The sequence below is a fragment of the Panthera leo genome, chromosome C1 (genome assembly GCF_018350215.1).
Source record: "Panthera leo isolate Ple1 chromosome C1, P.leo_Ple1_pat1.1, whole genome shotgun sequence".
Lineage (NCBI taxonomy): Eukaryota > Metazoa > Chordata > Mammalia > Carnivora > Felidae > Panthera > Panthera leo.
Window position 1 is genome coordinate 168,257,514 of NC_056686.1, and position 288,358 is coordinate 168,545,871.

Consider the following 288,358-nt stretch of genomic DNA (forward strand, 5'->3'; position numbering starts at 1 on the left):
TGTCAAATATGCCTCAATAAAAAAAAAGATAATAATAATACAATGAAATTTAGAAAGGTACTAACTCAGAAACCTGAAACACTGTTTCCCACTGTGCTTAGCGCTTTCCGCCCTCTGAGTCTGGTGTCTGCACCCTGTCTGTCTGTTGGCATCCTATGTGAGTATTTCACTTGGCACCAGCAGCAGCTGCTCCCTATGGCAAAGCAGCTGTGAAAGCTGATCAGCCAGGATTTTTCACTTGAATCAGTTTAAACTGAGCACACAAAGATGTGGCAGACACAACTAGACACGTTTTCTAGCCATTTCTTTCAAATTTACCTTCTTAGCCTTATGCTTGGAGCAGCATGTTTGGTCTGTGCCTTGGGTATTAGGAAGAATACCAAAAGCCTCCTGTCACCAATAACACCCTTTTCCACATTAACCCTTCAAATCTCAGTGAATTTTTTGAGAACAGATAGAACTGATTTCCCGAGGGTCTGGCTTCTCTCTCGGTGGGTGACACTATAACACATTTTATCTTTTTGAAGTGAGCAATCTGTCAGCTTCAACACATCATTTCTCTTTTCCTCCCATATTTACATCTGTAGCCAAAATGGATTCTTTTCACTTACCAGCAGCTCTTAAAAGAATTAAGTCTTTTATCTGTCTACCCACTTATCTTTTTATTTATTTAATATAGCCACTGCCTTATCATCTGTCTTGAATGATCTCATATCTTTCTCTTCCACTCACCCTAAGCCTATCCATTTGACCCTTCTTTCTTGCAATCTTGCTCTCCTGCTTGCTTTCACCACCTAATCCAAGACTGTCTTGCTTTGCTGTTTCCATCCTTTTCTATCTGTCCCTGTGCTCCTAGATTAACATAATCCTATTTGAGCCTTTCATCTTATTACCACTATCGTGTATGAGCCTTGTTTCTAATTGATTCCATCTCAGAGATGCTAGTCTCTTAAGATCACCTATACAGATCACCTATGCAAATCACGACTGTCAAAGAAGAAGGAACTGGATCCTGTCTACCAATATGATCTTGGCAAGTGTGCTTGGGGAAGCCACTTCAGTGTCATTTCAAGGGTCTCTAATACTTATTTTTACATTGTGCTTCGTAGTGTGGGCCATATTCTAAGTGCTGCATACATATGCACTCATTGAATCCTTACAATGCTAGGAGATATGGAGCATTATCATTCCTGTTCACAGGTCAAGAAAGTGAGGCACAGAGGGATAAGTGCCTTGCCAGTCACTCATCAGACAGAAAGCAGGCTTGACTCAGGTGATTAGCTTCAGAGCCCATGCATGCTCTTAACCACCATGTCACAAAGCCATGTTTCAACATCCAACATTTCTGCTTTCTATCTCTTCTCCAGGTCCCATGAGCTTCTCCTACAGCCCCAGGCTTCTCATTCAGCCACATTCTGACAAGCCAGGGGGAAAATCAAGATTCTCTCTTGAACTCACAAATCTTATGACTTCCTCTTTCCTCACCATACTTTCATTTCTTTTTGCAAATTGAACTCATTTCCTTTATGTCCATGGCTTTCCTCCAGATCCTAGCCTCCAATTCACTCTACCAAATATAGACATTTGCGGTCTTCTTACTGATGTTTCCGTCACGAGGTTCTCTCTGCAGAGGGAACACGGGCTCTGAAGATGCTCACAGCTCTCTTCTGAGTTCCCAGCTCTTGAGAGTCTAGAATGAAATTCCTGGCTTTCCTCTTTGAGTCATTTCTTGGCCATTACACAGTTTAGTAGCACATTTTAAAACACAGAGGACTACTTGTAAGCCCTTACTTTCTCAATCTGGGCTCAAATTCAAACACATTAGATAAGGCAGACTCGGAACCAGAACAGCCGGAAGGGGGGCAAAAAAAAGGAGCCCAGGAAATGGCATGAATTTCAACATTTTCAATGACTGAATCACATGTTTAATTTTCAGAAAGCGAGCATTCAAACCTGATGATCCAGTAGTCAAATGTTGTGCAGAAGTTTAGTCGCATGAACTGAAAAGTCTCTGCCTGATGTGAAGCTACATGACTTCTCCTCATAAAAGGGCAGGGTCTCTCTTTTCTACTTTTCCTTTGTGTTTTTATAATGACTAGCATCAACTCAGTTGGTGATATTGAGGAGTTCGCCCTGATTCCTCTTTATCTTTACCTCCCCCCTCCAAGCCATCAACTGAAACACTTCTTTCTCTGGTTTACAGAGCCCAACAAGTCCTGCCTCTGGTTATTACTCTGACTTACCTCCCTATCACCACACACTCTGCCCACACTGGCCTGCTTGCTGTGCTGTGACCATCCTCAAGTAATTTTTTTTTCCTGCCTTAGGACTTTTCTCATTAGCTCTTTCCTCTGTTCAAAATGATCTCTCTCCTGATCTTTTGCATGGGTCAGTCTTTCTTGTCAGTAGAAGCCTTCCTGAACCATCAAATCTGAAGGAATTGTCTAATCATCCTATCACATCGCCTTATTTTAATTTCTACATGGCTCTAATTAGTTATAAGGCTTTAAATTGGGAATCTTTACCTAAGTTTTGGCTGAGTTCATAAAACAAGAGGTGAAAAATACTTCAATATTCTAAAGGGAGGTGTTTGACTACCTACATTGGACTTTCCAAGGAGGTGGACAAGTTGGTTTTGCAACTCTTGGTTAACCACGAATCAATTTACAGACTACAAAATGGGTTGGTGGAGTCAAAAGAGATATTGGAGATTGAAAATAAACTTTTCAGAGGGAATTGATGGTGTGCTGTGAGCTTCCCCCCCCCCCACCAATACATACACTAAAGAGTAGGGGTAGGGTTGTATCCCCCTCTTTCCTGCCTGCTGGAGAGATTTTGGTAAGACTGCTCAGTGACCTCGACCTATGTCTCCTCAAATCAGGGGACACAGACTCACACCTAGAAGTGTCTAAAAGTAAAAGACTAGCTACTCTGACAGACAAGCAGGAAGAAGAGGCGAAGTCCCTGAGTTGAGAATGGTCTGGACTCCCAGAATTTATTGGTAGCAAATTTATTATGTCCAAATGATGGTCACAGGAGAAAGCCCCAACCTAGAGCCCTTCTAGGTCCTACCAAGAGGGCTGTGTAGAGAAGAAAGGTAATTTTTATTTTAATGTCTAACTACAATAATTTTTTTGCTAGAAGTTTGAAATCACTTCACATCACCCTCTAAAAATTAATCTCTGTCTTTAATAACAATGGTTAAACCCTAAAACTAGCTCCAATTACTTCCCTGTAAACACCAGACTGAGAGCTTCCCCTAAACCCGTGTTTCATCAAGTCAGTCAAGAAATAGTTATTGAGCCATTTCTACAAGGTGCCAGATAATGTTCAACTCCTGAGAACAAAGCTTGGAACAACCCAAAGTTCTTGCTCTTACCTAAAAAAAGCTCCTTTTTTGACAGTGATAGCCTCTGTGGTAGTAATTAGGACACCTGACAGTATAGTTTTCCAGACTTGCCTGATAATGACTCACCCAGGTGGCTTAGTAAAAATACAGAGTCCTGAGCTCGTCTCCTGGAGCTGCTGATTGATGACATCTGGGGTGAGTCCAACAAGTCTAATATTTTACACACGGCCCAGGTTTGCCTAATCAGGCAATTGTAGGAAGTATTTGATGGAGAATCTCAGGGCGGGGGTGGTCTGAAAAAGCCTGCTAAAGAGGTGCTGTTAGAGTTGAGGCCCAAATGAAGAGAAAATATGGAGGAGGTAGAATCCAAGCAGAAGGAACAGCAAAGGCATAGCCCCCAAGCACACAATGAGGTTGCTGAATTTTAGAAGCAGAGCAAGCCAATAAAATCAGTCTCACCAATTAGAAAACACTTGGCCAATGGAGGTTTAGACAGGAAGGCAGGAGCTATGCCAAGGAGTTTGAAAGTTTTCTAAACTCAGGGGGCAGCTGTTGGATGGTTTTAAGCTAGAGGAATGACAATCTGATAAGCATTTTGAAAAGATGTATTCAAAAACACTTTCATCAGAACGAGACTTGAGAATGTGCTTCAAAATCGCCTGGAATGATTTCTTTAAAGTGCCATTTCCTAGTCCATATCCCAGATCTTTTGAACGAAGGCCCAGTCATCTCTACTTCTAACAGGCATGCCAGGCCTGAATGAATACAGCCTGGATCTAGAACTCCCACGAGGGTCTGGACTCTGTTTTGATAATACAATGGCTAGTGGAAAGATTACTTAATTCCTGAGGATCTGTGAAACTTTTTTAAATGAATTATAAACGAATAACCAAATCTTTGATATTTAAAATGTAACTTTTTTAAAAAGTCAGATATTTTATAAGCTAATTGGCATAATAAAGAAGATTATTAACAGTTCTTACGTGTTTCAAACATTCTCTAAACAAGTAAACTATAAGCCAGAGCTTTCATCATTTTTATTAATATATGAATGTAATAATCTGGCTCTTCTAATTGACCTAGATCTGGTTAGAAAAGTCTATCAATACAGAAGATTATTGATGAGTAGATGATAAGTAGATGATTGTTACAGATTATGAAAGTAACAAAGTGATAATTATGCTTTAATAGTTTTAGTTGCTTCATACTCAGACTTTGGTCACATGTATAGCCTCTATAATCTGGAATGGTTGAGGGGAAAAATATGAATTGAGGCAAAGCCCCATAGTTGGACTATCAGCGTTTTTCTTCTAATGTTCACCTCCTGTACATAGACATGGAGAGTGTTTGCATTTATATATTGTATAGTATATGTTGGTGATTGCAAATATCCTTTTTTGTCCCCCATAGGATCAAAAGAAATGCTATAAAATACAATAACGATCTGTAAAACTTTGAAGAAAATATAAATAATCAAGCATATATTAAGATATGCTCTGGGTCATAAAGAGGACAATGTAAACAGGAGTGATGTATGAGAATCAGTGTATTTATAATTAAAAACTACTAGAACTTCTTAAAATTCTGGAGAATAGCATAGATTGATTCATAAAAAAGTATTTCCAGTGTGAATACACATCAATTCCACAGGTAACATATGAAACGTTAAATGTAACTAGATCGGTTACAAGCCTGATCCAGACTTGGGCAAATGCTACGTCTTACTTTATCTTCAGAGAGTAACATAGCAGACCGTTGATAAATGTTTCATGAATGACTGAACGGTTGTCACAGTTGATATAGATCATGAAGTTAATGTGACCAAGTTCATGTTCATTCAACTGGACATATCTGTTTTCTTGGCACCAAGAGGCATTTTCTTTATTTCTAACCAGAAACCTACCGTATCCTTTTTCCATCACCCAATTGACTCATTGATCACAAAAGAAACAGGGCAAGAAAATGCATCCATCACAACTTTTCAATAAATACTAATAGTGTTATATGCCGAGATGAGGATAAGTATATATATATCTATATATCTATATCCAGATCTACACTGATAGATGCACACACACACACACATATATGGATATATATGGATATATACACATACATGCACATAATGCCATATGTATATGAATACATGTGTATGTATACAAATTTAAAATATGTTAATCAATATTTTATAATTATATATAACATGCATCATTACATAATGACTTATTATGATTTCAAAGGGAAAAAAAGTTAAGGCCTATTATCACAGGCCTGACACACATTATTGGATTTTGAACAAGTGTTCCAAAGAGATTGCACTGAAGAGTTCAATGTATTTAAAGCTAATAAAAATAAGAGGTTTTTTGAAAAAAATTATGTTGAAGCTCCTTACACAACCACTTTACTCTACTTTCTGTCGGAGCTTATGTGCTTCCAAGGGAGTACAGTAATTTGTGCATTTTCTATTTTTAAATCATTCATTGTTCTAGTTAAATATTATGAGTGTATGCCAATTCCTAAAAGAGTCATGCAGAGATAGTAGGTGCAATTGTGTTGTACTCAAAATAAATTCACGGTTAAAGCAAATATTTAACAACTGTCAAATACTGGATTGCATGAAGAAAAACTAATCCTGTATAGCTCTGGTAAATTAAAACTTCAAACCAAACCTTCCTTCTGTGCTTTATAATTAGAAAACCAAATGAGGAACTCTTCTGAGCAGCCTGGTTTAAGAAACCCACCTGTTTTCTCTTCTGAAAAAAATACATCTCTGAAGTTAATATGTTTAAGTAAAGGATTTAATTGACCCAGAAAACTGGAATTGAATTGTAGAGAATAACCTTCTCACAGTTCAATATTTCTCTGTATATTTGTGACATAATGTAATTTGATAAATTGCTTATGAGGCATTAATTATAAATAACATGCACTAAAAAAGAAGCTCAGGTTATTCAAAGAAGACATCACCTGAGGAATGGAAACCATCCCATGGATAATCCTTTAAGTCTCATATCCAGTGTCCTTTATCTTTTCTCCACATCAGCCACCCAGGATCATGGCTGCATCTGGGATCTTGTCAGCATTCAGAAAAGCTATACCGAAGTATTAAACTTGGACATTCAGCTATCTGATCACCAGCCCCCCTCTATGAGCCCCACCACATCTGTCTTCAGTCTTTCAGGGACACTTAATCTCTTGACTCCTCTTTTCTCTATCACTACCTTCCCCATTCAAATAAATTCCATGCTTCATTATTTCAAATACTTGCTTCCTAAGTCCCCAACTCTCTTCTCCTGTTGTCTTTCAGTCTGACTACTTAGAAAAACCCCAACCTGGACCAACTAATTCTTCCCCTTTTCTGAAAGAATATCCATGTTCTTCAGTGCTCCTGGACAAACTTCATACACACTTGCGGATTGGTGCCAGCCTGGGTGCATGATTTTCACACTCAACAGGGTTCTCAAAGAGTTCTGACAAACCCCCTCCTCTTTTTCAGAATATTTAGAACTTCTCTTTTCTTCTTAAATCTCCAACCTCCTCACTTACTCTCACTTTCATCAGGTGACCTTGCTTTCAGCTTCATGAGGAAAAGAGAAGCCATCAAAGTAGAATAGTTTCAGTCTCCCATTCTGCTTTCAGACTTCCTGCATGGGAATCATACTTTCCTCCTTCCCTCCTATGACAATGGAAGGGGGTCTCTTCTAGGCTTTCTATTAGGAGGATCCTATTTCCTTTCACCTCCTTAGAGGGACCATGCTCTAGTTGCTAGCTTCTTTTTTTCCCCCCTGTATCTTTAAAATCACTTTCTCTTTTTAAAAAAAAAAAATTTTGTTGTATGGCAGTTATATCTCAATAAATCTGGAAAAAATAACAAAATTTTTTTTTAATATTTATTTGGGGGGGGGGACAAATGGGAGAAGGTTCAGGGGAAGAGGGAGAGAGAGAATTCCAAGCAGACTCCACACTATCAGTGCAGAGCCTGATGCAGGGTTTGAACTCACAAGCCGTGAGATCATGACCTGAGCCAAAACCAAGAGTCAGACGCTTAACCAACTGAGCCATCCCTTTAAAATCATTCTCTATACAGACTTATTCTCACAAATAATGAAATGATATTTGAAGTCTTCCCAATATGAAAAGAAAAAACCATAAAATTTCTCCATATTTTATGGCCCCTACCCCTTCTCTCTGCACCCTTTGATAGCTAAACTTTGTGAAAGAATACTCTACTTGCCCTTTCCTCTCCCTCACCTCCCACTTATTATTTGATTCACCTGTAATCTGGCTTCTGCCTCCCTGACACCAACTGAAAGGATTCTCACCAAAGTCACAAAATGACCATTGTGTCAATCAAGACTTCAGTAGGAAAGAGAAGGGACATTCAAGTTGGAATAATTTGAAGAGAATACAATAAAGAGATTAAAGGCTGTTGAGAGAGTAGAGTGAACCCCCCACCCACACCCCCAGGAATAGCACAATGTTGCAGAGCTAAAAAATGCAGGAAGCTCTTGCCCATACTGGCCCAAAGGGGGTAAACAGAGAGAACTATCTGGCATGAACAGAAAAGCGTAGCCTGCAGCTAATCCACAAAGAAGAAACTGAGGGAAAAGTATCCATTCTCCTCCCTTATTTCCTCCTCCTCATCTCCTGCCAGTGCTTGCCATTGGTCTCACTCAAACAGAAGATAGAAAATACAATGGCAATCATTGAGGTCATTCCTACTGGTCAAACTTCTGGGTGTGAAACAACTTGAAGGATGGGGCAAACAGAATGTAACCAGCACGACATTATTGCTAAATCTATTGTGCAGCCCTTAGCTTTCATCTAACTTAGGCTCTTAGGGATACTTAAAAATGCTGGCCTCTTCTTGAAACTCCTTTTTCTTTTGGTGACACTTCTATGCCAATGTAATCATCCGCCTCACCTCGTTGTCCTACACCCCTTTTTAAGTGCTGGTGATCTTCACGGATATGGCTCTTCAAAGACTGCTTTTCCCTCAGTGTCTCTCACTGGACTCATCTGTTCTTAGGGCTTCAGTCACTGTCTATAGCTTTGTGATTCTCAAGAATATATTTTGAACCTAGATCTTTATCCGAAGCATCCAGACCTACTTCTTCACCTGTCTCTAGTGCATCTTCACTAAGAAGTCTCATGGATACCTTAAGGTCCACTTGTCAAAAATTAAACCATAGTATCCACCCTCAAATCCATTCCATTTGTGTTTCTTATTTTAGTACAGGCAGGTCTGATTTTGTTGCACTTTGCTTTACTGAGCTTAACAGATAATTCCTTTGGTTGTTTTTAACAAATTGAAGGCTGTGGCAACCTGGCATTGAGCAAGTCTATTGGCACTATTTTTCCAACAGTGTTTGCTCACTTTGTCTCTCTATCACATTTTGGTATTACAATATTGCAAACTTTTTCATTATTATTAAATTTGTTATGGTGAGGCCACATCTGGGTGGCTCAGTCAGTTAAGTATCTGACTCTTGATGTTGGCTCAGGTGGTGATCTCAGGATTCCTGAGAACCAGCCCTGCATTGGGTTCTGTGCTGGCAGCGCAGAGCCTGCTTGGGATTCTCTCTCTCTCCCGCTCTGTGCCCCTCCTCTTCTTGTGCTCTTTCTCTCAAAATAAATAAATAAACTTTAGAAAATTTTGTCATGGTATTCTGTGATTACTGATCTTTGACGTTACTACTGTAATTGTGTTAAGACACCACAAATTGCACCCATGCAAGATGGCAAGCTGAACCCGTAAATGCTGTGTGTTCTGATTGTGCTGCTGGCCAGCCATTCCCTGTATCTTTCCCTCTCCTCAGTCCCCCTTATTCCCTGATTCCCTGAAATATTGAGGGGTGCCTGCGTGGCTCAGTCGGTTGAGGGTCTGACTTCAGCTCAGGTCATGATATTGCAGTTGTGAGTTCAAGCCCTGAGTCAGGTTCTGCGCTGACAGCTCAGAGCCTGGAGCCTGCTTCAGATTTTGCATCTCCCTCTCTCTCTGCCCCTCCTCTGCTTGCCCTCTGTTTCTGTCTCTCTCTCAAAAATAAATGTTAAAAAAAATTAAGAAATATTGAAATGAGGCCAGTTAATAATCCTACAACAGCCTCTAAGTGTTCAAGTGAAGAGTCACATATCTCTCACTTTATTTATTTATTTTTTAACATTTTATTTATTTTTGACACAGGGAAAGACAGAGCATGAACGGGGGAGGGTCAGAGAGAGGGAGACACAGATTCTGAAACAGGCTCCAGGCTCCGAGCTGTCAGCACAGAGCCCGACACGGGGCTCGAACTCACGGACCGCGAGATCATGAACTGAGCCAAAGTCGGCCGCTTAACTGACTGAGCCACCCAGGCGCCCCTTCATATCTCTCACTTTAAAGCAAAAGCAAAAGTGATTCAGCTTAGGGAGGAAGGCATGTCAAAAGCCGAGATAGGCCAAAGGTAGGCCTCTTACACCAAACGGCTAAGTTGTGAATGCAAAGGAAACATTCATGAAGGAAATGAAATGTGCTATTCCAGGGAACATACAAATATTACGAAAGCTAAAGAGTCTAGTTGATGATATGGAGAAAGCGTTAGTGGTCTAGACAGAAGATGAAACCAGCCACAACATTCCCTTAAGCCAAAGCCTAATCCAGATCAAGGCCCTGATGCTCTTCAATTCTGTGAAGGCTGAGAGAGGTGAGGAAGCCACAGAAGAAAAGTTGGAAGTTAGTAAAGGTTTGTTCGTGAGGTTTAAAGAAAGAAGTCATCTCTGTAACATAAAAGTGCAAGGTGAAGGAAGTAGCAGGGGCTGATGGAGAGGCTACAGTGAATTACCCAGAAGACCTAACAAAGATCATTAATTAGAGTGGCTACACTACACAGCAGATTTTCAATGTAGATAAAACAGCCTTCTATTGGAAGAAGATGTCATTGAGGACTCTCACAGCTGGAAAGGAGAAAGTCAATGCTTGGCTTCAAAGCTTCAAAGGACAGGCGGACTCTCTTGTTAAGGGCTAACATAGGTACTTTAAGTTGAAGCCAGTGCTCATTGATCATCCCCCAAATCTTCAGAGCCTTAAGAATTATGCTAAATCAACTGTGTCTGTGCTCTGTTAATGAAGCAACAAAGCCTGGATAACAGTACCTCTGTTTATAACATGGTTTACTAAATATTTTAAGTCCACTGTTTAGACCTACTTTTCAGAATAAAAGATTCCTTTCAAAATATCACTGCTCATTGACCATGTACCTAGTTACCCTAGAGCTCTGATGGAGATGTACAACGAGATTAATGTTGTTTTCATGCCTGCTAACACAACATCCGTTCTGTAGCCCATGGATCAAGGAGTAATTTTGACTTTCATGTTTCATTATTTAAGAAATACATTTTGTAAGGCTATAGCTGCCATAGATAGTGATTCTTCTGATCGACCTGAGCCAAGTAAATTGAAAACCTTCTGGAAAGGATTCACCATTCTGGATGCCATTAAAAACATTCGTGATTCATGGGAAGAGGTCAAAATATCAATATTAACAGGAGTTTGGAAGAAGTTGATTCCAACCCTCATGGATGAGGTTTAAGTCTTTAGTGGAGGAAGTAGCCACAGATGATGTAGAAATAGCTAGAGAACTAGAATTAGAAGTGGAGCCCGAAGATGTGACTGAATTGCTGAAAACTCAGCATAAAACTTGAACAGATGAGGAATTGGATCCTATGGATGAGCAAAGACAGTGATTTCCTGAGATGGAATCTACTGGTGAATTTGCTGTGAGGATTGTTGAAATGGCAACAAAGGATTTAGGTAGAATGTGACATAAACTTGGCTGATTCAGCAGCAGCAGGGTTTGAGAGGACTGTCTCCAATTTGCAAGAAGCTCTACTCTGAGTAAAATGCTTTCAAACAGCATCAAATGCTACAGAGAAATCATCCATGAAAGGAAGGGTCCCTCAATGTGGCAAACTTTATTGCTGTCTTATTTTAAGAAATTGCCACAGCCACCCCAACCTTCTGCAACCACTACCCTGATCCATCAGCAGCCATTAGCATCGAGTGAAGACCCTCCACCAGCAAAACGAGAACTCTCTCGAGGTGCAGATGATAGCATTTTTTCCTATCAGTAAAGTATCTGTAAATTAAGGCATATACATGTTGTTAGCTTAATGCTATTGCATACTTAATAGACGACTGTATAGTGTAAACATAACCTTTACGTGTATTGGACAACCAAAAAACTTGCTTGACTCATTTTATTGCAATATTCACTCTATTGCAGTAAACCGGAACCGAACCTGCATTATCTCCGGGGTGCTCCTGAAAAGGATACCATCATTCTTGCGGTTGCCCAAAACAGAAGCCTGGGATTCAACCCTGACTTACACATTTACAATTAATTAGAATTCCTGTAACCTCTGCCTCCGCTATTCCTTAGTCTTATTGGTTTACATTCATCCTCACTGCCGCTACTCAAATCTAGGCCACCTCAAACTCATATCTGGGTTCTAGAAGCAGCTTCTTACCCGGTCCTCTGGTTCTCTTCTTGGCCCATTCGGCACCCTTCAGCCAGAATGTAGTGTCTAAGCCAAATCTGCTGGTTGTATTTTTTACTTTAAAAACCTGCAGTAGCTCTATATTTTTCTTAGAATAAAGCCCGGATGTCTAATCGTGGTTTCAGGATTTCTCTTCTCCTTTCTTAGGCACCGCCATACTACATTCCAATAGAGCGAACTTTCCTTCCGTTATTTAAATAGGGTATGCTCAGTTTCACCTCTGAATCTTGACACGTTCTTTGTCTTTTCCTTTGTGTCCCGCTTGCCCATTGTTCAGCTGGAGGATCCCTGCTTTGCCTTCAGGCCCCAGTGTGAATGTCACTTCCTTTGAAAAGCTTTCTCTGGCAAGCCAAGCCTGAGTATTCTGGGTATGTGCCTCTGCTACCCTGTAGTGTATCGTGTTTCCTTGTGTGCACACTGCCCTAGACTCTACGTGGCATGCACTCAGGGACTGTGTCTCTGATTCTCATTGCTGCGTCCCCAGCATGTAGCAGAATCACAGGCATTTTTTTTTTTTTAATGAATGAAATTGCCTTTGAGGATATAAAGGCATTTGACAGAGCAGGAGGAAAGTAGATAATTGACAAAGTTCAAAGAGGTTGCATCATGGATGGCGTTATAGTTCTGTCTGAAGTTTCATATTTATTCTAAGGGCAGTGGTAAGCCACAGAACATTTTTAAAATAACAAGAGTGATAAGCAGAAGTTGTGTTTTAGAGACTGTAATTTTCCTGCTCTGTGTGGAATAAACCAAAAGTGAAGAGAATTGGAAGCTGAAAAAACAATTTTGAAGACTGAGCAAATTCCAGCCACAGGTGATACTTTATAAGACTGCAAAAACAGGTACAGCTGTGGGAGCTTTTTGGCAAATATAAAGAGCGACCGTTGGACGTTACAGGCTAAGTGGAAGGAAGAAGGAAAACATGAGTATGATTTCCATCCTGGTAACTAAAGAAAACAGTTCTGTCACTTACCAGAATAGGGAAGTTAGAAAGGGGAATTTATTTGAGGGAGACATATAAAGAGAATTAGAGACTATGATAAGGTCATAACTTCTAAGTAAGAATGTTCTGAGAAATGGGATATAGGACGAGACTGAAGTATCTCTGTGGTTTCTTAAGGGACACGACTTTTCTTCTGGCCCTAAAACATGCTGTCAGGCATGAAAAGAAGCACTTTAGGACCTGAGTTCTTTTTGTGAGCTCCTGCTACTTAAATTCTGAGTCCTGGCAAGACTTTTAATGATGGTGGACAGAGGACAGAGAGGTACAAACTGCGTTGTGTGTTGTGCATCACCTCTCTGATCAGAGGAATCGTTGAAGGACAGCGAAGAAAATTCCAAATCCTTGCTTTTGCTGTTGTAAACCACTGCTTAACTAAACACAGGCTTCTAATTGCTGTGTTTGGTCTCAGCACACGGCCTTTAATGGATGCTTGTTAATTAATAGGCAGCATGCTTGAAATGTGCAGGGAAGAGTTGTTTAGTAGTCACATGCTGGAAAATCTGTGTACATGTGCGTGATGCATGTAACAGCACTTCGTAAGTGACCTCCATAGGCTCCACATGAGAAGAAGGCAATCACCATCTGACCAAAGGATCCCCACTATACGTAAGGATATTTGAGTCATTTTTTTAGAACAAAGCAAAATATATACTACAAATCATAAAACAATTTTATTCTTTTACCTCACAGCCATTCAAAGCTGTTTTGTGGGGCTGGCTCTTTCCCGCCCCCTGAGCTATCTGTGACTTTTCAGTTTCTGTTATTTGACAGGTGTTTAGAGTGACTCTTTTCTCATATGGGTATTTTCCTGGACTCTTCTGAGTTTCGCTATCACTAGAGAGATCTCATTTTTGTCTCCCAGCTTCTTCAGCTGGTCCCCAGGAATTTCTCCTTCAGTCCCTGGTTATTTGGCAAAGTCACCTCGAGACTCTCAGCTCAGGCCTCCTTGAGCTCCATCAGCCTTGTTGGGAAGAACCCCTCCCCCTCAAATAAAAACCTGACAACTCTTATATGTGGCCCCCATCTGGGCCTCTGTCTGCTGGCCATGCAGTGACTTCTAAGAGCGGCACTCTCCTCTACTGCCCTGCTGAGTTACTTCAGCCAGCCAATTGTTCTCATGAGACTCTCAGGCATGACTCCATAGTTCCAGAAGATACATATGAAACTTCCTTTATGGCTTCCTTCAAGCCTTCCTCACTTGACTAGAGGTAACTAGGATATGCCTCTCTACCTTCTCCTCATGAGAAAGATTCACAAGTACTCTGACCTCTCTCTCTTTAGAGAATCCTCCTGGAAACCCTGTCATCTCTCTTGAACTTCCAAGCTTCTTTATAAGTTGGAATCAGGTATTTAGCTGTGAGTAGCAAAAGCTCCTTCTGGTACAAGTGCAGCCGGAGTTGGTTAGCACCTTGCATGTGAGGTAGGAGTATACTTGTCACCTCTGGTTTAAGCCTCAGCTAAAACCCAAACAGGAAGAGCCCTGTTTAACATTCTGCTACCATTGAAATGTAGATATGTTTTAAACACTTACCCAAATCACCAAATTAATATTTGGCTGTAAGACAAATCTGGCTCAATAAAGCTCAGAGAAGGCTAAAAAGGAAAACTATGACCAGTAGGACGACAAAGCGCAAGTGCAGAAGACATGGAAAACTCATGGAACCCCACCTGTGGTTCTTGTTTCCATAGAAACTGTACTTTCAAACCCATACTGCACTTCAAAGGGGAAAATAAACGATTCTCTCCATTATGAAGCACACTCACAAGAGAAACAAATGAGTCATATGACTTCATCGCAGACTATTTGCATGTGTGCTCCATTTAAAAAACTAGAGAACTAATGAAGGATGTTTAGTTCAATAAACATGAAGTATGTTCCACAAAATTCTTCAGATATCGAAATAGATAAGGACTACAAATTTCTCCTTCAGCTTTTTTTGTTTGTTTCTTTATGTGCAGAAGGACCCACACGATGTAGGAAGAGACCTGACTTTTGAAAACCTCATTTCAACCTTGACATAGCACCTCAGAGTGACTCATTGGCTCTTTCGAATGTTTTTAAGCTTCACAATAGAGGCATATGCATGGAACAGATTATTCCTGAAAAGCTGCATTGTTGTAGGTTGAAATGTGACTCCTCAAAAGATATGGAGGACTCATATCCCCTAGCACCTGGGATTGTGACCTTATTTGGAAAAAAGCTCTTTCCAGATGTAATTAAGTTAACATGTGGTCATATTTGAAGAGGGCAGGTCCTACTCCAGTCTGAGTGATGTCCTTATAAGGAGAGACAATGCCATGTGAAGACAGAGACACACAGGGACACACACAGGGAGAAGGCCTTGTGATGACAGATGAAAATGCTGTGGCTACAAGCAAGGATGGGCATTCTTCTCTGGAAGCCAGCAAGCGGCAAGGAAGGATTCTGTCCAGAGTAAGGTGGGGCGGGGGGGGGGGGGGGGAGGGGGCGCGGACACCTTGAGTTCAGATTTCTCAGCCTCTAGAATTACGAGAGAATACATTTCTGTTGTTTGAAGGCATCCAGTTAGTGGCACTTTGTTAGGGTGGCCCTAGGAAACTAACACACGCAGAAAGGACCATTTCAGTTGTGAACATGGAAACAGTAGGGTAGTTTTCTTCTGAGATTCGGGCCTCTACTAAAGTAGTTGCCTGATGGAGAAAGTTGCTTGGACTGATGTCTTTTTCTGGAGGAGTGGCGCTTCCAAGTTGGGTGCTGATATATAGACTGCTGCTGAAAACAGTTGTGTCAGGCCAGAAATTGCTCTTTCTTTCTGACTTGAGTATTGATCTAAATACATTGCAAGCCCCAGTGCTCTTTAGCAGTCCTAAGGGGAAACAGTCTCATTTCTCAGAATGATGACCACGCCTTGTAGAATTATTTGTAGGGATGCGTATATCAAAATATTTGCTTTTTCTTATTGGAGGAAAAAATTCTTTAGTTTGGGCAAACTCTGATGCAACATAAAAGTAATGCAGTTAAAATTTCATTCATTTTCATGGTTTGGCTGTATACTCACAGAAACCATGTTTACCCCCAAAGTCTGTCAACTCAGGAATTCTGGGTTACAAAAATCCACGAATCAAATAACTGTTCACATTAAAGCATCTATAATCATATTTTTACATTGTGCTCTCAAAAAGGAGTCATTTATTTGTGCTTGTTTCACAAATGTAAAAGTCAAGGAGTCTTTCTTTATGAGATGATGGAAATATTCTAACATCAAATTGTGGTGGTGTTCTTACAACTCTGTAAGTTTATAAAAGTCGCTGAATTGTACACTTAAAATGAGGGAATTTTCTGGCATGCAAATTATATGTCCTTAAAGCTGCTTAAAAACAAAAAACAAAAAAACAAAGATTCTATTCTCCTAGCAGGAAATATCAGTTCTGTAGAAATCCTTATAGTCAGGGTTTAGTAAATCACAGTTGGTGATGGTGTTTACATCACTCTGTAACAGTTCAAGCAAAACAAAGATGCCTTACGTATGTTGTAATTTTGTCTTACCCAAGGATGAATGTAGATAAACCAGGACTCTGTTGGATGAAAGGAATTCCAGAGACAATGGACCTCCAGAGGATAAATAAGTGCTTCTCCTGCAGTTGATCTCGAGCCTGGGATTAATCTTTTGAAGACCTTTCAAGGCATTATCTTCACAAGAATTTGCATGACCCCTAACTACACTTCCACCCCATATGTAAACACTGATCACTTGAGAAGAGTTTAGTCAAGCAATCTATTGCCTTGGCACCAGTAAAGAGTTGTTTAGATCTAGAAAAGGTTCAAGTCTATGACTATTCACCACTAACCAATTGGTCTGTTCCATGACAGATCTTTTCATCAGTGTGGATAAACTAAGTTAGTGGATAGGGGAGAAGGAGAGAATGAGGAGGCCATTTTTTTTCATGAGTTAAACGACATCCCATTTGTTCAGCATGAAGGTGTCCAGGCCTCTTCCTTAAGGAAATCAGGCTGATCAAGAAATTACAAAAGTTTCACAAATGCCTTTTCAGAAACATTGACACTGCCCTTGACATGCTTTTTCTTGGCGATTTTTCTTTTACCAACAGCTCTCAAGCTACTTGAATTTTAGGAGCTCTGAGTGGTACTGGAGAGTCTTTTTTCTCCAGGCCCATCCCATAAGCATCTCCATTCTGCTCTGAGTGTTGAGAGGCCAACAGTTATAGGCTGCATCAATTTACACCCCTGCCTCTTGCCCTAGTTGGACTTAGCCATTGGGAGGGCCTTGAAAGTGATTAAAGGATGCAGGGGAAAGAATTGGGAAATTTATTCAATGTCAGACCATGGGCTATCAGCAGCTTGGTTCCTCAGTAGGAAAATCCTCCTATGGTATAGCTCTCTATTAGCTCTACCACGCTCGCTCTCTCTCTCTAGGATCCAGTAACTGCTTCCTTGCCTTGCGCTTTGAGTCGAGTAATGGATGATACAGGTGCTCAACCTTCCTTTTTACCTGCCCATAACCTTGACCTCACTCTTTTAAGTAGGTCCCTGATTAAATTACCTTCATTTACCCCTTCTGAGAATCCCATCTCTTTCCTGATACACCAAGAACATTCTTTTTATAGAGAATTTCTGTTTGCCAAATTTCTCCTTGAGCTGGTCATTGATGTTTTTTTGAGTCTTTGAATACTTGGGACTCATTACAGTGTCCACTTATTAAAGGTAACATCTTCAAGAGGGTAAATTGACTTTATGTGTATCTGTCTAGGAGGCCACAAAATATTTCCCACAAAATGATTATGTACAGCTAAGCCTACAGCTCGTGGATATATAGCACTGTCACTGTTCACATCTTGCAAGTAACAAGATAATGCTAATCCAAAAATTACCTTTCAAAGTTAAAAGGGAGCTTAAGGGACATTTTTAGGGACAGAAGAAAAAGTCTGCAATTTTGGAAATTCGTCTGCAGACCCACTGATTTTAATGATCCACTGGTTGGGAGGCCAATGCACTACACCTCCTTGGTGCATTGCAAGGGAGCTCAAGGCAAAGCACTAAAAACTACCTGTGATCTAAATTTATTAGGAAGAACATACTGTCTGGAAAAGTAGAAGTCTATTTTCTCTATAAACTACTAGTACCTAAAAGTTGCTGTCTGGAGATCCTGCTTTATTAAAAGAAGGAGTGAGCTATAGTTTCCGTATCAAAGCCCAACCTGAGTTGAGCAGGGTGGTCTTTGTGTGGCAATTTCAGTGTTTGCACACCCCTCAAGTGTTTCAAAACAGTCCTCCCCCAGTGCTGGACAGACACTATTCATTTTCTTAACAAGCTGTTCTTCCCCCCTTCCCTCTCCTCAAGAGAGAATGTGAAGATACACCACACCTTAGGTCTGATATGAATAATCACAAATTTTGCATTCAAGAAGATTGAAAACTTCACTTTGTTGTCTTTGCTTTTTATTTTTTGCATATTTTCAAATCCTACTCTGTTCACAGAAACTGTCTTAGCACAAAATGATTTATTTTATGGTGAAGTTTTAGTGAGTATGGAAACCCTATAGATTATTTGAACACCATTTTTCAATAATGTTACATAGGAAAAAGGATAAAGCCATTGCATAAAGCTTCAAACATAGAACAGTGAGCTCTCAGTTGAAGTATTAAGAGTATGGATCTTAGAATAACTAAAATTATTATAACTTATTCTTCTTAGGACATAAATTCTGATATTTTATCTTTTTTTCATTTTTTTAAGTTTATTTATTTATTTGGAGAGAGAGGGGGAGAGTGCAAGGGGGGAGGAGCAGAGAGAGAGAGGGAGAGAGAGAATCCCAAGCAGGCTCAGTGCTGTCAGCACAGAGCCTGACAAGGGGCTCAACACCACAAACCATGAGATACTGACCTGAGCTGAAATCAAGAGTCAGAGGCTTAACTGACTGAGCCACCGAGGCAACCTAATCTTTTTTTCATTTTTAAAGTTGGCACTTTTAAGTACATTAATGAGTTGACAGATTATTCTCAGAAGACTGACTCCTGAAAAGCAGAATATTTTAAACCATTTTTCAGGGCAGTATAAACATTTTCACGTGCTCACTGTTCAATCATGTTTGCGGTCAAATTTTCTTCTCACTGTAGAATAGAAAATGATGCAGCTTATTAGTTGAGCTACTAAATATAATCATTCATAAGATAAACTAGCTTGTCTGTATTTCTAACTAAGGCAATAGGTCAGGAATTTCTGCTTTCCTTTGATTTATGCTTCTGAATATATTGGAAAATGTTTTTTTTTTACATTTTAATATGTACAGTAATTAAATAAATGAATGCAGCTGTAAGTCATTTTGTGTGGAATATACATAATGCTATACCTAAAAATCTAAAATCTAAATGTATTATTCAATTTTACTTTACACTAAGATACTACCAAGTAATACGTACTTTTTTTGCATTTAGAATAAAAATGTTTCCCTAACCTCCTTCCACTAAAAGATAATCTATAGCGAATCTACATATGGATCTGAGCATAAAGATGATCAAATTTCTCCTACTGAGATAAATAATCCATCATCTGAGCTGATGTTCAATTGTACATTGGTACTTTCTCAGAAAGGAACTGCAAGTTTGAGAAATTACAGAATGAGATTGTCTATGATTAAGAAAACTTAAAATTAGAGGGCATATGTTTATTCCATGCGCTTAATTCAGTTAGTGACCATTAACATATTGATACTGTGGGGGCATGTTTTCATTTCTAGGTATTATTCATAGTAAGCTTGAACAGTGCTAGATTTGGGGATTGATTTTTACAAAGTCAGAGAGAGTTAAATGATTTTGCAAATGATAGCTCTGGAACCAACTCTCTGGTACATGAATGTGTAGTTTATAAATCCGTGGCACTGAAGCACTTGCAAGATCAAATCAAGAAACTCCATTTAATGACACTAAGGTAGTAGTCAGGTCCCATGACGAGGAGGAATCCTGTTGCCAAAATGAGCTGATGGATGAAGTAAGAAATACATTCTTGCATCACAACCCAATACATACTAACACACACACACACACACACACACACACACACACACACAGTTATATACAATTGAAAATTCCATGAAACAATATTTACTGGAATTATAGCCCAAAACACTGCTTTACTATTACTATTATTATTTTATTCATCCTATTTTTTGTATGTCAACCATGACCCAATAGGTTATTCCATTTCCCATTAAAGAGTACAACCCAGTGTAAATTAAAATGTGTTATAAAGAATGACATATACAACGAGCAGCTCTTATGTTCTGATTTCCAAGTAGGGGTGGCTAAGAGAACATGAACTTTCATTGATCAGTGGATCAGTGCCTTCTACAAATTCTTTCACTTTTACTCTTGCAAAGACAGAAAGTTGGAAGATAGAAGGCAGTGCTCAAGAACTTTGAGCTTTTAAGTCATGGAGGAAAGTAAATGGAAACCCCTGAAACATAAATTGGATCACATCATCTCATTAAATTTACTTACAGATAGTAGATAGCGATTGGTATTTATTTGGTTCACGACTGTGAGATTATAAATGCACTCTATGTTCCTCAGATTAAAAACTGGGGTAAACTGTTACTTCTAGTCACCTAGAGAAGCAGTGGCAGAGATGAGAAGAACCCAGCCTCTTTTTTTCTCTCTTTCTCTCTTGGAAGGGGTGCTGAGCCCTGCTCTACGCTGAGAATCTGGTAAGAGAAGCTTCTTTCCATTTCAAACACAAGGGAAAGTCTAGCATTTTATGATATAATTAGACACTGGCATGGTCTGTGGACTTCTGCTTGAACTTCTGCCAACAACAACAAAAAATATATGTTCACCTGGATTAAGTCACAACTCTTAGGAAAACAATAAGTACTTTTAGGTGAAGTAATGGCCTATATAAGGTTCTAAAAAATTGAGTTCATCAGAGTCCTTTAAAAGTGCAAAATAGCTAAAAGAATAAATGCAACAGAACTTGGGACTTAAAAGTCAAACAGGCTGAGAGCATGAAGGAAAGAACCCAGAACAGAGCACACACTCAGGTAGCTTCCCAAGGGTCCTGGTGAGTGAGATGGCACCATGAACACAGAGCAGAATGTGACAGGAGAGTGGGGGGACACCAAGGATGGCTTTAACGTCTTTATTATTCAGTATAAAAGGCTAAGCTGCCACAATGCTATGCAAGTCAGTCTTAACAATACAGAAGCTTTAAAAATCACTCCCCCCCACCCCGCCCCCGGTGAAAATGAAGTCACATAGCCATGTTTAGCTGCAAGGATTGGGGGAGGGGTGGCAGTGCTAGAAAATGTAGTCCTTGACTTGGTAGTCAGACCCCTAGACTAACTGTATTGCTAGGGAATCAAGAGAGAATAAACACTGGTATACAGCCAGCAGTCCCTGCCACGGCTACTTCTTAGTTCTGGTTTATCGAATATTTCTGTGTCTACTGGCCGAAAACAGACTGGTGTGCACAGGATGCAATGAGTGTGTATAAAGCATTCTTACTGGTGAAAATTTTCCTTGAACATTTATCAGCAGGTCATTGACATAACTACAAAGGCTTTTGAAAAATAACTTCACATTAATTTTAATCCAATTTTTCTATTAACTTGGAATGCTTTATATTGCTAATATGAAACTTCTGGGACTAAGGCCATAAGTTAAAAGTGGATGTCTTTAATCAGTTCCAGATTTCCAATCTAACTTCTAATATAAATCTTGCTCCTTGAATTTAATATATACTATAAGACCAAGGTTGACAGACAAGCCATAAGCTTTTAAAATACTGGTTTGGACAGCAATCAGGCTACGTGTTAAAGTCTAACCATGTCATCTATACTCAATATGTTCTTACATATAAGGAAAATTAATTTGGGTTCTTTGTATGTAAACCAATGCACAGCCCAGATAAAACTGGTCAATTTATGAATAACCTAGACTTGAATTTTAATATCTTGTAAGAATTTTTAAGGAAGTTTTCTTTAAATAGAATTTGAATGTAAGGAAAGGATCAGTGTTGGCCTGAGTGGAAAACTGAAATTCAAAACCCAATATGTGGAAGACACCTTAGATTCTGTCTAATGCTGAGCTGTTTCTTTGTCCATTTCAGTCTGTGATACTTTTTTAAGAATCATTTCCCCATTCCTAAATCTTTAAAGATAGCTCTCCCTTATAGTGATGAGAAAAAGTCTCTGGTTCCAACATCAGTATGATAGTATTGTAGACTCAAGGGATGTCAACAAGGAGGCTCAGACAGTGGTTCCAATGGAATAGAAGGTAGAGAACTTCAAAACCAACCTTTGCAAATAGAATTGTTTAGCCTTGCTAACACCCAGCAAATTCATCCTCATCTCTTGGTTTAAAGAAGTTTAAGGATATTAACTAGTTCTATTCTTTTCTACACAGAGAATTTATAAATTAAGGTCTCCAAATGATTTCTACTGCTCTGACATCTTTACAAGCATCTTATCACTTCTTTTAACTGGCTGTAATGGTTTTCTCTTTCAGCTTTATAAATCTCATTCATTTATTCATTCCGTAAACGTTTGCAAGCCTACTATGTGATGCACTAAGTGCTGAACATACAAGGACAAACTCATGTTTTAAGACCCTGAAGGCAATAGAAAATAAACAAGTATAAAAGTATAGGACAAAAAAAGGTGGAGAAGAAAAATAAAGCAGGTGTCTTGCAGACCCTGACCAGGGAGGCTCTCCTTGAGGAGGTACCATGTGAACAGGAAATAAGGGAACAAGTGGTATGAAACTCTGAAGAATGAAACTTCAGGGCAGAAGAGAGAAAGTTCTGAGGGCACAGTATAGAAAAGAAAAAAAGGAAAAGAAAACAAAAAAGAAAAAAAGAAAAAGAAAAGAAAGGAAAGAAAAGAGAAAAGAAAAAAAGAAAAGAAAGAAAAGAAAAGAAAAGAAAAGAAAAGAAAAGAAAAGAAAAGAAAAGAAAAGAAAAGAAAAATAGTCTGGCATTTTGGAAAAACAGGAAAAAAAAAAAAAAAAAAAAAAAAGGCCAGGACTACAAGGGTCTGGAGTCTATGCTAAAAGAAATGGAAAGCCATTGGAAGGGTTTGATCAGGGAAGGATTGTGATTTATGTTTTGAAATGACCACTCTGGTAGCTGTGTGGAGAAATGATTGCAAGGGGACAAGAATGGAAGCACCAGGAAAATGGCTTTTACAGAAATGAAAAAAGATGGTGACCTGAACTGGTATGAAAATGGTGAAGGTGAACACATTTTTTTTGAAAATCTCCTAAAGGCTTTGTTAGATGCCTTCCTGGAAGCCATCCCCCCTTTCATTCCTTACTAATAGTCCCCTGATATTAACCTGGTACACCAGCCCAGGGTGGTAATTGTATCCTTACCATCCCATCACCCCTTTTTACACATTCACTTGCCCAACACAGCTTGAATATCCTGGTTATCCAAAAAGAACTCAGAGAAAGCTTTCTGGAGGACACTCCTACGAAGCCTTTTCTCTCATTGATGATAGAAGGAAAGGCATTCTGTCCAGCTCTCCTCACGCCAACTACTTGACAAATAAAGAAAATGGAAAAGGGGAAGATATTCCAAAGCATATTTCATGTATTCTAAATAATGAATTTGAGAAACATTATGATAGAGTGCAATAGGTTTATTCTCAAAGTATTTTGAATATCTATGTACTTTATGTATGCCCAAGAGAGAGCTAAAGAACATAGATTTTTCTAAACATATGCAACCATAGAATTCCCATTTGGGGAATAATAATCCAGTTCACAGAACTAATCTTCTTCAGAGCACCATTGTGGTAATATTGGACAAAAGACTGAATTTTACAGAATCAAATAATATTCTTTAAAATCATGGCATGTCAGTGATGTGCTCAGAGAACCCAAAGCAGGCTGAAAATATCTAAAGATAGAAGTGTTAATGTCTTCTGACATAAAAACAGATCAACTACTTGGGAGAATCTACCAACATAGATGTTTGGTGTTAAGATTTGGATTCTCATAAATCTTACTTATTCTCAAGAATTAGAAGACTCATTTCAGGGGTGCCTGGGTGGTCTAGTCAGTTAAGCCTCTGACTCGGTTTTGGCTCAAGTCTAGATCTCATGGTTCATGAGATTAAACCCCACACTAGGTTCTGTGCTGACAGTGCAGAGCCTGCTTGGGATTCTCTCTGCCCCTCCCACACTCTTGCTCTCTCTCTGTTTGTCTGTCTCTCAAAATAAATAAATAAACTTCTAAAAAAGTCAATTCATAAGGATACAGCTGGAAAATTGCTTCCTGGATTTTCCTCCCTTTAAATAGACTCATTATGAACTTAAGTTATTATGGAAGCTACTACCCTCATCCCAAGAAAGGAGGGAGAGAAGGAAGAAAAGAAACAGTTAAGAGTTTTTTTTTTCACTAATGGCTCATTCCATTATTATTTTAAAAACCATGTAAGTAAAGAATATGAACTACACTAGAAATTTTACCATGACAATTTACAGACACTCATAGGGAGAGACAGGATTTCTGAGTATAATTCATTGAATTTGGTAGTAAAAGACAGCATGCTGCTAAATTTTATCTCATCATAAAAAAGGATTAATATGGCTTATAACTAAATGTCAAAATAGATTTTCATTACATATTCTTAGAATATTAGATATTCCAATTTAATTTCTCAACCACAAGATGTTAGCAGAAAAGAGTGATGTACACTTAGCTGCTCAGTTCCGATTTTCTTTGCTGGCATTTCTGACAATAGACTTTATACTTTGCTGCTATAACTGTGTAATGAAAGTCAACTAAAAATATTCTCTTAGGGACGCCTGGGTGGCTCAGTCACTTAAGCGTCCAACTCTTGGTTTCGGCTCAGATCACAATCCCACGGTTCATGGGTTCGAGTCCCACATTGGGCTTTGTACTGACAGCTGCAGAGCCCGCTTGGGATTCTGTGCCTCCCTCTTTGCCCCTCTCCTGTTGTCTCTCTGTCTCTCTCTCTCAAAAATAAATGAACAAACATTAAAAAAAAAAAAAGAATATTCTCTTAAAAACTTACACTCAAAGTGTGATCCATAGCTTAGCAGCTTTGGCATCATCTGGAAACTTGTTAGAAATGCAGAATCTAAGGCTTCACCCCAAAGCTACTCAACCAGAATTTGCATTTTAACAAGATTTTCAAGTGATTCACAGGCTCATGAAAGTTTGAGATGCACTGTCTTAGAAGACATTCTCCAGGTGTTTTACTATCATTGAGGATTGTTCTGCCGACACCTGGGGGTGATCACCAGGTTTTCCTGAGATCGCAACACAGATTATAGCTCAACACCTTAACTGTGCACCCACTTAAAATTTGTAATGTGCAATACACAGAAAATGTATATAAATGGTGAATAGATATTAATTTCATATCTTCTACCCAGTCTTACTTAATGGGCACAAGTTTATAAAGCATGGTGTGTGTGTGTGTGTGTGTGTGTGTGAGAGAGAGAGAGAGAGAGAGAAGGGGTGGGGGGAGAGGGCAAGTGAGCTGCCTGGACTCCAAGTTCACCAATTAGCAAAAATGCAAACAGCCAAGTCTTTAGCCATTGAGTTCCCCAGAACAAAATCCCCATTTTATTGGTAGCATTTGGCCCCTTTGAAATGCTTCCATTCTAGATTCTGAACCAAATTTCTGAATCAAGTTTTTCTAAAACCCCCAAGTTTATTTAAAACTCAGCCCACCCAGATTACCTGGGTGGTGTGAGCTCACTTAAAATGTCAAGAGCCTCCGATCTTCTCAGAGCCTGGCCTTCTCCACGCGCTATCACATGCTGGTCAGTCAGCTCAGCAGCACACCATAGATCAATGATACTGGGAAGATCTGGCATCTGATAATATGGTTCGGTGTGTTACGTTGAAGTACAACCACATCCTTGGCTGCTTTCGTTTTTCCTTCACTGAGCCCAAGACCTGGCATTCCCATGTAGACCCTCTTGCTTTCCTTCCTTTTTTCAACACTCCTTGGTACAGTTACATTCTCCATGTGAGGTTTGCAAGCACTAACGTTCATATGCCCACCATCTTGTTCCAAGAACCAACTCCTAAATTTGAGGAGACTGAGGTCAGCTGGAATTGGGATCAGTGAAGTTGCCCATGGGCAGTGGTCACCCTTAGCTGCTCTCTTTAGAGGATGATAGAGGGAACTAAAAGTTAGGACCAAGGCTGGTAGAGGTGAGATTTGAGGGAGGGCTTGACATCTGGTGAAATCATGGGAAAGAGAGGAGATGAGGTACGCACTGTCTGAAAAGGGTAGGGAGGGAAATGAGGAAACCAGCCATGTAGATAAACCAGCATTCAGGGAGTGGTCTTCCTTCCCAGGACTGACTTTTGGCTTTAGTGCTGGTCCCAGGTATAAGCATGTGATGCTCTCAGGGGGCCCTCACTCAGGCCTCCCTTTGGAATGGAGCAGATGTGCAGCCCCAGGGTCATCCCCACGACCCATCTTTCTTACCCAGCTTCCTCCAGGTACCCTAAATGTTTGAAAGAAGCCTTATAAATCATGTCTCCATAGATCTCCAAACTGCTAAATTCCCATCGTGTTTGTTCTGTCAGTACCATTGAACATGGAGGCCACTCTCGCTTTTCATTATTATTTTTTTTTATGTTCACTTATTTTTGGGAAAGAGAGATGTGAGCAGGTGAGGCGCAGAGAGACAGGGAGACAGGGAGTCTGAAGCGGGCTCTTTGCTGACAGCAGAGAGCCTGACTTGGGGCTCAAACCCAAGAACTGTGAGATCATGACCTGAGCCAAAGTTGGATGCTTAACTGACTGAGCCACCCAGGTGCCCCAGAAGCCACTCTCTTCTTAATAGTCTCTCCTCTTGGTCATCAGAAATATGACCTTTCTTTGATTCTCTCATCTTTCTAATGATTTCTTCTTAGGCCAAATTGTGGGTTGCTTTTCCTCTTTCTTACCCTAAACTTTGGTATCACCCCAAGATTCTCTCCAATGCTCGATTTTCTCTTTTTCCCATGTGCTTGCCATCATCTACCTGCGTGTTTATGATTCTACAAAGATTATATCTTTGGCACAGGTGTATCCCCTGAGGCCCCCAACTGTCTAATTGTCTCTGGAACATATTCACTCGCACATCTCTCAGAAAACCCCAACTCCACACAACCAACCCTGTTGTAATTATCCTCCCATTCAGATCTGCTCCCCTCCTTTACCCATTGTCACAGTGGATGGCACCCGAGGACTGCAGATACCATGCTTACTTCCTCCGTTGCCCTCACCTCATTCCTTTCTCTTTAGCCCTTTAAGACCCATTTGATTTGGGCTCTTGGTATCTCTCTCCTCTACTAATCCATCAGCCATGTAGACTCTCTGCTTCTAATTTCCTATTTCACTACAATCTCTCCAGGCATGTTTTCCTACTGCATAATTGTTTTTTTCTGAATAGAATAAAAATTCATATTCCTTAGCATGGCATATGAGGTTTGCATAATCTAAGTTCTGCCTACTTCTTTTGCCTCTCTTCCTACTGCTCCCTGATCTATGCCAAGTACCTCAAGTCCCCCTAAATGCACTCTTTCATGCTGTCTTAGTGCTCTACCATTGTATCCAGTAAGCACCTACTTATATGGAAAGATTCAACTTACATTCTCCCTTAAATAAACTTTTCCTGACTCTGTGTTAACCACTCGTTTCTTTGTCCCCCCATGGAAAATTGCAATTTTAAAAAGGACAGTACTTTACCTGTTGTATGTTGATCTCATGTACACATACTGTAACTTCCTTGAGTATGGGATCCTGTCTTATTATCTATGCATTTGTAGCACCAAGCACAGTGCCCAACATAGGGTAGGCATGGGTGAGAGAAAGAATAAATATATAGGCATGGAATGAATATGAGGGAAACAGGGAACTTGTCTATAGTTTACTTGTTGATGCCTAAAATTTGTTTTTTCATGAAAAAGCCAGGTTTAAAATGAAATGCCTCTGAGAGACTAGACAGCATTCACAGTATGGGCTGAAGAAAAGATATCAGAGTCATTCTTGTGATGGAGGGGACTGAGAGGAAGCAGATGTGGGCCTCTGAAGGATATCCTCTGAAGGATATGGGCATGGACAAGTGGTCAGGGAGGTTCCAAGAGAAGAGGGGCAGATTTTATCTGTTAACAGACATCTGAGTTACAAATACAGAGCAGCACGAAAGGACAAGAAGGCTTACCCTCAGACTAATGCTTCGCTGTTAGGCTCAGCTCCCATACAGGAGACCTTTTGATGTTGTTTACAAGTCAGACTATCATTTCACTTCAAACAGTATCCATAGCCTGTGTGTATCTCCTGTCTCTTCTAGCTGAGCTCTCTGTGGTGAAAAATGATGAATTCCTTTAAGCTGGAGTCAAAAGCCATTTGAAACTCCTGTCTGTGAAAGATTATCAAATGAAAGTTATGGAATCTGGGAGATTTTTTTTTTTCTCTCTCAAGATACTTCTCCTGGCTTAAAACCAGGGCTGGTGCTAGTAACACTGTGCTTTAGGATGGGGGTCTGATGAGGGCAGTGGAAGAGACTTTCTCCTACCCTACCTCCATTCTGCTCTCTGGTTTTTATTTTATAACCAGCCTAAGGGGCTCAGAGTTGCTAACATGCCCATTGGCAGTAATTACTGTCAATACCAATGCTGATCCCAAAACAAGGATTCATTTCATTCAAGCCACTAAAATTTCATTAGACTCAATGAAAGTTTTTTCAATGGAGTTATAAAAGCATTTTTGCTCACGCCCTAAACTATTACTAGTTGGAGATTGAATTGGATTTCATAAAGATTTATGAACACTTCCAAAATGACTTAACAGCTAAAAGCCACTTAATAAGTTTTTCCACGTCTGCATAAAACGTGAGTCCTGTGGAAGCAACTTGTTACGAAAGAGCAGCGACATACATTTGGATCATTTCTGCCCAGACCGTGCTCTGTCTACCACAGGGCTCATGGGTCTGCTACCAACCAGTGTCAGCTGCCCCTGAAGAATTATGCAAGCTTGCTGAAGACTTGGAGTGCATTCTTTATACTATTAACTTTTTGGAGTTCAATTAAATGTTGGGATAACCGTAATTATTGGCAGAAAATAGAAGGGGCAATTATGTCTCAAGTGTGAACAACCTGAAAATTATTCTGAATAAGAGTTGAAGTAGATGTATTTTAAAAATAATTTTTTAATTATTTATTTTGAAAGAGAGAGAGCATGAGTGAGGGAGGAGCAGAGAGAGAGGAAGAGAGAGAGAATCCCAAGCAGGCTCTGCACTGTCGGTGCAGAGTCCGATGTGGGGCTCTATCTCATGGATAGTGAGATCATGACCTGAGCAAAAATTAAGAGTCAGGTGCTAGGAGCACCTGGGTGGCTCACTGGGTTAAGCATCCGACTCTTGATCTAGGCTCAGGTTGTGATCTTGCAGTCGTGATCTCGACGTCATGATTTCTTGGTCATGAGATCAAGCCCTGCGTTGGGCTTCCTAATGAGCATGGAGCCTCCTTGGGATTCCTTCTCTCCCTCTCTCTCTGCCCCTCCCCCACCGACGCACACATGTTCACACACTGTCTCTCTCTAAAATAAATAAACATTAAAAAAAAAAAAGAGATGCTTAACCAACTGAGCCACCCAGGTGCCCCTATTTTTATTCTTGAATATAAGTCGGTCGGGTGATCCAGGAATTATTTTTAATAAAAAGTCTCATTATTAAATTGGACTTACATGGATCTAGAAAGTCATTCTGTGTAATTTCATTCCTTCAGGCTTATTTCCAGTACTTCCCTCTTATGCACAGGCAAGGCACGAGGCTAGGTGGAGTGGCTTCTCAAAACTACCTTGATAGAGTAGTGAAGAGTTTGAACTCCCAAGGCTTCCTTAATTTACAAGGAAAAAATGTAAATCTGAATCCAACTAAGCTTAGAACTAAACAAGTACTGTCAACCTGTAATGGCAAGATTTCTTTAGATACTGAGCTTCTTTCCTCTATACATAGCATAAGCCTTCAAGTGTATTGGAAATAAATAGTAAAATAAATAAATAAATAAATAAATAAATAAATAAATTTGAATGGCGGACCAGACCTTGAATCTTATCTCAGTCATGTAATGACACTGTAATATGCCCCGCTCCCTGGGCAATCTCCATATCTTTTTTTTTTTTAATATGAAATTTATTGTCAAATTGGTTTCCATATGACATCCAGTGCTCATCCCAACAGGTGCCCTCTCAATGCCTATCACGCACCCTCCCCTCCCTCCCACCCCAATCTCCATATCTTTAAGATATCAAAGCCAGTCAAGAAAATCATACATGCTTCAGCTCGGTTTACAGTGATTACCCAGGAACATTCAGACCTGCTCTTGTTTTGCCCATTTCCACCTGTTTCTGGAAACTTAGTTTTGCCTCCCCCCACTCCCCCCCCCCCCCCCGGCCATTTCTATTCTTCATTCGAATGGATTAATCTTAGTTTCTCTGACTCAAACTTGAGAAATGTCTTTCTGGTTTTGCCTAATGCAGTTCCCGGAGATCTGAACCCTGGCAACCCCCTCAGATGGCTGTCCCTCTAGATAGGCCAATCTAGTGTCCTTATAAGGGAATGTGAGGGGGTCAGGAATGTAGTCGCAGGCCTTGAGCCAGCCAGTTAACACTTTGGAAGCCATTGCCTCATCTCTAAAATGAAAGAAATTATTCTCCCTCACTCAATATTTTCTTCTAAGGGTCAATAAAGTAGAACATTAAACCTATAATAGAGAGTTTACTGAAGGAACCAAGAGTAAGACTTGGTAAGACAGCATTACCTCCTGCTTAACTGGTTAAGTATTCTTGGTAGCAGAGTATTGACTGCAATTTTTAGTTGAGATGCTTCTAGGTCAGATTTCTACATGTTATCAAAACTGGTATCTCAGCACTCTGTACTAAGAATAAAAGATCAACTAGGATTAACTAAACTCACAGAGGAAAGTGAACTATATATAATACTATTAACTTTAAAAAATATCAGCTAGGTTGCAGAATTCTTTTTTTTTTAATGTTTATTTTATTTTTCACAGAGAGAGACAGAGCATGAGTGGGGGAGGGGCAGAGAGAGCGGGAGACACAGAATCCGAAGCAGGCTCCAGGCTCTGAGCTGTCAGCACAGAGCTCGACAAGGGGCTCGAACTCACAGACCGCGAGATCATGACCTGAGCCGAAGTCGGACACTTAACTGACTGAGCCACCCAGGCACCCCTAGGTTGCAGACTTCTGATACTAAAATTTCAATCTCTCCTCTCTGAAGCATTGGTAGTAATCTTTACTTTGTTGTGGCTAGAGGGGAAAACACAAACAAAAATGGTTATTAGCGTGGGGTCAGTGCTATCTCTTATCTATTCTCTTGAACTGGTTCCTACCCATTCTTGACCTCTATGCCCCAGTTTGTGATGGCATCACATTAATAAGACCTGGAGTGGCACCTCCTTCTATTAGGTCAGTTAATCCTAAGTATAGAGGCTTCTCAGTTTTTTTTACATACAGTTCCTCAAAGCTCGATCTCCATTAATAGAGGTTACAGTGTTCTCCAATTATACTACAAAATGGTCTTTAATTTGGTCTGCACTGCTCCAGAAATATTCTGACTCTGCAGTTCTCTGTGTCCCAGAGATCTAAGTGTTTGTGACCTGTCTAGATGTCTCTGAGTTGACAGTGCTGCTCTTGTTGCTCATCTATTCATGAGAAGAGTAACTTCCAGATTAAGCCTGAGATGAAAATTATGTCCCTATACATATGTTTTTTAATGTAAAAGTGTAGCTTTGGCTACTATGATGCATTTTGTGTTGTTTCCCTTTGCACCTATACAATACCCCTGGGATCTCAGGCTTTACTGATAATTATTTCACAGCTACCTTAGTGCAGCTTGGAAAAAGTACTTTGTAAATTGTAAAGATCCATACACATACAATTTTTTTTTATCATTTATCAGAAGAGCACATCTAGAAGAGTACAAAGGGAAATGAGTCTTGGGGAAGGCAATTGTGAAACACTAGTAAAGGAAAAACCTATTTCTTTTCTTTACATTAATCACTTCTAACACCAAATGTGTGGGTTTTCCATACCAGATAATTCTCCAATTCTCTGCAGACACTATCAGGGTATCCTAAGATTTAATTCAAATTTTGACACTGACACCCAGAGTTAGTTTAGACCCTACAGGTTAAGGGCTCCATCCGACCAAAAAGGTGCCAGTCAAAAGCCTGAGCCCCCCCTATTTCTGACTGTCTGGTTAAAACTCAGGCTTCCCTGTGACCCTGTCCTTAGGTTCAATGATTAGCTAGCTTGGTTTGCAAAACCCAGAGAAACACTATCTTTACTGGTTTATCACAAAGGATACAACTCAGGTAAGAGATGCATAGGGCAAGGTACAGGGGTAGGGGGACATGCAGAGCTTCTGTGTCCTCTCTGAGCACACCACCCTCCCAGCACCTCAGTGCTCACCAACCCAGAAGCTCTCCACACTCCAACATTTAGAATTTTTATGACGTTTCAACATATAGACACAGCTGATTAAATCATTAGTCCTTAGTGCTGGAACCTGATTTCTAGCCTCCCTGCTCTCTTCTTGAAGGTTGGGGGGATGGGGCTGAAAGTTCCAACTCTCAAGTCACATGGTTGGCTCATCTGGTAGCCAGCCCTCATTTTCAGAGGCTTTCTAAAAGTCAACTTCATCCTTACACAGCTACTCAAGGAGCTGGAAACAAAACCCAAATACTATAATCAAGATGGTTCTTTCATCTTTATCACTTATGAAATTATGAGATTTTAGGAGCCCTGGCTTGGAGCTAGGGACAAAGAGCAAACTATAAGGGCACCTGGGTAGCTCCGTCAGTTGAGCGTATGACTTGATTTCAGCTCAGGTCATGATCTCATGCTTTGTGGATTTGAGCCCCACATGGGCTCTGAGCTGACAGTGTGGAACCTGCTTGGGATTCTCTCTCTTCATCTCTCTCTGCCCCTCCCCAGTCACGCTTTCTCTCTCAAAATAAATAAATAAATAAATAAACTTAAAAAAAAAAGATTCTCCCTTTGTCTCTTCCCCTCTTGCCTGTTTGTTCTCTCTCTCTCTCTCAAAACAAAAATAAATAAATAAATAAATAAATAAATAAAATGTTTAAAAAAAAAAAAGAGCAAAATACATATTTCTTATCATAGTATCACAGCTAGAAAAGAGTGTTATCCGACCCTGGAAAGAAAAGTTAAACATTTCTATTTTGCACATATTTAACTAAGCCAGCATATGATAAAGAAAAGATAGATAGATGATTGATTGATAGATACCCAGCCAATTATAGATTTTGATATGTGGATACATAAATGTTGACATTTATTCAATATTCATATTTTTCTTCTTGCTTGCATCATCTCACCTTCTTCAATAGTTATCAGCTGAATTGAACACCCTACACCTGCCTGTCTGTCTATGTCATTTCCTGATTCCTGTTGCAGGTTCTGAAAGAACAAAGTTCTCCAGCTGTGTATGGTAACTAAAAACAGTAACATTTTGGAAACGGAAATAACACTAATGACAATTGGAATGAAACCTTTCATTTTAATAACAAAGAAGCTATAAAAAAATATAAAGACCACTTCATTATTAGACTTCGGGTTTCCCAAATCACTGCATGGTCTAAAACCAGTTTTAAAAAAGCCTTCCAGGACACCTGGGTGGCTCACTGGTTAAGTGTCCAACTCTTGTTTTCGGCTCAGGTCATGATCTCATGGTCTATGAGATCCAGCCCTGTGTTAGACTCTGCACTGACAGCATGGAACCTACTTGGGATTCTCGCTCCCTCTCTCTCTCAAAATAAATGAATAAACATTTTTTTTAAAAAATAAGAAGAGAAAAAAAAAAAAGAAAAAAAAGCCTGTCTATTCTGGGGTGCCTGGGTGGCTTAGCAGTTAAGCATCCATGCTGTCAGCATGGAGTCTGCTTGGGATTCTCTCTCTCCCTTTCTTTCTCTGCCCTTCTCCCAGTCATGCTTTCTCTCTCTCTCAAAATAAATAAAACAAAACAAGCCCGCCTATTCCTATGTGAAGCATGAAAATAGTAAGAAATATCTCTACAGTCCACAAAGAAAATGTTTATATTATTATTATTATGTTGAATTAGTATTACCGTCCTTTGGACAATAATAAAAAGATGGGTCTGAAATGGATTCTTTTTCACATGTACCCACTATCTAATGAGTTCCTTATGAACAACATGTGGCTTTAAAACCGAGATGGTTTTTCTAGTTTCTTTAAACAAAGGAAACTTACTTTACTGGGTCAATATAGTGTGCAACTGTTATAAACCAAGCTGATTTTCAGTGTGCACCAAAAATAGAACATCCAGACTGTCTGCTGGTTTTCCAACACACAGACATGAGATAGGGCTAAAATTAGTTCCTGTAGCATAATTCATTACACTTTGCTAATCCAAATCAGAAATAATTCTGAAGTTTCTGTATGATTTTAAACAATTCAGGAAACTTTGATACATTATTTTTCTTATTTCTCACTCTTATCCTTACAAAGTGGTATAGCCCCTTTCCACTATTTACATTCCTCCCATTTACCAATGATATTTTAGTCTCTGCTGTTCTCTTATCTTTAATCTGGTCTACAAAGCATAATCTTTTATGTTCTCCCAAAGTGGTCTGGTTTAAAAAGAAGAAAAGAAGGAAAGTTAGATAAATGGAAGATTAAACTAGATTTGTTTTTCCTTTAGTCCTCCTTCAAAACATTTAGCTACTTTGTTTTTTTGTTACATTTAGCTACTTTGAATACATCACTATTACATTATATAATTTGTGCCATATTCACAATGCATTTCGTTTGTTGCTTTGAAATTGTTTTCTGGTTTCAAGTTAGTGTGTGTTGTCTAATTAGGTTGCCAGAAATTCAAGAATACCAACATATCTTTAACTTCTTTTGTGTCTTCAAAGTGATTGGAACACAGGTACATAAATGGTTGTTGTGTGATATAACTTCACCCACGATTAACCAATTTTACACTGCTTATTCACCATTTCCCTTTCCAGAATGCCGAGGAACACTGTTTTTCCCGATGAGGTCTTCGTATGAGAGTATTCAGACAAGACATGTTGTGTAGCACTTTTGCAATGACTCTACCCTCTGATAATAGAAGAGATTGTGAACTATCTGTGTGTCATGTGAACCTCTGAGATCCCTGCGTGGACCAGTTGTTAAATCATTCCAGTGCACAAATCCAATCTTCCAGGTCAGATTACTTATGAGATAAAATGTTGTCACATAATAACTATGTGCTCTGAGGGGAAAATGGTTTTATACCAGGTCCTCTATATGCTGTAACAACAGGAGCAATTGTTTCTTTTTCTGAACTGAAGCATGAAATAGACTTGGTTTAAGAAGTTATAAAGTATCAGTAGTTTCAGGAGTTTTGAAAAGACTGTAAAAAGAAAATTTCACAAAATTGCCCTTCTACTCCAGAAAAATTGCCCCAAACACCCCAGCCAGAAGAAGTCCCTCTGTCGGTTGAATCTCTCCATTATAAATACTATTTTGTATGGCATTTGGTACCTACTGCTTTAAGTAGTTATTTCTTCATCTGTTGATTTCCCAAACTAAAGGGAACATTTCCAGAAGGAAGGAGAAATAGGCTACGTTTGGGGTAGGTAAAAAGGAAGTTAGTTTGAACTCAGGCATGGACAGTATTAAACCCCAGGTAAGAAATTCTAATTTAATTGGGTTGAGTTGGGGAAGGAACCATTAGGAGTCCCTGAGCAGGGCAATGATGTATTTATTCATAGTTATGCTGTAGAAAAAATGTCATCTACGTATGTACGTCAGTGTGTTGAAAAGTCACAAAACTAAAAAGAGGAAATATTTATTATCATTTATTGCCTATTGCCTTTTGGAATGCACATGTAAAAAAGGAAAAGGATCCCAAATTTTTATACCATGTTATGCACAGTGTGTCTCAACCACGCATAATGAGTGTTCATTAAGTGTTTGTTGAGTGAGTAAATAAATATAAGCAATTACAGACAGAAAATGCCTCTTATTAACATAGACAAGCTTTCACATGAGTCAGTAGCCCTGAGCTCAGATTTCCATACATTGTTTCTTTCTATAGGTACTTTATTTCTACATAAATTATATCACTAATGATGATGATGATGATAAGAAAAGAAGGATGAAAGAGTAAGTGCTGTTATTTATTCTGTATTCATTATGTGCTAAGCACTGTATTAAGTGCTTTACTCATTTTCCCCAACCAACCAGAGAAAACTTGAGGGATAAAAAACCAGGTTTGAGCAACACTAGTAAACCATCCAAAGTTTCGATTGGCAGTTGTAACAGACATCTTCAATGACCAGTACCTGGGGTTACCTGAGCTCCCCTCCTGCTGGGTAGACAGTTTCAGCACACTGGCAGCTTCCCAGGGAGCCCGTGCCTCTCCTCTCTGCCTGAGGACTTCTCCAGCACCTGGGAGTGTGCTTGCCTGCAAACAGGTGCAATCTGTAGGTATGGGGAGGTCAAACTTTCACCAGTAGAGCATGAGTCCTGGGATAAATGCTACAGACTCATTTTCCCAGGGAGGAATTCTAGTGTGTGTTCCACACAGTTTCACAGCAGGTTTCTCAACCCTGATGACTGAGAAGATGCATTGGTTCATGTTTCTTTAAAAGCAAATGTGCCATTGATATTCACATTCAAGAATCAGGAAATCTGATCTAATAGTACCTTTCAGGATAAAAGAATTGGAGCTTCCTGTTTGTTGTTGAGAACTTTATTACTGTAAAGACAAAACAACAAAGAAGCCCTTGTATTATCTTAGTTTGAATGCCCCAAGAGCAGACCTTGGGACAAGCACTTGAGTGCAGTCAAGTTATTGAAGGAAGGGAAGGAGGTGCCTCAGAAGGGTGGATTAAAAGGAAGCAGGGAGAGATTGTAAACATTTTCTTTATGCATCACTAAATGTTTTACATATTGCATACTTCAGTAATTTTAATTTTTTATTTATTTATTTTTTTGAGAGAGAGAGAGAGAGCACGGGCATGAGTGGGGGAGGGGCAGAGAGAAGGAGAGACAGAATCTTAAGCAGGCTCCATTTTAAGTGCAGAGTCTGACGTGGGGTTCCATTCCACAACCCTGGGATCATGACCTGAGCCAAAATCAAGAGTCAGACACTTAACCAACTGAGCCACCCAGGTTCCCCTACTTCAATTATTTTGAAAAGTAAAGAAAAAATAAAACTGGGGCACCTGGGTGGCTCAGTCGGCTAAGTGTCTGACTCTTGGCTTTGGCTCATGTCATCTCATGGTTTCCTGAGTTCGAGCCCCACATCGGGCTCTGCATTGGCAGCATGGAGCCTGCTTGGAATTCCCTCTCTCTCTCTGCTCCTCCCCCACTTGCTGTCTCTGTCTCTTTCAAAATAAATAAACTTAAAAAAATTTTTTTTAAAAAGAAAAAGTATGGGGTACCTGGGGGCTCGGTTGGTTAAGTATCCAACTTTAGCTCAGGTCATGATCTCACAGTTCATGAGTTTGAGTCACGTGTCTGGCTCTGTGCTGACAGCTCAGAACCTGGAGCCTGCTTCAGATTCTATATCTCCTTCTCTCTGCCCCTCCCCCACTCACGCTCTGTCTCTCTCCCTGTCTCAAAAATAAAGAAATATTAAAAAATTAAAAAAAAAAGAAAAAGAAAAAAGAAAAAAATAACACTTGCTAGACATATCTATAATTATTCCACCTTCCACCTTCTCAGGCTCATCTCTAAAACTCACCCAGCATTATCCAAACACATTCCCTCTTTTCTCTCCATTCCCACTCTTTCCTCTGTTGCTTTTTCTATTGTTATTTCCAGTATCACCATTGTTTCGGTCACCTGCCCTAAAAATGCCCCTGCTACCTTATTTCTCCTTATATTACCTGTACTTGGCAATTCATGTCAAGTTTTTACCCAATGTATCATACCAATTCTTTCATTTTCCCTGCCCTATATTTACCTAAATCTGGGTCTTGAGACTGCCCTTTATGCCTACACCATTTGTTAGCAACCAACTGTCCCTTCTCCCCAGTGTAGATGACATTCATATTTGACTGTATTGTCTGGTTCTGTGAGGCATGTCATCTGTCTCCTTGAAAATTACAAGCTGCTTGAGAGTAAGACCTATCTTTATATGTCTTTGCATCTGCCAAGAGACTTCATACATTGCTTTGCGTGTAATAATGCATAACAATAAGCTCATAAACATCCAGGTTTCTCTCTGCTTATGGCATTAATAATGTAAAAAGTCCAAATCATGCCAGGGACGTTCAAAAACTACTATGGAGCACCTGCTCTGTGCCAGCCAGAATGTCAGGTGCTGGAGATTTAGTGGTGAACAACTGCAACAACACAACACAAGTGTTCTCTGCTCATATTCTACAAGGAAAGACAAAATGAAGTAAATACGTGTACGATTATGAGTTAAAGAGCTCTGAAGAGAATAGAGAGCATTGTCTGTGAAAGAACGATATGGTGGCCTATGTTAAATGGATAGGCAAGGAAATCCTCCGTGAGGAGACCTTTAGGTTGAGACTGAAGACAGAAAAGAATCGTGTGAGAAGTCAGAGGTTGTGTGTCCCGGCAGAGGGAGCAATATGAACAAAAGCCCCTCGGGTGAAAACACTGTGATGCATTTAGGAAATTAACAAAGGCCTGTGTAGCTAAAGAAAGTGACCTGGGGCAAGTGGCCAATGGCAATTTTGCAAAGTCCTAGGGTCCGTGTCAGCCCCGTGGAGTCTGTACTGGAAAAGCAGTGGGAAATTATTTAAAGGACTTAAGCTAGGGAGTAGCATGCATGATTTGATAGAATTTAAAAGTTCACTTTAGCTTCTTTGTCGAAAATTGATAGTGTGGAGAGAGATGAGTAGGGAAACCAGGTGAGAAGCCCAGATGAGGTTTCTGCACTTGGAAGAGGATACCAGCAGGGCAGAAGACAATAAACGGATGAACTTGAGATACATTCTGAAGGTTGAATTGATAGACCTTGACGATTGATGGAGTAGATGTGGGGAATAGAGAGAAGAAGAAATCAAGGATTATTTGCCAAACTTCTGGTCTGAACAAGTGGGCAGATGGAGTGCTATTTGTTCGAAAGGAAGACACTGGGTGGAGGAAAAGTTTAGTCTTGAATGAGGAACGGAACTCAGGGTTAGATATGTTATGTTCACAATGGCCGCTGGACATCCAAGTAGAGAGGCACTAAACATAAGTTCATAAAACCTATGAACCTGGAGCTCTCAAGAGAAACGTGGAGACATACATGAATTGGGGATTCATGGTGGTATTTAATAATATTACGTAGCTGGTACTGAAAGACGCAGGAAATGGGTTAGATCTCCTAAAGAGGAGAAAGAGTAGGAAAGAGGGCTAAGAATGGAGCCCCGGGGCTTTACAACACGTGTGGTGTAGAGAAAAGAGCCAGCAAAGGACACTCATAGTGGCTGGATAGAAAAGGGGAAAAAAAATCTCAAAAAGGTAGTATTCCAAGAAGAGAGGTTTTGAAGAAAGAGGAATGTTTATTCTGAGAAGCTGGTGAGCCTTTATTAGAGTCCTCTCTACTGGGGAGGACTTCTTACCAAGGATAGAGATCACCTGCTATTTCATCTTTTGAGTCCTTGCTGAGGCTCCTGGCACACAGTAGGCACTTGAAATCTATTGACCAAATGATACATATTAACTGAATGAGTGCACATTTAAGTTTAGTTGAAGGTGAAATGTAGGCATAAGTCATTTTGAAAAGTCCTCCTCTTCTCCCCACCCGTGCTCCTCCCCCCACATGATTCTCACACTTGCCTACAAAAGCATTGATTAGAGACATAGCAGTATCTTCAGGCTTTTGCAAAGCAATATGAAACAAACACCCTTTATTTCTACTGACTTAAGAACAGTGAACTGTTCTATAAGCCTTGGAGGAAGGAAACTCAGGGCTAACTAACATAGGGTGTGAAGTAGTTATGGGTGGTTTTTCTGGAAAGGTGGTGAAATTATAACCATAATCACAGAAATAAGTTCTTGCCTTATTAAGTGCCCTATTGACTGCTACCCTTCTTAATTATGTGATGAAAAAAATTATGTTGAGTGGATTTCATTGCATAAGAGTTTGGTAAAGGAGGGAAAGAAAGAGGTAGGTGTTGAGGTCAGTGGCGTGGTTGGAGTCTGGAGGGTGTGGGAATGCTTTTGATATATCTGCTTCTCAAGCCTCAACTGAAAATGTTGTGGCTGCAAACCAGAGGGACCGCTGATTTCAGAATGATGACAACCTGAGCTAGTTGTAGACTGGGTTGAAATCAGCACATAGATCTACCCAGAAAGAAATATACCCTGAGTGGAAAAACAGAGTGGGACCCTTCACCATGGGCTTCATAGCTACTACTTTTCTGGAAGCCATTTCATTTCATTTTTACAATAGATTTAACACAGCTTTTTTTTTCCCCTTTTACTTTGTTGCAAATAATGAGAGAGGGTTACTGTTCCTCTCGTTTTGTCTGTTGGCCAAAGAGTAAAAATAATTGGATTGGATATGGCTAGAACATCCTAACATTCCACAAACATCTCAAACTCCACCTGTCTAAAACTTAGTTCAGCAACACCTGCCAGTCATACATGTTCACCTGTGCACACACACATGCATAACTTCATTCCCGCACTGTGTTTTTTCTCTATGAATTAGCACCACATACTCAGATCCCAAACGGACACACTCTGACTTCTTCTCAGCTTTACATGCATATTTAACAGTACTATCACCAAGTTCTATTGGGTTCTAACTCTCAGATATCTCTTGAGTCTATTTTTTCCTCCATCCCCTTTCCTAGTTTAGGGCAATGCCATCTTGACATGCATTGCTGCGGGAGCCTCCCAAATTAGCTTTTCTGTATTCAGTCTTTTTGTTGCAAACCTGCAACCCAAGACAAATCCTTCAATAGCTTCCTATCCACCCCAGCACAGAGTTAAAAATTCCTAACCTGGCTTAGGATGTTCACGATGTGTTCCTGCTTCCCTAGTCAGCTTCCTGTAGTACTCACCTGTGTGTGGGCAGATAAATGATCCAGCCAAGGCCTCCTCTCCATGTTCCTTTATCTGGCCTTCTGGGCACATCCCTCCTCCCTCCTCTTGAACTGCTCAGCCTAACTCACTCCTCTGTCCTTAAACTATCGTTTAAAGTGTTCCCAAGGCATTCAGAACTTTTCCTAGTCATCCAAAGTTTGTCTATCGTCCACTTGGCTAAAAATTTTCCTGAAGGCTTGTCCTGCTTTGCTCACGGTGGTATCCTGTGGGCTTAGCATAGTGACTGCTCAATAAATATGCTGAAAAGACGAACAAGTATTTTAATTATGTGTCTGCCATTACAACTTAAGATGTGCTATTTGTTTGGTTTTAATGAGCCTCTTTTCTTTCTTTTTTAAAATCCATACAGCAATAATTAATAACTGAACCTGCATCTCCTGCAAATATCAGCTTAACTATCTATGGCTTCTTTCTGGTTGCTCTGGAAACTTAAGGCACACCTGGAATGCACTGGGATAAAAATCATCACCCATTTCAGGTATGTAGTGCTGTGGGTCTCCAGCGCATTTTCAGGGGCTTCTTATGGTATCTGTCTCTTCACCTCATACTGGGTGGGTCTAGACCCCTGATGGCAGGTGTGTCCGGTGGCAATGATGGATACCTGAAAGTAGGAGCATCAAGAACCAGAAGGAGATATCCGTTAAAGTGAGGCAAGTCATTGCTTCCTTAACCCAGCCTCCCTGTTGGACTCAGCAACAGCCGAAATAAACTTTGTGCCATTCACCCTGACCAGCTCACCACTAGTCTGCCTCAGGAACGCAGCCGGTACTTTAGAGGAAGCTTGGGGAGGAAGGAAGTGGGCATAGAAGGGTGCAGGGCACTGAGTCCTGAAGTGAATAGCCATAACGTCTTTGTCACCAAAATATGCCTCAGGAGCTTTCAGGGAGTTCTTTTTGTTTCTAGTTGCGGCCCTCTTGTTAATTTCTCTAGCGGTTGCTTACGCCCCTGCAAATCAGAGACAGACCTTAACTATCCACGAAGGATCCAGACGGTTCCCTGCCTCCGTCCTGGTGCCAGAGTTTGTGGCTGGCTTTTTTTGGGCCACGCTGGGCAGGCCACGGAGACCCTATGCTCATAGCGGTGCTCGCGCGGGGCAGGTTGGGGCCACGCCGCTCCGCAAGCAGGCCTTAACTAAGGTTAAAAGGCTAAGTCCCGTGTCCCTTCCAGCTCCACTCTTGCAAAGCCCAGGAGCCCGAAGTCATCCCGCGTTCCTCGGGCTTGGAGGCCCCAGCCCGGGCGCGCGTCCGACACAGCGGAGGTCCCCTAGCGCCCCCTACAGCCACGCGCGGGGTGAGACGGCGCAGGGTCCTGTTCCTCCGCACCACGCCCGGGACCCCACCCAGCGGCGGGCGCCCCGAGACCGCGCGAGCGCCCGCACCTCCCGGCTGCAGAAACGGATCGTGGGGCCCGGCGGGCGTGCTGCATCCCAGATCAACTCAGATTGCTCCGCCCGCGGCGGCCCGACTTCCCCTCCCTTCCTCTGTCCCTCCCTCCCTCCCTCCTTCCCTCCCGCCCGCCGGCGCCGGACACGCTGCACTTCTCTTGGGGCGCTCTTCCCCTTGGCCGACCGTCTCATCCAGCGCAACTTTGGGACAGCGGCCTTTTGGTGTTGAATGTTCCCGTCCGAGAGCGCATGGCTGGGGAAGCGAGGTGCTGGCCGGGTCCCCGAGGGGCCGCCGTCCGGGAGGCGGTGTTGCTGCCGCTGCTGCTGCTGTGCCTGGGCGTCCCGACCGGGCGCCCCTACAACGTGGACACCGAGAGCGCGCTGCTCTACCAGGGCCCCCCCAACACCCTTTTCGGTTATTCGGTGGTGCTGCACAGCCACGGGGCGAACCGATGGTGAGTGGAGTGGGGCTCGGCGCTCTGGGCACCTGGGAGCCACGAGTGAAGGGCGCCTCAGGGATTCCCTGCCGGGTTCAAACTTTCCTCCCTCTGGAGGAGCCAGAAGGGGAGCGCTGCGACGGCCAGCTCGTAGGGTCTGCTAGGGAAACGAGCCGATCTCGGGGTGGCACGCCTCGGGTGCGCTCTGGCGCAAGGCTCTGGAGCTGCGGGTCCGGGGTGGCGGTTCGGTGCGCGAGGCGGTGGGCGGAGGAGGGGGGAGGGGATCGGCCCCGCTGCCAGCTGCAAGCGTGTAGAGACCAGGAGTTCAGTGGGCAGCACGGCTCACGTCTGCGTGCACGTGCACATTTCTCGCTTTAGGCTCGTAGTGGGGGCGCCCACCGCCAGCTGGCTCGCCAACGCTTCAGTGGTCAATCCTGGCGCGATTTACAGATGCAAGATCGGAGAGAATCCAGACCTGACGTGCGAACAGCTCCAGCTGGGTGAGTTGGGCCTGGGACCAGGGGCGAGTGACCCTGGGGTAGCACAAGTCGTGGAAAACTCCATGTTGCCTATTCTAGTTTAAAGTGAGTGATTTTCACCCTTCCCTCAAAACCATTCTAACCTTGGTAGTGTAAAAGTGACTCCCTTCTTTCTGCCAACATTTTTCTCCCTTTTGCTTATGAGAATGATTGCAGTACTCCGGCAAAACTCTGGAGAAGAAAGTTTCTTATGATACATTCTCTTCACCTCTCCCTCTCTCCTCCTCATGTAAGACCCATTTTAAATAAGTCTCTCAGCACATTAGGGACAGGATCCAGCTAAGCCATCACTTAAGAATTTTATTTCCATCTTTGACCTATCAGCCTTGTTAAAGAAAAGGCTAAGGGACAGATCAGGGAAAGCAGTTGGAGTTGATCCCATATCCTGACATTTAGCTTAAGGACTTTCTAAAAAAGAAAATGATATAGTTTTATGTAGAATATGAAATGTAAAAGAAGAGAACAAGGAAAAATTGGCATCTCCATTGTTAATATAATTTAAATGAGGACTAAGATATAATTGTCAATTTTTCTCTCCCCAAACGCTCATGTTAAATGAATACATCTATTTGAAGTCATTTTTTAATGTCTCTTCTTAGTTATGCGACAACTTGAAAACAAATGTGTTTTTTGAGGCACCTGGGTGTCTAGTGGGTTAAGCGGCCAACTAGCTCAGGTCATGATCTCGCTGTTCGTGAGTTCGAGTCCCAGGTGGGATCCTGTGCTGACAGCTCAGAGCCTGGAGCCTGCTTTGGATTTTGTGTCTCGCTTTCTCTCTCTGCCCCTCCCCTGCTTGCACTCTGTCTCTGTCGCTCTCAAAAATAAATAAAACCATTTAACAAACAAACAGGCAAAAACAAATGTGTTTTCATGGGGGAGGGGAGAAAGTTCACATGTCAAAGCCAAAAACAAATTTGTTTTGTAGACACATGGAGGAAAAAAGGGGAACTAATATTAATTTAGACCTATCTTGTTCCAAACACTGTTAGGCACTGCTATATGTATATGTTACTTAATTTTTTTTCCCCTCAAAGCACCAGTGGGTCATGGTTGGCATTGTTCCTACTTTACACGTGAAAATTCTGTGACTCAGAGGGTTGCAAGTATTTTTTCTAAAGTTACTCGGCTAATGAGTGAAAGATGGGATCTCAGGTCAGTCCAGTCAGCTTGGTTCCAAAGCCCAAGCCCTTTCCTTTCCTGTGTGTGTCTTCAGTGCAAACAAAATTAAATGAAGAGTCCAATATGTTGTCTGCTGTACTGATATGTTCTCTGTGAATGGTGAATAAAAGGTTACAACTGGTACCTTTTTCATATTTATCTTTGCCATAGACTATTGGGATAAGCTACTGCATCTTTAATCCCTTTTTCTTTTTAGAGTAGTCCTTGCTTTTTTGCCAACTGGGAAGCTGGTTTCCCTCATTTAGAATGAATTCAAAGAGAGTATGCCCATAACTCAGAGAGCATCCATAAAAGTCTAGCAGTGGTGTACAGCATGTAGAATAAACCCTAGCCTCTCATTAATTATCTTCCATCCCCAAAAGGCAGACTAGGAAAGCCTAACACGTTCACAGACCTACCCATTTGGAATAATTCTGCAAAGCATAATTTTCATTGTATGAGACAGTTGTGGGATGAAGAATTAGCGACTGGAGGACACAGAGTTGGTCTGCCAGAGGATCTTGACAAAGTCTCAGCAAGGAGAAGTTGCATTTCTGTTGTCCTGTCACGGTTTCCTGATCCATGGCATCCTAACTACTGGCTTTTAGTACCTACTTCCTGTCTGGAAGGGCACTGAATCTATTTCTAGATGTCTGTGTTTCACTGGAAAGATCACTTCATAATATTACACACAATTTGAGATTAAAATGCCCATCAAAATGGAAGAAAAACCTAAATTTGGGGGCATGTGGAGCATAGAGATTGACTATAGAAATATCCTCAGAGAAATGTATCCATGGTAGATACGGAACAAGCATGAATTAAGTGAAGATTTATTGGATGGATAAATGAACAAAGGCAAAGTGGAAGTTTGATTGTCATCAACCTGATTGATGAATAGGAGAATAATTAGAAATGATAAGTCAAATGACATTTTTTAAAGTTTATTTTTGATAGAGAGGGAGAGAAAGAGAGAATAGGGGAGGGGCAGAGAGAGAGGGAGACACAGAATCCGAAGCAAACTCCAGGCTCTGAGCTGTCAGCACAGAACCTGACACAGGGCTTGAACTCATGAACTGTGAGATCATGACCCAAACCAAAGTCAGACGCTTAACCAACTGAGCCACCCAGGTGCCCCACCAAATGACATTTTTAACTTTCACATTTTCAGTCAATACAAAAAGATATTGATTGAGATAAACAGCAAAAAGGAAGACAAGATTTTCAGGCAATCCATTGGTTGAAACACTTATAGCCTTGATAATAGCTTGGCATATTTGCAAAAGAATTGACTGAAGTTGCCTCTCCTATAACATTTTAAACAATATACCTTCTGTTCCTTAAATAAGGAAATCGTGTTTCCATTCAGAACAAACTCAAGTCACTTGAAGCTGTAAAATAAGGGATTGGGGATGAAGTCTAGCAGAGAAGCACTGAAAACAATAAAATGGTCATGAAAGACATTTAAGGATTTTCAGGTTTGTGAACTATGTAATATTTTCTGTGAAGAAGCTTTAAGAAAAAATTATGTAACTATGGACACACACAGTATTCTAATTCTGTAGATTATGAGGATTGCCTCAGTTTTCCTGTCTCAAATGTGGGTCACTATAATGTATAGAAAATGCTTAGCTCAATACCTGACATAGAACAGATATTTAAAAAGCATTAATTTATTTCTTTTAGTCTCTATTTTCTACTTAAATCTCTATCTGTATGTTATCTGTTATAGTCAGGTTGAGGGTAATAAATAGGTAATTAATAAACAAAGCAAAAAGTTACATGCATAAAGTAAGAGGTAACAGTTGAGATGAAACATGGTGAGAAATATTTTCTTGTTGACTCAACCAACAAAATCTTACAATTAAATACTGAGCTATGGTTGCCGTGTCAGTAAGGTGTTTTCTTTCACTTGGAATGGCTTCAGTTACTATCAAGGAAATGAAGTTGGCAGGTCTCTTAAAACGGTGCCCATCTCCTAGTAATTTCAATACTATTCACTTGGACTGGTGTTTAGGTTTCAGAATTTCAGATCAAAGTTTGAATCAGATGGACTCCTCCCTTGAAAGAGGAGATCAATACCCTCCCATTACATGCCTCCACCCCTGGATGATGTTGTCACACACTGTGGTGTATTCACTGTGGCCATAATCAGAAGTGAGCAGCAGATGCCCGTTGGTCTAAAACGTCCAGGGTGTAAGGTGTTGAGAGTAAGATATGCCTTTCAGTGAAGTGAATTCATTGTAGAAGAGGCACTTTGCACCCTGCTTGCAAACAGGCTTCCTCTACCTCCCTGCCTGCCTAAGAAGTGTCTCTCCTCACACTTTTTCCCTCCTTCCCTCTGCGAGCCAAAGGAAGGTGGTGTCCCCATCAGGAAGGCCTGAGCCCAGATATGTTCATGAACACTTTGTGTCTGAGGAGGCCATAGTGACTTCACATGTCCAGTTGCTTTTCCACTCAGATGTTCTGTGTCTTTGCTGAGGCTTTTTAAAAAATGTTTACTTACTTATTTTGAGAGAGAGTGTGTGTAGGGGAAGGTCAGAGAGAGAGAGAGAGAGAGCGAGAGAGAGACCCAAGCAGGCTCCACGTTCAGTGTGGAGCCCCATTCAGGGCTCAGTTTGACTACCGTGAGATCATGACCTGAGCTGAAATCAAGAGTCAGACACTTAACTGACTGAGCCACCCAGGCACTTCTTGTTCAGGCTTTTTAAATTTTTTATTTATTTTTATTTTTATTTTTTTATTAAAAATTTTTTTTATTACATTTATTTATTTTTGAGAGACAGAGCATGAGCAGGGAAGGGGCAGAGAGAGAGGGAGACACAGAATCAGAAACAGGCTCCAGGCTCTGAGCTGTCAGCACAGAGCCGGACGCAGAGCTCGAACCCACAAACCACAAGATCATGACCTGAGCTGAAGTCAGACGCTTAACCGACTGAGCCATCCAGGCACCCCTGTTGAGGCTTTTGTAAAGGAAACTGTGATCACAGATGACTCCAGAACTGTATGTAATCATAGACTGTCCATGGATTACCAATATTCAAAGCATTAGAATATAATAAAATACATAAATGACTTTAAAATTATACTAAACAGATTGTTTTTATTTGGTTATTCAGAAGGTATTTCAGGTCTTTTATTACTTTGGAGTCACCACTAATAGCATTATATGCTTGCTACACTCAGACACACACACACACACACACACACACACATACATACACACACACACACTTATCTGGGTAATAAAAGTCTAAAGTTACACGGTTACACTGCCTGATATGGTAGCCAGTAGCCACATGTGGCTGTTGAGCACATGAAATGTAGCTAGTTTGCAGCGAGAGGTGCTGTAATATTGGATTTCAAAGACTTAGTATAAAAAAAAGAATTAAAATAACATTAATTTTTTAGATATTAATTATATGTCAAAATAAATATTTTAATATTGATTACATATGTAAATAAGAATATTTTGGGTGTGTTAAATGAGGTATATTTTTATTTTTATTATTTTTTTTTAATGTTTATTTCTGAGAGAGAGTGTGACAGAGTGCAAGTGGGAGAGGGCCAGAGAGAGAGGGAGACACAGAATCTGAAGCAGGCTCCAGGCTCTGAGCTATCAGCACAGAGCCTGATGTGGGACTCAAACCCACAAACCACAAGATCATGACCTGAGCTGAAGTAGGATATTTAACTGAGTCACCCAGGCGACCCATAAAGGAGATTTTTTAAATTAATTTTGTTTATTTTACTTTTTAATGTGGCTACCATAAGGGCCCCTGCGCGGCTCAGTCGGTTGAGTGTCCGACTTCAGCTCAGGTCATGGTCCTGCAGTTCAGTGAGTTTGAGCCCTGCATCGGGCTCTCTGCTAACAAACAACTTGGAGCCTGGAGCCTGCTTCAAATTCTGTATCTCTCTCTCTCTCTCCCCCTCCCCTGCTCATGCTCTGCCTCTCTCTGTCGCTCAAAAATAAATAAATGTTAAAAAAAATTAATGTGGCTACTATAGGATTGAACACTTCACATATGGCTTATATAGTAATTTCTTTTGGACAGCACTGCCCCAGAGAATTATAAATTCCCTGCATGAGAAAACACCAACTTTGTAGCAGGTGCTTCCCCAGCATCTGTGTGTAAATGAATAGGACTTTCACTTTTCTTTCCCAGACAAGTGCTGTATAGTTACTAGACCTTTACAGTTCTTGCTTGTGCCTCTCTTTTCTTTACTGGAAAGAACAGTGATCCATCTCAAGTTAGTCATCATTATTCCCCTTCAGATTTCTTTCTAGAATTTTATCACCCTAGTCAGCCTCCTGGCTCATTTTAAATAACCTGTTTGGAAGAGGTGAATTTAATTAGCATTGTGCCATTAAACTAATGATTACCTCATTCTCACTTCTGCCTGATTTGTAGGAATTATTAGCTTAACATTGAAGGGCAAACAAACCTCACACTTCAAATAATGTTCTTGATAACTTTTTCATTTGCAAACTCTTTAAATTGTAGCTTATGAAGCTGATACAGACTGGTCATTTTGAAAACTTGTCCCTGAACATAGGTTCTAATCATGCAGAAAATCAAGACAGAGAGCTTCATTAATAAACTATCATGTTAAGAAACGTAAGTTCCCTGATTTCCAGAAATTTCCCAAACTTCATCTTTAAAGAATGCTTGCCATTGAATTTGAGAGGTGAGGTTTTCTAAATGCATTTTGCTTTTTGCCTTGAGTTTACTTGGTCACCCACTAATATTCCTAATGATTAAGAATATCTCCCCTTAGCAACAGTTCTAGGGCCAGATATGGCAATCTATTGTACACGTGGGTTGTTTATTCTTTCAGTCATTTACTGAGGACTGCAAAAGGGCTAGAATTTGGATGTAAGAAAGAAACACGGTCCTTGCCCCCAGGGGGGTTTACATTCTCTAGCTCAGGTTCTTATAGGAAAGTGGGGTGAGAACATCTAATCTAATTAGAAATAGAAAGTAAGGTGATGGCTTCCTGATCAATTGATGTTCAACTGGAGAACTGAGTAAAACTCGGGGGTTGGCTAGAGGAAGAGGTTTACGGGAAAGGGTGCCAGACAGAGCCAACGGTGTGTATGAAGACCTGAAGTCTTTGAGAGCATGGCATCTTTGAAGTGCAAGAAATACGCATATGACTGGACTGTGGAGTATGAAGTGGATGGTAGGTTGGAGATTATTTTTAATACAACTTTGTGAGCTGTCTTTAAGGAGTATGAATTACCCACTGGTAATTGAACCTGGGGACTGACCTAATCAGATTTGTGTTTTAGACAGATACTTCTGGTTGCAGAGTAGTGAATGCTTTGGAGTAAATGAGTCAAGGCTGAAGGTAGTAAGACAGTTGTAGAAAGATTTTGTTATAATTTAGGCTACCTATGATAAGTGCTTGTATTAAGGCACTGGCAGCAAGAATGGAGCAAAATAGATATTCTACTGTTATTTAAGAGACAGACTCAATAGGACTTACTTGGTAATTATTAAATGAGAGAGATGAAAAAGGAGGTTTCCAAAGGTGTTACCCAAGGTTCCAACCTGGGCTGTTGGATGGATGATGGTGTTGGCCACAGAAGACATAGGAGTAAATATCTAGTATTCAGTTGGATGTATGGGTCTGCTGGGCAGGAGAGGTCTGTACTGGCAATTCAGAGTTCACTGCAACTGACATAGAGATGATAATCAAAACCATGGGAGTGAATGAGTTTAACTTGGAAACTCTAGGCTGAATAGATCAGAGGGTCCAGGATAGATCCAGAGGATTCCTACAGTTTGACAATTGGCTTGAGCAGTGCTGCTCAACTCTAGCTGAAACTTGGATTCTCCTGCAGAGCTTTAAGAGTACCAGTTCTCATCCTAAATAAATAAAAATCTTTGCAGGTGGGTCTAGATAGGTGTGACATTGTGATTTATAGTAAGAATAATATATTTGCTTTTATTCCCTGTTTTTGGCACAGAGCTCCTAAAAGTCTTGAAATTTTCTAAGAAAGTTACAAAGGTGTTTTTGTTATTGAGGTGGCTTTTGGACCCTACCTAAGGATGGGGGCTGGTTGCCAGTGGAGCCAAACATATGATTGGATGGTTGTAACTTTCTGTCCTACCCCCTAATCTTCAGGATGTGGAGTGGGGTTGGAGGTTGAATCAATCACAAATGGCCAATGATTTAATCAGATATGTCTGTGTAAGGAAGCGGCCATAAAAACCCAAAAGGACAGGGTTGGGAGAGCTTCTGGGCTAGTGAACAGAGTGGAGTACTTAGAGAAAGTACTTTCCTCATGCCTTGCCCTATGCATTTGGTTGTTCCTGAGTTATATCCTTTTATAATAAATTAGTAATCTAGTAAGTAAAATGCCTTCCTGAATTCTGTGAGGTGCTCTAGCAAATCAATCAAACCCAGGGATGGAGAATTTGGAACCTCTGATGACCAGGTGGCCAGAAGTATAGCTGACGACCTAGACTTTCAATTGGCCTCTGAAGTGTCTGTGTGTGTATGTGTATGTGTATGTGTATGTGTATGTGTATTGGGAGAGGGGCACTCTTGTAGGACTAAGTCCTTAACCTGTGGGATTGGGTGCAATCTCTGGATAGATAGTGTTAGAATTGAGTTGAATTGTAGCTAGTGAATTGACCCAGCTAGTGACAGAAGATTGCTTGTTGGTGGTGTAGAAGCCACTCTTCCACCCCCACCCTCTACAAAATGGAATTGAATGCAGAATCCTTAGTAGGGCATTAGGGTTTCCAAAGGTCCCCAGATGACACCAGTATTCATCCATGGTTTCTAACAACTGGAGAAGAAAAGAGGAGCCTGAGAAAATGACTAAGAAGGAAGAGCCAAAGAGGTAGCAAGGAAATCTGGTCAGTATGGCATTATGGAAGTCAAAAGGTGAGAGATCTTGAGAAGAGATGAGTGGTTCGCAGTATCGAAAGTTGCCAAGAGGTCAAGCAAGGTAAGAACTCAAGAGATTTCATTGAATATAGAGAGAAACTGTTCATGACTAACCTTTTAGTCAGACCAATTTTAGTGGTGAAGCCAGACTACAGAGAGTTGAGAAGTGAGGAGCGAGAAAATATTGGTAGCAGGTGTCAACAACTTTTTTTATCTGGTTTCTTCCTTCATTGATTAAACACATTTTATTGGTTACTTATGCTAGGTACTGGGAATACAAAGTTGAGTAAGACTTTGAAGCTCGCAAAGAATTCAGTTTAAATGATGAGAGACAGGTAAACGTTAGATCATTAATTATGAGAATATGCAATAAACGTGATGATGGAGACACAGTGGGGAGAGGAAATAGTTTGGTTGATGAGAGAAGGGTTCCTGGAAGAGCAGATACCTGAGTAGTTGAGCCAGTTCTGACCAGTTTTGACGAGAGTGTAGTAAAAGCTCAATAAATGTGAAATGGATGGATACATTTCTCAGATTTGGGTGATTCCTCTGCTGCACACGTGAGCATCATCTCAGGAGGTCTGGGCCAGCCTTGGTTTCCAGAGATTCTGCCTGCTCATACCAGGAAATCTAAACAATAATGGGCACTCCTAAGATAGGGAGCTTGGAACTGACCATCTTTAAAAACAGGGTTTTTTTTTTTTTTTAAAGATAGCTGGAAGCATCAAATGGGACCATGGAAGTGGACTTACAGGTGGTCGGTCAGTGAAGCAGTGTGTTTGTTCTGATATCTGATGTCTGTTCTGTTAACCCCCAAGAATTGGGGGGGGGGGAAGAATTTTTTTCTTGTAAATTATTTGAAATACTATAATTCACAATAAATACGTTCAGAAAGAGTAAGCATGCAGACTTAGTTGTTGAATCTCTTTTATGGGAAATATTGTGTGAAATGGATTAGAGGTGCCCTTTTAACATTACACCCTATATAGATTCTTTCAGTGTATACGCTACATTTGTGAAATCATTCTAGGTCTACCTCACCTGATACCATTCTTGGTTTCTTGTGAAAGCTTTCTACTATTCTTGAGCACATCACTTTGCCTACAAACCGTTGTCTCCATAACATCTTATCCCATCCTTTAAACCTTGGACAGAGACATGTCCTCTGACATCCCTAACTCCTCATCTCAGTCTGACCCTCTACTGGATGATGCCATGGAGTTCCTGACTGACTTTTATTTCTTTCACGTACTTCAGACCTTGCATCCTCCGGACCTCCTCCATCCTACCGTGTAAGTTCCAAAACCAAGCACAGTGATTCAATATTGACCACCTACCATTGAGTGAGGGCAGGTTTTCCTGGAGGTTTTGTTTTTGTTTTTGTTTTCTATTTTACATTTTTGTATTGTTCTTGTTTCAAAGACACTCAAAATGGTATCCGTATATTAGTGATAGTCTTTCAGATGAACCCCTAAGTCCAAGAGATGAATTGCAAACCATGGAAATAGAGAATTTTCTTTCCTTATTTCCTAATATTGGAAATTAGTGTTATAATAGTAGGTTATTATAGACAGAGAATTAGTATAGGTTTATTAATAACGTCAATATTTGGATTCTTTCCCTGCTTCACAGGGAAAAGTACTAATAGCAATCATCGAAGGGTAGTATAGGGTGGCGGTTGACAGCATGGACTTGAATCCTTCCTTTCCCACTTTGAGCAAGATGCTTAATCTCCCTTTGTTTCAGTTTCTCCATCTGTAAAATTTGGATTATGATAATAACAATATCTGCTCATAAGGCTATAATGAAAATTAAATGAGTTCATATATGTTTGCATGTAGTACAAGTGTGCTTGGGTATATAGGAAGCATTTAATAAATATTAGTTGTTGTAAGACAACAGTGCCTCTTTAAATTATGCTCACCAAATGTATCAGTTGTGGTACACTTTTCTGCTATAGTTAGTTAAAAATAAAAATAAAACTTGTTTAGATTTTCTGTAGGAATTTGAAGCAGTTTGGGCCTAAAGTCCCTGGAGGAGAACCCGAACCTAGAATTAAGCTCATAAGTGACCTGGTTTTCTAGAATTTTGAGGTCTAGTGATGACTCAGGATCAACCCAGATTTATAAAATTGCAACCCTGAAACTTGGCTCTTCTGCTTGGGGACATCCACCTCTTTCTGAATACAATAAAGTAAAATAAATAAAATTATAAAGTAAAAAAGAGCTATTAAATAAAATGAAACAGAAGACTGAAATAGCAGGCTTTTTCAGCCCTATGGTTATATCAGCCCTGTCTCACGTAAACTGAGTGTGATGATTAGTCATTGTCAGATATGGACCAGGAAGCCTGAGAATATGGCGTGTAAATACATGTTTTCCCCGAAAGAAAATACTTTGAGACTGGTTTCTAATTTTGATGTTTATTTTGATATCTTGCCTCTTGTTTGCTTATTTTTATATCTTGACTCCAGACAAGCTGGAGGAAATGGTCTTGGAAGTTCAGTACTCTCACGTCCCATATCATCTCTAAAACCTGGGTGTTTTCCTTTTCATGACTCAAAATTATTGTTATTGCTACTGAGTTCATAAACATCACTGTTATCTTTTAGAAGCATCATCGCCACATCTTATTTGGTGTGTGGGAAAAGTACATAGTTTAATATAGTAAAAATAATGGATTTAATAGTAATTAGAATTTGATAAGAAAAACTAAAAGGGGCCACTTGGCTTAAGGAGCAGAATGCCGCTGATCAAATCTCACAGCACTGTGAGCGCCCTCTGCTGGTCCAAATCAATGTAATGTGGGGGGATGTTGGGGAACAGAAGCATTTCCCATTTAATGAACACCTACTAGGTACCAGGCAGTCTTGTATCTGTTAAGAGTAAATTTTATATAATCCTCATAACCCTCCAATGGTAGATTTTATACTCTTCATATTTGAATTGAATTTTTCAGTTTAATCCCATATGTTTTTCTGATATTCTGAATTTAGGTAGAGGAAAGAATTATGTGATTAATTTTACTCAATAACTATTGCTTCTACAAATAAAGATATGCTGAAGAAATGACTCTTTATACAACAGAGAAGAGAAAAATGTTCATCCATTCTTCAGAATTATTTAAGAAAAATTTGAAAAATACAGGACTCATCTTTCAATGGAAAAGAACTTCAACTTAAAAAAAAAGTAATTGGTGGGGGAAGGGCTTTCAATATTTTTCTGAAACTTAAAATTAACATCACATTTTGGAAAGGTCAGATAAATGTGTATGTTGTTGTAGTATGGAGAATGTCCGACTGAGTGCTTCCCCTAACGGGGAAGCCACAGCAGTGTGACGCGGGCAGATAAACCAAACATGTCATTGCATGCAAAAGTCCCAGGCTCTCTCACTCACAAAGTATTTCACCCAAGTTCTCAACAAGTTATAGAAAGAAGAACTTGGGGTCTGATCTTTCCCCTTGGGCCTTCTTCAGTGGAAATGCCAGCATACTGAGAACTGATCCAAATTGAGGAAAAGGGCGGGATGAGATAGGGACTAAGTCAGTGACATTTTTCTTGAGCACCGGACAGTTGAATCAACAGTCTATGGGCAGGTTTGTGGTATTTTACACATTTGAAGCTGAAACAAAAGATTTAGAAAGTGAAATTGATCTCAGTTAATTCACACCTCTGAAATATTTGTAGAGTTCTATTGTATACGCCATAGAGTAGTGTGAAATAACAGAGGTCTTCGATTTCTGACAAGTTTTTGACTTTTGTATTCTAATCTTTTTCATTTATCAGCCCCATGGATTCAAGGAAGTTACCTTCCTTCCTTAAGATTCAATTTGCTCATCTGTAAAATGGGATTGATAACGTAGTCCTCTGCTACTCCTGTGAAAATTAAATGAGTGAAATGTGAATGATAAGGCCTGACCGCGATGTGCCATAAATATTTTATGGAGGAGGATATATGAAAGGACATACATGCAGCTTAAACATGGTTAGCTTAATCCTTAAAGTAATAACAATGTCAACGTCAACTATCATTTGTGTGCTTCCTCTGCTAGGCTCTGACGCAAGCACTTCCTAGGTATCTCATTTACTCCCCCAAATCCTCACAGAAACCCTCTGAGATAGGCATCTCCTGGAGGCCCCAGCTGATTCTCAGCCTTAAATCGTCCTATTCCCAGAGCACACATTGTAAAGATCTCCAAACCTGTAAATGTGGTTTCCCTTCAGACCATCTGTTACTGTCTTAATACTTAAGGAAGTTAATATTTCAGAGGAGAGACAGAGTAGTGAAGGAAGACCTCTCCAAAGCTTAAATCCCTGAGAGTTTGGTGAAAATTTTGTAGGCATATCATCATTCAAGATTTGACGGTAAAAGGTATTACCTCCCTCAGCAGATACGTATTTCGCTCCTGCCTACTGTCCATAAGGTCCTGTTCTGTGGGAATGTTGCAGTCAACAAAATAGCCAACCTGCCTTCATGAGGTGACATTCAAGATTGAATATCTAGTCTTCCATGGTCTGTCATACTTTGGCACTTGAGCGATGATGTGAAAACTAGTGATACAAGTAACTACAAACACAGGGATGGTGACGAATGTACTTAACTGGCTTTGTATTAACAACCTTTATATTCATCTAACAAATTTAACTGCTCGTTCACATTTATACACATGTGGATTTACTGATAGAATATCAGCAGATGGCGGGGGTGGGGGGTTGGGGGGGTGGTTCCTGGGTGGCTCAGTGGGTCTAACTTTTGATTTCGGCTCAGGTCGTGATCTCCCGTGCATGGGTTCAAGCTCTGAGTCGGGCTCTGTGCTGATAGTGGAGAGCCTGCTTGGGATTCTTCCTCGGCCCCTCCCCTGCTCTTTCTCTCTTAAAAATATATAAATAAACATTTTTAAAAAACCCAAATCAGCAGATAGAAATAAAAAAATTGAAGTAACAAGCACACTTCTTGTATGTTCCTTCACAAATGAAAAAAAAAATGGAAAAAGCAAAACTAGTCTAATTTTTCGAATAAAGGATATGGTTTTATGTGGTTTCGTATTTTTAATATATACTGAAAAAATGCAATCAACTTTGCTAAGATTAGTCATTGTAGTTGTATAAAAGCATGGGAAATTATCACATGTTAATTTGGCTTCCCTCCTTTATGTGAAACCATGTAAAGTACTTTTTCAATTATGAAGCTGATTTGATTTACTAAGAGTTTAGATTAGAAATGTATGAGCTGAGTTGAAAACCTGCTTACAAATCATTTCAGTATGACATTTGGATAAAATATAAAGATAATCTGAATTTATTTATGATGTTATGTCGGGGAAATTCACGAAAATTAACTCATGACAGTTCTAATAATAATCATTTCTGACACATTACAAACTCTGTATTTCCACATGAAGAAAGTTTGCTTAACACTTGATATCCTATTTCAGTATCTAGCTTAAACCAAGGAGGACAAAAAGCTAGTACTAGTATTTTGAAAATAGAGTATTTTCAGATACGATGTAGTCCAGGAGAAGGCACAATCGTTAACATTGTAGAGCACAAGCCCAGTTGCACACACCTGTCTGGGGAGCCTTTCAAAAATTCTACGTCTAGGACACATTAGATCTGAGCCGCCGGAAAGTGGGGACCAGGTGTTGGTACTTATTTGGAACTCCTCCCTGGTGATCCTAATGTCCAGTCAAGGCTGAGAACCACGTGCTAGAGGCGTGAACTCGGGCAGGCAAGGTTAAGGGAGAGCGCTGAAGATGGTCCTGAGCATAAGCTGAAGTTGCAGAGGTCTTGCTTCTCCGACATGATTCTGCAAGCACTCCAGAAGACAAGGGTAAAAACTTCCTTGAGTTGAAGAAACGACCCAGAGCAGTGATGATGACTGACAGGCCGTTCTTTGTTTTTTTTTTTTTAATTTTTTTTTAACATTTATTTTTATTTTTGAGACAGAGACAGAGCATGAACGGGGGAGGGCCAGAGAGAGAGGGAGACATAGAATCTGAAACAGGCTCTAGGCTCTGAGCTGTCAGCACAGGCTCGAACTCACGGACCACGAGATCATGACCTGAGCCGAAGTCGGACGCTTAACCGACTGAGCCACTCAGGCGCCCCGACAGGCTGTTCTTTGAATGGATCCTGTCTTGAAACCAGTGCAGAGTAGCTTGGCAGGACCTTCGCTGTTGGGTGCTGCCTCCGGGGCAAAAGCAGCATCTGGAAGTGGGAAGGAGAAGCCTATACAAATGTGAGTGTGTGTTCACTTAATGGAATTAGTTTTTATTTCTCATTTGAGAGAATAATTGTTTCATGACTTTGTGAATTTTCTTTCTGCCTATGCATTCATCCTTTCGTACGTGTCTCCCGTTAAGATATGAAACACGAATAGAAGATACTTAAACTACCACGGAAGCTTTGAACTATTTTTTTTTTTTTTTAATGTTCATTGATTTATTTTAAGAGAGAGCCTGCATGTGTGAGTGGGGGTGGGGGGGAGGAGCAGAGAGAGAGCGAGAATCTCAAGCAGGCTCGGTGCTGTCAGCTGAATCAGATTCGGCTGCGGGGCTCGATCTTACAAACCTTGAGATGGAGACCTGACCCAAAATCAAGAGTTGGGTACTTAACTGGCTGAGCCACCCAGGCGCCCCGAACTGTTTTTTTAATTTACTGACCCATTTTCAGCACATGTTCCTGGGGTCTGTGTTGGGGGTGGGATAATGGTGAGCAAGATGTGGTCCTAGACGTGATGAACTAGGTTGTTAGTGACTAAGTTTGGGAAGTAGGCTAGCTGTGAATAAACAACTGTAGTTGTATTAGAGTTCTCCAGAGAAATGGAACCAGTAGGGTGGGAGGATAATAGGTAGGTAGATAGATATAAGAAGAGATTTATTATGGGAATTGGCTCCTTCAGTTAGGAGGCAGAGAAAGTCCCATGATCTGCCCTCTGCAAGCTGAAGAACCAGGAAAGTCAGTAGCGTCATTCAGGCCCAAGGCCTGAGCGGCAGCGGGCAGGAGGTGGGGGGTGGTTGGTGTAAGTCCAGAGGTCTGAGAGCTACACAAAGATGTGGAGAGAAAAACATTTGCGGGAAGTGACCTCGAGAGAGGTGGGAACATGAATTGTTTGGCTACGCTGGATGAAGCTCTGAGCAGTGATGGTTCTGCCACGTCACCGGGTGAAGCTGATGCAAAGTGGAATCATCTGTGGCTCCAGGAAATGGCTTAACACAACAGTTTCTCTGGTTTTCGTTTTCATTTTTTTAACATTTATTCATCCTTGAGAGACAGAGAGAGGCAGAGCATGAGCAGGGGAGGGGGGGAGAGAGAGAGAGACACACACGGAATCCGAAGGAGGCTCCAGGCTCTGCGCTGTTTGTTGGCACAGAGCCCAACGCGGGGCTCAAACCCACAAACTGCGAGACCATGACCTGAGACGAAGTCGGAAGCTCAACTGACTGAGCCCCTCAGGTGCTGGTTTTCATTTTAAACTTGACGGAAGTTCACAGTTCACAGAGAACTTTTTGGCCATTTTTATCCAGCAACTTACAGAATATTTTGTGCAGCTCTGAATTACTGCATATTTATTTAACTTTGGGGTAGCAGCTCCAGAACGGTAAATTTGTTTCTAACTATTGGCTGTATTCAGTTGTGCAATCATGATGAAAACAGCGATCAGGTGTTATTTCTGACCTCCTTTCTCTCCTGTCCTTAATTTTCCTCTTGCTGAGGTGCCTTAGTCAACCACGTGGCAGTTTTACAAAGGCTTTGGTGTTTTCAGAGAAGATAGTTTATTTAAATGTCTGTTGTGGTAATTAGGAACTTCACCTTCAGGTAGACAGAATCTACCATTTATCTATTTTCGACATTGGCAAAAATAACGGGTGGTTTTGGTGAAAAATTTAAACTGGAAGTTTCATCACAGTGAGTTAAAATTTTGTGTTTGTCACTGTCTTTTTCACTTTTTTTCAATTAGGTTGGCATCATGTAGCCATGCTAACTCTGTGAGACCTTACCCACCCAACACTCACAATGGTCTTTCTCCCTCCTTCTCCTTTTCTTTCTTTTTCCCTTTCTTCATTACTTTTAACATGGGGATCTTCTGTTTCTCCCTGGACCGTCTTTTATCAAGGTTTGGGCTGCAGCAGACCCCCTTTTCATTCCAGGTACACATTGCTTATCAATAGCATTATTTTTTCAGACCTATACTTAATCATTTTCAAGTCCAGTGCTCCGGGGAGCCGCTACCAAGATGTGGAAGTCTGGTAGAAAACTCTGTAAGAAGCCTGGCCAGAAAACCCTTATCCACATTCTATTGGAACAATATTCCAGACCATGAGAGTCAACTGAGGTAGTCTGGGCCTCACCTGGACTTACTGAATCAGAACCTTCAAGGGAGCAGCTAGGAAACTTGGTTCAGTTCAGCTGTGTTGAAGGGTTTTACTGTTTGTCCTGAACAGCGTTTTGGAGAACAAATGTATACACAAACATCTTCCCATTCCCATTGAGACAAAATTTCCTCCTAGTCAGGACATTGCTGCAAATAATTTCACTTTCAAAATACTAGCCTTATCTATGTAGTTAGTATGAGTTTGCCTGGGAAGCTTTATGTCAAGGTTATAGGAGATGGAGCGCCTGATGATTTTGAGAATGGTCGCTCTAAATATATGATAAAGTGGTACAAGTGACTAGTGTTAAGAGTTAAGTAAACAAACCCAAGTTCCACATCCTTATCCAGTTAAGCTGATGAAAATGTAATCACCTGGCTTTGGAATTCAGTTCAGGTGGAATGGAACTCTCACATGGCAATTGAAGAGGGTAGACATAAGGTCAGTGAAAGGATTCCTAAGAGACTACATCTTACTCTACCCCAAAATCACTTACTTTAAAGCATGTTAATAGGATTCTAGCTATAAAGCAAAGAAGTCACTCTAGCAAAAGAAAAAAAAATATCATTGGGAAGATCACTTTCTTTTGTACAGTTTAGAAGTGCTATATTGCCCATGAAAATATTTATGTTTCGTTTTCTGGCTATTCATGCATTTGCCGAAGTACCTTTTTAAATAACTTTTTTTTTTTTTTTTTTTTTTTTTTTAGTTATTTTTGAGAGAGAGAGAGAGAGACAGAGCATGAACAGGGGAGGGGCAGAGAGAGGGAGACACAGAATCTGAAGCAGGCTCCAGGCTCTGAGCTGTCAGCACAGAGCCCAACACTGGGCTCAAACTTACAAACCGTGAGATCATGACCTGAGCTGAAGTCAAGAGTCAGACGTTTAACCCACTCAGCCACCCAGATGCCCCTAAATAACTTTTTTTTTTGTTGTTTACTTATTTTTGAGAGATAGCATGCTTGTGAGTGCAAGCATGAGTGGCGGAGGGGCAGAGAGAGTGGGAGACAGGATCCGAAGCAGGCTTGTACTGACAGCAGAGAGCCTGATAAGGGGCTCAAACTCCAGAACCCTGAGATCATGACCTGAGCGGAAATCAAGAGTCCAGTTGAACGCTTAATGGACTGAGCCACGGAGCCCCGCCAAAGTACCTTTTCATGTGTTTTATTCACTACTGAAAAAAATCAAGTTTTCCAGTCTTTTTTTTCTTTTTTTGAAAATAGTCACAATAAACTAAATGTAAACTGTAGGGCAGTTTGTCTTCAATGCTAGGCATTATTAATGTGCTGCTAATTAGACACAGCCACTTTCCATGTGCTCCGTCATCACCTCCCAGCTTCAATGCTGGAATGTGACTTAAATTCTGAGGACCATATTCTTGTCTTTTATTCCTAAAGTCTCAATGCAAGAAATGTCTTTAACGGTTCGCTGATAGGGGTGCACAGGTGGCTCAATCAGTTAAGCATCCGACTCTTGGTTTCAACTCAGGTCATGATCTCACAGTTCATGGATTCGAGCCCCACATCCAGCTTTGTGCTGAGGGTGTGAAGCTTGCTTGGGATTTCCTGTGTCCCTCTCTCTGCCCCTCCCCTGCTCATTCTCTCTCTCTCTCAAAATAAGTAAACATTTAAAAATAAAAAAGTGTTCTGATAGCTTGTTCTTTAGAGTAAAGTGTCTGAGGGTTGATGGAGGGAGGTGGGTGGGGCTGGGCTAAATGGGTGATGGGGATTAAGGAGGGCCCTTGTGATGAGCACCTGGTGTTGAATCACTAAGTTCTACACTTGAAAGCAATTTTACCATATGTTAACTAGAATTCAAATAAAAACTTGAAATCAAAAATTTTAATATAAAAAAACGTGCTCTGGTAATGTTGCCTGTAATGCTAGCCAAATGGTCAAAACAAAGGCACATTCTTTACCACAAATGACACCCTGTAATTGTATCTGCACAGCCTGTGTGGGTTTCAACTGGTCTCCCTGCCACCCTCTACCCCCAGTCGTGTTGGTTACCCGTCTCCTATATTGAGCCCATTGCTTCATGATGTTACCAGCTGGAGATGTTGTGTTCTACAAACACAAACCACCTGGTGAGAGAAAAGTTATGTTGGCACAGAGTAACTCAGTGTTCCCCCCCCCCACCCCATACTGTGCACTGAGTATAAGGTGATAGAGGAACAGGAGTCAAGGATGTTTTATATGTGGTGAAGGAGAAAACTTGGGGATAAGCATGTTTATTTTCTCTGTTGTCCTATGGTTTTCAGGATAACTGATGGTATTTTTCCCCCCCCAAATACTGTAGGTAGCCCTACTGGAGAACCTTGTGGAAAGACTTGTCTGGAAGAAAGAGACAATCAGTGGTTGGGGGTCACACTTTCCAGACAGCCAGGAGAAAATGGCTCCATCGTGGTATGCTATTGGGATTAGTCCACTCAGAAAATCAGGGGATCAGATATTCTGGGTGTGATGTTCACATCATTTGATCTACGTTTGTGTTTTATTCAGGCTTGTGGGCATAGATGGAAAAACATATTTTATATAAAGAATGAAAATAAGCTCCCTACGGGTGTTTGCTATGGAATGCCCCCTGATTTACGAACAGAACTGAGCAAAAGAATAGCTCCATGTTATCAAGGTAAGGAATCATTTTGGTACTACCCGGATCAAGAAAAACAAGTGAATGCCTTTAATATTTTTTTTACTTTCAATTTTGTATATGCAGAGAGAGGAGAAGAAATCTTATTAAAATAGCTGTATTTTTAACTACTCAAAGTATTTCTTTTTTATTCAATTGCGGTAGTGTGAGTGCAAAAAAATGTGCTTTGTGCTTTTAGGAATAGAATATTGTATGGTTACATTTGAATAATTCTAGAATTTAGTTGATAATTACCCACTTTTGCACTAAATATATTTTGAACTCCACATGAATGAGTCTAATGTCCAGAATATAGAGGACACTTAAAATCATGAAATTATGATGAAAAACTTGAGATTGAAAAGTCTGGGAAGATGAAAACTGTTTAGGTTTCTTGTTTTATCTTTAGCCTTCAAGAATATTTAGAAAGATTCAAGTGTAAGTGTAAGCAAATCTTTCCCACTCACTGTGTGTGTATTTTTTTAATTCACATATATTCCTTGAAACAACAAGGGATTGGTATCTTAACTTTGAAAAATTTTCCCATGAAAATTCTAGATTGTTAGGTAGCAGTAGTGTAAGCAGAGTTGGGACATTAACACCTGAAGTGAGCAAAATTAGGGGTGAATGTCAACAGAGCATTAAAACCTATCTTAACAGAACTAAAATTCTAAAAATGTATCCTTGGAAATCTCAGAATTAAATATATATGCATTCCATTTTCCACTTTTTGTAACCAAAATGATCACTACAGTGTCCAAATAACCTTTCCCTTACCTCACAAAATTTTGACCATGCATGCAAATTCAGTTATTCTGTTAACTTTGGGGTCTTCTGTGGTATGGGATGTCTTAGAAAAACTCCTAATCTCTAATTGGCCTTTGGACATCTAAGAAGACAAAAGGTGAATTTTAAATTCTTAATGAAGTGAAACTCAGTCTAGTGTTCTGTATGTTTATCCTTCTCTTTTTCTCCGGGGTGTATGGTTGACACTTTAAAACCTTCTCAGAGTAGAATTTTGTGCTGTTGTTCAGTTATACCCAGCCACATCCTGCAAAACATTAAACTTACCTTGAACTTAAAACACCTAAAACTATGAGGAAATTTATTTTAAAAAAGGGCGGGGGGATATAAAAAGGAGTGAAAAATCATGCCCAGGACTATTAATTACAAATGACTTAATTGATTTAACTCTTCCAGTTAGCAAAGCCAAAACAAGGATGTGGGCCTGATTCTTCTATCGAGGTTTACTTACATCCGTTCCCCGGGAGAAGCAGAGCATTGTCTTCCCAGTAGGTTCCAGAAGCATCCAATTCATGGGTAGTGGGAGACCTGAGCTGAAGTTGGCTGCTCAACTAACTGAGTCACCCCAGGCACCCCAGGAAATCTATTTTAATGCAGACCTGGACTGGAAGACACAAATTCTAGCCCTGTCTTAGATACTTACTTGACAATTTTTTCGAGTGTATGCTGTATGTTCTTTCCATGAGAAAGAGGCAGAGGTAGCTGTTTTTATTGCTATTTTGCAAGAATATTTTTGGGGATTAATACGGAAGAGATTTTTTATCTTAAATTTTATCAAAGCTACTATCTTAAAAATGGGTTAGTATAAAATATAGACTCTAAAAGGTATGTTAGTAAGGATTTATAAGATAAACAAAATTATGCAAATTTTGTCTTTTTCAATGAAATCCTGAATTGTTTTTTGTTTTTTGTTTTTTTACTTCATTTTAGATTATGTGAGAAAATTTGGAGAAAATTTTGCATCCTGTCAAGCTGGAATATCTAGTTTTTACACTGAGGTAATAGCTCCTAAAATACAGAATTTTAATTCTTAAGATTCAGACTTCTGGTTTACAGGTGTTATGCTTTATGGTTAAAATTGTATAACACCTAAATAATAGTTTTCTTAAATTTGAGTATATTACAGCTTAATTTTCAACACTCAATATTCAACATATTTTGAAAACCGGTTAATACTTAAGATGGCTGTGTCACGCAAGACCAACTAAAAGTCTACACTAAAGAATATGACTTGCATCAAAAATTTAATAAAAATAAAAGGAAGCTATTGTTATTTGCTTTAACTCATACGTTTAAAATATTCAAATATGTTTTTAATTACTAGTTGAGGGGAAAAACATATGAATCCACATCTTTCATTAAAATTATGAGAATTGAGAGATTGAAGAATTTAATATCCTTTTAAATTAGACGTATTCCCAAACTCTGTTTTTCTCTAACACTCCAGGCAGGATATACAATCAAAGATCACAGTTGTATTCAACTTCCAAATCTCCCGTTTTACCTTCAAAACCCATTAGGAATTTCTGAATGTTTTCTGGATCTATGCAGTCAGACTATCAAGCCTTGAGTTAACAATTTCCATAAATATTACCTAAAAAAAAAAACACTTTATACTTAAATTGACCTTTTTATAAGGTCAGGATCATTTAGGAAATTTAGAAATATGTTAAATAGGTTTGATCGCTAGAAGTTTTCATATTTCACCAAATATATCTGTTCATTCTGACTTTTGTTTCCTTTTCCTAAATTTGTATTTATCGTCAAATATGCCCCCAAATTCCATTGGATTTGTTTTTTTTTCTAAGCTAACGTTGTTAAGGAAACTAGTCATTGACTCTTAGCAAATAGGAATAAATTAAATCCACTTTTTACTCTTTAGCAACACGTGATTATCTCCATAATAAGCACTAATGAATTATCCAGATGCGATTCACTTGCTTAGAAACCACATTACCTGTCTCCCAAAAGCTTTCTCTAGTATTCCATGATTCTTTCTTCAATTTTAAGGTTCACTGATGAGTGTGAAGGGAGAGTTTCTTCTATGAGATTGTGCTTGTAGGTGAAAATTCATTAGCTAGCTTCTCTGGCTTTTTTTCTGATATGTTTTTTAAATTCATAAAATGCTCAGATTTTAGAAATGTATTATCAAAATGTATTCTTGTCACTACTTAAAATGTATATTTGGAGGAGGTTTTGAGTGGATTAAACTTTGAAATGATGATAAATTGTTTTTTTTTCTTACAGGATTTAATTGTGATGGGAGCCCCAGGATCATCTTATTGGACTGGCTCTCTTTTTGTCTACAATATAACTACAAATAAGTACAAGGCTTTTTTAGACAAAGATAATGAAGTAAAATTTGGAAGTTATTTAGGTACGGTAAAAATGGACAAACTCCAGTCCTCTAGGTCTTATAGATACTATTTCTCTTACTTATGATTACTAGTCTCTTCAAAAGATCAAAATGGCCAATAGCAATTAAAGAATTCATAAACTGTCACTTTAAGGATATAATCGATGAAACTTTAACTTAATGATTGTAATTATATGTGTTAAATATTAATATTTACTTGTTAGACTAGAGAACTGGTTTAGTTTACTCTTACAAGCTTGTATCTTGATGCAGTAAACATGTTATCGTAAAGGTTGCATCTATTGAGTGCTTACCGTATCCAAGGAACTTTTGTTTTTAAGGTTATTTATTTTAGAGAGAGAGAGAGAGAGAGAGAGGAAAATGAACATGTGGGGGAGGGACAGCAAGAGAGAAGAGCGAGAATCCCAAGCAGGTTCCATGGGCTCTGTGCTGACAGCAATGTGGAGCTCAAACTCACAAACCGTGAGATCATGACCTGAGCCAAAATCAAGAGTCAGAAACTCAACCAACTGAGCTACCCAGGCGCCCACCAAGGAACTTTTATAGGCATTCGACACGAATTCATTGAATCATGTATGAGTAAGTGTAGTTTCTTAAAGGACCAGCTGAAAGTCAGTGGGGCTATCGACAGCATTCTACACAATGAGTAACATTATGAAGCATACGGATCTAAAAACAGCTCATTGACCTTAGCCTCATATGTTCTTAGAAAATATTTCCCAGAGTTTATTCTTGTCTTTCTCCTTCCTCTCCTCTTCCTCCCCCTCCATTGCCTCTTCATCCTGTGTAGTAGGACACTTTATTAGTCTGTATTTCTACAGAAACCCAAGATTTCTCAGCATTGATTCCTGTTACAGTAAAAAGGGTTGCTTTTCCCATAGCTTTTTAGAAAATACAGATTTGTTAATCATATGTGCTTCAAATGTAAGCAACCTATACTCAGAAATAATTACAATAAGAAAAAGCGGTGTTATTTTTTCCCATTCATACAGGAAGAATTCTTTTTCTTTTTCTTTTTTTTTAATTTTTTTTAACGTTTATTTATTTTTGAGACAGAGAGAGACAGAGCATGAACGGGGGAGGGGCAGAGAGAGAGGGAGACACAGAATCGGAAACAGGCTCCAGGCTCTGAGCCATCTGCCCAGAGCCTGACGCGGGGCTCGAACTCACGGACCGCGAGATCGTGACCTGAGCCGAAGTCGGGCTCTTAACCGACTGAGCCACCCAGGCGCCCCAAGAATTCTTTTTCAAACAGAGGGAATTTGCTTACAATTCAACATTTACTTGTTTGTGGTTGAAGTATATCTTGAAGTATTATAAGAAATATAACTTAGCATTATGCCTTTTGTCTTATAACAAAATATCTTACCATTTGTGTCCTCATACGGTTTTATCACTGTAGGAAGATTCCATGGTGAAAGAGTTGAAGTTTAGGGAGTTTTTGCTTAAAGTTTAACATGTTAAATTTTAGATCTCTAAAATATTTCACTTGTAATACTAGAAGCTAGCATATTCTGGTACTACATAGAGACCAACAGACCAGATGTAAAAGTGCTCTCTTTAATTTCTAGGACTTGGAAATGAAAAGCCATGTGCCTAGCTTCATAACACAGACTAATAATTGCTTAAAGCATATGATAAATGAACAGTTTTGAATATTGCTATGCTAAATATTCTTAAAACCGTTTAGTGTAGTCTTTGGAATTCAGTCTCATTTGATTCTGTGAATGGATTTATGATGATCTATTTTACCCCTTGCAAATAATGATTCCCATGGTTGTTGTCCACTTTCTTTGAAGGCTACTCAGTTGGAGCTGGTCATTTTCGGAGTCCGCATACTACCGAAGTAGTTGGAGGAGCCCCTCAACATGAACAGATTGGTAAAGTAAGAATTACATTTTTACATTAATTCTTGACAAAACTTCAAGGAAACTGCATGAGAGAATGAGATACTAAAGGAGAAACTGCAAAAATTCTAAGGAATGAAAACTAAAAGTGATGAGCTGTGCACTGCCTTTCATGGTGAAAGTTGTATGGCTTTTAGATTAAATTTAACAGAAAAGCTTAAAGGAAAATTCTGAAAGTCAAATTGAGGCTTTTCTTTCTTTAAAAAAAATTTTTTTAACATTTATTCATTTTTGAGAGAGAGTGTGAGAGGGGGAGGGGAAGAGAGAGGGAGACACAGAATCCAAAGTAGGCTCCAGACTCTGAGTTGTCAGCACAGTGCCCGATGCAGCCTGATGCAGGGCTCAAACTCATGAACAGTGAGATCATGATTTGAGCCAAAGTTGACGCTTAACCGACTGAGCCACCTGGGCGCCCCAGAGGCTTTTCTTTCTTGTGAGTAAATTGTTTTTGGAAAAAAAAAATCTCAAGATGTCTAGGGAATATATTCCTAGGTGAAGGGTGAAGGGATATTCACCCTTTCTAGGTGAAGGGATATTGAGCGAGCTGTATGTTTTGTGTAAGACCAGAAAGAATCAGATGTTCTTTCTGGTTCTGGGTTTTTGTTCCATTGTAGTGTGGACATCACTAAACTTTTCTGAGCCTTACTTTGGAAAGTGAGGCAAACAGCACTTTGTGCTCTAAGGGATCAAGACCATAGTCCCTGAGAAGATAGTTCAAGGAAGGCATATTAATGTGAATGTGGTTCCCTAAAGCTTTTGAATTACACCCAAAAGGATTTTTGTTTTTTTTTAACTCTTTGGGCAGTTACAAGTTGTGAACGTTGATGTTTTGATCACCTGAGGATTTTTTTTTTTTTTTAACGTGATAGCAGTCTCAGTTTTTCTAACTCTGTTCCTAATTGCAGGCATACATATTCAGCATCGAGGCCAGAGAACTAAACATCTTACATGAAATGAAAGGTAAAAAGGTAATGTCTCCACCTTTGGTATCACCGAGGGCTTTCGTGAATCACCCTGCTGCTTTTCTTAGTGACGGGATCTGGTTTGTTTTGGGCAGCTTGGCTCCTATTTTGGAGCTTCTGTCTGTGCCGTGGACCTCAACGCAGATGGCTTCTCAGACCTCCTCGTGGGAGCTCCCATGCAGAGCATCATCAGGGAGGAAGGCAGAGTGTTTGTGTATATCAACTCTGGCTCAGTAAGTCCAATCACTCACCAGCTGCAGGCCGTCTATGGTATTATGATACAAACTGAAGTTAGTTTAGGCTTCTGAGGCTATAGATTCTTAGGCTTATTTTACCGATGAAAGTAGAAACTCTGCTATTGTACTAATGCTCTAAAAATGAAATGGAACATTCTGGTGGGTGGGAATCTGTCCCATTTTGACATTCCAGAAGTAGGAGATTAGTTGTTCTGGTGTTTTTCTACTGACCTCTTGAATTTCAAGTAAAGTTTCTTTTAGTTTTATTATAATGCAAATCTCATTTGAAAGAATGATTTTTATCTATCCCTCAAAATGTAGATTTATCATTGGTTCCGTAGTGAATGTCTTTGCTTACAAATATTATCAGAAGTAGAAGATAAAGTAGAAAATGTTTTTAATTTATTTGAAAAGAATAGGAAACAAGGTGTGTTTGGATAAAATGTTAATTTACACAATTTATGTAGATGATATTCTTGATATAAGAATATAAGGGAGGCACCCGGGTGGCTCAGTCAGTTAAGTGTCTGGCTTCAGCTGAGGTCATGATCTCACAGTTGGTGGGTTCAAGCCCCATGTTGGGCTCTGTGCTGACCACTCAGAGCCTGGAGCCTGCTTCAGATTCTGTGTCTCCCTCTCTCTCTGCCCCTTCCCTGCTCACACTCTGTGCCTGTCTGTCTCAGAAATAAACATTAAAAAAAAAATTGAAGAATATAAAGGGCACCTGGGTAGTTCAGTCAGTTAAACATCCAACTTGGGCTCAGGTCATGATCTCACAGTTGGTGGGTTTGAGCCTCACATTGGGCTCTGTGCTGACAGCTCAGATCCCAGAACCTGCTTTGGATTCTGTGTCTCCCCCTCTCTCTCTGCCCCTCCCCCGCTTATGCTCTGTCCTTCTTTCCCTGTCTCTCTCTTAAAAATAAACACTCATTTTAAAAAATGGGCATAGTTCATTCCAAAGTAGATACAGTAGGTGTACAAGTAATTACTGCTTCTGGTTGAGTTATAAATTATGGGAGATGTTGTGGAGTAGAAACTAACCACTTCACAATTCAATTTAAAGAGTTCTGTTGACCTTATCTTGCCAGTCTGTCTTCTTGGCATTAAATAAAAACAAAGAATAGATAGGGCCTTGATGGAGTCTTCTTGGTCTGTTCCTTTGATTTAAGAGAAAGAATGGAATTGTGAGAAAAGTGACTAATTTCTTAAGGCACAGCAATTTTGGTCAGGATTCAACAAAGTAAAATCTGTTTCAAGAAAGTATTTGTAGTCTTAATCAATGGTTTTAGAGCATTTGATAAGGTCCTATATTAAGCACTAGCCTAAACACTTTGATTTGAGAGTGAATAGTCTTACACAGTTAAAAGATTTTCAAAGTTCCGAACACAGAGCAGCAAAGTTGTTAATTGGGATTCCCTAGACTGTGTTTCCACTTAAATTTAATAGTCAAGGCATATCATCGACAAAGTGATCATGCATATCTCCTTAACAGTGATATCAAGCATTAGGTTTTTTTGCACAGATATTTCACATTTCCCTACTCATAAATGGTCATCTTATACTAGCTACATTCTCATCATGCATACTTTTGTTTATAAACCAAACTTTTTGAAAACAGCTTGAAAAGTAATCCTATACACCTACAATAAGGCAGTATGTGATCTTTTTTTCCTCATTGAAGTCTTAAGCAATCCTAATGGGAAAAACAAATGAAAGTGTGTTCCTTTGATTTAAAGGGCAAGGAAGGAGCTGTACCCGTTAGGCTACCCTCTTGTTCTTCCCTCATTCCTACCTGGAGGCACCACTATTGAACATGGGGTAATTTCATAACTGATTGCAGTTTTTAACCCTTCTGACCTAGATTATTCTTTCTTTGTTCCCTTCTTACTTCCTATTTGTTACCTCTCTAAAATGGCACTAACCACTGCCTGGCAATATATTAGTTTGGCTTGGTACTGTCTGATCTTCTCCTGGAAGTGTTTTTCTACTGCTGTGTTTTTAGGGTTTGAAAGAGGACTGAAGAAATAGGTGCTCAGTAATTGTTTCTGAATGAACTGAAAGAAGAATGATACTTGAATGAATCTTGCTTCCACCTGCTTCTACGAAAATAATTCTTAGAGGTCACCAGAGGTCACCATTTTCTGACTGGAGAATACTTGAAGAGTGATCACTACTTCTTGAAACCCTCTTCGTGGAACTTTAGTGCCTTTCTATTGTTTTAGGTCTATACCTTCTCGTCCTCTCTGGAGCCCATTCTCCCTTCTCTTTAAATTAGGATTTCCCTTGGAGTCCAGCTTTTTCATCCCTTATTCCCTGATAAAATAATTTCTGTTTTCGGTGCCGGTGATTTTTGTCTGCAGAGATGATTCATTAAAAAAAAAAAACACTGAGCAAATATCTGAAATGTAACAAAACCTATGGAAATAGCTGAGAATAATCTTAGTTCTGACCTCTAAGACCTCAAGTGTAAAAAAGACACAAACATGAGAGTAAAGAATTTAAGTTTAGGAGTTGTTTGGTTGGAAAATAAAAGTGGAAGGGTGTTTCATAATCAAAAGGAAACAACCTGTGTGATTAGGGGATGATGAAGAGACTAAGAAGAGGAAAGGATCTATGATGAGTGCATGGATTTTTTTTTTTTCTTAGTACAAAGGAGTGACAGAGTTTAGAAAGAGGTCTGACAGTTGTTACTGCAGTGGCTCATTATTGTAACATTATTGAACGTCTCCTTGTTTTTTTTTTTTTTTTTCTTTTAATTTATTTTTGAGAGAGCACAAGCAGAGGAGGGGCAGAGAGAGAGAGAGAGAGAGAGAGAAAGAGAAACACAGAATCCGAAGCAGGCTCCAGGCCCTGAGCTGTCATCACAGAGCCTGATGAGGGCCTCACACTCACGAACTGTGAGATCATGACCTGAGCTGACCTCAAGTCAGAGGCTTAGCCGACTGAGCCACCCAGGTGCCCCTGAATGTCTCCTTGTAATAACTCATCTTTCAACTTAAGAGGTAGCAGTTGACCAATCCATGTTTCATTGCCGCTAGGATAAGGCTCAAGGCTAGCTTCCGTTGTGCCAACTCCTGAACTCAGAAGCCTTCAGTGGCTTCCTGTTCCCTAAATGGAAGTAAATTTCCCTCAGTATTCAAAATTCCACACCATGACACTTCAGTTTTTTGTTTTGTTTTGTTTTGTTTTGTTTTTGTCTCCTTCATTCTACATACCATTCATAACAGCCAAATTCTTTGGAAATTTGTTTTGCTGGTTGTATTCTCTGCATATTAAAATTATGTCCATCCTTCAGTAGCCACCTTGAATACCATCTCTTATGAAATCTCTCCTTGCTTTTACAGTTAGATATGCTGTTCTTGATAATACAAAGCAGTCTGTGCTTCTCAGTCATTTCCATGTTCGTGCTAAGCCTTCCATGTAACTGGGCTTCTTCAGGAAGGGGAGACTGTCTCCTACACACACTGCTTGGTCCTCCTTCGCCTCTTTCCTCTTTGCACAGTGCATTGCCTTTAGTAGGAATTCAATAAATATTTGCTAAATTGAATTATCAAAATGATTTATTGGATTTTCAAAGCCAGGGATCATGAGTTCGACAATTTTTATGTCCTCTGAGCTCTAATCATACTATTATATGTGTTGACATACTTGATAAATATTTATTGAATGGAACGGAGATGTGTGTACTAAAGCTCAGTCTGTAGTTTGTCCAACTTGTTTGAAGCATTAGAAAAAATCCATATCCAATTACAACAGTAAATCATGTGTAAAGTTGTCAGAGAGGGTTATAATGACATCTTTTCCCCCCTTTTCTGTCTAGGGAGCAGTAATGAACGAAATGGAAACAGAGCTCCTTGGAAGTGACAAATATGCTGCAAGATTTGGGGAATCTATTGTTAATCTTGGAGACCTTGATAATGATGGCTTTGAAGGTAATGAAAAGTATCTAATTTGGTACTTGACTTCTGCTTTTAAAATGGAACATGGAAGATAATATGATTGGAGTTTTAAGTTGTTTGCCTTTCTATAGAAAATGGAGCCAAAATGTTATGCTAAGCTCATTTTCTTTTTGGTGTTATACCTGACTTCTCCTCATTGGTTAATTATTCTTAATTGATTGCAGACTCATTAGACCAGGCTATTTAACTCTATGTACAGTAAAGACACTGACAAGACCCAACAGAGGCTGGCTGCAGAGCTGGAGCAGGGTTCTAGAAGACCCCGTTGTGCCAGGCATCCCTTGTTCAGGTGCTACGTTGTGGGATGATTTGGTAAATGGCAGGAGAGCACGCTTAGCAATAATAGTGAGGGACAGCTGGCAGACCCAGTAATATTGGCTATTGACCAACTTATATGGAAGCCACTCCCTAATGCACTAGATAGTTCTGTCATAACTGTGCCTATTGCCTGGATATCAGCCCTGCTGTTGAAATACCTGTGTCTACCAGCCTTTCCTCTTAAAATTTACTTTTGTCAGTCTAATACGGAATGGTAACCAAGTCTGGTAAAATTGTGCATAGGATGATGAATGGGTTTGAAAGGAGGGTGTGCAATTTGTAGAGTTCAGCAAATAAGTATTTGATATTTTCAGGGCTCAGAATTGTCTATCTTAATGTAATCATTAGCAATTGGTATATGGTAATAAGTTGAAACTGAGTTGGATACAGGAAATAAATGAGGGAGTACTATAAGTTCTCGCTTATTTTTAATACCTCTTACGCCAAAAGGCTTTACTCTAATTGTTTAAAATGTGTTGGTCTTTGGGGCGCCTGGGTGGCTCAGTTGGTTGAGCGTCCGACTTTGGCTCAGGTCATGATCTTGCAGTCTGTGAGTTCGAGCCCTGCGTTGGGCCCTGTGCTGACAGCTCAGAGCCTGGAGCCTGCTTCAGATTCTGTGTCTCCCTCCCTCTCTGACCCTCTCCCACTCATGCTCTGTCTCTTTCTCTCTGTCAATAATAAATAAACATTAAAAAAATAAAATGTGTTGGTCTTCAAGAAGAAAGTTAGTGGGTTACTGACTATATATTTTGAATACTTTGAATATACATTGAATAGATATCACATATTGAATATATGGACTCTATTAAATGTAAGAGTATAATTTGGTACACAAATATTACCATTTCTAGAGTTTTACTATCTTATTAAAAATAAAGGAAATTAAGTATATATTTTTAAGGTTATGGTTACATGTAAGCTTTACATTAAAACTTCTATAAGGTTTTATTATGCTGTATTTCACAAGAGTCAGCAATTCTGATGTTTATTGAGCACTTACTTGGTGTCAGATGTACCATGCCAGGTGGAGAGTATATGCCATAATAAATGTAAATAAAAGAAATAGTGACACCCTTTTCTATAATTTTAAAATCAAATGGAATATAAAATTAAGACATTAAAAAAACCTTAAGTGGTGAAATTTAGGGAATTTACCTAATAAATATCTATGGATAAAGCCATGTTTATGCACCTTGACATTTCATAGATATTATGAGATAATGCAGTTCTTTCCTTGAAAAAGAAAATCATTCAGTAAGATACTTACTTTGTTATGATTCCTTATACATCTTGTTTTAATTGACACATTTGAGGAAAACCATTTGCTGTTTTGAATGTACTAAAATAAAACATGGGTGAGTGCACATGAGAAGTGATTTTTTTTTTTTTTTTTTTTTGGTGGCATCAAAATGTCAATGACAAACCTGAATTCTTAAAATCAGATATAGTGGTGAAAAGGTCATGGACATTACTCCTGTAGCGAGGAGAATCCCAGGCAGTTTTCCAGTGGCGTGTGAAGGACAGAAAGTGTTCTGTCCATGAGACTTAGGAAGAGGAACTAGGAGAGACCTTGGGGGTACGAGGCGGTCTTCCAGACTGCATGTGAGAACCTAGGTTTCAGACAGCACTTTGTGTCCTAAAGTCTTCGGCTCTTGACTCCTAAAGGTAATGGTTTTATGTGTTCTATTCAAACACATATGATCATATGATTTAGGATTCTATTCAAATGATTATTTCTCATAGTTCAGTATATTTTTGTGCTATTACAATTTCATTTATAATTTACCTCATATTTACATTTAGTGACTCTATTAATGCTGATTCACTTCAGTGCATGCTTGTTTATCTTTTTCTACTTTATCAGTTCTAATTTTTTTTTTTTAGTTTTATTGAGATGTGACTGAAATACATCGTGTAAGTTGAAGGTATACAACAGAATGACCTAATATATGGATGTAGTACAGAATGATTACCACCTTGCGTCTAGTTAACATCTATTCCCTCACAGTTAATTTTTTTTCCTTGTGATAACTTAAGATCTACTCTCTTAGCAACTTTGAAATAGATGATACAATATCGTTCACTCTAGTCATTACACTGTACCTTGCATCTCCAGAACTGTATCTTAGAACTAGAAGTTTGTACTTTGACCTTTTCACCCAATTCCCCCTACCCCTCAACTCTGGCAACCACCAATCTGATCTGTTTCTGTGAGTCTGATTTTTTTTTTTTAGATTCCACATGTAAAAGTGAGATCCTACCGTGTTAGTCTTTCTCTGACTTATTTCACTGAGTAAAATGCCCTGAGTTCATACATGTTACCACAAATGGCAGGATTAATTTCTTTTTTATGGCCAAGGTAGCCTTTTATTTTTGCCAATGAGTAAGCACTTTGCACGTTTTCGATCTTAACAAGACTGTGCTGATTTGCAAGTGGGCTCAGCGTGTTGTACTTCTTCACTGAGGTTTTTAATTCTTCTCTACCATATCTGCCTAGGTGGGAAAGTAAGGAACCTTGTCTTGTATTTCTTTGTTTCCCTATTCTTTACCGCATCTTCTATCTTATTTAATTATTCTGGAGTAGATGGGTGAAGTTACTTTTTGTTCATGGCAGTGTGTGGGATTCTGTAGAAAGGGGATGAAAATCTCACCTGTTCTTTTTCCTTCCACGTCCAGTCATAGATGCAAACAGACTTAAAGTCCTTACTATTCACACTTTCGTGGTGCTTTGTAGAGGAGACAAGTTATTTTTGCATTCATTATATCCTGTCCTTTTTCTTTTTTTAATTCAATAGGAAAAATCAGGCTGAATTTCCTGTGTACTTAGAAAAGCAATGCAGGCCATTTTCTAAGGAGATAACCAATTTGGCAAGAGTCCAGCATAAAAATCTCATCAAGAGTGTGAGGAAGTTAGGGAATAGGTACATGAATAAACCTACATGATGGACACAACTGACAGCATTTTGGATTTCATCCATAAAATTGATACGGAAAAACCACTTATATTTTGGCTTAAGTTTTTTCACCTTGAGCATTGACTTCTAGACTGTATGTGTGAATATTTTTTAAGCAGAGCCATAATGAAGTATAAGCTGTGTATTTATGTGCCCCTGAAATGTTGATATATTATCATATCATTAATTGAGCAGTTCTTTTGACTGCAGGAGTTTGCAGGAGAGGAAAACACTGGAGATAGTCTGTAGTGTTCATGATTCCGTAGAGCATGGTTGATGGGTGAACACAGGCTCTGGGAGCCAGACCGCAGTGCTTATATCCCAGCTTCTTCATATCTTAGCTCTGTGCCCTTTAGCAAGTTACACTCTGTGCCTCAGTTTCCTCATCCAAGTTGGAATCAAAAAGTACTTATTTGATAACGTTTAAAAGTTACATGAGAAAAGCCCCTACTTACAGTGCCTGCATTATAATAAAATTGTGTTTATTTCCATTGTTAGCTGATGTTAAAATTATTTTGATTATGCTAATAATTGTTACAGTTTGCACTAACAATGAAATAAAATGTTCTAAAAATTGTCAGTGTTTTGCTCTATGTGTTGTGTCCCAAACTGACTTGGATAGGCATGAAAAAAACATTATTAATAATACGTATTTTCCTTATTCCTGTAACGTTTGCTAACATTTAGTATGTTCTGTAACAGATCCAAATGTAATCATAGGAAATAAGAATTTGGATCTATATATAAGAAAGGAAAAAACTGAATATAGTCCACAAGTCTTCTGCTTGAAATGACATTGATTTGGGCTTTTTTATATTTCATTTGAAAGGGCACATCTGCATTGTGTCAAGACTTGTGCCTTACATCACTAGTGCTAGTGACTTATCGCGAGAATTTCTGTGTGTCAACAGCTTCATAGCCCCAGGCTCGTTAGCTTTACGTATCATCGAGAATGAAGATCCAGGACTCTAGTTTACTAATGATGTAGCCATAGTAGTTGAAGTATAAACCAACCCTGACTACTGAGATCCATGACAGGTCTTGCCTTCAGTGGCCACGGAATGCTTTCCCCCACTCCTTCCCTTACCTCCCTCTTCCTCTCTCCTTCTCTCTCTTCCTTCCCACTCCTTCCCCTTATGTACCTGTGAGTATTTAGTTTGCACAGGTATGGCTCCAGCTATTTCAAACTCATTGCCATTGTTCCTGTGTCCCATGCTGCCCCTTAGTCCACTGTCATGATGCAGGCTATTGTCTCTGTCTAAACTGCCTTTACCCCCCCTTTTTTTTTTTTTTTCTCACCTGGCTATGACCTGTCACTACTTTAATCTTGGCTTGGGTGTCCTCTTCTATGTGAAGCCTTTCCTCATTTCTACCACCTTCTCATATGTGGTGCTTGTATTCTGGTTTTACGTTCTCTTCTTCCGTGCTAGACCGCACTCCCTTTTCATGGCCCTCTCCTGTATGGCTGGTTTCTGTCAAATGCCCAGAATACAGTAGGTGCTCAATAGTTTTCCACTGAATAAATCAACAAATGGGTGTTATTGCACATGAGGATTTAAAATAACTGGCACAAGTCAAAAGAGCGCGACCTTATTATGTTTAAACAATATATATATAAATTATGTCTATTATTTACTTTTAGATGCTATTAGAAATTGTACAGCATTTGGCATAGAATCATATCAAAGAGGTATTTATTCTCATTGAACTAGCAGTCAGCAATTACCACCGTAGCTGTTAAAAAGGTTTCAGATCTGATAAACTAAGAAGTATTGACTATCATGAAAGCAAACTTTCTGTATTTTGGGTTTCTATGAAAGTAATAAGAAAACATTGCATGTAAATGAACCTATGACTAAACCCAAATAAATGTAAAACTAATGAAATGCTCTTGCAGCTGTAGAAAATTATTTTTCTCCTATGTGTTGTATATTTATGGCCCTTAAGCAATCATGTCATTCCTAGTTTGTTTTCTTTTGCTTATGTCAGTTGATGAACTCTTTTATTTTTTCTCTTGGCATCATAACCTGATACGAATCTCCATAAAGTCATAAAGATGATGTAGTCATTACTTTACAGAACAAATTCAGTTTCCAAAATCCAGTTTGCATGTTTATACATGGGTGGGTGGATACAGATGTTCTTAACAAATACCTTAATTACTTTCATTAGAACAGGAATTTAGAGGTCATTTTGCAAATAAAGTAAAACCCAGAGCTCAAAACAAGGACTCTTATGGTTATAATATTCACAGATGATAATTTATTATGTGCTCAGGTCTGCTCTAAGCACTGTACATGAGTTATGTCCTATGCTGAGGGTGAGTTCTCTCATGATCCCAGGCTATCTGTGAAGGAACTGAGACACAGAGAGGTTAAGAAGAGGCCCCTGCTGGGGGTCATGCTTTGGTGGTTTGGCTCTAGAGGCTGGGCCCTTAACCATTACTAGAGTGTCTTTCAGAGCCATTTGCTCTTCGTCTTCCAAGCACAGACTGTCTTATACCATTCTGCACATTGTTATGATGACGGATGCATTTTGTGGTGTTTGTTTTCTGTGTAGTGAGTATTCATTTCTTGATAAGGAACTTTCATATGTGATATGAACTAAGTAGCATGAAAGTCTTCAGAGTTGCATTCTTTCTATTAAGAATTCATTTTTTCTGCCATTTAAATCCTTGAACAGATGTTGCAATTGGAGCTCCACAGGAAGATGGCTTGAGAGGTGCTATTTATATTTACAACGGCCGAGCAGATGGGGTCTCACCAACGTTCTCACAGGTAGGGTACTATTCTGCTTTCAAGAGAAGCATTGATGATAAACGGTTCCTGAAACTTCCAGGGTTAACGTAGATTTATTTTTCTTAATTTCCTCTTTCAAGTACTTAATGTATTCTATTTCACCCTTTTTCTTGTAATAACAGTAGTTGGTCTCATTTTGAAGGTCATTAATAACTCTTTGGAATCACATGTTTTCTCCATAACTAGGAGTTCTGGTTCACATCCATTCTAGTTTGTATTTAATCTAGTAAGGATTTCCTCTGGGGGCTCTTGGGTGCCTCCACCTCTTGATTTCGGTTCAGGTCGTGATTTCTTGGGATTCTCTTCCTACCTCTCTCTCTGCCCCTGCCTCCCTCACACACATGCATGCGTGCTCTCTCTCTTGCTCTCAAAATAAATAAACTGAAAAAAAAAATATTTCCTCTGCATTCCATCAAATTTATGTTCTGAGATAGTATCCGTACTCTTTCAGATAAGCCCATGTGGATTTGATTAACTGTGTCTTGCAGTGTGCCTAAAGCCCCATGTTTCAGGGAGGTCGCACAGGGAGAGCAAACACATGATACTCTGATTCTTTCGGGAAGCAGCCGCAAGATGGGAGCTTTTAATAAAGTTCCCTGGTCTAACTCAGACTTGACTTTTGTCTTTCGATAAATCGGGATATTTCAGTGTATAGGAAACACTCCATACGTATGCAGAGAAGAAAAGTTTTTCCAAAGATCTTTTTGTGGAAATATTAGCTAATACTGTTATTCTTGATTGAGCAAAATAGGTAAATGGCTCTCCATATTGAACATGAAACCTCTGTACTTGTCTAGTAAAAACTATTGACTTTCTTAGTATGAATAGTGGCCAGACACGAATAAATCTATCCGGATGTGAAATTAGACCTATGGAATAGGAAACACGTGTCTGATGTCAGTTGTCACACGCTAGGAAGCAATCTGGCCAAATGGGGTGGCTTTCATCATAAGCCTGAGTAGTAGGGAAATAAATACAAAGCCTGAAAGAAGACTGGGGAGAGAGAGTCAGGACTGTTTAAGATCCCTTCTGTATAATTTTCTCTTTGTGGCTTTTTCTAGTCAGAAAGTGATTTTTTTCTTGGCAAAAAATAGATGTTATCTGCCCAGCTCAAGCTGGCAACTTTCATTTCTTTTAGATGCAAGTATTTGACTTAAATGCATTTTGTTACTAAATGTGCCTAGGTGTTGTAAGGCTCATGATTTAACTAGATCGTTGCTGCTTTGAGATACTCTTTGAGATATTTGAGTGTTAAAAAACTTCCTACTTACCGATTTTTCAGAGAATTGAAGGACTTCAAATCAGCCAATCATTAAGTATGTTTGGACAGTCTATATCTGGACAAATTGATGCAGATAATAATGGATATGTAGGTGAGTATTAAATTGACTATTTCATAAATTGAAATGAGCTCTATTGGGGTGTTGCCTTATTACAAAGTACATAGAACTGGTATGGAAAAGTCCTAATTTACTGGTAATTTGTTTCTTTCCTTTTTAAAGCTTTTTTGAATGCAAGGATGGGTCAGAAATGATCAAATAATTAGTCAGTTGTACCGTGTTAGTTACTTGACATTTTATTGCTTGTTCTTGAAAAAATGAAAGGCACCCATGAAAATCAAACATGAGGTGCTGGAAAAAAAGACACTTTTTTGTACCTTGAGAGGAGATTCCTGGGTGACTATGTGTAGTCTAAACATTGAATTTTTTAGTAAACTTTATAAGTTTTTATCATAAAATTTGTTTACATTGTAAAGGGATGAATGTTATTACAGATGAATAGACTCAGATAAATGTGGAATGAATCCTAAGATGTAAGTATATCTTTTGTAATTAATTTTCTGTAAATAGTGTTTTGATACAGTCATAAGGTGATACGTAGGTATTTGTGGCTGGAAAGCAATTCTCTTTGACTAATGATGTTCATTAATCTGTTGTTTTTCATCCTCCAGATGTGGCAGTTGGTGCTTTTCGGTCTGATTCTGCTGTGTTGCTGAGGTAAGGTTGATGCATTTCACTGCTTAATGACAATTGGGCTTAATTGTAAATGATGGGAGGCAGTTTTTAAAATTGGCAGTGGTGGTGACCTCATAATGCTTTTTCTTGGTATTATGAAATTTTATTGAACTTTAGGATTGTATTTCCATCTTACGTGGCTATTATAATTAAATCCTCAGGCAAAGCCAGTATTTTTAGAAACTCAAATGAAAATTTCTCTTGATTCATTCACAGAAATGTAATTGAGTATATATGCACTTACTACTAATAAGGCAGTTTCATGAAGTTACTTGGTCAATGGAAACTGAAAAAACAAATCCACTTTTTTCTAAAGGAAAAGTAATATTGCTAATTTTATTTCCTTCTTAGGACAAGACCCGTAGTGATTGTTGAAGCTTCTTTAAAACATCCTGAGTCAGTAAATAGAACAAATTTTGACTGTGTTGAAAATGGATTGCCTTCTGTTTGCATGGATCTAACACTCTGTTTCTCATACAAGGGCAAAGAGGTTCCAGGTTATATTGGTAAGGATGGCCTTACAGAATTTACCCTGAGTGTGTACTTCACTCATTAATCTCATGGTCGTCTTCTGAGCCCTGACATTGTTTCACCTTAGAGGTGAATACTCCTTTCTGCCTCATCTTTTGGATTCTCAAGTTACTCTAACCAATGAGTGGGCAACAGTAAGAGGCTGTATATAGTTTTCTGAAAATTATGACAAGAAGTAAATCAGGAGTATCACCTTGCTGTATTGGGGTGAGCTAAACTGAGCTTAATATATGAAATATCTTTAGAATAGAAAGAACATTACCACAGCTTCTTCTTTGTTTAACTGGGCTCCTTTCACAGCTGGAGCTGGCTTAAATTGGAAGTCCTGAGAGGGAGATTGTTCTCTTTATATTTTGTCTTTTGAGTGCGTGAAGAAGCTTATCTCAAACGTAGACGTTGATTTCAATTTTCATAAGTAACACACATCTCTTGAGGATTTCCTATGACTGTCAGCTTCTGAGAGCCATGTCCATTCCCTTTATATAGGTAGCTCTCAGTTGCCCGCTCTGGAGAAGAGAGTATTGATAGGGCTCATGCAAAATTGTGGTTAATCTCAAATCACATATATGTGACTTTATGCACATTAAATTTTTTCTAGCATGTTATGTTCCTAATTATGTTACACTTAAGCTAGTATTAGAATAACTACTAATGAAACTAGCCAATGGTAGGAGAGTGGCATACTTGGGTTTATTATCTGGACATTAAAATTAGATAAACTTCATGAGCCACCCAGGACCTACCCAGAGTTGATTGTATTCATGGCCCTGCAGACTCTCATCATCTAAACATCACAAAGGGCAGCAAATACACTGAATCAAACTATGGATATGTAATAGAAATCTCCTTCTGAATCAGCCTGTAATGAGAGGTATAGAATGAGCTTAGTGTATCTACTTTAGAACAGACTCACTTTTCATAGTGCACTGCAAAAGTCCTGGCTAGGCATACAGTAGTAGGAAAGTGGGCAAAACTTTAACCTGGTTACAAGAAGTGGCATTTTCAGGGCATGACCCCAGTAACACAGACAAATTGATGGATTAGCTGAAAGACAGACGTTGAATTGATACGACTATCTCCCTTTATGTAAAATCCGTTTTGTTGTACTACCGATTCCATTGTGACCAGATATTTTTAAAAATGTTTGAAAACAAATGTATGACACTCGTAAATAATCACAGCGCTGTTACAAAAGCAAGCTTTAGAGTTGCATAGAATGAGTCCTTGGGAGAAATAATTCACATGGTAAGCATTTTTCATAAAAACCGATGTTTTGCCACTTACTGTGAATGGATTTTTATTCACCCTTTTTTCCTTTACTTTTTGCCTGAACTCCTGGTGATGAATTGTGGATGGCTATTTCAATTACTCTTTCATCTCTGAGGCACTGAATCTCCGCTATTGTAATTTTGAAGCCAATTGATTGGGACTTCATTGTTTATTTTATAAATAAAAGTCAGGTTAAAAGATTTATTTGAAACTTGTAGGAGTAATACAGGTTTTATCCTTATGTTTCCTTGAAAAAAGTAGATAAAATCGCTCCGAAAGAATAAGTTACTCCCAAGATGTAAATGAAAACTTCAGGAATTATATAAATTCTTTAAAATATCACTTATGAATTCATTGCTCCTATATAATGAGCGATATCTCAGCAGACTGTTAATGTAGCTTGTTTTGCAAAGAATTCTTTTAGATTAAAAAAAAATCGCTCTTTCTTTGTAATATCTGTCTTGGAATTTTTTTGGATGCTTATTAATTTTCCTTATATTTTTGATTATTGAGGATATTCTTCAGCAGATGATTATCTACTATGTGGTATTTGAAGTAAATATTACTAAACTTCCAGAATATTTATTCAGAAGATGTCTATATTTGGCACAAACCAACACTGGAAGGTCAAACCGGAAACCAATAAAAACATGTAGAAGACTAATCAGGGTCTAGGGCTGGAAAAGGAGATGTCTTTGGGTGAACTGTTTATATAGGTTTGACTTTTGAACAATTTGTTCACTTTTCATTTTGAAAAATAATAAAAATTAATAACCTCTCAAGGCAGAAACAACAGTGAACCCCACCGTGTATAAAATTAGTGATACGTGATACGTGAGTGCAGTATTCTGTCTGTGGCTCTTTAGTTGGACATTCTAAGAACAAAAGGATTCCAAAGAAATATGAAACTTAGAACTTTTCTGAGTAGTTACAATTTTAGTATTGTAGTTTTGAAACATATATAGGAAGATTAAGTAAATACCTGAAGATGGTAACAGTTAAAACTAGAAACCTAGAGAAAAGTTGATTGATATAACAATTTTTTCAACTTGTGTTTTCAATATGTGTCGTCTTCCAGATTTCAGGTTAGTTTTGAAAAGCCACTGAAATAAGAAAATACTGGATATCATTTTGACTATTTTCATTTCAAAAATAATAAATGCTTTTAGGTACTTATTTGCATTAACTGCAATTCTCTCTACATTTTTGCAGTTTTGTTCTATAACATGAGTCTGGATGTGAACCGGAAGATAGAATCTCCATCAAGATTTTACTTTTCTTCTAATGGAACATCTGATGTGATTACAAGCAGCATAAAAGTGTCAAGCAAAGTAGCTAACTGCAGAACACATCAAGCATTTATGCGGGTAATGTAGACTAGTTTTTTATTAATGAATGTGTAAACTTCAGTATTACCACTACAGTGAAAATCTTACTGCATTGGTATCTTTTTATAAAATGTGGTTGAAAAGCAGATGTGATCCCCTCCTGAACTAGCTGGCCTATTGTTACAGAGTTAAGATGTTCGGCAATCCTGTGATGTGGCTAATGCAGAGTCCGCATTTTGCATCTTCTTTATTTCACATTTATCACATTTTTACTGTGTCATTCTTTTTAAAGATTTGCTTTTTCCTTTCTACAATTGCTATTTTCCTATCCCTGTTTTATATGCTTCCCTAGAAATGTACATATTGAGTAGCTCTGCTGAGCCTGAGATCTGTTTCCAGGTAGGTTTTACTTTACAGCGGTGTGGTAGGGAAGGGTAGGGTGGGGGCAGGGAAGTTGGTTTGTTTTTCGTGTGACTCTAATGAAGCAGAAGCCATCGTGACTGCGTTTGGATCAGGTCTTTGTCCCCATGCCAGCATTGTTAGTGATGTCAGTGGGAACTCGCACAGTTGCAGCGTGGTAGGGATCATCTGTGGGCCAGGACAATGACTCTCAAGATATTTGGGGGTATGTCCTGCCAAAGCATAGCCAGTTTCATGTTTCTTTTATTAAAATACTCATTCCCAAACTGATCATCACGTTCCTTGCGTTGGTCAAATTTTATCCTATGGAGCAGTGCCAGGTCGTTTTCATTAGGGAATGGTGTACTTCATCAGAAAATCTACGGCCACAAAGAAGCCAAACTATTCCCAGGAGCCCCTTCTGGGATTGCAAATAGTAACCTCCGCTTAGAACTTAATTTTCCCTTGGATACTTATTCCAAGCAAATGCAAACAAGCATCAAGGTTCTAACACTATTAAATGCTAAGAGCAATAATCCCTATGCTATTTCCTCATTTCCCTTAACACTTTTTATTGTACTAGAATAAAGCTATGAGATGGTTGAGAACCAAAAACATAGAATGATACTAATGTAACCATCATTTATATGTTAGGGATGAAAGAGGGATTTTTTTAATACTATATAGTTGAGATTGTACTTAGTCTCCAAAATTGACTCACCTATCATTGAGACCATTTTCAAGGCAGTAAAAGGGCTGACATTAGACATTCGCAAAGAAACATTGTGTTGAATTTGTATGACAGGAAACTGATCTGACTTACTTAGTTACTCCTGTGTTTCTTGGCATTGTTCCAACGAGTAAGAGTTCATCAAAAATTGTGTATTTTCGTTGGGATACATTTGTAGTAGAAATGACAATTTAGCAGAGGTTTCTTGACGCACATTTGTAATGTTACCCTGGTGTTGATGGTAGCAGGTTAACAGTGATTGACTTTCGGCCATATTGTCAATGTCAAACAAAAGCATTTACCTCTGGGATTGGTACACAGTAGGGACTTTTTAAAAAGTGATAGAAACCATTATTAAAATTAAAACAGGTCTAGTTGTTATTCAGGAAGATATGGGAAGATAATTAGTGCATTGTCCATTCCCACCAGCCTGGTAACTGGAGGTATTTCACAATGCTAATAGTACAGTGCTTCTAGAGTCCAAAAGAACCTGATACTCTTTTTTTTTTTTTTTTAATTTTTAGAAGATGTATATTTATTTTGAGAGGGTGAGAGAGAGAGAGAGAGAGAGAGAGAGAGAGAGAGAGTTGGAGAGGGGCACAAAGAGAGGGAGAGAGAGAATTCCAAGCAGGCTCCACACCGTCAACACAGAGCCTGTTGTGGAGCTCGATTTCATGACCCTAGAATCATGACTTGACCTGAAATCAAGAGTCAGACAATTAACTGATTGAGTGACCCAGGCACCCCAGAAACTGATATTATTCTGCCTTCTTAATGATAGTAAAAAAAGAAGAGCAGTGGTCAGGACGCTTGGATTGTCTGTCCCTTTGTTCCATAAAACTTGTCCAGTATCAGGAATATTAATGGTCATATTCTACTTCAACGTCACTTAAAATGAAGTGAGGTACACTTGTTAATTATGTGGCCTGGCCCACAGCCTCCACTTCTCACAGGACTCTCTGTCTGCCAGTTGGGCACACTTTCCTCCTATGGTCCTTGGCATTGGTCATACCAGATAAGCTCCACTTAATTAAATTGAGTAGGTATTTGAGTACCAACATTCTGTTTGAGACACTTGTATATATCAATGAATGAAATATAAAGAGATTACTGCCCTCACCGTGTTTATAGTCTAGTGGAGTGAGGTAAACAACATGATAAAAATGTAAATTTTAGACTATTTTACAAGATAAACATGATCAAAAAAGAAAAGGGCAGGGGCGCCTGGGTGGCTTGGTCAGTTAAGCGTCCGACTTCGGCTCAGGTCACAATCTCACAGCTTGTAGGTTTAAGTACCACATCAGGCTCTGTCCTGACAGCTCGGAGCCTGGATCCTGCTTCGAATTCTGTGTCTCCCTCTCTCTCTGCCCCTTCATCCTTCCCTCCCTCCACCTGTCTGTCTCTCTCTGTCTCTCTCTCTCTTTCTTTCTCTCTTTTTCTCTCTCAAAAATAAACATTTAAAAATTTAAAAAGGGCAGAGTACAGGAAACTGTGGAGTGCTGGAGAAAAAATGAAGGGTGCATTTTATTTTATTTTTTTAAGTATAATTTACACAGTGTTAGATTAGTTTTAAATGTTTTATATAATGATTCAATCATTCTGTGCATTAGAGGTGATCACAAGTGTCCTGTTTTTAAAATTTTTTTCTCCAGGGTAGTTAACATGCAGTGTTTCACTAGTTGCAGCTGTACAATGAAGTGATTCAACGGTTCCATATGTTACTCAGTGCCCATCAGGATAAGGGTACACTTAATCCCATTTATCTGGTTCACCCATGTCCCCAACCTCCCTCCCGCTGTTCTCTATACTTAAGAGTCTGTTTTTTTCTTTTTTTTGTTTCTTAAATTCCACAAATTAGTGAAATCATATGGTATTGGTCTTCCTCTGACTTCCTTTATTGAACATCCTACCCTCTAGGTCCATCCGTGTTGTTGCAAATGGCAAGAATGCATTCATTTTTATGGCTAATATTCTAGTGTGTGTGTGTGTGTGTGTGTGTACACACATGCCACATCTTTATCTTTATGCATTCATCTATCAGTGGACACTTGGCTTGCTTCTATGTCTTGGCTATTGTAAATAAGGTTACACTAATCATATGGGTGCATATTTTTTTTGAATTAGTATTTTCATTGTCTTTTGGTAGATATCCAGTAATGGGATACCTGGATCATATAGTAATTCTATTTTTAATTTTTTGAGGGACCTCAATACTGTTTTCTAATAGGCTGCATTAGTTTGCATTCCCACCAGAAGTCCCAAGGGTTCCTTTTTTCTCCACATCCTCACCAACTCTTGTATTTCTTGTATTTTTGATTTTAACCATTGTGACAGGCTTGAGGTGACATCTCATTGTGGTTTTGATTTGTATTTCCCTGGGGATGAGTGATGTTGAACATCTTTTCATGTGTCTGTTGGCCATTTGTATGTCTTCTTGGGAAAAATGTCTATCCAGTTCCTCTGCCTGTTATTTAATTAGATTTTTAAAATTTTTGGTGTTGAATTGCTTAAGTTCCTTATGTAGTCTGTATATTAACCCCTTATTGGATATATCATTTGCAAATAGCTTCTCTCAGTAGGTTTTTTTTGTTTGTTAATTGTTTCTTTTGCTGTGCAAAAGCTTTTTATTTTGGTGTAGTCCCAGTAGTTTATTTTTGCTTTTATTTCTCTTGTCTCAGGAGACAGGTCTAGAAAAATGTAGCTACAGCTAGTTTCAAACACATTACTACCCATATTTTCTTCTAGTTTTATGGTTTCAAGTCTTTCATTTAAATGTTTAATTCATTTTGAGTTTATTTTTGTGCATGATGTGAGAAAGTGGTCCAGTTTCATTTTTTTGGCATGTGGCTGTTCAGTTTTCTCAGTACTATTTGTTGAAGAGACTGTCTTTTCCCTATTGTATATTCTTGTGGGTTTATTTCTGGGTGCTCTACTCTGTTCCATTGATCTGTGTCTGTTTTTATGCTAGTACCATACTGTTTTGATTACTATAGCTTTGTAATATAACTTGAAATCTGGAATTGTGATACCTCCTAGTTTGTTCTTTCTCAAGATTACTTTGGCTGTTTGGGGTCTATTGTGGTCCCATACAAATTTTAGGTTTATTCTAGTTCTGTGAAAAATGCTTTTGGCATTTTTATAGGGATTGTATTGAATCTAGATTGCTCTGAGTAGTATGAACATTTTTTTTATTGGTTTCAGGAGTAAAATTTAGTGACTTATCACATACATATAACACCCAGTGCTCATCACAAGTGCCCTCCTTAATGCTCATCACCCATTTATCCTATCCCCCCCACCTTCTCTCCAGCAAACCTCAGTTTGTTCTCTGTATTTAAGAGTCTTTTATGGTTTGACTCCTTGTTTTAATCTTCTTTTATTTTTCCTTCCCTTCCCCTATGTTCATCTGTTTTGTTTCTAAAATTCCACATGAGTGAAATTATTTGATACTTGTCTTTCTCTGACTTATTTCACTTCGCTTAGCATAACACACTCTAGTTCCATTCATGTTGCTGCAAAGGCAATCTTCCTTCCTTCCTTCCTTCCTTCCTTCCTTCCTTCCTTCCTTCCTTCCTTCCTGATGGCCAGTTAATATTCCATTGGGTGTGTGTGTGTGCACATCTTTTTTATCCATTCATTAGTCGATGGACATTTGGTCTCTTCCCATAGTTTGGCTAATGTTGATAGCACTGCTGTAAAAATTGGGGTGCATGTGCCCCTTCAAATGAGCATTTTTGTATCCTTTGGATAAATTCCTAATAGTGCAATTGCTGGGTTGTAGGTAGTTCTATTGTTAACTTTTTGAGGAACCTCCATACTGTTTTTCAGGGTGGCTGCACCAGTTGGTATTCCCACCAATGTCACAAAAGTGTTCCCCTTTCTCTGCATCCTTGCCAACTGTTGTTGCCTGAGTTGTTAATGTTAGCCATTCTGACAGGTGTGAAGCGGCATCTCATCGTGGTATTTGGTCTGTATTTCCCTGCTGATGAGTAATGTTGAGCATCTTTTCATGTGTCTGTTTGCCTTCTGGATGTATGCTTTGGAAAACTGTCTATTCATGTCTTCTGCCCATTTTTTAATGGATTATTTGTTTTTTAGGTGTTGAGTTGGTAAGTTATTTATAGATTTTGGATACTGACTCTTTATCCTATATGTCATTGGCAACTATCTTCTCCCATTCCATCAGTTGCCTTTTAATTTTGTTGATTGTCTCCTTTGCTGTGCAAAAGCTTTTTATCTTGATGAAGTCCCAATAGTTCATGTTTGCTTTTGTTTCCCTTTCTTCCAGAGACTTGTCTCCTAAGAAGTTGCTGCAGCCAAGGTCATAGGGGTTGCTGACCATGTTCTTTTAGCATTTTGATGGTTTCCTGTCCCACATTTAGGGTTTTCATCCATTTTGAATTTATTTTTGTGTGTGGTGTAAGAAAGTGGTCCAGGTTCATTCTTCATGTTGCTGTCCAGTTTTCCCAAGACCATTTGCTGAAGAGACTGTCTTTTTCCCATTGGATATTCTTCCCTGCTCTGTTGACAATTAGCTGACCATATAGTTGTGGGTCCACTTCTGTGTTCTCTCTTCTGTTCCATTGATTTTTGTGTCTGTTTTTGTGCCAATACCATACTGTCTTGATGATGAAGCTTTGTAATACAGTGTGAAGTCTGGAATTGTGATGCCTCCAGCTTTGGTATTTCTTTTTCAACACTACTTTGGCTATTTGGAAGTCTTTTCTAGTTTCATCAAATTTTAGAATTGTTTGTTTTAGCTCTGAAGAATCCTGGTGTTATTTTGATAGGGATTGCACTGAATGTGTAGATTGCTTTGGGGTAGTATAGACATTTTAACAATATTTGTTCTTTCAATCCATGATCATGGATTTTTTTCCATTTCTTTGTGTTGTCTTCAGTTTCTTTCATAAGCGTTCTATAGTTTTCAGAGTACAGGTTTTTACCTCTTTGGTTAGGTTTATTCCTAGGTATCTTATGCTTTTTGGTGCAATTGTAAATGGGATTGATTCCTTGATATCTCTTTCTGCTGCTTCATTATTGGTGTACAAAAGTGCAACAGATTTATTTATGAACATTTTGACAATACAGTTTCTTTCAGTCCATAAGCATGGAGTATCTTTCCATTTGTGTCCTCTCCAATTTCTCTCATCAATGTTTTATCACTTTCAGAGGCCAGGTCGTTCACCTGCATGGTGTATTCCTAGGTATTTTACTTCTTTTGTGCAATTGTAAATGGGACTGTTTTCTTAATTGCTCTTCTACTTCATTATTAATATGTAGAAATGCAACTGATTTCTCTGTATTAATTTTGTATTTTGTTACCAGACTGAAAATATTTATTAGTTCTAGTAGTTTTTTGTAGTCTTCAGAGTTTTCCATATATAGTACCATGTCATCTGCAAAGTTTTAATTTTTCCTTACCAGTGTGGATGCCTTTTAATTTTTTTTCTTAGCTGATTCCTGGGGTGGGACTTCCCATACTGTGTTAATAAGTGAAGGTGGTGAGAGTAAGCATCCTTGTCTTGTTCCTGATCTTAGAGGAAAACTTTTCAGTTTTTAACCATTGGGTATGATGTTAGCTGTGGGTTTTTTATATATGGCCTTGTAATGTTGAGGTAGGTTTCATTTAAATCTACTTTGTAGAGAGTTTCTATCATGAATGAATATTGTACTTTGTCAGATGCTTTCCCTGCATTTATTGAGATGATCATATGGTTTTTATCCTTTCTCTTGTTGATGTATCACATTGATTTGTGGATATTGAGTCCTCCCCACCCCCCTGTATCCCTGGAATAAATCCCACTTGATTGTGTTGAATGATTTTTTAATGTATTATTGAATTTGGTTTACTAATATTTTGTTGAAGATTTTTACATTTATGTCAATCAGAGAAATTGGCCTATAAGTTTCTTTTTTTGTAGTGTCTTTGGTCTTGGTATCAGGGTAATGCTGGCCTCATAGAATGATTTTGGAAGTTTTCCTTCCTCTTCTAATTTTGGGAAGAGTTTGAGAAGAATTGGCATTAACTCTTCTTTAAGCATTGGGTAGAATTCACCTGTTAAGCTGGTCCCGGACTTTTTGTTTGTTGGGAGTTCTTTGATTACTCTTTCAATTTTATTGGAAGTAATTGGTCTGTTCAAATTTTCCATTTCCTTCTGATTCAGTCTGAAAGATTACACATTTCTAGAAACTTAGCCATTTCGTCTAGCTGTCCAGTTTGTTGGCATATAATTTTTTCATAACATTCTTTTGTAATCTTTTGTATTTTTGTGATGTTAGTTTTTTCTCCTTTTTCATTTCTGATTTTATTTACTTTGGTCTTATCTCTTGTTTTTTTCTTGATGAGTCTGGTCTGAAGATTTATCAATTTTGTTGATTTTTTCAGACAACCAGTTCTTGGTTTCCTTTATCTTCTCTCTCTCTCTCTCTCTCTCTCTCTCTCTCTCTCTCTCTCTCTCTCTGTGTGTGTGTGTGTGTGTGTGTGTGTGTGTGTGTGTGTGTGTATGTGTTGTCTCTATTTCACTTATTTCTGCTCTAATCTTTATTATTTCCTTACTTCTACTGGTGTTGGGTTTTGTTCTTATTTTTCTTGCTCCTTTAGATGTAAGGTTGAGTTGTTTGCTTCAGTTTTCTCTTGTTTCTTGAGGTGGGTCTGTGTTGCTATAAAACTTCCCTTTTAGAACTGTTTCTTTTGCTGCATCCCAAAGATTTTGGACAGTTATGTTTTTATTTTCATTTGTTTCCATGTATTTTTTTATTTCCTATTTGATCTCTTGATTTTCCCGTTGTTTAATAGCATGCTGCTTAGCCTCCACATGTGTGTTTTTTCCAGTTGTTTTCTTGTAATTGATTTCTAGTTTTATACCCTTGTGGTCAGAAAAGATGCATGATATGATTTTAGTCTTCTTAAATTTATGGAGACTTGTTTTGTGGACTAACATATGGTCACTCCTGGAGAATGTTCCATGTGCACTTGGAAAGAATGTGTATTCTGCTGTTTTTAGATAGAATGTATATGTCTGTTAGGTCTATCTGATCTAATGTAACATTCATAGCCACTATTTCCTGGTTTTCTGTTTGGATGATCTATCCAGTGATGTAAACAGGGTGTTAAAGTCCCCTAATATTACTGCATTCCTGTCAATTCCTCCCTTTATGTATGTTAATAATTCCTTTATGTATTTATGTGCTTCCATGTTGAGTGCATAGATAAATTGTTACACCCTCTTGTTGGATTGTACCCCTTATGTAGTGCCCTTCTTTGTCTTTTGCTACAGTATTAAGTATCTTGTCTAATAAAAGTATTGCTACTGTAGCTTTTTTTCCCCACTTCCATGTATGTATGTTTTTTTATCCCTTCATTTTCAGTCTGCACGTAGTATCTTTAGGTCTGAGGTGAGTCTCTGATAGACAGTATATAGATGATCTTATTTTTTGAATCCGCTCAATCACCCTGTGTCTTTTGATTGAAGCATTAGTCCATTTACTTTTAATTATTGGTAGGCATGTATTTATTGCCACTTCATTGCTTGTTTTATGATTGCTTTGTAGTTCTTCTCTGTTTCTTCTCTTGTTCTCTTCCCTTGTGGTTTTATGGCTTTCTTTAGTGTTATGCATGGATTTCTTTCTCTTTATTTTTGTGTATCTATTACAGGCTTTTGATTTTTCAGTTACCATGAGGATCATATATAACATCCAAAGTATACAGCAATTTGTATCCAGTTGATGGTCACTTAAGTTTGATCCCATTCTAAAGGCACTAAATTGTTACTTTCTCCTCCACATTGTATGTATATGATGTTATATTTTGCATCCTTTTATTTTGTGTATTCCTTGACTGATTTTTGTGGATGAAATTGATCTTACAACTTTTGTGTTTTAACCTCCATATTGGTTAAAAGAAGAATGGGTATTAACTCTTTTTTAAGCGTTGGGTAAAATTCATCTGTTAAGCTGGTCCTGGACTTTTTGTTTGTTGGGAGTTCTTTGATTACATAAGTGATTAATCTGCTACCTTTATTGTGTGATCACATTTGCCTGTGAAATTGTTCCCTTTTATAATTTTCTTCTAGTGGAAATGCTTCGTTTTTTACATCTTAGTGTGTTATCTGTTGAAATTCTCTTCTATTAGAGTCACTCTCCCTCTATGATAATGTTCCTTGTCCATGTAAATATATGACGATGAATCTTTGCCTTTGCCATATTCATATACATAACTTTATTAGATCTTAATGATTTCTGAAAACAAGACCTTAGAACAAGGGATAATTTTGAGGCTGCTTTGATTTAGGGAAACTCAATTAACAATTGGCAGCAGTTTTTAGAAATGTCGGAGCAGCCATGGTGAAGTGAGACTTTGCTTAAGGCTTTTATAGATGGTATTTATTGGTTGATCTTGATGGAATCTCTGCATCAAATTATTCACTGATGTTTAAGAAGAGAAGAGGGGTGGTAAATACGTGGGATGACAAATGAAGTAACAAGATTCTCTCCCTGCTTGCAACATTTCCAGTAAAGCTAAAAATATGTAGCTTAGGCATCTGATCAGGAATGCCTGCCACTGTTTATAATCTGAGAGACCCAGTGGCCTTAGCAATGTTATATAATTATGAAATCAACCTGCCTACATGTATAGTAGATTAGTTTGTTCTTTCCCTTGATTCCTGAACTTTCTGGATTTTGGATTTATGAACTAAAACAGTTTTATTTTGTTATGTGAGTCTTTAGGCAACTTCTAAAACCCATCTTTTTCAATAATAACTTCAAGGAAATTAAGGTATATTTGGTTTGTAATTATATTTTATTTGTATTTTATGTATTCATTTATATTGTTAAACTGTACTAGTACATAATTCAGTGAGGTGTCATTTGCTCCAAAGCCGTTATATATCAACCACAGCGAACTATGGACTGATCCATATAGGCATATATTTGTTCAAGTACAAACAGACTATATAATTATACTGACATTACGGTAGTCAGGAAGGGGATTAATGATTCCAGGATATGTTAATTCTTTGTTAGACTGGAAGGTGTTTGAAGACAGAATATTACTTTTTGTATGTTTGCATTCCCGTTAATACAACTCCTTACATAAGGTAGAAATCCATGAATATTCTTAAAATTGATGAGTGATGTTTCTCTGTGCTATTTAAAGAATTCTATAAGGGAAAATCTGAGAATGTTCTATTGGTGTTATGATTAGAGCACCTGTTTGGGGGCTGCTGTCTTTTCTCAGGATGTTGGTAGTGCCAGCTGTTTGACAGTTCTCCACTTCCCAAAGCAAGCTTATACTAGCTAGAGTGGTTATAATTACAGATGGTGGTGCTGGCTTAGGTTCCAATCTATGCCTCAGTCTTACCTTCTCCCTCCCTGATCCACTTCCCACAGTTGTACCATTTGTACAAAAACATAAATCTGGGGACACCTGGTGGCTCAGTTCGTGAAGTAACTGATTCTTGATTTAGGCTTAGGTCATGATCTCATGGTTCATGAGATTGAGCCCTGCGTCAGGCTCTGTGCTTACAGCATGGAGCCTGCTTGAGATTCTCTCTCTCCCCCTCTCTCTCTGCTTCTCCCCTGCTTGCTCTCTCTCTCTCTCAAAGTAAATAAATAAACATTAAAAAACCCACAAATCTGATCACATTCCATGCTTAAAATTATTCTAAGACTTTCCAGTCCTCTTTTTTTTTTTTTTTTTAATGTTTTACTTATTTTTAAGACAGAGAGACAGAGCATGAGTGGGGAGGGGCAGAGAGAGAGACACACACAGAATCTGAAGTGGGCTCCAGGCTCTGAGCTGTCAGCACAGAGCCCGATGCGGGGCTTGAACTCACAAACTGTGAGATCATGACCTGAGCCGAAGTTCGATGCTTAACCAACTGAGCCACCCAGGCGGCCCTCCAGTCCTCCTTTAAGTGTAGATTAGGTGCCCCTCCTTCTTCTGTACTTGTGTGTACTTACACTGGAATGCTCATACCCTACATTGTATGTGGATTTATGGATTATATAGATGCTGACATAGGTATTGACTTTCAGTTTTGTGTCCCCAGAGCCTTCCTTGTATTTGGCAGACCCACGAATAGATACACTGAAATGTTTATAATGCAGTATCATTTTTCATTCAGTAAACCTTATAAATATTTCTGGCTCCACCCTTTAGGTTTTTCCACTGCATACACACAATAGGAAGACATGGACTTACTGCTTAGTGGCCATAAATACAAATTTCTATAAAAGTTAAACAAGAAGCAGACTTTGTATAATTTCAGACATGTGGTAATTTGCATGCTTATGGGTTGCCCTATTTTATGTAATGTCCATAAAAATGTGGCATGGAATCTTCATTATTTTTAATATAGATAGCACATGACCACCCAAATGAAAAATTTTAAGCAAATCTACTTTTTCCCTCCCAAATACGTAATTAGTCACTTCAAGACATTTTTGCTATTCTTGTCTTTAGGTGGAGCTGTTAAAGTTAAATAAGTGTGAATATCTGTCAAACACAGTTCTTGCAAGAGTGCACGTACATTTTATATATTGTGAGAAAAGCATAATTAATAGCTAATTAGGATAATGAAAGTAATATACACCAGATGTAGAGAAGACCTTGTGGAAAATTAGTATGAATTAGGTAACATGTGATTTGGTCAAAGCAAGCTTGTTGAGAAGAATTAAAACAGTGGACATGTGGAGGGACAATCAGTGGCTGTCTAGCTCCTACACCTAGGGAATAATTTAATCAAGTTTGCTATTGTAATACTCAGGGCTTCAAGCTGTTCGGTTTTCACAAGTTGATAACTTGGGATTTGGGCCCTGATTTGCAGCATTCCTATATGGTCAAAGTTTCATGTTGAGATGATCACTTTTCAAGTAATTTAATAAAATCCTCTCCATGTATAAGAATGGAAAAGTAATGAGAGACCTCAGGTACTCTGTTTCATGCCCCAAATCGTCCAGATACCACTTAATTAATACAAGTCTAATACTTGGTATGTAACTCATTTTCTACTTAATGTTCATTGATTGGCAATAGTCAGATTTTCTTTTTCATTAAATTCCTTCCAAATGTTCACCTGAATATCCTATTATAAGAAGCTGAAATTCAGTAATATCTTGATTGGTTTATATAGCTATATTTTGAAGCGACATCTACATAATCAATCTCTAACATCTGTTGATATCTGAAATGCCAGGCATTGTTCTCAGTAAGTATTTTACAAACATCATGCCACTGGATTCTCATAACAATAGGTATAGGCATCATGAGAATCATCATTATCCCCATTTTCGATGAGGTTAATTGAGCCATAGACAGATGAAGTAATTTGCTCAAGGTCACACAGATACAGATAGGGTTGCACCTGAGATTGGAAGCCCAGTTACTGTACCTCCAGGCCTCTTGTTTTTAAGCATGGTATACATATATTGATAGTTATAAATAATGTAAAAAAATTATCTTTTTTATTTACATAAGGACATAGAATAGTCTTTTAAGTGATAAATCCTCTTGATTAATTTACTTCATTGACTGTATCCAAAGTTACTACAGATGTAAGTAGCACAGCCATCATCTGTATTACAGGCATTTTTTCCTACCCATTCGGGATTACTAATTGAGCCTTACAAATTACCTGTTCTTCATTTGCTTTCAGGCAGTAATGCTTAAGCCATATTCTAATCTTAAAATGTTTATAGGTACTAAAACCTTGTTCCACTAGGACTAGGAGTTCTGTAAATAACAATGCCATGGATCTACTCAGGAACTGAATAAATAGAAACCTCAATTATGGGTTAAGGTAATATATCTAGCCCTGATGCAAACACTTGAGTCTATTTAATGTTTAAAAGGAACTTTGTTGAATTTCTGTTTTAAAAGGAGAAGAACCTAGAGATTGAAACGAGTATATGAAAAGTAGAGTCAAACTGTGATATAAAGAAACTAATTCTTCAAATATCTCCCGAGTATAGTAACAATTCTAATATCAAGAAAAGTAAAAATGGTCTAGTTCCATGTAGATAGACTTTATCTACTGATTGTTAACTGCGTTCTCAAATCCTGAGATATAATGTCTCTGTTTAATTTTTGTTGTGCTTAAGATACTTGTTTTATAGGTTTCTCATCAACATATCTCATTTCATGCAATTTAATTAAATTGTCTCCTGAATTCTGTTAAAATCCTCCTGGATTACTTTATCAGTAAAATTTTATTTGCCTACCTACTTAGAGAAGGAGACAAAGAAAGGAGTCTGTTTTTGTCAAGTGCACTTTGAAGATCTCATTTCGGTCTAAAGGGGGCTCAGATTAAGGGCTTTTTAAGTGATACCATGTTTTATATATTACTGGACTCCCATATTTTTTTATAGACCTGAGATTCTAGAACAGTTTTACTATCAAAGTTATCCTTTAATTGAATGCTAAATGATTTCAGAGTTATTTTCCTGTCACTTATTTTACTATTGGTACATATATGTATGTTAAGAAACAAATTTGATAGTATGTAGTACCTTCTTTTTTGTATCCTTTGGGTAAATACCTAGTAGTGCAATTTCTGGGTCATAGGATAGTTTTATCTTTAACTTTCTGAGGAACCTCCACACTGTTATCCACAGTGGCCGTTCCAGCTTGCATTCCCACCAACAGTGCAAGAGGGTTCCCCTTTCTCTGCATCCTGACCAACATCTGCTGTTTCCTGGGTTGTTAATTTTAGTCATTCTGACAGGTGTGAGGTGGTATCTCATTGTGGTTTTTGTTTTTCCCTGATGATAAGTGATGTTGAATATCTTTTCATGTGTCTCTTTGTCATTTGTATGTCTTCTTTGGAGAAGTCTTCTCATGTCTTCTGGCCATTTCTTAACTGTATTATCTTTGGGGTGTTGAGTTTGATAAGTTCGTCACAGATTTTAGATATTAACCCTTTATCCTATATGTCATTGGCAACTATCTTCTCCCATTCCATTGGTTGCCTTTTAGTTTTGTTGATTGTTTCCTTTGCCAAGAGCTTTTTATCTTGATGAGGTCCCAATAGTTCATGTTTGCTTTTGTTTCCCTTGCCTCCAGAGACTTGTCTCGTACGAAGTTGCTGCAGCCAAGGTCACAGGGGTTGCTGCTTGTGTTCTCTTCTAGGGTTTTGATGGTTTCCCGTCTCACATTTAGGGTTTTCATCCATTTTGAGTTTATTTTTGTGTATGGTGTAAGAAAGTGGTCCAGGTTCATTCTTCTGCATGTTGCTGTCCAGTTTTCCAAACACCATTTGCTGAAGAGACTGTCTTTTTCCCATTAGATATTCTTTCCTGCTCTGTCAACAATTAGTTGACCATTTCTGGGTCCTCTGTTCTGTTCCATTAATCTGTGTCTGTTTTTGTGCAAGTACCATACTGTCTTGATGATGACAGCTTTGTAATACAGCTTGAAGTCCATAATTGTGATGCTTCCAGATTTGATTTTTCTTTTTCAATGTTACTTTGGCTTTTCAGGATCTTTTCTAATTCCATACAAATTTTAAAATTGTTTGCTCTAGCTCTGTGAAGCATGCTGGTGCTATTTTGATAGGGATTGCATTGAATATGTAGGTTTCTTTGGGTAGTATAGAAATTTTAACAATATTTGTTCTTCCAATCCATGAGCATGGAGTGTTTTTTCCATTTTTTTTTTTTTTTTGTGTTGTCTTCAATTTTATTCATAAGTGTTCTATAGTTTTCAGGATACACATTTTTTTAACCTCTTTGGTTAGGTTTATTCCTAGGTATCTTAATGGTTTTTGGTGCAGTTGTAAATGGGACTGATTCCTTCATAATTCTTTCTGCTGTTTCATTATTGGTGTATAGAAATGTAATGGATTTGTTGATTTTTATATCCTGTGACTTTGCTGAATTCATGTGCCCATTCTAGCAATTTTTTGGTGGAGTCTTTGGGTTTTCCTCAAAGAGTATCATGTCATCTACAAATATTGAAAGTTTGATTTCTTCCTTGCCTTTTATTTCTTTTTGTTGTCTGATTGCTGAGGCTAGGACTTCCAGTACTGTGTTGAACAACAGTGGTGAGGGTGGATGTTACTGTTATGTTCTTGACCTTAGAGGATGATATTAGCTGTGGGTCTTTTATATATGGCCTTTATGATGTTGAGGTATGTTCCTTCTATTACTACTTTTTTGAGGGTTTTTATCAAGAAAGGATACTATATTTTATCTAATGCTTTTTCTGCATCTATTGAACCATATGGTTCTTCTCCTTTTCTTAATGTGGTATATCACATTGATTTGCAGATTCTGAGGAATAAATCCCACTTGATCATGGTGAATAATTCTTTTAATGTACTGAGGATTCAATTTGCTAGTGTCTTAGAATTTTTGCACCATTGTTCATCAGGGATATTGGTCTGCAACTTTCCATTTTAGTGGGATATTTGTCTGGTTTTGGAACCAAGGTAATGTTGGCCTCATAGAATGAGTTTATAAGTTTTCCTTCCATTTCTTTTTGCTGGAACAGTTCCAAAAGAATAGGTATTCTTTTTTAGATGTTTGGTAGAATTCCCCTGGGAAGCCATCTGGCCCTGTATTCTTGCTTATTGAGAGATTTTTTTTTTTTTATTACTGATTCAATTTCCTTATTTGTAACGGGTATCTTCAAATTTTCTAGTTCTTCCTATTTCAGTTTTGGTAGTTTATATGTTTCTAGATATTTATTCATTTGTTCCAGGTTGCCCAATTTATTGGCATATCATTGCTCATAATATTCTCTTATAATTGTATTTCTATGGTTTTGGTGGTGGTCTCTCTTCTTTCATTCATGATTTTATCGGTTTGGGTCCTTTCTCTTTTCTTTTTGGTAAGTCTGGCTAGGGTTTTATCAATTTTGTTAATTCTTTGAAAAACCAGTTCCTGGTTTAGTTGATCTGTTTTTTGTTTTTGTTTTTTTCTATATAACTTGTTTCTGCTCTAATCTTTGTTATTTCCCTTCTTTTGCTGGTTTTGGGCTTTATTTGCTGTTCTTTTTCCAGCTTTTTTAGGTGTAAGGTTAGGTTGTATATTTGAGATTTTTCTTCCTTCTTGAGGAAGGCCTGAATTGCTATATACTTCCCTCTTAGGACTGCCTTTACACTTTTGGACTGTTATATTTTCATTTTCATTGGCTTCAATGTATTTTTCCATTTCTTCTTTAATTTCCTGGTTAACCAATCCACTCATTCTTTAACAGGATGTTCTTTAACCTCCATGTATTTGAGGGCTTTAAATTTTTTTCTTGTGGTTGACTTCAAGTTTCAGAGTGTTGTGGTCTGAAAATATGCATGGTATGATCTCCATCTTTTTGTAGTGGTTGAGGCCTGATTTGTGACCCAGTATGTGATCTATTCTGGAAAAAGTTCCTTGTGCACTTGAAAAGAATGTGTATTCTGTTGTGTTAGGATGAAATGCTCTGAATATATCTGTTAAGTCCATCTGGTTCGATGTGTCATTCAAAGCCATTGTTTCCTTGTTTATCTTCTGCTTAGATGACCTGTCCATTGCTGTAGGTATGGTGTTAAAGTCCCCTACTATTACTGTATTATTATCAATGAGTTTAAGTTTGTTATTAATCGATTTATATATTTGGCTTCTATCAAGTTGGGGGCATAAATATTTACAATTATTAGCTCTTCTTGTTGGATAGACCCCTTTATTATGATATAGTATCCTTGATCTCTTACTGTCATCTTTGGTTTAAAATCTAGTTTGTCTGGGGGCACCTGGGTGGCTCAGTCAGTTAAGCATCCAACTTTAGCTTAAGTCATGATCTCGTGGTTTGTGAGTTCTAGCCCCATGTTGGGCTCTGGGCAGACACTGCTGAGCCTGCTTCCGGTTCTCTGTCTCCCTCTCTCTCTGCCCTTCCCCCACTTGCACACACACTCTCTCTCTGTCTCAAAAATAAATAAACTTTTAAAAAATAAATAAAGTCTAATTTGTCTGATATAAGTATGGCTACTCCAGCTTTCTTTGATGTCCATTGGCATGATAACTGGTTCTCCACCCCTTCCCTTTCATTTTGGACGTGTCTTTGGGTCTAAAATGAGTCTCTTGTAAGCAGTATATCAAAGGGTCTTTTTTTTAACAATCCATTCTGATACCCTGTATCTTTTGACTAGAACATTTAGTCTATTTACATTCAGAGCAATTATCGATAGATATGATAGATATGAATTTAGTGCTGCTGTATTACCTATAAAGTTGCTGTACATTTAGATTGTCTCTGTTCCTTTCTAGTCTTTTTTGCTTTTGGTTTCTCTTTCCTACTTAAAGGGTCCCCTTTAATAATTCTTGAAGAACTGGTTTAGTTTTTGCTTGTCTTGGAAACCTTTTATCTCTCCTTCTATTCTGAATGACTGCCTTGCTGAATAAAGTATTCTTGGATGCATATGTTTCCTGTTTCGCATGATGAATATATTATGCCACTCCTTCCTGGTCTGCCAACTTTCTGTGGACAGGTCTTCTGCTAACTTTATGTGTCTACCCTTGAAGGTTAAGGACCTTTTGTCCCTAACTGCTTTCAGAATTTTCCTTATATTTTTCAGGTTTCACTGTGATATGTCATGGTGTTAACCTGTTTTTGTTGATTTTGAGTGGAATCCTCTGTGTCCCTTGGACTTGAATGCCTATTTCCTTCTCCAGATTAGGGAGGTTATCAGCTATAATGTGTTCAAATAAACCTTCTATCCCTTTTTCCTGCCCTTTTTTTTTTTTTTTCTGGGACTCCTATGATACATATGTTATTGCACTTTGTAGAATCACTGATTTCCCTAAGTCTGTATTCATGATCTTACAGTTTTCTTTCCCTCTCCTTTTCAGCTTCATTATTTTCCATAATTTTATCTTCTATATCACCTATTCAGTCCTCTGCTTCCTCCATCCTTTAATCACATCCAGTCAGTTTTGCATTTCAGTTATAGCATTTGTTATTTCAGCCTGACTAGTTTTTAGGTCTCTTTGTCTGCAGCAAGTGTTTCTCTGGTGTTTTATATGCTTTTTTCAAGCCTAGCTAGTATTCTTATGACTGTTATTCTAAATTCTTACTTAGATATATTACTTACCTTTTTTGAGCAAATCCCTGGCTGTGTTTCTTCTTGATCTTTCTTTGGGGGAGAATTCCCTGTCTTGTCATTTTATCTAGTTTTCTGTCTTTTGTGTTAATGAAAGCTTGTTATGTTTTCTGCTCCTAAGTGTAATGCTATATTAAGAAGGGGTTATACTCTGTCTAGAGCATGGTGCTTCAGGAAATGCTTCTGGTGTGAAATGCTTCTGCTGCTTTCTCCCAGATCAGTCCTCTGCTGAGTTCCTCCTTGCTTTCACTAGGGAGTGTTTGGATCTTTAACTAGGTGTGCTTTGATTTGTTTGTTAAAATAAGCCTGATTTAAAAACAACAACAACAAAAAAAAACCTCATCCAGAAAAAGAGAAAAGGAAAAGGAATAAAAAAAGAAAACAAAAAACTATAAGCCTGATTCCAAAGAAAAAGAAAATAAAAAAAGATGGGGAAAAAAAGAAAAAAAAAAGCCTGATCAAAAAAAAGGAACAAAAAACTATAAGCCTGATTCCAAAAAAAAAAAGAGAGGAAAAAGACAAGAAAAAGAAAAAAAAAAAAAAAAAAGCACCTGCTCCTATTTCCACCAGAACTGAAACTGATACTTTAGAGTACTCTGTGATCAGTAGACTTGGTTGGAGTGTCTACGCTGGTCCTCTGGGGGAGAGGCCGGCTGTGCTGGCTCACAGAGCTGACCTAGTAAAGATGCTCCTGCAGGGTGGGGGTGGGGTTTGGTATAAGTGACTCCACCCTCCACTGGGGGCACTGTGTTGCTCACTGAAGTCCAACCCCGCTGGTAGGCAGGGGGGAAGATGGTGTTACTCTGCTTTCTAGTCCCCAGGTCTGGGAGCTCTCACCAGCCACTGTTCAGGAAACCCTTACAGACACGCACACAATCTCCCCTCCTGTGGCCCAGACTTCCATCAGATCCTTGCACTCAACCAGTCTGTGCCTGGGCCATTGACATGCCTGGCACCACAGCTCTTCTGTGTTTTAGTTCTAGTGCGCGGCTGGGATTCAAAACTCCAAATCTTTTTTTTTTTTTTTTTTTTTTTTTTTTTAGTATAATTTGTCAAATTGGCTTCCATACAACACCCAGTGCTCATCCCAACAAGTTCCCTCCTCAATGCCCATCACCCACTTTCCCCACTCCTCCACCCCCCATCAACCCTCAGTTTGTTCTCTGTATTTAAGAGTCTCTTATGGTTTGCCTCCCTCCCTCTCTGTTTAGTAACTTTTTTTTTCCCTTCCCCTCCCCCTCCCCCATAGTCTTCTGTTAAGTTTCTCAAGATCCACATATGAATGAAAACATATGGTATCTGTCTTTCTCTGGCTGACTTAGTTCACTTAGCTTAATACCCTCCAGTTCCATCCTCGTTGCTGCAAATGGCCAGATTTCATTCTTTCTCATTGCTAAGTAGTATTCCATTGTATATATAAATCACATTTTTTATCCATTCATCAGTTGATGGACATTTAGGCTCTTTCCATAATTTGGCTATTGCAAAACTCTAAATCTTAAAGGATTACACTCCTCTTCTCTGGAGTAGAGCCTTGCAGTGCTGTGCCTGGTGACTTTCTGTCCCAGAAAAGCAGCTGCAGGGCTGTGCAGGTGCCTGGAGTTTATGGTGAAGCACAGAGAAAAGCTGCAACCAGTTATCTACCTTCTGCACATGCTTCTATCCCCTGCTGTTGAATGGCTACTCAAAGGTGCCACCCAGGTCTTTTGTCCTTAGGAAATATATCCTTCCAAATGCACTCCAGGAAGCAGAATGTTGTCTCCCAGAGTGACCCAGGGGATCCCCATACCACTCTGTCCACTCTCAGGGGCCTCTACCCTCCTTCTCCCCAGGAGCACCTACACCCTCCTAGATCAACTCCGGTGAATGGCACGAACTTCCAGAACCTCAGAATTTGAGCTCTAATGTTGGCAAAAACTTGTGATAGTCCATTCCTCCCAATTCCCCAGTCATTGGTTTTAGGGGAATGCTTTTTTTTGCCTAAACCAAATGGGATTCTCTCTCTCACTCTCTCTCTCTCTCTCTCTCTCTCTCTCTCTCTCTCTCTCTCTCTCTCTCTCCCCCCCCCCCCCGTGCAGAAAGGGTTCCGTACCCTACATAGCACTATAGCTTTTCTTTCCCCCACCTCACGTCTCTGCACCTCATACCTCAAATTATGAAGATTGTTCTCTTAATCCCTAGATCGATTTCCTAGGTGTTCAAAATGATTTGATATTGCTCTAGCTGTGTTCAAGGGACAAGACTAGCCCAGGGTCCCTCTACTACAATGCCATCCTGACTACTCCCTCTGTAGTATATTCTTTTTTAATGAGGAGGCTAGTGAATAATCATATAAAAAAATTTAAAAACTTTTTAATGTTTATTTATCTTAGAGAGATAGAGCATGAGTGGAAGAAGGGAAGAGAGAGAGGGTGACACAGAATCTGAAGCAGGCTCTAGGCTCTGTGCTGACAGCTCAACACGGGACTCAAACTCACAAACTGTGAGACCGTGACCTGAGCTGAAGTTGGATGCCTAACTGAAAATACAGGAAATAACTTTCCTACATACCATTTATAATCTATTTAGAAATATAATTGGAAAAGTTCCACAAAGAATAGCAAAGAAAATGATATATTTAATAATAAATGTAAAATCAAATGAATCACATTGAATTAAAACGTTACTGAGAGATATAAAAAGAAAACTTGAATAAATTGTAAGAGATCTCTTATTTCTACAGGTCTGCTACACAGAAATGTTAAATAGACTAAAATGTTGATTAGTTCTTTGAAATGATTTACAAAGAATTTGTAATGGAAAAAGCTTATGATATAATGTCAGGTGAAGACAAGTATGCCAAGAAAATATCACAAAAGTATGTCCAAATGTAAAACTATGTAACTATTACAGGATGGATAGGTTTTTTTCTATTTTTACACTTTTTGTGTTTTTTCCAATAAACATAAATGCTTATGGAATGTGGAAAAAAACCCATATTCAATGTATTTTAACAATTTAGATGAAAGGGTAAATAGTTTGTTTACCTTTCCTATGTTTGGCCTTAATGCAGGAAAAGAGGAGCTTTATGTTTTTTGATTCACATGCTTATTCTGATCTCTAACTGATGGTTTTATATTCTCTTAGAAAGATGTGCGGGACATCCTCACCCCAATTCAGATTGAAGCTGCTTACCACCTTGGGCATCACGTCATCAGTAAACGAAGTACAGAGGAATTCCCCCCACTTCAACCAATTCTTCAGCAAAAGAAAGAAAAAGACAGAATTGAAAAAACGGTAAGAATATTTTCCTTTGTTCCAAACATTATGTGCATATAACTCAGTTTTTGAAATGTTGCATAACTCTGGGGAAATGAATTCTCTTTCTGAATTCTTTAAAATTTTTTATTTTTTTTAATTTTTTTAATATCTCATTAAACATTTTACTCATTTTTTTCCTTTTTTTTTTCAATATATGAAATTTATTGTCAAATTGGTTTCCATACAACACCCCGTGGTCATCCCAAAAGGTGCCCTCTTCAATACCCGTCACCCACCCTCCCCTCCCTCCTACCCCCCACCAACCCTCAGTTTGTTTAAAATTTTTTAAATCAATTTTCTTAATATACAAAGAGATTTATGCTCTGCCTTATTTTCCACTTTTCTTTACTTTTTATATTCCCTTTAGGATATTGAGCTCTGAGTGTGTTTCCATATGCATTTAGTTCAAGAAATGGCTTCCCATATACATGAGATGTTAATTTTCCCTCCTTGATACCTGGCCCATGAGGAAAGTATATTGCTAGGCAGCACTCCCAATGACAGTGAGTCACACTCATGAGCTTTATCCTCCTCTGTTTCATTTTCTGTCCCCTTCTCTCTTGTTTTGTCTTCCTCTCAGTCACCCTACACACAGATACACTCATATCTTGTTAGTCAAGTTCCTTTGCTGGCTTTTCCTCATTTACATACATACGGAATTTCTTTTTCATATTCAACTATAGGGTTTTTAGCCACATCCCAGGACCCAATGCGTTTTGAGATGGATCCTGCATTCTAACCAGTGGGCTGCTTTTTCTAGTGTATCCCCTAATAGCTCCATTTCACTGGCAGATTGTTTACTCCCAGGAGTCCGGTTGTTCGGACCTTTACTGTCCAACAGTGTCATCAACAGGATGTTTGGAGGCATGTTTTAAAGCATTTGCTAATGGCACACAATGTAAAGGCAGAAGTGACATTTATTATTTTTTTAAATATGAAATTTATTGCCAAATTGGTTTCCATACAACACCCAGTGTGCTCATCCCAACAGGTGCCCTCCCCAATGCCCATCACCCACTTTCCCCTCTCTCCCACCCCCCCATCAACCCTCAGTTCTCAATTTTTAAGAGTCTCTTATGTTTTGACATTTAAAGGGCTAGTTCATATCCTGTTTAGAGTAATTGCCCTTAAGTCACCTGAAGATATTTAAGATTACAATCATTGCTCTCTAGAATACTAGATCAAATGAACATAACTTAAGAGCAAGTTTTCTTGATACTCTTATGAATATAATTGTGGAAATCAGTGTTTTCACTCTTCTTTTGAACTTCAGTTGTCAATATCAACTATTTTTAAATATGTTTAATAATGAAAAAATCAATATTGTAAGTACACAAGCCAAAACCTTAGCAATTTATAGTTATGTTAGAATAATCTGCATTTTCAGGGGTGCCTGGGTGGCTCAGTTGGTTAAGCATCCAACTTCGGCTCAGGTCATAGTCTTGCGGTCCGTGGGTTCGAGCCCCGCATCCTGCTCTGTGCTGACAGCTCAGAGCTTTAGATTCTGTGTCCCCGCCTCTCTCTGCCCCTACTCTACTCATGCTCTGTCTCACTCTCTCAAAAGTAAATAAATGTTAAAGAGAAATTAGAATAACCTGCATTTTGATTTTTAGAACAACCTGCTTTACAAGTAAAAGTGGCAGGAAAAATATCACATTTACCTCATCATTTAGAGAGAGATTTACACTTCCCTTCTGCTTCCCCAGGTTGAAGTAGTCTGTGGTCTGACACCCTATCTGACAACATGCTAGTCATTTCCCATTTAATGAACCTAGCTCCTTCTCTGACTTTGTGGATTTCTCTCAGCATCTTTCCCTTTTTACCTGTTCCTCTTAGCTTCCTTTTTACCTCTCTCCACTTTTTCCTCTATCTTAGACCTCAGGTCTTCCCACGTACCTCTTAGTATCTCTGGGTCCTATTAAAATGTTCCGAGTTAAATAAGTTCTGGAACCCTTAGGATAGACTATCATTTAATTTAGCTCCAGGTGTCCTCCAGTAAAATTTCTAACTTTCTACATTTTGCTGTTTTCACTAAATGGAGGCTCACCTCCCATCACCTGTGAAAAGTGCATGCCATGCTTCTTAGTCGTAAGTGGGATCGCACAGTAGCACCAGCAAATTGAGAGGAATTCGGCGAAGGACACCCTGGCAGCACAGGCTTTAAATACCTACCTAGGGTACTACCTCAGTCTGCTTAAACTCATTTTTTTATAGCAATTGTAGAAGAAACAATAATCTTTCAATTTAACACATCTAGGCTTTATGTTAACGTGTTGGAAGAACTTGGTACCTTTTAGTCCTGCAGTTACTTGTCATTGGAACTGTGACTAATTCTCAAATCAAACTCCAAAAGGGACAAAATGAGGTGTTCATCAATTTTATTTCACTCTTCTCGTGTACCACAGATGGCAATTTCTTTCTAAAAAAAAAAAAAAGCATAGAAGTATACCTCCTTATTAAACTAACATAAAAAATACTGTTCTGTTTTACTTCCAGATAAATTTTGCAAGATTTTGTGCCCACCAAAATTGCTCTGCTGACTTACAGGTTTCTGGGAGAATTGGATTTTTTAAGTAAGTGTAGTTTCCTGTTCCTCACTGAGATGGGTAACGGGTGTGTGCTTGTCTGTTCTGACGAGACTAATCCTTGGGGATTAGAGGCATTCAATGAATTGAACAACATTCTGCTGAGAGAGATGAAGAGGTCTGTATATCCCTCCCTGAACATATATACTCAGAGCTAACCACTTTTTGAAAGAATGAGAATATGTGAGCACCAAGGTTTTAATCTTTTACTGACCACTCAGGAGATATTTCAGGATTTAATTGTGCCTTGGGTTATCATTATTGTAGTTATGTTTTAGACATTGTAAGTGCCTGTTAATAGAGTTTAGGTGGCAAAACGGGCTAACATCCACTAACGTAAGGATTAGTTTTTTTTTAATCATCCACAAACTGGTTACATAAGTCAGACTGATGTACAAAACAAAAGAAATACCTAAATGTATATATGACACATTTGAAAGGGAATAAACCACTTTGCTTCTCTAAATTCATGGATGGGGGGACAGTAAAAAGAAAATACACGTATCATGCCAAGAATAATGCCTACACAAGACATAGCGAAAATTAGATAAAGGTTGCTTGCTTTTACTATTTTATCATGGGAAATAAGCCACTGCAATTTTGTATCCTGTCTAAATACCTTATTTGGAAATTGCTCTGTGTACTAGAGGGAAGATAGGAGAAATGAGGACCAGAGAGAGAGAATCTAAACTTAGGTTGAAGGCTCACTGTGTACAGGAAGTGAAAGAGGAATCAGTGGCAGGACAGGAAAACGGTAAACGATTTTGTGGAGGTAGGGATAGAAAGGAAACAAGTTTAATTGGGGCATGTTGAATCTGGTGTGATTTCCATGTATGCAGCTTTCCGCTTGAAAATCTAGTTCAGGATTGTATTTGGAAGTCTTCTCCCATTAGCAGTTTGTGAGCGTGCAGGGCTCGGGGGTGGGGAGATGCATGGAGATGGGAATTTCAGAGAAAAGAACTAAGGATCAAGTTGGGGAGGAGTCGATTTTATTTAAAGATCTTAACAAGAATAGCAAGTCCCTGGGGGGAAACTGAAGAGGTATCTTTGGAGAACTAAGAAGAGAACCAAACCCATCGTGAAATAGCCAATGGAGAATATAGAAAGAGGGATTTAATACTGTAAAATTTTGTAGAGAGATCAGATACCACAATGCCTGAGGAAAGGTCATGGGAATTGGCATTTAGAACGGGACTGGCGGGTATGAAAAGGCTGTCCCTGGCAAATTGTGAGATGGGAATTTCATTGCAGTAGTAGGCAGTCAGGTCTTAAGGGAAAAATAATATACTGGGGACGAGTAGTTTCAACTGAAGAATTTTTATGTAGTGATGAAATCTGTTATTTAATCATGGAAAAACATGAACACGCATGAGGGTCGAAAGCAGAGGAAAGACTAAATCCAAGAGAGAAATGTCCTTAAAACCAGGGGGCACTTTTCAGACTCGACCTGAACTCTCCTCTGAAACATCTGACAGCCGCTCACTTCACCTTTTGCACGTCTTTCGCGTTAAGTTCCATGTTGCCATAGAACTCGCCTTCTGCTCCTACTTCTCTAGCTTTTTCTCAGTTGTTTTTGGAGGATCCATGCTTTTGGCTCTCCTGGGTTCCTGGACCATTCTCTCTCACCCCTTTCTCACACTCCCATATTTTCCCTGGGTAATCTTGCCCACAGCTGTGACCTCCCCTGGCCTGTCTACACTGCTGTTGCTCAGTATCTCAGAGTTCCACACCTACACTGGCAACTGTCCACTAAGACAGGTCCTGTTGGGGACCCAGTCACTGTCTACCAATGACACACAGATAGTTACCAAGGCCAACAACCTGGAGCTCAGCCTGCATTCTTCTCTTTTATCCCTGAAACACAATAAATTACTTAGTTCTGTGATACTACCACCTAAAGGTGTATTTGTTAATCTGTCCTACTTTTCTATCTCTACCACTATTGTTCCAAACCAGGTGCTCAATATCCTCCCTGGATCACCAGGCTTTCCCACTTTTTGGCCTTTGGGCCTCTGGTTTTGTATTCTAGTTCCTCTACCTGGGGTGATTCCAGAGTGTGAGCTTTCTGACATAAACTCCCTAATGTTGTTAGCAATGCTGCAGGACTTTTTTCCATTGATGGCAGGATACTTCAGAGTTGCTTGGCCCTGCATGCTTCCCTGAGCCTCTGTATCTTTTTGTTTCTCCCACTTACCTACCTGATTAATTCTTATTTACCTTATAAATCTCAGCTCTTTTCTAGGTAAAGCCCCCTTTGTCTCCAGCTACCCGAACCCAAGTCCTCCTATGACCCTGGTCCCACTGCACTTAGGCTCACCACCATTACTGTCTGTCTCCATGCTATCCTGTGAGCTGCATCAAGGCAGGTTTCTGGCTTTTCATCCCAGTGCTCCCAGTGTCTAACACAGTGCCTGGAATGCTACAGGTGACTAATGGATGTTTGCTGAGAACAGAGCAAGGGCCTAAGGAAACAGTATGTAATGCGGTCAGACTCAGATGCAGGAGTTTGCCTTAGAGAGAAGTTAAGATTCTCCTTACCCTGAGCTAAGAAATTGTGAAAAGGTGCTTGACAATAGACTAAGAAAGCTCTGTGCAGAAGGAAGGGAAATGCAAAGAATTCATGGATGGCCAGGATATAAAGGGAGTTTATGTATGGAAAGCGAAGGCTTTGAGAAAAGACTTGAGAACTAGAAGGGAATGGGAAAAGATTCAAACGAGCTGTTAGGATAAATGGGATAGGAATGAGTAAAAAGGTTGACAAACAGTGTTGAGTACCCTGCTGGGGTGGGATCACATATGGCAGAGAATAAATTAATTCTTTTCACTTAGTCAATGCCAGTATAGCCTTGAGCATCCACAGTTGAGGGCCAAGAAGCCCTAACCTATTTGATTTATAATTGGACTTTATACTTAAATTATCCAGATTAGCTGTTCAAAGAGCCCAAAAACAATGACTACTAACTACTTTGTACCCCAGCATGTAATGTGGTGCCTTTGTTGAGTTATTAGATGAATAATTTACAACCTTCCCATTCATGTATTTATTTTCTTTGTCAAACGCTTAGTTTTCTTAGTGTTTTTGCTGTCACCGGCCTTTGATAAGAAGAGCTGTGTGGGGGAAAGCTTATCTAAGCTATAAATAAGTCATGTTTTCATTTTCATAAATCAGACACTCCCATTGTCCCTTTTGTCACCTTTCTCTGCAACCACTCTGGCCGATGAAAAAATGGGGCGTTGAAGTTTATGTGAAAATATCACCATGGATGCTTCTTTCCTGAAGAATGAAAGTACATCTTATTGAATTAAGATATTCTCTCACAATAAATTATATTACCTACTTTACATTTTTAATTTGAAGTGATCATTTTTCTTGAAATCTATCAAGTTTATTGTGATATTAAGCGGCAGCCAGGGAAGTATAAGGCAGTGTTTCTGAAGGTGTGGCCTTTGAGTCACCTTTATGAGAATCACCTGTAATGCTTATGAGAAATGGAGTTTTCCAGGCCACACACCATCCAAATAGGAATCTATGGGTGCCAGGCCAGACATGTTCAGTAGTCATAGGGCTACGAGTGTTTCTTATCAAACTAAAATGTGGGCAGCAATGTTGTAGTTGAGTTTCAGGTTCGGAGTCAAACTAACCTGGTTCAAGTGGATCTACCATTTACTAGCTGAATGACCTTTTTAGAGAAGCCTTATCAGTTCTGTAAACCTCTTTCCTCATTGATAAGAAAGTAAAATCATACCTACTCTGCAAGGTTGTTTTAAGATAAAATGCAGTGATACAAACCGAGGGCATAGCACAAAGCCTGGAATACATAAAGGTTCCTAACAGTTGTTGATAACACTGCTGTTGGCATACGTACAGCCTTTGATTAAAAAATAATAATAATAAAGTTAGGGCATCTGGTTGGCTCAGTCAGTTAAGCTTCTGACTCTTGATTTCAGCTCAGGTCATAATCTCACAGTTTGTGAGATCCAGCCCTGCCTCAGGCTCCATACTCACAGCAAGGAGCCTGCTTGGGATTCTCTCCTCCCTCTGACCCTCTCTGGGTCACCTGCACATGCTTTCTCTCTCTCTCTCTCTCTCTCTCTCAAATGATAAAAAAAAAACATGAAAAATATTTTTTAATTAAAAAAAAAAAGTTTTAGTTTGGTGATAAAATGAAATAGTGCCAAAGAATCCTAAACATTCTCCACATATGTACTGGTTATTTGCCCAAAGTTTAATGTCTCTTTATGTCCCAAGAAAGCCGCTGATTGGGTCAGAAGTTGTTAGTTTCACGAGGTTTGAGGTGGCAAGGATGCCAGTGTAAGGTATAAGTCCCACATCTTTTGTACCAACTAGGAAAGTTACAGGCTGTTTCTGTTAGGTAAATGATAACTTGAGAAATTTTCAAATGAAAACTCTTAATTAACTTTTAGGCCCACAATGAAGGGTTCTGAAAATTGCTTTGCATTATAACAAATTCTATGCTATCAGACAGAAATATGCCTCTCTCACCTAAAAGTCCCCTCTCCCTTGTTGGTAATAGTAAGCACACGTGACCACTCATTCTATACGTTCCCCTGAATATAACTCCACTGATACTAATGGTGTTCATGTGCCTCAGAGCTAGAAACCTGCTTTAGCTAAATGCATTTATTTCCTCAGTAAAGAACATGAGTTGTGAGGACTGTGGTAGCAGACTGCCTAGAGCAAACTATATAGCACACAGGCACACTCTGTCTCATGTCTTCATTAAGTGGAGGCTTCCCCCGAATGTCTAAATTCTCAGGACAATAAACTCCAATCAAATGGGCTTGCACTGCAAAATGATCAACAAGGATGGTTTTATCAAGATCACAAATCTAATAGCAGGTATTAGCCATCACATAGGCTGTTTCAAATCCAGCCTTTCATATAGATTACTGATACAAATGACACTGCTTCCCTTGTCTACCTCAGTCATGTGTCCCAGGCAAGTGGTGTAGCTTTTCCTGAGCAAGTGCATTCATATCAGTTAGGAATGCTTTTCACTGCAAGTAAGGATACTTGATGAATAGTGACTTAAACAAGGAAGGCACTTAATTGTTTTGCATAAGAAGCAGAAGGTGGTGGGGCGCCTGGGTGGCTCAGTCGGTTAAGCATCCGACTTCAGCTCAGGTCATGATCTCGCGGTTTGTGAGTTCGAGCCCCGCGTCGGGCTCTGTGCTGCCAGCTCAGAGCCTGGAGCCTGCTTCAGATTCTGTGTCCCCCTCTTTCTGCCCCTCCCCTGCTCATGCTTTGTCTCTCTCCCCAAAATAAATAAATATTAAAAATAAATAAAGCAGAAAGTGGCTGCAGATTAAATGGGCAGCTAGCAAAATGGGGACATGCATGGTTATCTTTCTAGTTCTCTCGGCTTTTCCCTCACGGTCACCCCATGGCCGTAGCAGCACCTAGATTCCCAACAAGAGAAAAGGGGCAAGAGTAAAATTCTGGGTCCACTTGAGGCTGCCTTTCTAGGAAGGGAAGCATCTTTACAGATTTCTTCTTCTGATTGAGACCTTGTCACATGCTCATCCCTGCATCTGTCCTGGTGGAAGGAGAATGGAATCATCATGACCATCCTAGATCAATCATAATTCATTCCCTGAAGCTAAACTAGGGGCTTCTCTTCTGCAATTTCAATGGAATACAGCCTTCTGCCTGAATAATCTGGGGTTCTTCTAGCAGCTAAGAAGGAAAATTACTGTTGGGTGGACAGTGGGCAATGCACAGCATCTGCCACTATGCTGTTTGTCCCCAAAAGAGCAAGTCTAACAAAATTGTCTGTTTTTAAAAAGGAGATGGTAGGAATATATGCTTCACTGATCTCAGAGTTTTAGAAAGATGAATTACATGCTTTATACGTGAAAACACGCTAATTACTAACTGTATCTTCCAATCTGTGTTCTTAGGCTGTACCTCTTGGGACATCAATGAGTTTGCTCCTATTCAAATGCAATCTTCTTAAATGTCAGTTAACTGATATATTGTGGTTGATGAGAATTTTCCAGTATTTTCTTTTTTCCTGAAGTCAGTAGTAAAGAAAAAAAGAGGATGATTTGTCACATGGACCTATAGGCCACTTGCTGCAGGCTAGGTTTTTGTCAAAAATAAATGAGTCCTGTACCTTGACACAAGTACATTATCAGTTTACAATTAGATTTTGTTCTAACATCTTGATTAAAAACACGTTAGCTATGAAGCATTAATTCATTCTATCAAGGCAAACTGCATTCATTATACTAAGACTCGAGGAGGATTTCTCATAAAATAAAATAATACTCAGGGAAAACAGAGCCTCGTGCTGAAATACATCATTTTTCTATCTTTCCTCTTTCACTTATTAAGTTATGATTCTGTATGTACACAGTACCTTGATTTGTTTAAATTATGTGGGTTCTCGGCTGCTTTGTAAATTTCAAGTGTGCATTATGCATGTTTTAATGAAGAATGAGCTACGATTCCCGGGGAAAGCTCTGGTTCAGCCTTGTCGCACTTCCAGATGTGCACCTGGTCCTTTATTATGTCTCACATAAAAAGCTGGTGGGTATCTCTCTGACGGCACCTTGTTAATGAATCAAGATACAGTAAGATGTATATTAAAAAAAAAGAGTAGAATTGTAATTATGGTAATGTGGCAAAATAGCTTAAAAAGGGAAAATAAACCAGGAGTATAGCCGCTGAAATGGGAACATTGTGTTTCTCTTTAATTTGCTGTTGTCTTGGAACCTAGCTGCTTATGCAGTACTTTCACCTTCTGTTGCTTGTCTAAGTGCCAACTTCTTTCCCAAAGGTGTTCAGTGACTAATGCTTTGGGTACAAGCCAGAATATTTTATAAATGTCTATTTCTAGGCAGCTCTTCTACAAGTCTTAATTAAACTTTAATGTCAAGCTGAAGTTTACTTTTAGAACCTCCTAGGCTCCTGTAGTTGTGACGGGACTGTAGAGCAGTGGGGGGTAATGTAGGACAGCCATGTTCTCCCACCTTCCCTCTCTGCCCTCTAACAGCTCCACCAAGCAGACGTGTACTTACGTAACGTAAAGGTTTACGCCATAAGAGTGATCAGTCACAGGCATTCCCTAAGATGGTGGGAAAAATGGAGCCTGCTGCCACAGAGTGGCATTCCCCCACCTGAAATGGTAGCCATGGTTTAGAGTGACTGTTGTGTTTAGTTGATACACATCCTTGCAGAAAAGCTCCAACTTCTCAAACCCAGGGGTTAGAAACTAGAGATGCTACGTATGAACATGTTCCTCATTCCCTTCTCCTCAATGTCTCCCGAACCAACCAAGGAATTATGAGGTCTGGGGCATTGTTTTCTCTGATGCTGCATCTGATGCCATCCGAAATAACAAAGCCTTTGTTATTGCCAGAATAATACAGATTTTAAATAGAGTCCTATTATGTTGTACGCTTATTTTGAAACTAGTGGTATTTCTCAGTCAGGTTGGTCTGTGGTACAGCCAGCAAACTTTTTCCGTGAAGGGACAGATAGTAAATACTTTAGGCCCTGTGGGACAAAGGTCTGTCTCAGCTACTCACCTCTGCCATCATAGTGCAGAAGTGGCCACAGATGAAGGAGGATGGCTGTATTTCAGTAAACCTTTATTACAGAACCAGACGGGCCCAAATTTGGCCTGTAGGCAGTTTTTGAAACCGTACTCTATGGGATGTTGGCTTTTTACATGATAGTTCTGTGGTACATTTTTTTATTTATTGATACACTATAGTTCCCTATATTTTATTAAATATAGTTTTTTGGTATAATTTAAGATGGCTGCCAAACTTAACCAGATTTGGAGATTTTCAAGAGTTAATCCTGGATTAACAAACTATGGCGGTCTGCTCAGAGACAGACTAACCCAAAAGAATTATATTTATATGTTCACCAGAAGACTGTAATAGCTCCAGACTAGGACTGCCCAAATTCCCAATGATAATTGAATGGATAAATAAAATGTGGTATATTTACAAACTGCAATGTATACACCAGTGAGCATAAACAATTTAGAACTCCATGCATCAATAGAAATTAATGTTACAAGCAAAATTTTAAGTACAGAAAGCCTGATACTTAAAAATTCTCTGTGATTCCACTTACATGAAATAAAAAACTGGGCAAAGCCAGTCGATACTAATAAAAGGAAGATGATGGGTGGGGACAATAACTGGAAGGGAGGGGGCAGAATATCCTATTTCTTCTGCCGTTAATATGTCTTCTTGATGTGGGTGCTCCTTTCTTCAGTGCATTCAGTTTATAAAAATTACTGAGCTGTGCTCTTAGGATATGCATATTTTTCTCTTTGTACTATCGTGATAAGTAAGTGTAAAATGAAGAAAAAATCAGGATGAGAGGGGAAGAATTTTTAGGTATAAGTGAACTGTCTAACTTCTTAGAGCTATACCATTTGAAGTTAAAGAGTACGGAGAAGTGTCTAAAATTGGCCCATTCCAAGGTTCATAAAAATAATTCTCAAAAATCATACTCTTTCCAGTATTGATCTTGCCATTAATGTATTGGTCAATTCAACAATTGTATTGCCACTACAATGTCAGTTGTGTGATGGGGTACAGATCATGTGAATGTAGTAGATGTTTACTTAATGAAACACTTAGAATTCACAGAACACAGAACCATGACTGTAACTTGGTAGAATTTATCATGATGAGTTAATGAACTTTTTACAAACATGTATCCAGCATTTTCTCCACTCTTTTCTTTAGTGTTACCCAGTCCTTTTTAAATGTTTGATACAGTTGTATACCACATATATTTTTGAACACTAGTTATGTTTGCAGGCTCTGAGAAAACAGTGGTAATCATGATTTAGCATCTTCTGTCTAGGAGAACTTATTCTAGTGATGACAAAAGCCAAACCATGCGAAAATACTTCCTTATAGGGGTGCCCAGTGTGCTTTGGGAGAGGGAGAAGCTGCTTCTGTTAGAGAGAATGCAGTGCTGAGTGATAGGGGTTAGCACTGAGAATCCACGGGAAAAACTTCTGAGAACTAGTAACACTGACACTTCACTGAGTCTTGAACATGAACAAATCACCCAGAGATGTGAAGAGGGAAGGTGTTAAAGGCAGAGAGAGAGCTTCACAGAAAGTACAGAATGCAGGTGTTTGGATACCTGTTTGCAGTTAAGTATGGCTCAAGCAAAGGAATGAGTTGTGCAGAGTAGTGAGGCCTCATGTGCTGTGCTAGTAAGTTAGCACTCTGTCTTGAAGGCGCTGAAGGACATTAAGTGGGCCTATGACGTTATCAAGTTTGCTTTCTTTTTTTTTTTTTTTTTTCAATATATGAAGTTTATTGTCAAATTGGTTTCCATACAACACCCAGTGCTCATCCCAAAAGGTGCCCTCCTCAATACCCATCACCCACCCTCCCCTCCCCCCCCACCCCCCATCAACCCTCAGTTCTCAGTTTTTAAGAGTCTCTTATACTTTTGCTCTCTCCCACTCTAACCTCCTTTTTTTTTTCCTTCCCCTCCCCCATGGGTTTCTGTTAAGTTTCTCAGTTTGCTTTCTGTAAAGTGACCCTCCCTGGCAGTGTGAAAACTGGATTGGATAAGGAGGACTTGAGAAATCAGTTAAGGGTATAATCCACATTAAGTCATGTTCAGTCATGAAGTTTTCATACCTTTATATTAAAAAAAAAAAAAAAAAAGTACTCCCAAAATTAACTCTAAATAATCAGAATGGCAGAAAAAAAAAGAAGCAACATGCCTTTGCTACCCTCAGGCAAAAGTGGTTCCTGCCTTGGTTTCCCAGAGCTGCTTATTCACAACTCCCTTCCATGTATTTATAATATTTGTTTAAATTTTGTTTATACATCTGTCCTTTACTATATATGCTCTATAAGGGTGGGAATTTATTTTTGTATCTGGAATAATGAATATCATGATTATATAGGAGCTTTCAATTACAGTTGATCATTCATGTGTCTTCACAGAATAAATTTTGAAACCTGTCCTTAAACTCTGTTCCCAGATACCGTTTGTTTGAAATCAATTCAGCAATAACTATTAAATGCAGACTATATGTTTAGTTTATCCAAACACTAATCTTCTATACAGATGTTGATTAGAATGATACAATGTAAACATGGGGAAACTTTCTCTCGTACTAGGTGAATATTTACCTTTCTAATTGTTAGGATTACCTTCACCTGATGCTTTACCTTGGGTCACATCCTTCACTGGTTAAAAATTAATATCTAAGAATGTCTGTCTTTAAGGAGAGATTATAGAATCATTGTGTACAAGTTTTCTTTGACTCTTCTAATTCTCTAATTGGTAGAGAGACTGGGCTGTGCAGACATTTACCTTGAGACTTTAGAACATTCCTGCTGTGATACTTTGAATCAGTTCCTCAAGCCTCAGGTTTTTTATATATCAAGGTATTTTTCTGTGGATTTCGTGGACTGTGCATGAGCCAAACCTTCAGAGTAGTAATTACTACTATTACAGATGGTGACTGAGGCTTAAAAATGCTAAATGACCTCCTACAACCCAAAAGAATTAGGCCAGAGCCAGAACTTGAACTCACTCACACCTATGTCTAGATTCACAGCAACCTTCTCTTTCCAGTTCATGGGACGATGAAGCATGGCTGCAGTTCTGTGTTTAACTTGGTCTGGTTATTGGTAGAAGTAGCCAGCCTGCCTTAAGACATTGAAGGTAGTGCGACAGACTGTAGTGGCACCCACTTGCTGGGCCTAGCGGTCCTTTTCATGGGCTGTGCTCATTCCACCAAAACATCCTCTATTTTGGTGGAGGTAGTCTCTCTCTTCTCCTTTTCTCCTACTACTCCCCATTTCCCCCTTCGGTCTGGGCAACAGCTAGTTCAGTGTCTTTCCAAGGGTAAAGAAAGAAAAGAAATAAACATCTTCACTTTTGGAAAAAAAAATACTGTGAAATATGAGAAAAATCTGTTAAAGTATAGAAGAAGTGAAACAGAAAATGTAAAGCAGATTTGCTTAATTATAACTAATTAAAAATAACAAACTTCCTGGGTAATAGTTGGCTGAATTTATCTGAAACATGAGAAATTGAGTTCTTTCGAGCATGAATTTGCATCTACTTGCGTGAGATCATCTCCCCATGGTGTTTTTCTAAATTAGTATTGTATGTTCAGGATAAACGAGGAGATGGGATTTTTATTTCCCAAACAAGAACTAAATATTAACATCAATTTTCAGGCCACATGAAAATAAGACCTATCTTGCTGTTGGAAGTATGAAGACCTTGATGTTGAACGTGTCCTTGTTTAATGCTGGAGATGATGCGTACGAAACAACTCTGCACATCAGACTCCCCTCTGGTCTTTACTTCGTTAAGATTTTAGATCTGGTAAGTTTCAAAAACCACAGTCGCATTCGTTTTTTAAAGTGTAAATGGTATACTCCATTTCATCAATGTTATGCCTAAATATTTGGGGTAGATGCAGACTTATCACTCAAGCTTCCGTTGATTTTTGAGACTTCGTTCATGCTCCTGATCAAAATGACAAGTTCCTTGGGATCTGAGATCAAAAGAGTTAGCTTCCTGCTTCCAAATGCTACTGTGTGAGAGACGCAACTGTCCAATTGTCCAAGCAAGCTATTCGGGTGCCATTGCTTTTCTCACAGATGACATGCTCATTTGGTGCTACGATCCTGCTCTTCTTGGCTGGGGTCCCTGCACAGGCAATATTGGTCCTCTAAGCTGGGCTCCCATAGTTACTGCTCTTCATTTTAAGTTCACATGCTCAGTATTGTTCCCAAAGAACTTCCAACAAATACTGTACAACCAGCAGTCTTCCACAAATTCTGACATCTTGGTGCCAACCAGATCACAGGCAATTTCTCTTTTCCTACAAGAGTTTGAAGCACCTAGAGACCTGTTCTTACCACCATGCCTCAATCGTCAACACTTAAATCCATCATCCAGGCATTAATAAGGTTGATTTCAAAGGGAAAAGCCTGTCACTTTCTCTCTTGACGCCTATCTTATCCCTTAGCAAATGTATTCCTCTCTTATCCAGAGGCCATCTCTTCAAACCAAGGACATGTAGAGAGGTCTTTGACTCCTCAGAAATAAGTTACCCTTTTCTCTAGAGCATCGGCAGCCTATTTGCAATAGTATGAGAGAAAAGTCAAATATTCAGTGTATGTGATATGTTATATGGTATATATAGTACATATAGTATATATACATGTCTAGTGTATATACATCTACAGTATATAGCTAACAGTGTATATTTATATACATTTCTCTGAATATTTGACTATATATATCTAATTGTGATGACCGTTATTACAATTATATACTTTGTCACATTCTCACATCTCAGACAAGAGGGCCAATGAAATATGGACTTCCTTAATTCCTTGCTTCAAGGTTTTTCAAGGAACTGGATCTTGAATTAAATAGACAATACAAACAGGGATGAAAGCTACAGGTCCAGGAAGTATTCTGTGGAAAATTTACATGAGTATTAAAATATACCAATATATGTGTATAAATGTACACACATATTTATAAATTTTTATTTACATATTTATAAATTTTATTTTTATTTCTATTTATCCCCAAAGTAAACAGAAAAAAAAAAGTCTTCCAGGAGAGCAAATTCTTCAGGGATGATTTTCTTTTAAAAAACCATTTTCTAACATATGTTATAAACTTCGGGTTTCCTTCTTACCTAAGCCAGTTGTTTCATTTTTCCTTTTAGGAAGAGAAACAAATAAACTGTGAAGTAACAGACAGTGCTGGCTTAGTAAAACTCGACTGCAGTGTTGGATATATATATGTAGATCACCTATCAAGGGTAAGCATTTAGCATGTTTTACTAACATGAATATAAAATATTTTCTATTTCTTCCATGTTTATGCCGCATGCAAATATAAAATTTACCGTTATTATTTATTTGCTTAGAGCAAGCAGCTAAATGATGAAATAAAACTCCAACCAACTGGGCTTGAGATTTTTGAGATTGTGTTTATATTCTTGGCAATGTTCACTGAAAAAAAAAATTTTTAAAAAAGCGGGGGCACATGTTTGTGTCAAGATGGGCATGTGAATGTGTGGATCAGGATTCTGCTACCCTGTCTCACCCTTCTCCAACACTCCCCCCACCCCTCTCCACCCCAGGTGGTCCTATCTGCCAGGCATGTTACCTCTGCTATACAAAAAGGTGTTACTGGCAAGAGTCCTCACTCAAGTTGTTAAAGCATCTCTAATTTTGTCAGTCTGGACCTGCCTGTCTTTACATTTAGAGGCGGCTTTGTCTCTGAGTGTCACTTGTGGAAACGCTGGTGCTTTAAAATTGCCACAAACCCAACAGCGTCCCCATAGCCCACCGCCTAAGAGAGGGGTAATCTGTGCTTCCAGAACTTAGTCTCAAATCTGCATTCCACAGACCATAAACATTAAGGGAAATTAAAATTCAGATTATAAAAAATACTACTTCTACGTTTAAAAAAAATGGGCATGTCCCTCTCTGCGTTTTACAGATAGATATTAGCTTTCTCCTGGATGGGAGCTCACTCAGCAGAGCGGAAGAGGATCTCAACATCACAGTGCATGCCACCTGGTACGTTTCATTGTGAAAAAGAGAATTGTGCTACAGGAAATGGACCCCTGACTTTAGGGTGTCGGTAGGGCGGGGGAGTTAGGGAGAATCATTGGAGCTGTGTTCCATTGTCTGGCGGAGAAAATTTCGCTTGTGTGATCTAAGGAAAAAAAAAAAATCTGTCTGTGGAGCAAATAACACTGTAAATAATGGGAGCAAATTTTTGCCAACCCTGTCATAAACATTTCTTACTACTGCATCTGCTTTTTTCTCCACTCCCCAAAGCCTCCAAGTATATTAGGTATACATGGTATGTGATTAGTTCTCTCTGAAGATGATTTTTATGCTTGATGGATTCTAACAGGGTGTCTTCTGTTTGCTTCTGTAGTGCAAATGAAGGAGAAATGGACAATCTGAAGCGTAACAAAGTGACTTTAGCAATACCTCTCAAGTATGAAGTCATGCTATCTGTTCATGGGTAAGTAAATACTAAGGCCTCCTATAAAGCTGAGAGCTGATTTTATTTTTTCATTTTTCAGATGTTAGTTTATTTTTGAGAAAGAGAGAATGAGCAGGCTTAACGCCATCAGTGCAGAGCCAGACACAGGGCTCTGTCTTACGAACCACGAGATCATGACCTGAGCTGAAATCAAGAGTCAGATGCTTAACTGACTGAGCCACCCAGGAACCCGGAAAGCAGATTTTAAATTCTGTTTCTTCTTACATTATTGGTCTAAAATATATTTAAGTTTTTTAAGGAAAGATCCTATGCTGTTTCTGTCCCTTAGCCCAGACCTTAAGTGTTGCATTCCCTTGCTTATCTGTTCATTATTTTCATGCACTCTATAATCATTACTGAGACTTCTTCAAACTAGCACCCAATTGGAGATTTATTATTGGAAAAGTCCCATAAGCCTCTAGCAGGTCATGCCCAACCTTTCAGTTTTATGCTGTGCAGGCCAGGGGCCCCAGTGTGGGGCAGCATTCAATTGGAATGAATCAAGCTCAGTGGCTATGGCAAGCGTGAAGTTCAGAGAAGCATAAGCTTGGTCAAATCACCACTCTCCAGAGCCCACATCTACTTCTGTGCCAAAACGATTGAGTTATGAGAGAGCCAGCTGCAAGGTGTTCCCTGTCCACTCTCCATACCCATAAATTATGGAGTTTCTCACTTGTGGCCTCGGAGCCAGCATTCACTGGTTCCCCGCAATGTTAGTGACTGATTGTGTGGACCTCCTCAGATCAAGAAGGAAATGTATGGAGAAAGATTTAAGGGGTATTGAGAAAACCTTTTGTGATTTTATTGGAAATGACTCAGGCTATTAGTCTTTAAAACCATTATTTTTAAAGGACTAGAAGATAGGAGGTACCAAACACACGGACTGATGAGCTTTTCTTGTTGCTGTAAATAAAACCATCGCCAATCATTTTTAATCACCCATAGAGATGGCATGTAATTATATAAAGAAAAAATGATGGGGCACTGGGTAGCTCAGTTGGTTAAGTGTCCAAGTTAGGTTGAGGTCATGAACATGACTTGTGAGTTCGAGCCCCACATCGGGCTCTGTGCTGACAGCTCAGAGCCTGAAGTTTGCTTCAGATTCTGTGTCTCCCTCTCTGCCCCTCCCTTGCTCATGCTCTGTCTCTCTCAAAAATAAACATTAAAAATTTTTTTTTAATAAAAATGGTGTCTGCAACTGAAAATATAGAGTATCAAGTTTGCGAGATAAAACAAGCAGAAGAAAGAGGAAGCCATTCAGGAGAGAATCTAGTGAGTCAGTGGGGAGCAGAGAAGAGCTGATGGCATATTCCTGGTTTTGAAGCCTCATCTCTCACCTCCTTTTCTTGATCCTCTTATGAGGAGTGTCCTCTACGTATGATTTTGGGCAAGAAATGTTCTTTGAGTATAAACTGCCTAAATCTATAGCATTTCAGTATTTCTGTGTAACCAGTCTTTAACGTGTATTACTTCACATTAGCTGACAAATGAGGGCAACTGCTAGAGTTGGGATTCCCAAGAAAAATACTTCTTAAAGGCCACTACTGATGTATATGTCTAATCACAGGCAAAAGAATGACAACCTTGTATTCTTAACCAAAAAGTTGACCATACTTACTGACGTTTGAACTGTTCTCCTACCTTGGGTTTCATTACAAATAGCCAGCAGGAATTGGATTATAGAAAGAACTCCAGGGCGCCTGAGTGGCTCAGTCAGTTTAGCGTCTGACTCTTGATTTCTGCTCAGGTCATGATCCCACAGTTGTGAGATTGAGCCCCATGTCAGGCTTTGCACTGATAGTGAGGAACCTGCTTGGGTTTCATTCATTCATTCATTCATTCACTCACTCACTCTCTCTCCCCACCTCCCAAATAATGAAACTTAAAAAAAAAAGAACTCAAAAATAGGTAAAATAGGTTGATTTATAGGAAGATAATAGAATTGTAGGGAAAAGCTAAGAATTTGTCTCCTAATTGTCAAATTGATGTGAATCATTTGAGAACTAAGAGAAAAGGAATGGTCAGTGCTGGGAAGACAAACAGAGGATATTAGTGAGAAAGAGCACATGGCTTTCTGCTTTCATTACATTTCACTAAATTCTTATCTTACCAAGAAACCAAAAATATTCAGTGGTGCTTAGGAGGCATCTGTAGTTGGGAATATAGTCTTAAATGCCATATTTAAGAGAGATGCAATAATCCAGACCAAAGAGAAAGACTGTTGATAATACCCCATCAAGTAAGACAAATCAAATTTGAATTTGTTTCTTTCAGGTTTGTAAACCCAACTTCATTTGTGTATGGACCAAAGGAAGAAAATGAGCCTGAAACATGCATGTCAGAGAAAATGAACTTCACTTTTCATGTAAGAGAAGTTGATTGTTGGGATATTTGTAACAAACTGAGAGCTTGTTCCTGCTGTATCCTCCAGAGGACATCATATGCTGTGATGTCCCTCAGCCCAGGACCCCCATGGCTGACAGCAGCACGGTTACTCATGGACTTTCCTCCTGGGTTCTTGCTTCCCCCTGCCACCCTCCCAACCCTTATCTCTATCCTGTTACTGAAGCCCACAATTCCTTACAATACAGTGGGAAGGAGCAAACACAGGAATGGAGGTAACTGCTGAAACACACAAAGTTATGGGAGGAACTGCATCCACTCAAGATGCACACAGAGATCAGGATAGGTTGAGGTGTGAATCCGTGAACTCTCTTCTTGATTCAAGCTTTTATATAAGCACTGACATTACCCAGTAAAGGAAGCTCTTACCTCCTGCATCTCCATTTAAGATCTGCTTGGTCAGCCTTTTAGGCCATAGGTAGATGGCCTGTTATAAGTGATGTGTCATTCATTAAATAATCTTTTTAAAAAGAGTATCATTATCCAAACATATTAATATAAAGCGAAACTTTTTAATGTTTACTGTCAAACAAAGTTTTGATGCATCATGGATGGTGATAATTGGAGATAATGGCCACAAAAATATTTTTTGAACCAAAAGCACTGCCCAAACATTCTTAGAGCCATAGAACAATCTATAGAATGTCAGTGAGTCTAGATTTAGGTACATTAATATTTGGTAAGACCATTTTTTTTTTTTTTTTTTTTTGGTAAGGCAGTGCTTTTAAAAATGGATATCAGAATCACTTGAGGTGCTTTTTCAAAATGCAAATTCCTGGGCCCTGCCTCAGATTTAGAGAATGACCTTGGAATCCTACTGAGTCTACGTATACCCAACTTTATGTTATACTAATATACATCAGTGTTGAAAAATATAGCTCTCCACTTTGAAGTCCCAAGAAATGCTCCTGTCAGAGCCCAGTGGGAGTTTGTGCTCTGTTAAACTAAAACAGAAACTGCGCTAAACTCTAGAAGGTCTATTTATTAAGTTATAATTAATAGTTTTTTTTCCAGTTAAATTGCAGTGGAGTGACTGGGACTGAAGGTACTTTGAATCTCTAGGTTTGGTGAGGCTGTGCAAGTTTGAAAATGTTCTTAAAGGTCTCAACATTACTAGGCAAAGAAAGGTGAAGAATATTTTAGGTTAGACTGATCATTTGCAGGCATGAGGAAGATGTTGTCTGAGGGTCTGGGCAGTGCTGGTTACCCACTGCTTGAAACTGCCTTTTGCAAGTGCCCTGTGCCTCCAGGGCCTAGCAGTTTTCATAGGCCAGGTACACGTTTGTTCTTCTAGGTCATGTGCATTCTAAAGATTACTGCAGATCTATGAGTGATGCTGTTTCATTCAGATTCTGTGGAACATCAGATATTGTATTGGTTCCGTAGTTACACGCCCAGATGGCAATTATTTTGGCCCAATTTCCTTCTTCAGGGAGCTGCAATCCCGAGATTTATCAATAAAGAAATATCATCTACCTATGCATTATTCTTTATTCATTCATTTTGAGAGAGAGAGAAAGAGAGAGCAAGTGGGGGAGGGGCAGAAAGAGACATGGGGGTTGAACTCATGACCTGAGCTGAAACCAAGAGTCACATGCCTAACCGACTGAGCCATTCAGGTGCCCCATACCTATGCATTCTTTTTTTTTTTTTTTTTTAATGTTTATTTATATTTGAGAGAGAGAGTGCAAGCAGGGGATGGGCAGAGAGAGAGGAGACATAGAATCTGAAGCAGGCTCTCAGCTGTCAGCACAGAGCCCAGAGCCAATGTGGGACTTGAACTCACGAACCGTGAGATCATGACCTGAGCCGAAGTTGGATGCTCAACCCACTGAGCCACCCGGGTGCCCCACCACGCGTTATTCTTAAAAGGCTAGATGTGCATTACTATTAAAACCCAATAACCTACCCCCTTCTGATTTTCTGAGTGTATCAGCAGCATCATTACCCTGAACTAAAATATATTCTTACTCGCTTACTGTGATGATGATTATCCTCTCAACAAAGTGATTTTGTGAAAATAAGACTGAGAATTAGAATACCTGAGTTTTGGTCCTAATTCTTGTCACTTTTTAACCATCTTAGGCACATCATTCACATCTCTGAGACTTTTCCTGAGCTGGAGGATAATAAAACATCAGCTCACCTCATGGGACGCTTGTGAGGATCAATCGATCATGGTTTTTTTAGACACATAATGTCCCATACAAATGTATGCTATTGTCTTTTTCTTTAGACTATTTCTGCAATAATTATCAGCCTGGGCGTTTCGGCCTAATCAATATCAAGGAGAGGGCTAGGAATAATGAATAAATTATTAGCAAACATTTTTAAAGTTCTGGATATGGATATTCTGTTTCCTTTTGCTATGCAACTGCCAACTGCAAACCACCAGCACTATAAATGTTGCATGAAACCCATGCCTCCCCCTGAAAAATCATTGATATCTGTACCTATGTTTATGAAAAATATTCTTAAGTTGCTAAAAGAAAAACTTTTCCTCCTTATCAGGTTATCAACACTGGCCATAGCATGGCTCCAAATGTTAGTGTGGAAATAATGGTACCAAATTCTTTTGCCCCCCAAACTGATCAGCTGTTCAACCTTTTGGATGTCCAGGTAAAAATGGGTTCCTTCCTTTAACCTAAGTAATATTGCTAAAATGGATATGTCTGTTAACGTGTTTGAGTCCCACTGTAAGCTGTGAATGCATCATGCAATTACTGAATATACTTTGAGTGTTATACATTACATAGAACTGTCAGGTCGTAGGGACTTCCGCATTTGACGTATACAGTATAGAACAGAACTCCGCTCTACCATCTTCAGTGCGTTTTCTTTGTGAAATGGCCCTGTGGAAGTAATTGTTGGTGAAGTTCTCTATAAATCTTGAGGCTGCTGTTGGAAAATCAGTATTTCAGCCTTTTTTTTTAAAAAAAATAATATTCTTATGTTGATGATTACATCAGAATTATTTTAGCTTACCATCTTCCAGACAACCAGCCAACAAATAAATCTGCTATGTAGATTCGAGATCTAATTTTAAAATTTACTTGAATTCCAGATTTAGACAGCATGATATGCTGATATAACATGTTACTGTTTTGTGTCTAAAACAAAAGAAATTTTAATTTCATGGTAATGTCCAAATGTCCCATTTTTTACATTGCCTTTAATTTCTGTAAGGTTAGGCCCTGTATCACTTTAGCATCTGTATCCCACCTTGTTAAAATGTCTCTGGGTTTTTGTGTTTGTGCCATAGAGACTTAATCTTTCCCAAATCTGTCCAAAAGATATTTTCACAATTCAGAGATACTTGATATATTTTAGAAAAGGTAACCAATTGGACCTTTCAAGACCGTGTAGCTTCTGCCGTTCTTTCCAATATGGAGTAACATTTTTCTGTCTTTATAGACTACTGCTGGAGATTGCCATTTTAAAAGTTATCAAAGAAAGTGTGCATTAGAGCAGGATAAAGGTCCCCTGGAGACCCTGAAAGACATCTTCAGATTCTTGTCAAAGACTGATAAGAAGCTATTGGTAAGTTTCATTTTTTTAGGTTGTAGGTGTTGCTTTCCAACACACAGAAGTGAAACCTTAAAACCAAGAACCACTGGGTTTGAACTGTCAGCTGAGTGTAGGAAAGAAACAAGTTAATACACTTGCATGGGAGGAATAGACATGATGGGAGAGATAGACCCAGGGTTAAATATACTATACAATTTCATTATTTATCTAAACCAATGCCTACTTCATGCCAGCCAGACATTGTTCCAGACCCTGTAGAAGGCCAAGATATAGTACTCAGCTGAGCAGACTTTGCGGCATAAGATTATCACTCCTTTCATATTAGTGAATTTATGAAAAAACAAACCCCCCAAGGAAGCCATCTCACATTCAAATAATCCAAGTTTAACAAGGAATACGGAACATGTGACTTGGCAAGGCTCTGATTAGGAGTCTTTGTTGTAACTCTGTCTCAGAAGGTTAAGTTCCTAAGAATGAGACCACATGCTTCAAGTTCAAATACTTCTTGTTATAATTTATAAAACAAGCTCCACAAATGGGAGATGTTTAATTCCATGTAAAATATTTTAGCCGTCTTTAAAAAAGTTTTAATGTAGCTTTTTGGTATTTTTTTCAAGTTCTGCATAAAAGCTGATCCATACTGTTTAAGTCTTTTATGTAATTTTGGGAATATGGAAAGTGGAAAAGAAGCCAGTGTTCACATGCAGTTGGAAGGCCGCCCATCTCTTTCAGAAATGGTAAGTCTAAAATACAATGACAACTTTGTGGATAAGTTTATACAGAATCTACAGATTCAGTCATCTTATTTAGGTAGGCTGGTATGTGAGGAGGCATTGAAGTAATTAAAAAGGTATGAATAGTAAAATTGGGAGTGGAACTCTAAAAGTGTTTCCGTTTGTCGCTTTAGCTGAATACATTGTCTAAATGATACAGCTTTTGTAATTAAACAGATAAGACTATAGAATAGACTATGGAATAATTAAGAGGTTTATTTTAGAAAGCATGTCCAACTATTTATGAACCTTGATTAAGTCAAAGAAATGGACTACCTTAACATTTTATGTAACCTTAAGGTTTTTTCTAAACTACTTGAAATTATGCATAAAATTTAAGAAGCAAAACTTTCATAAAACCCAACTAAAACATCAACATTCATCAACAATAAAACAGAAACATACAATAACAAATAAACATCTTGGACTTCTTCCTGGAAATGAGTATGCATATTTATGATTACTGACATAAAATTAGTTTTATCTGGAGTTCTGTTCTTCCATTTCCTCATCTGATAATCTCTTGCAGGGGTGTTGCAGACTAAATGAGATACTTTTTTTGTAAAGCATTTAGTGCATGGCATATAGTAAGCCAAAGAAAATCAGTGGTTTGGTTTTGTTTCAAGAGGAGTATTTGAAATTGCCACACAGTGGTAAAGAGGATGGGGGTGGGGGGGGGGGTTGCGGAATAGATGCACCAGATAGGGAATTAAGAAGACTGTTGTGATTCCAGTTGTGCTAAAAATTGTTAGGAGACCATTAAACTTTAGCAGTTTGCCCTCTCCTACTCTTGAGGTCCAGGTTACTAAACAGTGGGCACTATTGGCATTTTGGACCAGATAATTCCTTCGTGTTAGGTGCTGTGCTGTGCATTGTAGGATGTTTAGCCCATTGCTGGCCTCTACGAACTAGATGCTGGTACACCACTTCCCAGGTCCTGACAGTCTAGAAACTGCTGACTGTCCTCTAGGGGATAGAAGCATTCCTATTGGAAACCACTGCTTTAATAAAATATGTAATCTATTTTTACCCCTAAAATTCTCCATGTTCTTTCCAAAACATTAAATAACATTTGTGCGGTAGTTTTAACTTTTGAGGGTCATAGACTTCTTTAGTAAAATTCCTAAACAACATATTCTCATCTACCTCAATGAATACATATATGAGAAAAAACCCTCAATTTTACATGCAATTGTAAAAGGTCGTTAGAGTCTGTGGAGCCCATCCCCAGATTCCTGAGCTCCATGGATTCTTGGTTATAAAGTCCATCTGTTAGGTAGTAAAGCTCAGAGTTCACCTACCAATTTTATACTGGCATGCTATAACTACATGTATCGTATTTTTCCATTACGGTATTAAACTATAGGTATTTTACAACAGCAAGATGATAACACTGTTTTAGAAAAAAAGAAAAGCCTAGATAAAATAAGTTTGAGGAACCATTTATCAGGTGAAGAAAGTCACCTTTGGGAAAAAAGACGGACTAGGAAAAAAATACACTGCTAACTATTACAAATACCTAAATCAAGTTATCTGCAAAGTAGTCATGTTTAATAAAAGGATTTGAACAAAATGATGCCAGGAAAATTAATACCACGGCTGTGCCTTTGGAAGCAAAGAAAGCATTGCATTACAATTAACCACAAATGGTGAAATACACTGGGGAAGATAAGTTGTAAAATTCTGAGATCGTAGGTAAGGATCATGACAAATTACTAGTACATCTTCATGAAATAAAACTATGAGTCAGGCTACAGTGATCTTTCTTTTATTTAACAGGATGAGACTTCAGCGCTCACATTTGAGATAAGAGCAACGGCTTTTCCAGAGCCTAATCCAAAAGTTATTGAACTAAACAAGGATGAAAATGTTGCACATGTAAGATTACCCCTTTACCTGAAACATTACAATTATAGGGAAAACCTGCTGGGGTGTTTAGTCAGGAAAATAGATTGACTAGATCATGGAGGGCTTGAAATAGTTTACTGAGATTTGGCATTTTCCGCAACTGGTGCCAGGAAAGGACGCAGATGGCTCGTTCAGGAGGCAAACTTGGTAGCATTAACCAGATGAAGAACCATGGTGCAAGGCCATCCAGCTCAACAGTTACCAGTGTTTCCTAGGGTTATTAGAACCGGCAAGAGAAGGGGACGGGTTGTTCAAACTACTATGGGAATCATGGGTTGGGGTGAGGGTGGGGCTTCACAAGGAACAGAAGCAACTTTTAAACTAGTGGCTCTTTCTTTTCATTAATTTATGTAGGTTTTCCTTGAAGGACTACATCATCAAAGACCCAAACGTCATTTCACAATAGCAATTATTTCAAGTAGCTTGCTACTTGGCCTTATTTTACTTTTATTGATTTCGTATGTTATGTGGAAGGTAAGTCATTAATAATTACCAATGTCAAACCAAATACAACATTCTTGACTTTCACAAAGTGACTTTTGCAACTCCCAAGTTATTAAAGTATTGCAGTACTTTTAAATTCCCAAATGAGTATATAGTACTGATCTCCCATTTCTCCTGACTTCAGCCAGTATTCCGACCATAACACTAGTTTTGAAAGATGTTCTAGAAAAAAAGCATTTGGATGGGGTGCCTGGGTGGCTTAGTCGGTTAAGCATCCGACTTCGGCTCAAGTCATGATTTCACAGTTCACGAGTTTGAGCCCCCTATCAGGCTATGTGCTGACAGCTCAGAGCATGCCTTGGGTTCTGTGTCTCCCTCTCTCTCAAAAATAAAAATAAAAAAAGCATTTGGAAAACACTGCATATTATTTTTAATGTCCATTTTGGAGAATGTGGGTCACTGAGCAGTCCCGGAGTAACAAAAATAATGCTCTTTAAACCCAGTATTTCCCATCTAGATTTTACTGTCTACACGGGACAGTGAGTTTGATAGGAGTGTAATATGTTTGTAGTAATACACTAATGATTATGCAATGCCATTTTCAGGTTGGTTTCTTTAAAAGACAGTACAAATCTATCCTACAAGAAGAAAACAGAAGAGACAGTTGGAGTTACGTTAACAGCAAAAGCAATGATGATTGAAGACATCTTTCAAATTGAGAGGACAACGGACTCAGGTTAACCAAAGAAACTTAAGATGTTGTTTACAACACTGACTTCTTCTATGTACTTCTTTTACTCATGACCTTGTGACATATTGGGTCTCCATGCAAATGAAAAATCTATGCAATGATTACTCTTCGAGAGGAAAATAACTGCAAAGGGAATATTTAATATATCCAAAGAGAATCTTTCAGCTCTTAAATGGATAGAAAAACACTAAAGCATTCAATTTATTCAAGGTAAGTAATCCCTCGAAGATATTGCATCTGAATTCAATCATATTGAAGAAGTAAACAACTCATTTGGAGAAGTCTTGGACTTGAAATAGCATTCCTTTAAAAGAAATTATTTACCATATGTGCTTGCTTCAGTAAAATAAATTCCATGGATAGGTAATGATTCATTTCTAATAGATCTTTGAGACTTGTTTGAAAAATCCTGCTAAATATCTTCAGAGAACATACTTCCAAGAGCTGTTCTTAAATTTTTGAATGGATACAAGAAGACCACTAATGTTTTAAAGTGGATTTTATCTTTAAACACCTTTATTTGTAATACCTTCATGATGGGCTCTGATTTATTCAGACTATGTAGGAGGATTGTGATCCTGATGAGCAAACTTCAGAATGAACTTATACACTGGTTTGAGCTTAATAAGATGACTTCTGAATAATTGTTTATACAGCTTTGGGTTTTTTTTTCTTTCTGTATATATACATAATGTTTTAAAAGAATATATGTTTATAGAGGTATAAATCTGCTAGTCATCTTAGAACACATTTTTATTAAGGGTACCCCAGAGTAAATTTCTAAAATCCATTTTCAGTGAAAATTTTTTGCTTATGAAAACAATACTTAAAAATTCTAATTTATATTCTGAAACATTGTGAATGTTGCACTTTAGCTGATATTTCAAATATTAATACACTGATATATGTAAAATATGGAAACTGTACCTCACTAATGACTCTTAAAACCAAAACTCTACAAAGAGCCTGATTAGAGGCCAGTATTTCATATAAATTAGATACTGAGTAAAATATTGACTATCAAATTAAGCAAATACACCTCCTTGTTTAGATGTTACTCTTTCTCTTCAAAACTATGTATTAAATGTGTTTTTATCAGGTCTATAAGAGCATTCTCTTCTGCATGGAACTAGAGAAACAAAATTTAGAAATCTAACTTTACTGATTTTGCTTGTTTTCAGTGAATAAAATGTGCCATCAAAATTTCCATCATAGAGGTTTTAGTGACAAGTGAAATATTGCCTTTTCATTTGCAGATACAATCATTTTTTGTAATAGTTATTCATGCATGTGACCTAGATTCTGATAGCTGCAGATTATAATTTCATCTGAATTTATTTATTCTGTCTTTATAACCTCTGTATAAGGAAGCTGTAGGCAATTTTGAAAATCTGTTGATCAGGTAGTAAGACTTCCCTCTAATTTAGCTATTAGGGAAAATATCTCCTTAGCGGAAGCCCTGCCACCAGCTGTCTCTCTCAGCTGAAATTTCTAGAAGTTACCTCTTCACAAGCCCTCAGTATATAATTGCTGACCCCAGAACAAGGTTGTGAAAGTGACTGGGTTTCACTCCTCGAATGCTGAGAGCAGGAAACCTCCTGAACTCACTGTCTACCGGTAGTAATTAAGCTTTAAAAAGTACCCTTTATATAAGCAAAAGATCTGTTTTTTCATTACCTAAAAAACAAAGTAAGTCTTTCAGGAGAACCTCTGGGATCAGTGGTGGAGGATGATCCCTGAGGCAATTGAAATTTGGCGCTTTTCTGAAATGATAGCATTTTCAGTATTACTGAGTACATTGAAACCAATGTGTTATAATTGTTGGATAACAGGACTTTCAGAAGCACAAAGAATGCATCTCCTAGACCGTGTGACATTTTGTGTAATTTAAAATTTGCTATAAACATCTGTGTTACAAATTTTAAAACACTTTAAAGAAAATCAACAGTTTTCAACTTTCAGGGAATAGTCACAAAATTGGTACCATAACAATTTCTTTCCTTTTTTGGCAAATAATGTAGATGTTGGAAAGATTTGAAATCTAGATTAGTACCTCATCAGGGCATCCTTACATAAACTCTAGTCCACGTGTACCAGGCTACAGGAAATTTCATGTCAGGACTGATGGACTCAAATCCTGAAAAGTTAAAACAATCATCCTGTAAAATCAGTAACTCCAAAGTAAAAGAATTTAGATGTTTTAAGTATATGAAATAGTTTCCATTCCATTGCTTTCCAAAACCCATAATTTAAATGGTTATATTGCCTAATTTTTTAAAGCTCTAGAAGCTAATTTTTAGTAACAAAATAGCAAACTTCTTTAAAAAATAAGAATTTTGTTTCCTATTAGGATAGGTTTAAAGAATGACCATATTCCCTCCCATTAAAATTCTATTTTGTACATTCCTTTTATAAACAATTACAGTTAACTTCAGAATCATTCATTTCTTCCATGCTTCCTCCATAAAGATTGATAAGTCTTGGGTGTAACCTGTAAAAAAGATAGGTGTGATTATTTCATCAACCTATCATTGTTCACATATAGAGTATGGTACATGATACCCAATACAAATCTACCGATAGTTAAACATTGGAAGAGCTGCAATCTTGTAAAACTGGGGGGCCTGATAACTCAGCACCAGTGATTACTATAAAATCCAGGCATTGTGCCCATAGAAAGCTCACAGCTAGTGGTGTGCTCCTGCGTACTTTTTACCCATTGAGGCATAATGCTTACCAACAATGAGTTTGCATAGTCTTAAACTTGTTTGTGCCAGTTGTTCCTGTTACTTATACAGTATGTACAATTGTGTCTGCATGAAGTAAGTTGAATGCTTTGGAAAGACTGGAAATATCAAATGTAAACTGTAATCCTGCATTATCTGTATAGTTTAGGGAGAATGATAATTTTACAATGCCAATAGAGACTCATAAATTGTGGTTGAGTCTATATGAAAATGCTTTAGGTGTATATAACAACTGAATAAGTGTAAAGTTATTTATTAAAATTGTACATCGGTCTTTTTATGCTTCCCTAACTTACTAATCTAAAAAAAAAAATAGTCACGACAAGGAGACTTCCATTGCACTCAGTTTTGTGTCTACTGGTGGACACTTAAGGCGGGGAAATAATTACACTTACTTAACATGGACCTCTGATGCGACTTCCACTAAATCACCATCTACATTCCAAGGGAAATTGTTTTCTGAAGCAGCTGCATGCCTCCCAGCATCCTCCTCTAGATTGGGTGCGCTATTAGTCCTCGGACGAACTTTAACCTCTTCAACAGTGTAAGTCTCAACAAATGGAAAATTGAACTAAATAAAACAAATGTAAATCATCATGGTACTTGCTTTATCCCTACACTGCTAATGAAAAGAAAGTTTACCGTGCTCTCTCTTGCATGTAAATATCAACATGCATGACGACATTGTTATAGCATTGAAAGTCTATGCCAGGGATCCCCAATTTCTTTGGTAGACTAGCTACTGGCAAACCTGTTTTATGACCAATAGTAGATGTGTATGCATTTGTATACAGTACCATACAATTTCCAATTAAAGACTGAGTTTTTAATACCTGTCGACACAGAAGATTTATATAATCCACTAACTTGTCAACTTGTATGGGTGAGGTCAAGCAAACTCTTAAGTTTCACACTTAGAATTTAATTAGGAAGAACCTCGGTCTAAGCTTATGAAGAAGAGAAAGTCGATCTGATGTGAGTTTTGCATGTGTTCTTCCTGCCTCATTTCCCACTTTAAAGATGCACACATGTTGCAAGACAGTCGTTTGCTTTCTGAGCACTCCACATGGTGCAAGGTATCTTCAAATTTCCATTTTTCTTGTTTAAGGAAAGTTTAGTGGAAAAATATTTATTCCCATAAATAAGATAACCAAATACCTTTTTAGTAGCAATGTACAATAATAACTCATTTATTTCACTTTTTAGGTAAATGACATGGGGTTTACTCCTATTGTTTTTTTTCCCCCTTCCACATATGAACCTCAGTGAGGTACAGAATTTTAAAAGTTGACAGAAAACTAACATTCTCCCCCACACCCTTATTTTACATATGTAGAAACCTAAGTCCAGCAGATTTTACAGTTTATACTGTATAATGCAGTGGGTTACGTAATGGTTTATACTGGGTTTACATGGTGGCATCGGCTGTTCTAATTGAGGTATAGAATTAGAGTGCCCCAAGTAGCTCTCTGTGCAACTGCTTGGCAGTCACTGCATTAGACTTCCCTTCATCTCAGACATAAAGCCATGGGGACCTCATTCCGTGTTAATTTGTAAAAAAGAATGTGTTTTAAATGAGTCATTGATAACTGGCTGCTATGGGTTAAATTGTATTCCCAATAAAGATACATAGAAGTCCTAACTCTTGGTGCCTGTAAATGTCACCATATTTGGAAAGAGGGTCTTTGCAGATGTGATGGAGCTAAGATGAGGTCATCTGGTTGAGCCCTAATACAACATGACTGATGTCCTTTAAAGAGAAGAATGCCATGTGACAAAAGAGACTGCAGGAGACAACTGTAAGCCAAGAGATTTCAAGAAGTGATGGCCACCACCCATAAGTCTATTGTCTTAAACCCTCAGTTTTCATGTGCATACTTCACAAAATGAAGCTCCATGCATCCCAGCAAATTCATTTCCTATGAAGCCACATTGGTAGATGGGACTTTAGGGAGCCATGAGCTTAATACCTCATGTGAGGGTATGTTTAAGATGTGAAGAAGAGAAGTGAACAGTTAAAATTGTGATACATACAAGTGCCATGATGGTGTAAGCATAGAGTTAAAGGACAGAAACAAGAGGCAAACAGGCCCAGGATGTTGGGTGAGCTTCCCATGTGAAGGAGTCTTAACACAGAAGAGTTAGCCTGAAGGAGGAGAAGGGAGGAAGATTTGGAGAGGAAACATTTTCTGAAGTATGGAGATACGGCAATCATCACGCAACTACAAAACATTGAGCATACTGTGATATTGTAATAGTGGTGTTCTGGCACTTTTACAGAAGATATAAACGCCTGTGTTTGATTTTTTTTTTTTTTTTTTTAGAGACCTAGATGGTATCATGGGCTGAATTGGGTCTCTCCCTCAAAGTCATAGGTTGATATCATAACCCCTTGTACCTTAGAATGTAACCACAGTTAGAGATAAGGTCTTTAAAGGCATGATTAGAAGGAGGTTTTTAGGGTAGGCCCTAATCCACTATGACTGGTGTCCTTAAAAAAGGAAATTGGGACATACAGACACTAAGGGATGTGCATGCATACAGGAAAGACCACGTGAAGACATAGCCAGAAAGCAGACATCTCTAAGCCAAGGAGAGAGACCTTGGGAGAAATGAGACCTGTCAACACCATCTTGGACTTCTTATCCTCAGAATTATAAAAAATAGATTTCTGTTAAGGCACCCAAATCTATCGTATCTGTCATGGCAGCCCTAACACGAGTACAATGGCGAAAACATAGGAAATCTGGCAAGGATGGCCAGAGGTGAGGTAACATAACGGCCAGAATACAAGGGCCATGAATTCTATGCTGAGGAAATGAGATGTCATCTTGACAAGAATGAGCAAGGCACTGAAGAATTCAGCAGGAGAGAAACAGGTAAGTGTTTTAGAAAAGTCCCTGTAGAATTAAGTGTGGAACACAAGACCAGAGAAAAAGGAAGATCAGAAGGAGGTTGCTGTAAGAAGGGATTAAGTTTCAAATTAAGGTGAAAGAGAAATTTCAGAAACATCGGAGAGGAGAACGAACAGAACTAATTGGTGGGCTGGTTGTACGGATTGAGAGAGGGAGAGGAATCCAGAGTAACTCCAGGATGGGTAGAGTTTCACAGCATTGCCCTGTGCAGGGAATCATAGAAGGAGCACCTTTAGGGGAAAGACAATAAGGTCAGCTGTGAACGTGCCAGACTCCAGATGCGTGGGTTTCACAACTTGAGCACACAGGAAAGCACAGTGGTCCTACGATCAGCAGAGAAAACAGAACCTCCAAAGTGTGCAAAGCTCAGACGGTGGTTCAAACAAGGGGGAGGGCACACTCAGGACAAGGTATCACAAGAGAACGACAAGGCAGCACACAAGTCCTCAAGGAAGGACTAACATTTAAGGGTCTTAAACTCCCTACCAGAAACAATGGTCAAAGTGAATGGAGGAATGGAGGACAGGAAATGGAGGCCAGTGAGAGGACAGAGTTGAAAAGAAGGGTGGTATTTTTCTATTTTCGCAGAGATGGGGAAGGCAAAACTAGTCACCCCACAGACAGTGGTTTTCATTATGCTCTAGAACTGTCAATATATATGTAGATTCAGTTAACCTGGAAAAGATGGTTCAGAGACCTAGACTGTGGCTCTCCTGAGGCTGCAGTGCCATGTTGTCCTTTCTGGATAGCACAACTACTACGAATTAGTGAATTATATATAATCTTATCTGTATGTGGTCTTTATAATGTTCCATGATTTATATAAACTTACATTTTTGAAAACGTCACCATGAAGGAAAGACACTAAGAGACTACAAATATACACACACGTGTACATATGTGTATTTTTTAAACATCTCACATTAACATTGCTTAAAAGCAGTGACCTTGGGAATCCATCTACTTACGTATATATGCCATTACATCGAACATTTTTAGAATTTGTCAAAAAATCACAGAGCAATAGCATGGACTTCATTTTAGTAAAGAGCTAAATCAATCAGAGTTAAGTCTAATGACCATGCTCCCTTCCTCCCTCCCTCACACACACACACACACACACACACACACACACACACACACACACACACAGTTTTTCCATCAAAAACAAGACATGGCCAGTAAGTGGGAAAAGCAGGTTATAATATATCTTGCATAACATGATCTCACTTTAAAAAAAATTCTTTCCCTATATAGAATTCTATTCACTCTGTCATTGCCTTTATTTTTATAGTATTTATTACTTTAAAAATCTGAAGAAAGCTATTTTCATGTTGAAAAAAGGACGTCTATGGAAATTACCTTAGAAATTTGCCCCTTAGGCAATTCCAAAAGAATTTATTTTCATAAATAATTTGTGCAGTAGGTGCCTCCCTAAAATAAATACAGAGCTTCTCAGGGTAAGTAACCTTCAGGTTAATACTCATTTAAGCATTCACATTTATTTAATAGAAAAAGATGAAGTTTATACCAAGGTAATGACACTGATGATCTCTTGGAATATCCAATTTTGAGTATTTCTACTTTCTGACTTAGGAAAAATAATGAACGTACGGCCTTTAGATTAAGAAAAATAATATTTCAAACAATAGGAGTCACATCCCAAAAGGCATACATTCCTTTGACAATCACTGCCTTTCCTAAACACACACACACACACACACGTGAAGTTACTACTTCAGTTCACAACCTACCTTACGTCTGCCTTTGTCTACGTTGGGACTATAATTTTTAGGATACAACTTCCTAAACATTTCATTCAGTTGGTTGCTCAGTAAACACTCATCTAATAACGTAGTGGGTAGTAGAGAACTGAAACTTCAGGGGAACTGCGTATGAAAGTTTAAAATTATAAAGGGGCAAAATGTGAGTCACCACGGCCACTTCTGCAAGCAAGATTCAGCTGCTAGTGACTCAGTGTCCTCTCCTCGTCTTCCTGTTTACTCTCTCCAGCTACATCCAGGTACACTTTTATGCCTTTAGGGAGTGAGACTGTAGGGTTTTACAAGCAGACCGATAAACTTCAAGACTCGTAATTTCAGAAATCACATATTTCGGGACCAGTTACCTAAAAACTGGGTCAAAATCTCTGCCAAAAGAATGTGGCTTATAATAGGTATTGCTTCTCTTTAAAACAAATCCCGTAAGTAGAAGTAAATCTTCTCTCCCTCTACAACCACACATCATAGTTCTGAATAGAATAATGACTAGCTAAACATGGTGTGTTTTAAAAATAGGTCTGCCTATCTATTTCAATTAGCCAAGGTAGGCAGATCTGTAAATAAAAGGCAGGAAAATCTAAAGGTCATAACTTTAGAGAAAGTCTCCTGCCATAACATCAAGATTAAAATATCAGATTTCACCACTTTTCATTCTGAAGAACAGCTGAGTATATAATTTTAGCTTTAATTTACTTCACATTTCAATATAACACTACATTTTCTATTTTCTCTTTGCACGTGTGTGCACGCACACGCATGCATGTGTGCGTGCGCGTGCACACACACACAATATATGTAGCTGCCAATTCCTAGCTCAAAAAGGGCAAATCTATATTAATATGGTAGATACTTTTCAAAATTTGGAGGAAACACAAATTTGGAAAGAAAAAAGATTAATCTATTTAGAAAAAACGCCTTCTTAGGAAGCCAGATTTTATGTCAACTCTTGCAGCATATCTCTCCATGATTAATAGCTTTGCATATAAGTAGCAAAAATAATGTACCATACCTGATTCTTAACACTGGCATATCTTTTCAGGTGTTTTATAAATTCTGGCCGAGAAGTATTTCGTGCAATTATAAGAGCCATGCTTCCGTTATTTAATCTGAAATTAAATTTTTATACGGGAAACTGAGAAGCTTATTAAGTGATTGCAACCGAAATTACCGTGTATCATTCCTTCCAACAAACATCATGTTTATTAGAAGTTTTAGGTAAGATAGGTTAATCATCATCACATTAAATTTACCTAAAATTCTTAAATCTTATCTCGCTGTATTATTTTTAAACAGCACAGACCTTCAAATTAATTCGATTAAACAATTGACTCCCTTCTGAGCAAGCTCTTATATTAAGGGCTTTTTAAAAAAAGGAACCATCAGGCATCCTATTCATGTATCAAGACATCATTTAAAATCCAATGTATTTACTTAAGGATTCTAAACGTGAAATCATGTATGTTTTTAGAAGATGTAAAATAGTGAATACAAATGGTATGATGATTGTTCTTTCTAAAAACCTAGTGTGATTTAAATATTTATTTATAGGCAGATCTAAGTGACATAGGAAAATAAAGTGGCCCTTGGATGGATGAGAGGGACGCATGCTACCACACATGTTCAGCTAAATGACTGAGCATTTTAATCTTGCATAACTGTTCAGTTTAATATAAGACACTGCAAATTTAGAGATGTGATTTAGTGCCAAAAAAGCCACTCACAATTGCACGTAGCTTTAGAAGGCAGTTTGCAGAAATATGTGCAAATGACTTCTAGCTTGATTTCAAGGCAAATATAAAGTTATTCCAAGAATAACAACAATATAAAAAAGAGCTCTTTAAGTCTTATGGAAGCTCAGGGTAGAACTTGTAAGGGACCCTGGAGATTATCCAGTCATTCACTCAGTTTATATAGAAGGAAGAGAGGACCCCAAGTTTAAGTCAACTGTTCAGAGGCACACAGATCTGAAAGCAAAATGATCACTGGTACCAGATCTCTTAATTGCCAGGGTCCAATGTTCGTTTTACTCAACATCCCACCTCTTCCCACCTGCAAATAAATAGTATCAAAACACATTCAGAATAATGTTTTGTGTGTTTATTTTTTAAAAATTGCTGAATTTTTACTCAGAAACATGAAAGCACTTCATGTCTACTTTCAATACTTATTAGTAATTGAAACACACCCTATATACTTGTCACTGTTCTAAATGTTTTTTTTTTACATATTATGCATTTATTCTCTGAACACTTAATACTGATTTCTGTCAGCAATTTGCACTGATGTCTTTTGAATTAAATTATACTTTGCTGTGGAAAAAAAAATAAAATTAAAAGTTGAATCTCTAATGAGGACACTGACATCTAGATTATTAGTATCAAACTATACAGTTTTTCTTCTCCTCTAACTTTGGATATTTCCCTGTTTGTTACCTTTGTATCAACTGCCAAGAAAAAAATTTTAAATCAGTCCCCTTTGCTAGCTGTTCATCATTCTGGTTAAATATTTTGCAGGGAAGATGAAACTAATCATTAAAATTATGTTATAAATTGCCAAAGCACATAGTCATTCTTTTATTCCACTTCCAGAGAAAATCTAGATTTGACTATATTATACAACACTCATGATCCTTTCTTCTACGCTCTCTTTGGGAGTGGGAGAGAAACGTTTTCAGAGCAGTAATGGACAGCTGCTTGAAAAGAATGTACAAGAGATGAAGTATTTATATTTTCGTAGATAAAATCATATATAAAATGTCTCAAGAAAGTGTGGGCAATAGATTCACACTATTCACACTAAATATAAATAACTGAAATTCGGCTTCCTTTGACTATAAAGGTACCAAATATACCCACATACCTGCTTTTCAAGCTGAGGATATTTATGTCTGTTCTAAAATTTGAAAGTAGAGATCTTCATAAGAAATACCAGGAATATAATGTTTTCAATGACCAGCACATGAACATAAGCAAAATAGGCAGAAAGTGACACAATAAAATCATGTTAATAAAACCCCAGAAATATTCTAGCCTCAGTAATATTAAGAAATCAGTGGTTGTCTAATATTTCCAGTTTAACAGTTGGTGTCAGCTTGCTCCAACAAGTCCCTTAGAATCTCTAGTGTTATACAATCCAAGAGAGACTACCCATTGATAATATGCTAGCCAGCCAAAAGTTAGCAAGGTATTCTAAAAGAAAAAAAAAAAAAACTAGTTTATAGAAAAGTGTCAGTTATTCAATAAAAATGCTTACTAACCTGGTATTAGGTGCCAAGCCTCTAGGTGCCACTGAACACAGGCAAGGAATTGCCATAATGCTGACATTCAGGATCTGACCCTGGATCGTTTGCCACTGATCATTACTCACTAAAGGTAATGGAAGTGATTGGTTACTTTCCCTCACCAGAGCAACATGTCTATAGAGCCTGATTTAGTTCTCAAAGAGGTACATTTAGACTCACCAGATTTGAGAGATCCTTCCACCTTCCTAAAAGTAAGAAAACAAAACAAAGAAAACTACATCACACAAAAAATGACATCTATTAAATTGGGAAATTTCAAGAACCTAGTATGTCAGATATTATCTTAGATTAGACACAGTAAGTAAAAACATATAAGTAATTGCATTACTGCATTACATGATGTTGGTTCATTTAAAGGTGGTATCATCAATAACAATGATTTTTCATTTCTTTCAAAAACCAGAACATTTCCTTTGTGTAGCTTTGAGTAAAGTTTGTGTTGCATACTAGACTGAAATTCTCATGAGGGCAGAAACTAGGGGTTTTGCTTTTTTTTGTTGTTGTTGTTTATTGATGTATCCAAAGTGTCTGGCATACAGTAGGCATTCAATAAACAACCGCTGGGTTTTTGTTTCTGAAGACAAAAGCCAAACGACATGGCCTACTAGAATCTCACTACTCTATATTCTTCGCTAGTATTTTAGAAAAACAACCAAAGATCACAAGTCTAATAAAGTATGCATATCAAACTGTCATGATTTAAAGAAAGATATAGATGTTTACATTACTTTGAGCTCTTTACCTACCTTTCTTGTAAATCCTGAGAGCTGATAAATGGTAAAAATGATATTTCACAGTCTTCAGGCCTAAAATACAGTAAAATTTGCTATTGACACTCATTGACTCTGAGATACAAAATTTTTGGTTTACGCAAAAAAAGACTTACTTAAGTTTTGCCAGTGCCTTAATTATAGCAAAATCCCTTCGTTGGTTGGGTGACATCCATCGATGTTTTTCTGCCAGAGCCAAAGTTCTTCCCCCAAAGCCAAACATGGCTGAGAACCCAAAGCGAAGAAACTTGTCAGTGGTGCTGAAGGTGCAGACATCGACAGGTTGTATGTGTCCTTGAATATTACGTTGGATATTCGTCAAGCAGGGAGTGCAGTAGGGCCAGTTGTCAAAATGGCAAGCATAGAAAAGCCGATTTATTTACTTACAGACAATCTCAAGTGACTTCATACAATAATAAATATCCTTTCTTTTCATCTCTTTCCCTGCAACTACTGAAATTGCCATTTGTAATTTTTTCAGGTACTAAGGAAGAAACACAAAGTAATAAATACCACAGCATATTGTTATTTCATATAAAACAGGGTTGTGGTGGGGGGCACCTGGATGGCTCAGTCGGTTAAGTGTCCGACTTTGACTCAGGTCATGATCTCATGGCTTGTGAATTCAAGCCCTGCATCAGGCTCTGTATGGACAACTCAGAGCCTGGAGCCTGCTTCTGATTCTGTCTCTCTCTCTCTCTCTCTCTCTGCCCCTTCCCCGCTCACGCTCTGTCTCGCTCAAAAATAAACATTAAAAAAATTGTTTTTAATTATCAAACAGGGCTAAGAAAGTAAAATTGAAGTACATGTGCAAAGTAAACTTAGATTTAACACTAGTTTTGCATTGTATTTATCTGAGTTTATAGGCTTTTCATCAATTGGGAGGATAAATATTCTAGTGGATGTGCAATGAATTTTTCTTCTTTTCTTATGTTTTTCTTTTAATAACATAATCTCAGCCCTAGAGTATATAGGGCTGTATATATGTTGTATAGTCAAACAACAATATCTGATATACTTAAATAGTATACATGGATTTTCTTGATTATAAAATTGTGACCTTGCATAAACTTCATTTACTGTTCTTTACAGGACCTGTACTCTAAAAAGGGAGGCAGCCCAAATAGTGAAGCTTTGTCTAATTGACCTTTGGTTTTTAGTAAAACACGTCTCTGCATTGAGAGACAAAGAACCTGTCCTTCCTTGGATAAGTTTGACAGAAATAGCCTTAAATAAATATAAAAACTTCCCTATAAAAAGCTTCCTTACAAACATGAACTTCTTTGAAAGAATTCTTACCCATTATAATGTGCAAAGTTGCAGTTACCACATGAGGGATTCCATGAAGAGAATGTGCCAGTACGTTGGTAGAGCCTGCCAAATTAGTTTTAAAACACGTAAAACAATGTAGCGTATGTTTTAAGTTATCCAGTTGCTCCTACTTTACACAGGTATCCCTATGCCATGTGCAAATAAAAAAGTAATAGAAGTTTATAAATTTCCACTCATAGCTTAAATTCACATCAGATGTTAGCTGTATTGTTCAACCTTTAAACCACTTAAAATTAGAAAACGGTTTATAGTATCCACTTGCTCACAGCTTTTGCCATCATTAATGTCCATCTTCTACCAAAACACGCTAGCTATCAAAGTCTACTCCATCCAATTTCAATGAGTGGGTTTCTAATTTCTATACCTAAATGAGTACCAACAGCATAAGGTTGTCTCTGGAAAGCAGAGACAAATGAATAAATATATAAATAAAAATCCAAATAGTAATGAAGAAAAAATATAAAATCACTGTAAAGCACAGAAGACCTGGTTTAAATACTGTTAATGAATCTTAGAGGTAAGCTTTCATCCGAGGGGATTCTCCTGTTATCTGACAAACGGTATCCTAGATGAAGAAAACATTTAATTCCATGGTACTTGCCATGCTATAAAAGTCTATTTTGAGACATCACAGATTTCTTATTTCCGTAACCATTAGGATAATTTATGATGCACATGAATTTCTGCCACCAGCCTACAGAAGAAAAGAACTCTCTCAAGTCAGACTTTTTTTTTTTTTTTATGTTTATTTATTTTGAAAGAGAGAACACAGGGGAAGGGCAGAGAGAGAGAATCCCAAGCAGCCTCCATGCTGTCAGCACGAGCCCGACACAGGACTCCATCTCAGGAACCATGAGATCATGACCTGGGTCAGATGCTTAACTGAGTCACCCAGGCACTGCTCAAGTCAGACTTCCATAACATTTAGTTTCTCTGAGATCTTAGATAAAAGCCTTCCTCTGAAGGGGAAAATACCAGTTAGCTCCTGCTGTTCCCAAGAGATTAAGAGGGTTTAAAATTAAGAAGCTACACGTTTTCTTGAATTACAGAACGTAAGAAAGAAATCAGTAACAGCCGAGAACTTCGAAAGCGTGGATGTGGAGTGTACTACAGCTGTCAAGGCAAAGGCCAGCTCCCTGGATTTGTTAATCAGGAACATTTCTGTGTGGTCATATGTGATCTATTCAATTTGTATCACTTGAACTAATGTGTGCTAGGGTTTTTCAGCTGACAAAGCTGAGGCAGCTCAAATGTTATCAATGAAGACTGTCATTAAAATAATCATAAGGGGCTCATCTAATATTAATGATTTCCAGACCTCTAGCAATACCAATTCAAAGAAAAGTCCTCCTCAACCAATTAGTAAACCTGTTCCAAGTGGTTCATCAAAGGGCAAATTATGCTCTGACCTTTGTTACTCAGAATATGGCCCACAGTCCAGCAGGATACGATAATACCTTGGTGCTTATTAAAATGTTGACTCTCAGGTCCCCCTCCAGACCTACTGAGTCAGAGTCTGCATTTTAAAGCACTCTTTTAGAATGCATTGTCCAGGGATCAGCAACATCAACCTTACCTGGGAGCTTGTTTAAAAGGCAAATTTCTGGGTCCCACCTCCAGCCACCTGATTCTGAATGTCTGGAAGGTGAGGCCCGGATGTCCATGCTTTAGCAAGATTTCAAGGTGATTCATATGCACCCTAAGGTTTAAGAACAAGTGGTCCAGAAACCTGCTACTCAGTGGATCTTTACCCAGGAGTCAATTACAGGAGCCTTTCCAATTATCCTTTGACCATCTACAGCCTGCCCTTTGGCCATCTAATTGCTAATTAATCTGGAATGGGTGGGAGGGAAGAGAGGAAACAATCTATTTTGCTTCCCAATCAGATTTATGGTAAAGGTTTTGGAGGAGGCCACATAATTAGAGTGAAATATTTAGGATTATCAATGGATTACAGTACTCCATGAAACACATTTCCTCCATTACCATGGTTAATTAGGAATAGACCATAAAAGCATTCCTCTAGAAAGGCTATTAAAAAACATAATGTAATGTTGTCATGTGCAATAGAGAATGATACATATCATGACTCAAGAAAATAAAGACCATTTATTCCCTGGGAGTTTGGAGTATGCTAACCATGCCCAAGCACAAATCCTTCTAGACCGTTAAGGATCTCTTTTTTTTTTTTTTTTTTTAAGGTCTTAGGCTTTGCACCTTTTACAACTTTTACTTCATTCCATAGAATTTGGCAGACAGGCATGACCACACGTCAGGAAATGCTTTTCGTCATCTTCTACCCTGATTAGCCTGCACCTTAGTCCTTAAGAACGGTTTCTTACGTTCTGAATTAAAAAGGAAAGTGCATGAGGAAAGTGGATATAAAGTTGTAATACTATAGACTGCTCTATATTTTTGTTTGGATAATCTACAAGATAGAGTGCAGTTTCTAGAAACAAAATGTGATCTATCTGAAAAGATGTCTCCATGCCAAAAGAACATGCTGCTCACATAAATAACAACTATGTAATTTTAGAATCCTCACCAAAGTTATAAATGCTCTACCTCAAGGTAAACATTTTAATTAGCCTGAAAAGTTACTTTTCTTAACAGCCAGCAGCTACTTTGCTCACCACCACCTCCCCAGACCTGCTAAAAGGTGCCAAGCACAAAGAAGGGAAGGACAGAAGTAGCAGTTCATGTAAAGCATGAATGATGGAAGTACCAGGCAGCAACTATGGAGGCAAAAAGAAAAAAGGAAAAAAATTGTCCTTGGAAGTGCAAGCACTTCTGCAGAACAATTAACTTAATTAACCAGACACCATGAATATTCATAAGGCCGTTAATGTCTCCCACATCCAAACAGATAAATGTGATGTAATGACTTCCTAGTCAAGCATATCTAAAATTCTCATGAAAACTGCACCTACATTTTGGTTCTTTGCCTGAAATATCATAGAAATTAACAGTCCCTTGGCAATATTTTATTCTCCTCAAATTAATTGGAAAGCATGAATTTATTTATGTGAACGCCATACGAATATATGGTTCGCAGCCATCAGTATGTGGATTGAGGCTTGTTTTACAACAACTGGATTGCTTTTTTATTTTTATGTCCTCTCTGGCTTTTTCCTCTGTCCTCCCCCACCCCTTTAATCTGAATCTCTCTGTATAGTTCCTTAGCACCAGTTCCCATGGCAACAAACACCATTGCTAATGGCCAGCAGTTCAAATACAGGCTTCCCCACATCTGATCCATGCGAGTCTGACCATAATTCAGCGGCTTAGTCTGTTGGCTCAGTGGAGTAATTTACTAAACACTCTCCCTCTGGGCATCTCTCTCCAGGAGGCAAATGGCTTCAAAGGCAGACAATCTTCTGCATGCAGCTTGGAAACTTCCTGCCTAGCTCTTGTTCCCATTCTCTGTCAAAGCCCTGATGGGGGCGTTGAGTCCTCCTAGGAGTACATCCTGCACAGGACTTTCCCCTCCTATTAGATGGAATCCGTAAGCTGGAATTCTGATGTAACAATCCCAAGTTTGGCAACAGGCTATATTTTCTAAACAAAATGCATTCAAGTGGCATATTAAAAAGACAAGCATAACCACCAGTTTTTCTAGCTAACTATTCACTTTCTGTCAAATGCCTACCTGTGAGGATACCCATCTTTTCACTTCTGAATTCACAGCAGTAATAAGTGACCTCAGGAGTGTAAGCACTAGTGAAGGGGAAATGACCTAAGCACATCCACTTTGCATGGAGGGAAATGTTGAAAAGCTCCACCATTACAGAGCCACTAAAATGACACGAAAAGGTCAAAATGCACCGCTCCACTTTGCCAGCATTTTTTTTTTCTCGAATTGAGGTTATTTTGTTCCCTTCTGCTTCAAGACCATCAAAGGTTTTTCTCTACCTGCTTTACAATTATCAGGATATATCTAAATATGCCTCTCCTTTTTAAAGTCTTGGTTTTTTGAAAGACTTCACAGTCTAAAAGAGCATTTGGATACCTTTTGTTCTTTGTCACTTAATACTAAATATACCGCAATCCATCCTCAATGAATGTGGCTATCAAATGGATAGAATACTGAATTTTTTTAACCATGTGCATTATTTCCTATTTTCATAGGAAACAATAATTGCTTCTGCTTTTCTTGTTGAGCTAAGAATGTGTGAGGATTTCAAAATGAAATCATTACTTTCCATCACTATTGTTTGTTTAAATAATTTGGGAGGAGTGGCTGAAATAATGTAATCAACTTGTGAAAGACATTTTCCTCTTTCCTAGATGCCAGAGCTGCTTCAGTGTTTCTCCCAGGCTTGGACCTCCACTGTCCCTCCCTGCCCCTCATCACCAACCCCCCTTCCCAGGCTAGCAGCAGGCTGTTCCCTGGCTCTAAATCTTCCATTGTTCCCTACTGTTTATCAAATACAATTCAGACCCCTCCCCGTGGCATCCAGGAGCCACCATGGTTTAGGTTTATTTTGATCCCATCATCACCCGACAAATGGTCTCTTTTCTATTTCTCAATGTTCCTGGATTTTGGCATTGATTATTTTTGCAACGAAGAAAATAACTCAACCTCATCTTCTCAGTCCAGATTCCTACCCATTTTTACACCTAATTCGAGTGGTAATTAGGTCTTCTTTACATTCATTCACTTAATAAACTTCATTGAGCCTTCATCGTGTCATGTTCTATTCTATTCTATTCTAGCTGCTGCAGCCCAGCCGTTAGAATAAATCTTTTTGGCATTCTCAACTCAAGGTTATGTTTATACTTTGATTATGGGAGTTACCACATTTTACATTGTAAACAGCTTGACCTGTTTTGAAATTTCATATCTGCTACTGCGTAATCATTAGACCTTTATATTGGAAGGTAGAATAATCATCATCCCACTTACTGACTGCTTACCTATGTATCAAACCCTCCACATATACTCCAATAACCTTGTCATTAAGTGAATATATGTGTATCTCTGTTTTACAGATTAGAACAAGGAGGTTCAAACAAATGAAATAACTTGTCCAAAGTCTCAGATTTGCTAGTGGAGATTCCAAACACAGGTCTTTCTGATTCAGAGTGCATTTAACTCTGTGCTACACTGTCTAGATTAGGAAGTAAGACAGCGAAAGATAGGAAGAGAGGTTCCATTTAGCAAAGCCATGGCCACTCCCTCACCTGCTGGTATTAAACCCAGAGGGAGCTCTGCACGGACAGGGGTGAGGATGCGGTCTGTTTCTTTCCCAGCATTCTTCTGGGCTCTAAGAAGCAAAGCATGGGCGATTTCACTGGCCGATCCATCTCCACCAACACAGACAACACTAGAAAACAAGACACTGAGAATGCAGCAGCTTTAAAACAATTGGTAATAATTCATGAAATCTCAACTTCAAAATGGTAATCTTGCATGTTCGCGTGCACGATCACACATACATACCTTCAAACATTTTAGTAAGGGTCAACGAATAAGAAGCTTCCAGCACTGCATAAAGTTTACTTCACAAATACAATACTTACACGATATCCCATAGACAAAATATTTTAAGTGAGTTAAGAGACATTAAAACATTTCAACACGTTAATTCACACTGAACCTGCATTTACTCTGTTACTATCCAAAAGTATATTGTTCTCATTTTGTTTATGTTAATAGTCATGTGCAATTCACTTAACTGCTAATTTTTTTCAACATAGCTCCAAAAAGACAGGCAGCTATAAGAATCACGTAAAAAGCTTTTACCATCAGTATGTGAATATAGTAATTGCAAATGTGAACTGTTTTTTCTCTCCTGGACATTCCTCCTATATGACACTTTTAAAATTAATGTTACTACCATTTTGACTATAGACAGTACTGCTAATAATTCTTTTTTAAGATCTCATGGTAAGTAGAGCATAGCAGAGGTGGTGGTGGGAATCTCTGAAAGTAATACATAAGACTTCAGAAAGTTGTTTCATAATCATTTGTATTTAAAAGATGCAAAATAGGGGCGCCTGGGTGGCTCAGTCGGTTAAGCGTCCGACTTCAGCTCAGGTCACGATCTCACGGTCCATGAGTTCGAGCCCCAAGTCAGGCTCTGGGCTGATGGCTCAGAGCCTGGAGCCTGTTTCTGATTCTGTGTCTCCCTCTCTCTCTGCCCCTCCCCCGTTCATGCTCTGTCTCTCTCTGTCCCAAAAATAAATAAACGTTAAAAAAAAAATTAAAAAAAAAAAGATGCAAAATAGTCTTAAGTAGCAAAATCATATTACTTTACACAAAAAGAGGAAGAGTTTGTGTTATTGAAAGCAGGTGTTATAATTCAAGCCTATAAGGGTCCAGCAAAAATGGAAGAGTACACTGAGTCTCAGTGGGGGACAGATTCTCAGCTCCAGCCCACTCACATCATCTGGGAGGCAAGCCTAGAGGACCACATCCTCTGATTTTTCTAGAGAAACCACAGATTCTGATTTGCGGGTGAGTCTCCTAATTTTTCAATATTATCAACCAGTATTCAATACATTTAAAACCCCTATGTGCCAAACAAAACAGCCCATGGACCATGATCAGCAGGTTTTAAATGGTTCCCTAAATTTAGGAAGCTCTGGAATCCAGAGGGTCCATGGAGCCCCTCCACCTTGCTCTCAGCATTCCAGCCCCTGCACAGAGTTTAGGTTCAGCCAGTGGCTGCACACAGCCTGCCTGGGAGATCCAGATCCACCATAGTTATAAGAGACTCCAGGACATGGGATATCACCCAGATCACCTTTGGCTAGGGGTATTATTTTATGTCTGAAATAATCCTAGGGGTTCACAATGTGGCCACTGATTCAGAAAAAAGTGATAGTATCTACTGAGGGTCAACTTTATGTCAGATAATGTGTTGATTCTTTTCTATCAAATCCTCAGAATTCTATAAAGTGGGCATTTGCCTCATCTTTATAAATGGGGAAGCCAAGGTTTGCTGTGAACCTTAATCAGTATGATTTCAAAGATCTCTGTGTCTCAGAGAAACATTCTAGAAACTTAATTATAACTATCAGATTCATGCCTTTTCTACCTGCTGAGGTATGTGTGATCTAAAAGGATCACCTAAAATAATCCAACAAAGCATCTAATTTAGCATAGAAGAAGTTGGCTTTTCCATTTAATATAGCAACATCTGACCCCTAGGATCCTGCATCCGGTTATAGCATCTTGCACATCACATGTTAACTCATTGCTAGAATTAATAGAGATGCCTCCTCTGTGAACATACTCTGCTACAAAAGCCTTGGAAATTTTTTCATAACACATTCTATGTTAAATATTTTGAAACTATAACAAATGATCATTGCAACAATAAAGTAACATTTAGTGAATAGTTACTATGTACTGGCACTGTTCTCAGCACCCTTCATGTATGAACTCATTTAATTTGAACAATAACTATATGCAATAGATGCTTTTACCTTCAATTTCAAATTAGGGAACTAGCACGTAGTAAGATTAAGTAACTTTTCCAAGGTCATTACACAGTAAGTGACAGAAGGGGGAACTGAAACAGAGGCAATTCAACCTTACAGACTGCACTACTAGTATTCAATGGATTATAATCCTTTCCTATAGGTGAAACCTAATGAAAATCACCTTACGAGAGAGGTTTACTATTTTGAAAATCAGTTTGCCAGTAGAATCAATGTGGAACTAAATTTGTTAGGAAAAAAAACATATTTATGTTGACAACTACTGTATCATTAGGATCAGCTCCAGGTATAGCTACTCAACCTAAGGGATATACTTAATGCGAACCTATCACAAGAGTCTGGACATAGCAAGAAAAGGCAAAAACAAAACAAAATGCCAAAAAAACAAAACAAAAACAAAACAAAACAAACAAAAACACCCACAACTTTTTATAACAAGTTGACCACACTTGTGCTATCCTAAAATATAAACCTTAAAGTAACTAATCTTTCACATGGGGTACAACTTATGTTTTCAGAATAAGTAAACTCCTTCTTGCCGTGCCCCCAAATACAATGATTCTGCCTAGAAAAGTGCCACTGGGGCTGATACCTTACTTTTCTGTAGAAGAAGTGACACATTTTTTTAAACGGGTGTTTATTTGTTTATAAACCAGTATCATCCTTGAAATGTTCAATATATTATTAGGTTTTGATTTAAACTTTCTCTTTTTTGAAAAGAGGTACTTTTTAAAAAATACCTTACTTAGGAAGACAGGTATCATGGACAATACGATAAAATGTCAATGTCTAAATCATTATGGGTCTAGTTAATGGTGAAATTAACAAAAGGAGAAAAAACTGTTATTTAACAAATTCAAATAAAATACTATGAAGCAAAACAGGAAAATATTGATATTTTTATAACTGCATAAGAGCTATAGATTAGCTTAACCATATTGATGCTTGTAAATTCAATTGTTACTGCTTCAAGTTTGTGCAGCTGACATTACTCTTTCCTCTGCCTTTACAAAACTTTCTATTCATGCATAGTAAAAATAGGGGGCAAGTAAAAACTGACACTCCTACAAGGTTTAGCAATGGATCTTAGAGTGTTTGCTACAACACACTAGAGTTGCACAACAGCTGTCTTGAGTACTGAGAGATGCATTCCTGTTGGCTCTTATCTCATATTGTGTCTTCATACAAAATATGTAACTCATTAAAAACTCCAAAATTTTAGCAAGTGACATTTCTTAAACAGTATTTGCCACCATTTTGCTTTATTAAATAACATGCACAGAATCATTCTTGGATCTTAAACTCTCCAGTCTGTGTCTAAATACCTTTAGGTGATATCCTAATCAGGCAGAAATGATTCAGGCTCAAGTTCTTGAAGGAATGTGAGCCCCTCTCTCATTGAAAGATAATAGAATCTTGCAGGTACCTTATCCCCAACCTTGAATCTTTTGTATCTATTTCTCAAAAAGTACTCCAATAACCTCTCTCTGATCAAGTTCAGAAATAGGGAACCCATAAATAGAGTGCATTCTATTTTCAAATACTTGTGAGAGAATTGTTCTTTCTTTTCAATTGAAGCATAATTGACATGTAACATTTTATTAGTGTCAGGTATATAACATAATGACTAATGCATTGCATTGCATAATGCATTGCCAAGTGATCTTTACAAGAAGATCAGCATACAATGTTACTCCCCCCCCCCTCCCCCCCCCCCCCGCAAATTATTTTCTTGTGATGAGAACCTTCAGGATCTCTTTTAGTAACTTTCAAACAGGCAAAACACTATTATTGACTACAGATGTCATGTTCTACATTACACTTCCCTGACTGATTTATAACTAGAAGTCTGTGCCTCTTGACCTTCTTCACCTATGTCACCCACCCCAATTCTCCCCATCTGCACCCACCAATCTGTTCTCTTATCTTGCCATTTATGACAACATGGAAGGACCTAGAGGGTATTATGCTAAGTGAAATAAGTTAAAGAAAGATAAACACAATAAATATGTTTTCACTTACATATGGAATCTAAGTAACAAAATAACAAAATTCATACCTGTGAAGAATTTTTTCTTTTAAGCTGTCTAAAGAAACTGTTTCCATTGTTTTCCATATATACCTATTTACTTCTAAGTGGAGTGACTTAAAATTAGCATTTTATTAAGTTTTCCCAGCTCCCAGTGGGAAAAACTGGGCCCATGAAAATGAGATATTTAAAGAATCTTACAAAATAGATGATTTTCAATAGACATTTTAAATTATTAGAAGTCCTAAATAAATCAGCATGCTGTACAATTCAGAAACTGTTAAATCACTGGAACTTATATCATAGAATGGTTAGGTCAAACTCTGTGGTTAAAAAAATGTGGATAATACAGGATGCCTGGGTGGCTCAGTTACGTGTCCAACTTCAGCTCAGGTCATGATGTCATGATTTGTGGGTTCAAGCCCCATGTTGAGCACTGTGCTGACAACTCAGAGCCTGAAGCCTGCTTCAGATTCTGTATCTCCCTCTCTCTCTGCTCCTTCTCTCCTTGCGCTCTTTCTCTTTCTCTCTCTCAAAAATAAATAAATATTAAAAAGTTAAAAAAAATGTGGATAATAACTAAAAGATCTGTGTGCCTTTTAGGGGCACACTGCTAAATAACAATACCTGCCATGTGAAATAAACAAAAATTTAAGTATTTTCAGTTAAAGAAAACAGCATTACTATACTACCCTTAAGCAATAGTCTTTCATCATTCTGTAAAATTTCTCTTGATCCTTACCTAGTATAATTACCAGCAGAACTTATTTATACACACCACATTTAGTGGAACACTTCAAAATGCTGATGGGCAGGACCAGGTCTAATATCTATGATATCTGTTATCCTTATTATTTATATAATCATATTTTGAAAAAAGGACTTACTTGCAATACAGCCACACTCATATACTCACAAGTTGTGTGACTATGCAGCATATTAAGGTGGTAGCTCATGGGCATGATTCCTCCAGTTACTTTTCTTAAATTGTATACTTGCAAGATAATTTCCCAAATGTAGCCTGTTAATCTGTCTGTCTGGCTTTAAGTATAAAGCTCTTAAGTAGTCTCCTACCTTATACTCTTCATCCTCAATATTTATACAATGTTGCCATCTAGATTTACTCTTCTCAAATTCCTTTTATAAAAGTCTTGTTTTGGTGCCCCTGGGTGACTCAGTCAGTTAAGCGTCCAACTCTTGATTTAGGCTCAGGCCATGATCTCACAGTTCTTGGGATCAAGCCCTGCGTCGGGCTCTGCACTGACAGCATGGAGCCTGTTTGAGACCCTCTCTGCCCCTGCCCCATTCATGCTCTTTCTCTCTCAAAATAAATAAACTTAAAAAAAAAAAAAAAAAGGCTTATTTTACTTATCAAACTTTCTTCTCCATCCACTAATATTGTTTCTTACCAAAAAATATTAAGCATTTATGGGGAAACAACCTCATCACTTTCCTCCCTAAAACATTCTACTAGTTCTTTGGGAAAAGCAAAGCCTTCCAATCTACAGTTAAAGAGACACAACTCTCCTGCCTGAGATTATGAGTACTTGTTTGTTTCCTGCCCATCTTCATGTGATGCAAGTAATTCACATGCTGGCCACCTTTTAAAACTCTGAAATATTAACCCTTGCAAAAAATCTTCCCTAAAATGTTTGTGTCTTACACATCAATCCATCACTTTAGCAAATTGACTTGGCTACTTTCTTAAACTGGCCATTAAAGTATAAGTCACTTGCCTTGTTTCTAATGTTTGCATGACAGTGAACATTTTCTATGCACTCCAGCAACGTATTGCCAACGACAGTTTCCAATGACTACTGTAGATAACACACTTAATTGGTAGCCACTAAATTATGAAAGAATTAAAATTAGCATCTTTTATTCATACTGAAAATAATATATTTGTTTTTATAAAATATTTACCCTCAATCACAGCCAAATTAAACAGTGGGTAGCTATGAACACCATCAATAAATTTGCAAAAGAGAATCACAATACAGTTCTACCATAAGCCAGTGTGTCTTCCATCAAGGTTTTTCTAGAGACTCGTATGGTTAAAGCCAAAAATTGAGGACTGCCGATGCAAATATATGCAGAGTAGGTCAGTAGAACGTGGTACCCTTTGATTTCCAAGTACTTCTATAGATTTCTCCTTTTGTTTTCCTATGCCTGGTCCTGAGAGGTAGATGACCACACCATGTTATCATCATTAGCTGTTATTACATAGATATGAACGAAATGGAGTCTAATTACATACACCACGAATACTGAAATATTTATAAGTCCCAAATATGTCACTAAAAACTAATGACGACATTTCATAACATAAGCTATATTCCATATACAGATTGATAATATAACCTACCCATCAAATTCCTGGAGTTCACATTCCTTTAGGAGTGACAGAGCATGTCCTTCATATTCTGTTACTATTTAAAAACAAACACACAAAAAAGGTGAAAGTTTTAAACAATGATCTACACTTTTTAACTGAGTTTGGCAAAATAATATCATAAACATATGGTCAGGTCATAAAACAACATCTATTCTTGAATATTTATATTTTAATCATGAGAAAGAGGATTAAGTGTTACTTGCCTGATGTGTTTTATAGCTTTATGTAAAAGAGGGTCATATATTTGTTCCAACTACGTAAGTCATTTGGGGACATCCCACATACAGCAGTTAGATCATTTATCTTGGTGCCTGTCTGTTCAGTGTTCCCTTCCTGATATTATAAATAAGATACATTTCCTTTAAATCAGAAGCCGAAGAGCAGCAGTATTTTGAAAATAAGGCATATCAGCTGGCATCAAGAAAGTCAATGTTAAAGCGCTTTGGCAACCTCACACGGATAAATTAGTTGAAAGGTTAGTGTAAGATTTTCATACTAGAAGAATGTGTATCTGGAACTGCTAGACTAAAAAGAGAAGCTGGACGTGAAAAAAGGAAGCAAAGCCAACACCAATGATAACAGGCCCAAAGCCGAGGGAGGTGGCGGCATGGACCCACCAGAGCCGGATCCTCTGAGGAAATGAATCTGTCACTCCCTATCGCTGTCTCTACGGTCACGATGCCCTATGCAGTGTTGTAAATGCCAGTGGAGACAGGGTAAGCTGGCACACTGCAGATGGCACCAAGCATCCCAGCCACATTTAGCATTTTCTAGGGCAGCACTGCCAGAAGAGACAGCCCAGCTGTATCCACCCATCAAAGATTTCTGCTGACTGACATGACATTGCAGATGGATTTTTTGTGTAAGAATGTGCATCATTATATGCAAGATTACATTAATCTTTCATGCCTGTCTGTCCCTGGTGCCAGCATGGTTCAAGCTTTTCCTACAATGTTTTTAGATATTGTTAAAAATTATTAGTCTTGGTGTCTAAAAGGATCATTCTGTATCCAGCAGCATTACATTGTAATTCTCCCACAGCTTATTCAAATGCTGTTAACATTCACATGAATAAAACTTCTCTCGATTAAATTCTGATCAAAAGAAAGCTATAAGAAAACTAAGTATAAAATATTAATATTAATAAGCTTGGAAGGTTAAGTTATCATAAATGATTGTGTTGATCATTTATAGCCTCAGCAAGTAGTTGCAAACTTCAAAATACAAAATGTTACATACATACACTGAAAAAACTTAATGATATTATGAAGAAATATTTATGCTGAGAATCATTGGATCAAATCTTGCTTTTTAGGCTAAAGCTCACTTTGGTAAAGCTTTTCAAATCCAATATAAAATTAGCTTTAAAATTATGCTATGGCTAAATGCTATCTTAATTTAGGAAAAAATTTAAATAATACTATCTTTGATCTTGCAGGTGGAGTTTGACTATATATTGATGCAAATTACCCAAGAAGAGTGATTTTTTTTTTTAAATGACATTGTAAAAGTTAAAAAAAAAGTGACCTGGAACAGAGAGAAAAGATGAAAGAAACTTGATCACAATATAGTAGAAAATTGAACAAAAGGAACGAAGACTTCCATGTCAGGGAGCTCACATTCTGGAACCAGACACTAGACACTAACTTTAAACATGAATGTACAGGGGCACCTGTGTGGCTCAGTCGGTTAAGCGTCCGACCTTGATGCAGGTCATGATCTCACAGCTCATGGGTTTGAGCCCCATGTTGGGCGCTGCACTGACAGCTCAGAGCCGGGAGCCTGCTTTGGATTCTATGTCTCCCTCCCTCTCTGCTCTTCTCCCACTCATGCTCCCTCTCAAAAATCAATAAACATTTTATAAAAAATAAAACATGATTACAGAATATAAAGTAGCAATAAGTGATTATAAAGAAAAATAATACAGGGAAAAAGGATAGAGAATAATCTGGACTACTATTTAGATACAGTAGAAGGAATTGAAATATGCATTTAGACAGAATATTATGGGCCCTGGAATTAGAGCCAGATTCAAATCATCCCACTCCAAATAAACATAAGGAGTAGACTGATGGGCAAATGTAGTGTCAAAAGGTTACTACTACCCTTTTCTTTCACTTGCTTTCCTTTTCTGATGAGAATGACACCCTATGCCCCTTGTATTCAGGAAATTTGGAGGTTCCATTCTTTACAAGGCTTTGAACTCAGTTCTCATTGCTGGGATTTCCCACTCACCCTAACCATTTTAAATATTACTTCCTCAAGAAGACAAGATTGGAGGAAAGTAATGAGGTTGATACTAAGTGTTGATGAGGAAATAGGCTGAAGTAAAATCAGATGAGATTCGGACTTACGGTAACATTTCTTAGTCTGGGGATAAAATTCTATAATGGGCTGAGATACTGAGATGGCATTTTCTCTCCTGTTCTACAGGTGCCTCATAGTAAGCTCATAACAGAATCTGTCATTTCCATCTTCATATTGCCTCTCAAATATATTGTTCCAATATCCCCTCCTTGCTGCCCAAGACAGGAAAATTAATTCCTAGCTTGTCCCCCTCCTTCCTCTCCCAACCACTCCAAGGCCAAGACCAGTTGTTTTGGTCTTTATTGCTGTAGCATCCCATCTCAAGCCAATGCCCATGATCCAGCCACTGCCTTTTTAATGGGGATAGTAGTCTTTACCCTACCCTGCCCAGAATGACTTTCTCACTTATTTGATCAAATCCTTTTCCTACAAAACCTCTACTGATGACTCTTTATTGTCCCCAGAGACAAAACTCTAACTCCCTGACATCTGAGTATTAGAAACAAGATTGGCCAAATAAATCCACAATTATTTACGGGATAACAAAAAGAATCTTTCACACAGAAATCTCTCTTTAGCTGGATATGATACATGAACAGCTCCTCTTCAGATTTTTATTAAAATATAGGTAAAATTGGAAAGATAGAATGCCTCAGCTTACTAGCAACTTTTGTGATTCAGTTTTATCAAATTGCCTAGCTTTCTGCTAGGTGAGATCAGGAATAGCAAGAGGCATTTCCAAGGAGGGAAGGCTTTAAGGAGAGACAAAGAGCCAAAGGAAAAACACAAAATCAAAGAGGAGACTTGGTCAAAGTATTAAAAGTTAAACTCACGACCCTAGAAGGAGAAAAAAATTTTTTAAATGAAACTGATAACAAACTCCACTTTCATGATAATTCTACCAGGGCCAGACAGGATGTAAAAATTATCTGGTGACTAGGCACTCCCATGGGCCCAGAGCTGACAGAGATCAAGGCTAAATTCAGAGAAGTGTCTTTGATCGTGATAATGACAGTGAGTATGATAAGGTCTAGCAGCTTTGTTAACAGAAAGATTGAATGAAGGAGATGGAACTGCCTATCATGAAAGAGATCAAGGGCAGACACAGTATCTGTTTTGGGTATTTCAGGGACTCTTCTATGCAAGATGGGACACACATAGTGTGCTCAAGCAAAGGCTGGGAGTTCATCCACGAGGAGTATCATCACTACACCCACCACATACAGGGAATTCAGCTGGATGGCTTCTAAAGCTCCTTCCAGTTTGATTTCTCTGTTGCCTTTTTTCACTTTATTGTTTTATGAATTATCCTACGGATCCATGATCTTCACAAATTCTCTCACGCCTTAGCCAGTGTAATTCCTAAAGTCTGCTGTTTTGAGAGGAAGAGAAAGACATGGTATCATGTCAGCATAGGCTGACCACTTGTTTTTCTGTGATTCATATGCCATCAAGTTATTAGAAAAAAATAACCCCGTTTTTTTCTAAGTTCTTCCACAAGTTTTTCTGATACATTAGATAAGATACAGCATTTGCGCTGGTAGCAGAGGGGGAATACAGCTTCAGCTCAACTGTTTCAAAAGACGCATACTCAGAAGTGGTCAGGGTTTCAGCAGTAACCAAAATGAAAAGTATATTTTTGTTAATGTGGTGATTCTTTTTTTTTTTTTTTTAATGAAGTTTGTACCTTTTGACACCCTTCACCCATTTCTCCCACCCCACCACTTCTGGCAATCACCCATGTTGTTCTCTGTGCGTGTTCAGTTGCTTTTGTTTAAGATTCCCCACATACAAGTGAGATTATATGGTAATTTATCTTTCTCTGACTTATTTCACTTAGCGTAATGCCCTCAGGTTCATTCGTGTTGTTACAAATGTCAGGATTTTCTTATTTTTTATGGCCAAATATTGCATTGTAAGTATGTGTGTATATACACACACCACATTTTCTTTCTCCCTTCATCCATTGATGGACACTTAGGTTGCTTCCATGTCTCGACCGTTATAAATAGTGCTGCAATGAACGTGAGGGTGCGGATATCTTTTTGAGCTAGTGTTTTCATGTCCTTCAGATAAATATCCAGAAATACAATTCCTGTATCAGATGGCACTTCTATTTTTAAATTTTTGAGGAACCTCCATAATGTTTTCCACAGTGGCTGCACCAGTCTGCATTCCCACCAACAGTGCACCAGGGTTCCTTTTTCTCCACATCCTCACCAACACTTGTTATTTCTTGTCTTTTTTTTGATAATAGCCATTCTAACAGATGTGAGGTGGTATGTCTCATTGTGGTTTTAATTTGCATTTCCCTGATGACGAGTGGTGCTGAGCACCTTTTCATGTTCCTATTGGCCATCTTTATGTCTTCTTTGGGAGAATGGCTATTCAGATCCTTCACCCATTTTTTAGTCCAATTATTAATTTTTTTGCTCTTCGTTTTTAAAAGAAATATATAGAAAACAACCTTTTAAAGTGTATGTACCTAGCTAGAATTTTTCAAATCCTGCCTCATTTACATGACACTATCTCCTTGTGAATTCATCATCATGTAGAATTTATTATGTAACCTGTATTCCATTTAGACTCAGCAATGCACACAGGATAGGTTAAAATAATGGTCACACTGGATGTGCAGAAAATACATACCTTTTCTGCTTTACTGTTTCCTATATTCTTTTTCTTTTAAGGTGTTAATTGAATCTTACTGTTACATGATTTATGAAACAGACATGCATAGCATCTTTCTATAGAACTTCATAATATACAAGGAGTGTCAGATATATTACCCAACTCAAACTACAAAACAATACCATGAAACAGGCAAGAATATTCTAAAATTTTTCAAGCATTCACATGTTTATTCAGTCCCTCACACAAAATAGGAAACTTTTAAAATATAAATATTTAGCTAATGTACCTACCAAGGTGGGTTTATAAGCAAAAGATGCAATTTTATAATTTTGCCTGTAGGAGGAGTGTTAGGCAGCTAATAATTAGCCATTCTGCACAAATATATAAGAAAATTCTAAATTTGCTTTATGTAATGTCCTAATTTTATTTTAAACTAAATATAATATTCAATAATAATTATAAATTTAGGGGAAAAAAGAGCCCAAGGACATAAAACTTTTCTCTCCAGTGGAAAAGGAGGAAAGGACATTCTGATCATTTCCTCTTAGGTCAGGTTTCATCATCTACCAGTTTTCTTTCCTCTATTCTCTTTCTCCTCCTTCCTAATCTCTATTCTGCTGGCAGAATCATCTTTAATAAGCCAGAGTACAATGCTATGATAAAAAATTTACACCCACTTTGGATTAATGCATGATGAGTAAACTCCTGAGTGTGGCCTCATCCATAATCTGGATTTAAACTTCCTCTAGTGCACGTTGTTGGGAGCCTTTTCAGAAGCCATTTGGACCTCTTTCCCCCCTCCCTAATAGAAGCCAGATTTGGTTAAGGTATTTTCAGACTTCAGGAAAAAGGAGTCCTACTTCCAGCCCATGCAAAGGGTCTGAATATTTAAAAGACTGACTGCTCCAGGTTGGTCACACATAATAAGACAATCACACTGACCAGAAGAGATGTTAATCCTTGCTCAGTACTAAAGCACGTTAGATCTCTCACACATACACACATTTCCCCATCCCATTTGATTTGAACGAAGAAGGACCCAGTCCGCTGAACCATTTTATGATGATGGAAAAGATCAAATTTATGATGAAGTCAAAACTGAGGAAGTCAAAGCAAATTAATGAAATAATTCCAAAGATATTATGGGTACAACACACATGCTGAACTGAATGATAGGTAGTAGTATCCACATCAAACTTCTGGATATTAAATCAACGAAACAAAATAATTATATTAAGTTTACCAATAAGTTTATTCAACTTTTAATTGTTTCATCCTAATATCAATTTCAAACTTTTCTTCTACCAATCTTTGAAAATCGTCAGTGAAAAGGGATGATAGATTTGCATTGTTTCTTTTCCTTACAAATCACTTCTAAGTAAGCCAAAAGCCACAAAGGTGAAAGATTAACTTCTCACTACAATTTTATTTCAGTTCAGAAATTCCTCTTGAATTTTTCATGGTAGTTTCTTTTGAACTGCCATTGTAACAGATGCCTTTTGGAGTGGCTGACCTTCCTAAAAATATGTGGTTGAGTTTTTTGTTTGCTTGCTTGTTTTTGTTTTTGTTTACTTTTTGTAAGGAACTTCCTTCTACTGTAATCTGTCAAGTCAGAGGTGAGGGCATCAAGTCTGATTTATATTGTGAAACCCATCTCCATGGTTACAGCTGAGCAAAACCACATCACTCTGAATCCCTTCCCAAGGAATTTATAAATGGGACTAGGAGAACCCAAATACATTCCGACTTTGTCTCCTGAATAGGTTTATTATGCAATACTCTTCAGCAATTTAAATTTACTACAAGTTTGCACTGTATGTTAGTGACGTGACATAGAAATGAAATCAGACAAACTGGGGTTATGATTTTTGACAGCATCAACTCTCCTTTTCAGCCCACCCCCCATGGGAGAAATAAGAGACTCAAAGGAAACAAAGGAATTTGGTCACCAAATTCAAAAAGTTGAAAAGGATTTTGCTAACCTTCTTTCTATTAACTTTAGCATTGGCCAATTTCTTTTTCCTCAGCAAAAACCTAAGCACTTTTCTTATTTTAGGCAATGAAGTTAAGCTACTGGCTTCCCAAAATTCATCTAAACCTGCAGTTACATGCTTAGTTTTGACCTAACCAGCAGGGGTCAGAGTCAGAACAAAAACCACCTAATGAAGGATTCCATGGGAAGACAAACATTTAAGTGAGCAAAAACCAACTGCTTGCGAATCTGCAGAAATAATGTGTAAATAATAAACATCTCAATGAATATATCAAAAAGTATGCAGCTCCTCTTGAAATGATTCCTAATAATTTTTAAAGTGTGAAAAAGGGGGTCTAAAGAGAAAATACTGATATTCTAATAAAAATAACACAATAAAAAAAGAAAACAAAATAAGTTATAATCCCGGACCTGACTGTGGTAGGTTATGGAAGCACATAAAAAAGCTTTAGCTATCATAGGTAGTTTCCTCAGTTTGACCTAAGAACAAATACAGCTTATTTTGCTTCCTTAAGTATTATTTTTTAGTGGCAAAATTATACTGTGAAAATGACTTACTTGTTACGTCAGTCTTTATTCCTGCCGTCCTCAACAGTGGTTCAACCTTCTCATAATAGACCTGGGTAGCTTCTTTTTTGTGGCTTTGGGGGTTAAGAATTATTTTTAATGACTTTGGTCTATTTGCAAAACCTAAGAGGAAAACATAAAGACAAAGGTATTTTTTCTTTCCCTTTAAAAACGTACACTAAGTCCAATTAGAATGTTATTCACCTATTTAAATAGCATTTTCTGTTTTTATTTGAAATTCTTATAAGAGTTTTCCCAAACATGGCATGATTTTAAAACATTTACATTTCCCTAGCAGTTAAATAGGTATATCCCTCTTAAATCATGAGTTATAACAACCCATTTATGAAGGAAAATGTGGATGAAAGCAACTTTGTGAATATTATTAGGCAATGTACACTGATCAATCACAGATAATATATCAAATGCCCGTTAGTATTTATTTCTGAGGGAAAAAAGCAATAGGCTGCAAAGAACAGAAAGTTTCACTTCCTCTCCTAAGATAAATATGCTCATTATTGGAATTGGGCACTCCAGTGACCCCAGGGCTGGAATTGGGCACCCCAGTGACCTGTGGATGAGCCCAGGGTGGAGCAGAGTACACAGGGCTGGGTCAGGGTGAGCACCCAGTGCAATGCATGCTGGGACCTAAAAAGAGGATTAGGTCGAAGTTCAAGCCTGAAAAGGGGCCAGGGGAGAAAGGACTCTTCCCCTGAGAATTGGGAAAGAAAGCCTCTCAGTGGGGATTCGATGAGAGCACTGCCTCACAGTTGGGGCTGAGATTTGATACTACAATTTTCTGGGCTTGCAAGATGCTTATCACTTAGACCCAGTTGGAGCAGGTGCAAAGAAAATTTTCTGTTAGGAAGTGCAGGAGGGACAGAGGAGCCAGAACACTACAGATCACTTCTTCCAAGGTAAGCTGCTGTCATAAGACCACGTTTCAAGGCTAAGAAAGCAGTTACTAGCATCTGCTCTTAATAAAACCATTCCTAAAGCCAAATGGAAAAGTCCATTACACCAAAGTCAGTTTTTTTGCACTTGAAGACAATATTTCATTTCTCATCATATTTGATAGAAGGAAATCTTTCAACAGCACATACTGTTTTGAATTCAGGGAGAGTATTAGATGAGGAAGAGGTAGGACCATGCTGAACTGCCTACATTCTCTGTAATTGTCCCTGTGCTTATTATTTTGCTAAGAGGCCATTGTCAATCTCATCGTCAAGTCTTAAAATCTCAAAACTATGTTCAATTCCTTCCATTTTTGTTATTTGTTTTTCTTTTTTGTTTTTGGTGTGGTTTTGTTTTTGTTTTTTTTCCCGCTTCTGATTCCTACATTCCTACAAACCAGTGCCCAGATCCAGATCCACGAGATGGTGACTATTTGCTTCCACGCCTTCTGGCCTTCCTAGTTGTTGCCCTCTGGCTTCTCTGCGGCTGCTCCAGGGACAACTCACTGTCCTTCCCGTTCCCCTGAGTCCCCCACATTATACCTCCATCAGGCCTGTACCTGTCAAAAGCTGCTATGGCTCCTCACTGCGTGTGGGCAAGCCTGAACCCCTTAACATGTCGTTCAGAGCACTTCTCCAACCAACTCCAACCTATCCTCTCCTTTCCCTCTCCCATGTATTCCAGAAACATTTATTGAGCATTTGTGCTGACTACCAGAGCAAAGTGATTAAGATGTGGTTTGTGTTTAAAGGAGAAAGATAAATCCAGAAAATAGAAACCCCACAAAACAAAATAGAATCATTAACAGAAAGGCACCAATAACCATGGGAGTGTATGAGAAGAGGGTGGTTAATTCTTATCAGGGATCCAGGAAAGGCTTTCTGGAGAAGGGAGTATTCGAATGGGGCTTTTGGCTCCCGTGGATTTTCACTACTTAGAATTCCCTCCTTCCTCATACCTCATCCTCTCCCCTAACAAAACAGCAGGAGCGAGGCCAGAGAAGAAATTCTAAGCAGAGACCAGCACGAAACTCAGTAAGTGCAGAGGTTTTTCTGTTCCATTTCAGCTGCCTCATCATGCTCTGGCACCACTGAATTTTACCTGCCGAATACCAGGTATGTCAGGCTTCGTTCAGACAATTTCTTCCCTTCCACTCCACCTTATCACCATTTCTGTGACAATTTTGTCACTTTTTTTTTTTTTTAAGTAGGCTCCATGCCCAGCATGGGGCTCGAACTCCTAACCCTCAGATGAAGACTCGGCATGCTCTACGAACTGAGCCAGCCAGGCATCCCAAATTCTGCCACTTTTTAAAAGCTTACCTCAGGCGCGCCTGGGTGGCTCAGTCAGTTAAGCGGCCGACTTCGGCTCAGGTCATGATCTCGCGGTCCGTGAGTTCAAGCCCCGCGTCGGGCTCTGTGCTGACAGCTCAGAGCCTGGAGCCTGTTTCAGATTCTGTGTCTCCCTCTCTCTGACCCTCCCCCATTCACATCCTGTCTCTGTCTCAAAAATAAATAAATGATAAAAAAAAAAAAAAAAAAGCTTACCTCAAACACCATTTTCCCACTAAAGCCTTTCCTAATCACCAACAGAATTCACCTCTGTGGCTCCTCATTCCCACTTTATTCTGTGTGCCTCTATTAACTACTTTTCGTTACATTTACACACACAAAACACAATGAAAAACCCCAAATCTCAGAACTCCTATTGCCAAACCTGGGCCAACATGAAATGGAGTAAAGACTATATCATACTAAGGAGGAGAAGGAAAAACTCTGTCTTATAGAATGACAACTACTAAACAAGGAAGAAATTACAGAGTTAGAAAACTCACTGTGTTTACCACCCAGCTTTATTAAAGGCAAGACTCAGCAATGGATAGTAAAACCATCAGTGACAGCCAGTTGGGGAACAAAATATTTACTTACTGTTAAACTCTGTCCCTCTTTATTGTTGTCATTACAAAGAGTTAAAAGGGACATTTACAGTGGGGAAATCTAGCAGACACCTCCTTAGTCAAGTAATCAAAGTTAACCATACCCTTAAGGTACAAAAGGATACATAAGCGTTGTAATACCTTGTGATATGTAATTCACAACACCAAGGACACAGCACTCCTGTGGTGCATAATGTGGCTCCAACAATGATAGAACACTCAGATGAACTCTAGTTGAGGGGCGTTCTCAACATAACTGCCTTAAACTCTCAAAAAATGTCAGTATCGTGAGAACAAAGAAAGTTGAAGACGTGTTCCAGATTAAAGGAGACTAAAGAGAGGAGAAATAAATGCAATTCTGGATCAGGTAAAACAAAAACAAAAACAAAAACCTGCTATAAAGGATAAGACTGCTGTCTTTTAACCAGGAAGGACAAAGCAGTTAAAGCTAGGGCTCACTTTCATTAAAACGTGACAAGGACAAGAAACTTGTTCTACACCTCAGAGGCCAAGACTCAGATTAAATTTATCTTGCCCTGTATTTTTATCGAAAGACCCTGCTTCATTTCTCAGGCCCAGCATGCAGTGTCTAGGTACTAAATGTCAGTCATCAAATGTTATAAAAACCAACTTTTATTTCCCCCTCTTTCTATATCATGACTGAGGTAATAGAAGATTTTGGAAATAAGAAACAGTCATTTGGGGCTTATGAGGATAAGGACATTGTAGTTGAAGGTTTATAGCCTTATAAATATACATATACTATATAAATATAGAGTATGCTATATGTCCGATTCGACCTTTGTGAAACAATCCCCTTAGTCAGGAAAGAGGCTAAAACTATTAAGATTTTCTTAAAAGGTTTAAACAAAGGGGTGCCAGGGTGGCTCAGTCAGTTAAACGTCAGACTCTTGGTTTTGGCTCAGTTCATGATCTCATGGTTTGTAAGATCATGCCCTCCATTGGGCTCTGCGCTGACAATGTGGAGTCTGCTTGGGATACTGTCTCTTTTTCTCTCTCTGCCCCTCTCCCACTCATGCTCTCTCAAAATAAATAAGCAAGCTTAAAAAAAAAGATTTAAACAAATTAATTTTATTCTTAAGCCCCAGTTTACAACAATAGCAATAGAAACTAAATAAATTAAGCAGAATGTTCCATTCCTTAGACACCCTGATAAATTGCAGTCTTTTTAAACATAAAACAACAAAGCCAATTTTTCACCAGAGCATGTACTCATTTTTCTCATTTATCTTTTCCTTTCGGGTGCACTTAATATGATGATTATGAAGCTAGAGTCTAAGTATATAAAAATTAGGTAGCAATTTGATACCTATTTAGAGATCAGAAGGGGGGATTTCTATTGAATAAAGCAGGATTTTTAAAAGATTTTCTTAATTAGGTGGAATAAAGAGAGATAATTAAAAAGTCTCCAACCTCTTTGCTCTCAGGCTCCCTCCTCAAGCTTCTCTCTACTTTATTCAGCTCCTTCAACACACCATGCTCCCTCTACCACAGTGCCCTTTCACCCACTCTGCCTTGTCTGCCCACCTATGCTTGCTGCTACTGTGCTTAATTAACCTGTACTCTTTGTTTTGATCTCGCCTTAGTCATCACTTCCTTGGGAAGGACTTCCATGAACCCCTTGGTTTTGTGACGTTAGCTAGGTCATTTCCCCCTTATCATTTGTTCTTACAGGTCCCTACACTTTCCAATCTTGATTCTTTTAGCATTATAATTTTATACCTATTATTTGTTCTCAGACCTTAGACTAGAAACTCTGGGGTTTTTCTCCATATCCTATCTCCTTAGTGCGAGGCATATAATAGATGATCACATATTTGATGAATGAATAAAAGGGCAGTGTTAACCTTTAGCCATATGGATAGTAATGGCATCCATTCATTTACCCACAAATAACTGCATGCGTACTATTTGCCAGACAGGATTCTGGAAGCTGAGGCTCTATCAGTGAACAAAGTTTCTGCCTTCACGAAGCTTCCATTTTAATGGTAAGGGACGGAAATAATAAGAGAATTTAGAGTATGTCAAGCGGTAATAAGTTCTCAGGATAAAATGAAACCCCAAAATGGGAAAGGAGGAGGACAAGGTAGAAGAAATGACTTTCTGGCCAGGGAAAATCATATCACTCCCAGCCTTGTAGGCACTGACAAGGACTTTGACTTTTGTTCTGAGCGAGAAGAAAAGCATGGTGATTTGTGAACAGCATAGCAACATAACCCTGCATGTTAAACGGATCACCCGAGCTGCTCTGTGGAAAGCAGACACTGTAGGTACAAGGACAGACAAAGTAAGAACAGGTGGGAAATGACTGTGTTTGGATGAAGTGGAGATTCTAAGAAAAGTTAGATTCCAGACACATTTTAAAGGTAGAACTGACAGGATTTTGTTTACTCTTTAGGTGCGTTATGTGAAAGAGAATAGTCAAAGAGTAGTCAAATGTGTGGGTAAGGGGAAAGTGAAAACACAAGAAGGATTAAGAATTAATGAAAACGTGGTATAATCAATTAACTGTAGTCTCGGGATAGGGGTTGAATAATTTTAGGAGTTGGGAGAGTAGATCAAGTGAGGTAGAAAGACAGAAGCCAATAGCCACATGCAGGGTAGCATGTTTGAAAGTGAGACTGAGTTACTGGTAATGACAATAATAAAACCTGATGAACTTCATATTCATCAGAATCATCTGAAGGGCTACTTAAACACAGATTTCTGGTTCCCAGGCACAAGAGTTCTAGACTCAGTCATCTGGGATCTGAGAATTTATTAATAAGCCCCCAGGTGACACTGATGATGTTGGGTCCAGAGATCACACTTTGAGAAGCACTGCTCTAAAAGTATGATTACAGGAGGTGGATGAAGTGTAGATCAAGATCTTTGAAGGAAAGGAAAGCTAAAAACTGAAAGAAAATCTATAAAAACACATAAAATTAGGGGTGCCTGGGTGGCTCAGTCACTTAAGCATCTGACTTGAGCTTAGGTCATGATCTCGTGGTTCTTGGGTTCGAGCCCCACATCAGGCTCTTTGCTGACAGCCTGGATCCTGGATCCTGTTTCAGATTCTCTGTCTCCCTCTCTCTGCCCCTCCTCTGCTCGTGTTGTCTCTGTCTCAAAAATAAATAAACATTTAACAAAATTAAAAAAAAAACACTAAAACTATTGCAGCTATAATGTTGGAGAGAATGACAGTAAGACAGAAGCTAATATCTTCAAGGAGTAAGAAAAACAAACGAGTAGTCTGCACAGGACGATAACAAGCTAAGCTAGTGACATTTAATGGACTGAGCTTCAATACTGAGGATTTTTTTTTTTTTAACATTTTTTATGTTTTTTAAGAGACAGAGCATGAGCGGAGGAGACACAGAAAGAGAGGGAAACAGAATCCTAAGTAGGCTCCAGGCTCCAAGATGCCAGCACAGAGCCTGATGTGGGGCTCAAAATACGAACTGCAAGATCATAACCTGAGCTGAAGTCGGACACTTAACCAACTGAGCCACCCAGATGCCCCGTCAATACTGAGGATTTTTAAAGAAGGAGAGAAAATGGTCTCAAAATAGCAGTGAGATGCAAGACAGATATGGAGACATTGACAACACCTCCAGGACCAGTGGTCTGAAATGCAAGATGGAGAAAACAGCCACCACTTGAGGGCTACAAGAGAAGCTATAAATAAACTCCTGGGAGAGCTGGGTCTCTCTACTAAAGTAAGAAGGTAAGGGAAATTTGGGGGAAAGTGGTTGACAATATAGGAGATTTTGCTCACGATGGACTATTCGTTCCACAGGGCAGAACAGTGTCTGGAGCGAAGCAGAGGGGGACTATGCCAGGGTGGAGGGTATATAGAGCTTTAGACAAATGGCAACCCAACTGATGAAGGGCCTTGGGGAGTAACACGGCATGAGAGAAATAAGAATTGTTTGCAGCAGTTGGGATTGGAGAGTGGAGCATGAGGAGTGGGGTCTTGCCCCAAGCACACAGAGCTCTAAGAATTTATCCTCCCTCCAGCCAATGCCAAAGCTGGGGGAGGAGAGATGTTGCCTGGAGCCAGAAGAGCTACAAAGTCTCTGTCCCTCTCAGTAGACCAACCAGTGTTTGAATCTAAACCCAAGTCTGTCTGAGGCACTAGGTTATGCTCTTCACACAGTGATCTCAGTGCAAATGTTCTATATTTGAGAATCACATGGTCAGCTGTCTCCTGTACAAACATTTTCATGGTAAAAACTTCAAAATCTCTGTTTTCAGCTCATTCCTTAACAGCCAGTTCCCCTTCTGGATGACAACCACTAGCATCACTTTGAGAATCCTTCCAGAAATATTCTATGTAAAAAAATAATAATATAGCAAAAAAAAATTCTCTGCATATATAAAAATGCATGTGTATGTTCTATAACTTTTTACATAGATGGAGCATCCCTACCCACTATCCTGGATCTTGATTTTTTTCCATTTACCATATTTTGGAGATGACTTCATATCACTACATAAAGGATCATTCTCACTTTATTTAAAGCTGACTAGTACTTTGGATGAACCTCAATTTAATTAACTAGTTCCCTGGCAATGTGTATTTAAGTTGTTTCCAATTTTCCTTTACTGCAACCAATACTACAATGAATATCATTTTGCATCTATTTGCATGGAACTACAGGACAAATTTCTAGAATTACTGGATCAAGGGGCATGCACCCTTGAGAGTTTATCCTATTGCCTAATTACTTGCTGTTGAAACAATTTAGAGTTGTAACCCCCACCCTCCCTGCCAGTAAGTGGGTGTTAGAATCAAAGTCAGTGATTTAAAAAAAATTTTTTTAATCTTTATTTATTTTTGAGAGGGAGAGAGAGTGAGTGGGGGAGGAACAGAGAGAGGGAGACAGAATCTGAAGCAGGCTTCAGGCTCCGAGCTGTCAGCACAGAGCCAGATGCAGAGCTCAAACTCACAAACTGTGACATCATGACCTGAGCTAAAGTCAGACGCTTAACCGACTGAGCCACCCAGGCACCCCAAAGTCAATGATTTTAAATCTTAGCTCTCCCACTTACCAACTGTGTGACTTTGGGTTATTTGTCTAATTCTCTATTTTTCAATTTCCTGATCTGTAATATGAGGACAATAAGAGTACTTCCTACAAAAGGTAATTGTGATGGTTAATAAGCAAATTTAAGTGCTTAGAAAGTACATGGCACATAGTCAGCAATTTATTACTACCAATTTATACTCCACCAGGAACAGTGACTATTTTCTTATACCCTTATAAACCCAAAATATCTTCAAACTTTTTGATCTTCTACAGTATAAGAGAAATATTGTATCTCATGCTAATTTCAATTTACATTTCTCTTTATGAGAGAGGCTGAGAAATAAAATATCTAAGATACTTTTATTTTTCTGTTAACTGTCAGTTTATAGCATTAGCTAATTCATATTGCCTTTGCCATATTACCATAAGATTAATCTTTTGTTTGTTACATGAGTTACAAATACTTTTCTGTGTCATTGCCTTTAATTTTTAATCATGCCATTTTTTTCTGTTTGAGAAAGATCTTTATTTTTTCTGACAGTTTTAATTTTATGCACCTATTGTTAAATTTATCATTTTTATGGTTTCTGAGTTTTGTCATATTTAATAGTTTCCTTTTGTGATCCAAGAAAACACTATATTTTTCTTCTAATAATTTTATGGTCTTTATTTCATATTTTTACTTAATCCTATCTAAAATTTCTCTTAATAGAGGTATAAAATTGGAATTTGACTTCACTTTTTTTGCCAGATGACTATTCACCAGTCCCAACATCATTCATTCATTGGATAATCTTTCCTTAAAGATTTCAAATGCCACCTTCAGATAAATTTCTGAATGTGCTTGGATTTCTTCTGATCCATTTAATCTGAAGTCTACTGATCAATTCATATGTCAGTACCATAATGTTTCTAATATTATAGTTTTGAAATGACTTAATATTTGGGAGGGTTGTCTCTTTTTTATTACTTTTAAGAATTTTCATGTTTATTTTGGCTTATCTTTGCACATGAATTTTTTATGTTTATTTTTGTGAGAGAAAGAGACAAAGTGTGAGTGGGAGGGCAGAGAAAGAGGGAGACACAGAATCCAAAGCAGGCTATAGGCTCTGAGCTGTCTGACAGAGCCTGATGCAGGGCTCAAACCCACAAGCGTTGAGATCATGACCAGAGTCAAAGTCAGACACTTAACCCACTGAGCCACCCAGGTGCCCCTACACATGATCTTTAAAATCAGTTTGTCCAGCGTAAAAAAAATTCTACTGGAATTTTATTGGGATTAAATAATAATTGTACAAAAACATGGTATGCTTTTCCATATTAAGTCTCCTGTGTCCCTCAGTACCATGTTAAACATTTTTCAGCTAAATACTATTCTAGTATTTTTTTTTATCTAGATTTATCTGAACTATTTTTATCTAGATTTATCTGAACTATTCTAGATTTTTTTTTATCTTTTCTTTTACTGTCAATATGCTCCCAATTTCTTCCCAACTATTTACCACATCTATCAAAACTATTAATTTCTACACCTAACGTATTTTTTAATTTTCTCATTGTTCATCACAGACATTTCCTTTATTCTTTTGGATTTTCCAGGCTAAAACTCATTTCATCTGCAAATAATGGTAATCTGACTTTCTCTTTTCCAACTGTTACTCACATTTATTTTCTTCTCTAGTCTACTTGCATTGGTCGGCTCCCCCAGAAGAATATGACTAATAGTGCTGATAAAAGATACTCTTGTCAGTTCTAGAATTGAACTGAGAATACCTCAAAAGTTTCTCCATGGAACCTTTAAAATGAGATATGTATTTATCATGTTGACAACATATCCATCTATTTTTATTAAGAGTTGCTTGGTACTCATAAATAGACCAATCTATAATTTTCCTTTTTTGGATCTGCATCATCAGATGTTGGTATATATTTCATGCAAACTCTGTAAACAAAATCTGGGAGTTTTCCTTCTTTTTCTATGCCCTACAATAGTTTAAATAGTATTGAAGTTTTCTGTTCCTTAAAGGCATGGTAGATATTTCTGTGAAAATATCAGAGTCAGTGTTGTTTGTTTGTCCTTTAGGAGTACAAAAAAATTATTGCCTCAGTGGTAATTGGTCTGTTTAAATTTTCTATGTCTTCTAGAGTCAGTTTGGCCATTTTTATTTTCCTAGACAATAGGCTTATTCACTTCATCCTACTCCTAGGATTGCCCAGGTTGCCCACTGGGTTTAGACACAGTCTTCTTACTGAGCAGTAGTAGCTACACTATTTCCCCTTGATAATTAGAACTGATCACCTTTGGCAGCATAGCAGTTTCATTATTATTTTTTCCATTTGTTGCTCACATTTTTCCACTTGTTGGTTCAATAACGTAGTCAACTAATTCTCAATGTCCAATTCAATTGAACCATTGTCACATTCCCATGTGAAAGAAAGTATTCTTCTCTCCTACTAACACCCCTAAAGCAGCAGAGTTCAGGGTTGTAGGGGCAGGAAATAAAAATCTTATGAGGGGGTCATTGGAGGTGAAGTTAAGAGATAATACTTTTATCTTCACTTCTTGGTTCATAGACCCATGTATTTGGTTTATAGAACAGAAACTACTTTAATTTCCCAAAATTTTGTCTCCTGGGTAGAACACAATGTAATACAACAGGAAACATGGTAAGACCAACAAATCCCATAGTTGTCAGCCAATTGCCTCACTTCTTTTAATACAAATGAGTCCCTTGATCAAAAGCAGCACAGAATGTAAATTCATGGAACAAGGTATTTAGTAGGGTCCCAGATGGTAGTGTTGTCAGTAACATGGTGGATAGGAAATTCAAATCCATACCTAAAGTAAACATTCATAGCAGTGAGGCCTAACCACTGACTTTCCAAAGTGGAGGGATTCCAATGTAATCAACCTGCCACCAAATTGTTGACTGGTTGCTCTAAGATACAGAGCCATCTTTAGACTCAAGGCTGATCTGTTTACAGGTAGAATACTCAGCAATAATGGGAGTCAAACCAGGCTTGGTGAACACAAGTACTGGCTGTTATTTCCCCCATCTCTGCATGAAGGCCACTTTGTGTATGTGCTCATTGTGCAAGCCTTAGGGTTGCTCTGAAAAGATGCTGACTTACATCTGTAGAATGGGGTAACCTGCTTGCCTAATTATCTCCTCTTTTGAAATAAATGCTCTTTGGTGAGCATTTACATAAAACACAAATCTCATATTCTGTCCTTATTCTGTGAAAACCAACCATATACGTCTGCCTCCTACATCCTTGTCACCAAACTTCTAATTGTTTCCTCCAAGTTCTTGAAGCTCTTAACCATTGTCCATGCATTAAGATGGATCTATCCCTCTGGCCATCACTCCTTAATAACTAGTATCAATTGTCTGAAGTTCTGGCCACCACAAGAATTTTCTTTCCCTATCTTTTAGTAACACTCGAGTGGGGCTGTATGCTTCAGTGGCTAATTACTATTGTATCATGAAGATACCCATTTATTTCCTTTAGTTTACTAGTCCTAGAAAACATCTCACGATGCCACATATGTGGGAGCAAGAAAAATAAAGCAATGCAGTAACAGTTGTAGGTCACCAGCATATTCAATTTACTAGACCCTTCTCCTCTAGCCATTTCATCATATTATCTGTATAAAACAGCTTTTTATTTAAAATAGAGTATTTTATGTTTTATACAACTTAACTCTAATACAGATGTCTAATAGACATCTCAAAGTTAACATATTCAAAACTGAAATTCTGATTTTCCCTACCAAACGGGGTCAGTCTATCTACCCATAGTCTTCCCTATTTCACTAAATAAGAATTTCCTCTTTCCACATGCTCCAGTCAGAAACTTTACTCTGAAAATTGGTAATTACAAATAACTAGTTATGAATTTATCCTGCCTCTTTAGTAAGTACTGCATTTATGAGTAATCAAATAGTACCAGTAGGAGAAGCAACATCCCTTTTTATAAAATAATAAGACTAATTTAGAAATAATGATTAAGCATAAAAATTTTCATCGATCTACCTTTATTTAAACAATTAGTTCAGGCACAGATGATAAGTGAAAACTATGAAGTAAAATATTTATTGAAAACTATTCTCCCTGGTCCATGAGTATTACCCAACAATTATCTACTGGTTTCAAATAGAAATGTTATAATGGAGAGATCAAGCCATCATCCCTTTGATTCAGGGATCAATCTTAGCCTTGGGGAAATCTTATCCACATTAATCGTGAGATAGTCAGACATTGCATATCACCTGAGATAATGAAATATGAAGTACCTAGTACCACTCATGAAGTATTCTTGCCCAATATGAACCTAATTAAGCCTTTATATTAGAAATACAGTTTTCAAGAGAAGGAATAGAAGAACATGTTAAATGACACTACCAAGAAGCAATCAGACAGTGGTACAACACTACTGCTCAAAGGGTGGTCTTCAGAAGGACAACCCAGAATCACCCAGCAGTTCAGTAGAAAGGCCCATACCAGAGACTCACTGAGTCAGAATTTCTGGCAGTGGGGACCAGTAATCCATATTCCATAAGGAATACATAATTATTCCTTATGTAGGAAATCTACAGTACAACCTAAATATATCTACATGACAACCTCATCTCTTCCATAAATCAATGTCAGAATTTAAAAAATGAAGAGGGGAATGTTTAGTATTATAGTTTAAATATACAGTGAAACTTGGTTTGCAAGCATAATTCATTCCAGAAACATGCTTGTAATCCAAAGCACTTGTATATCAAAGTGAATTTCAACAACCATTGGCTCAGTTGTGATCATGTGACAGTGTCATGTACTACTCATATTGCAAGACATTGCTCATTTATCAGGTTAAAACGTATTAGAAATGTTTGCTTGTTATGCAGAACACTCACAGAACAAGTTACTCACAATCCAAGGTTTTACTGTGTCTAATTTGACGAATGATCCTTGATTGAATACTAGTTAGTACAAATCAGCTATAAAAGACATTTTGGAAAACATGGGGAAAATTTCTGTATGGACCAGGTATTCAATGATAATAAGAAACTATTGTTCATTCTTTTGGTAGGGTAATGATATTTGGTTACTTGCAAAACGCTTTTTTTTTTTTTTTTAGAGATGCATGCTAAAGTATTTCAGAGAGAAATGTCATGATGTATGTAGTTTAAAACGTACTAACAGAATAAAATGTTAACACAAATATGGAAAAAATGCTAGGAACTGTAGAATCTAGGTGTTAGCAATATAGGTGCCCAGTTTTTTAGGTGTTCTATATTATTTGACATTTTCCCTAATAGGATAAAAAGATCTTGTTGCCATCATTGGCTTTTTCTCTCTTAATATCCCTCCCCCATACCTATAATGTCAATAAATCCAGACAGCTCTATCTCAAAAAACAAATCCAAAGTTTAATCAACCACTTCCCACCCCCTCTCTTGCTCCTGCTCTGATTTAAGTCACTAACTTTTGCCTGGATTATACCAATTTCCACTTAACTGGTCTCCTGCCTCCATCCTTTTCCCCCACTCACAGAGTCTGCTCTCCACTTAGCAGCCAGAATATTCACTCTCAAAGTTTTAGCACATCACTCCTTTGCTTAAAACTCCCCAATGGCCCTCATTTTTCTCAACAAAAGTAAAAAAAAAAAAAACATACAAAGCTTGCCAAGACCCTTCATGCTCTACCCCCCAAACATGTCTGTGACCTCATTTCCCACACTTAACTCCCTCTGTACATGACTTTCTTGCTCAACCTTTTATGCATACTGCTCCCTCTGGTTGGACCATTTTTCCCTCATATATCCATATGGCTCCCTTTCCCATTACTTTCAGCCATCTTCTAGAACTAGACATAGCATTAGTTAGTTTTGAAAGGCAGCCTCAATGGTCTTATCTGGGCTTGGACTCAGAGTGCTGTTCTCTCTGTCACGGCACTTGTGATTCATCATCTCACAAGAGAAAGGAAAATGCAAAGAAGTAGCTGGCTAAAGAAATGGCATCAGTGAGTGATGATGAAGTCAAGACAAAGAGTGCCAAATGATTTAGCAAAACTCTTTGCCATAGAAATAACTAGAACAATAATAAAAGCATTTGCAGACCTTGAAAACTATGTTAGGAAGGTATGAAAGAGGAAAAAGTTAAGTTTTAAGAAATTTAATTTATTGAAAAACAAATAGGAGACAGTTTAATTTTTTCATGACATGACAGACATGTACATTCTAGTCCTCTTGAAACAATAAACGTTTCCACGTAATACGGAAACGTAGTACACTATAAAGACTTACATAAAATCACTAGCTACAAGGAACCCTGGAAAGCATTTTAAGAATACAACACAAATCATCAGGCAGTTACGACCTGGCTCTTCTCTCATAGAATCATGACAAACTGTTTAATATGAAAGTGATATTGAGACACTTAAATCCCCTGAATGCCCTGGGGGAAAAAAAAAGAACCTCAAAGTAATAATAATCATTTTTTCATAATTTCACAATAGTATAAGCATCCCCCAAATAGATAACACAAGATTAAAATACAGGTATAATTCAACATTAATACGCAACTGACTCAGTTCTCAGTCTTGGAACCTCTCAATTCACACTCTAGAGTATAGACCTTTTTAGCACGCCAGTTTGCAATGAACCAGCAATGTAAAACAGAATGGCCAACTGTTCCTCTGTTAGTAACAAATGTGCTAATATGTACTAGTTTAAACTTGATCTATCAGTGAGTCAATGAACCATGAAGGGTGGGGGTTAATCAGGGTGTTCTCCAAACAAAGGCTCATGAGAGCAGCAGGGACGCCACTCCCAGACTCACATCTGTGCTGTTTTGAGTGCAGCACGATGGAAATGACATGGTGTTCATCAAAGTTAAGAGCCCAGAACCTTGTTATAGTATTGGGTATACTTACGACCATTTTATACAAAGAAGCAACCAAACTGTTGCATAAATAAAACCCAAATACAGGAAATAAAGACCTCGATTAACCACGATTCTCAGGAGCTATTAACATTAAACTATGCCCAGTTAATATGTAACAATGATGGTAAAAAGCCTTTCACACACAACATGTCACAACTTCCCAGCAGAGCTCAGAATTAAAGGTATTTTTTATATTAGGAGATTTCTATTAAAATGCATTAATTTCACTTCCTTATTAACAAATTTTATTGATGCACATGTTTACACATACAGATGAAAATATTCTCAATGCTATAGTCTACTTACACCCAGTAACTTGTAAATGCACACGCAGCCCACCAAGGTGAACATTTCTAACAGCTGAGACAAGCTCAACAGCAATTAGTAGAAAGAATCACCTACTGCAGGAAATGGTCACCTCAATACTTCAGTGTTTTAATAATGAAGTAGTCAAAAGTATACATAGAGGGAGAGTGAACAGAAAAGAGAGCAAAGAAAGAGGGAAAGAAATTTCAGCCAATTATGTTACTCATTTATTTTTATCAGATTATTATTATCCTCATAAAATAAATTATTATTCATTTTGGAAGATGCTACAGAGTAGACATATTCACAACATCACTTTCCCCAATTAAAAATGCACAGAGGTCCATTTCAAGATGGAGGTGTACGAACACCCCGAACTCACTGCCTCCATAGACATACCAAATCTACACCTATTTATAGACCTGAAGAAGAACATCTAAGGGCTATCTGAACAGCTTCTGTGCAATAAGAGAACAGCAGGAGAGATGATGACACAGTAACAAAGAGAACTCCTACCCTAGACAGTGTGACGGGATAGTACTGAGAGCAGATTCCTCTGCCCTGGGGCACAGAAAAAAAAGGCATGGCTTACAAGAGCAACTAGTATATAAAAGACGCAGCCTTAGAACCCTGCCAAATGGCAAGAGACCTGCAGAACTGCTCTGGGTTGGAGGGGTTTGTGAGCATCATGGCTTACACTCCTCCTCCACCTTGATAATGCAGCCAGGAACAGGGCTCTGACCACCATAGCTGGTGGGTTGCCTCAGTGAACACGGGCCCCCTAGCCCACACCAGCCCCAGATGACCAGGGGCACAGACAAGAAAGCCACTGTTTAAAAGAACAACTAGCTGCAGAATCCTGCCAAATGGTGGGGAAGTTGCTGGAACTTTCTGGCCAGAGGAACAGGTTAGCACCATGGTTTATGTCCCCCCTTGACCTTGGCAATATGGATGGGAACAGGGTCTGAGCACTCTACATGGCCTACCACCTCAGTGAGCCCTGGGCCCTGAGTCCATGCCAGCCCCAGCCATCCCACTACAGTGACACATGTGCAAAGCACACAGAACACTTCAGGCCCACATCACTTTGGCTTTAGACAGCTAGCTAGGGCACCCCCGGCACTGAATGCTCCAGGACCTCCTTGCTGACACCTGCTTCAACACTAGCTAACCAGTCAGTCTGCCCCCTGTTCAGAACACACTAGGAAGCTCCAGCCTGTACCCACCTCAGTTCTACCTGCCCTGCCAGGGCACACCCTGGAAGAATATCCCAAGTTATCCTGGCTTGCACCCACTTCAGCTTCAGCCTCTTACCAGGGCACCCTCACTGTGAAGAGCCCCAGGACCACCCCAGTCCTAAATCTACTTTAGCTACTACTGTCATGCCAGGGTGTCCCCCTGTCCCGTGCCCCATACCTTGGCTCTAGCCACTGCACCAGGGTACCCTCTGCATAGAGGTTCTCAGAACACCCCAGCTTCAGCTTCAGCTATCTGGGCAAGGTATCTTCTGCACATAGATCTCTGGGCCTCCAGCTTGTACCCCTTCTGCTTCAGCTGTCCTTCCAGGGCACTGTGTGGAGAGGCCAGGGACCGCATTGGCCCATGCCCACTTCAGCTTCAGCTGTCCTGCTAGGGTGCCCTCTGTGTAGAGCCCTAGGACCCTCCCCCACCCCCACAGTGTTCATGCACTTCAGCTTCAGCTGTCCTGCCAGAGCACCTACTGCACGAGAGCCCCGGGACATCCCTGCCAACCCCCGGCTTCCAAGCACTTCAGCTTCAGCTTTCCGGCCAGTCAGCTAAATACAGAGAGCCTCAGGAACACCTTGGCCTACCCGCTTCAGTTCTGGCCATCCCACCAGGGCAGCCCCAATACAGAGTGCTCCATAACCCTTAACCCACATGAGCTCCAGCTCTAGCCAGCCAACAAAAGTCACTAGGCACACACCGTCTACACAGGGGATGGCTATATATAAGACCATTTCGTCAAGTTTAGAAGGAGATGTTCTAATTCAGAAAAGAGAAACAGAAATCAAGCAGAATGGGGAGACAGAAGAATATTTTCCAAACAAAAGAACAAGACAAAGCCTCAGAAAAACTAAAATAACAGAGATAAACAATATGCCTAAAAAAAGAATTTAAAGTAATGATCATAAAGATTCTCACTGGACTATAGAAAAGAGTGGAAGAACTCAATGAGAACTTCAATGAAGATAAAATATAAAAAGCTGATCAGAGCTGAAGAATATAATAATTGAAATAAAAAAATACACTAGAGGGAATCAACAGATTAGTAGGTTTGAAAGAATGGATGAGCAATCTAGAAGACAGAGTAATGGAAAGCACTCAAGCTGAACCTCAAAAAGAAAAAAGGGGCACCTGGGTGGCTCGGTCAGTTAAGCAGCTGACTCTTGATTTTGGCTCAGGTCATGATCTCACAGTTTGTGAGTTCGAGCCCCACATTGGGCTCTGTGCTGACAGCATGGATCTTCTTGGAATTCTCTCCCCCCTCTCTTCCCCTCCTCTGCTCTTCTGCTCTTTCTTTCTCAAAATAAATAAAAACATTAAAAAAAAAAAAAAGAACTTTAAGAATAAGTTAAGGGCTCTCTTGGACAACATCAAGCAAACATTTGCATTATAGAAACCCTAGAAGAAGCGAAAGGAGATGAAATCTTATTTGAAGAAATAATAGCTGAAAAATTCCCTAACCTGGGAAAGGAAAAATAAACATTCAGGTTCAGGAAGCACAGAAAGTTCCAAATAAGATGAACCCAAGGAGGTCTATACCATAACACATCAACACATAATTAAAACATCAAAGATTAGAAATAAAATTTTCAAGAAACAACAAGTGTTGGCAAGAATGTAGAGAAAAAGGAACACTTTTGCACAGTTGGTAGGAATGCAAACTGGTGCAGCCACTGTGGAAAAATAGAGAATTTTTAAAGTAGCAAAAGAAAAGCAAAAAGCCATATACAAAGGAAATCCCATAAGGCTTTCAGCTGATTTTACAGCAGAAACTTTGCAGGCCAGAAAAAAGTGGCATGATATATTCAAAGTGCTAAAAGGAAAACAACCTACAACCAAGAATACTTTACCCAGCAAAAAAAAAAAAAAAAAAAAAAAAAAAAAAGGTTAAGGGAGTTTATCACCACTAAACTGGCCTTTCAAGAAATGTAAAGGGACTTCTTTAAGTGGAAAAGAAAAGGCCATAATTAGACTAAGAAAAGTATGAATAAAAATGTAAAATATGATGGCATATACATAAAATGTAGAGGCGTAAGCAAAAATGAAGTTTTTTTGGAATGTGTTCAAAACACATCATTCTTTTGGGGCTCCTGGGTAGCTCAGTCAGTTAAGTGTCCAACTACAGCTCAGGTCATGATCTTGTGGTTTGTGAGTTCCAGCCCCATGTTGGACTCAGTGCTGACAGCTCAGAGCCTGGGGCCTGCTTTGGATTCTGTATCTCCCCTTCTCTCTCCCCATCCCCTGTTCACACCCTGTCTCTCTCTCAGAAATAAACAAAAAAAAAAAAAACCTTAAAAAACCCCCACATTGTTCCTTTAAAACAAAGACTGTAACAAGAGACAAAGAAGGGAATTACATAATGATGAAGGGATCAATCCAATAAGAGGATATAACAATTGTAACTATTTATGCACCCAACAGGAGAGCCCATAAATACATGAAGCACTCACTAGCAGATGTAAAGGGAGATATTGATGGGAATACATCATAGTAGGGGACTTTAACACCCCATTTATGTCACTGGATAGATCATCCAAACAGAAAATCAACAAGGAAATGGTGGCTTTGAGGGACACATTAGACTAGATGTATGTAACAGATATTTACAGAACATCCCATCCAAAAATAGCAGAATACATATTCTTATCAAGTGCACATGGGACACTCTCCTGGACAGATTACATGTTAGGCCACAAAACACATCTCAATTAGTTTAAGAAGATTTAAATCATATCATGCATCTTTTCCAACCACAAGGTTATGAAACTAGAAATAAATCACAAGAAAAAAAAACTGAAAAAAAAACCCACAAATGCATACAGGCTAAATGACATTTGACTAAACAACCAATGAAGGGGTCAACAAAGAAATCAAAGAAATCAAAACTCATGAAGACAAATTAAAATGATAACATAGTGGTCCAAAAATCTTTGGGATGTAGCAAAAGCAGTTCTAAAAGGAAAATTTATAGCAATACAGACATACCTCAAAAAACAAGAAAAATATCAAATAAATAATTTATACTGAAAGAAAATAGAAAAAAGAGCAAAGTGAGTGGAAGGAAGGAGATAAGGATCAGAACAAAAATATAGGACATAGAGACTGAAAAAAATCGTAAAGATCAAGGAAACCAAAATCTGATTTTTTGAAAAGATAAACAAAATTGATAAGACTTTAGCCAAATGCATCAAGAAAAAAAGTGAGAGGAATGAAATAAATAAAATAAACAAGGGAGAATAGCTCCCACCACAGAAACACAAAAGATTATGAGACTACTACAAAAAATTATATGCCAACAAACCAAACAGCCTAGAAGAAATGGATTAATTTCTAGGAACATAAAATGTTTCAAACTTGAGTCAGGAAGAAATAGAAAATCTAAGAAATAGAAAATCTAAACAGATGAATTACTAGTAATGATATTGAATTGGTAATCAAAAACTACCATCAAACTAAAGTTCAGGACCATATAGATCCACAGGTGAATTCTACTATTTTCAAGCTATTCCAAAAAATAAAAAATTCAAAAAAAAAAAAAAAAAAAAAAAAGGAGGAAGAAGGAAAGCTTTCAAATACTTTCTGTGAGGTCAGCATTACCCTGATACCAAAACCAGACAAAGCCATCACAAAAAAGGAAAACTACAGGCTAATATCCCTGATAAACATAGATGCAAAATCCTCAAAATATTAGACAACCACATTGAACAATACATTAGAAAGATCATTCATCATGAGCAAGTGAGATTTATTCCAGGGATGCAAGGATACTTGAGTATTTTTCAATCAATCAACATGATATACCCCATTAACAAAATGAAGGATAAAAATCATATGCTTATCTCAATAGATGCAGAAGCAGCATTTGACAAAATTCAACATCTGTTCATAACAAAAAAACTGTCCACATGGTGGGTTTATATAGAACATACCTCAACATAATAAAGGCCATGTATTTAAAAACCCTCAGCTGATATCACACCCAGTGGTGATAAACAGAGCTTTTCCTCTTAGATCACCAACAAGACAAGGACATCCACTCCTGCCACTTATTCAACATAGTACTCAAAGTCCTAGCCCCATCAATCAGACAAGAAATAAAATGCTTCCATGTCGATAAGAAGTTAAACTGTCACTATTTTCAAATGACAGGATACTATACATAGAAAACCCTAAAGACTTCAAAACAACAATAAGTAATAAATGAATTCAGTAAAGTTACCCAGCAATCAATTAATACCCAGCAATCAATTGCATTTCTATACACTAGTAACAAAGTAGAAGAGAAATTAACAATTGCATTTATAATTGTACAAAAAAGAATAAGATATCTATAAATAAACTTAATCAAGGAGGTGAAAGACCTGTATTCTGAAAGCAATAGAATGATGATAAAACAAATTGAAGACAACATAAACAAATGGAACAATACTCCATACTCATAAATTTGAAGAATATTGTTAAAATGTCCACACTACCTAAAACCATCTACAGATTCAATGTGATCCCTACCAAAATACCAATAGCATTTTTCACAGAAAATACTAAAATTTATATGGAACCACAATAGACCCAAAATAGCCAAAGCAATCTTGAGAAAGAACAAAGCCAGATATCAGAACTCCAGATTTTAAGATATACTACAAAACTATAGTAATTAAAACAGTATGGTACTAGCACAAAATTGACAAAGATCAATAGAACAAAGTTTTCTTGTCCTTTTTTCCTGCACTGCTTAGAAGTCAACCACAGAATTAGTTAAAATAAATAGCATTTAAATATGATTAATTAGGGGTGCCTGGGGGCTCAGTCTGTTAAGCATCTGACTTCGTCTCAGGTCATGATCTCGTGGTTTGTGGGTTCAAGCCCCATGTTGGGCTCTGAGCTGACAGCTCAGAGTCTGGAGCCTGCTTCGGATTCTGTGTCTCCCTCTCTCTCTCTCTCTCTGTCCCCTCCCCCACTCATGCTCTGCCTCTCTCTCTCAAAAATAAACATTAAAAAATTTTTAAAAATAAATATGATTAATTATTCCAATTATGTACATTTATTCTTAATAAGCTATTAAATTATGAAAATGTTAGAGAACAATTTTGTGACCATTTTTTAATTCAATGATTTTATCACTTAGCAAGCCTTTTCGACATATCATCTCTGGATTATATAGAAGTAATTAGATGTGTCTTTTCAGAGAGTTTTTAGGTATCTGCAGGGCTTCAAAATAATCAGTATTTATTATTCCAAAAACATATGTTTCATTGTAAAAACATTCTTGAAAAAGTTTATATACTGAAATACATGTTGTCAAAGAAAAACCTGAGCTGAACAGTAAAGTGATAAAAACAGATTTTATTCAGAACTGTTGCAACTGGGGGAGAGACACCTCTGTATATACAGCACCGGAAACTGGAATTTATAGCCCAAAGAGCAGGATGGGGTCAGTGGATGGAAAATTACTAAGTGGAAACATCACAGGTAAAAGGGACTCTTGCTGAAGACAGACCAGGTGGTCAGATATCATGGAGTGCTAATGTCAGTAATGTCAGATATCAGACATTAAGGGTGATTAGATATGGGGAGGAGGGAACACCAGTTAAACTGACTTAGCTGGGCTCTTGCTAAAAATGTATTTTACAAGGAAGTGTACAGATGCATGTCGGGGAAATTTCAGAAGCCTGATATTTCTATAAAATTAGCCCTGTATTATTCATGATAGTAACAGATGTTTCCAAAAGCCTAACCATCTATTATAAGAAAACAGAGAAAAAAATTGGAGGGTAACTCTTCATCAAAATGATACTGATTTAGGATTTTCATTTTGGGAGATTATGGCAGCTGCCTGAACCAAATTTTGCCATGCAAGCTCTGGTCCAAGATGTCAGTTCTTCTTAAGTTTATTTATGTATGTAATGTGCTCTCAGTAAAAATACCAAGCTGTATTTTCCAGATCTAGACAAGCAGACAATAAAGTACTTATCTAAAAATTAACCTGCAAAAATAGGTAGAAACACTGGGGGTGAGAGGGAGGTCTATGAGAAGAATGCATCCTACCAAATATTGAAGCATGCTTTAAAAAAAGCACTACCACATGAATGAATAGACCCGGTGGGACAGAAAAGAAAGCCCATGAATCGACCCACATCCATAGAGACATTTAGTATACGATAAAAGTAGGATCTCAAAACTCTGGGACAAAGACAGACTTTTTAGGTGTTAGGTGTTAGGTGTTAGGTGTATGGTGTTAGAACAACTGGATAATTATGTGGGAGAAAAAATAAGGTCCCTACCTTACACCACATACAAAATAAACCCCAAATAAATTAGAGATGTAAAATTTAACATTACAAGTGCTTGAAGAAAACTTGCATGATTTTCTCTATAACCTGGTATATGGAAAGGCTTTCTGCTAGGACTTAAATATCAGATGCAATAAAGAAAAACTGTGAAAATTTGGTCAATGTAAAAATTTTAAAACAAAAACTTTGAATGAGGGGCTCCTGGGTGGCTCAGTCGGTTAAGTGTCTGACTTCGGCTCAGGTCATGATCTCAGAGTTCCTGAGTTCGAGCCCTGCATCAGGCTCTGTGCTGGCAGCTTGGAGCCTGGAGTCTGCTTTGGATTCTGTATCTCTGCCCCCCCCCCCGCCCCTTCCCCCCTTACTCTCTGTCTCTGTCTCTCTAAAAAATAAATAAACATTAAAAAAAACTAAAAAAAAATTTTAATCAAAATCACTATAAGAAAAGTCAAGAAACAAATTATATATCGGGAGAAAAATATTTGCAAAATACACCACAGAAAAGGGCTAATATAAAGAAATTTTAAAAATTGAGGGGCAAAAGACCAAAAGTATTATAGAACAATGTGCAAATGATATGAAGAAAATTCACAAGATATTTAAAATGGCCCTGAGACATAGGAAAAGATGTTCAACTTTATTTGTAACTTTTAAAAATGCAAATTCAAACTATATTAACACACCATTTATCACCTATAACACTGGAAAATTTCTAAAGCATGAAAGCACAGTCTGTTGGTGAGGAAAGTCACTTTCATACACTGCTGGTAAACATGAAAAATGGTACCAATTCTGTAGTAGGGAACTTGCCAATATCTAATAAAACCATATATGCATTTACCCTTTAACCCAGAAGTCTACTTCTATAAAGTTGCCCTCAAGATACAATATGTACAAAATTGTTTCTTACAGAATTTGTGATTGGAGATATTAGAAACAATCAAAATGCCCAAACATGAGAAAGTAATGAATAAAATATGGTACAAACCACGTAATGGAGTTTTATACAGCTATAAAACAAAACAAACCAACAAAAAATAAAACCCACCACCAACAAGCCAAAAAAAAATTCACTTGCTATTAAGTTATTTTTAGTATATGTAGTTAGGTGAAAAAAGCAAAGTACAGAGGACTTTATATTGTATGTTACATTTTGTATAAGAAAGGAATTTTAAGCATCCGTATGTCTGGTAATTTTGCCAGGAGAAATATAAGATACACCAGAAACCAATGGACTTGGTACATATTGGGACCTTAAGAGAGGTGAGGTGAAGAGGACATTAAAAAGGATTTTTTTTTCTTTTGGAAACATGTTTATGTTCTACACATTCAAAAAATATAATTAAATCAATGAAGACAGAGAGGAAAGGGAAAAAAAAAAAAAAAAAACCTAAAACAGAATACAGAGTCAAATGAATAACATGACTATCAGGAAGGGAAAAAAGCTAATCCACATAACTTTTGAGCACAGTATCTATATTGTATTTTAAGTTGAAATTGAAAATCTATTGAAATTTGAAAATTTCTTGTCTACAAAAAGTAACATACAATATAAAGTCTTCTGCACATTGCTTTTTTCACCTAACTACATATACTGAACATCACTCCATATCACTTCATGGAGAGGTCACATGGTTTTAAGGTGCCAAAAAAAAAAACAAAAAACAAAAAACAAAAAACAAAATAACCCCCCCCCCCAAAAAAAACACAAAAAAATGCCAACAAATCTTGAACTCATTTAGGTAAAAATTTTAGCATTTATTTTTGAGACAGAGAGAGACACAGCACAAGCAGGAAAGGGACAGAGAGAGACGGAGACACAGAATCCGAAGCAGGATCCAGGCTTTGAACTGTCAGCATAGAGCCTGACATGGGGCGCAAACCTACGGACCTCAAGATCATGACCTGAGCTGGCAATGATAATAGTATCTGTCCGAAGGATATTGTAGAAATTAATATGAATTGGTATAAGGGACACAGTACACTCCCTGGTGCACCAAAAAATCATGATGATGATAGTAATAATGATGAATTCTATTAGTATATATTCTATAGGGAACTGATAGTCCCTCTCATCCTTCCCTCTGAAAAGATGATGCTTAAACTTAGTTTTGAAGAGCTAAAGGGTTCTGGAATAGAAATTCTAAAGAAGCTTAACAAAAATTTGGAGAGCTTTGTGTAAGAACAGTTATCGTTTATTGAGTGTCCACTGTTTGACACACATTATACATTTAAGTATCACAATAACCTAGCTAGGTTGGCATTATCAACTTTATGTTTATAGATAGGAAGCCAAGGCTCAGAGAAGTTAGGGAGGTAAGATACCAGCTAAATTAAGTGGCAAAGCTGAGAACCAAACCTCAACTATCCGAATAAAAATTTCTTCATCACAATGACCCCCTCATAAACTCAGCAATGATAGACTTTTCATTCATTTAAGTAAAAGGAGGACAGGGACCCCTGGGTGGCTCAGTAGGTTAAGTGCCAGAGTCAGGTCATGATCTCACCAATCGTGGGTTCAAGCCCCACGTTGGGGTCTGTGCAGATAGCCCAGGGCCTGGAGCCTGCTTCAGATTCTGTGTCTCCCTCTCTCTCCACCCCTCCCCGCTCACACCCTGGTGTGTGTCTCTCTCTCAAAAATACTAAACATTAAAAAAATTTGAAGTAAAATGAGGACAAAAAGAAGAGCCAGCCATGCTGCCTTCTTGGAGTGATCATCCTTTCCATCTATCTGTTCTGTCAGAACTAAGTCATCCTATTTCTGACAGATTTATTAGTGTCCATGGTAAGCAGTTTAAGTTTCAAAACATTAAGTTTCAAAACAACTTGTGGAGTGTGAACTTGAAAGTCTTTACTCACTGCAAAATGGAGGTATTTTTGATAGGCTAGATACTTCTGAATGAAGAGTAACACTTTCAGGGACCAAATCACTAGTGAAAGTCGGGCACGTATCCTGTCAGACTGTTTTCAACCTTCCAGTCTTGTTGCTTCAAACTTGGGGAATAGGAAACTCTACTTCCTTAGATTTCACAGGGGCCCCTTCTTTGCTAATATCAAAGTTTTGGCATTATCGGTCTTTCCCGGCTGACCAATTTCATCAGATTCTCATCTTCCAGAAATTCTTCAGCCTACATGGCCCAATGATGTCATCCCCTTCCAGTACTGTCACAGACTCTTTAAACATATATATTTGATAATAATACATTTAGTTCCAGATACATGGCATGGTCTGTTATACTTTGCCTTTTAATAAACCGATACAACTCTCTTAAAATATATATATATTAAGGTTTTAAATCTTTCTGTTGGGAGGCAGTATAGTGAAAACTGGATGGATTTTTGAGTTAGAAAAGCCTGGGTTTGAATCTTATTCTACCACTTTGTAACTGTGTGACCCAGGACAAGTCAGTTAATCTCTCAGAGCTGTTTCCTTAGCTATCTGTGGGGATTTAAAAAAAGTTTTGACCACGATTAAGTGTTGTAATAAAGACTCAATGAGTCGGCTTATGTTAAAAGCAGCCAGGACTATGCCTAACACACATTAGACAAGTAATATATTGGGATGCGTGGGTGGCTTAGCCGGAGTCTGATGTTGGCTCAGGTCATGATCTCATGGTTCATGAGTTTGAGCCTTCCATTGGGCTCTGAGCAGACAGCTCAGAGCCTGGAGCCTGCTTCGGATTCTGTCTCCCTCTCTCTCTGCCTTTCCCCACTCATGCTCATGCTTTCGTGCTCTCTCTCTCTCAAAACTAAACATTAAATTTTTTTTTTAAAAAAGACGAAATATTCAGTTCACTTCCCCAACATTTACTGAGTTAGGTAAACATTTGTAACATAACATAACAAACACTTATTGAGTACTTCCAATATGTGAAACCCACTTCCACATGCTTAGAAAAAGCTGCTCTCAAAAGAGCCTACAGTCTAATAAGGTATCACCTACATAAACCAACAATTAGAATGTAAGCGACCGCTGGTTCTAGCAGAGCTATGAGAAGTGTCTGATTTTGCTGTGTGGGTTAGCTTTGCAGAGGATTTGCTGGTTACACCACTTGAACTGCAAACTGGATTTCACTGGGCAAACAGGAGATGATAGAAACAGAGGGAAGTTTCTACCTTTGCCACTTAGGATGTGGGAAGGCACGGAGGTACAAGAGAACACAGTCTGGCATTAGATGCTGCAGAGAGCCCAGGAACCCAACAATACAAGTGGCTTCACTTGTGCCCTGTTCTCTTCTCATTGGAAAAACAACTCAAATATGTCACAGAAACAGAAGGTGAACTTTTTTCAAATTGCCCAAGTTTCCATTTAAGGTAATTTTTCAAAGAATGAAATAATAGGTGTTTTCTGTTTAATGATAAGGACAAAAAAAAAAAATGATTGATTTGAAAATCCTATCACCATGTTTTAGTATCTAGCCATCACAAAAATCCACCTACCTGCCTCAAAGAGCAACAAATATATTCATACAAGATTATAATGTCTGGAGTTACACTTAATATCTATATAAATAACACACAATTCCATTAGCATTAATGGTAGTCTAATGAATGCCAGGGGGCTTAATAATAATTTGTCACTTTAATATGAAATATTATGTGTTTCCTACTTACACATACTGTGAGGATGCTGCTTTATTACTTTACTTCATTTCTTTCCAGTGAAAAAGTTGTTAAATGACAATCCATTATACTCTCATTTTAGGATTGATCCAACTTTCAATCTCTCCTGTAGGCTTACAGAATTTGTGATTTGCTTAGGAAACTCTGCTCAACACAAAGTCTGGAAATCAGTCACAAACCATTATGTTTATATGTGTTTTTAAATTCCTTTAGGCTAAAAAAAAAAACGGCTATCTTTTTCATAAGTGCTTGCCAAATTCACTTCAAGGAATTTGAGAAATCTCAATAATTGTGATAGTCATGATGAGGAATTTTTTTTTTAAAGATTAAGAAATGTGTTATAATGTCAACTGCTCAGCTAAATGTTGGGAAGACATTTTAGAACTCCAAGAATCTAGAGTTCTGAATCATAATGCTGGTGAAAAAAGAAAAAAATACTAGTGATATTTTTCTATATCTATTTTTCTATACTAGTGATAATCTTCAAACAAGATGACATAGTTCTCCCCTTATAACAAAACGGTTTAAAGCCTTTATTTTTTTTTTCAGAGTCCAAATTGTACAGTAATACAATATACTTTTGAACTTTAGAGTATACCACTGAGCCAGTAGGTAATGGCACATCAGTTAAGGGTTCATGCTACAGATGCAGACAGGTCTGGCTTTGCTCCCAGCTTCTCTACCACATATTAGCTGCTTAACCCCAGATCAGTAAAATTTGAATCTATTTTTAAGCCTTAGTGTTCTCATACATAAACTAAGAGATAATGAGTATAGTAATAAAAATAATTTAGTTAATTATGCTATTTGCTGTCATGCATTATTTTAATTCCTCAAACCTCAAAACAAAACTAAGTAATAGTCCCCTTTTTACATGAGAACACATTTATAGTTCTTGATACTATGAGGGTTTAATGAGATAATCAATAAAAATTACTTACAAAAGTGGCACATAAATGCTTAATAAATGTCAGCTATTATTAAGATTTAAAAATTTTTAAATAATGACTTATCTATAATCTAGTAAAGGAAGAAATATTAACTAATTTATTTAATAGCATGAAAACTTAATGCAACATATTACTGGAAATATTTAAAGAAATCCTTATTTAGCCTTTTGAATATAATCACATGGTAAGATGTGACAACGCATCCCTAAATGTTTTCTCCAGAGAAGAAATTTAGTTACACAAGAGGCTTAGTCAAGAGGACTTTTATCTAGCACAAGAATTTGAAATATATCAGAAATAGCTTCAGAATATATACCTCTTAACTCCTATTCTCAAGATACTGTCAATGACTGCAGCAGGAAGATAATTTTCTTCTATAAGATACCAATTAACTGTTTTTAAATATAATTATAGTCCATTACATTCAAAAACATATCCCTCCCTTAGGATGAAAATGTTGCAGAGGCCAAAAAGAAGCCCTTGGGAAGATGGTCTCGTGTCACTTATCCCAAGTACAAACAACATTAACAGTTTCTCTAAAACTAATTCTAACTTGCCTGCAGCTGAAGGAGCAAGGGCTATGAATTAGAGCTCATGCTAGTAAGAAATTCCAAGGGGCAAGAGAAACTCTTGGCATTCCTGTCAGCCTTTACCAGGCTCTCCTGAACCAGTCCCAAGGTAATACTTCTGGAAAATAAGTGATAACCTTATGTGAGTCAGGAAACAGCTAACCTTTAAGAACATGTTCACACAGCAAGAATAAGAATATGTCTATAATTAAGCCCTGCAAAGATACCTTTAGTAAGTGTAGGGTACAGAGTTTTACATATATTCATTAAATCAAACTTGTATTGGTCAAATCTCTGACATCTGTGGTTTTTGGCCCTGACAACATATTAGAACCTTACTTCAAGGAAAATGATGCCTGATTCCTTGAGGCTGGTTTAATCAGAACCTCTGAATTCTCAGAATCAGGAATAGCTAAGTCCTAAGAAGAATAAATTTTTAAAAAATGACATTCACACATACATGCCCTACCAGAAATTATATCCTTTTCAATTATACCCCATTTTTTTATATTTTCAATTTTTAAATCATTTCTAATGTACTATTTTCATATTCTCTGCCTGCTCTAGCATGTGAAGTTCTTGGGGGTGCGTCTACTGCTCAAGTTTTTGTTATGTCTGGGGACTCTTATTCACAGTGATTTTTCACACTGCTAATGGCTAGAATGAAACAATGGCACAAAATGTCAAACTGGTTCGAGATAAATAGTATTTGTTCCTACACATTATTAAGCAAATTTTGCATGAGCACAATGTTTCCGTACAATTATATTTTCAGTTACACATTGGATGAAATTGAAGGTTTGGTTGAAAAGTTTTTCTTTTTAATAATACGTTAACATCCTTTGAAGGGCTAAGCAGCACTACTAATCAGTAAGAATTTAATAGAAGCTACGTTAATTTCACTGTTTTTCTCTGAAAATCCAGCTAGAAAGCAATAAAAAGTTCAAGAAAAACAAAAATCCAAAAACTTTGAAGTAAACTTTTTAAACTGAATTTCAATCTCCGATTTGATCAAATGTTTTCCTTATCTGCAAATTGATTTGTAAGCAATACTGTATAAAATTATAGAAAAGAAACACACATTTAAGTATATACTTAAAAAGCAACTTTTATCAAAATTTATAGAATTATGTGGACAGTCTCTGATAGTTAAAAATCTAGAGTGTATGGGTAGCTAAAAGACATCCTGAGGTCTTTGTGTGTCCAGCAGTCAGCAAAAAAGACACGCATGACAGGTTAAAAAATGCTGCAGGGTTACCATCCTTAGGGATACTTGAATCAGAGATTTTCAAATGCCTTCAGTTTGGAAGCTGTCTTCAAAACAAAGCCCTACGCAATCCTATTAAATATAAAACATATAAATTAGGAGCTACACTTGCTCAAGGGTGAGTGACAGGTGCAGACAGGTTCCCATCCAGGAGGCAGGTCCTGGGAAATGGGATGGTGACACTTTGGAGCTCAGTCTGAAACCACTACAGGAAGCAGATATCACATGACCTTTGTTGGACAGAGTACTTCCAGTGGGATTGGACTTTGATATTTATATGTAAATAAGCTGATACATATTCAATCAGTGTCTATTTCATTTTAACATATATTAATAGTAAAAACATATTCAAAAGTGACATGCATAATTTTGATGTCCAACTCAACTGGCCGTAAAACAGTCTTAAATTACTTTGAAAAGTAACTGAAAAGAGAAGCCACCCATATTTCAGACACAACGTCTTTGCAGAAAATAACTTGTCCCTAAGGAGACAAGTATTGCCAATTCAAAAAGTACACAATCAAATGTCTGAAACTATCACACATCTGACGTATAACAACTGCTTATTTTTAAATAATCATTATAATGTTGATTTTCATTTTATTTTTCCTAATAAGTACATCATTTGACAGCATATCCAAGTAAAACTTCCTATCATTCTGTTCTCTCATTAAGATAAATTCTGCCTGATTCATCATAATATAAATGATACAGCTTGGATTAAAAACCAAAACATATTTCACCATGATTTTCTTACACAAGACAATATAAATATTAAACAAAATCAATGTTTTAAGAAGCCCTGGCTTTTGCTATCAAAGAAAGCATCCTTGGGGGCACCTGGGTGGCTCAGTTGGTAAAGCATCCAGCTCTTGGTTTCAGCTCAGGTCATGATCTTGCATTTTCGTGGGTTCAAGCCCCTGACAGCTCAGACCCTGCTTGGGATTTCTCTTTCTCTCCTTCTCTCTGCCTCTGCCTGCCTCTCTCTCTCTCTCTCTCTCTCTCTCTCTCTCTCTCTCTCTCAAATAAATACATAAGCTTGAAAAAAAAAAAAAAACACCCTGTGAAGACCAACATTATCATCCGATGGGAAACAGATTTGACATTCAGGAGAAACCAGAAAAAAAAATTACTCTCCTTAGGAATAAAAAAATAAGTATTTAAGTAATTTTTCCATTTTCTCTATTTTTCATAGCTGAAAACTGAGCAAGGCTGTTAAAACAGAGAGCAGTCTACATTACAAGGCCAAAATGTATTCAATAAATATGGATCATTTATATTTGCCTACTTCATGAAATTAGCACTTAGAAATGAAACAGAAAAATATCAGAAGTCACTCAACCAAATACGTGCTAAAAATGCCTCCATTAACTGCCTCTGGATAACTATTAAACATTACAAATAAGTTAGCAAAACCTAAATATAATAACAAAATTTAATGGTCCTATTTTAGAATAGTTTTGTTTTTATTTTTGTTTTTTTTAGACCATGCCTTCCATTTTTTTATCGTTATTGTTTTGGCTTTTGTCTTCTGTGCCTGTTTTCATGTAGGAATGTCCCTCAAGATTCTGTCTGTAGCTCTCTGCTTTTCTTTCTTTTTTTTTTTAATAACTCCATACTACTTCCTTACAAGCTTTCATCTTGCCCATTACATCAACTCTTATTCATGTCCTTATGTATTCCTCTCAAAAGGCCAGCCTGCTCAACATCTCCAACAGGATATTATAATAAATGCCAAATGTGTCTAGAATAGAACGCCTTTCCTTCAAATCAACTACTGTTCTGATTCTGCCGTGTCTGTTTATGACATTACCATTCTCCAAGTTACTTGAGCATGAGGCTTTAGAATTTTTTGGTTGGTTTGGTTATGGTTTCTAAAGAAAAGGTTGGCTCAGGGTCCAGAGAAGCTTGCAATTCACCATTTCCGGGAAACCAGATATGTGGAGATTGGGTCACACCCTAACTGAATAAAAATTAATATATCTAGTGTACACACAGACTGTATTTAAAGGTTGTGTGTTTGTCTTTGCATCACAGTTATAAAAAAAAAAAAGCAGAAAAGACTATTACTTTCACCATGGTAACTATATATTAGGTTTATCAGTGACTATATACCAGCCTTAATCAATTGCATTTTTTGGAGGTTTTAATTTCTGAATCAACGATCAATGGTTTTGCTCCCTTTTGGTCTGTTCATATCTTCAATGGGGCCTTTAACACATTTATAATACATATTTTCTTGTCTGTCTCCCAGAGCAAGAGGGTTCTATACAGGCTTACATCTCATTCATTTTTATATTCCCAGCAATGAACACAGTGCCTGACACAAAATGTGTGTTGGATAAGTTAACCTACTATTGCTTATTAGTCAATAAAATTAAGGTGACTTTTCTATTACTAAGAATAAAAAAAGATACCATGCACAACTATGTTTAAAAAACAAAACGTAAAAGGACTTATTTTCAAACAAAAATTGAAATAGTTCTAAGACTCCCTTTTTATAAAAAGAAGCATAAATGTAAATATAAATATAACCTTCATTCTGGTCATTTAGTGTCTATGTCTTAAAACGTCAAGTATGAGAGTTGCCTTCTTCCTCCTTCTAGGGCTGTCAATTTGTTCTTTCCTCAAAAACTCATCACATCTTATTTCAAAATACAAATATGCATATTTGAAAATAATTCTTCATATATAAATATACTATAATTATTATTAAACTATATTATATTATATTAAACTATATTATAATTGTTAAACTAATTAGACTAAAGGACAAACTAATTGAAGATTTTAGTGTCTTCTGCATATTTACCTTAAGAGAAAAAAAAGGAGTGGGGGAAGATATAAAAGACTGGCAGGAAAAAAATCCACTTGCTGATTAAAGACATCATTCAAAATAAATCCATACAAAAATCTATTTTTTAAATCTGGTTTTGCCACAGAACCAGTTAAAAGCAGGATTTGGGGACTTAAAATAGTGATGTCTAATATTCAAATATATTTATATTCATATTTTTGTGATGTAAATTTTGTAACTTATAATTTGTAAATTTCTATGTATTGCCCTCTCTCTGCCCCCCCCTTCCTGAACTTAAGTCAAGTCTGGTACAAACACAAATTCCTTGGGTAGGGACTTACAAAAAAAAAATTGGAAATCGGCAACTACCATCTGCCAAGCCTGATGCAATGTAGCATGGAATAGAGACAGTGAATGTGAGATAGGAAGATAATCCACAAATAGACCCAACTCTGTGCAAATCAGAGCCAGAGAGGGCCAGGAAAAGCTATCGCCCTCATCCCCTCCAGAGGAAATACTGAAGTCCCCCTCCATTTATGGAATGAGTCTTGAGCCAATTGTGTTTGTCTCTCAGATGATAGGCACTTTAATGAACACGTGGATTTGCAAGTAAAAACTTTAAAAACCAAGAGAAATATTCTAAAATTGTAAACTTAAAAAAGAAATGTCAGTATAGTGTAAAGTTTGGTAGAGAGATTTGGAGCTGTAATCATGCATTTGTGTATGATGAAACAGACCCGGGATTGTCTTTGTGAGGCATGGGGATGAGGGGGAATTGGCTTCTCCGACAAGACCTGCTAAGTCCACTTGGGGGCAAAGATCCAACAGTCATTCATTCAGAACATCTTGTTTAGGTTCCTTCATTTTATTAGAGGATTTCGACCCTCCTTTGTTTGTTTGCATTGGTTGATTTCAAATGTCAATCTATTTGCTTTAATCAGCAAAATCACTGTCCTGCAGGAAACTTCCCAGGGGACATGACCTCATATATTTTATTATCTCCAACTCTTGTCAAAATCAAAATTACAAAAAGCAACATTCCCTGAGGATTATATTCTAAAAGATATGTAAATTTATTCATTTCTGTAATTTTCCCAGATTTTAATCCTAGACCAAACCAAAATATCATTCATTAAGCTGAAAACATATTTGGACAGCGTTTTGGGTGTGTTTGCTCCTTGTGTATGTGTGGTTTTTGTTGTGTTTAGACAAGTCTCTCTACTCCTATAAAATTGCTTTTACTAAATTGAGCTTTGTTGTATGTTCTCTGCTTACTTATTATTGGTTTTATGGGTGAGATACATTGAGCAAGTTGCCTCTTAGGTCACTTAGCCAGGCCTTCATAAGCCCCATGGGAGAAAATTTTCTCAGACCTTCAGTGAAAGGAAGAGCTTTGCCTCCCCTAATCAAATGGCACATTCTTATCTTATAGAACATGAAAGTCTCCTGAGTACCTGCCCATGCAAAGAAATTTAATTCAGTGGAACTTAAGTTTTTCATTTTTATTTAAATTTTCTAAAATCTCTTCTCACATGTATTTAAAATAAGAACACTATAAAAGACCTACTGTTAAAGTGGACTGCTTTTAGTTAAACATATATATTCACTATATTTCCAGAGACTTGAACTATACTATAGTCTCTATAGTTTCTTTGCTTCTTGAAAGTAACAGCTCTCCTTGAAGGTCCCAGAGAGCCAACAAGGAAGCATGGGTCCACTTAGTAACAGGGTATCCTAGTTTTAATATGTCACTTCAGCTCATTGTCTACGGGCATGACCTTCTCAGTTGGCCGCCCTTGGCCAACTTGGGTCCTCAGACTTCTTGATCAATAATGCCTGGCCTCCAACTCTCTAACATCACCATGTGCCTGCTCTTTGTCTGGCACCCCTCTCTGCCTTGTGTCATCTTACACCAAATTGCACCATCAACTACACCAGCTGCCTCTACCCTGATCCATCTGGCAAACAGAATGAAATGGGCACAAAAGGAAACAAGATTTACAAATCTCTGAGGAAAAAAAAAAAAAATCAATCCTGAAACTCAGTTTGATTATGTTTCAACTAGATACATTCTAGAAATCCAAATTGCATATTTGTATTCATGTATTTATGTAAAATATAAATGCCATTTAGAAATTCCAGATATACTTAATTCATTATGAGATAATATTTTAATACATATACGCTCTGTCCTCTGGATATTAACTTTTAGAAAAACCTTGTCTACCCTTGAACAGACAAACTCAAGCAACTCAGGATATATATGCACTTGTCATCAGAACATATGTGGAAGGAAAATAAATTCTAATATAAGCTCAAATGACATGAATAGATAAATAAATATGCTTTCAAAAACAATTTAAGTGGACTAAATTACTTAAGAACAGTGCTATTTCAGATTATCGGAGCTTCTTCATGGAAGTGATCATTCAAAAGAGTTACTGTCCAACTCATTCTATGATGCTGGCATTACCCTGATACTAAAAGCCAGATAAAATATATAAGGAAAAACAAAACAAAACTACACACCAATATCTCTCACAAATATTGATATAAAAACTCTCAAAAAAATACCAGCAAATCTGGGGTGCCCAGTCAGTCAAACATCTGACTCTGGATTTCAGCTCAGGTCGTGATCTCATGATTTGTGAGATCAAGCCCCACAATGGGCTCCATGCTGACAGCGTGGAGCCTGCTTTAGATTCTCTCTGCCCTCTCCCACTTGTGCTCTCTCTCTCTCAAAATAAATAAATAAACTTAAAAAAATACCACCTAACCAAATTCAGTCACATATTAAAAGGATTATATACCATGATCAAGTGGGATTTCTGGAATGCAAGGATGGTTCAACATACAAAAATCAATATACCATTGTCAACAGAATAAAGGAAAGAAATATGATTATCTCAATTGATGTTGAGAAAGCCTGTAACAAAATTCAACACCTTTCTTGAAAAACACACTCAGCAAACTAGGAATAAGACAAACTATCTTAACATAATTAAGGATGGCTGTACTCATAAATACATCATGTTGAGATTAATAACCTACAGCAAAGAAACTCATTAAAATTTCCCACCAGGAGTACTTACCAGCCAAAATTTTCTTGAATTGTTTAAACCACACATCACAGTGGTCTTCACTTAAATTAATAAGATCAAGCGTAGAATCTTTTAATTTATTTTGTTCCTTTTTCAAACATATGAAGAGTGTGATACCTAATAAGGTACCACTTCCCTGCTGTTTAACAGAATAACGTCGTTTCAGTTTGACAGAGAATATGTCCTTGAGTTCAATAAATTCTTCTTTACATAGAACATCATACTTGGAGTCACCTGAAAAAAATTAAATTTTCCAATTAAAACCAGTGTCCATATTTTATATGTATGAATAATAAAAAGTGAAAGCCCATAAAACCTTTATCATATTTATTTTTTACCAATTATGCTTCATATAAGTCCCTGTGTGAGTTGGGGAGGGAAGAAAGGGAAAATTGGGTCTATTTTCCCAAGAATTAAAACGGAGAAAAATGACATCAAGTTCCTGTCCAAGACATTCAAAAACTGAAAATATTCAATAGAAGAATTTCAAGAATATAGACAAAGCAACATTCCAAGAAAGAGTCTCCTTGGTCCTAACAGAGACAGAATAAAATGATGGAAAGAACAGAATTCACTAACAGAAGTGAGTTTATAACAAGTATTAGAGGCAAAGTGTAAGGAAAAAGATACATACATTCCAGGTAAAGTAAAACATGTACAAAAAGGAAACAGGAATATTACTGTATGAAACATAAATCCGTGCCAGTCTAGAACAAAACATCCACCTGAATTGAATTTTACCACAGTCAGACTTTAGTTTATAGTGGCATCAAATTTTACTGGTTATGTTTAACCTCCAGTCAGAAAACATGTGTTGTGGTAAAAGACCATTTCAGTGGACTCTCAAAGTAGGAGTGCTTTATACTTTAAAAAAAATACTTCTAAAATGTCTACTCTGGTCAAAATGGAATCACAGGGACTGGTTTACCTTCTGCCTGAAATAACTAAAAGGGTGGGCAAGATACATGAAACCTCAGTTTCCAGACATCTGCCATCAGGTAGCCCAAAACAGTATTCCCTGAGAGAGGGAAAACAAAGGAACCATGGGAGTGTTCCAGGCTACCGTCTGGGGAGGGTTTCCAGGCCACAGTGCAAGTTGGGAGCCCTGGTGGAACCTGGTTGTCTTACTGGGTGAAGCAGGAAGTAAGAGTCCAGAAAAGCCACAAGGACTGAGTTCACTAGGCAAATTACTGTAGAGAAGGAAGATGCAGAGAAGTGGGAATTCTGTAGATTTGCAGAGGGCCCCCTTGAATCTTCAGCTGAGTATGAAAGACATACGTGCAAGGCCAGGGAGAGAGAGACCCAAAGGATGAGACAGAACAATGCTCAGAGATCGCACAGACATGACCACCATGAGTTTAAAAGCAAGCCTCAAAAGGATTAAACTGTCTCCTAGTAATTCAATTACATCCTATAATAAAGTTCAAGAATACAAGGATAAAAAATGTTTACCAACTTTACATGGCAAAATTCACAGTATCTCTCATTCAACCAAAAATCACAATGCATGTAAAACAGCAACAAAACATGACCCATAATAAGAGGGAAAAAAGCCAATAGAAACAGATGCAGAACTACTACCAGTGTAACCAGCCCCACAAATCAGAGGTCCCCTCTCTCGGCTTCCTTGGCCCTTGAGCAGGCACAATACACTCAGATTGGAGCAAGGACTTCCAGGTACAGTAAGAAGTTGCTTCCCAGCTTTCTCAGTGACTGTTTGGGCCTCTCCCAACCATTCTGCAAACTATGTCCAGTTGTTCACAAAGCACACATACCATGGAAAAAAAAAAAAAAAAGCCCTTTTCTCAGTGTTTATGGTGGTGGGATAAGGTGAACCCAAAGTCAGTTTTAGGGGCCTGTCATCTCCTTGGAAAGCTCAGGCTTCAAGTACAGCGCACTTCTATTATTGTCACCCAGAGGCACATGGCCGGGGTCTCTAGAGCACTTCAAGAACACTTCATACCTTCAAGGATGAGAGATAGCAGGCTTGTTAAAGGTGCTTCTTCCAGACTAATCTTAAGATATTGATTATGCCCTCCTCTCTCATACAAATTTAATTTTTTTATGTCGTATAGCACACAAGAGCTCTGAAGAAGGATGAAAGGAAACAAAGAACCACTGAGGGAAAGAAAAAAAAATGCAAAGGATGAAATCAACTCCCCTTTTCACTCGAAGCCCTGTATTATAATCTGAATTCTTTATCATGTGTGTGCTTTACTTTGGCAGTGAACAATTCAATGGCTATTCTAATTTAAAACCTCTTATAAATTGAAAATTTAAAGATCCTACAGCAACATCCAAGATCAAACTTAGTAGGAAAAGCCAGAAGAATTTCTGGAAACAGTACAAGAATACCTATTGCCACTTTTACTATTTCAAATTATTCTGGACATTCTGGCTGATAGTGTATGAAAGAAAAATGAAATAAAAGGCAATTAAGTGGCAGAAGGGGCAGGAGGAGGGCTAAAATCATAACTATTGATAGATGATATCACAGTATGTTTGTAAAATCCAAAAGAATACCTTTAAAATCACTAGAACTAATAAAAAATACCCAGTAAGGAAACAGGTTACAAATATACCAATAGCCAGGAAGGAGACATAATGGGGTTAAAGATATCCCATGCCAATTAGCATATTATACCTAGGAATAAATTTAGCAAAATGATCTTGGACTTGTATGGAGGGAAAATGCTAAATAAGTGGAAATGTATTAAGCTCCAAGATTACATTTTTTCCATGCCTCATTATTAAATAACTACTGATAATGCTATTCCAATCAAAATCTCAATGGTATTTTCTTTGATGTAAGGGGGCAAGGAACTTAATCAAATGATTTGCAAATTTTCTTGAAATAAATGTATTACATTAATGAATAAAATGTTTTAGAAGTACAGCAACGAGGGACGCAGAGTATATGCCTGATTGGATATTAGTATTTTGTAAAGCTATAACAATTAAAATATAGGAATAGATAAGAGAATGGTTCAAAGAGATTTGTATACGCTTAAAAATCACTAATATGATAATGGTGGTATCTAAGCTCAGTAGGAAATATTCAGTAAAAGGTGATTTAGAGCGGATTAATCTTTTGAAAAAGGAAAAAAATAGAGCCTTATTTCATAATATATATCAGTATTTCTAGAATAGAAAGAATTTCATATAATCATTAGTAAAGCCTTAAGAGTGACAGTAAAGGTAGATATACAGAGACTGAAATATGTAACATAAAAATTATTCAATGCCCACCTGAAACTAATATAACACTATATGTTAATTATACTTCAATTAAGAAAGAAAGGAAATTATTCAATTGCTTATAAAGGCCTGAAGAACCATAAATAGATGTCACAAGCAAAAGCCAACCAGGCAGAAATATCGGCAACACATGACAATTAAATGATCTATTTAATCAAGGAACGAAACACTTTAGTGGCAAAGTACATAAAAGACCCAAGCAGGCATTTCACAAAAGAAGAAATGCAAATTGACCAATAGACATATGAGAAAGTTCAATCTAATTAGTAATCAAAGAAATGCAAATTAAAACAACAAGATACCATTTTTTGCCTTTTAGATTGGCACAAGATCAAAAATAATGCTCAACGATGGTGCGCGTAAAGGGAACCAATCCCAGTGCTGGTGGGAATGCAAAAATGGTAGCTGCTGGAGAACAAGTTGGGAATATGTATCAAAAGATTTCAAAATGTTAATTGCAGCAGTATGTAGAGTAGCAGAAATATTTAAAGCAATGCTCAAGTTCTTCAATAGGAGAATGGTTCAACCATAGTTTTCTGCAGCCCATAAATGAGCAAGTTAGAACTCTAGGACATTCATGTTAAGAGGTATGAATAAGTAGAATAAAAGCAAGTCACAAAGTAATCTGGGGGATTTAAGCTCAATTTCATTAAAAAGAAAAAAGAAACTCAAGTAGAAAACACACAACGAATTTAATACTGGTCACCTATTAAAGAGAAATATGAGGGAATAGGAGATTAATTGTTTCCTATAAACCTCCATAATTTCCCTTTCTATAATCAGCATTGAATTTACAATTTTTAAAACTGAAGAAAAGGAAAAATGCTTTAAAGTATGCATATGTTTGATCCAGCAATTTACTTCCAGGAATTTACCCTAAGGGAATAGATAATATGCACAATTTAACTAGAAGAATGTTTACCCAAGCATTATTGGAGTGAAACTTAGAAATAATCTAAATGAGTAACAGAGTATTGGTTCTATAAAGTATATCTCATATAACAAAATGCTATTCAGCCATTGAAATGTAGAAATCCGACGAGAAAAGGGTCTAAAGTAGCACATTTCTATTATTGTTTTGTATGTTTACTGAATACATTGTGTACGTGTAATATATTTTCATATGCACATTTATATGAAAATGCATATGAAAACTTGGAAGGGTAGTCAGATTGTGATTTTGTTTGCATATATGAATTTCTAATTTTTCTACAATGAGAATATTCTATAATCAATTGAAAAAGATTGTTTCTTTTGCTCATCCTAAAATAGCTCCTGATATTGTTTAATTTTTAAAATTCCATTCCCTAAAAAGAGTAGCTAATATTTAATGAGCATGTGCTGTATGCCAGACATTGCCCTAAACGCTTTACATGTATTATTATCTCATTTACTCCTCACAGCAACCCTAAGAGGCAGATGCTGTTTCCTAAATGAGAAGAAATTCAGGACAGAGTGTGTGTAACTTGTCCATGGTCATACATCTGGTAGGGACAGACCCAAGATTTTAATCCAAGCACTTTAGCTGGTCTTTACAACTTTGTAACAATGTTGGGCTGACCTAAAGAGCTTCTTCAGGTAAACGCACTCCCATCTGACCTTCTGGATCGGTTATTATTATTATTATTATTTTAATATTTATTTTTGAAAGAGAGAGAGCACACACACAAACGCAAGCAAGGGAGGGACAGAGAGAGAGGGAGACACAGAATCTGAAGCAGGTTCCAGGCTCCAAGCCATCAGCAACAGAACCCGATGTGGGGCTTGAACTCACGAACTGTGACATCACGACCTGAGCCAAAGTCAGACGCTTAACCAATTGAGCCACCCAGACGCCCCTTAGATGGGTTTTTAAGTCTAGTCAAACTTAAAACACTAGGCGAACAGCCGTTGTGTCTCTAACAGCAAGACAACAAATGTGTCCCTTAACAGAGTAGTACTACATCAGACTGAGGTGACCACGAGGGAAATGTGAGGTTAGATTACAGCAACAAGGAGCTTACAGAGAACATTCTAAGAATTCTTTTAGCTTTTTTTTTTAATTTTAATTTTAATTTTAGTTAGCTAACATACAGTTGGTTTCTGGAGTAGAATTTAGTGATTCATCATTTACATACAATGCCGAATCCCTATAACTCGGAGCCATATTTCCCACTCTTTTTGTTCAGGCTTCCAGGGTCTTTTCCCACATTTGCCCACAGATTCAAATTTGGGGGGTTTTATGCAAATGGTTACTTTGCTGAAGCGACAAAAGAAGAGACTAAGAGGAAGACCTACAGGTTTAAAGCAAACATTGTCCTTTTATTTGATAGGAAAATAAGGATAATTGATCTGTGAATAAAACACTTAAATTTTTCATGATAGATGGATGTTCTTTGCCATTGTTTTTCTCAGCAGCTACATCAATCTCTCAGGTACCAATTTCCTACATGGAATTCCTGATCTATTATTTATTTCTGCAATGGTAACCATTTACATAAGTCAATCTGCCCAGTTTTCTAATCACAGATTTCACTTAATTTTGGATAGAACTGTTTCCTGACATTTGAAGATGTGTACAGTATTACTCGTTTTACAGAAAACTGTTTTTTCATTCTGAATATAGTCTTCAGGAATAAACCTTGTTAGAATTCTGTGAACCTGAATTAAAGATGTTTTTATTTAAAGGCCTGGAACTGTTTATTGTTTAACCAGACATCAGATTGGGTGGTACTTTTTTAGGCCTTTGTTTTGTTTTTGAAGTTCTTAAGATATGAGCGGGGGACCAGCTGGCTCGGTACAGCAGCAGGACACTGGTTTCCCGGACTTGAAAGAGAGCTAGGGCCGGAGGTTCTTCAGGTTTCCAGGTGGAGAGCCCTGAGGCTCACCCCCAGTTAAGGAGGACGGTTCTAGAGATCATCTAATAGGATAAACTGAAAACTCTCAGGTCACTGTGTCTCCTCAATCCCCACTCCAAAACACTTACTCTTCGGGGTATACTTAGAATACACACACATTTATGAGAAACTAGATTAAGGAGAAAAAAACCATTCTGAGAGAAAATACTATTGCTCTGGGTCTATAAAATTGCCCATTTATCTGGACCCCTTCGTAGTAGCACCTTAAGAATGATTCAGACTCTATTCTCCAGATTAAAAAAATACTGCTTTGTATATCTAAACTATTTATAAATTTATAAATGCTGAAAAAAATTTCGGTCATATATCTGCTTAAATTTTCATCCACAAGATAGCTGCTTCGATCCCCATATTAGCCACCTCTGTTATAGTACAACCAATTTCCTCCACAAATAAAAGCAAATGTTTTCATAATTGTATGCAAAACCCACATTTTCACATACAACCAAGCACAGGCAAACTGTATGTTACAAGAGGAGTTAAAAAAAAATACTTTGGGGCATGTATTTTAAATGCAACTTTAATTTTACCTTAATGTTAAAAGACATCTTTATTGGTGAAAAATGTGGAATAAACCTTCATCCATAGAATAGTATTTTATAACAGTAGATAAAAATATGGAAATCTTCCATATACTTTTTTTCAGGTTATGAAAACGTAAACCTTACAGATGACATGTAATTTTTCTTTGTGGCATGTGGTTTATTATTTGAAATCTATTGGTTCATTAGTATCATATTGGTTATAGCTAGTTGTTTCAGAACATTAACTGTCCTCTCACATTACTTACAGAGATACTGGGGACCATCTGTTCTTGCAAGGGATTTAAGTATATGTCTATTGGATATCATGCTATTTATTTAATTCAGCACCCACTTCCTATTGTTGTATTTTCTTGGGGGGAAAAGTCAATTTAATTACAGGGAATAAAGATAACCTCTCCTGGCAGGTGACCCTGTCACACCACGAGAGCAAAGCAGGACCTACTTAAAGTAGGTTACAGTGGTTAAAAGAAGAGTAAAACCAACAACACTTAAGAATATTTAACAAAGGTTTAACAAAAATAGAACAGTGAATGGCGCTTTTAAAAATATTACTGTAAGCCCAGGGCTTGTCTAAATCAATCTTGGCACATCTGTCTGATGCGGACCATAAACAGGATTAGAGCGGGATTTATCTGCTTGGCGTTAATTGTGCTCACAGTTTCTGCACATGCCCACTCTTTAAAATACTGCCTGAAAAACAGGCCTGCCCGATACACAGCTCCCACAACACAGTGCAGACAAACACGTATGGTATATTACATGGTTAAGCAATGTGATGTCTAACAATTTTTTTTGGCTCTTCAGAATTACTTATCTAATCCCCTAATTAAAAATACAAAATTCTGTTTGAATACACCACATACTGAGATAAATCTGTGAAGCAGGGGACCAATAAATTTGAATACACTTTAATTGTAAGAAGAAAACACAATTTAATTGTTAATAATCAGGTTAAACCAGGGTTTAAACAAATAGGGCTGCTCCTATAATTTACTGAAAAAACCTTCACAATGCATTACTATCCTCAAGAATTAGGACACAGCACTCGTTAGCAGAAAAAGTTTCTAAATACATACACATATCAAGAGTGACAAGATATAGCATTCTTATCTAGTAAAAAAAAAATTATACAGGAAATTTTAAACTTCTCACAGAGAGAAGTAGAGAAAATGCCAATCCAATATCCAAAAGTCACATTTTTATCACATCAGATAGAAAATTAATGTTCATTTTCTACCTGTTTTTTCCCCACTTATTCTATCATGTGTAAACAGCTTAGATAGAGTTGAAAATTTGACTAATTGGAGATATTTAGGTATTTTTGCAAGAAGTCCAAAATGAACTAGCCAGTCAAAAAAATGTAAGTAGCAGTCTTTGGTTTGCAGATTTGACATATAGGCAACATGTAATTCCTTATTCCAAACAACATTTAATGCCTATGATGCTAAGTGATGTGAGAAGTTTTAAATTACTTAGTATGTTTTAATCATGAACGTATAAAATTGTTAAAGAACAGTATAATTGAAAATTTAGGTTAACTTTCAATCATAGGCAATCTTCGGCTTTAAAACTTTTTTGAGTCAGAACCTATTCATGTTCTAAATATCTTAGTGAGCTCTTAGAGATCAGTTTTCCCCTAAATCTCTATTAATAGACGGTAAGACTATACTTTTACTGTTATTTTATACAGAGCAGATAATCAGGAGAACTTGACAAATTAAGTCAATCATTTAAATAGTTAAAACACCCAGCAGCAGTTCTCAATGTAGAGTCTCAGAGGTTTTACGTGGTCAAACTGATCTTTAGGATAATTCTAAACATGTTATTTGCCTTTACACCGCGTTGGCATTGGCACTGATGTTTCAAGTGCAAAAGTGGTGATGTGTGCATCAAGGCAGTGACACTTTTACCAGTATTGTTGCATTCTTTACCACACTCCAAACTCACAGTTTAGAAATTAAAAGGTCCATTTCACTTAACTATCCCTGATGAAGTAGGAACAATCTAATTTTTTTTAAATTTCCACCCTGGACTACATTTTTCTTTAAATATTATGTGAGATGAAATGGAAACTATGCATAAAGCATTTCTGCTACAAATGAAAGTGATGACTGTCTCCAGGAAAAGCACTCATACTTTTAAGTTGCAATTGAACTAGCTGGTTTTGTGGAAGACTATTTTTACTTGAAAGATCCACTGACAGACAAGCTATGGTATTCAGACAGGAGTATTTGGCAAACATTCCCTGGAAAAATGAGCAAAGTGAGCCAGTCGCTCAAGAAAAACAACTAAAACTGTCAATGACAAAATTCAAGCTTTAGCGTAAAAAATTAGAATTTTATAAAACTTGTATCCATCACAATGAGTTTGACAGCTTCCCAATACTTAAAAAATTTTTTCATGAGACTGGTGATCATATTAATGTATCTGATATTTTTTAAATATTGGGTATTATAATGTGTCAACATTTAGAAGCTCTATTTAACTCAGTACATCAAATTTTCCAAATATGCAATGCAGGATGTTATAAAATCATGCACGAGTAAGAGATTTATTCAAAGTGCAAGACAAACCAGTAGATTTTCAAATAGACTACATAACCATATTGCTGTGTTTTCAGATTCAACATTATAACTGGCCTTACTAAACTGGCACTTGAGTTTTGTTGTAATATCAAAGGATAGCCACAATTATCCGAAAACATGATTAAAATACTTCTCCTCTTCCAAATACACATCTATATGAAAATGGATTTTCCTTATATACTTTAATCAAAACAACATATTCACAATAGATTGGATGCAGACACAATTTTTAAAACTCAGCTGTCTTATATTAAGCATCCTATTTTAAAAAGCTAGGTCTTCTAGTAAAGTCATTTGAAAAAAATGTAAGATAATAAAGTGGCATAATAAACTGGCATTTTTTAACTTTAGAAAATAATTGTTTTGAACAAAAATATTTTATCTTAAAGGCAATGGATTTATTACTATTATATTTAATGAATATTTTTAAATGTCTAAGTCCTAGTACCATAAGTACCAAGGGGTATAATTTTTAAGCAAAAGCTCTTTGTGGTTTTTGATAATTTCAGACTATAAAGTGGCCCCAGGGCTGAAAAGCTCAAGAACCCCTGCACTATAGTGTTGTGAACATAGGCCTAACCTTAAGAAAGTGCAGCCTAGAGATGGCATGATTCATGCATTTCATCTTTAACCACCTTAAATCAAATACAATGATACTAGGTTATTTTTAGATTCTGCCTTGAGTCCCTATTACATCTGAAACCTAGCAAAATTCACATTCTATAGCAGGCCTGATCATGCAAGGTGATTGGGTTTTGTCATTTTCACTTCAGCAAGAGCACTAATGTGCTACTTCCTTTGGGACAATTTATCCTTGACTTGATGATCTACTTAGATATTTGCCTCTGCCTGCATTTTATATGCTCACTTCCATTTCAATTCCTTACGAAAAGCATTTAAAAATGGAAAGTGTCTGGGGTGCCTGGGTGGCTCAGTCAGTTAAGCATCCAACTTCGGCTCAGGTCATGATCTCGTGGTTTGTGAGTTCGAGCCCCACTTCGAGCTCTGTGCTGACAGCTCGGAGCCTGGAGCCTGCTTCGGATTCTGTGTCTCTGTCTCCCTCTGCCCCTCCCCGACTTGTGCTATCAAAAATAAATAAAATGTAAAAAAAAAAAAAAAAAAAAAAAAAAAAAAAAAAAAAAAAAAAAAAAAAAGGAAAGTGTCTGATAATGGCACCAATAGAAAATATGGCCTTGATTCACCTTAACCTTATACTCTAGTCATTTGGCAGGCATTATCAGTTCAGGTATGTATACCATGATGTACAGTTTACATACATCACACCAGACGGCCTTTGTGCAGATACCCCTTGAACCTCTGAAGTACGGCAATTGGTCTTCCTTTCTCTAGTCTCTCAGCAATTCACTTTAACAATATCTTCATCGTCCTCCTGGTCTCTAATCTCTGTATCCCAGTACCTTGCGCTATGCTTAGGACATAGGCTTGACTTCCAATAGAAGTTTGTTATTGACAGTCTTTACCATCAGTCAGATCATATCTCAATCACACTGTATGCATTTCGACCTCTGAACCTTTGCTCCTTTATTTCCCAGGAAATGAAAGGCCTTCTTGACTCCATTTTCAAACATTAACCATCTGTCAAAGCACATTAAGAGACATTCTTCATTTCCCAGTCCTTCTGAGCTCCTATGGCCCAGTACACAGTTGAGATTCAATCACATATCAGAAGTTCCTAACTCACCAGAGGGCAAAAGCACAAAGGTCCTTCAAAGCCTTTTAAGAACTTAAGTTATATATTTTTACCATACTAACTGATGGGTCAAAATGGTAATGGGGAAGGGGTTAGCTAAAGTTAGTAACTCTTTAGGGTAAGCCCAAAAGTTTACTATTTCAATATATTTGAACACCTGCTATATTTTGGGCACTTTTATGTGTATATTAAAATGCTAATATGAATTTAACAGTCTCCATGGACCACTGTCTCTATGAGAACAAAGGTTAAGGAGTTCATCTTTCACAACCTGGAACTCGCTGGGCTGTGGGAACAGGACTATATGTATCTAAGCCAGAGTGATGATCTCTAGCGCCAGTGTCTAACATAGCCTGGTCTGGGCTTTCTGTCAGGTAAAGGCTTTTTCCTTCTGAGGACCTCAAAGATTGTCACACCAACTTTGTTTTCACCTCTGCCATTACTAGCCATCAATGCCCTACTGTGCAAGTCAGATCCCCCATTACCTCACGGTAGTCCCAACAAAGAGATCACACAGCCCTCCAGATAATCTGATGGGTTTTGCTACTGAGAGACACTAAGAAGCCCACTTTTATTACCAATTCCATTCAGGTTTACCCTGAAGACAGTAATTATTTGCTCCCAAGATAACAAGAAAATATTGAGAATAACTACTCAAAGTCCAGGAATACTGAACTAAGCACATGCAGCCCCTGTGTTGTTGGAAGGGAGTAGGAAGAACCATTACATGAGAGACAAAGCAGTAATTTTTCCTTGATGAAGGGACTGGTCCTAGTACCAGAAAGTAAGAATTTCATCTGAGGAGCCAAGACAGTGCAGGAACAGAGTGCCACAGTCCTGACTGTCCAGAAACAGACTGGAAGAGATTCACCTAATCAGCCTCCAGGACATCTGAAGTCACTATCAGTATATCTTCCTGGGGCCAGAGTTGGCCCTCTTGCAGTGAAGGAATCACTGTGCGTGGGAGAGGAAGGGAGAGAAATTGTCACAAGCTACATATACTGAACATACAAAAGCAAACTTAAAATGTACACATTTACAATAGCCACGATATGGAAATAACCTAAATGTCCATCAGTGGATGAATATAAAGAAAATGTGATACACACACACAGTGGAATATTGTTCAGCCTTAAGAAGAAGAAATCTTGCCATTGTAACATGGATGGACCTTGGGGGCACTGTACTAAGAAGGGAAATGTAAAAAAGAAATACCACATAGTCTCGCTTATATGTGGAATTTAACAAACAAAAACAAACAAACAGAAAAACTGAGCTCAGAGATAACAAGGAACAGACGGATCATTACCAGAGGTGGGGGGTGGGCAAAATGGGTGGAGGTAGTCAAAAGTTACAAACTCCCAGTTACAAAATAAATAAGTGTTGGGGACCTAACGGACAGCATGGTGTCTATGCATTACTGTACTGCATACTTGAAAGTTGCTGAGAGTAAATCTTGCAAGTTCTCATCACTGAGGACAATTTGTAACTATGTATGGAGATGGATGTCAACTTACTGTGGTTATTTCAGAATATATACAAATATCCAATCATTATGTCCTACACCTGAAATTTATATGCTACATGCCAATTATATGTAAATAAACAAATAGACATAATTTGAGATTTTCTAAAAATATTTGTAAATATTTATTCATTTGAGGAGGATTTGCAGACCTAGACTTAGTGGAGACAAAGGAAAGTAATGTACAATTTTAATATAGCTTATCATGGTTTTATTGAAAAAGTCTAATTTTACATTCAAGACAAAGTTCATGTTTATTTTTAATATGCTAGGCACATGAGGGATATGGCCTTTATTTCATTTCCACCATTAAAAGCATATAATTGACAAACATCTTTGGATTCTGTTTTGTTTTCGGCATTCAAAAACTGGCTAAGTAAACCCAGCGAGAATTGATTCACCAAGAAAAAAATTACAATGAAATTACTTATGAAGTGTAGCCAAGTTTTCTGACTTCCTCATTTACTTTCAGTTGGATTTAGGCAAAATGTAAAGAACAAATGTAAGTGTTAGTAAACAGACATACACATACACACACACACACACACACTCTATAAATTATGCTGGTCAGTTAATACCATTTAGGCTACTATTCACACAAAATATGATCCTCTACCTATACTTGAAGTAAAAAAAGAAAACTTAAAGCTATTTTGGAGTAAAAATTGGAGGTTAATTTTTTTTCTGAAAAATTTTAAATTAATTCAGAGTCCTATATGAAAATAAGCTCAATATTTGACCTTGGTGTCCTACATATATGGTATTTAATGCAAAGGTGTTCCTACTGAAAAGGAGTTTTATAAGAATTTCTTCTCCATGCATTTCATCATAATATATTTTCTACCATATAGTCAGGATGATGACAGAAAGACAAAATGAAGGGTAAAAGTAAGAAATTGTTACCTGATAGTGTAAAAATTTTAAAGAAAACTTAAATACTCTAGGTAAAGGATATATTTAGCTTCACTATATAACATGTAATCAAAGCAAAATAGCTTATGGGATTACAGCAAGCCATCTCCTCTGTGCTGTAATACTACTGTCAGGTTTTTTTTAGAAAGATAAATTTGATATCAATACGATGTGACACAACTGCATCAAACCTTAATTTCACTCACAGTAAGAAGTCACAGGATTAAATAACACTGTGCAGTCTTTTAGAAAAGTTTATTGCTTCCAGATGGATTCAAGTTTCCTTTCAGCCCTGATCACATCTAATATGCACAGGGTGCCAACATTATAAAGGACAGAGTCAAAAATATCATTTATATAGATAGCGAGGGGCGGGGTGCAGGAACTTTGGCTCCCGAATAGATTATGCTAGCCAGGATCTGTTTTAAGAAATAACAAACATTTAATAACAATAATAATAATTTAAAAAACACCATATTATGTAAATGTTTTGAATAATGGCTGTCCCATAGAAAAACACAGATCTGCAACAAAGTATCCAGAAAATGACTCCTAGCTCAAGCTGCATGCTCTCTGCCCCCATGTTGGGTTGCGCCATGTGTCACACTGCATGAGGCTTGCTACCAAGATGTCCACCTGTGCCTCTGTGGCAGGAGAGGCATCCATGTTTATTTCATTTAATAGCACTGTTGAATATAAGCCATTGTGGTCAGACACAGATCTTCAAAAATACTATCTAAAGGCATGTTTGCTAAGTTTAAGGCTGCAAGTAAATTACTGCTTGTATTTAAAATAGCATTTTCTTACACAACTTCAGTAAGAAATAAAATCCTCTCCATAGAACCCAAAGAAAGCTCTCTCCATAATGTGAATTAAAAAATAAAATCACAGCTGCTGTATCTAGTCTGTGAGAGAAAAAGCAATAAAAATTCATAATTGAAGAATGATTTCAGGGGCCAACTTTTTAAAATACAGTAAAACTCCAATAACATTTCCATTTTCTCATTTTCTTAAATTCAATCTTTCCAATGTTCTGAAAAAGTCATACAAATTACAAATCTGATTGAATGTAAATGTTAAAAAATTTATTATGTATCCTTCAAAAACAGATTCACAATTTAAATAAAATTATGGTCTAAGAGCACAAAAAAGAGAAAAATGATTCATTTCTAAATGTATATAATATCTTTCCTGCTTGAGTACCACTGGGAAAAGTGGTACTACAATAATTCCACTCATACCTGACTTTCTTCTATGCATATTCAACCAAAACTAAGACAAATAATAATATAGCACTTTATTACATTTTCTGTAGAGAAAAATAATTTCCTTTATGTAAGGTATATAACAAATATTAAAATTTCAGGTGATTTTAATAAAAGTTATTCACTTATTTTCAACTTTATAAGGGATACTTAAAAATGGATGAGTATTAAAATGTTTAATTTTAATTGGATTAAAATAGTGGCACTATCCTTGATCAATTGCTTGAAATGCTCCAAGACACAGGGTGATCAGAAAAGGATCGAGTTATACTAAAAAGGGATTTAAAGTTACATGACAAATCAATAACAGATCAAGAAATAGGGTCAAACCGATTAGGCTACCTGGCACTAGAGTAGATAATGGGTTTTATATCAGCAGATGACTCATCCATTAACAATGTCTGATATTCTAAATACTAATATGTATTTGAGGGGCGCCTGGGTGGCTCAGTCGGTTAAGCGTCTGACTTTGGCTCAGGTCATGATCTTGCAGTTCGTGGGTTTGAGCCCCACATTGGGTTCTGTGCTGACAGCTCAGAGCCTGGAGCCTTCTTCGGATTCTGTATCCCCCTTTCTCTCTGTCCCTCCCTGGCTCATTCTCTCTCTCTCTCTCTCTCTCTCACTCTCTCTCTCCCCCCCCCAAAAAAAAATATATATATAGTAATAATAAAATAAAACCTTAAAAAAATCTAATATGTATTTGAACTATCACTAATCAAATAGTATTTTGTTTTCAACAATGGTTATTCTTAAACTGGTCATACATTATTCTAAATAACACATATTTAAGTGAAAAATCATTTCAGCTTTATTCCTTCTTTCAATAATTGTTAACTAGATACTTTCCACATGTCAGATTTGTTCTACAAAGAGAATCTTAGAGATCTTCCCTGACTACCCAATAATCACTGAATAAAGATTGGGGAAAAAAAATATATGACAACAAGTCATGTAAATACAGGTTGAGAATCTCTCATCTGCAATTCCAAAATTCCCAAAGCTCTGAAACTTGTACATTTTTTCTTAAATCATTTGGGAGCAAAACCTGAGCTGACCTCATTTTGTAGCAAAACTGGACCCAAACTGACAATGGCATTTTAAATCTTTACCCCACTTAGCATGGATACTCCTCATGTTTCATTCAGAAATATTAATATTCAATTATAGGATGCTACCTGAAGCTCATTTTGGGTGTTACATACACATATATGCCCTATATTAGCTTTCTAAAATTAGTAAACATCTCAATTTTAAGATCTAGCTGGTTCCAAATGTTTCTGGGCAAAGGGAACAGTAAGTAACCCAATATTCCAGGTGAGAAATGATATCTCTTACTAACATGGCAGTGATGCTGCTCAATTTTGGATATATTTCAGAGGAAGAGGCCACAAGATTTGTTGATGGACTGGATGTAGAGAGATAAGGAGTAGAACATTTCCATTTCTAGCACATTTCCAAGTGTTTTTGGCTTGGGTAACTACAAAGATGAAATCTTCACATACTGAGATGGGAAGATCCATAGAAGGGTGTAGTTGTAGGCTGTAGGAGGGAATATGGGGTTTATTTTAGAATATGCTAAGGTTGAGAAATCTAGTGGACTTTTAAGTATGTCTAAGTAGGCAGTGAGGTTTATAAATCTGGAGTTCTGAGATGATGTCTGGACTAAAGATAGAAATTTGAAAGTCATCAGCATTTAGATAGTATTAGAAGCCACAAACTAGAGGAGGCTGAACCAGAGAGAGAGTGAAAAATAGACAATAAAAGGTCAGGGAACAGACATGGGAAAATGAGAACAGCTAAGAAAGAAAACTGACAAGGAGCAGGCCAATGGGGACAGGAGAGAATCAAGAGAGTGACGCCCTAGAAGGTAAGAAAAAATTGTAGAGAAAGAGCACTGTGATATTTTAAAACTCTGTCCATAGGTCAAGACAGATGAGTACTGACTTTGACAAGTGAGCTGCAGACTCACAGGAGTCAAAAGCCTGATCATAGAAGATTCAAGAAAAAAAAAAAATGAGAAACTAAGTGGAGACAGTGAATGTATAATTAGTCTAGCTAGACTAATAAATCAGGGTGTGTGGGAAGGGCCAAAGAAATGGGACCAAGTGCTCTATGTGGATTATCTTAATTAATCCTCATAATAGCTCTGTAAGGTGGAAATTATCTCATTTTATAGATGAAGATGTGCAAATTAAGATAAGTAGTGCACCAAGGATTTAATGAAAATGCTAGATTTTTATTTCCAAGCACATGTGATTATCAAGTTCATCCTCATACCACTGTGCAGCTTCCTATGAATTCACCATACAAAATAAATATTCAGAAAATGGCATCGTCTTCCCAGAAAGGACACTGGTGTAGGACTTAGGAGACCTTAATTGGAGCTCTAGCTTGGTCACCAATCTTGAGGCTATTCCCTTAACTTTTAAGCTTGATAGCTCATTCCTAAAATCAGGAGCTGGGATAGATTCATTTATTCATTCAGCAAATATTTATTCAGTCTTTATTTGCTGGATACTATTTTAGGTGTTAAACAGTGGTTTATAAAAAAGGCAAGAACTAACCCTTTGGTAAGGAAGATGAAAAATATTCAATTTAATGTTTCTTTCAGCTCTAAAATACTTTAACAGCTGTTTGATATGTATTAATAGACAAATTGCACTCTAGGCTAGTGTCAAGAGGTTTACATTTATTTTATTACTGAAACCCCACAGCACTGTAAACTAGGTACTGTTATTATGCCCTGTTTTACAAAAGGTGGGGAGGGAGACAAGCTGAGAGCTTAAATAACCTGTACTACAGTCACACAGGAAGTGACAAAGTTTAAATTGTAACAGTACTACTCCAGGAACCCATCCTTTAGTCACTCTCAATAGTATGGTAAGTTACTATTATAATATTTTATTTTAGGGGAACCTGCCTCAGTGGGAAGAGCAGGTGACTCTTGTTGATCTTGGGGTTGTGAGTTTGAGCCTCATATTGAGCGTAGAGATTACTTAATAAAAATGTTTAAAAATTTTTAAAAATATTTCAGGGGCACTTGGGTGGCTCAGTCGGCCAACTTCGGCTCAGGTCATGATCTCACGGTTTGTGAGTTCAAGCCCCATGTCGGGCTCTGTGCTGACAGCTCGGAGCCTGGAGCCTGCTTCTGAATCTGTGTCTCCCTCTCTCTCTCTGCTGCTCCCCTGCTCATGCTCAGTCTGTCTCTCAAAAATAAATACATGTTAAAAAATTTTTAAAAAAGATTTCAGTTTACTAGTGTTTAACTTTCCTGTTATTTTACTTTTCTGGATGGGTCTCTAAATGTTCAAAATGGGAAACAGGAATAAAAGAAAAAAAAAATGAAAATTCGGAAGTAGAAGTGAATAGTGATATAAAGTCAAAAGAAAACCAAAGCACTACAGTATCATGAACAAAAACCAGGTCTGGAAGGAGTAGGAGAAATAGCAACAGCCCTTCAGATGGTGGCCCACAAGACACCACAGGTATAACCATATAGGACAACAGACAGGCCTTGTCAAACATGGCTCCAGAGTTGCTCTAACAGAGGGGTGTGGGGGTGTGTCTTCTATTCTGTTGCCAAGTCACTCAGACACATTGTCCATTTACCAACCCTACTGAGAATCAACACTTCCAATAAACTTAAAGTAAATACAGTCCCTAAAATATTTCATAAAGGAGCCCTAGCTATTTTCTCATACTCTTTGTTACAACCACATTAAAAAGGAAAAAAAGCTCTTGAGCGTTAAGAGCTGAAATCCTTACAGGAAACAGAAGAAGAAAGGAGGCAGAGTTGAGCTGCCTGGTCTGACTACAACTGAGGCTACCCTGGGATTTTCAGTAGAGCTCCAAGATTGAGCCCCTCCCTTTACATCAGGACCTTTAGCCGAAACCAGGTGCACAGGGAAGCCTCTGTAGCCATTTTGTTTTCCCTCACTTTCAACAGAGAATGGTGACATTAGAGTAACTGGGTTTCTCCCTTTGCAGAACCATTCTGAGCTAGCACTTTTCCTAGTATTATGAAGATTATTTCAAGATCATATTGCTTTATAAATTTTATTTTTTTTTTTTTTAACGTTTATTTATTTTTGAGACAGAGAGGCAGAGCATGAACAGGGGAGGGGCAGAGAGAGAGGGAGACACAGAATCTGAAACAGGCTCCAGGCTCCGAGCTGTCAGCCCAGAGCCCGACGCGGGGCTTGAACTCACGGACCGTGAGATCATGACCTGAGCCGAAGTCGGACGCTTAACCGACCGAGCCACCCAGGCGCCCCGCTTTATAAATTTTAGAGACAGGAAATAATATAATCCATTGAGTTTCAAATTCTGAGTAGCTACTATATGCCAGGTGTTTTCTGAACTAAATAGTGATTGAAGGATGATTAGATATGGTTCTGTCCCTGTAGCAGTTTAGTATATTGGCGAACAAAAGCACACTGGGTAATTTACCATCGTGGGGAACTTCACCAGATTATTCCCAAATTACTCCTTCACAAAAGGACAGTGGACCCACTGGAGATTCTAAGAAACAACAATCCAATGTTTCCCTATTTGTCACTCTAGTTTTCTATCTAAAGTACCTTTTCAACAGAGATTCAGATTCATTCATGTGCTCTAGAGGCCTCTTTAAAAAGTAATCTGCATTAAAAGGTAAAATGAGAACTAAATCTCCCTCTGAGAAAGATGCTTTTATGTTTTCCCTTATATATTCTTCATTTGTTGAAAATTTCTACATGGAGTACAATGTATACATATAATCAGAAAAAAAAAAAAAAAACATTTCAAACCTGTAGTTTTTACATTGCCTGAAATTAGTTCTCCATGCCAAATGTTTCTGTCCTTTATTAACTACTATGAGGCAGCTAAGAATGATTGACAAGAGAGGAAAATATTGTATTCAGAGGCTCAGCTATTTCCCAAGTTCTCGGTAGATATAAAGTTAATACTAAGCAATAAAACTCCTCTCTTTGCCAAATTACCTTACTATACATATATTCTATTAAGATTGCATCATCATGCAAAGTAGCAGCCAGTTCTTGCTGTAAATAGCATGGCATAGAAACACAGAGAAATGGCTAGGCACTCAATCAGACACTCCATCTCATCTGACTCTAAATTATCTTCAGGTTACAGTGAGAATTAAAAAAAAGATAGCCATCCCTGTTTCTTGATTTTAGAGACCAAACAGATCCTCAGAGAGGCAAAGGGGCTCATCAATGACAGATGAAAACGGCAGAGCCTTAACTGAAACCGAAGACTGGACTTTAAAGCTCATGTTCTTTTCTTCTGTTCTAGAAGCTAGGAAAACTTGTAAAGAACCACACTTGGGTGACTCAGTCAAGCATTAGACTCTTGATCTCAACTCAAGTCATGTCTGGCTCTTGGTGACAGATGGCATGGAGCGTTCTTGGGATTCTCTCTCCCCTCCCCTGCCTATTAGTACCTGTATGACCTTAGAGAAGTTAAAGTTTTCCTCTTCTGTTTTCTCATCTAGAAAATGCAAGCGATAATAGCCCCTACCCTCAGAGGATTTTTGTCAGGATTCATGGAGTTAATAAGATGCCGGTAACATTCCTGGCACATCCAATGTGCTGTGTAAGTATTGGCTATTATTACCTGAAATAATCCAACAAACCATTTGCAGTCACCACACCAATGCCTGAATTAGATAAACTAGAAAAACAGCATGTATGACCGATGATAATAGGCAGGAATGATTTGAGAAGGACTCTACCCTACACTTAAAATACAAAAATTCTCAGGCCTTATTTCAAGTTTACTAAGTAGCTCCTATTAGAAGGGGTCACCCTGAGTGCCTTCCCTGAAGCAGACTAGGAAACTTTACTTGGTCAAGGGTCTACTAAGGCACTTGTGGAATAGGTTAGAAGGAGAAAAGTAGGAATTGAGAGTATAGAAAATAATGGATTTGTGCTCTCTCACTCCCTAAAAAATAAAAAGAAAGAAAAAAGAAAAGAAGGGGCAGATATATTACAAATAATAGGAAAAAATAAAAATCACTGGAAGTTGACTCACATTGCTCTCATTACTCTGATCCTCATCAGGCACAAGTATTTTCCCCAAATACTTTGGGAAATGTATCAGGCTCAGTTTGTATTCATCCTAAAAGGGCTTGTGTGCCCCACTCACAACACAAAGTTCTTCCTCAATTCTCCCCCGGGATGGGACAACAGCGTTTTTGAGAAGCACTAATGATTATGTTCTGTGGAACAGAAATTTGATCACAATCACCTGGTTTTATCGTCTTGTGGTTTTTCTTTGGATCCTGGATTTTGTTATGGAAACACGCAGGCTGTGCTGCTGAGGAGGAAAATCTTCACATACTGACTGGAGAGAAACGCTAGACATGAGGGCAAACCAGCCCTGAAATGTGCCCTTTTCCCGATTCACCACTTCAGCTTCTCAAGAGATGTGAAAAATATGTCATAGCAACAGTTTACAGGTGAAGGAGCTGCTAAAAATTTGAGACTAGGTGATACATATCTAAATGATCATCAGTAACAGCAAAATACATGCCCATCACCTAAGATACACAAGATCCATAGCATAATTATTTCAGAATTTCCTAAGTCTGCCTTTAAGGTTTCATTTGTGTTCAAAATCTTTTTGTGGGGGGAAAAAAAGTAAACAACTCTCCATTCAGATGATCTTGGTGCGAAATGGGTATTTAAACCACAACTATTGACAAATTCTTATTTAAAAAAGATTCAGACCAGGGTGCCTGGGTGGCTCAGTTGGTTACGCATCCCACGCTTGATTTCTGCTTAGGTCATGATCTCACAGTTCATGGGTTCAAACCCTGCATCTTTGCTGACACTGCGGAGCCTGCTTCAGATTCTCTCTCTTTTCCTCTCTCTGTCCCTCCCCCACTCCCTCTCTCCCAAATTAAACAAACCTAAACTAAAAAGTTTCAGACCAAAACCCAACACCATCAACTTCTCAAGTTTTTGTAAGGACCTCTACAGCTCTGTAGCTGTCTATTTAAGAAACATTTGATACAGTGGTTCTCCAAATGACTTTCACACAATTCTAGATCTTCCATGACAGGACCTAAGTAGCTCTGTTTTGCTTTATCTGTTGGGGGAAGGGAGAGTGGGTGCTTTAAGATGCCCTTGGGATGAAGACACCAAAATTACAGAAACCACTGTGTTAGTATGGTTATTGGTACAACCAACTATGGATCTTACAGTGCCTAATTTGTTTCACAGAGTTACTTGGGTGCTGGAAGGTTAGAGATCAATTTATTTATTTAAAATGGTCTATTTTTAGTGGGCATTTAAAAAAAGGGGCAGTAACCTTACAGAGACATGGTCAAAAACCAGTATTATTAGGATTTGGAATCCTGGAAATCTTTCCCAAAGAGCTGTAATAATTTTTAAAAAAAAGAAAGAAAGAAAGAAAGAAGAAGGAAGAAAGAAAAAAAAACTGAGGGCTTTTTCTGCTCTTTAAAGGGATAGAGGAGCTAAAGTTTACACAAGTTCATTTTCCTTTTAATGTATTTTAGAATTACATTATTTTTCCAATGCATGGATGCTGTTACCACCTACACAAGATTATTATAATCTATCCCAGGTAATTACTGCTGAGATCAGCAATTTAATGCCCTTTGTTTGCCAAATTTTTGTTTTCCCAAGAACCAATTCCACTCTATAAAGATGTGTTTCCAGGATACATATAATTATGCTGGGTGTAACATCTGTCGCTTTGCATGTTCAGAGCCTTACCAAACCAAAGGGACACGCTTGTATGTCAACCTTAGGGAGAACGATTCAAGTATTAAAAGCTTAAATACACAGAATTCTTTTAAGCAGTATTTATCAAAAGTAAAAGCTATTTCTAATTTAAATATTTCCAAATAGAATTAACTCATTTCAGTCCTTAGATTTTAATATAGCTATATCATTTTTTATTATTTAATAATCATGAGTTATCTTTATTATGATTTCATATAGAAATCTTAGTTGAATTTTCTACTTCAGTTATCTGTCAGAAGCAGACCATCGAACAATAACAACAAAAGCAACCTATAATCAAGGACAGAAGAAAAAATAATGCTGGTGACCTCTTTTCTCTATTTCACCCTTTAATAGCAGAGTGGATTTAGATAACAGGACAGTGTTGCACTTTCAAATGTAGGTCAGTATTTTGATTACACCACAAAAGTGAATTGTTCAAACTTGAAGAAAGCAGGGCAATAATGACCCAAATCACTTCTCTGCATAGCCTTTTAAGGTTGCCTAACCATCGGATAATCCTGAGAATTTTTCAATATGTAAGATATTTATTGGCAAGATGTCCCAGAAAGATAGAGATGGTGAACATTGATTTCAGTACCAAATCTGAAATGAACCCTTAATGGGAGAAAAACAAATCAGACACCATCATCTCTCACCAAACATTTGTAATCACAGACCAAAAATTCAAGTTATAAGTTCAGCACATTTTCAGAAAAGTTTAGTAGGTCAAGCAAACTCCTGACTCTGTCTGTGGCACTCAAATGTATTTCACTATCTTTTAAGAGCTGCTATTATAGAACCAAAAGCTTACTATTTGGGCTGCATTTAGACTGATTAGATTGTCCAATTTCATAGAGATTTAGAGTTGAGGAAACCTACTTTAAAAGGAATAACCCATATTTCCAAACCATTTTAATATGATTGATGCTCCTAACAATTATTACTTCTTAGTGTTATAAACAGTGTAAAAGTAACCATGCATTAACCATTATATTAAAATTCAAAAAGAAAAAAGTACCTCTTACTGTTAACAGGAATTTGGAAGAGGCGGTAAAATGACTTTCAGGGTTGGAAAAGATTTAGCTAAACGAGTAAATCCACCTGTCATGGACTGAATTGTGTCCCCCAACTCCAAAATTCAGATGTTGAAGCCCTAACCCCCAATGTGACTCTATTTGAAGACAGAGCTTTTGAGTAATTAAGGTTAACTTAGGTCATAAGGGTGGTACCCTAACCTGACAGGACAGGTATCCTTATGAGAAGAGGAAGAAACCAGGCTCTTTTTCCCCATGTGCACACAGAAGGCAGGCCACATGAGGGCACAGGAAGAACAAATGAAAACCTAAGGAAGGATATAGGTCTGCCAGGGCTGCCATAACAAAACGACGCATGCTGGTGACCTTTCGTCTTATCATCATATCAAACGAAAGATGACAGAGAAACTGATCAAATGTCTTTGTTCCTTCTAAAAGCTTTACTTGCCTCGTTTATCATTAGTTAGAACACCAGACTTACACAGAGAAGACACTATTTTAGGTGAGAATTCATCAAAATAGCAAGCGATACAATCTGGCCCAGAGAAGGCAGGTGAAGTTAAGTGAGAAATGTGTGTAAGCTTTGAAAGCATCATTTACATTTCTCTCTCATGTCGCCTCTCTATAGCATTAAATAGAAAATCTTTCCAAAGTCCTTGATATTTTTGCTCCCACCAGAACTAGAACCAGTGCCTCTTTGAGTTTCCAAGCCCAGGGGGGCTGAGCACCGCTATGCCTGGGAAACTGGTGTCAAGACTGACCCAGAATTAAATGGAGACAGGGCAGTCTGAAAAGGTCCACCAGAGCCCAGAAATGATCAACTAGAAAAATGACCCTTCGTCTGCCTTCACACTTCACTCTCCCCTGCTGCCCCTAACACAGCCTCTTCCCGAGAGCTCAAATGTGGATTTAAGGGGCTGAGGGGACAGCTTTAAGAAAGTCCCATATGGAGGAATACTTTGCCGCAAGCAAAATACTCCCCCCTTCTTACACCACTCATCCTAGTGTTTGTCCTCCCCCAGGCTCCCACAGGATTTAAGAGTCTTAGAAAAGGGCTCTGGAGTATGCAGACAAAAAAAGAGAAGAGGCAGGGGAACAGAGCTTTTTCTGTGAATTTTTCTCAAGTTACAACTGCTGGACATCTTGCTTTTCCCCTGTATCACTTGAAATCTTAACCATTTTTAAGCTAAACCATCTTCAGATATTAAAATACCATCTGAAATAAGAAATATGTAATACTAAATTTGGTATTTTAAGGGCAGGGTTAAAGAAAGTTATGCAAATAAGGAGTTTATTTGAATAATTTATTGCAAAGAGCAACACATCATCCTTCACAAGTGTTTCCACAGCCTCTATTGTTCTTAACCAGTTTCTGGATCTTTCCCCTTCCCAAACATTAAATAAGTTCCTCACCTTAAATTATTTTCTATTTTTTACATGATTTTCTAGATTATCCATAAACCTTGAGAGGTGTTAATAAAATTCAGTGGTTACGAGAACTATTTAATCTAGAAATATGTATTATCCTAAGACGCCATTAGATTTATTCTCATATATAGGGATCAGGGAAACAAATGAAAGAAATCCAATTATTTAAGACAGTAATCCTTTAACACTGGGATTTTGTTTTAATTATGAAGAGTGTGTCTTATTAAAAACAAAACAAAGCTTTGTCCTTCAAGGGAGAAACCCCATGTTTCTCTAGTGAACATGCATACAAGATTTCCTAAAGAATGCATCAACAAATTATTTTTGCTATTTTTCCATTTCCCATGATATAATGGGACTTCTTAAAAAGAGCATCAAGTAAATAGTCATGGGCCCACCTGCTCATGATGTCATACCAGGCACCATAAAATGTTCTTGGAAACATGCTTAATTCTGCTTCCCCTCTTCCACCCCACCATGATCATACAGACAAAATTCCCTGCACTAAAAACTAATGACAACAAAAAGCATAGACAGTAAAGTAAAACCACTAAACAGTCTCTATACTTCAAATACAACTCCAGATATACCCAACATCTGAAAACCATGAACATCCCCTATCCCTGTGGTTCCTCCGATGTCTCACATAGGGTAGGGGGGACAGAGGCATGGAAACTAGTAAATGGCCTGCTCTGTAAGAGGCAAGAAAAGTCACTGGGGACTTCACTTAGATGGTCCAATACCCATCCTACCCAGAGGTAAACTAAACCATAATTTGGGGGAATTATACTCCCCTTTGGGTCCAGGCCACCAGCTCACTTAAATGGTTGAGCCTTGGGCCCAGAAGGCTGAGGGAAATCCCTCTTTCTCAAGGGACATTGAGGCCCCTGCCTCTCCTATTTCAGGCCTAAAAGAAAGCTGCTTAGGCACTCAACATAGTCTCGCTTGGTATTACCACTGAAAGTAAAGCTTTCAGTAACCCTTTCACCCATCACAGAACCAAGTTTTGGCATAAAAAGCACACAGACATCACCAAGGCCAAAGATGAGCCACAGCAGGGCCAGCACCTCAGGTAACTGGCAAGGACCTCCACTCAGTTTCAGCCAAGGGATGGCAAACAGGGGACAGAAGGTTGTCCTAATGACATAAGTCACCCAAGGGACAAAGAGAGCCTAAAAGCAGCAAGGGTGACTGAATGAGCACAGAGATGTAAATGAGGACATGTTTAGAGTCTAAAGGAGTCCAACAGCTGATTCATGGAAAAGAGGAGAAAATAAAAGTAAGCTGTTCTAGTTATTATTTGAACATAGACATCAACTATGGTTAAGACTATTACCTCATATATATTTACTCTGTTGGGTTTAGATTTGGTGTAAAATGTCTAGGTAAGAAAATTTTATACACAGTGTCATCTAATAAAATAAAGGGAATTGGAAAAAAATTCTGTTTATATGTTTTCCACTGGAAAACATGAACCAATATTGCTATTCAGAGACAGTTCTTTCATTTTGATGTTTTAAGTACCATAAATATACAGCCGTATTGCTTTCTTTGAATCAATAGCTAGGTCTTGGGGAAAAAAAGTAGAATAAACAAAGAGGAAGCAGAAAAGAAAATTCCAGATAATGGAAATGTGTGATCTTTGCTTTCTGGTCAGGGTCATAACAAAGTAAAAGAAGGGATCCCACCTATAATAGAATCAATAGCTCATATTCTCTACAGGTTTTTCCAATATCCTAAAGCAAAGATTTCACAACGTCATAGAAAATTTTCTTTTCCTTTGCCTGCCCTTCTAAACCCATCGAAGATACTAAGAAAGATTAGCAATGAGCACAGGATATGAATTAATGATATGCCACAACTAGTACACATTTTTATAAAACTCAGAGTAATTTCAGAACCATTAGAAAGCAATTTTGGACCTAAAATTTTGGATCCTAAAGGATCCACTAAAAGGGCTCTTTTCTATTTTAAAGTATCAATGACAAAAAAGTTAAAACAGCAACCATGAAAAGATATTTTTAAAATAACGTGCATGGACGACTTCAGTTTCTTTCTGAATTATGCCATGAATGTTATTAATTAATATCAACAGCATAAGAAACCAGACAGCCTACTATAATGAAATACTGTATAGTCACATTAAAAAAGTGACTGACAGGTCAAATTCTAAAAAAGAAACAGTAGATACCACCACAAAACTAGCAGATGTTTCTTGAGGTCATTTGTACAAAAACATAAGCATATGTTAAAGAAATCTGACACTATCATGGAATCAGTTGGTGTCTAAAATAATAGCAGCTCCTTATGGCAATATGGTAATATCCGTATCAAATGCACAACACATTATGTTGCAACAGTATGTGCAGACAAAAGAGCATCAGTGGCAGCAATAATGACCAGCGCTTTCATTAAGGTGAAAAAATAAAATTAGTGGGTTATATCCAGGGCATGCTATTGTTTAATGGTAAACTGAACATGACAGACAGTAGGTTGAATTTTCAGAGTTCGCATTTAACTGATTTTATTGAGACTCTAATCAAGGCAGAATATTAACCAAATAAGAACCCTAAAGGTTTTCTAGGAGCCTCTAAGATGGGTTTTCTGATTTCTTCAGGCTACCAAGAATAATGGTGAAGACAGCTCTTATTTTCAAACCTAATGATAATACTTGATAAGTCTGGGACATGAACAGGAATTCTTCAGTTCAAAATCAATGCATTTAACCTGGTGTCCTATACTCTGTATTTAAGCAATTGGTAACTGCTAGGTCACTATTGTAATGTAAAACTGCAAATAATTTATTAAGTGTATTATCAACCTCAACCTCAGAAGTCTGAGACCTTCTATGGTATTTCTTTGGAACTAGTCCTATCGCCCCAAAATATACAATGCACACAACCGATGCTAATTGTTATAGACTAAAGATCTTTCAAAAGTCAAAGCCAAAAGGCATTGAGTAACTTTTTATACTAATTGTTGGGACTCACGTTATACCGTAGCAAAGTTACATTTGAAAAGGCTCTTAGAATTTCAATGACATAGTTTGCATCTAATGCTTCTGCATGGAAGAATGAATCTGGCATACACCTAACAAAGTGTTCAAGTATCAAGAAAATTGGAGTAATATTAGGCTCACCCATAAGATGTTTCCATGGCATGAAGCCCTGTGACAGAGTAGGCTTAGTCCTGTAAAACATCCAAGTAACCTGGAAAATGACAGATTAGTCTCTAATGCAAAAGCCAGAATACCAAGATATTTTTCCCCAAATGTGAAAAATGCTAATTCTAAGAAATGGAAATATGATTTTTAGAGAAAACTTTATTCCTACTTCTAAAATAAGAGATTATCGATCAAATCCCATGACAAAAGTCTATCTATATTTTTTTAGTATACCCTAAGTATTTAAATAAATTATCTAAAGTAACTGGGTTATGGATGGGATTTTAAAAATGCATTATATCCGAGATTTTAACTATAATAAGCTTCTACCTATAGAATGAAAACAACAACAAAACATACACTGTCTTCCTTTACACTTTCAATACATGAAAACATGGCTAAAACATAAGGAAACCAATATACGCTAACAGTTGTTCAGTTTTATTGATCTTATTCCTCCTGCACAGATGGACATAGAAAGTACTTTGAATTATGTGTAACATTCAGTACACTTAAAAGTCTAACAGAATATTTGTACTAGACAAAAAACTGATCTTACGAAATGAATTTTTTCGGAGTTTAAAATGATATAGAAGTTCTTTTCTACATATAAAAATTGATGTGTTCATTTTTTTCATTTCAGTAATACCTAAATATTATGGCTGCATAAAGATCATAACCTTATTTCCAATATTTAATGAACAATGTTTTCCAAAAATACCTTTAAATTTTAAGTAGCCTCAACCGAATAAGAAACAGGACACAAGAGACATCCCAAGGCTCACGAAAAACACAGACCTTAGGCTTGATAGAGTTCAACGTACAGTCCCTTCAGAAGCCATTTCTCCAGCTTATGCATTCAATTTTAAGCTTTCAATTTCCTTTATGTTTGGACATTTTGCTAGTCACCAGCATAGTTGATGCATGGTACAATACATGTCAAGTAAGATACTTTCTCATTTTGCTGATCTGAGAATTTTAGCAGTGTTCAGTATCCATTCCATCATTCAAGTTAAAAATCTTGGCATCACCATGGTTTCCTCCCCTTCCCTCAAGTTCCACATCCTCCAAATTCTCTGACGATATCCCTTCACTTAGCCTCACATTTCCATTCTCCCTGCCACATACACACTATTCCTGGATCTTCTGGTATACTAGTCACTGAAATAGGCTCTCCAGTGTACTGCCCATTTAAAATCCATCCTGGTTCCATGATGGTCTTCTCAAAACCCAAACTCACTTAAAGAACAAAAACCTTCAGATTTTGCTACCCCTTAGGTTTAGACACCAACTTCCTAGCCTGTTATTCAGGGCCTTATACAAACCACTGACTTATCACCAAGCACTGTCATCTCTTCCATTAACACTCTCTTCACAGACTATGGTCTTATTTTCCAAATGGGTCAAAGCATGCTCTCCTGATATTCCCCCTGCCAAAAAAGTTATCATTTTCCTAGAACGGTTTCCTTACTCTTTTGTGTTGCCAATCCCTAGCCATGCTTCAAGGCCCATATTCAAGTTTACCCTCACATTCCTCTGTACCATTACCTGACCTCTTCCTCCGCCTCCCAACAAAATGATTTTCTCCTTTAGTTACATTTCCATGTATGTGTATAACGCCCTATAATATCTCAATTGCACATAAAATAGACCATCAGTAATTTTGCTGGTAAATCTTCCTGCAGATTATGAATACTTGGAAGCAAAAACTATGTCAAATTGATTATAGCATCTCTGGAACCTATCAGAAAACTCAGCACATAGTAGGTGCTCCCTAACTGGGGAAGAAAGAAGCTAAAAGTATGAATGATTTAATGAGAAAAACACAAATTAAAACTATGCTGAGATACCCTTTCTCATCAGATAGGTTTTTTAGAAGTTTCACAATATACTCTTTAGAAGAAACTTCACAGAAACAGGTGCCCTGATACAACAATGACACAAAGGCAAAATAGTACGATTCTTATGAGGTAATTTGGAAATACTGAGCAAGGTATACAGGCAGGCATGGAGTGCATGGAAGATCTTTGCATGTTCTACTCAACTTTGCTGTGAACCTAAAACGTAACTCTAAAAAATAAAATCCAATAAAAATTACATACGCATTTATTCTTTTAGTCAACAATCCCACTTCTAGGAATCTATTCCAAAAATATACTGAAAAAAAATCAAATGGACACATAAGGTTTTTCATTACACCACTATTTTCCATGGCAAAAAAAGGCTAGAAACAACCCAATCTTTCCATAAACTATAGTACACAATAGATTTTTGTGCAGATATAAAAGGAAACGTAGACTCTCACCCTAGAGTGATATGCCAGATATATTGTTAATTTAAAAAGAAAGTAAGGTGGAAAAAAAAATATGGTATGCTACCATGCATTTAAGGAAGTGGGGTAGGAGTTGGGTAAGGAGAATATATATACATATGCATATAAGTATATACACATACACGATTGCTTATATTTACAAAAGAACAACCCCAAAATTTGAAAAGACAAATAAGCTTACCTGTAATAGGAAGGAAGAAAAGGGTAGAAAGGACACAGATAAAAAGTTATACTTCCCAGAATATAGTTTGTTTAGTAAGTTTGAGTCTGGAACCCTATAAATAGTTTATATAATTACAAAATAAAATTGAATTTTAAAGAAGTAATGCCAAAAATCAAAAACAAATGTAAATAGACAATTCTGCATCCTGGGTTGAGGATATAACATCACAGATAGGGAGGACTGTAAGCGTCTTTAAAACACAGTAATTTGGAACACCTGGGTGGCTTAGTCGGTTAAGCGTCCAACTTCGGCTCAGGTCAAGATCTCACAGTTCGTGGGTTCGAGCCCTGCATTGGCCTCTATGCTGACAGCTCAGAGCTTGGAGCCTGCTTCACATTCCATGTCTCCCTCTGTCTCTGCCCCTCCCCTGCTTGTACTCTGTATCTCTCAAAAATAAATAAAACATTAAAAGCATTTTTTTAAAACCCCAGTAATTTGACTACACACAGCACATACCCTGGTATGTACTCTATACACAACAATACAAAATTACAGAATGATCTTAAATGACTTTCAGAAGTTGTACTGTTAATGGTAGCATTGGTGTTGTTATTCTGTGATTTACACATGTTACAAGATAAAGCAAATGAGCAATGATATGGTTGGCAATGATACTGTTGACTTAGAAATCAAGATTTTAAGGATAGCAGAAAGGAGACAAAGTAAACACCTTTTAGTCCTGAATTTCAACTGGAAGTATCAGCATAATTCCATGATGTGCTTTCTTTTTGAAAGAAAAATACATACTTCCTTGCTGTTTCTGAAAAAACTGGAAAACGGAAAATATTAGCAATGAGCACAGCTGGACCTCAAATTGTGGTCTCTAAATACCCCTACTCAAAGGAACTAAGCTTCCTTTTAATGATCAGGTTGATCCTATGTCTGGGGCATGACATGTAGATTAGCCTGGAATATCTTGCCATTCAAGAAAGCTATCAGAGACAGCCAAGGGAATGTCAAAAAAACTTAGAAGTCAACTTGGAGGGGTTCCCATACATCCAAAATGCCAGAAATTAAGACAACTTGAGAATCAGTAAGAACTGGCATTGCTGCAAATTGAAGCCTATTTAATACATTTGAATACCTGAGTTCATAACGATGACAGTAAACCTCACTGGTCACTGCAGCTGCCGTCCTGTCCCTTTGAGGAAGAACTTTCCTTTCTGCTGCAAAGAGTGTAGTTAGCTAACAGCCAGCCTCCAGCTGTTGGTCCCTTCAAGGCTTCTCCTAAGCTTTGTTGCTGAGGTCACACTGTTCCCATGACTAAACACAGCTGATGTTTGGCTATTTATGCTCAAGGCAGGACTCTTAATGGGCAGTCTTTTCCCCCAAAATCTCACCATAGGTAAGCAGAGACCTGACCAGATATGCATCATGGGCCAAGGCTCTCCCTGCCCCTGCCTGCCTTATCCTCCTTTTATAGGTCTCAGAGTCACAAGGGTATCCCTCCCAATCTGTCTCCCCCCACCTTTTATCTTTCCCAGACATGTGCCCCCAGTAGACATCTCCTATTCCTACAGGAGAGACAGAGAGAGACAGAGCGTAAGAAGGGGAGGGGCAGAGAGACAGGGAGACACAGAATCCAAAGCAGGCTCCAAGCGGTCAGCACAAAGCCTGACATGGGGCTCAAACTCACAAACTGGGAGATCATGACCTCAGCTGAAGTCAGACACTAAATCTACTGAGCCACCCAGCTGTATCCCTAGTCTTTTAAACAACGATGGTCCGTTCTCCCAAATTGCAGAGGGCACAAAAATGCCTAGTCGAGGCAATACTATCCTCCTGAATACCCAAAGTATCTGTCAACCCCTCTACCTACTGCCATGGCTCTTTGATTCTTTAGCTTTACGTTTAGACTTCTGCAAGTCACTTCAGATCTTCCCGCTTCAGACAATCCCATCTGGATTTACCTCTCTGGTTTACTGACCTTGATCCAGCCATTGGACCCTCAATTTTTAAGTCCCTTGGCTTCAGCACAAGTACTGTTCCCCACTCCTAGGAAGGTATTTATGTGCCAATTGTAGCCCCAAAGATCCCATGTAGGGGAGGGCAAAAAGAAGGGGGACATAATAGATCAAGTTTTTCAAAGTACTTGCCTTCAGATAGTGCCACATGGTTAAGGAATAACATTAATATGCAGACTCCTCGGGGGTCAAGGTACACAGGCCAGGGCAGTTATTTTGTATATACTATTTTTATAGTAAGAAAGAGATTAAGTTTGCTGAATTTCAGTTCAAATAATAACTATGAGGAATAATACAATTTTTATAGACAAGACTTCAACTTTACTATCAAATGATTTGCAATAAACAAAGTATTTTTTGTATTCACAAAATACGTGAAAGGACTTTGCCACTTTGACATTTCTGGATTAAGTGGATTTATCCTTAAATAGGTAGCTCAGGTCGTATAACCATATCAATTGTACATTAAGATTTGAAATTTTACCTTCCTATAAAGATTAAAACCAATACCTAGGAATAAAGGAAATAAACGATTTCAACTCTGCATGCATTAAAGCCAGGGTGTCCAATGTGATCACCACTAGCCATATGCAGCTATCAAATTAAAATTAAATAAAAATTCAGTTATTCAGTCACACTAGCCACATTTCAGGTATAATAGCCACACATGGATGGTGCAATCTGGACAGTTCAGATACAGAACATTCCATCACCACAGAAAATTTAACTCCACGGTCATGCTTTAGAGATCCATTCTGCATTTGTTTCTCTGTGTGGACCAATTTACTTTAATGAAAAGCTAATATTTATACAATATAACTACTTAATATTTATATAATAGGTTAACAGACCTTCCAAAGCATTTAAAAACTTCATTAACAGTACATGCAGTTACAGGGTGAGCTTCATTTTTCACACCCATCTTTTAAAAATTCCTTCAAATTTGACAGTGTAGGAACAGATTGTCAATTTTTTTAAAGAAGTATTTTCTTAACATGTACACTGATGAATCAAAGCATCAGGTTTTACTGAGTAATTAATCCTTCAATAATTCACATAACAGGTCATTTTGGGGTTTAACCCCTGCTTCCATTATTTCTGACCACAAGGTCCACCGACAGATGTCTCACTTTGGATGTACACAACAGAAGACTGGGATCTGTTTCACGTACATCTGTTCCCAAACAGCTTAGGCAGATTAATACTTAGAATGTACCCAGCCCTGCTAAGTCCCAAACAACCATTTACTCTTGTTTTTAAATTATTTTCTCATTTTCACATTTTCCCACACTACCTTTCACATTGGTAAGTTTCCAGCAAATATAAAGCAAATCATTTTAACTCTCATAAAAGAGACCTTAATTTGTAGCCCAGCTTTCTCAGATTTTCTGGTTACTGCTCTCCTTCAACTCAGCTAAGAGCTGAGTTACAAACAACCCTTTCGAAAAACCTAACATGAAATTGTGTAACCTGCCGTAGTAAGTCCATGAAAAATAGAGATTTTTAAGCCCTAAGATTTGAAACTCTTTGTTTTTAATATTTAAAACATAATTTTCAGATGCTAATCGGACATACTGTAAAATCCTTGCCCTGAACTTTGATTAAAAGGTAGAGGAAATGAGGGGCACCTGGGTGGCTCAGTCGGCTAAGCATCCAACTTCAGCTCAGGTCACGATCTCACAGTTCATGGGTTTGAGCCCCATGTCGGGCTCTGTGCTGACCACTCAGAGCCTAGAGCCTGCTTCAGATTCTGTGTCTCCCTCTCTCTCTCTGCCCCTCCCCTGCTCACATTCTGTCTCTCTCATGCTCTCTGAAATAAACATTAAAAAACAACTTTTTTTAAGGTAGAGGAAATGGATATCGAAGCTAAGCTAGTCCTTTTGCCCATAAAAAGTCTGATGACTAGCTTGACCAATAATTTTCTATCAGAAAATGGTTTCTTCCTCTCTCAAAGCAGGCCCTGTGCTGAGATGACCCTCACACCTCTCATCACTATGCCCTGAAGCTGGGGAAGGGGAACAAGGGGCCCATATTTCCCATGTTTCTTCTAATTAGAAGTTCATGAGGGTGGAGAAGCTCCTGCTGGAAAATACAACACCTCCTCCCACACATCACACTGTTGACCCTTGAGCATTCAAACCAGAGACTTGCCTACGATGTCCTAACATCTGAAGTCAATAAAAATAGGTATTTTCTTTAAAACGCAACTTGAGAGTTGGTTTTCAATGATTATATACAGCTGATCCTTGAACAATGCAAGGGTTAGGGGTGGTGGCCCACATACAGTCAAAAGTCTACGTCTACCTCTGGACTCCCCCAAAACTTACTAATAGCCTACTGTTGACCAGAAGCCCTACCCAGGATATGGTTAAGACATACTTTGTATGCTAAATGTATTGTATACTGTATTCTTGCAATAAAGCTACAAAAAAATGTCAAGAAAATCTTAAAAGATTTGTAGTGCTGTACTGCATCAAAAAAGAAAAAAGAAAGAAAGAAAGAAAAACTCGTGTGTAAGTAGACCTATACAGTTCCAACCCAAGTTGTTCAAGAGTCAACTGTAATATAAATGTCTCATTCTGCAGATGAAAAAGTGGAATTAAGTTACTTGCCCAAAGTCAGTTATGGTCCTGTTAGTCGCAGACAAGACCTCATTATCCTTTGGTGCCCACTCCTGAAAATGTTCCTACATCACAGACAGGAGAGTACAGACAGCTGGAGCAGGGAGCCTATAAAAGATCCCATCGTGTTTTTCCTAGGTCAAGGTGCTATCCATTAGTAAATGGTCAAGTTCCCACTGTGAAATGGCAGACACATTTGTGGGCATTTGGCATTCGTGTCACAGAAATTCCTAAATTGATCATTCTTAACTGTACTAAAATTTGAGCTTAATACAGTGTAATCCTACCCATTACTAACTCTCCTCACCCGTAGCTTTTCCTTTTTGGGAAAGCATTATCACCCAGTCACACAGTACAGTAAGCAGATCCCGATTTGGGGATGCACAAAAATGCTTCTATCTTCTGCTTCCATCTAACATTTCAAATAGAAGCTTACTACTTGCTAAGCAAACATGCCTAGAAATTTGTCCTTGGCTGAGATTTAGAACAATGCCAACAGGCAATCTGTGATATTTTTGAAAATATTGAACTCGGAATGTATTTGATCCAGTAAGAGCACAAGTGAAGGGCTACATTATAAAATATGCAAAGTTGTCTAATACATCTGCCCATGTTACCTTTCTGTGCGCCCTTAATTTTTGACACCTTATTCCCCAATTTCAGAGACCGTTGGGGGCTACCCACACTGTGGTACTACCCTTGATCTGCTTTGCCTGGTCTGGGTTCCATGCCCCAGACTTGCCTGACTTTTCTCACGAAGCCTCAGAGAACTCACCTGATCCCTCTATTTCTTCTGGATTCTGTTCCTTTCTAGGTCACAGCTAACTCAGTAATTACTTTATGCTCACATGCATAAACTCATGATTTCACAAATGGTCAAATTTTAAGATTCCAATAGAAAGATCATTAAGCAGTTTGTGGTTAACATTTCCTGAACAGATGATGCCCTTTTGTGTACACATTTTGTATCATAGTGGTGGCATCCTGGTCAATCTATGTCCAGGTCAGTGCTTACCACCTTGCAGCTTAGCACGATGGAACCTTCTGGCCAGGATACCCACAGTGGAGAAGTAGGCCAACATTAGCTTAAGAATGTTTTTATAGAAAAGAATTCCAATACCTTAACAAAAAGGGAGAGGATACTCTTGCAGGTGATGAAAAGTCACAAGTAGCTGTGTAGTCAGTAGTACAACGCAGTAGGCAAAAGTAAGGTTCATGAGGCCAGTTAAATAATTCATTCAACAATGGTTTTCGTGTCAGGTACTCTTCCAGGTACTGACAGCAAACAAAACAGGTTCTGAACAGCTTTCCTTTTCCCCATCTAGATCCAGTCTGAGAGTTAAACCATCACCTCTCCTGCTTCTCAGACCTTCAGATTTGGTCTGAATTATACCACTGACTTTCCCAGTTCTCCAGTTTGCAAATGGCATACGGTGGTAGAGCTCAGCCTCTGTAACCCCATGGTAGATCTCCTCAAACATACAGCCAAGCTTCTGTTTCCCTGGGGAACCCCAAGACACACATCATTACAAATTTGTCAAAACCCACAGAATGTACGACACCAATAGCGAACCGTAACATCAACTATGGACTCGGGAGATGATGTGTTCACGTAGGTTCATGAATCGTAACAAATGTACCTCTGATGAGGAATGTGGATAATGGAGGAGGCCGTGCATATGTAGGGGGCAGAGAACATATGGGAGATCTCTGTACCTTTTGCTCAATGTTGCAGTGAACCTAAAATTGCTCTAAAAAACGAAATCTACTTTTAAAAGCAGCAACTAAGGTACTCTGAGATTCAAAAACTGAGTGGTGTTGCAAATATTTCCTATGTATGATCTAATAAAGCCCGGTGATCCCACACCTCTCCACCCCCACCCTTCCTGGAGCCGCCAGTCACAGGCCCGGGACCAATAGACCCATGGTCTCCCCTACTACATCCTCCTATACCCCGTCCTCCCAAGCATGGTAACCTTGACACAACTTATCCTCTATTATCTGGACAATCTCCTTGGTCTTTCAGCATGCACATCTAAACTAATTCTACATCAGAGATCATTTCATTTAAATATACCTCTTACTCCCTTTTCTTTTCCCCACTCCTTTTACTAGGTAAATCATCTGTTTATAAATATAGGTTTGGGGTGCCTTGGTGGCTCAGTCAGTTAAGCAGCCGACTTTGGCTCCGGTCATGATCTCACAGTCAGTGAGTTCAAGCCCCACGTCGGGCTCTGGGCTGATGGCTCAGAGCCTGGAGCCTGTTTCGGATTCTGTGTCTCCCTCTCTCTGACCCTCCCCCCTTCATGCTCTGTCTCTCTGTCTCAAAAATAAATAAACGTTAAAAAAAAAATTTAAAAAAAAAATATATATATATAGGTTCTTAACTAAGGTGCTAGGATTCCGTACTTCCAATTTTAAAGGCCTGAAGAAGTTTGCACACTAGGCCTTCATTAAGAAAAAATACACCTAGGTGAAAAAAGTAAGGGGTTTCGAGCAAAGTTTAAAAAAACAATCAAAACTTTCAACCTGTATAGTTTTTAAATTCTACTTTCATGAACACAAAGCAAGCCTGCTTTTCCTCCATCACCACTTAATTTACAACAGCATTTCTTTTTTCGTGTCATTATTTGCCTTTTTGTGTCCCAGCACCGCAACACTTATTTATATGAGCTCTCACTGAGCAAGGTCTCGTTTTAAATTCTGTAGTATTTCACCTTCATTGTAGGTTAAGCTGGCTCTTGTAGGCTAACCTAAACTTCATATAACTTAGAAACTTCTAGATCTCCCAAATTCAAACGGACTTAAAAACTTCACGGAATAATTCTACATCCATATCCCTCGGTTTTAACTCAGAGGTTCAATAAAACATTCTACCTTGGTTTTCATGACACCTGAAAACATTTTAATTAAGGTAGAAGGTAATTTTAGTTAAGCCTACTCAGTGCATTTGTTAGCTTTTTTTGCACGGGAAACTTTAGAACAGTGGCATGTTTCTATACTTTACTAGAAGTAGTACAGGGCGCCTGGTTTTGCAACGGAAGGCAATGTTTTAAAAATAATTTAAGTTTGTATTTAGCCAGGAGAGACAGTGTCACATCGAAGGTTTTTTGAGCAATCTTCTCTCGACGAAGACTTGAAATAGTTGTTGTAAATACAGCACTGTAACATTTCCAAATAACTAAAGTCAAGTCAATAAAAGGTGAGTGCGATAAGCAGCATGAGGACTTTAAAGTCAACACTTAAAAAAAAAAAAAAATCAAGGGTTTCTACGTAGGTAGAGAGCTTAATTCTAGACAAGGCAAGGAATGTGAGGGATGGAGAAGTCCAGAGGGCCCAAAAGGGGATTAAAGTTTCGGAAGTCAACAAAGTGAGAGTTCGATTCAGAACCCACGTGTAGATGTACTCTGTAAAGTGGTTATACTTTCAGGGGACGGGCAGAGGTTGATGGAGTCAAACTCCACCAGTTTGGAGCGAAGGAGAGGACCTTCCCGCAGTTTGGAAAACACCGGCCCTTTGGGGCTCAATTCTTTTTTCGGCCTCCTAGAGCAGAAGCTGACCGTGACTTTGCTCCAGGGAATGCACCCAGAGGCGGGGAGCCAGGCGGGCGGGGCGGGGAGCCTGGGGCCCCCGGGGCCGCGAGGAGACTAGACTGCTCTCCCCAGTTCGGAAGGAGCGGGCGGGGGCTTCGCGACGCGGGGGGGAGGAGCCTGGGGAGGGCGGAGAGGAGGCGCGGGCGAAGGTGCAGGGAGGAGGCAAGGCTGGAGGTTAAGGTGCCGGGACACTCACCCGCGGGGCGCTCGGGTTGGATGGGCCGCCACCTGAGGGCCCGCTCGCTCAGCACCACGTCACAGCTGCTCCTCCCGATCTCGAAGATGCCACGCAGCAGGATCTGCCCGGCCGCCGCCTCCGGCTGCAGCTGGGACGCCCACAGCGCCGAGGGCACCGCGGCCGCCGCCGGGGGCGCTTCCTCCTCCGGGCCGCCCTCCAGGGCGCTCACCCGGCCGCCGCGCCTCCCCCGAGGCATGGCGGAGACGCTAGCTGAGCAGCAGCCTGGGGTCTGGGGAGGCCTTTGGAGGCGGAGGTGGAGGCCGCGGCAGCCTCGGCTCGATCTGCGTCCGGCGCTGCCACAGCAACCGCGCGCGGGGCAGAGACCCAGGAGGGAGGCGGGGCAGGCAGGCGGGGCCGCCCGGACCTAGTCCGGCACCTTGGGCCGCCGGCTTCGGGTCGCTGCCGCTCACTACTAAAGGTCTCCAGTACAGGCAGACGAAGAAGTGGCTCCCTCCGCCTAGCCCTCCCTGTTCAGTAGGTTTTAGTGCACTGCGTTTCCCACAGTTCTGTACGCACTCCCTTCTCAAACTTACTCACCCCCTGGGCATCTTGTTAAAATGCAGTTTCTTACTGTTGAGGTCTGAGAGGAGGCCCAAAAGGCTGTATTGCTAAGAAGCCCCGGGATGACGGCGACGCCCATGCCACTGGTCCTCGGGACACACTTTGAGTGGCAAGGGCTTCTCGTTTCCCCACCTGCTTCCCAGTGGGCTCCCTCAGAAGGCAGAGGTCATGCTATATAACCGTGCTGGCACACCCCCGGTAGTTAGCTGATCTTATGCACCTGGTAGAGAGAGCTCATTTCCCAAAAGCCCTGAGAGGAAGCCAAAGTCTCTGGTTTACATTCACAGATTCTCACCTGACAAACAGAAGGTGCCTTATCATAATGAGCACTGAGTAATGTTTAGAATTGTTGAATCGTTATATTGTCCTCCTGAAACTAATATATTGGATGATAACTATACTGGAATAGGAAAAAAAAAAACACCTTAATGAATAAAAGGTGCCTTTGTGCTGTCAGTGTTGAGGGTCCTAATTTCCCGGAAGATTTCTCCTTTGCAAACTCGTCTTTGCCTGGATCTGGCACTCTCTGGAGGGAGATTACAAGCAGCCGGGCTTGTTCTCTGGAAGGCTGTTGCTACAGTGTAGTGTTACCTGCAAATGGAGAGAGCCCTGGGGGGTGGGTTTATCCTCCCCTTTCTTCTGATAGTAGAGATTCATGAAATTAGCTGATAATTTGTTAGCACAGAGTCTGGAGGCTTCGGTTCTCAACTGTGGCTGCACGTTGGAGTTACCGGTAGGGAGTTGAAAAAAAATCCAGAGGCCCAGGCTACACTTGAAGACAAATTGGAATCTCTGGGATGGGACCCAGACTTCAGGAGTTTTTAAAGCCCTCCAGGTGATTCCAATGTTCAGCTAGGCCGGAGAATCACTGCTGAAAGCAGTGTATTCACAGGGAGCTGACAAATTGTGACAATGAAACAGAGAAACGGAGTTCTCTGGAAGAGGAGCATCATGGGAGGTCAGTCAGCAGCCTTTTTAGAAAGTCAGAATAATTGTATCAAGAAAACGGTAGGGGTGAAGGAGGTAAAGAGCAAACTGAGTTTGAAGACTCGTGGATGTAGCTCCAGGGTGCTGGTGCCGAACCAGTGACTTCAGCTACGCAAGCTCCTCTCATTCTCTTCTTGTCCTGCTCACACCGCAAAGCCAGACAGAAGAGCGCATGGCAGCAGGAGTGTCTCAAGGTTCTCTGCTCAAACTTGGATTTCAAACAACCAGGGAGGGAGACTGGAGGCCTAGCCAAATCCCTTTCAGAGCCGAAGCGCCTGTGTGCCAGTTAAGCTGGGACTCTCACCGCTTAATGCTCTGAAAACAAATCCCCAAGCTTCCAAGCGAAGCAGGGAAGAGCCTCTGTTTGATCTGATGGCAGAGAGCTGTTTCTTGGAGCAGAAGTGCAGCTGCTGCTGAACCCACGCAGGCTTCAGGTGGCTCAGCCCAGCAGTCACTCCTGGGGAGGTTGGTGCCCTTGCGGAAGGAGTTGCTGCTCTGGAGTCAGCATCTTGTATTCACAGCTGTTGGACCCTCAACACAGAGCTCACTGGCATTTTCAAAGCTCACTGAGAGCCAGGGCAAATAGGTCAAGGCAGTGGCTACTTCTTAGGACCTTTACAAGTTGCCCTTTCTCCTGCTTCAGTAGGTCAGAGTCAGAAACACTGGCTTTATGTTTCTTGAGGATGAAAGTAATGGCTGTGCTCTGGTCTTTCCCCTTGATGAGCTGTCCCCTCCCAGGGCTCTGAAGGTTGCAGTGCCCATGGTCTCTGTCCTCAGGATTAGCCACACGGGCATCAGCACCATGGCTTCCCATTCTCCTCAGGGCTCCTTGAGAGATGTCACCAGCTCTAATCACTCCCCTGAACTTGAGGCTCTATGTCCAACTGCCTACCTGACATCACCACTTGGCTGTCCAATAACCATCAGAAACATAACACATCTAAAACCAAATCTATGATTTTCCATTATAAACCTATCCTTCCCAGAACTTTCCAAATCTCAGCAAATAGGTTCATCAAAATCCTTGATGTCATTCTTATTTCTTCTCATTGTCTCAGGCCTCACATCCAATCCGCTGGCAGATCCTGTCAATTCCATCTGCAAAAGACACTCCTTTCAGCCTGTTGCTTTCCCAGTCTGTGCCCCTATACCTCTCACCTGGACAACATCAACAACCTCCCAGCTCTTTGCTTTCCCTTTTGCCTATACTGCCTCCTCCAGCTCAGAGTCTATTTTCCACCTGGCAATCACATTGCTCCTTTTTAAAAATAACAAAATCATATCATTTCCTGCTCACAACCTTCTTCTGATCTCCCATCACTCTTGGAACAAACTCAAAATTCTTGGCAAGTGCACAAGGCCCTACATAATCTGGGCTCTGGTTACCTTTCTGAGGTCACTTACTCATACCCTCCACCTTGCTCACTCACACAAGCCTCCATACTAGTCCTCGGACACACTGAGACTAGTCCCTTCTCAGGGCATTTGACTTGCTACTTCCTCTCACTGGAATGCTTTTCCAGCCAGCCAACCAGATGGCTCCCTCCTTCTGCTGAAAGATTACCATCTCTAAGAGACCACTGCTGACCCTCCTCCGTCATTCACCTTCCCATAACTGTGTGTATTAGTTTTCTATTACAGCTGCAACAAATTACCATTAACTCAGTGGCTTAAAACAACACAAATGTTTTATCTGACATTGCCAGGGGTCAGAAATCCAAATTTGGCTTCACTGGACTAAAATCAAGGCATCAACAGGCTTGAGTTCCTCCTGAAGGCTCCAGGGAAGAATTCATTTCCTTGTCTTTTCCAGCTTCTAGAGGTGGCCTGGATTTCTTGGTTCATGGCCCCTTCGTCCATCTTCAAAGCCAGCAGCCAAGCATCTTCTCTCTGCTTCCATCCTTCTATCTTCTGTTTCTGACTCTGACCTTCTTCCCTCCCTATTATAAGGATCCTTGTGGTTACATTGGACCCATCTGGATAATCATTAACTGCATCTTCAAAGTCCCTTTTGCTGTGGAAGGTAACACATTCACAGGTTGTGGGGACTAGGACATAGATATTTTCAGGCCACCATTCATCTACTATCTCCTGCTTTATTTTACTTTACATCCCTTATTACCTCTTGCTGTATGTTTACTTATTTGTTTATTGTCTAGATTTCCCATTGAATGAGTTAATGCACTTAGTAACAGTGCTGGAATACAAGAAACAATAAATGTTAAGTGTTATTATTGTTGCTAGAATAAAAGTTCCTTGATGTCAGAGAATTTATCTTGTTCTTCATTAAATTCTCAAGTACTGGCACAGGGCTTAGCATGTAGTATGTGCTCAAGAAATATCTGAAAGAATGAATGAATTCCTTTAACACTTATTTGTAATAATAGTGTTAAAGTACCTCAATAGTTTTCTCCCTAGTTCTTAAGGATCAGTTGTCCCATAAGTGGTACATATATATGATCCACTAATGCATGAAAATTGCTCTCTGAAAATTTTCAGGCAGCTTCCTGAACATCGCTTTCCCTGCTTTGGATGAAACTTGGGGATTAGTTTTCAGAGCACTAAACATTAAGAGTCCTAATATAACAGGCACATGGTTGCTGTATGTTTGGAAGATATTTGGCTAGATCTGGAAATAGAATCTCCACCCCTGTTGTTGTTGTTTTGTTTGTTGGTTTTTTTTGTTTTTTTTTTTTTTTAGAAATTCATGTCTGAGCAAAAGACTTTGAAAAATTCTCTGCTATTAACATTGTTTTCAGGATATCATTAAATATCTGGGCAAATCCAGGAGATTTAGACGTAATGGGACAGCCTCCTGAAGTCAGGGACACCTTAGTTCCACAGATGGAGGCCGATGAAGTTACAGCCCGCTGAGACATCAAGATCTACTGCATTAAGGGCAGGGGCAAAGAATTCTGATGCCCGAGCTTTGGCCAGTGGATAATCTTAGATCACTCCCTTTAATCTCGCACAGTCTCTGTTGGCTTCAAAGTTTGGAGTTTGGGTGAGCAATAATTGAGTACCTGTGTTATCAAATTACCATCAACATCGTCTTTTGCAAACTCCAGTTTACTTTAGAGAACAGTTTTTATTAAGGACTGCTCCATGCAGGTAGAATATAATACAAACTCCCACCATGGCGTAGGAGACTCCTTATGATCTGACTCCTGCCCACCCACTCAAACCCCATCTCCTATCATTTTTCTTCCATTCTTTCTATACTTGTGTCCAACTACACTGGCCTTCTTTCCATTATTCAATTAAACCAAATTTAGTCCTCATGCAGGGCCTCTGCTGTTGTTATTTATTCTGTGTGGAACAATCTTTATTATGGCATGGCTTTGCATGGTGCCCAGGTCAACTTCGTGTCACCTTCTCAGAGGCTCTTCCCTGGCCAGTTAAAAGTTTACTCCTACTCAATGTTATTTTCCTCATTGTACTTCCCACTATCTGAGTGTATGTCATTGGTTTTTTTGTTCACTTCTTTTCTGTCTGTCTCCCTTTCCCATCAGATGGGTACCTCAATGACAGCAGTGACCTGGTATGCTTGCTTATGGCTCTATCTCATGCCTAAAGAGTGCCTTGAGAAGAATAAATGCTCAATAAACATTCATTGAATCCATAAAGGAATAAATTGAGTTCCTGCATTAATTATTGGTATCACTGAACATATTGTATCTCATGGGTAAGGAAAAAAAAATTCAGGACATATTTAATTTCTCCATATCAACATACATTGTAGGTGAAGTGAGCTTTAATTGTGTCCAGCTCTCAGTAATTTCTTTTTTTTTTTTCTTTTCTAATTTTTTAATGTTTATTTTTTGAGAAAGAGAGAGAGAGAGAGAGAGAGAGAGAGAGAGAGAGACAAAATTCTAAGTAGGCTCTGCTCTTTCAGAGCAGAGCCCAACATGGAACTCGAACTCACCAACCACTAGATCATGACCTGAGCTGGAGTCAGGGGCTTAACAGACTGAGCCACCCAGGGGCCCCTCTCAGGTGTTTCTAATGCAAAATGGGAACCTTGCCAAAGGAGCCTCCGTCTCATCCTGAGTGGACATTTTGTCAGAATGTTCCTGCTGTTCTGGCCTCTGCTGCCTAAAAGGTAGAGGGCAAAATGTCTCTGCAAAAATTACAGAATCAGATTCAAAGTCCAGATCACATAGGTTTTTTGTGCTCCTTGTATTCTGGGAAACTGTGAACTACAAATATAAGTTATCGGCCCCCACACATCAACATACAATGGGAAGAGGTGCAGAGAATAACCACAGTAAATGCTCCCACTGGAAAACCGAGGGTGGGGGTAAGGGTAGGGCAGAAAGCACATCACAATCACTTGTTCAGAGCAATTCTGAGATTCAAGCAGGCATGTGTTGCTAGATCACATGTTCCTTATCTCACGTCCAGCTCTGTTCCCTAGGAGAGGTTCTCTAATTCACTGTTCTCCACAGCTCTTAGCTCCAACCTCTGCGATTTTGGTTCTGCCCTTTATACCATTCTTCTTTTTGACAAGAAATTGCCCACGATGACAGCTGAGTCGTTTTTCAGCCTTTTTTTATCCGTAAAAAGTTGGAGGTCAAGAGGCTTCTTTTAATTTTGAAGTGTTAGTCCAAATGTGTATAACTCCTTTAGAAATTTTGTAAGCTTTATGTTGTTCATATATATATATGTATATATGATATATGATATTTGTGCATATATATATAAATTCATATTCTATAATATTATACAGGAGCTATTTCCACAAATCTCTTTGATATTAGTCCCTCTATACTTTGGACTCCAAGTCAGAATATTGGGGTATAATTCTAATGTTTTTAGAATTACTTTTGTCTAGGGAAACTGTGTCTTCCAACCATACCTTTGTTTGAGGCTTGACCTGAAGACTTATTTAACTGGAAGCAGCCTGAATTTCGTCTTTGATTTGAGGCCACTTCTTGCTCTTCGAATATTTTTTAAGCCAGACTGTCTGTCCTGGGCCTTCTATAGCTCCTCTGAACTATGCTTGTTTGTCACTTTTTGATAAGACCTAAAAGAAGCCAAATAACACAATATTCTTCCAAAGAAAAGAAAAGAAAAAAAGATTAAAAGCAAGATAGCATCCCAGATTTATATAAACTAAAACTTATGATTAATTGAATACCTTCAGAAGATATAATCAGTAACTGGTATCTTGAGCAATCAAAATAGTCAACTAATGAGATGTGTTGCCCTAAGCAACTAAAGTTGGAGTGGCTTGAACTCACAAACTATGAGATCATGACCTGAGCTGAGGTCAGTTGCTTAACCGATTGAGCCGCCCAGGTACCCCTATCCTTGGGTTTTAAGCTTACAAGGAGAGTATTGGCTCAGGCCCTAAATAACCTGGAACAGGTAGATAGAACTTTTAGAGGTCATGGCAATTAAATTCACTTGGACCATATTATTAAAGATATTTTATGTGGGGCACCTGAGTTGCTCAGTTGGTTAAGCGTCCAGCTTCAGCTCAGGTTATGATCTAGCAGTTTGTGGATTCAAGCCCCACATCAGGCTCTGTGCTGACAGCTCAGAGCCTGGAGCCTGCTTCAGATTCTGTGCCTCCTCTTTCTGCCCCTCCCCTGCTTGCACTCGGTCTCTCTCTGTCTCTCAAAAATAAATAAACATTAAAAAAAAAGATATTTTATGTAATTTTGCATGTCATAGAATTGTATGTTAAATGTTTGTAAAACAGGGAAAATGTTATATTTTTCTTTTGAGAGGTCCATCTATTAGTATACATGCTGCCCCCACATATAGAATAAATATGGCATTTTTCACATGAAGAATAAATGGCAGTTTGTATTTTTAAATTCTATAAATATAGATATATTTATAAATTCTAGGCTAAGAATTTTAAACAAAATCATCCTTAAATTATTTAGTAGGCCCATTCACACTTCACTAAATCTAGATGTCAGTTTAATAATTCACATGAATAAAAACCAATAAACTTTAACATAATTCAGATGCTTATGAAATAGCTATTATTTGTCAGCTTGTTCAAATATCAAACCTAGTATTAACTGAAATAAGCTAGTAGTTATGTATTGTGTCACTAAAACTTCATGGTAATATTCTCACAAGAATTCAAATGAACTCTCCCATATTTATGCATGTTTAACATGAGTTTATTGTAGACTTTAGCATATGTATTGGCTTCCTAGAATGGCTATACCAAATGACCACAAACTGGGGAGCTTTAAAATAACAGAAATGTATTGCTCACAGTTTTGAAGACCAAGGTCCAGAATTAAAGAGTCTGCAGATTTGGTTCCTTCTTGGGGAGTCAGAAGGAAAATCTGTTTCATGCCACTCTTCTAGCTCCTGGTGACTGCTGACAATTCGTGCAGATCTTGGTGAATAGATATGTCAGTCCAATCTCTGCCTATATCTCCATTCTCCCTGTGTGTTCTGTCTGCATGTTCCATCCTCTTCTAATAAAGACATCAGTCCTCTTCTTATAACGACCACTTGAATCCAGTATGACCTCATCTTAATTTACATCTTATACATTAGGATGTGTTACTTGGATACTGTTTCCAAATAAGATCACACTCTGAATTTCTGGCTGGACATGAATTTTGGGGAATTGGGGGATGGGACTCTTTAACTCAGTACTATATATATATATATATATATATATATATATATACATATCAAATGCATGTTTGTGTATATATACATGTTTATGTATATGTATATATATATATAACAAATGCATGCATATTTTATATATGTGTGTGTTTTTTCCTTGGCAATGTATTTTAAGATAAGTGTGTTATTGTTAATTAGGCAAAAATGAAACCTTGGGAAGCAAAAGATCTCTTTCCTCAATATTTTTAACATGCTAGCCAGAGTAAAGGAAACATTAAAATAGAGTTTCTATAACCAAAAATCTCATGTTGGAATTTAAAAGTATATAATAAGCAGACTTGCCTCTGTTAACTAGGAAATTCTTCCAGTAAAGAAACATTTTGATAAATAACCCTACTTATCTTCTGGTTATAATTTGCATGCATTTGTTACTATTGTTTGCTGTGTATTTAATCATCGTCTGGAGTAAAGCTGATTCAGTTACCTAACAATGACAAGTGATGTTAGCCCAACTCTCCTTTTTAAAATGCTTTATTACCCTCTCTAGTCTTGGATGTGAACATTTCTTGGTCACATACCTGCAACCTACCACAGATTATAAATTTATAATGCCCTACTATGAGGAGACTAGCCCTACCGTTGTTAGTGACACCAGCGGTAAGGAATTAACAGTCTCTTAAGCATTGTAATACCCCTTCATTGACGTCACCGAAAGTGGGGATGATCTTCTAACTGACATCATTTAGAAAGAACACTAAAGAAATAATAGTGATGTGCTAGGTTTACACAGTGAACATTTTGAAGTAGAAATTATAGGTTAGGTAATTCAGCAGCATTTACCTCAACCAGGAACACACACCGTGTATTAACACGAAGATGTGTATTAATACAATGATTATAAAGAACATTAGCTGTCCTTTCATTTTCAGTGATTTTAAACAAAATCACCTCTCATGAATACTGATCCTTTGATGTTTCTGGTCCCTAAGCACCTCTCCTAATAATTTATGTGCAGTGCTAAGATGAATACCTGATGTTGCTAAAAACAACCACTCTGTGTTCTTCTTTCATTTGTGTTGTATTGACAAAGACGATACATTCCCCATAAACTTAACCACTTTTCTGTTCCAATTGATACTTTGAAAGAAGATAAATTTAACAAATAACTATTGTGATGATACAGTACTCTCTTTTATATTGTGTATTTCTACTTCCGCGCTATCATCTACCTACGGGTAACCTATTTTACTTTTATTTGTTGAACGTTACTCAAATTCTCAAACTCATTGCTAGCCTACAAAGTACTTATGGGTTAGATTCTGGTCTGCTGTCATCTAAATTCTTCAACGATGGTAAGGAAGTTCAGGACAATTTTATGTAACACCAACAAGAACAAGAACAATTGCTGGAAGAATGATGAACACAAAGGAAAAAGGTAGCATGCAAGCTCTTAAAGAATTTTTTTAAAAAAGCAGGGTCTGAAAAGAGCCTACAACATTTTAGTTCCTCTTTTATTACAGTTCCAAAATCATACTTAACAAATTGATGTTAACAAAAAGAAAGAACTGCTAACTCATGACTTTTATCCTAAAGCGGAGTGGGGGTAGGGCTGTTTGGTGCTATGTAGTACGAAATTCATTTCAATTGTTCTCTTTTTCTAGAATTAATGCTTATAACTTTCATTGAGTTGAGCATCATTTGTGGTCCTCTCCCACTCTCAACTGACCTGATTTATAACATAGGTTTGGCATTAGAGTAGTGTGGTTTGATTTTCTTGTAATGTTAATACGTATCCAGGATCTCCTAGGTCTTCTAAGCACCAGCGAAACAACAAACAAGGGACAAGGCTTCTGTCCTTATGAAGCCCACCGTCTACCAGGAGAGAGATGATTTAACAAAAACAAAACAAATAAGGAAGCAAGATAACATCAGATAAATGCTCTGGAAAAGGGAATGGGCAAAATAATTTTGATTTTGGTGAGATTGAAAGTGGTTGAATACTTCAGCTGGGGATTTGGGGAAGTGGCGTTTGTGCTAGAACCTAAATGAAGAAAGGAAACCAGTAATGCAAGGATCTAGGTATCCCAGGTTCCTGCAGTCATTCATCTGTAAAATAAGGCATATGGCTGCTTTGGTTATGAAATGTGTAAATTAATAAAGAGCAGAGAGTACTGACCCAGTAAGCCTGTGAGGCCATCCTCTGTAGATGTGTCTTTAAGACATCAAAGCCTAAAGCAGGGTTAGCTTTTAATCTTGTTAACAGCAAAATGAGTTATCAAGTTGCCTCATCAATGTGAGATAAAATTTATTCTCTTATCTCTACATGTTATTTTACAAGTGAATCCATCCCTTTGGATTGCTCTATACCTGAGGATCTATAAAAATGATTATTGTCACTCCCCACTTACCTCTATATTAGCAAGGCAAATAGCACAGTAATGTTTCGATGGCCACATCCACATTTAATGTATCTGAAGGCTTAGTCCAGCATTAACATAATACTCTGCATTTTAAGATATTTTAAAATCAGCAATTTAAACAGAAGTCCCCCAGAGGCTGTGGTCTTGTCTTGTCAATGCCACTAGTTTGGTTACCCAGCTAATTCCATCAGAGTCATTGAACCAAGTGTTAGTGTGTGTGAAGAGTCTATGAGTCAATTGCCAGCACAAAATTCTTCCTGACATGGGAAGGCAGATGATCTCAACTTTTCAGTGCATACAGCACAAATTTCTAGTTGAATGGTTCTTGACAATAGTGTCCTCTGAAACATAATGCCTGGCGAGGAGCCAATGATTATGCCACCATACAAATCACTGTGTATCTGACGCCAGAATGCCTCTGTGCAATGGTAGCAACAAGAGTTCTCAGTCCTGGTGTTCCACAAGATGTTATATTGGCTCCTTTATTCTTTATCAGACCCTGGAATTAAAGATTTTATTTAGACAGTTTTTAGGAAATGAATGGTGGAGGGAGATGAAAAGGGAAGAGAGGAGGTTGTAGTGTACTTTAAGAAGAGCTTTACTGTTTTACAATCCCCATTAGGACAAAATCGGCTTATGTTGGAAGCCTAGTTTTATTAACTGTTTAATAGATATTTTCACTTTGAATCTCTTGTTTAATTATAGAACTAAAATAGCTTAGTTCAAACTGTTAGCTAATGATCCATATATCATTTTAGTAATTGCTAGCTTCTTTCAGAAATGCATTAATTTTGTAAGAATTATAGACTTTCGAGTGTAAAAACACGGGGAGTTTTTTAAGATTAATACATTAGAACATTTACAATTTGTTTCAAATGTTACTTTACTGTACCATATTAGAAACCTAAAATTACCAAAATATTCTTAAGGTACTATGATCCTTCATTTTAATTTTCATTTAACTGTATTTTTTGGATTAAAAGTAGATAGATCATACTCTATGAATGCAGTTGGTAATGTAAATGAAATCTAAGTTATGCAGTGTTCTATTCAAAAGGAATTATGCACTGGTTAAAATATTTAGCTAAATTTCATTTCCCACTATGAAATTGTCTACTGATTTTAAACACCATTTTTTTTTCTGGAAATAACTCTTTAGAACATTTTCACATTAAGTAAGTAGATCTAAGCATCTTATTTGATAGGAATAGTAATTGCCCAAGACGAAGGAACACATAAAAGCCTAAATGTTACTCATAACAAGCAACACTAAAAAACATTTTTTTTTTCCACGAAGCCAAAGTCACCAGTGTTTCTTCTTTTTGGCTGGTTTTACACTTAGTAAAATATTTTCTTTTCTTATAAGCTAGATATAGGCATTAGCCAATTATAAAAACCGTGTCTCTTTTAAACATTGGTAGCAATTCAAAAAGAAAAGAAAAAGATAATTGAAAAGGTTTCTTGTGGTTTGAAAATGCCTTCCAAATATTCATTAAACATTTAAGTGAGTAAATTTGTAGAATATGTTTCTGACATTGGCACTGGTTCTGTGGTATTTCTCTGATCAGATGGAAGTGCTGTGTGTTATGCAGAGTGCATTCAGTTCATTCATGCATAAACAATATCATTTTCATAAATTAAAACCTCCCCTGCAGAAGGAACATCTGTGCCTGCCTTTGAATAAAAGATGGTGGCATGTGAGTTACTCCTTGACTGACTGAAAGAATCCTTATGTTTTAGAATGAAGTTATATAGGAAAAATTGAAGGAAAAAAAACCTAACTTACAGTCTGAATTTCTACCTTACATACAAATATGTACATATATATATATATATATATATATCCACAGTATAGATTTCCTTGCTTGTAGTCTTAAAAGCTGGAATCCTTAAAATGCATTCTCTAACTATTTCTTCTGTTTACTAAAGCAACAGATTTTGGTTTGCATGAAGATGTATAATTTTAATTATAGGTGAAATTGAGCTGCTGAATAGATCACATCAGATCTGAATGTTCACTTCATGGTCTCCTAGGCTGGAAGGCTGACAATGTTCAGATATCATATCAGTATTACGTCTCATAAAGTAAGAACAGTGAGAGCAATCCTAGAAGCAACAGCTTGATTTCAAAATAACAACTCTGATTCACTTGGAATGAGATTATTGCATTTTGGATAAAGTTGAGACTAACTTAAAAGTATTTCTGTCATGTGATGAAGGCTGATGGAAAACATGTTAAAATGATATATTTTAAATTGAACTCAAACATTTTTTAATGTTGAAATATTCCTTACTGCTACTGTCACAGCTTGACATAGCCCCATTGGCAATGTTATTAGTATGGCTAATTGTTCCCGTCCATTAGATTACTCACATTTTTCTGGAGCAGTTTGCTAAATGAGGTCAGCTTTCTGGAACCCCTAAATCACCAATGAGAAGGAGATTAAAGGAACAAGCTTGGGAAGAGAGGTAGTCATCCAATGTGGCATCCGAATCAGAGGAGGAACAATGGAGTTACTAATGACAGTAATCAGAGCACCATGGTAGAGCCAGGGCACAAGTGCCAAAATGTTATTCCCTAGGAAGCATTCCTGTCAGTCAGTACATCCAGAGGAAGAGAAATGCCAAACTTTTTTTTTTTTTTTTTTTTTTTTTTTTTTTTTTTTTTTTTTTTTTAGTGGACTTAACAATGGACAGAGTCATCTGTAAGTTTTTCCACTGAGTTGTATTTAGTGTTCCAAAAAAGGGAAGGGACACAATTGTATCATCCTATAATATATTATACTACAAATAGTATGTTCTTGAACACAAATAACTCACTATCATTTTCTCCTGGAAAAAAATTTTTGAAATCATCACAGGATGTTCATCAAAAAATTACAAAGTGCCACTTCTTCTTGGATTCTTTAAATTAATTAAATCATTTCCTCCCGGCATTTTCTAAAGGTATTTAACTTTCTTTTGGGTTATTCCTGGTTTGCAATCCAGTACTATATTGCATGCTGCTATTGTATAGTGCTGGTTTGCAAAGTGCAATGGTACTGTGATAGTACTGATTTTCAATTCAGTTCGGGAAAATATACAGATAATAAAGCACTAAGAAAATGGTAAAGTTTTCTTATGTATTTTTAAATATATAGACAAACTAAGGGCGCTTGTTTGCGTCTCCTTGTTATAATTAACTAAATACCCCTTTTTAAAAAATAGGAAAAATCATAATACAATCATTTAAAAGAATAAAACCCAAAAAGCTGAAAGTGAAGATACTTAAAACAAAGAAAAATGAAAACCCAACTGTTTGTCTCTCCACCCCACCCCCCAGCCTCATATTCCATGTAATGAAATATGAGTTGGTTCTTTCATTATCTACAAAAGCTGGTGACTCCCTAAACAAGATCAACAGACTGGAGACTATGCTAAAGTAAACTTTTATTTTACTCTACAAATAGCATTTAGTTTTAATTCAGTGAATAAAGCATCTATTATGCTTAGGAATTATTTATACTTTAAAAAATCACTTTAAGAAGGAATGCAACAATTGGTCAGATTTTCAATACTAGTTTATTGCAACTGGATGAGTGTTTTCTAAATTGTGCATTACACCATAATATACAGGATTACAAACAAGATTACAGTACAGATCGATTCCAGTGGTACCAGTATCACATCTCAAACAGCACTTATTCTGGACTGCATTTTACATGCAATAGCTATTGTTCTAATTATGAATTAAATGGTTTGAATTTATTTAAGCTACTGTACTAATTGACTACAATAGGTATAAATCCCAACATTAACAACCTGATTAGATTTAGGCTCAGATTTATTACATGAATATATGACAAACCACCATTTGTGTGACTATGTATAAAATCATGCATTTATATTTTCTGGAAACATCAATAGCTTCAGATTCTTTGTAAAATCATGGAATGCAAAGGAGTAAAAGACTAAAAATAAACAGTGCAAATTGTATGTGATAGTCAAGCAGCTTTTGATTTAAAGAAGGGTATGTTGGCATTTGTTTATAATATGTATATACAAGCTTGTGCAAGTAATGTATTGAATTGATATGTTTTGATAGGGACTAAATCTCTTTTTTTTTTCATCCTCTTAAGAGTTGTGGATCTGTTTTTTTTTTTTAAGGAGAGGGAAAGACTTTAAAGTGAAATGAATTGCTCAAATTGTGCAATTTTTTTTTTTTTTTTTTTTTTACAATTAGAGAGGAAAGAAGTGCTAAGGCAACACAATAACTTTCTAAGCACTTTTCTGCTGGTTTAAATTAGTTAAATTATTTTGTATAAATTAGATATAATTCTACCTTTCTGATATGTATAAAAATTGATGAAGCTGCATGGTTTTAAAATAGGAAATCCACATTATAAAAAGTCATTAAAAATTCTGTACAAAATCACAACAAAATAATTCAGCATGGGAAAGGTAACAAGTAGTAAAATGCTGGTTGAAAAATATATATTTATATATATTTTAATTGGCCCGTTACTAGTTTAAAAATTGCATAGATCCTAATTATTGCTTGTGATTTTGTTATCCCGATCAGATAATTAATATGATCTGAAAACAGCTACACCAAATTTGTGGTGTTTTTTTTTTTAACCATATTACTTTTTTAAAATAGAAGAGCTATAGAAAATAATACATAAGGTGAACAGGAACTTTGATCCCCTGTTTCTTCCAAAGGCAGTAACGACAATAAATACATATATCACTTGAAGCTTGGAGTATTTGCACTTTGCAGCAATAGTACCCAAAGGGCTGCCTTTTGTAAACACCACAGTCACTGTAAGCACAGTGGGTACGTTTCCCGGGGATGGTGAAACTGACGTGCCTCTAATCGTGAAAGATGGCATTGAGCTGGGCACTCATGACTCGCTCATGATGTGAATGGCTATCGAAAGACATGATATTGTCTATAGGGATCTCGCAGCGAGGGGCAGCGGCGCCCGAGAAGATTGATCCGTGGCTTTGGGCCCCTGCCAAGGTCGCTGCAGGATAGTGCATGGTAAAGGCATAATTTTTCTCAAACTCGGCGGACGGTTCGTGTTTGAAAGAGAAGTTGCCATTGATACTGAGCGGCGGGCTGAGGGGTCCGTCAAAGGAAGGGCTGGTGCAATCAGTCAGGGGGCTTTCAAAGAAGGGCTCCAGAGCAGCGCTGTAGGCGTGCGGCGGTGGCTTAACGTGGAAGACATGGGAGCTGTCCATGGTACCATAGGGCGGGCTGGGCAGCCCCGGCGACTGGTAAGAGTAGGGGTGCACAGGGAAGGAAGCGCTGGCGGTAGGCAGGTGCGGAGGCATGTCCTGGTTCTGCTCAGGCAGGAAAGTCCGAGGATTAAGCTGCAGGCAGCCGGCAACCAGGTTGGTGGTGGGCTGAGATAAGCCCTTGCAGAGAGTCTGTACGAAGGAGACCAGATCAGGGCTTTTGCCCGAACGCAGGATCTCCGACAGAGCCCAGATGTAGTTCTTGGCCAGGCGCAGCGTCTCGATTTTGGACAGCTTCTGCGTCTTGGAATAGCAGGGCACCACCTTGCGCAGGTTGTCCAGAGCCGCGTTTAGCCCGTGCATGCGGTTCCGCTCCCGGGCGTTGGCCTTCATGCGCCTTAGCTTAAAACGCTCCAGGCGTGCCTTGGTCATCTTCTTCTTTTTGGGGCCCCGTCTCTTGGGCTTTTGATCGTCGTCCTCCTCTTCCTCTTCTTCCTCCTCTTCCAGATCTTCGTCTTCGTCCTCCTCCTCTCCCCCGTTCCTAAGTGAGTCCTCTTCCGCGTTCATGGCTTCGAGGTCGTCCTCCTTCTTGTCTGCCTCGTGCTCCTCGTCCTGAGAACTGAGACATTCGTCTGTCCAGCTGGGAGGACCCTGGGGCTGAGGCTCGCCCATCAGCCCGCTCTCGCTGTAAGATTTGGTCATGTTTCAATTTCCTACATTCAACAGGGGGCGGGGGGGGGGGAGAGGAACAGAAAGAAAAGGAGAAAAATGCTACATTTACAAACTACCTGTGCCTTCAGCTACCACTCCCTACCTAACTTTATAGAAATCCATGTAAAGAGAAGTACCAGCTCATTACAAAATGGATGCCCCTAAGGAAAAGTTAAATGGCTTGTTTTATAATGGCGTGTGTGTGCCCCACTGGCATACAGGAGACAGGGCAGGGCTGGAGGTGGGGGAGGGAGTAAATATATGTGTATGTGCACTCCTGTGTGTATGTTTTCTAACGATTGGCAAAAGTGTGTTTATGGTGATTATGTAGCAGGATGATATGCACGAAAAGGAGCAAATGTTTCACTACTTCATGGTTATCTGCATGAGTTCAAAGTCACAATCCACACACAAAAAATGATGACTTTGAAAATTGCAATTCTGTTTGTTCCCTTCTCTTCCCTGGCTTCTTGGCACTTAGCGATTACAGTTAAGAGACATTACCTAATTTACTCACGGTGGCAGTGATTTTTAAGACGATTATACTAACCGGAGACTGAAGAGCAAATTCATGGTGGAGAAAAAGTAGTTTCCATCAAATTATTTCACCATCAACGAAACATTTGGCAACAAAAGTGGGCAGGGGTCTTGCATGCCACCCTCGCCTTTCTTTTCTCGCCTCCCAACACTACCCCTCTGCTGAATTTCCACCTTGTACAAAAGCACTAGCTATATGGCCAGGGCTGGGGGCACCGCACAGAGCACCCTTCCATGCGCTTGGGATCAGGTGCGGAAGGCTCTTCTCTAATAAACAGCCCATTGAAATAGCCGCCCGCTCTTTATTGGGGCTTTTCAAAGTTCGCCTCAAACCTCTTTTTAAAAGATTGGGTAATTATAATGGTCAGCGATTGGCAATAGTGAAGTTGCCGCTTCTAATAAAGAAAATAAAAAGCCTTTAGTGAGACAACTGAATTTCTGGCTTCTGCAGTGGCTGCTAGGGACTTGGCTGCCTCTGGAGCAGTAACAGGTAGCAGGAGTTGGTTCCTCTCCCTTTCTCCACCTTTTTTCACTTTCTCAACTAAACTATCTCTCAACACAATTATTTCTCAGGATGTGTGTACCAAGGTATCCATGTCCCTTTTATGCACTGAAAAAATAACTTGGCACTTCCAATGCGCACAAAATACATGCACACAAAACACATCTGGTAACAAGGGCTTTTCTTTTTTTCTTTTTACTTATTGGAAGAAGTGAGAAAGTGAAGTAGTTATTTGCTTTCAGGACTTTGAAATCACTACTAGCAAATAATCAGAGTTACTGTGCGTTATTTTTTTTTTAATTCAAAATAGCTCCTATAATTTCCCCTCAAAACCAGATCACTAACACATTTTTTTTCTTTTTCTTTTTCTTTTCTTTTCTTTTTTGTTAGAAAGCCTGCGGTGGGTATTTGAGTAAGGCAAGTCGAAATGTGTTAGTACTTGCGGGCAATCTAGGGGAGGAATGCCCGCTTCAATACACATACACGCGCTCGCAAACGCACACATTCATAATATGTGTAGGTACATCCGGTCTTCAATTACTGCTTTTATTCCCAAACAAAAACGAAAGGGTTGTAATTACCTGCAGTTGTTAGTAGGTCCTGAGTGATGGTCTCATAACCCTGGGGCCTCCGGATGCCGTGCCTTCTGCGTGGGGCGAATTCCTCGTGTCCCCGCCGCGCGGGCGCTCAGGTTATATAGCCGGGTTGGTGATGCTGAGCGCAGGCGGGGCCCGGGAGCCGAGCGGCTAGCAGGTCCCTGCGTCCCGCGTCTGCGCACGCGTCCAGGCTGAGCGCTCTCTTCCGCCCGCCCCTTCAGCCTCGCTCCTCTCCCACCCTCCTCCAACTCCAGCTCCCCTCTCCCCCACCCCTACCCCCGCCCCATCTCCTTCCTCCCCGGCATGCGCCATATGGTCTTCCCGGTCCAGCCAGGAGCCGGGAACCACGTGACCTGCCCATTTGTATGCCGCGGAGCGCTCCATTCCGGCCCCTTTGTGGCCAGAAGAAAGTGGCCCATCTGTCGCCAGTTAGAGACTCCGCGGACCTGTTTTTACCCGCAGGAGAGATTAACCCTTTCAGGCGGCAGAAGGGAGTGGGGGCAAGGGGGGGAGGGGAATTGAGGGAAGGGAGCGGGAAAGCTAACGTAGACTGGGTTTAGATCGGAGTGAGTGGCCTGCGTAGGGGCGGGAAGTGGGGCGGAGGTGAAAGAGGCCGAAGCCTGGAGACTGAGGCGCTCAGTGAAGCGTCCTGACTCCGTAGGATGCCGCGCCCAGACATTGGCTTTCTGAGCACCAAGACTTTCTGCCCTCTCTTAGTTGTCCATCTCTTGGTTTCCCCCGCTTGGCAGACGCTTTGCTTATTGGCGCCAAAGGGTGGCTTCTCCTCTTCTCCATCAAACCCTTAAGAAAACGTACGCCATACAAAAACGGCCTAATCTGTGCACTCGGCTTTGATGCTAGTCCTCTAGCCTCTTTACCTGGATCACTCACTCCCAGCCTCTACAGTACCTGTCACTCTACCTCACCATACATGCAACCTGGCGTGCCCTCACCTTCAGCTGCCTCTGTCCCTGGAGACCCCTCAACACATCAACCTCCCTCCCCGCAGAGGTCCTTGTCCTCGGCGCAAGCTAGTCCACGCTCTCAGGCCTTGGCTCCTTTGGCCTTAGAGCTCTCGATGTGAAAGCTGGGGTATTCCTCTGATGCTTGGATTCTGCCTTTTAACCAAGGCCATTGGATTGTTGCAAAGGATGCCCTCATCCGATGCCTCTTATTCCGTGCCACAGGCTGGCACTGCCCACTCTCAGGCCTGTAAATAGGTACTTGGTTCAGACAAGCCTTTTCAATGGGAGGATGCAATGGGCCTATGTTAAATATTTCTTCTCTCTCCTCTTTTTGGAAAGGGTTAATGGCCATGACTCCTCCAGACCTCAAAGACTCTGACTTGATGAGTCTTCACCTCCACCTTGCATGTCAGGCAAAGACCAGAGATTCCAGACTAATTCTGAGGGAGCCATATTTGTGTTTAAATGGCGATTCTTTATTTACTCGTTCCCACCAAGGCATGTTTTAGAATCATACATTATATATTACATCTTTTCCATTCCTTCGCCACCAGCTTCATCTCTAATCCTCCCTTAAGTAAACCCCTATCCCTCCCAGACCTGTAGCCCCCTGAAATGAATTTGTCGAACTTGGATTGCTTATTTAAAGGCAGTTGCTTTAAAAGCCCCTTGAGTTTGCAAACAGTGTCAGGGTTGAGAGGCTGAAGCTAGGTGCCTCTGGGAACCAGAGGGGGGACGCTGTGGAGAGGGGAAAAGGGTTCTATCGAAATCACCGGTGTCTGGAAGGCGGTGTATGCACCCTTCCCCATCCAGCACAAATCTGAAAGGGGGAAAAAGGGAGGGAGTGTGCGCCCTGACCCGCTGCGGAAAGCGTGACGTGAATTGTACTGAGTTTCCAAGAGAAGAGCTGTAGAGAGTCTTGCTTTTCTGCGTTCACTCATCAGTGTACGAAGAGCACAGAGGAAGATAAAAGAATGCACCTAAGAACCTAGTCTCATTATTTACCCCTGCGCCATCTGTATCATCAGTGATGGGCTAAAACTCAAGGGGCATCGAAGTCACCTGCCTGAAGAGGCGGGTCCACGACACTGGAGGCCAGGCTGGACCAAGTGCTCCCTGCAATCCTGGCAGCCGCCCCATGGGCTAGCCCACCGTGCTGCTGGGATGTGGAACTCGAGCCCTAGCTCTTACTCCTCTGTCTTAGAGGAGCTTCAGGGGAAATGTTGGGGGAGGATGCAAGAGATGGCTCCAGCTGCCCGAAGACTTGGGGATGACCTAGGGGATCCCTCTTCCCCCTGGGTAGCAGAAACTTCCTCACTTTGCGACTTCCTGTGGAATGCAGGAGATTCTTGGTGGAACCAGATGTTCCAGGCGGGAAAGAACCCGGGTGTTTCTCCAGCCTGGACTCAAATTCGCAAAGTGCAAGAATTATTAGACGTGGTCCTTCCCTCTCCTTCTAATAAATTCACCCCTAATCCCACTGCCCGTTGTCTCCCCAGGCCTGGGAGTGTGTACAAAGAAAAGGCTACTCCGGGATGTTCCAGAATCCTGGCGAGGTTCGGTCTCACGGTGGCTCTCATTGAGCTTCCCTGCCCACAGAGCTTGGGTGCAAACCCTCCTCTGCGCGGGGAACGTCGATCCCCCAGCGAGGGAATTTTGGCGCCCAGAGAGTGTGGCTGGACCTTCCCCAGGCGGCAGCCGAGTAGTCAGGCGGGGAAGGGAGGAGTGCAGATTAGACCTAGATTAAAGTGCTTTTTGTTGAGAGGGGACAACGCGAGAGAGTGGGGGCAGAGAAGAACGGTGGTGGTGGTAACGCTGGAAAAGGACGGACTGAGGCACAGTCGCCGACCCCGCCTCCTTATTTTCCTCTCCCTCTTTGGACTTTGTTTCGACAGTTGCACACTTTTCCCCTCCCGATTCCCTGAATTCTCGCCCCGTCTCTCTTCTCTGCCCGCGCTGCCGTTAGCGGTACTCCTCCAGCTCCGGTCCCCACTGGGCGCTGCAGGCTGCTGAGCGGCACGCGAACCGCACGCGCGGGTAACAAAAGCCGCTTTCATGACTCACTGCCCTCGAGCAATGCCCCAAATCTGTCGCCCCCCGGGTCCCCGCTTGGAGCGCGCGGCGCGGGCCGGGCGGTCCCGGCCGTTAAAGCGGCAGCAGGAGCGCCGGCGGGAAGGAGGGCGGGAGGATGCTTGTGGCTGGGGTCGGGGAGAGGGGGCTGTGGCCTGGGCGGGGACAATGGGGGGAGGGAGGCGTGTGCCACCGTGTACGGGAGGGGGATGGAAGGAGGCCTGTGGTCAGGATGAGGGGACTGAGAAGCGTGTAGCGGGCGGCGGGGGGTGGGGGTGGGGTGTTCAACGCTTTCGCGGGGCCTAGATAAAGAGCAGGGGCAGGACCGCCGTCCCCGGCGGTGACCTGTTTCTCGCGGAAACAGATGCTTGCTGCTTGCAAAGGGAGGCTTGCGTTCAATGAAAGACTCAAGTGTGGCTCGGGTGGCCCCACCGACCTCGAGTGGCCCTCGAGTCCTCTCCCTTCCCCTCCCAGGAAAGGGGTGTTCTGGCCTGAGCCTGTTCCAGAGGTGGGAGGTGGTGGGAGACTGAGAGGCGGGCGAGACCAGAGGGCACTGGGGCCGAAGAAGCCCTAGGGCAGAGAGCTGTACGTAGGTCTTTCAAAGGCCCGGCAGCTCAGAGGCCCTTGGGAAGCCAGAGGACAATGTTACGGGCTCCTTCCAGATCGCCGGCGCGGCGCCAGGTTTGCGCCTATGCCTCCAGGGAGGCCACTGGGCGCCTAGGTCCTGGCCAGAGGCTGGAGCTGCCCGGGCTCGACAGGCAGGCGGCGGGGGAAAGCCGGGAGCAAGAGAGAAGCTATTAAAATGCCTCGCCGTCGCCCCGAGCGCAAAACCCGTCCTCCCCAAATCTCCTGGGCTTGCGGCATAATCTTAATTAAGATAATTGATTCATATTGCACCTGCGAGAACGGAAAAAAAATTGATTCCAACCCCCAACCCCTCAAATCGCTTAGAGCTATTGGATGGAGCACAACGCGGCTGTGATTTGGGAAGTGATTTAGTACCGGGCTTCCCCAGCTCGGCCTGCCTGGGCTCTTTTATTTATTATTTACGTTCTCCGTGTCCCGCCGGGGCCTGGGTAGCTCCCCTCCTGGCGCCTGTAGGGCTCCAAGGGACTTCGTCTCTGATTTTCCGTCAGAAGTGAGGGGCTTTCCTTAAACCATCCAACACCCACATCCACAATGCGAAATCAAAGCAACTCTGAGCATTGTGGCAAGCGTAGGTCACCCACACGAATGCTCAAGGCCTGGCGCGTTAGATAAGCTATGTGTGTAAGTGTGCTTAAGCGTACAAGTGTGTGTGGATCTGAGTATGAGTGTATGAGATTGTGTGAATGAGCGTGTGCGATTGTATGTATGTGAATGAGTGTGTGAATGTATATGTGATGTGTCAGGGAGTGTGTCTGAGTTACGTGAGCGTAAATGTGGGTGAGTGTGTGCATGAGTGTGTGTGGGAGCTTCTGTTCTCAGGTGGGGAGGGCAAAAGGAGGGCGCGTGTCTGTTTTGTGAGCCTTGAGGAACAGCTTGAGGTCTAAAGGGGACCGCAGGGCTGGGTAGCTGACAAGCGCCTACTTTTGCCTTAAAAGAAAGCAACAAGCAAACAATCCCGAGTAAGTGGGTGTTGCTGTGGGTACCGAGAGCAGAGAAACACCGACGACGCCCTGAACAATGGCTGCTTCGGGGTTGGGGGAGGAGACCGGGCAAATTCCTGGATTGCACAGAAGCCAGGCAAGCCAGGTTTAGAGCCCCAGGCAGCTTGTAGGAAAAATAGTTTCCTCAAGGTATCAGCACCGTGGACAATTCCCACTTCGCTGGCCTTGAAATTCGCGGTACTAAGATTCAAAAAAAACAAAAACAAAAACAAAAACAAAAAACAAACAAACAAAAAACCCTTTCAGCAGCTTTTGCTTTTTCCTATTTGCCTTCTTTCGCAAAAACATTGACCACCACATCTGAACTTTTAATGAGAGAGCCCTGTAAATCTGCGTTTAATTAGCCACCTTCTTTTCAGAATAAGTTTCCTGGAAAACTAGAAATCCAGGGAGGCGAGGGAAGGGCTTAAATTATCATTTGAGCTAGGGAGTCTGAAACAAAGAAATGATAGACTGAGTAACTTTGAGAAAGATAGTTGTGCTTATTTGCCACACAGCATGAAAATCAAAGTGAACTCTTAAATTTGCTGTGCACGGAAATAATAGAACATCTAAAAATATTTTTTTAATTTTGCTTATATTGTATGAAGTGTACATTTTATTGATGATATAAATCTTTTTCCATCACCATCACCCTTTCAACTCTCAACTTATTTCATATTATAAACAATTTCTATTAAATTAATGGGGGAATAAACCAACTGAAGTTAAATGGCATTATTTACTCAGATTTGGTGAGTCACGTTATCTAAATACTGGATTTAGAATATTGTGTCTTAATACACATGATATCCAAAATATACTGGGAAAAGTCTAGTAGAGATACAACTCAGAAGAACAAGCACCTTGGTGGTTTAAACATTTTAGAAACATATGCCACAAACCCCTCCCCCATCATTGATGTAATTTTAAAATGTCATTATTATTAGCAATCAAAATCCTTATAAAATATTCAGACTTTATTGAAATGGAAAATGCATTATTTTTGATCCAAGAATTTACACCTAGAGTCTCACTTTCTTTAAATGAAATGTTTCCTTTTTTCTTTAACAAATACATTTTCATATGAATTAAATATTGATAATTTGACCTTTTATGTCTCTAACTAATCAAAAGGGGGAAATTCCAAATGTAGATCTTGGAGTTTGGCCCTGGTGGGTCTTTCTGCTTGAGTAGGCACTGAGATTAAAGGAGTCAAACTTCCTCTTTCACTGCTCTCTCCTTGCACTAATTGCTTATGCAAAAAATGCAGATTTGTATTAATTAGTAACTCCACTGATTAGTTCTGTGGTATTTTCACATAATAAATCATGCTGCAGACATGAATTTTGGCACATCACCCAGTAGTGGCTCAGGCTGCAATACAGATTTCATATTAAAATAAAATCTCTGACTAAATCTACCTTTTTGATGCAGGTACTGTGAGCAGCCACCTGCTGGGAGCACCTGCCATGGGAAATTACTTTCATTCAGTGACAAGCCACTTTTGGGGCCCAACCAGGAGGATCTGATTATGAAGTTAGGCTCTAATAATAAATAAACAGATAAATAGTTAAACACATATATACATACCCAAATGACACAAATGTGCCTAAGCTCTAGGCATTTTACAATGATGTCATAAAAGGATCTACTTGTCATGGGAGTTGATTTAAAAACGACTTCCTAGGTTATGGATAAACACCTCAGTCTATTTTCCTCCTGTGAGATCTTTGCTCCTTAGTGAGATGGTCTGATCTGAGACTTTTATCACTCATACTCATTGGCTGGTTCCTTTCCTAAGCAGGCAAGCTAGTTTGTAAGAAAAATAGGCATCGGTAAAAAAAAAGCATCAGGGGGAGGAGTATGAATGCTGAGAGTTATCTTGAAGGGAATTGGCCACCCCAGTGATCCTAACATATGGTGAGAAGCTGTGAGGTGAGGCATCCACAGTTGCCTGATGCAAGACATGTTTTCTTCTACCCATTTGTAACTATATGTGCTTCTACATAATTCTTTTTCTTTTCCTTGATGATGGTTTAATTTGATGAGGCAGATTACAGCTGATATTGCCAAGATTATAAATTAGACCCTGGCATCTGCTTTGCCCCACACTAACCCTTTACATGTTCTTGTTTTCTTGCTACTGGTGACACCTTTCCAAGTCCCCTCAGGTGCTCGAAGCACCTTTATACTCTTTCTGGTCCATGCTTATTGGTGAAAGGAATCTGTAAGTTCATACTTCTTAAGAGGTTAAAAGAGAGAGATGCTACTTAATTTGATGCCTCTACCTGGAGCACTTGCAAAGTAACAAGGTACAGCAAAAGAAAATGAGTACTTGGTATTGACATTCATAGATGAATAAGCCTAAGGGAAGTATATTTTGGATGGAGGCTGAAGAACCATGTCCTGCTGCAGTTGTATTATGCAGGTTACAGTCTCTCTGACTACTGTTGAGACTGGTCCTAAGGTGGTGGTATATGTGGCTAGGGACTGAAGAGGGTCCAGCCTCTTGGGATGCTCTGTCTCTGCCCATCATTTACTGAAACTTTCAAATGCTTTGATGGCACAAGGAGAAAGTCACGAATCTTGTGGTCTTTTTATCTATTTATTTTGGATGCCGAGAACTTTATTTTTCAAGGAACTAAAAATAATAATAATAATAATAATAATAATAATAAGTAGAGAGAAGGAGATATAATTTAAAGCAGTCCTCCATTAAACCAAATGTGGTTTTTTTTTTTCTCTTTTACATTCACTCCTGGATCCCACCTCATATGGCTTGATGTGGAAAAGATTGATCATCTCTGATGGGGCAAAAAAGTCCTATCTTTTCATGTTGGTTCACAATGCTGGGGTATAGAGGCTATGTACAGAGCCAGAGCTGTACATATGCAAAGGCTCTAAAGTTGCTTCAGTTTATTTTTTGGAGAGCTTGTCTCTTCATTACTTTCCTTCCAGAAACTGCCTGCTTCACTAATACATGTATCCTGCAAATCTATATTGAGTGCCACTATGTGGCGGGCACTGTGCTACCATTACGTGTTAGGCATACAGAGCACATGGAAACAGACATTAGTCTCTGCTTTCTCAAAGCTTTCTATTTAGTGAAAGAAATAGGACTTTAATAAGATTGACTCACAAGTGAGTATGTTCCCATCAGACTTGAAATAAAGCACAGGAAAGGAAAACAAAACTCACTAGTCCATAAACCTGAGGACAAAAGAACCTGGTAAAGACTGGTGTGGGAGGGCTCCCCACATTAGCAGAGCTGAGGCAATGAGAAATATGTTACCCAGTGAAGGGGGCTGATCTGGGGGGCAGTCTTCCAAGCAAGGGAAAGAACATATGTAAAGGGCCTGAGGCAAGAGTAGCATAGGAAGTTTAAGAACCTAAAAATATGCAGTGTAGCACTAAGGAGAGGAGGGATAATTGTAAGAAGTGAGGTAGCAAAAAGGAAGACAGGTCCCAGAGCCTGCTTTCCATTGAAGAGCTTTGAGCTGTTGGGAGCAGTTGAATGAAACTTGAGTAGGACTTACATTTTTAGACAATCACTTTTTTTAAGTTTTTTTAAAAATGTTTATTTATTTTTGAAAGAGAGACAGAGACAGAGTGCAAGCAGGGAGAGTGCAGAGAGAGGGCGGAAACACAGAATCCAAAGCAGGCTCCAGGCTCCAAGCTGTGAGCATGGAGCCCGATATAGGGCTCGAACTCCTGAACCGCGAGATCATGACCTGAGCCAAACCGAATGAGCCACCTAGGTGCCCCTTTAGACAATTATTTTAATCGCAGTATAGAAATCTGATTACATAAAGGGTGAGTCGAACAAAGGGAGGCTGTTGCAGCTTTCCTTGCAAGAGATGATGTACTTGAACCAGGCTGGTTGCAGAGGAAGTTAGTGGACATAGTTCGATAGAGTTAGAAAGATTACCCTGAAACCACAACCTAGTTTCACATGAATTACCCAATGGCCATCAAAAACCATGATTCTTTACAACTTTGGATGAATATTGTTGGTTTCCTCAGAAGTAACATACTGACTTTAATTTAATTCAATAAGAACTTATGAACCCATTAAAAAATTACAATCTAATAGTACTGCCTACTTTGCAAAGCAGGTAATAGAACAACAGCACACATTTATTGATACTTAAGACATTCCAAGTGCACTGAGTTAACAACAATGATAATTCTCATTTGACAGCTGAGAAAAATTGGGCTTATATACGTCAGGTAATATGCCCAATGTCAGGTCTACTTGACTCTAAAGCTTGTACCTTTTAGCTACTACATTGTACCCAAAAGAAGGATATGACCAAGATTTATTTATAAGCTATGTTTTATAAACACACACACACTTTAATTTTGTTTCAAACAGTTTTAAGCTTCAGTTTAATCCTTTAATTAATCTAAAAATAACATTAATAGATACAACTGTACTATAAATTGCTGAGTCTTTCTAGAAATAAGAATGGTGGAATGGTACCCAGTAATTTAGTCAGTTTTATCCATCCAAGTTTTGTAGGCAAACTAACTGATAAAATGTATCAAGTTGGAGGAAATCATACAGATAAATTGTTCCACATCATAGGAATAATCATTGTCATTGAAAGCCCATTATTTGAGAATTACACTAAAATTTGTTTTCCTTAAAGAGCTCAAATTGTTTTGGCTCTGGACCTACCTAGTTCAAAATAAGAAATCCTTACTTAATATGCTTCTACTTTACCTTTAATAAAGAATTGAAGATTTCTTTTTCACTCAGAAAAACAATCTTATTTAATTGCAACTCAGCCCTTGTTCCTTAGCAAACACATTGCCTAAAGGAGTGTACTTTCACATGGAGATGGGGGGAGAGCAAAGGGAAACCTGGTACCTGGCATCGCTTGTTAATGTAATTAGTTTATTGATGATCTTCTTAGTTTCTAAACATGAAAAGATTCAGAAAGTCAATAATACATGTGTTTCAATTTGGGCAGCTAATAAGCAGATACATCAAATGCATGGCTGGGAAGCAGAAAAATAAAGTTCCATTTTTCCTTCGCTGAAGAAAGTCATTGTTAGTTTCATGGAAACCATGCTGTAAAAGTTGTCTATTTCAGAAAACACACTGGATGTGGTTTTCAGGGTTATTTATACATTAAATGTTAGTGTTTCCTAGTTTTACATACACACATATACTCACTCATATCCTCCATTTGCTCCCTTCTCCACATATGTGTGTGTGTGTGTGTCTTCTTGAACTCTTTTTCCCATTTAGTCCCTGATCTGGTCAGTAAAGCCTTGCTTTCCCCCAGTTCATGGGTAACCTTTATGGTTATTCTTGCGTGTCTGGACAAACCACCACTTGAGGGAAAATGTTGCCTAATTATAGTATATAGTCTTTGGAAACTTACTGTTTTTTAACATTTAGCATTGAACTGGCAAATTGTTTATGTTCTGAATGCAATAGAATTCTTTCATTGAAAATAACCAGGTATGTTATTTTTCTATTTGAAGATGATAAACCCTATGTTTATAAATAATTCAACATTAGTTTTAGCAATTAGATTTTGAGAGTTGTGGCTTCCTTAATTTCTTATTTTTTGTTATATTAATATCTAAAAACTACTGTGTATAATCAAGCATCAATATTGGTACATAGAGAAGGGAGTCCTATAAACTATTAGTTTTGAGACAATGTAATCTGAGGCATAACAGAGTCCATGAGAGTAGAAAGGAGGGCTACTTAAGAATCCTGACAAATACAACCCAGATCAACAAAAGCATTCAGCTGACTCATAGATACATGAGAAATAATAGTTTGTTTCTTTAATTTACTACATTTTGGGTTAGTTTTCCAGCAGCAATAGTTAAATGATACACTACTATGAAAAAATTCAATTTCTTCCAAATTGAGTAGGGATTTCAGTGTTTTGATTAATTAAAAATATATGTTCAGGTGAGACTTTCCATCAATATCCTACACTTATAAGTATTTCAAGAATTTTGAAACTGATTCTATACCTCATAATAAGTATTAAACTAGTATGTATGTGTTAGGGGTTGTGCTAAATGATATAGAAAAGTTATGTCATTTATCTTTAACAGCTCTATGAATAGGTATTATTATTTTCATTATTATTGGCATTCTATAGATGAGGAAACAGAGAAGTTAAGTATCTGGTTCAAAGTTACATATCTAGAAAAGGGTGAAGCTCTTTTACTTTTTACCCTTTACTTTTATTCAGATTAGTTGATTACCAATTTAATTAAGTATGACGTTTTGGAAAACTTTGTGGCCCACCATGTTCTGGTTCCACTTTCCCGTCAGCATTATGATCCTCTCAGTGCCTATTCTCTTTTAGCCAGCCAAGCACAGTCATACAAATTACACACAGCACTTTCTACCTGGAACAGATACTATGGATTGGTTCACTCAGCACCTAATCTCACTCCCTTTCTGCATGCTCTTGTAGAGTGAGAAGGCTGGAGAGCCACAACAAAGGAATACATTAAAAATGTTTTCTACACTCCCCAGATGTGTTTTTGCTAATCATATGCACTAGGCTTGAGTTTAGAGCAAAGTTACATGGGGGGAGTCAGAAGACAGGGGATTTATTCAGTTGGCACAAATTCTGGTGCAATGTAGTGAAGCCAGCAGATGCGGTGGTGGCTTTTTGATTTGTCAGCTTTCTGACTCTAGAGAGGCAGTATTTTTCTTCTGTGATATAGTTTGGGATCTCACACCTAGAATCTCAGCTCCAGTTTTTCGTCAGGCCTCATATCATTTCTGTGAATTTTCTATAACCACTATGAAATCCATTTGCACAGACTCCAGGTAGAGTTGATCATATTGTCTGTAATTAAAAACTCTTCCCTGTATAGTAATTGGTACCAGAATGGTTTACAGGCAACAGAATGTTAAGAAGATGGGAATACGTGATCAAAAATTTTTTTAAATATATGTGGTTGGGTTAGAGCTTTTAAAAGAAGAGATGACAGTAATCCATGGCACCCAGCAAAAGATTAGTTAACTTTTCACCTGTGATCACCGGGAATAATGCCACACTGAGTGGCTACTGCAGTGAACCATTATGGATTTCAGGAATAGAAGAGCATGGAGGTGGGCTGTCTGCCATTAAGTACACTGAATAACTTTAGGAAAGAACATGACTAACTCAAAAGACGATCAAAAGCTAGGGATTTCTGATTTCTCTGTACGAAACTCCAATCATCTGTAACTACAGAACTGATACAACCAGATATCAAATGTAGGTTGTTGAATTACAAGATGGTGCAGTAGTGCCCAAGATGTGGTCCCTGGATCAGCAGCATAAGCGCCAAGCCAGAACTCATTAGAAAAGGAAGTTCTTGGGCTTCATTCTAGAATTACTGACAGAGAAACCCAGAAATCTAGGTTTTAAGGAGACCTCAATGTGATTTTGACTCATGCTAATGTTTGAGAACCACTATACGTTCTCAATATTTCACCACAACCATCTGCAGATCTTTTTTTCATAAAAGAGCAAAAACTGAAAACTGTAATGGCAACTTTGGGGAGGACTGAGATGGTTCCAACTACTCTGAATACTCAAATTATACTGAGAGCCTTCCTATGTCCGACTTATGTCCAACTTATAGCACCTCCTCCTGACATACCCAGTGAGGCTGGTCTGGGTTTGCGTATAAGCTTGCCTGAAGTACTCAGCGTGCAAGAGAGTGGAAATTCTGTTCTTGTCCCACTCCTCCCACTTCTCATTGCCTCTCATTGATGACTGTGTCAGACCCCAGCAGGGTTCAGGTGAGACAAGAGTAATGGCATGCCCAGAAGGCCAGTAAATAATTGCAAGGTTTTGTTTGTTATTTTCCTAAATGACTGGCAAATGTGTGGAAACAGATTCTGAACATACTAGTCTAGGGAGGATAGAATACCACTTCAGATCAGACTGAATTTATGGATATTGTTGTAATTATTAGTCATTCTGGATCCAAAGTGCTAGTGAAGTCCCCGGGAATAGTTCTCAATGTTTGTTAAGAGGGTGACTAAAATATACATTCAAAAATGACCTACATGGCATGAAGCTGAGATGCAAAACATTTGTTGCAGTGATATAAGAAAAAGCAATCCAAAGTTTTAAGCAGGAAAGGTCAGAGTGAATTCATCATTATCTGGAACCTTCTTGATTACCTCTTCATTCTGTCTGACTATGACCAGAAGCACTGTGTACACTGTTTTGGGACCAACAATATCTTTTTAAAAGCCCCCCTTCAGGTGGGAAGGAAAGAGGGTGATTTACTGTTGAGCGGCAATTGCTGATAGCAATTGTGATGACAGGTTCTGGAGCAACGGGCCAGGGAGCCTCATAGAAAAACCAGAAGCAAAGTGCAATTTTTACCATAATGTGTAGCAGAGCTGGAGGGTGAATGGGGTAATTTAAAAGAGAATTCCTTGGTGGTATCTTAAACTTCCATGGGATTTCCTAGGAATGAATTAGGTCAGAATAATAATAACAATAATAATAAATGAATGATAAAACCTAATAGAGGCTTATCATAAGTCGCCAAATATCACCATGGCTGCTCACCTAATTCCCACACTTGAATCCACTCCAAATCCACAGCTCTTTGAATCTAGAGGAAATCAGCCAACCTTGAAGGAAGACCTTGTAACATTATCACAAGCACATCCTATAAATCTTTCAGCCTTCTCCAAAAGGATCTTTGACTATTTACCAAGGTAACTGGGTATTTGGAAAAGGGAAATAGCTGGATCTTTCGGGGATTATTGGTCCCTGACTCTGAAGTAACAGAGTCCTATGTCACTATGATCTACCTAGCAGAATGGGGACATATGAAAGTGACATGACATTTGGATTTGGGGGCTTAATTCTGTTTTAGTGGTACCTGTGGGTCTGCAACCCACACTGTGGTTGTTTCCATATTTCCTGCATATACAGATGACTGAATATCCAGGTTGTCTCCCTAACCCCCCTCCCCCCACCCAACGAGGGTTATTATGGAACAAAGGGTCAAATAAAGCATCTTGAGCTTACTAACCTTACCCAGGGCAAAGTTGCACACTGAGGGGATTGCAGAGATTAGTCCAGCATCACCAGTTTGAGAGGCGTAAGGTGATATGGCAGAAGCTACCAGTTGTCCCCCAATGGTGCTCCCCTTTTCTCTTATAGAAGTAACATCTCCAGGTGTTGGCTAGAAAAATAGCCTCTCTGGAGAAATGTCTACATTTTCCTGCCGTATTATAACTATTTATGGCAATGTGACTAAGTTTTGGACAATGGTACATGAGTGAGAGTGATGACAGCAATTTCTGGATCTTGCCATCATAATGAAGTGATGTGTCTACCCCTTCTCCTTTTCCCCTTTGTGCCAGCTGGAAGGCAGACCAAGGTATATCCCTAGAGACAGTGTGAGAATAAGACAGAAAGAACTGGGTCACTGATAGTACCACCACACCAGCTCTAGTCTGCTTATACAAGGACTTTAGTGAGAAACAAATTTTCATCTTGTAAATGCCTGTATAACCTTGGATCTCTTTCCAGCAAATGAATTCATATGCTAACAAATGCAGGTAATGATTCCTGTGTTATCCCCATACAAAACCAAAAAACCTCTTCTTTAGTTTATGCAGGTGACAGAGGGGTCTTGGAGAATGTCAGCAAGTTACATTAAATTTAAACAAGTGATGATTTTAAATGTAGGTGCTATGCCACAGGATCTCTATAGTTGAGTAAGTCAACACAGTCCTGATTCCTGGTATCCAGTTACTGTTCTGACAATTTTTTTTTCTTTATCCCAATAAGCAGAGAACACCAGAAACAACTTGCCTTGACATATTCTATTTGAGGCATATTCAGTAATTTAGTCTTTGAGGACTCTGATCACCTCATTGCTCTATAGAATGTCATTTTGGTCTACTACATCAACGGCATTATGTCGATAGGTGTGGAATGTAGGAAGCAACAGAGACTATAGATGCATTAAGAAGGTTCACACATGCCAGAGGATGGAAAGTAAATCCAAGGAAAATTTAGGAGGCTGATCCCTCAGTGAAGGTTCTGAGGGTCCAATGGTGGGGGACACACAGATATTTCTTTTAAAGTAAAAGGTGATTTTCTTCACTTTGCATCACCTACCACTAAGATTATTAGGCAGGTTTTAAATCCAAAGTTATTAAATTGAATTAAATAAATTGAATTGAAGAGGAAAGGAAGGTAAATACAGTCAGGGTTCTTATCTATATTTAACCAACTTGGGAAATGCTTTTGGTGGTTATAAACAGCTTGGACAAATGACTTGAGACATATGAGAGATCTTATGCTCTGCATAGTTTAAATAAATTGTATACACTATGGGATAGGAAAACCATAAATGATTTGCAGTATGAAGAAAATCTATTATTTGCACAGGTAGAAGTAACTTCACCAAATGTGGGATATAGAAGTCAAAGATACAAGAAGAAAATATGATTGGTAAAATAAAATGAGAAAATAGACAAACAGAATAAAATAAGAGGAAATATCCACATATTTTTAAAAGATTTTTTTAAAGATTTTGAAAAAATGAAGGAATCCTCATACTTTGCTTATAGGAATATAAAATGGTAAAGCCACTGCAGGAATAGTCTAGTGGTTTTTCAAAAAGTTAGAGTTATCATATGTCCCAGCAATTCTACTCCTAGGTATATCCCCCCCAAAAATTGAAAACATATGTTCACACAAAAACTTTATGCAAATGATCATTGCCACATTTGCAAAAAAATAGAAATAATTCAAATGTCCATCACTGGATAAATAGAGAAATAAATGTTATATATCCACACAATAGAATATTATTCAGCCATAAAAAGTAGTAAGTATAGATAGATGCTCTGATATGGATAAACCTTGAAGACATTATACTAAGTGAAAGATGTCAGATTCAAAGGGACATATGTTGTATAATTCTATTTATGTAAAATGTCCTAAGTAGGCAAATCTATAAGAAAAAAAAGTTGATTAATAGTTTCAGGGCTTAAGAAGAGGGGAAATGGGAGGTCTACAAATGGGTACAGGGTTTCTTTTGGGGATGATGAAAATATTCTGGTATTAGATAGTGGTGATGGTTGTACAACTTGTGAATATACTTATATATTGTGAATATTCTTGTATACTTGTGAGTATACTTGTACACTTTAAAATGGCATATTTTATGAGATGAAAATGATATTTCGATTTAAAGAAGTAGAAAATGCAATTTCAATATCTCATTCCTTGCTTTGTGTGATACCACAAGCTTGTGGTTTTCCTCCTACCTCTTTGGCCACTTTTTATAAGTTCTTGTGCAGGCTTCTCTTCCTTTGCCATTCCTTAAATCTTGGTTTTCTTCAGGGTTCTCTTCTAGGTTTTCTTCTGTTTTCTCCTTACATAATCTCTGCATTAGGTAGTAAGGCAGTCAGTCATTGCTTTGAACAGTTCTGATGTGTGCAAATTTTATTTACCATGGTTTAGTTAAATAACACAAATCCTCCAATAACAAGGGTTCAAATTTTAGTTACACTGTACATTAACTACAATTTCATAAAACATAAACTTCACAGCTAGCCCCACAGATCCCTGCATAAATAACAGACCCACATAGGGATCAGTGACCAACCGAACTCCTTCTTTCAAAGTCTGTTGATGGTTGGCCATTGCATACCAGTTATTCAGTTTATGCGCAGCAAAGTCTGGAGCTGAGTCATCTCCTTGTCTCTCAGTGATAAACCTGTGTGATATTTTACAAAAACGAATAATGGAATAAGCTGAAAGTGCAGCAATGAAATTTAAAATGCTAATTCTGGAAGTAAACTTGGATGTGATTAGGAGATTTGAAAATGGGGACAGCAGACCGAAGATAGGACAAGACCTGGACCACATGAAGCCACTGAATTAACAATACTGAAAAAGTGTGATGAATCGAACAAAAACAAGGTAAAGTGGCTTCAAGACTGTTTAAGTTGCACTCAGAACAGAAAGCCACTAAGTGGTGGAAACGGAAATTTTACTTCTACTTTGGATTGAAGATTATGAAGAAAACACATACCTAATCAGTTTAATGAGCATTTAGGCCAAGTGCTGAAGTTGGGTGCTACATTGAAAGAAAACAGTAGTTGTAAGAAGACTGAATAAGATCCTTTTACTGCAGGTAAAGCCTTACTTCATTGTTTCAGAAACTGGCATGATTTTTGAAGAATTTGAAGTGAATGTAAATGGAGTTACAAAAGAAATGGCTCACTGTGGAAGTGTTGACACCATTGCTGTCCATGACTCTAGACGTGCAGCCACAGGAACTTCTGGAAAGAAAATGTACCAACATAAGTATGGAAAGTGGTTGGGACACCAAGGATGATGTCCCAGAGGAAGTGACACTGGCAGAAATGCCCAAAGGAAAGGAAATCATGGAGAATCTCATGACATTTAGGTACAAAAGATAAAATATTGGAAGCTGATCTAAACTTAGAAAGGAATATGAGAGCTCAGAAAGGCCTAGAAAAGATTCTCTATATCTTATGTTACATCATGAGAAGAAGGCAAAAACTATTCAAACTCTTTTTGATGAGTTTTGCACAAAGAAAAAGAACACTTTAATTCTCAATGTTTCTGATGTTTTAAATTTCTGTGTACTAAATAAATATTAGTTTTATGATTGTTTTTATTTTCCAACAATTAAAGAGTTTTTAATGTTTTGACAAGAACATTTTAAAGATCACAGATGAATTGTATTTTTTTTCCTATTGGTTTTTAAGATCACTGCATGGTTTCTGCTTGAAAGCGCATTTTTATGGTCCTGCAGTACCATGCAAAGTGAGGACTGCTTGTATTCGTTATAATACAGATATCTTAAAAACTCAACTCAAACTGGCTTAGGAAGAAAGGCAATTTTTTTAGCTCACATAATTTAAATGTGCAAGGCTAGGTATTCTTTAAGGCATGGCTGGATTCAGGCTGAAATGACATAAAAAGAATTCAGGTTTTTTTCATCTCGAATCTATGTGTTTGTTTCCTTCTCAGGCTCTAAGTGATTCTCACTCTCATGGTAGCAAGGATGGCTGCAATAGCTCTAGTTTCATATCTCTCTAGGTTCTAGACTAATGGGATTGAGAATAGAAGCCTTTTTTTTTTTTTTTAACCAGTAGTTCCAGTACAAGTCCTTAGACTCCTACTTTAAAAACTAGCTTAAGCTACCACTCCTCTACCCTACTCGTTATGGGTATTTGATCTTCTAGGTGCATGTGATTTTCTACTTGACCTCAACCTGGGTCTTATATTCTATCCTTAAGGCCAGAAGGGATTCCTCCCCACCACGTCCCCTGCCACCCAAATCACATAGACTGTTGGTGAGAATGTGTAAAATACTCAAAAGAAAACCAAGGGAAATGTGCTGGCAGACAAACCATAAATGCCTATGGCATACTCATTGTTAATCATCAACTCTTACAGCTTTAATTACCCTCTGTATGAAAGTGGTTCCAGGATCTGTCTCCAGAAATTATGACCTATATCTACAATTCCTTGCTAGACAATTTCCCTTGGATTCACTGCAAGCACCTGAAAATCAGTGTGTTTGAAGGTGAACGGTTTATTTCCCTCACCATTAGAAACCTAGGACGTAGCTTGATTTCTGACTCTCCTCATACTTGACTAAAATCAATCACCAACAAGTTCTTGTTATCTGTACCCCTAATATCCTTGAAATCAACCTATTTCTTTCCATCCATATTTCTCTTACCCCATTTTAGCTCCTCTCTTTATTGACTATATCACAATGATAACCTCTTTTATTTTTTTATTTTTTTTAAGTTTATTTATTTTGAGACAGACAGAGACAGTGTACGTGGGGGAGGGACAGAGAGAGAGAGAGAGGGAGAGGGAGAATCCCAAGCAGGCTCTGCACTGTCAGCACGGAGCCGGATGCAGGGCTCAAACTCATGAAACCATGAGATTAAGACCTGAGCCTAAACCAAGAGTTGGAGGCTTAACCGACTGAGCGCTGGATACAGAAGATATTTAAGATACAATGGAATACTACTTGGTGATCAAGAAGAATGAAATCTTGCCATTTGCAATCACATGGATGGAACTGGAGGATATTATGCTAAGCTAAACAAGTCAGTCAGAAAAAGACAGATGTCTTATGTTTTCATGCGTATGTGGAATTTGAGAAACTTAACAGAAGACAATACAGGAAGGGAAGGAAAAATAAGTTATAAAAAGAGAGAAAGGCAAACCATTCCCCCAGTGATAACCTCTTTTAACTTGATACCTACACATTTTTTATTGTGGTAAAATACAGACAACATAAGATTTACATCCTAACCATGTTTAAGTGTACAATTCAGTGGCATTCAGTACATTCATACTGTTAGGCAACAATCACCAACATCCTTCTCCAGAACTCTATTCATCTTACAAAATTGAAATTCCATACCCATTAAACAATAACTCCCCATTCTTCTTCCCCCACCCCAGGCCCTGACAACCATCATTCTACTTTCTGCCTTAATGATTTTGACTACCTTAGATACCTAGTGTAAGTGGAATCATACAGTATTTATCTTTCTGTGGCTGGATTATTTCACTTAGCACAATGGCCTTGAGCTTCATCTATGTTGTAGCATGTGTCATAATTTTCTTCCTTCTTAAGGAAGAATAATATCCCATTGTATATACCCCACATCTTGCTTATTCATTCATCTGTCAATGGACACTTGGATTGTTTCCACATTTTAGCTCTTGTGTGTAGTGCTGCTATGAACATGAGTGCACAAATACCTCTTCAAAGAGGTATTTCGGTTCTTTTGAGTGTATACCCAGAAGTGGAATTGCTGAATCATATGGTACTTCTAATTTAATTTTCTAAGGAAACTCCATACTGTTTTCCATAGTGGCTGCAACATTTTAACATTCCCACCAACAGAGCATAAGGATTCCCATGATCCAATTTTTTAGATTTTTGCCAACACTTGTTATTTTCTACCTTGTTTTGTTTTGTTTTTTTAATAGTATCCATTCTAATGGGTGTGACATGCCAGCCATCAGTTTCATTGTCCAAATGTTTTTCATAAGGTAGTCAGAATGATCTTTAATAAACACAAGATGATCATGTCACTCCCCTGTTAAATCCTTTAGTGGCTCCTCATTGCCTTCAGGCTCGTCTGGCCTCCTCATATATCTCAGGAACGCTGGCATGTCTTCCTCCCTTGCTTCCTTTCCCAGCCTCCCCTCTCACCTGGTCCCTTTTCCAGCTCCTCCTTCCTAACCTGCTCTCCACTTATTACACACACATGTACACTCTGAATTTGTCACTCTGAAATATGTTCAGGTCTGTGAAAATGTTATATTTCCCCTCATTTCTTTTTTTTTTTAAATAATTTATTGTTAAGTTAGTTAACATATAGTGTATATAGTGTAGTCTTCACTTTGGCGTAGATTCCCATGATTCATCACTTACATACAACATTGAGTACTCATCCCAACAAATGCCCTCCTCAATGCCCATTTCTCATTTTCCCAGCCCCCTTGCCCCCCACTCCCACCAACCCTCAGTTTGTTCTCTGTATTCAAGAGTCTCTTATGGTTTGCCTTTCTCTCTGTTTGTAACCTATTTTTCCTTCCCTTCCCCTATGGTCTTCTGTTAAGTTTCTCAAATTCCACATATGCATGAAAACATAAGATATCTGTCTTTTTCTGACTGACTTACTTAGCTTAGCATAATACCCTCCAGTTCCATCCATATGGTTCCATTCTTTTTGATCACCAAGTAGTATTCCGTTGTATCTTATATAAATCTTTTGTATCCATTCATTAGTTGATGGACATTTGAGCTCTTTCCATAATTTGGCTATTGTTGATAGCTCTGCTATAAACATTGGGGTATACGTGCTCCTATGAATCAGCACTCCTGTATCTTTGGATGAATTCCTAGTAGTGCTATTGCTGGGTCATAGAGAAATTATATTTTTAATTTTTTTAGGAACCTCCACACTGTTTTCCAGAGTGGCTGCACCAGTTTGTATTACCACCAGCAGTGCAAGAGGTTTCCCCTTTCTCCACATCCTCGCCAACATCTGTTGTTTCTTGAGTTGTTAATTTTAGACATTCTGACTGGTATGAGGTGGTGTCTCATTGTGGTTTTGAGTTGTATTTCCCTGATGATGGGTGATATTGAGCATCTTTTAATGTGTCTGTTAGCCATCTGGATGTCTCCTTTGGAAAAGTGTCTATTCATGTCTCCTGCCCATTTCTTCACTGGATTATTTGTTTTTTGGGTGTTGAGTTTGGTAAGTTCTTTATAGATTTTGGATACTAACCTTTATAAGATATTTCATTTGCAAATATCTTCTCCCATTCCATTGGTTGCCTTTTAGTTTTGTTGACTGTTTCCTTTGCTGTGCAGAAGCCTTTTATCTTGATAAAGTCCCAAGAGTTCAATATCCACAAATCAATTAATGTGATACATCACATTAATAGAAAAAAGGATAAGAACCATATGATCTTGTCAGTCAATGCATAAAAAACATCTGACAAAATACAGCATCCTTTCTTAATTAAAAAAACCCCAATAAAGTCAGGATGGAAGGAACATACCTTAACATCATAAAAGCTATATATGAAAGGTCCATAGCTAATATTATCTTCAGTGGGGAAAAATTGGGAGCTTTTCTCCTGAGATACGAAACATGACAGGGATGTCCACACTCACCACTGTTGTTTAACATAGTGTTGGAAGTCCTAGCCTCACCAATCAGACAACAAAATGAAATAAAAGGCATACAAATAGGCAAAGAAGTCAAACTTTCACTTTTCACAGATAACATGATACTCTACATGGAAAACCTAAAAGACTCCACCAAAAACTGCTAGAACTGATACATGAATCCAGCAAAGTTGTAGGATACAAAATCAATGTATGGGAATTGATTGCATTTATATACACCACTAATGAAGAAACAGAAAGAGATATCAAGGAATTGATTCCATTTACAATTGCACCAAGAACCATAAAATACCCAGGAATAAACCTAACCAAAGAGGTTAAAGAGCTGTACCCTGAAAGCTATAGAAATCTTATGAAAGAAATTGAAGAAGACACAAAGAAAAGGAAAAACATTCCATGCTCATGGATTGGAAGAACAAATATTGTTAAAATGTCAATACTACCCAAAGCAGTCTACACATTCAATGCAATCCCAATCAAAATAGCATCAGCATTCTTCTCAGAGCTAGAACAAACAATCTTAAAATTTGTATGGAATCACAAAAGACCCTGAATAGCCAAAGTAATGTTGAAAAAGAAAACCAAAGCTGGAGGCATCACAATCCCAGACTCTAGCCTTTACTACAATGGTATAATCAAGATAGTATGGTATTGGCACAAAAACGGATACATAGACGAATAGAATAGAATAGAGAACCCAGAAATGGACCCACAAATGTATGGCCAACTAATCTCTGACAAAGCAAGAAAGAATATACAATGGAAAAAAAGAGTCTCTTTAGCAAATGGTGCTGGGAGAACTGGACAGCAACATGCAGAAGAATGGACCTGGACCACTTTCTTATAGCATATACAAAAATAAATTCAAAATGGATGGAAGACCTAAATGTGAGATAGGAAACCATCAAAATTCTAGAGGAGAAAACAGGCAACAACATATCTGACCTCGGCCACAGCAACTTCTTACTTGATGTGTCTCCAAAGATGAGAAATAAAAGCAAAAATGAATTATTGGGACCTCATCCTCTCATTTCTAATACCATTTCTTCTGTCAGCCACTCTTTCCTCCTTGTCAGCTGGCCGGCTCTTGCTTATTGTTGAGGTCTCAGAACAGACAGCATTTTCTCCAGGAAATTCTTTGATAAATTCCTTCTGCTCACACTATGTCAACACCCCTTATATGTACTCCCAGAGCACTCTATCCTTGCCCTAACATAGCATTTCACCACATTCTACAATCACCTGCTTACTTATCATATTTTTCTCTAGTCCTCTGCTGTTCAATATGTGGCTCTTGAACACTAAAATGTAAATTAGTGTGACTGAGAAAATGAATCCCTAACTTTATTTAATTTTAGTAAATTTCAATTAAAAAACTTTTTTTAACATTTATTCATCTTTGAGAGACAGAGAGAGACAGAGCATGAGCAGGGAAGGGGTAGAGAGAGGGAGACACAGAATCCAAAGCAGGCTCCAGGCTCTGAGCTGTCAGCACAGAGCCTGACGCGGGGCTTGAACTCACGAACTACGAGATCATGACCTGAGCCAAAGTCAGACGTTCAACCAACTGAGCCACGCAGGTGTCCCAGTAAATTTCAATTTTAAAAATTATATTCAAAACAGTTATTGTAAAATTAGGTATATTTGGAACTACTTGGATATGTGAGTCTACTTATTCAACTGTAAGTTTATTAAATCTAAATATAACTTTACTTACAACCATAAGTAAACTAAATCTAAATGTAGATTAAAATTAAACAGCTGAATTGAGATATACTATCAGCATAAAATATTCTTTGTATTTCGAAGACTTGCTACAAAATAAAGAATGCAAAATATCTTATTAATGACTTTAGATTGATTGCATGTTAAAATGGTAATATTTTGATATATAGGTTTAAATGAATTTTTAAAATTAATTTTACCTGTAATCAAATTACTTTTAATGTAGCTACTAGACCTTTTTAAATTATATATGTGGCTCACCTTATATTTCTATTGGATTGCACTGGCCTCTACTATGAGTTCTATGAGGACAGGAATCACAACTGTCTTATTCACTTATTTCAAAAACTTTTGTAATATTCACCATTTATCAGGTATCATTCTATGAATTACTTACAAATGCAAGCATTAACTTTTAAAATCCTTATAACAACCTTTTAAGTATTACTGTTATCCACATTTTACACGTGAGGAAATTCACACAAAGAGATTAACTTAACTAACAGAAGGTCACAGAGCTGACCTTGTGGAGCTAGTCTGTAGGAATCCAGAATCCATATTCTCAATAACTTCACTATGGTGTCTCTTGCTCATCCTTTTACTACAGCTGTCTAGAGAAATAATTACTTTCCAACTTTTTCAATTAACAATATGCAAATATTCTTCTTTAACCAATCAGTCTGTTTTTTCAAAAAGCATTAATTGAACCCTATATGTCAAATATTTTCTGGTTGGTGGAGACCTGGATGTGAATGCAACAAATGCCTTTCTTTGAAAGAAAGTCTAACAGTGATGATAACAATAAAATATGATATATGATATGATATATGATATGATATGATATGATATGATATGATATGATATAGAACAAGTATACAATATCAATATACTATTGAGAACCCATAAAAATGCACCCACCTCATCTGGGAGATGAGGGATGGGATGGGAAGAGGGAGAAAATCTTAAAGAATGATTAGGAGTTAGCTAAATGCAGTAAGTGGAAGTGGTTGGTGAAACAAGTTCTAAGCAGTGGGGACAAGATGAGCATAGGACCTAAGTACCCTGGCATTTGCTGCTGAAGCGGTTTAATTCAGATGGATAACAAGTTCAGATTTATCTCCATGAAAGATCACTCTGGATAGGGTTGGAGAAGAGACCGGGGGAAGGAACTATGACTTAAAGCACAGAAACACCTAGCAAGAGTCTGTTGCTGTTGTCCTGAGCAGGATGACAGTTTACACTAAAGTGGAGGCGGTGGTGAAGTAAACACATTTCATTGATATTTAAGGGATACAATACACCCAGCTTGATCCTTGGTTGGAAGAAGGATGGAGTTTGTTGCAGATGCTGCAAATTACTTAATGAATATCTATTTTCTCTTTTCTCTTGGTACTCTCAGGTGGAAACATGCTCATCTTGAGGCAATGGAACTTGACTGAGGTAATCCAATGGTAGTAATCCTGTTGTCGGCTTTCTCAGTCTCCCTTGGAGCTGGGGTAGTCATCTGCTCTGTTCTGACAAATAAGCCAAAGAGAAATCTGCTGGGAGGTTCTTCAGGGAAAGCTTTGTCTCCTGGTGGAAGAGACTCATGCCTGCTGCTGTGTCTTTCTACTTCTGTTTTCCTCAAAGAAGAAATAATGCAACTCTATCTTGATCTCATTGGGGAACACCAAGTGAACTGCAGAAGTAATGCTGGGTGTTGTTAAGCTACTGAATCAATACCACAGTCATCTCCCTTGAACCTACTTGTTATGTGAGAAAAATAAAGCAATGTCATTTAAGCTGCTCTTAAGGATGTATAAATTGACTTGTCTACCATGGAGCTGACCATGTTCATCTTTGATACCAGATTAAATGAGAACTGTCAAAGCTTCTTCCGGTTTCTGACTTAAGCAATTGGGTGAATGGTGCAGGGGAGCCTGGGAGCAAAAAAACGATTAAAAGGAAGTTTGTTGGGCTAAAGACGGCTTATGGTAAGTGTAATGGGTGTGAGCATATCCAAGGCTGTCCGATATACATGTTCAAAATATGAGACAGAGCTCTGGCCTGGAGACTCAGATTTCTGAATCATTAGCACAGTAGTACAATATAGATCAATTCACTGAGGCAGATAAAGATACAATAAAAGAAAAAAATATTGCATATAAAATCATGCCTTTTGAGTACAAATAGGGCATCTGGTTGTCAACCTTGCCCCAAGATATATAGGGTGCTGGCACTGGGATATTATCTGTCTGCCTACTTGGGACATGGAGTATGACATCACTTGAATGGAGACAGAAAGCATGTAAGCAAAGAAGGAAATCCAGGGAAAGTATTTTGATTAAGGTTCCCTAAAAGCAGGCCTTGCGATAAAACCCAGGTAGTTATTTGGGAGGTTAGACTAGGAAACATAGGCAGGGGAATGGAGATGTGATACAAAAAAAATGAAGAAAGTTAATAAAGAATGCATTGTCAGCAATTACTACTGTAAGTAACTGAAGCCCAATACTGCTGGAGAACTCCTGGAGCCATTGTAGAACATATGCCTCAGAACTATTCTACCTGGGTTTGAGAGAGCTGGGGTATGTATACACCAATTCCACCCCCCAAACTCCCAGCTTTACTGAGGAACGACAAAATGGTAAGACTTTAACATTATATCGGTCATCGGTGGGAGCCGCTCCCAGGCACACGGGCAGAGCAAGCTTTGCAGTGAGATGCAGATGCTGGCAGCTAGAAGTCTGGCCAACATGCACTACAATGGCAAGGTCTTGGGGGCTCTGGGCAGGACAACAACAGCATCCGAGAAGGAGCATAATCAAAGTCAGGAGGGCAGTGGGATACCAACGGGGACAGCCAGATAGAAGCAACATGAGTTGAAACAAGAAAGGAGATAGAACCTAAGAGAACTTTCTGAAGAAGGTATCTACAGTGACAGAGCATTCCAGCAGGCTTGGGCACCAGCAAGAAGTGGTTATTAAGAGGCATCTGGGTGGTTCACTCAGTTAAGCGACTGACTCTTGATTTCGGCTCAGGTCATGATCTTGAGGTTTGTGAGTTCAAGCCCCACAATGGGCTTCCAGGGCTCCCTGATGACAGGGGGAAGCCTGCTTGGGATTTTCTCTCTCCTCTCTCTGCCACTCACCTGCACACATGTGCTCTTTCTCTCTCTCTCTCCCTCCCTCCCTCTCTCAAAATAAATAAACTTTTTAAAAATATCTTTAAAAAAAGAAGCACTTATTAAAAGAGGTAGCCTGCCCTAAACATAACAGACACTATACCATAGAAGTGCAACTTAGTTGCATTTGAAGAGCAACTCCTGTTTTTACTACTAACCCTTAATTCTGAGTAGACTGAAATTGCATTTTCTCCTCTGAAAAAAATAATAATCCTTGAGAGAAAATAAAACAACATGACAAAAACTGTCCACTGCTAAAAATATTTTGCTCCCTCTGTTTCAGTGGAAGGAAGATTTTCAATAAAAATTCTCTTGAGACTTTGGAAAGTAAAATGAAAATTCATATTTTTTGGTGTTAATTTGTCAGTGGGTGACTTCTTTTAGGTTCGGTGCCAATACACTGATGATCCTGAATGTTTAAATGATCTTCCTATGCCAGAAAAAGCTGTTAAATCTCTGGAAGGAGTAGTACAATGTGATGTGAATTATAATGATCAAAGGAGTGTCCTAATTTTGTAATCAGAAATGAAAATACCTTGCAGTCAGTCTTATCTTTCACAATTTGCTTGTGAATTTGTTTTTGAGAACCAGAGAGTTCTCATGGTGTCTGGACTTTCACCATGTAGGAATCCAGAGGAGAACAATGTTAAAGTGGGGGTTCATGTGCCCTGGTGACTGGGAATTCTCAGGTCCACATGACCCAGCACTTTATACAATGCCTATCCCAAAGGTCAAGCTTTTAGGCTGACTTTTCAAAGGCTTTCCATGAATGAAAATGACCCTGAATATAACATAAGAATGCGAGTTGGTTGATCTAGAAATACTTTCTTCCAGAGAGAATACGTTATGTTAGATCTGGTTATAAAACACAAAGAAATTTAATTGGCTGTTTTGGATCATTTTACATATTTCTTGTAATAGCCCATCTGGCATGGTGATGTTTGAAATGCCATTGCATGATGACACTGTGCTGGTCCTTGCTCTGGCACAAAACCTGATATGTGTGGAACACATTGTAAACACCGCAGGGAAAACTTCTTCTTCTTTTTTTTTTTTTTTTTTTTTTTTTTTTTTATGGAAAATCTCAGTTCTTTGCAGCACAATGCCCTGAGTGCTGAGTACACACAACTTTTTTTTTTTTTAAGAGCACATACAAAACTCTTAATTTATTCTCTCTGAATAACTTTCCCCCAAATGGTGGTGAGAACATAGCAAAATCATGTACAAGTTAAGTGACTGTGATAAACAGCTTCTAGAAAGTTGTGAGTCAAGTAAGAGTGCTAGAATATGCATTGTTTTCAAGCAGAAGTCATCGTAACTGAAAGAACTATTGAGCCATATCTACTGTAAACCTCCCAGTTTCCTGCTTTAAAAACACCCATATAAAACAAACAAAGCAAAAAACATAAGTAAAAATGCCAGACCAACAAGGCTAGCATTTGGCAGAGTCAGGATAACGTGAGCCTGAAGCCCCAGACCCTTGCTTACCCTTTTTGGGCCCCTCCAAAAATGTCCTCAAAGAAATGAAAAGTTTGTTTTGAAAATAGTTGAAAATATTGTTTGAAATATTGTTTCAATAATAAATATTAAATATTTCAAAAATATTGTTTGAAATATTTGCCTGTGAGTTCTTCCCCTTCTCCCCAAAATGATGCTGACTCAAGCCTCCTTTTAAAAACCTAATATTCAAATTCTTACCTATACATTTGGTGAGTCTGACAAACTTACATTCTAGTTCAAAAGGAAAAAGAGACAATTTTAAAAGGGAAAAGAAAGGGGCAAGATAAACATATTTACAGTTCATCTTAATCATAAATCCTGGCCCAAGATACTGTATTTGGGGAGAAGATGGAAGGAAAAAGGATGACGCATCACTGCAGTATTTCTATTTTGCCTCTTCTAGCCACATAGAAATTCAATCCCAGGACCTTTCCTAATTTACAGGCCACCCTCCATGTTCCTTCAGAGCCCAGCTCTCTTCTCCAAATTTCTTCTATGTTAAGGTGTTAATCGACATTAAAGCACAAATAAATATCCATTAAAGCATAAATATATTCATATATATTCATAAGCCCAGGTAATATGTTTGCATTTTAGGAGGAGCCTTCTGGAAAGAAGGCATTTTACCCAAGGAACAATTGAAATGGTGGGAATTGTGAGGAGCATAGCAGGCCATGGAAAGAGATGTATGTGTGAAGGCAGGTCTTTCCGCTCTGAGCTTGGGGAGCCCACCTCATCTCTAACAAGTCTTTTCCTGTCCCAGAGGGAGACTTCAGCTCCTTCCTAGAGATCCCTTGAAGTTACTGTTACTTAACTTGTACTTGAAGTTGCTCCCTGCAACACATCACGAGACACGAGAAACGACCCAGGAAGGGAACGATCAGGGGCTTGCAATGTCAGCATAGCCAGCAAGAATGTGTGGGAATGCTCAGGGACCACTGTGGATTATTTCTCCTAACTCTAACAAATATTGTTTGACCCAGAAATTCCCAGCGTGCTTCACCAGACAATAGCATTCAGTGGAACATATTTTGAGAAAGTTGATTTCTATTTGTTCATGCTTTTAGACCCCTCACGGTGGAACTGGGTAAAATGTTTCATTTTAGGTCCCTCCATGGGTTTTTATTTATTTATTTTTAATAGTGTCAATATAAGGGAGGGTTTTTTCCAACATGGGACCAAGCAAGCATATTTTTGTTTTGTTTTGTTTTGTGTTGTTTTGGTTTTATTTATTTATTTTTTTTCCAGGACTTAGCTCTTCCTTCCAATCAGTTTGTCTTTGAACCAAGTCTAGGACTTACATATGCTATTTTTTTTTTTTTTTTTTTTTCTGACCAGGATAGAGGGTAATCATTTCCGAAACCAAGTAGGAATGGCTATCAGTAATCGTAGTCCTCATTTTATCATTTAGGTTTCTGTTGTACAAAATGTCCTCTGGAATTTTAAGAATTTTTTTTTTTCTTTTTTTCTTTTTTTTTTCTTTTTTCCAGGTCTATTTTCTTCTGTCTGGTTTTCCTTCCCCTGGTAAGCTGAAGAATCTTTGAGAATATAATCCCTTTAACAACTTCCAAAGATTAGTCCTTTGGAATGAAGGAGATAAATATATAGCTTAGTTTACATAATTTCATTCATATCTCAGCTATTTTTTTTAATCCTTTCTTCTGAACTACAACCATACTTCACCATTTCACCTAATCTCTCCCAATTACAGGAAATTCTTCCAGAAGTTATCTTTTCTAGTTCTACATCTCTCTCTTTTCCTTCCTTCTCTGCTGGTCTGGACGTCTGTTTTAATTAAATTACCACGTAGACTTTCATTCTGGTTCCAAACATTTCAGTTTGGTTCCTGTTGAACTTCACTCCAGCAACACACAATTGATGGCTGCTATCTTCCTCTTCTCCCAAACTTTATCTTGATCATTTGCAGCCTAATTGTTACCCAAATCCTCTGCATTGTTAGAATGTTTAACTAAATAACAGCTTCTTCAACTCCGTTTTCTCATTGTACCCACATGATTTCCTTTTTGTTGGCAAGTCTTCTGTTATTTTGTAATGATGACATGGCATGAGCTGTTTTTGCAAATCTTGTGTTTAGAACACCCAATCAAATATGGCATTCCATTTTCTCCTTTCCTTTGGCTTTAACTAGCTAGGATCTTTACCTTGGGGGGTCAAAAATTCAAATTTTGCTGTATTTACTTTCACTTCTATTTTGTGTTATAAATGATCATTCCCAGTTTTCTCTGTAACAATTTTTCACATGCTCCTATAGAAACTGTGCTTAGTTGTAGTTGCAGTAAGATATTCCCTTGAAATTACAGGGTGGTGAGCATCTGTTTGCTCATCTTATAACTCTGAAAATGGAAGTTGAATCAAACATCTGTGATGAATCATTAGTCATGAATCAGGCTTACATATTGTGAGACTGGATGTTGTTTTCCCCTAGAGTTGTTGATCATTGCAAGGTGTTGGAATTTTACGAAATGACTAGATACCCATATTGTGGTCATTTAATATGATTCTTCTTTGCCATTTCCTGCTCAGGAAATGGGTCTCCATCTAACTGCACAGCTGGTTTGGCTTTAGAAACCTCACATTTCTACCCAAATGACCAGGCTGATTGTACTGCCAGGCCAATCCATGGGTTTCAACATAAAAAGGGCATCAGTGACTTGAGAGAATCAGTTTTTCCCTGAGCATCTACTCCCTTCACAGAAAGATAAGGAACCATTACCCTAGGAGCTGTCCAGGAGGAGGAGGCATGTTTAATAAGACCAGTAGCTCTGGCCTCACATCAAATGTTCTCTTAGTTTTCAGGATATTTATTATTCAGATACAACTGAAACTTAAAGGACCTCAGTAAATTTCTGCTTTCAGATTCTCATGAGAAGATTGATTTTTAGTTCTGGTTTCTCCATCCCCTCCAAAGACATACTTATTCTGGAAATAACAGGTTAAAGCAATCAGGAAGATGAAAGACTTCCCAGGTGATTAGAATAATTTAGTGCCTAAAAAGATGAACAGCTTATTTTATAAAATGACTAGGGTCAGAGTAGCGGGAACAGTTCCACTGACTCCTTTGTGTTAGATCATAACTCCAGGTACTGGGGAGACAGTTGAACCAAAAAGACAGAAGTCCTTGCCCTTTTGGAGTTCACATTCTAGTGTAGGGAGAATGATATTAAACCACAAAAGTATATTAGATAGTGGTGAAAGCTAAAGTAAAAAATAAAGCAGGGAGAGGGATAGGAATGTTAGTGGGAGGTAAGAGATCGGATGGTCAGAGAAGACTCCACTGGCAATGTGGCCTTTGAATAA

General features: G+C 38.4%; 3 protein-coding genes across 4 annotated transcripts; 1 reads left to right on the top strand and 2 right to left on the bottom strand.

Annotated features, from left to right (window-relative positions):
* The first annotated feature begins 42,529 nt into the window (after positions 1 to 42,529).
* Positions 42,530 to 133,046, top strand: ITGA4 (integrin subunit alpha 4). 2 transcript variants are annotated; one of them, XM_042949309.1, is made up of 28 exons: positions 42,530 to 42,831; positions 43,192 to 43,313; positions 62,082 to 62,188; positions 62,285 to 62,414; positions 64,149 to 64,216; positions 65,466 to 65,595; positions 67,395 to 67,480; positions 68,408 to 68,470; positions 68,560 to 68,697; positions 72,521 to 72,632; positions 78,614 to 78,708; positions 80,012 to 80,102; positions 80,681 to 80,726; positions 81,096 to 81,250; positions 83,757 to 83,911; positions 105,206 to 105,355; positions 107,876 to 107,952; positions 119,179 to 119,329; positions 120,693 to 120,788; positions 121,475 to 121,554; positions 121,922 to 122,011; positions 124,307 to 124,397; positions 126,947 to 127,054; positions 127,850 to 127,975; positions 128,581 to 128,700; positions 130,516 to 130,614; positions 130,999 to 131,118; positions 131,694 to 133,046. In XM_042949309.1, exons 1-28 carry the CDS (start codon positions 42,626 to 42,628, stop codon positions 131,787 to 131,789), a joined length of 3,108 nt encoding a protein of 1,035 aa, XP_042805243.1. In that variant the 5' UTR covers positions 42,530 to 42,625; the 3' UTR covers positions 131,790 to 133,046. The 2 variants fall into 2 exon arrangements, with proteins under 2 accessions (XP_042805243.1, XP_042805244.1); XM_042949310.1 differs by lacking the exons at positions 105,206 to 105,355; positions 107,876 to 107,952; positions 119,179 to 119,329; ... (8 more) ...; positions 130,999 to 131,118; positions 131,694 to 133,046 and having other exon boundaries at positions 81,096 to 81,140; positions 81,226 to 81,250; positions 83,757 to 83,870.
* Positions 133,047 to 134,222: 1,176 nt separating this feature from the next.
* On the bottom strand, positions 134,223 to 239,308 carry CERKL (ceramide kinase like). Its single transcript, XM_042949311.1, has 13 exons — positions 239,071 to 239,308; positions 200,056 to 200,298; positions 164,051 to 164,182; positions 156,529 to 156,592; positions 149,870 to 150,012; positions 144,653 to 144,727; positions 143,470 to 143,647; positions 143,330 to 143,389; positions 142,743 to 142,768; positions 142,539 to 142,647; positions 140,292 to 140,388; positions 134,982 to 135,157; positions 134,223 to 134,330 (listed from the first exon to the last, which is right to left on the bottom strand). The coding sequence occupies exons 1-13, from the start codon at positions 239,306 to 239,308 to the stop codon at positions 134,249 to 134,251; spliced, it is 1,623 nt and encodes a 540-aa protein (XP_042805245.1). The 3' UTR covers positions 134,223 to 134,248.
* A 15,232-nt stretch (positions 239,309 to 254,540) lies between these two features.
* On the bottom strand, positions 254,541 to 255,611 carry NEUROD1 (neuronal differentiation 1). Its single transcript, XM_042953182.1, has one exon. It carries the CDS (start codon positions 255,609 to 255,611, stop codon positions 254,541 to 254,543), a length of 1,071 nt encoding a protein of 356 aa, XP_042809116.1.
* Between the last annotated feature and the right edge of the window lie 32,747 nt (positions 255,612 to 288,358).

Coding starts and splice junctions, on each gene's coding strand:
- CERKL (XM_042949311.1), bottom strand. CDS start 239,308: ATGCCTCGGGGGAGGCGCGGCGGCCGGGTGAGCGCCCTGGAGGGCGGC. Junction 164,183..200,055: donor ATTCAAGAAAATTTTGGCTG/GTAAGTACTCCT, acceptor TTTTCCTCTTAG/GTTTTGCAAATAGACCAAAG. Junction 156,593..164,050: donor AATAAAGACTGACGTAACAA/GTAAGTCATTTT, acceptor GTTTTTAAATAG/TAACAGAATATGAAGGACAT.
- NEUROD1 (XM_042953182.1), bottom strand. CDS start 255,611: ATGACCAAATCTTACAGCGAGAGCGGGCTGATGGGCGAGCCTCAGCCC.
- ITGA4 (XM_042949309.1), top strand. CDS start 42,626: ATGGCTGGGGAAGCGAGGTGCTGGCCGGGTCCCCGAGGGGCCGCCGTC. Junction 65,596..67,394: donor AAAATTTGGAAGTTATTTAG/GTACGGTAAAAA, acceptor CTTTCTTTGAAG/GCTACTCAGTTGGAGCTGGT. Junction 122,012..124,306: donor GTCATGCTATCTGTTCATGG/GTAAGTAAATAC, acceptor TGTTTCTTTCAG/GTTTGTAAACCCAACTTCAT.